We start from the raw sequence: 288,358 nt of genomic DNA, 5'->3' as shown, positions 1-288,358 counted from the left end.
ACTACCCTTTCTATATCACGGTTACCGCTCCCACTGGAAGCTATTCCAGGTATCTACTACCCTTTCTAAATTACTGTTACTGCTCCCACTTGAATGCTATTCCAGGTATCTACTACCCTTTCTATATCACTGTTACTGCTCCCGGTGGAAGGCTATTCCAGGTATCTACTAACCTTTCTATATTACTGTTACTGCTCCAACTGGAAGGCTATTCCAGGTATCTACTACCCTTTCTATATCACTGTTACTGCTCCCACTGGAAGGTTATTCAAGGTATCTACTACCCTTTCTATATCACTGTTACTGCTCCCACTGGAAGGCTATTCCAGGTATCTACTACCCTTTCTATATCACTGTTACTGCTCCCACTGGAAGGCTATTCCAGGTATCTACTACCCTTTCTATATCACTATTACTGCTCCCACTGGAAGGTTATTCCAGGTATCTACTACCCTTTCTATATCACTGTTACTGCTCCCACTGGAAGGCTATTCCAGGTATCTACTACGCTTTCTATATCACTGTTACTGCTCCCACTGGAAGGCTATACCAGGTATCTACTACGCTTTCTATATCACTGTTACAGCTCCCACTGGAAGGTTATTCAAGGTATCTACTACCCTTTCTATATCACTGTTACTGCTCCCACTGGAAGGCTATTCCAGGTATCTACTACCCTTTCTATATCACTGTTACTGCTCCCACTGGAAGGCTATTCCAGGTATCTACTACCCTTTCTATATCACTATTACTGCTCCCACTGGAAGGTTATTCCAGGTATCTACTACCCTTTCTATATCACTGTTACTGCTCCCACTGGAAGGCTATTCCAGGTATCTACTACGCTTTCTATATCACTGTTACTGCTCCCACTAGAAGGCTATACCAGGTATCTACTACGCTTTCTATATCACTGTTACTGCTCCCACTGGAAGGCTATTCCAGGTATCTACTACCCTTTCTATATCACTGTTACTGCTCCCACTGGAAGGCTATTCCAGGTATCTACTACGCTTTCTATATCACTGTTACTGCTCCCACTGGAAGGCAATTCCAGGTATCTACTACCCTTTCTACATTACTGTTACTGCTCCCACTGGAAGGCTATTCCAGGTATCTACTACCCTTTCTATATCACTGTTCCTGCTCCCACTGGAAGGCAATTCCAGGTATCTACTACGCTTTCTATATCACTGTTACTGCTCCCACTGGAAGGCTATTCCAGGTATCTACTACGCTTTCTATATCACTGTTACTGCTTCCACTGGAAGGCTATTCCAGGTATCTACTACCCTTTCTATATCACTGTTACTGCTCCCACTGGAAGGCTATTCCAGGTATCTACTACCCTTTCTACATTACTGTTACTGCTCCCACTGGAAGGCTATTCCAGGTATCTACTACCCTTTCTATATCACTGTTACTGCTCCCACTGGAAGTCTATTCCAGATATCTACTACCCTTTATATATCACTGTTACTGCTCCCACTGGAAGGCTATTCCAAGTATCTACTACCCTTTCTATATCACTGTTACTGCTCCCACTGGAAGGCTATTCCAGGTATCTACTACCCTTTCTATATCACTGTTACCGCTCCCACTGGAAGGCTATTCCAGGTATCTACTACCCTTTCTATATCACTGCTCCCACTGGAAGGCTATTCCAGGTATCTACTACCCTTTCTATATCACTGCTCCCACTGGAAGGCTATTCCAGGTATCTACTACCCTTTATATATCACTGTTACTGCTCCCACTGGAAGGCTATTCCAGGTATCTACTACCCTTTCTATATCGCTGTTAAAGCTCCCACTGGAAGGCTATTCCAGGTATCTACTACCCTTTCTATATCACTGTTACTGCTCCCACTGGTTGGCTATTCCAGGTATCTACTACCCTTTCTATATCACCTTTACTGCTTCCAGTGGAATGCTATTCCAGGTATCTACTACCCTTTCAATATCACTGTTACTGCTCTGACTGGAAGGCTATTGCAGGTCTCTACTACACTTTCTATATCACTGTTACTGCTCCCACTAGAACGCTGTTCCAGGTATCTACTACCCTTTCTATATCACTGCTCCCACTGGAAGGCTATTCCAGGTATCTACTACCCTTTCTATATCACTGTTACTGCTATCACTGGAAGGTATCTACTACGCTTTCAATATCACTGTTACTGCTCCCACTGGAAGGCTATTCCAGGTATCTACTACCCTTTCTATATCACTGTTACTGCTCCCACTGGAAGGCTATTCCAGATATCTACTACCCTTTATATATCACTGTTACTGCTCCCACTGGAAGGCTATTCCAGGTATCTACTACCCTTTCTATATCAATGTTACCGCTCCCACTGGAAGGCTATTCCAGGTATCTACTACCCTTTCTATATCACTGTTACTGCTCCCACTGGAAGGCTATTCCAGGTATCTACTACCCTTTCTATATCACTGCTCCCACTGGAAGGCTATTCCAGGTATCTACTACCCTTTCTATATCACTGTTACTGCTCCCACTGGAAGGCTATTCCAGATATCTACTACCCTTTATATATCACTGTTACTGCTCCCACTGGAAGGCTATTCCAGGTATCTACTACCCTTTCTATATCACTGCTCCCACTGGAAGGCTATTCCAGGTATCTACTACCCTTTCTATATCACTGCTCCCACTGGAAGGCTATTCCAGGTATCTACTACCCTTTCTATATCACTGTTACCGCTCCCACTGGAAGGCTATTCCAGGTATCTACTACCCTTTCTATATCACTGTTACTGCTCCCACTGGAAGGCTATTCCAGGTATCTACTACCCTTTCTATATCACTGTTACTGCTCCCACTGCAATGCTATTCCAGGTATCTACTACCCTTTTTATATCACTGCTCCCACTGGAAGGCTATTCCAGGTTTCTACTACCCTTTCTGCTCCCACTGGGAGGCCATTCCAGGTATCTACTACCCTTTCTATATCACTGTTACTGCTCCCACTGGAAGGCTATTCCAGGTATCTACTACCCTTTCTATATCGCTGTTAAAGCTTCCACTGGAAGGCTATTCCAGGTATCTACTACCCTTTCTATATTACTGTTACTGCTCCCACTGGAAGGTTATTCCAGGTCTCTACTACCCTTTCTATATCACCTTTACTGCTTCCACTGTAATGCTATTCCAGGTATCTACTACCCTTTCAATATCACTGTTACTGCTCCAACTGGAAGGCTATTCCAGGTATCTACTACCCTTTCTATATCACGGTTACCGCTCCCACTGGAAGCTATTCCAGGTATCTACTACCCTTTCTATATCACGGTTACCGCTCCCACTGGAAGCTATTCCAGGTATCTACTACCCTTTCTAAATTACTGTTACTGCTCCCACTGGAATGCTATTCCAGGTATCTACTACGCTTTCTATATCACTGTTACTGCTCCCACTGGAAGGCTATTCCAGGTATCTACTACCCTTTCTATATCACTGTTACTGCTCCCACTGGAAGGCTATTCCAGGTATCTACTACCCTTTCTATATCAATGTTACCGCTCCCACTGGAAGGCTATTCCAGGTATCTACTACCCTTTCTATATCACTGCTCCCACTGGAAGGCTATTCCAGGTATCTACTACCCTTTCTATATCACTGTTACCGCTCCCACTGGAAGGCTATTCCAGGTATCTACTACCCTTTCTATATCAATGTTACCGCTCCCACTGGAAGGCTATTCCAGGTATCTACTACCATTTTTATATCACTGTTACTGCTCCCACTGCAATGCTATTCCAGGTATCTACTACCTTTTTATATCACTGCTCCCACTGGAAGGCTATTCCAGGTTTCTACTACCTTTTCTGCTCCCACTGGGAGGCTATTCCAGGTATCTACTACCCTTTCTATATCACTGTTACTGCTCCCACTGGAAGGCTATTCCAGGTATCTACTACCCTTTCTATATCACTGTTACTGCTCCCACTGGAAGGCTATTCCAGGTATCTACTACCCTTTCTATATCACTGTTACTGCTCCCACTGGAATGCTATTCCAGGTATCTACTACCCTTTCTATATCACTGTTACTGCTCCCACTGGAAGGCTATTCCAGGTATCTACTACCCTTTCTATATCAATGTTACCGCTCCCACTGGAAGGCTATTCCAGGTATCTACTACCCTTTCTATATCACTGTTACTGCTCCCACTGGAAGGCTATTCCAGGTATCTACTACCCTTTCTATATCACTGCTCCCACTGGAAGGCTATTCCAGGTATCTACTACCCTTTCTATATCACTGTTACCGCTCCCCCTGGAAGGCTATTCCAGGTATCTACTACCCTTTCTATATCACTGTTACTGCTCCCACTGGAAGGCTATTCCAGGTATCTACTAGCCTTTCTATATCACTGCTCCCACTGGAAGGCTATTCCAGGTATCTACTACCCTTTCTATATCACTGTTACCGCTCCCACTGGAAGGCTATTCCAGGTATCTACTACCCTTTCTATATCACTGTTACTGCTCCCACTGGAAGGCTATTCCAGGTATCTACTACCCTTTCTATATCACTGTTACTGCTCCCACTGGAAGGCTATTCCAGGTATCTACTACCCTTTCTATATCACTGTTACTGCTCCCACTGGAATGCTATTCCAGGTATCTACTACCCTTTCTATATCACTGTTACTGCTCCCACTGGAAGGCTATTCCAGGTATCTACTACCCTTTCTATATCAATGTTACCGCTCCCACTGGAAGGCTATTCCAGGTATCTACTACCCTTTCTATATCACTGTTACTGCTCCCACTGGAAGGCTATTCCAGGTATCTACTACCCTTTCTATATCACTGCTCCCACTGGAAGGCTATTCCAGGTATCTACTACCCTTTCTATATCACTGTTACCGCTCCCCCTGGAAGGCTATTCCAGGTATCTACTACCCTTTCTATATCACTGTTACTGCTCCCACTGGAAGGCTATTCCAGGTATCTACTAGCCTTTCTATATCACTGCTCCCACTGGAAGGCTATTCCAGGTATCTACTACCCTTTCTATATCACTGTTACCGCTCCCACTGGAAGGCTATTCCAGGTATCTACTACCATTTCTATATCACTGTTACTGCTCCCACTGCAATGCTATTCCAGGTATCTACTACCCTTTTTATATCACTGCTCCCACTGGTTGGCTATTCCAGGTATCTACTACCCTTTCTATATTACTGTTACTGCTCCCACTAGAAGGTTATTCCAGGTCTCTACTACCCTTTCTATATCACCTTTACTGCTTCCACTGGAATGCTATTCCAGGTATCTACTACCCTTTCAATATCACTGTTACTGCTCCCACTGGAAGGCTATTCCAGGTATCTACTACCCTTTCTATATCACTGTTACTGCTCCCACTGGAAGGCTATTCCAGGTATCTACTACCCTTTCTATATCACTGTTACTGCTCCGACTGGAAGGCTACTGCAGGTCTCTACTACACTTTCTATATCACTGTTACCGCTCCCACTGGAAGGCTATTGCAGGTCTCTACTACCCTTTCTATATCACTGTTACTGCTCCCACTGGAAGGCTATTCCAGGTATCTACTACCCTTTCTATATCACTGCTCCCACTGGAAGGCTATTCCAGGTATCTACTACCCTTTCTATATCACTGCTCCCACTGGAAGGCTATTCCAGGTATCTACTACCCTTTCTATATCACTGTTACTGCTATCACTGGAAGGCTATTCCAGGTATCTACTACCCTTTCTATATTACTGTTACAGCTCCCAGTGGAAGGCTATTGCAGGTATCTACTACCCTTTCTATATCACCATTACTGCTCCCACTGGAAGGCTATTCCAGGTATCTACTACCCTTTCTATATCACTGTTACTGCTCCCACTGGAAGGCTATTCCAGGTATCTACTACCCTTTCTGCTCCCACTGGGAGGCTATTCCAGGTATCTACTACCCTTTCTATATCACTGTTACTGCTCCCACTGGAAGGCTATTCCCGCTATCTACTACCCTTTCTATATTTCTGTTACTGCTCCCACTGGAAAGCTATTCCAGGTATCTACTACCCTTTCTATATCACCGTTACTGCTTCCACTGGAAGGCTATTCCAGGTATCTACTACCCTTTGTATATCACTGCTCCCACTGGAAGGCTATTCCAGGTATCTACTGCCCTTTCTATATTACTGTTACTGATCCCACTGGAATGCTATTCCAGGTATCTACTACCCTTTCAATATCACTGTTACTGCTCCCACTGGAAGGCTATTCCAGGTATCTACTACCCTTTCTATATCACTGTTACTGCTCCCACTGGAAGGCTATTCCAGGTATCTACTACCCTTTCTATATCACTGTTACTGCTCCGACTGGAAGGCTATTGCAGGTCTCTACTACACTTTCTATATCACTGTTACCGCTCCCACTGGAAGGCTATTGCAGGTCTCTACTACCCTTTCTATATCACTGTTACTGCTCCCACTAGAACGCTGTTCCAGGTATCTACTACCCTTTCTATATCACTGTTACTGCTCCCACTGGAAGCCTATTACAGGTGTCTACTACCCTTTCTATATCACTGTTACTGCTCCCACTGGAAGGCTATTCCAGGTATCTACTACCCTTTCTATATCACTGCTCCCACTGGAAGGCTATTCCAGGTATCTACTACCCTTTCTATATCACTGTTACTGCTATCACTGGAAGGCTATTCCAGGTATCTACTACCCTTTCTATATTACTGTTACAGCTCCCAGTGGAAGGCTATTGCAGGTATCTACTACCCTTTCTATATCACCATTACTGCTCCCACTGGAAGGCTATTCCAGGTATCTACTACCCTTTCTATATCACTGTTACTGCTCCCACTGGAAGGCTATTCCAGGTATCTACTACCCTTTCTGCTACTACTGGGAGGCTATTCCAGGTATCTACTACCCTTTCTATATCACTGTTACTGCTCCCACTGGAAGGCTATTCCCACTATCTACTACCCTTTCTATATTACTGTTACTGCTCCCACTGGAAAGCTATTCCAGGTATCTACTACCCTTTCTATATCACCGTTACTGCTTCCACTGGAAGGTTATTCCAGGTATCTACTGCCCTTTCTATATTACTGTTACTGATCCCAGTGGAAGGTTATTCCAGGTATCTACTACCCTTTCTATATCACTGTTACTGCTCCCACTGGAAGGCTATTCCAGATATCTACTACTCTTTCTATATCACTGTTACCGCTCCCACTGGAAGGCTATTCCATATATCTACTACCCTTTCTATATCACTGTTACTGCTCCCACTGGAAGGCTATTCCAGGTATCTACTACCCTTTCTATATCACTGTTACCGCTCCCACTGGAAGGCTATTCCATATATCTACTACCCTTTCTGTATCACTGTTACTGCTCACACTGGAAGGCTATTCCAGGTATCTACTACCCTTTCTATATCACTGTTACTGCTCCCACTGGAAGGATATTCCAGGTATCTACTACCATTTCTATATCACTGTTACTGCTCCCACTGCAATGCTATTCCAGGTATCTACTACCCTTTTTATATCACTGCTCCCACTGGATGGCTATTCCAGGTATCTACTACCCTTTCTATATCACTGTTACTGCTCCGACTGGAAGGCTATTGCAGGTCTCTACTACACTTTCTATATCACTGTTACTGCTCCCACTGGAAGGCTATTGCAGGTCTCTACTACCCTTTCTATATCACTGTTACTGCTCCCACTAGAACGCTGTTCCAGGTATCTACTACCCTTTCTATATCACTGTTACTGCTCCCACTGGAAGCCTATTACAGGTGTCTACTACCCTTTCTATATCACTGTTACTGCTCCCACTGGAAGGCTATTCCAGGTATCTACTACCCTTTCTATATCACTGCTCCCACTGGAAGGCTATTCCAGGTATCTACTACCCTTTCTATATCACTGTTACTGCTATCACTGGAAGGCTATTCCAGGTATCTACTACCCTTTCTATATTACTGTTACAGCTCCCAGTGGAAGGCTATTGCAGGTATCTACTACCCTTTCTATATCACCATTACTGCTCCCACTGGAAGGCTATTCCAGGTATCTACTACCCTTTCTATATCACTGTTACTGCTCCCACTGGAAGGCTATTCCAGGTATCTACTACCCTTTCTGCTCCCACTGGGAGGCTATTCCAGGTATCTACTACCCTTTCTATATCACTGTTACTGCTCCCACTGGAAGGCTATTCCCACTATCTACTACCCTTTCTATATTACTGTTACTGCTCCCACTGGAAAGCTATTCCAGGTATCTACTACCCTTTCTATATCACCGTTACTGCTTCCACTGGAAGGCTATTCCAGGTATCTACTACCCTTTGTATATCACTGCTCCCACTGGAAGGCTATTCCAGGTATCTACTGCCCTTTCTATATTACTGTTACTGATCCCAGTGGAAGGTTATTCCAGGTATCTTCTACCCTTTCTATATCACTGTTACTGCTCCCACTGGAAGGCTATTCCAGATATCTACTACGCTTTCTATATCACTGTTACCGCTCCCACTGGAAGGCTATTCCATATATCTACTACCCTTTCTATATCACTGTTACTGCTCCCACTGGAAGGCTATTCCAGGTATCTACTACCCTTTCTACATTACTGTTACTGTTCCCACTGGAAGGCTATTCCAGGTATCTACTACCCTTTCTATATCACTGTTACTGCTCCCACTGGAAGGCTATTCCAGGTATCTACTACGCTTTCTATATCACTGTTACTGCTCCCACTGGAAGGCTATTGCAGGAATCTACTACCCTTTCTATATCACTGTTACTGCTCCCTCTGGAACACTATTACAGGTATCTACTACCCTTTCTATATTACTGTTACTGCTCCCTCTGGAAGGCTATTCCAGGTATCTACTACCCTTTCTACATTACTGTTACTGCTCCCACTGGAAGGCTATTCCAGGTATCTACTACCCTTTCTATATCACCGTTACTGCTTCCACTGGAAGGCTATTCCAGGTATCTACTACCCTTTGTATATCACTGCTCCCACTGGAAGGCTATTCCAGGTATCTACTAACCTTTCTATATGACTGTTACTGCTCCCACTGGTAGGCTATTCCAGGTATCTACTACCCTATCTATATCACTGTTACTGCTCCCACTGGTAGGCTATTACAGGTATCTACTACCCTTTCTATATCACTGTTACTGCTCCCACTGGAAGGCTATTCCAGGAATCTACTACCTTTTCTATATCACTGTTACTGCTCCCACTGGAAGGCTTTTCCATGTATCTGCTACCCTTTCTATATCACCGTTACTGCTCCCACTGGAAGGCTATTCCAGGTATCTACTACCCTTTCTATATCACTGTTACTGCTCCCACTGGAAGGCTATTCCAGGAATCTACTACCCTTTCTATATTACTGTTACTGCTCCCTCTTAAAGGCTATTACAGGTATCTACTACCCTTTCTATATCACTGTTACTGCTCCCTCTGGAAGGCTATTCCAGGAATCTACTACCCTTTCTATATTACTGTTACTGCTCCCTCTGGAAGGCTATTACAGGTATCTACTACCCTTTCTATATTACTGTTACTGCTCCCTCTGGAAGGCTATTCCAGGTATCTACTACCCTTTCTACATTACTGTTACTGCTCCCACTTGAAGGCTATTCCAGGTATCTACTACCCTTTCTATATCACTGTTACTGCTCCCACTGGAAGGCTATTCCAGGTATCTACTACGCTTTCTATATCACTGTTACTGCTCCCACTGGAAGGCTATTGCAGGAATCTACTACCCTTTCTATATCACTGTTACTGCTCCCTCTGGAACACTATTACAGGTATCTACTACCCTTTCTATATTACTGTTACTGCTCCCTCTGGAAGGCTATTCCAGGTATCTACTACCCTTTCTACATTACTGTTACTGCTCCCACTGGAAGGCTATTCCAGGTATCTACTACCCTTTCTATATCACTGTTACTGCTCCCTCTGGAAGGTTATTCCAGGTATCTACTACCCTTTCTATATTACTGTTACTGCTCCCACTGGAAGGCTATTCCAGGTATCTACTACGCTTTCTATATCACTGTTACTGCTCCCACTGGAAGGCTATTCCAGGAATCTACTACCCTTTCTATATCACTGCTCCCACTGGAAGGCTATTTCAGGTAAATACTACCCTTTCTATATCACTGTTACTGCTCCCACTGGAAGGCTATTCCAGGTATCTACTACCCTTTCTATATCACTGCTCCCACTGGAAGGCTATTCCAGGTATCTACTACCCTTTCTATATCACTGTTACTGCTCCCACTGGAAGGCTATTCCAGGTATCTACTACGCTTTCTATATCACTGTTACTGCTCCCACTGGAAGGCTATTCCAGGAAATTACTACCCTTTCTATATCACTGCTCCCACTGGAAGGCTATTTCAGGTAAATACTACCCTTTCTATATCACTGTTACTGCTCCCACTGGAAGGCTATTCCAGGTATCTACTACCCTTTCTATATCACTGCTCCCACTGGAAGGCTATTCCAGGTATCTACTACCCTTTCTATATCACTGTTACTGCTCCCACTGGAAGGCTATTCCAGGTATCTACTACGCTTTCTATATCACTGTTACTGCTCTCACTGGAAGGCTATTCCAGGTATCTACTACTCTTTATATATCACTGTTACTGCTCCCACTGGAAGGCTATTCCAGGTATCTACTACCCTTTCTATATCACTGTTACTGCTTCCACTGGAAGGCTATTCCAGGTATCTACTACCCTTTCTATATCCCAGTTACTGCTCCCACTGGAAGGCTATTTCAGGTAAATACTACCCTTTCTATATCACTGTTACCGCTCCCACTGGAAGGCTATTACAGGTATCTACTACCCTTTCTATATGACTGTTGGCAGTTCCCCAGTAATGTTAATTTTAGGCAATGTAGCTATTTTGAGCATTTCCTGAAAGCCTAGCTAAATAAGTGATTGTTTAGACCGTTCTAAGTGCTAGTAAGTAGCAGCCTGTCAGCGAGGCTGTCTCTGTGCTGACAGTCTGCATGGAGATTGTCTGTGGGAGTTCCAGGGATCTCTCATCGCTCAGCAGATTCCCCTTTTCATGATTTCCGATGGTTTTCCTGTGGCTGTGAGGGAATGCGGGCTGTCAGACTGGGATTTTAACCCCCGGAGTGCACAGTATGAGATAAGAATACAAATCTAACCCGGGTCTCGGTGGGTGGGGGCTTCCGGACACTGTATCTGTTTCCATCGGCACAATCCGGGCAGCATATGATTCATAGGAAAGAGGCAAGAAATCTACGCAGTGCTGACCACTTCTGGAAAGTCATTCATGAAAAACACTTGGATTTGGAGAAATTGGGGGCCGGACAGGCAAGAGGCAGAAGAGATTCAATGCAGATAAATGTAAAGCCATTCATCTTGCAATAAGTAACACACAAGCCACCATTAAATGGGGTTCAGGTAGGGGAAACGTTAAATGAAAAGGACTCGGGATCAATTTTATAACATGACAGGAGGCTCCGTATTTTGAATAACTTTCCTTACTGAACTCCATAGCAGCAAAGAAACATATAAAAAAATGGAGAATCAATCACAAGAGAGGTCAGAGTACAGCGCTCTCTCTCTGTCACCTTTTTATATTTTGTGGATTTGTACGGTTATTGTAGTATTTATTAGCCCTGTTTTGAAAGTCTTCCTTTCGACTTGCACTCCTTCTGGGCTCCCTGCCCTATTGTTCCTTTTCCTAATGAGTTGTCCTTCCCCCTCCCACTGCGGATCCCTCTCCTTGTTCTTGGGGGGCCAGTTATATGACCCTCTTCACCCCGATCTGACCGCGCGACTAACGTCGACGCTAGAATCTTCTCTCTCCAAGAGGCATACCGTGCTGACCCTTACCGCAACTCCCTCAGGGCCTACTACCTCTCCTCCTTTCGCCACGGTCAGCCGCACAAGCCAATCTCATATGGTTTGTGGACCTCTTGCGTTCTACATACGAACACTGTTCGCGTAATTTTGCCTCAGTCAGGCGTACATGCTTTATTTTATTTAATTATTTATTACTGCGCAACGCTTTACAATTAGTGGAGAACGTACAATATATACAGACAAATGCAAGAGGTAGAGAGACCCGTGAGGTAAGCTGCTAACACCCCGTTCGCCAGACGTATTGCCGCTCGGTTTTGGCGGCCATTTTGGGAGTGTGGCTCTCTCGGCCATTTCCGTTCCCCACGAGTCTCACCTCGTATCGCTGCCATGTCGGGACTGCTCTTGTGGAGAGCTCCAGCTGGGTTCCCCATCCCAGGGATGTATATAATAATTTGTTTGTTTCAGATCTTCTGGAATCCCTGGGTCTCGTAATCAATCTGGCCAAATCAGAGCTGATTACGGCACAACAGGTTCAATTTCTGGGGTTTAAAGCAGATTCGACCACCTACACTCTACGCCTTCCACAAGCCAAGGTTGCCACCAGAATAGTAGGACTTATGTCATCTTCAATTCAAGCCATATTTCCAGGTCCCCTTCATTATCGTGGTATGCAACGTCTAAAGGAAATTTTCTACGACGGAATCCTATGTACGATCAGTCCGTTCCAGTCTCAGAGGATGTTCACTTGGAATTACAGTGGTGGATGGACTGCATGCAGGCGTGGAATGGTTGGGCCATTTTCGACAGTTAACTGTATTTTGTCCTGGAATCAGACGCCAGCCTGTGGGGCTGGGGAGCCACTGATGGAGAGACCTCCAGAGGAGGTGTGTGCACAGAACGCGAGCGTTCCCTCCACATCAACTATCTGAAACTGCGGGCAGTGTTTTTCGCCATCCGCAGTCTCACGAAAAAGGGAGGCCCAGCTGCTGCTAGGATGGACTCTACATCAATTGCCTAGGGGGTTTTAGATCCCGGGACCTGACAGAGCTCACGAAAATATTCGACCACTGCCTGTCACGCAACATCACGCTGATGGCGGAAAACCTACCAAGGGAATCCAATCTCATGGCCGATAGGTTCTCGTGATACTGGAGGGGCACCAGCGATTGGAAGTTGGCTCGTCCGGTATTCAATGCCATTCCATCTGGACCTCTTCGCATCTCTTACCAACCGCCGCCTGCTGACCTTCTTCAGCTGGCTACCGGAACCGGAGTGCACGGTGTAACGGACCGTTTTGCATACAAGAGGTTAAAAACCGTTTAGGCGATATTCCCCTTTCCAGATGCACCGACAGCTACTGTAAGCACCAATCGCCCGAACTGCAAACACATAAATTCACCAACTCCCGAACAGGAAACACACGAATACTGGAAACAGCCGAACAGGAAAAGCATACCATCAGCTCACACTCCTGGCAATCAGCATACAATCCAATTCCCCCCCAAGAACGAGACGACACTTCGTTTGAGGGTCAAGCAGAACTGATTTACTGGGGCTAACGGCCCGGCTTTTATGCAGGTCTCCCACCTGGTGGACACTCCCCTAGGGGACCAGATGGAAGACTGGGAAACATATTGGACATTGACCAATCACAGACTTACACATTTCAACAATCCCACAATGCATCACAATCCCTCTGTGGTGGAATCTCGGTAAAAATAAATTTAGTAGGCCGAGATTACCACGTGGCATGTGTACGTGCATATGCTGACGTATCGGTCGGTTGGTTGCACGTGGTAAGATACGATCAGTAGTGTACGGAGCATGTGCGAGAATACAGGATGTAGTATTCCCCTCCTTCATTGTGCTGGACAAGCCATGCGGTCAAGCAGGAAGTTAATTCTTATTTGTTTTGATTGGTTAAGAGAATGTGCGGGTGGAGCTTAATATGGGAGGAGTTTTATGCCTATATAAGGAGCCTGCACTATTGTCCGAGGCTCAGAACCTGTTGTATTTTGGTGACATTAGTCCCTCTGAGTCCCGATCGGTGAACCGAATAAAGAATCTCTTCCTTCCTGAAGAAACCTGTGTCCATCTCTCTGTGCTTAGCTTCCGTCAGTTTCTCCGGTATCATTTGGTGCATTGGCCGGGAAGCTCATCGTTCAACGGTAGCTGAGAAGCAGAGGCGTGAGACGGTCTATCTTTGCCCACGTTCTCTACGGCTGCACCCCTGAACTTCTGCGTGGACCTCCCTTCGTCTCGGCGCCACTGGTTTGTTGTCCAGGAGATCATCTGCCTCTACGTAGTAAGTGCTGGGGTGTCCCCGTCGATGAGTGTGAACTCAGGTTCAGGAACGAGGAGGTAAGACGACCGCTGTTTTAGACGGCGGACCCACTAGGGGTATACCGATTGTGCGGTAGGCCCATAAGGGGTTAATCTGTGTATGGAATCTGCCCCCTCTGTCGGAGGGAAGGAGCGAAGGCGCACCGCTCAATCGAACGCTCTTTAGTAAGACCGTTTGATTTGGTTTGGAGTCAGGCGGGGTTCTGTGTAAATAGCCCTAGCCGGACACCGGTGTCTTGTCTAGACTAGCGTTCTAGGGTGTACAATTTGTTCGCTAGGTTGGAGGGACCGGGAGACTAAGCGGCGTCTGTGTAAATTCGGTCCGCTAGCTCTCAACCTATCTTGGCTAAGTGGGAAGGCGTGTAAATTTGGAACCCACTAGACTATTGATAGAGTAGAAAGACTAAAAGGGTTCTGTTGTAAATTCCGCCCTCTAGTTCGCTATATGTGGTGCTTGGGCAGTGTGGCTAACCAAAACGGATGTAGATAGTTTTAGGTAGTCCATCAAGGTACTGGCCAATAGATTAGTTGGGAATTGTATATGTGATAAAGATTGTTTAGTAACGTGTATATCTTGTTAGATAGCGTGAGCTCTGCCGTCTAGCGAGAGTGTTAATAGTGTGTTGCTGTATTATAGTGCATGGTACCATAACCCTGTATATTTACTGACACTGTATATAAGTACTAATCATTGTCGTCTATTGCATGTCTAACACCATAACCACTAATAATTGTATTGTGACCTTAAATTGTACTTTGACCAATGCTAACTGTACTGTAACTGCTGTTTGTAAAAGACGATGTTACTGGGGTGTGTTATAGACGGGTAATTCATATCTAGAGAATTATAGCGTGGGTGACGGTATAGTTTTGCCAAAGGGCATAATATTGATTACTTAGTGACTGGTGTAACAGCTGTGTGTGTACGGGAATTCCCTGAGTGTTTTTATTGTGTTACTGTGTACGTTTCACTTGGTAACTGTACCACGTGGTGCTGTTGCCGGAAGAAACGGGTGTGACTGTTGAATAGAGCGTGTGTATAGCATTCGTTGTCAACGACGCTCCATTGATAAGTATGGGTGCGTCGGAGTCGACGATTTTGGATCCCTTAGGATGTATGGTAAAGAATTTTAAAAAGGGATTCACAGTATGTGATTTTGGGGTTAAAATGTCTTCTGCCCGTTTGATCACTTTGTGCACTAGGGAATGGCCTACTTTGGTTGTGGCATGGCCGCCACGTGGCAGTTTGGATCCAAATCTGGTACAGCGTGTACATGTGGCTGTATCAGGTAGGCCTGAACTTTACGGACAGTTTCCATACATTGATTGTTGGAGGCAGGCCGTAAACGACTTGCCAAGATGGGTTCGAATATGCCACGAGGAGCAATGTCGCCTCATGGTGGCCAGGACTTGTTTGTCCACTAGGACCACGATTAAGCCCATTTTGGACACGCCCCCTGAGTCCGATATCCCTATGCCGCCCCCTTATTTCCCTATAGAGGAAGGTGATACAAGTACAGGAAGTTCCACACCCCTTCACCCATCTACTTCCTCCTCTAGCTCAGAATCCACCCCACGCCGTAATAAACCTCCCCTTCCGACACCAGCCCCGTTAAGTCCATCTATTCCGATTTGGCGCCATTTCAAGCTTCCGGTCAGGCTTCCTCTAGCCCGGCCCGGAATATTTTATTCACCGGCCTTCCCCATGATGAAGCTTCTCTATCCCCACGTCTTATTACCCCCCGACCGGAACCTCTAACCGACGCCCCTCCACGAAGCCCTATAATAACCCGACAACTGACCGGTACCGAAAAACCCAAACATTACCAGATGCCTCTTCGTTTGAATCCTGGGTCAGCCTATCTTAATGCTTTAGGTCAAATGGTGTATGCTGACCCAGTCTTCGTATATGTCCCTATCACGACTACCGATCTCTTGAATTGGAAGACCCACAATTCCTCATATACTGAAAAGCCACAAGCCATGACCGACCTGTTCACCTCGATAGTCCAGACACATAATCCAACTTGGGCTGATTGCCAGCAATTATTAACGACATTGTTTAATAACGAGGAGAGGACTAGGATAAACCAAGCGGCTATTAAAGCACTGGAGGAAGAAGCCCGTACTTTAAACCAAGCAAATCCAGGAGCATGGGCCGCAACTCATTATCCTAATACCAATCCCGACTGGAATGTTAATGGCGCAGATATGGTTCAACTAAAAGCCTATAGAGACGCTATAATTGCTGTCATGAAAGCCAGAGGGAAGAAAGCCATAAATATGTCGAAGACGGTTGAGGTGATTCAGAAAAGTGATGAAGCGCCTAGTGTCTTTTATGACCGATTATTGGAGGCATACCGCTTTTATACCCCCTTTAATCCGGAAGACACTGATAATTCCCGAATGGTAAACTCTGCCTTTGTCAGCCAAGCCTACGGAGATATTAAGCGCAAGCTACAGAAGTTAGAAGGGTTTGCAGGAATGTCCATCACCCAACTAATGGAGGTAGCAAATAAGGTGTACATGAATAGGGAATCAGAAAGTAAGAAAGAGGAAGAGCGCAAGATGCGTAAAAAGGCGGATATGCTAGCGGTAGCGATCGCAGGCGTAGATAGACGGGGCCCAGATAGAGGCGATAGTAGGTGGAATAGGGAACCCCTGAGTAGGAATCAGTGCGCGTATTGTAGAGAAGAAGGGCATTGGAGAAGCGAGTGTCCAAAAAGAGAGCAATACGAGAGAGACCCACCCAGGGCAGGTTATGGAAACTTTAGAGGCAGAGCGAGAGGTAGAGGAGGTCCCGGAGGGAGTAATAGTAATAACAGAGGAAGTGTAAGAGAAGACAGATACTATCCCGCAGCGCAAAGGTCCCGCGATAGAGAAGGTAGGGACTTTGTAGGATTGGCTGACACGGTCATGGAGGACTATAGATACCGACCGGGCTCCATCCCCCTTGGTCGAGCGGAGCCTATGGTCGATGTATCAATAGGGGGGAAAAGGAGTGCATTCATGATCGACACTGGTGCTGAACATTCAGTGGTGACTAATCTAGTTGCTCCTCCATCTGGAAGAACTATTACCGTAATAGGAGCAACTGGAAGGAGTGCTGCAAAACCGGTTCTTAAAAGTCGACTCTGTACATTGGGAGGCCACGTAGTAAAACATCAATTCCTTTATATGCCTGAATGTCCAGTCCAATTGTTGGGACGTGATTTGCTATCCAAATTACAAGCGCAGATTACGTTCCTACCAGATGGAACAACATCCTTAAAGTTTAATGGACCTTCAGGTATTATGACATTATCCGTACCAAAGGAAGAAGAGTGGCGACTTTATACAGCGCTGACTAGCCAAAACCCTAGGAGTGATGAATCCTTATTCAACATACCAGGAGTTTGGGCAGAGAACAACCCACCAGGACTGGCCCGCAATATTCCACCCATTCGAATCGAACTAAAGCTTGGGGTTTATCCAGTGAGCCTACGGCAATATCACATCCCACAGAAGGCTAAGAAAAATATTCAATCTTATCTGGATAAGTTCATACGGTATGGTATCCTAAAATTCTGTACTTCCCCCTGGAACACCCCATTGCTGCCTGTTCAAAAGCCCGGTACAGATGAGTATCGTCCTGTGCAGGACTTGAGAGCAGTCAATGATGCGGTTGTTAGTATACACCCAGTTGTGCCCAATCCGTATAACCTGCTTGCTTTAATTCCGGGCGGGGCTACCTATTTTACAGTCCTAGACCTCAAAGATGCCTTCTTTTGCCTTCGAATTGCCGCAGAAAGCCAATGTATCTTCGCTTTCCAATGGGAAAACGCTGTAACGGGCTTGAAACGCCAGATGACTTGGACAAGACTGCCCCAAGTGTTTAAAAACTCACCGACCCTATTTGGTTCAGCTCTAAGTCAAGATCTACTGGATTTCAAGTCCATCCCAGGAGAGTGTGTACTATTACAGTATGTAGACGACTTGTTGATAGCAGCAGTTACAAGAGAAATATGTCAGCAAGCAACACACGATCTACTACACATTCTCTGGAAGGCAGGATACAAGGTGTCTAGGAAGAAGGCCCAGTTGTGTCTGCCAACTGTCAAATATCTGGGATTCCATATCTCTGAAGGTCAAAGAATAATGGGGCCAGAGAGAAAAGAAGCTGTGTGCCAAATACCGATACCAAAGAATAGAAGACAAGTGCGAGAATTCTTGGGGGCAGCAGGCTTCTGTAGGATATGGATTCCCAGTTATGCGATATTGGCGAAACCTCTGTATACAGCTATCAAGGGTACAGAACACGACCCCTTCCTATGGACTCAAGAACAGCAAACGGCATTTGAAGATGTGAAGAGGGCTTTGATGAGTGCCCCAGCATTAGGTCTACCTGATCACACACGACCATTCTACCTGTATGTACACGAGCAAAGAAGAATGGCTGTGGGAGTATTGACACAGTACTTGGGATCATGGCAAAGACCTGTTGCCTACATGTCTAAGCAACTGGACGCAGTGGCCAGCGGTCTTCCACCTTGTCTAAGAGCCGTAGCTGCAGCCGCACTGCTGGTAGCTGAAGCCGATAAACTCACTCTTGGTCAAGAACTTTATGTACGAGTTCCACATGCAGTACAGACGTTGTTGGATTACAAAGGCAATCATTGGTTTAGTAACAGCCGTATGACCAAGTATCAAGCAATGTTGTGTGAAAACCCAAGAGTGCATTTAGAGACTGTAAATACCTTGAATCCAGCTACCCTTCTGCTGCAACCTACTGAAAGTCAACATGATTGTTTGGAAGTGATGGATGAAGTATTTTCAAGTAGACCAGATCTTCGTGATTTTCCCATCCAGAACCCCGATGTCCAATATTATACAGACGGCAGTAGTTATGTGAAAGAAGGGATTCGCTATGCAGGATACGCAGTAACAACGATAGACAAGGTGATAGAAGCTCGGCCACTGGCGAAAGGAACATCAGCACAAAAGGCAGAATTGATAGCACTGACACGAGCGTTACAATTGGCTGAAGGTTTAAGAGTGAACATCTACACGGACTCCAAGTATGCGTTTTTAACCACTCATGCCCACGGAGCTTTGTATAAAGAAAGAGGACTATTGAATTCAGAGGGCAAAGAAATCAAGTACGCAGCTGAAATCCTACAACTATTGGAAGCAGTATGGGAACCGAAAGAAGTTGGTATTATACATTGTCGAGCGCATCTGAGAGGAGATGGTGATGTAACCAAAGGAAATCGGATGGCAGACAGTACAGCTAAGCGTGCCGCTGAATCAGGAAGACAGGAATATGTGGAACATATAGCTGCCCTTATACCAACCCCACTGTCTCAATGGACTCCGGTTTATACAGCTCAAGAAGAGGAGTGGTTAAAGACTGAACCTGGAAAGTATTTGGAGAACAAATGGTATCAGTTAGAAGATGGGAGAATAGTTATTCCAGCATCACTAGCGGTAGAAATTGTCCAAAACTATCACAACGGGACACATTCTGGAAGAGATAGTACAGAAGAATCTCTCAGAAAACATTTCTACATACCAAGATTGTCCAACTTAACTCAAGCCATTGTACGAAGATGTGTAACGTGTGCTAAAAATAATGCAAGGCAAGGACCAGTAAAGCCACCAGGAGTCCAGTTTATGGGGGGACTCCCTATGTCCGATCTACAAATTGACTATACAGTAATGCCTAAATCTGGTGGACATCGCTACCTACTAGTAGTTGTGTGCACCTATTCAGGCTGGGTAGAATCATGTCCTACTCGTACAGAAAAAGCAGGAGAAGTTGTGAGATTCCTGCTACGAGAAATAATACCCCGATATGGACTACCCTGCTCTATAGGATCGGACAATGGTCCAGCTTTTGTTCATCAGTGCCTACAACAACTGACTCATATGCTTGGTATAAAGTGGAGACTTCATACGGCATATAGACCTCAGAGTTCTGGTAAAGTAGAGAGAATGAATAGAACTATTAAGAACCAGTTGGCAAAAATGTGTCAGGAAACCCAACTTAAGTGGAACGTCCTTTTGCCTATAGCTCTGTTGCGAATTCGCAGTACACCTACCAGAAGGATGGGTCTCTCTCCTTTTGAGATCATGTATGGGCGTCCACCTCCCGTACTTGGTAACTTAAGGGGGGATTTGAGTCAGTTGGGAGAAGGAATTACCCGGCAGCAGGTTGTAGAGTTGGGTAAGACTATGGAGGAGGTACAGAAATGGGTACAAGATAGATTACCTGTGAATATTTATCCCCCAGTTCATAGTTACCACCCAGGAGACCAAGTGTGGATTAAAGAGTGGAATAATGTACCGTTAGGGCCCAAGTGGAGAGGTCCTTATGTTGTTCTTTTGTCTACCCCTACAGCGATAAAAGTGGCCGAAGTGACTCCGTGGATACATCACTCCAGGGTTAAACCAGCAGCGGTGGATTCTTGGCAAGCTATATCAGATCCAGAGAATCCCTGCAAGATCCGGTTAAAGCGCACGACTCAGTCGGATTGACGAGGAAACTTGTGGATTACAAATTTTATTGTTTCAGAGATTGGTAAGTGAGTGTTGAGACGGCCATAATAAAGCCTGTCCGCTCACCAACGTGAAATTTAAAAGCCAGGAAAGTCTCGAAGGGACCCCTGTGAAGACGAGCAGAACTCCATTCCCTGCAGCCCTTACTCCCTGGAAGCTGAGGTGCCATCGCACGGACGAAGACTGAGGATGCAGCCGACGAAAGATGTATTTGTGATAATGTTTATTTATATGTGTTTTTATATTCAGGAAGGTAGAGGTACCGACACTCCTAGCTGTGAGGTATGCATTAAGACTACAAGAACAGGTAACCATATTTCCCAGACCCTAATTTGGCATTCGCAATATGAGTGTAAAGGTGATGTGTCTAGGTGTAGATACTTAAATGTAGAGTATAGCGTATGCCATTTAGGGATAGAAGAACCTAAGTGCTTCAATCCAGAGTATCAACCCCGTACAATTTGGTTGACTCTCAGGAATGGAGATCCTCAGGGGACCCTAATAAACAAAACAGTGTTAGAAACCGTACATTCTTCGGGTGTTCTGCTATTTGATGCATGCAAAGCAATCTCAAGTGGTAGAAAGCCGTGGAATGTATGTGGGGATCTTAGATGGGAGAGAACGTATGGGTCTAATGATAAATATATATGTCCCAGTAGTAAAAATAAGTATGTGAGTCCTAGATGCCCAAATAGGGATTATAATTTTTGCCTATATTGGTCTTGTGTGGGGTGGGCAACTTGGGGACAGACAGCAGACAAGGACATGATTGTGACTAAGTTGCTTACCAATCCATACTGTAAGTCTATGGAATGTAATCCAGTCCATATTCTTATAAACAATCCTGACCAATTTTTAGATAGATATGGTAATTTATTTGGGTTTCAAATATACGGGACGGGTTTAGACCCTGGGACAGTATTGTTTATAGGGATAGAGACCGATACGGTAACCTCCCAAACTCATCAGGTATTCCATTCGTTTTATGACGAGATGAGTATAGATAATAAGATCCCCCATAACGCTAAAAACCTGTTCATAGATTTAGCTGAAAGTATTGCCGGTAGTCTTAATGTAACCAACTGCTATGTGTGTGGAGGTACTAACATGGGAGACCAATGGCCTTGGGAAGCAAAGGAGGTAATGTCCGGTTCTGAGGCAGTTGAACAATTAATATCCTCACAAGCCGATTATCAGATGAGTGTTAGAGGTAAATCTGAGTGGAGATTAAAGACCTCCATCATAGGTTATGTTTGCATAGCAAGGAAAGGAATGATGTTTAATACTTCTGTAGGAGAGTTAACTTGTCTAGGGCAAAAAGCTTATGATGATGATACAAAGAATACAACTTGGTGGTCGGCTTCAAATGTCTCAGAACCATCTAACCCGTTTGCAAGATATGCCAATTTAAAGGATGTGTGGTTTGACCTATCTGCTACATCGAGTTGGAAAGCCCCAGCAAATTTGTACTGGATCTGTGGTAAGAAGGCCTATTCGGAGTTGCCACAGGACTGGGAAGGGGCATGTGTGTTGGGTATGCTCAAGCCATCCTTCTTCTTGTTACCTATCGAAACAGGTGAGACTTTAGGTGTTAAAGTGTATGATGTGAATCATAGGAAGAAAAGGGGACCCATAGAGATAGGCGCCTGGGAAGATAATGAATGGCCTCCCCAGCGCATTATAGATTATTATGGGCCAGCCACGTGGGCAGAGGATGGTACCTTCGGATATAGAACCCCTATTTATATGCTCAACCGCATTATAAGGTTACAGGCGGTGGTTGAGATAATTACTAATGAGACCTCACAAGCGCTCAATCTTCTAGCGAAGCATAATACCAGGATGAGGACAGCAGTGTACCAAAATAGATTAGCCTTGGATTACCTGTTGGCAGTAGAGGGAGGTGTATGTGGGAAGTTTAACCTGAGCAATTGCTGTCTTCAAATAGATGACGAAGGGCAAGCAATAGCTGAGCTTACTAGCCATATGGTTAAACTAGCACATGTGCCTACTCAGGTATGGTGTAACGGACCGTTTCAGCATAAAAGGGGAAAAATCCGTTTAGGCGATAATCCCCTTTTCCATAGACCAGCAGCTACTGCAAGCACCAAGTTCCCGAACTCCCAAACTGCACAAATTCACCAACTCTCGAACAGCAGACACACTAACCCTGGAAGCAGCCGAACAGGAAAAGCAATATGGACAGCTTACACTCCTGGCAGTCGGCATACAGTCCCCTTCCCCCCCAAGAAAGAGACACACTCCAGCTTCAGGGTTAAACAGCAACAACACTGATTTATTCACACACAGGCTTATATGAGATTCTCCCATGCAAGGGAGGGGTTTACAGTACACCAATCCAGTTTAAGGTACAACCCACACATCTCCTCCCTCCAACATATCTGTTAACACAATTAACAGGGACATAGTTTTACCCAAGTTTTGGATGTACCCTAAATACTTGGGGTACATTCACAAATCCAATATCTCCAGATAGCCCTAGTCTGGAGGAACAACATATGTTAAAATCAGCCCATTCGGATAAACGGTTCGGGAGTTATGGGACTTTAAAGTATTGACCGACCGCATGGGTAAAGTATCCGAAAACAGTTCCATGCATTTTGGCCCTGCGGTCGGTCACAAACAGGTGAATGAAACATACGAATTACTGGTGTTATAGAGACTAAGGGGAGTTCGTATGAATCCCCTAGTTCGTACGTTTCTTTCTACCGAACGGCGGGCCGTTCGGTAGTTTCCCCACGAAATCCTGGAAGTCTGGAGGTCTCAGCGGTGTTTGCCTAGTCGAGTGTCCGATTTCAGTTCCAGACACTCGACGGCAAAACACCGCTGTTCGGTAGTTAAAGATGGCCGCCGCCACGTGTTAGTTTCCTGAATGGCGGCCACCCAGAGGACAAAGAATACATTACACTGATTGCCAATTACCCGTTTGCAACATTGTTGCAAACGGTAATTGGAGGCACACTTAGTCCTGGGTGGTCTGGTTGTTCGGTAGTTTCCTCAATACAAGGAATGGAGTGATTCTACCGAACAATCAGATGAAGGCTGCATATATATATAACCCAGGTTAACTGCATACATAAATACATATACAATATACAGGCAGTACAATAGAATATGCTTCACAGTCTTAAAGGGACAGTAGTCCCAAAATGTCCATCGCTGAACTAAAGGCCCAGTAGCAGCAATATAAATTACTACATGCCCAAATATAGTCTTTAAAGTGCAATATGTCCAGGGGCCATAGTCAGCGGGCAGGAGGCTAGCAACCAGGCTTCTCCAGTTCACAGTGGCGAAGTTGGTTTCGCCACATATGGAAAGGGTATAATCCAAGTAGTTGGTTTGGTAGCTGGTATGAGCAGTTTGGAGGGCTTAAGGCAGTGGTAGGCGGAGTCATACTGATTTTAATGTTGTGTCTGCTCCTGCCATGTCTTATTCCCTTAGTGGTTAGGTCTGTGCAAAGCCTGATAGAAAATATAGCAGAGAGGAAGGCTGCAGCACAGATAATGGCCATATATAAATATAAGGCTCTAGATCAGGGAGAACCAATGCAGGAAGAGGAGTGTTGAGGGATTCACATCATAGGAAAAGTCTGGTCTGGTTCATGGTAACCTGAGGTGTATGCAAACCAAGGTTAAGTGATGCCTCAAGTAATTGTGAAATATCAAGAGGCATCAAAGGGGGGAATGTGGTGGAATCTCGGTAAAAATAAATTTAGTAGGCCGAGATTACCACGTGGCATATGTACATGTGTGCATATGCTGACGTATCGGTCGGTTGGTTGCACGTGGCAAGATACGATCAGTAGTGTACGGAGCATGTGCAATAATACAGGATGTAGTATTCCCGCCTTCTTTATGTTTTCACAGCGTTACAATTGCAAACTACGAAGCCTCTTGTCATGTGATAAAATGATCTGCATCTTCCATTTTACTGTGCCTTCTTAGACAGTCTTTCATGACGTGTTTTGGTTATGTTGGTCATTTCAGTTACCGTGTCACAATATTTTAGATGTTCAATTCCATTTGGCTAAACCTTGTTTTGATCTTTTTCAGCTTAATCTGCTTCAGAATTCCTGCTCTGGACTTCTTCTACCAGGTTGCCTACTTTTCGTTCCCTTTGAATTGTTTGTCGTTTCTCGTTTTTTCTGGTTATGTTGAACTTGAGATGTCGCAAGGTGAAGAGGAAGTAATCCTGTTTCCTGTACCTCTTATTAGCTATGTGTCAGGATCGGGACAGGGATCCAACACGCAGCGTACAAACAGTAGCCAGATACGTATACCGGACCTTAGAATGGCCGGACTAACGTAAGTAGTACTGAGAGAATAGTCAAAGACAAGCCGAGGTCGAGGGTAACAGAAGACAGGAGAGCGAGAGACAAGCCGAATCAAGGATACAGAGGTAAGCAGAGTAGAATAAACAAGCCGGGTCAAAACCAAAGGGGATAAGCAGAATACAAGCACTGAGTGACTAGAACAAGCTAGAACCACGACAGGACAATGAGCTAACGAAAGAAGCTCCGTTAAATACCCTGTTCAGAAAAGTAACCACGCCTCTGGGGCGTCCTGATTGGTCCTGCAGCAATTGACTGACAGGTCGTTCCGGTAGTGTCCTGACGTACTTCCGGACGTGATGCTGTAAAAGGCAGTCACTCCCTCGCGGCCGGCTTTGCATGACCGGATAGACCGCGAGGAAGGGAGCCATCAGACCGTCCGGATGGAGGAACTGCTAAGTCTCTACCTCTTTCGGAGGTAGAGACCACAGGTACCCTGACACTATGTTTGATTGTGATTGGTTCTCAGTTTTTTTCTTTGCTGCTGTGGAGTTCAGTAAAGAAAGTTATGCAAAATACTCATCTCCTGTCATTATTAAAATTAAGATTCTAAGTACACTAACGCTAGCATAATCTTCAATTAGATCACACACTGAGCAACAGTCTGCCATTACACAGCCAGTAAGGGGCTTTCATGTATAAAAAGGGGTTTTCATTCACGCAATCCAAATATTATTTTGCCTTTTTTTTAATCAGTGACGAGAACCCACGGTAAATATGCGGCACCAGTCTTATAGAAGGATATTGCAGAACTATATATAGTGCAGAGGAGAGCTACAAAACTAGTAAGGGGGATGGAAAACGTTCGTTATGAGGAAAGGTTAGAACATTGCCATATTTCCTTTAGAAAAAAGGGGTCTCACAGGAGACATGATTGCACTATACAAATATACACAAGGTCTGTCCAGAAAGTGTCCAGCCCTTGTTAATATAACGAGAACGGTTTGCGCGACATCGATGTAACCTGGCTGCCTTTTAGAGGGGACTGGAATACGCATGTGTGAACAATAACGACTTCACTGTACTAGTTGGTGGGGGCACTAGATGTCGTTGAGGGAGCATGTGTACTGTGGAAATTCCAACAAGGGATATTGCAGAGTGTTTTGAACAGTGGAAGAGACATCGATGTCCCAGGTGCCCACTTTAAAGGAGCTTGAGGTGTCATTGTCCTATGTACAATGTTTCTTGAATCTTAAATGTATGTTAAATGTGTCTATTTTTCCTATTACATGGCTGGACATTTTGCGGACAGACCTTGTATATAGGGTCAGTACCAAATGCTATATACTAACCTGTTCATTAACAGTATTATACACCAGACAAGAGGTCACCCATTGAGACTGGAACACAGCAGACGAAAGGGTACTTTATGGTAACAATGAAGTTGTGGAATTCTCTGCCTGAAGAGGTTGTCTCATCAGATTCTGTTAGATCGTTTTAAATAAGGCATTGGCTGCTTTTTTACGTAACAGAATATTCAAGGATATAATTGATATGTACAATTAGACAATTATGTAACTATGTAACTTAACCAGCCATAACTCTCTGGAAACAATAGTACACCTCTGTCCTACCAAACTAGGTTACTTCTCTGTATCTTGTTTCTCAGGGCAACCTCCAAAAATCAGGACATGGAGAGACATGGAGATGTTATTATATACACAGAGATATTATTACGGGGAGGGGGATATTAAGGAGTTATTATATACACAGAGATATTGTGACGAACCCTACTGCATAGACCTGTATTGCGGGTTCATCTGTTTCCATGGGATTCGTGGATTTCCTGTCCGTACGCTATTGGTTTTTCGTTTCCTAAAGTACCGAGTAAAACTACCGAACATCGGCCACCCAGGAGAGGAGTGTGCGGCTCATTAACACCTTGACCACAAATTAGAACGCTGTGGTTAACCGCAAACACCTCTCCATTCCATTTCATACGGGTGGTCGTCGTTCGTATGCCGACCACGAGGCGGCGGACATTTTGGACACGAGGCGAATCAGCGGTGTTCGGTGCAAAACCCATGGATCTAAAGACGAACTCTTTATCTACCGAACACCGCTGGAGACGGCCGTCCCTCCTTCTATTCCCTTGGAGGCATACGAACCCTGTTCCGTTCGGGGGTTTTCTTCATCCGTATGGACTTACCCAGATAGCCGGCCCATGGAGTCATTCGTACACCGAAAGACTTATGAGAGACTTTGACTCCATGGCGATTGGACTGTGTACTTCGGATCTGAGCGCTATTCGGCAGGAATATGCCCTCAGATTCAGGCTATCTGGGGATACGTTGCACGAACACTATATCTTCGGTACTTCGGATTTTATGTATTTTATTGCATTTTGTGTGTTTGTGTTTAAAATGGCGATGGTTCCTATCCTCGGAGTTAATTAGGTTTCTCCCTAATTATCTCCGGGATAGGAAGAAATGTCTTATGGGTAAAATGGGGAGGGCTTGTGTTATAGCCACTGCGATTGGCTACTGTTTAATATATTTTACAGTCTTCCACCAGGTCCCCTAGGGGAGTGTCTACCTGGTGGAGACCTGCATAAATACTGGGCAGGTAGCCCCCATTAAACACATTCTGCTTGACCTTCAAAACGGAGCTTTGTCTCGTTTGTGGAGGGATTGACTATTGGGACAGCGTTTTCGTTTATTTCTAGCTGTGGAAGGATTTCGGATGGATTGCTGATCGGGAGTTACCGCATTCGTATGCCCCGGTCGGGAGTCTTATGATCGGTTATGCTGGAACTGCATTTCTGGAGAAAGGGGATTATCGGCTAAACGGCGGCTTCACTCTCCAGGCGGCGAGTGTCGTAACAACTGGTGGCAAGCGACGGGATGAATCCCACCGCCCTGAAGGCCAGCTACACACCCCGGATTGGAAATGCAATATGAGGAGTTAAGGCGTGCTACCCTTAAAGACATTTTGGAGCGCAGAGGACGATCAGCGAGCAATCTCAAGAAAAGAGAGATTATTGCTATATTGGTAGAGATGGATACAGCACAGGGAAGGGAGATAGCTAATGTGCCTGGCCTGCTGGATCTAACACCCGAGGAAATAGCGTTTAACCGGGCAGTTCAGATCAGGCTGGCACACTTTGGCCCCAACCCTGCAGCGGATATTGTAGTGCAAGTACAAGCCGCAGTAGCAGCACAACAGGCGCTCCAGAGAAGCGGAGCTGCAGCAGCAGAGGTACCCCATAATAACAATGGGAAGAAAAAGGTACCATTTGCTGCTTTTAAAAACTTTATTGAGACTGAAGGAGAGATAGACGGGTTCCTGGCGGACTTTGAACGACAGTGTGCTTTACACCAGGTACCCGCAGAAGAATGGGTTCCTATCCTCTCTGGGAAATTATCCGGCCGGGCTAGTGAAGCTTTTCGGGCCATCCCAGAGGAGGAACTCACTAGCTACCGGACAGTAAAAGATGCTCTTTTGACCCGGTACGCTGTTACCCCTGAGGCGTACCGGAGGCGATTCCGGGACAATAATAAACAGGCTGGTGATTCCTATGTGGAATGGGCATGCCGGGTACACCGCACGGCAGCCCACTGGATGACAGGATGTCGAGCGGTAACTGGGGAAGAGGTGCTGCAAGTGTTCCTGCTAGAACACTGCTTTGACAAATTACCTGCAGGAGTTCGAGAGTGGGTCAGGGACCGTAAACCCGCTACCTTCCATGAAGCTGCTCGTCTGGCTGACGAATACACTGATGCCCGTAAGCTCGATCAGACAGCAGCCAAGGTCCCTGCCCGAGTGGAATACAAACCGGCAGCACCTCCAACCACCAACCTATATCACCCCCCAGCACAACGTACCCCCGCTATACCGCCAGCAACCAACCATGGGCAGTCAGCCCGATTCAACAAACGGGGTTACTCCAACCAGGTCCAGTGCTTTGGGTGCAAGCAGATGGGACACAAAAAACCAGAATGCCCTTTAAACCACGCCAACCAAGCACCATCCTGGAGAAACCCAGCCGGCGGAGCCCAGCAACCACCTCAGCCTTCTGCTCACTGCCTGGAGCAGGAGGAGTTTTGGGGTTTCCTGCACGAAGCAGACCCAGTTCACGCAGCTCAGCAGGACAACCGCCAACACCACAGACAGACCGTTAAGTTGAACGGGAAAGAGGTCACTGGTCTAAGAGACACCGGGGCTACGATGACCTTGCTCCAAAAGAACCTGGTTTCGGAACACCAACACACCGGGAACACTGTGGCAGTAAGGGTGGCAGGAGGCGCCGTGTTCCGTCTGCCTGTTGCCCGGGTTCATTTGGACTGGGGAGCGGGAGCTGGACATGTGAATGTGGGGGTTATGAAGGACTTGCCTGCCGATGTTTTGCTGGGAAATGATTTGGCCCCTTTGATTTCCGCCTATGCTACTATGGGACCTGGCGAAGCCAACCCAGTGACTACCCGTGCTCAGACCCGTGCTGCTGGAACCGGCCCACCTGCTGCTGAGACCCAGGTAAGGACCGATTCCCCGACTGACACCCCAGGGCCGACGTTAGCTAGTTGGGATTCCCCGGAGGAGTTCGGGAGGGAAACCCAGACAGACCCATCTCTCCAGAGGTATAGAGGCAGAGCAGATACTGGGGAGGAGGGAGCAGAGGGGGAGCGGTATGAGTGGGTGGGGGACAGGTTATATCGGATCCCTAAGCCATCCCAGAAAAGTGTTGCCCCTCCGCCGAATCGACAGCTGGTAGTGCCCGCGAAATACCGGCGAGAGATTCTGCGGATAGGGCATGATGTCCCGCTAGCCGGACATCTAGGGTCCCGCCGCACAGGCCATAGGATTATGCAGAATTTCTTTTGGCCAGGAATTAACCAGGCTGTGCGGATATATTGTAGCACGTGTGACACTTGTCAACGGGTAGGGAAGCGGGGGGACCACCCAAAAGGTAGGCTTATGTCGATGCCTATTATTGGGGAGCCCTTTGCCCGCATAGCCGTTGATATTGTGGGTCCACTGGCCAGGGCTAGTCCATCTGGTAAGAAATACATTCTCACCGTGGTGGACTATGCCACTCGCTATCCAGAGGCAGTGGCGCTGTCTAACATAGAGGCAGAGACAGTTGCTGATGCCCTGGTTAGGATTTTTACCAGGGTCGGGTTCCCTCAAGAGATTCTCTCTGACCAGGGAACCCAATTTACCGCTGTGCTCACCCAGCAGCTGTGGAGGGTATGCGGCATTAAACCGATACTTAGTTCCCCATACCATCCACAGACTAACGGTCTCTGCGAGCGATTTAATGGCACCCTCAAACAGATGCTGAGGACCTTTTCTGACACTTGCCGAGACTGGGAGCGATTCCTGCCTCATCTGTTGTTTGCCTACAGAGAGGTGCCCCAGGAATCTACTGGGTTCTCCCCCTTTGAGCTGCTTTATGGGAGAAGGGTCCGCGGACCTCTAGATCTCATTAGAGGCCACTGGGAGGGGGAGACAGAGCAGGAAGGTACCCCCATAGTACCGTATGTTCTGGAACTTCGGGACCGCATGGAGAAACTGTCTCTGATGGCAAGAGAGAATCTCCGGGTGGCCCAGGGGAGACAGAAGGAATGGTATGATCGGGGTGCCCGACAGCGAGTATTCCAGGTTGGGCAGAAGGTACTAGTGCTCAAACCTGTGAAGGCGAACAAGATGCAGGCATCTTGGCAGGGCCCGTATAAAGTATTAGCCCAGGTGTGCGATACTACGTACCTTATAGCCAGCTGTTCAGATGACAGGATCCAGCGATCCTTTCATGTGAACATGCTAAAGGAATATCAGGAACGACCGGAGGATGTAGCCGCAGTGTGTGCCCCCGCTGCAGACGATACCGAAAGCTTACCCCTACCCGACCTATTAGCCAGAGGTGCCCAGACGGATCTGACTGAGCTCGTACAGCTAGGGGACAGGTTAAGCCCCGCGGAGAAGGAACAGGCGAAACAGCTTCTGTGGGAGAAGCAGGCGACGTTCTCCCAAGAACCCGGCTACACTACCCTAGCTGTACATAAGGTAGAGACCCCTGGACAGAACCCCTTACGACAGCCCCCTTACCGTATCCCTGAAGCAGTCCGAGAAGGAATGCGGAAGGAGATAGAGGAGATGACCCAGCTTGGGGTCATCGAGCACTCCGATAGCCCTTGGGCCTCCCCTGTAGTCCTGGTGCCTAAGAAAGATGGGACCACCCGGTTCTGTGTGGACTACAGGAGGCTCAACGAGCGGACCACCACTGACGCCTACCCGATGCCACGGGTAGACGAGTTATTAGACCGCATTGCCAGGGGACGCTACCTGACCACCATAGACCTGTGTAAGGGCTACTGGCAGATTCCCCTGGCCAAGGACGCCATCCCCAAGTCGGCCTTCGTCACCCCCTTTGGCTTATACCAATTTAAGGTTATGCCATTTGGGATGAAGAACGCCCCAGCTACCTTCCAACGAATGGTGGATAGGCTCCTTGATGGCTTCCAGGACTTTGCTTGTGCATACCTGGATGATATTGCGGTCTACAGTGAGTCCTGGGAGGAACACCTGGTACACGTAGGGGTAGTACTGGATAAAATTCGGGCCGCTGGCCTGACGTTGAAGCCAGAGAAGTGTCATCTAGGTATGGCTGAGGTACAATACTTGGGTCACAGGGTGGGGTGTGGGAGCCAGAGACCAGAGCCGGCCAAGATAGAGGCAGTAGCGAACTGGCCCACACCTATAACCAAGACCCAAGTATTGGCCTTCCTAGGGACTGCAGGGTATTACAGACGCTTTGTCCCCGACTATAGCTCGATAGCTAAACCCCTGACAGACCTGACTAAGAAGAACCTCCCTAAGCAGGTCCTGTGGTCTCCAGCTTGTGAAGCTGCGTTTCAAGCACTTAAGCAGGCCCTCGTGAATGCCCCTGTCCTGGCTGCCCCACTTCCTAACAAACGTTTTCTCGTCCATACAGATGCTTCCATGTATGGACTGGGGGCTGTGCTAAGCCAGGTCGGGGAAGATGGAGGAGAACACCCTGTCGCATACCTCAGTCGAAAGCTGTTACCCCGGGAAGTGAGTTATGCGGCAGTAGAGAAAGAGTGTTTGGCCCTGGTCTGGGCATTGAAGAAATTGAGCCCCTATTTGTATGGACAGGAATTTTCCCTTATCACGGACCACAATCCCCTTGTTTGGCTTAACCGGGTCTCGGGAGACAATGGTAGACTGCTGCGGTGGAGTTTAGCATTACAGCCATATAACTTCACCATCAGCTACCGACCCGGTAAGCAGAATGGGAATGCAGATGGGTTATCCCGGCAAACCGACGTCCTTGCTACTTCCTAGTCCGGTCATCCCCACGTTGACCCGCTAAAGGGCCAAGCCGGGTCTGCCGGAGTGTTCCACAAGGGGGGAGCCGTGTGACGAACCCTACTGCATAGACCTGTATTGCGGGTTCATCTGTTTCCATGGGATTCGTGGATTTCCTGTCCGTACGCTATTGGTTTTTCGTTTCCTAAAGTACCGAGTAAAACTACCGAACATCGGCCACCCAGGAGAGGAGTGTGCGGCTCATTAACACCTTGACCACAAATTAGAACGCTGTGGTTAACCGCAAACACCTCTCCATTCCATTTCATACGGGTGGTCGTCGTTCGTATGCCGACCACGAGGCGGCGGCCATTTTGGACACGAGGCGAATCAGCGGTGTTCGGTGCAAAACCCATGGATCTAAAGACGAACTCTTTATCTACCGAACACCGCTGGAGACGGCCGTCCCTCCTTCTATTCCCTTGGAGGCATACGAACCCTGTTCCGTTCGGGGGTTTTCTTCATCCGTATGGACTTACCCAGATAGCCGGCCCATGGAGTCATTCGTACACCGAAAGACTTATGAGAGACTTTGACTCCATGGCGATTGGACTGTGTACTTCGGATCTGAGCGCTATTCGGCAGGAATATGCCCTCAGATTCAGGCTATCTGGGGATACGTTGCACGAACACTATATCTTCGGTACTTCGGATTTTATGTATTTTATTGCATTTTGTGTGTTTGTGTTTAAAATGGCGATGGTTCCTATCCTCGGAGTTAATTAGGTTTCTCCCTAATTATCTCCGGGATAGGAAGAAATGTCTTATGGGTAAAATGGGGAGGGCTTGTGTTATAGCCACTGCGATTGGCTACTGTTTAATATATTTTACAGTCTTCCACCAGGTCCCCTAGGGGAGTGTCTACCTGGTGGAGACCTGCATAAATACTGGGCAGGTAGCCCCCATTAAACACATTCTGCTTGACCTTCAAAACGGAGCTTTGTCTCGTTTGTGGAGGGATTGACTATTGGGACAGCGTTTTCGTTTATTTCTAGCTGTGGAAGGATTTCGGATGGATTGCTGATCGGGAGTTACCGCATTCGTATGCCCCGGTCGGGAGTCTTATGATCGGTTATGCTGGAACTGCATTTCTGGAGAAAGGGGATTATCGGCTAAACGGCGGCTTCACTCTCCAGGCGGCGAGTGTCGTAACAGATATTATTACAGGGAGGGGTGATATTAAGGAGTTATTATATACACAGATATTATTACAGGGAGGGGGATATTAAGGAGTTATTATATACACGGAGATGTTATTACAGGGAGGGGGATATTAAGGAGTTATTATATACACGGAGATGTTATTACAGGGAGGGGTGATATTAAGGAGTTATTATATACACGGAGATATTATTACAGGGAGGGGGATATTAAGGAGTTATTATATACACAGAGATATTATTACGGGGAGGGGGAAATTAAGGAGTTATTATATACACAGATATTATTACAGGGAGGGGGATATTAAGGAGTTATTATATACACAGAGATATTATTACGGGGAGGGGGATATTAAGGAGTTATTATATACACAGAGATATTATTACAGGGAGGGGTGATATTAAGGAGTTATTATATACACAGAGATATTATTACAGGGAGGGGGATATTAAGGAGTTATTATATACACAGATATTATTACAGGGAGAGGGATATTAAGGAGTTATTATATACACGGAGATGTTATTACAGGGAGGGGGATATTAAGGAGTTATTATATACACAGATATTATTACAGGGAGGGTGATATTAAGGAGTTATTATTTACACAGGTATTACAAGGAGGGGGATATTAAGGAGTTATTATATACACAGAGATATTATTACAGGGAGGGGGATATTAAGGAGTTATTATATACACAGAGATATTATTACAGGGAGGGGTGATATTAAGGAGTTATTATATACACACACACAGAGATATTATTACAGGGAGGGGTGATATTAAGGAGTTATTATATACACAGAGATATTATTACAGGGAGGGGGATATTAAGGAGTTATTATATACACAGATATTATTACAGGGAGGGGGATATTAAGGAGTTATTATATACACAGAGATATTATTACAGGGAGGGGTGATATTAAGGAGTTATTATATACCCACACAGAGATATTATTACAGGGAGGGGGATATTAAGGAGTTATTATACACACAGAGATATCATTACAGGGATGGGGATATTAAGGAGTTATTATATACACAGATGTATTATTACAGGGAGGGGTGATATTAAGGAGTTATTATATACACAGATATTATTACAGGGAGGGGGATATTAAGGAGTTATTATATACACAGATATTATTACAGGGAGGGCGATATTAAGGAGTTATTATATACACAGAGATATTATTACGGGGAGGGGGATATTAAGGAGTTATTATATACACAGAGATATTATTACAGGGAGGGGTGATATTAAGGAGTTATTATATACACAGATATTATTACAGGGAGGGGGATATTAAGGAGTTATTATATACACAGATATATTTTTACGGGGAGGGGGATATTAAGGAGTTATTATATACACAGATATTATTACAGGGAGGGCGATATTAAGGAGTTATTATATACACAGAGATATTATTACAGGGAGGGGGATATTAAGGAGTTATTATATACACAGAGATATTATTACAGGGAGGGGTGATATTAAGGAGTTATTATATACACAGATATTATTACAGGGAGGGGGATATTAAGGAGTTATTATATACACAGATATTATTACGGGGAGGGGGATATTAAGGAGTTATTATATACACAGATATATTTTTACGGGGAGGGGGATATTAAGGAGTTATTATATACACAGATATTATTACAAGGAGGGGGATATTAAGGAGTTATTATATACACAGAGATATTATTACAGGGAGGGGGATATTAAGGAGTTATTATATACACAGATATTATTACAGGGAGGGGGATATTAAGGAGTTATTATATACACAGAGATATTATTACGGGGAGGGGGATATTAAGGAGTTATTATATACACAGAGATATTTGTGACGAACCCATCTGTATAGACTTGTATTGCTGGTTCGTCTGTTTGCCTTGAGTTCGTGGATTTCCTGTCCGTATGCCCTTGTTCGTATATTTTCCTTAGTACCGATTGAAACTACCGAACCAACGGCCACCCAGCAGAGGAGTGTGCGGCTTGTTAACACCTTGACCACAATTAGAACGTTGTGGTTAACCGCAAACACCTCTCCATTCCATTCGTACGGGTGGTCGTCGTTCGTATGCCGAACACGAGGCGGCGGCCATTTTGGACACGAGGCGAATCAGCGGTGTTCGGTGCAAAACCTATGGATCTAAAAACGGACTCTTTATCTACCGAACACCGCTGGAGACGGCCGCCCCCCTTCTATTTTCCTTGAGGCATACGAACACCGGTCAGTTCGGGAGTTTCTCTAATTCGTATGGACTTACCCAGGTAGCCGTCCCATGGAGTCATTCGTATACCGAAGGACTTATGAGAGACTTTGACTCCATGGCGATTGGACTATGTACATCGGACCTGAGCGCTATTCGGTAGGAATATGCCCTCAGATCCAGGCTACCTGGGGATACGTTGCACGAACACTATACAATCGGTATTTCTGATTTTATGTATTTTATTGTAGTTTTCTTATTATGTTTTAAAATGGCGATGGTCTCTATCCTCGGAGATAATTAGGTTTCTCCCTATCTCCGGGATAGAACATAATGACTTATGGGTAAAATGGGAAGGGCTTGTATTGAAGCCACTGCGATTGGCTACTGTATAATATATTTTACAGTCTTCCACAAGGTCCCCTAGGGGAGTGTCTACCTTGTGGAGACCTGCATAAATACCGGGCAGGTAGCCCCCATTAAACACATTCCTGTTTGACCTTCAAGACGGAGCTTTGTCTCGTTTGAGGAGGGATTTACTATTGGGACAGCGTTTTCGTTTATTTCTAGCTGTCGAAGGATTTCGGATGAATTGCTGATTGGGAGTTGCCGTATTCGTATGCTCCGTTCGGGAGTTTTACAATCGGTTGGACTAAAATTGCATTTCTGGAGAAAGGGGATTATCGACTAAACGGCGGCTTCATTCCCCTGGCGGTGAGTGTCTTAACAATTGGTGGCAAGCGACGGGATGAATCCCACCGCCCTGAAGGCCAGCTACACACCCCAGATTGGAAATGCAATATGAGGAATTAAGGCGTGCTACACTTAAAGACATTTTGGAGCGCAGAGGACGATCAGCAAGTAATCTCAAGAAAAGGGAGATTATTTCTATATTGTTGGAGATGGATGCAGCACAGGGAATGGAAAGAGCTAATGTGCCTGGCCTGCTGGATTTAACACCCGAGGAGATATCGTTTAACCGGGCAGTCCAGATAAGGCTGGCACACTTTGGCCCCAACCCTGCAGCGGATATTGTGGTGCAAGTACAAGCCGCAGTGACAGCACAACAGGCGCTCCAGAGGAGAGGAGCTGCAGCAGCAGAGGTACCCCATAATAATAATGGACGGAAAAAGGTACCATTTGCTGCTTTTAGAAATTTTATTGAGACTGAAGGAGAGATAGACGGGTTCCTGGCGGACTTTGAAAGACAGTGTGCTTTACACCAGGTGCCCGCAGAAGAATGGGTTACTATCCTCTCTGGGAAATTATCCGGCCGGGCCAGTGAAGCTTTTCGGGCCATCCCAGAGGAGGAAATCACTAGCTACCGGGCAGTAAAAGATGCCCTTTTGGCCCGATACGCTGTTACCCCTGAGGCGTACCGGAGGCGATTCCGGGACATTAACAAGCAGGCTGGTGATTCCTATGTGGAATGGGCATGCAGGGTACACCGCACGGCAGCCCACTGGATGGCAGGGTGCCAAGCGGTAACTGGGGAAGAGGTGCTGCAAGTATTACTGCTAGAACACTGCTTTGACCGGTTACCTGCAGGAGTTCGAGAGTGGGTCAGGGACCGCAAACCCGCTACCTTGCCTGAAGCTGCTCATCTGGCCGACGAATACACTGATGCACGAAAGCTAGAGCAGACGGCAGCCAAGGTCCCTGCCCGAGTAGAGTACAAACCGGCAGCACCTCCAACCACCAATGTCTATCACCCCCCAGCACAACGTACCCCCACTATGCCGCCAGCGACCAACTATGGGCAGTCAGCCCGATTCAACGCCCGGGATTACTCACAACAGATCCGGTGCTATGGATGCAAGCAACTGGGGCATAAAAGACCAGAGTGCCCATTGAACAATGCCAGCCAAGCACAGTCCTGGAGAAGACCAGCCGGCGGAGCCCAGCAGCCACCTCAGCCTTCCGCTCACTGTCTTGAGCAGGAGGAGTTTTGGGGTATCCTACATGAGCGGACCTAGTACAAGCAGCTCAGCAGGACAATCGCCAACAGCACAGACAGACCATTAAGCTGAATGGTAAAGTGGTCACTGGCCTGAGAGACACCGGAGCTACTATGACCCTGCTCCAAAAGAACCTTGTTTCCGAACACCAACATACTGGAAATACTGTGGCAGTAAGGGTGGCAGGAGGCGCCGTGTTCCGTCTGCCTGTTGCCCGGGTTCATTTGGACTGGGGAGTGGGATCCGGACATGTGAATGTGGGGGTTATGAAGGATTTGCCTGCTGATGTTTTGCTGGGAAATGATTTGGCCCCTTTGGTTTCTGCATATGCTCCCATGGGACCTGCCGAGGCCAACCCAGTGACTACCCGTGCTCAGACCCGTGCTGCTGGAACCAGCCCACCTGCTGCTGAGACCCAGGTAAGTACCGATTCCCCGACTGACACCCCAGGGCAGACTTTAGTTAGCTGGGATTCCCTAGAGGAGTTCGGGAGGGAAACCCAGACAGATCCATCCCTCCAGAGATATAGGGGCAGAGCAGATACTGGAGAGGAAGGAACAGATGGGGAGCGGTATGAGTGGGTGGGGGACAGGTTATACCGGATCCCTAAGCCGTCCCAGAAGAGTGTTGCCCCTCCGCCGAATCGACAGCTGGTAGTGCCCGCAAAATACCGGCAGGAGATTCTGCGGATAGGGCATGATGTTCCGCTAGCCGGACATCTAGGGTCCCGCCGCACAGCTTATAGGATTATGCAGAACTTTTTTTGGCCAGGGTTTAACCAGGCTGTGCGGATATATTGTAGCACGTGTGACACTTGTCAACGGGTAGGTACGCGGGGGGACCACCCAAGAGCTAGGCTTATGTCAATGCCTATTATTGGGGAGCCCTTTGCCCGCATAGCTGTTGATATTGTGGGTCTACTGGCCAGGGCTAGTCCATCCGGTAAGAAATACATTCTCACCGTGGTGGACTATGCCACTCGCTATCCAGAGGCAGTAGCGCTGTCTAACATAGAGGCAGAGACAGTTGCTGATGCCCTGGTTAGGATTTTTACCAGGGTTGGGTTCCCTAAAGAGATCCTCTCTGACCAGGGAACCCAATTTACCGCTGTGCTCACCCAGCAGCTGTGGAGGGTATGCGGCATTAAACCGATACTTAGTTCCCCATACCATCCACAGACTAACGGTCTCTGCGAGCGATTTAATGGCACCCTCAAACAGATGCTGAGGACCTTTTCTGACACTTGCCGAGACTGGGAGCGATTCCTGCCTCATCTGTTGTTTTCCTACAGAGAGGTGCCCCAGGAATCTACTGGGTTCTCCCCATTTGAGTTGCTTTATGGGAGAAGGGTCCGCGGACCCCTAGATCTCATTAGAGGCCACTGGGAGGGGGAGACAGAGCAAGAAGGGACCCCCATAGTACCGTATGTTCTGGAACTCCGGGACCGCATGGAGAAACTGTCTCTAAAGGTAAGAGAGAACATCCAGGTGGCCCAGGGGAGACAGAGAGAATGGTACGATCGGGGTGCCCGGCAGCGAGTCTTCCAGGTTGGGCAGAAGGTGCTAGTGCTCAAACCTGTGAAGGCGAACAAGATGCAGGCATCTTGGCAGGGCCCGTATAAGGTGTTGGCTCAGGTGTGTGATACTACCTACCTTATAGCCAGCTGTTCAGATGACAGGATCCAGCGATCCTTTCATGTGAACATGCTAAAGGAGTATCAGGAACGACCTGAGGATGTAGCTGCAGTATGTGCCCCCGCTGCAGACGATACCGAAAGTTTACCTTTACCCGACTTGTTAGCCAGAGATTCCCAGACTGACATGACTAGCCTCGTACAGCTAGGGGACAGGTTAAGCCCAACAGAGAAGGGACAGGCAAGACAGCTTCTGTGGGAGAAGCAGGCGACATTCTCCCAAGAGCCCGGCTACACTACCCTAGCTGTACATAAGGTAGAGACTCCTGGACAGAACCCCCTGCGACAGCCCCCTTACCGTATCCCTGAAGCAGTCCGAGAAGGAATGCGGAAGGAGATACAGGAGATGACCCAGCTTGGGGTCATCGAGCACTCCGATAGCCCTTGGGCCTCCCCTGTAGTCTTGGTGCCTAAGAAGGATGGGACCACCCGGTTCTGTGTGGACTACAGGAGGCTCAACGAGCGGCCCACCACTGACGCCTACCCGATGCCCCGGGTAGACGAATTATTAGATCGCATTGCCAGGGGACGCTATCTGACCACCATAGACCTGTGTAAGGGCTACTGGCAGATCCCCCTGGCCAAGGACGCTATCCCAAAGTCGGCCTTCGTCACCCCATTTGGCTTATACCAATTTAAGGTCATGCCATTTGGGATGAAGAATGCCCCAGCTACCTTCCAACATATGGTAGACAGGCTCCTTGATGGATTCCAATAATTTGCTTCTGCATACCTGGATGATATTGCGATCTACAGTGGGTCCTGGGAGGAACACCTGGTGCATGTAGGGGTAGTACTGGACAAAATTCGGGCCGCCGGCCTGACATTGAAGCCAGAGAAGTGTCATCTAGGCATGGCTGAAGTGCAATACCTGGGTCACAGAGTGGGGTGTGGGAGCCAGAGACCAGAGCCAGCTAAGATAGAGGCAGTAGCGAACTGGCCCACACCTATCACTAAGACCCAAGTATTAGCCTTCCTAGGGACAGCAGGGTACTACAGACGCTTTGTCCCCGACTACAGCTCTATCGCTAAGCCCCTGACCGACCTGACTAAGAAAAACCTCCCTAAGCAGGTCCTGTGGTCTCCAGCCTGTGAAGCTGCGTTTCAAGCACTTAAGCAGGCTCTAGTGAATGCCCCTGTCCTGGCTGCCCCAGTTCCTAACAAAAGGGCTGTGCTGAGCCAGGTCGGGGAAGATGGGGGAGAGCACCCTGTCGCATACCTCAGTAGAAAGCTGTTACCCCGAGAAGTGAGTTATGCGGCAGTGGAGAAAGAATGCTTAGCCCTGGTCTGGGCATTGAAAAAGTTAAGCCCTTATTTGTATGGACAGGAATTTTCCCTTGTGACGGACCACAATCCCCTTGTCTGGCTTAACCGAGTCTCAGGAGACAATGGTAGACTGCTGCGGTGGAGTTTAGCCTTGCAACCGTATAACTTCACCATCAGCTACCGACCCGGTAAGCAGAATGGGAATGTAGATGGGTTGTCGCGACAAACCGACGTTCTTGCTACCTCCTAGTCCGGTCATCCCCAAGTTGACCCGTTAAAGGGCCAAGCCGGGTCTGCCGGGGTGTCCCACAAGGGGGGAGCCGTGTGACGAACCCATCTGTATAGACTTGTATTGCTGGTTCGTCTGTTTGCCTTGAGTTCGTGGATTTCCTGTCCGTATGCCCTTGTTCGTATGTTTTCCTTAGTACCGATTGAAACTACCGAACCAACGGCCACCCAGGAGAGGAGTGTGCGGCTTGTTAACACCTTGACCACAATTAGAACGTTGTGGTTAACCGCAAACACCTCTCCATTCCATTCGTACGGGTGGTCGTCGTTCGTATGCCGAACACGAGGCGGCGGCCATTTTGGACACGAGGCGAATCAGCGGTGTTCGGTGCAAAACCTATGGATCTAAAAACGGACTCTTTATCTACCGAACACCGCTGGAGACAGCCGACCCCCTTCTATTTTCCTTGAGGCATACGAACACCAGTCAGTTCGGGAGTTTCTCTAATTCGTATGGACTTACCCAGGTAGCCGTCCCATGGAGTCATTCGTATACCGAAGGACTTATGAGAGACTTTGACTCCATGGCGATTGGACTATGTACATCGGACCTGAGCGCTATTCGGTAGGAATATGCCCTCAGATCCAGGCTATCTGGGGATACGTTGCACGAACACTATACAATCGGTATTTCTGATTTTATGTATTTTATTGTAGTTTTCTTATTATGTTTTAAAATGGCGATGGTCTCTATCCTCGGAGATAATTAGGTTTCTCCCTAATTATCTCCGGGATAGAACATAATGACTTATGGGTAAAATGGGAAGGGCTTGTATTGAAGCCACTGCGATTGGCTACTGTATAATATATTTTACAGTCTTCCACAAGGTCCCCTAGGGGAGTGTCTACCTTGTGGAGACCTGCATAAATACCGGGCAGGTAGCCCCCATTAAACACATTCCTGTTTGACCTTCAAGACAGAGCTTTGTCTCGTTTGTGGAGGGATTTACTAGTGGGACAGCGTTTTCGTTTATTTCTAGTTGTCGAAGGATTTCGGATGAATTGCTGATCGGGAGTTGCCGTATTCGTATGCTCCGTTCGGGAGTTTTACAATCGGTTGGACTAAAATTGCATTTCTGGAGAAAGGGGATTATCGACTAAACGGCGGCTTCATTCCCCTGGCGGTGAGTGTCTTAACAATATTGTTACAGGGAGGGGTGATATTAAGGAGTTATTATATACACAGAGATATTATTACGGGGAGGGGGAAATTAAGGAGTTATTATATACACAGAGAAATTATTACAGGGAGGGGTGATATTAAGGAGTTATTATATATACAGAGATATTATTACAAGGAGGGGTGATATTAAGGAGTTATTATACACACAGAGATATTATTACAGGGAGGGGGATATTAAGGAGTTATTATACACACAGAGATATTATTACAGGGAGGGGGATATTAAGGAGTTATATACACAGAGATATTATTACAGGGAGGGGGATATTAAGGAGTTATTATACACAGAGATGTTATTACAGGGAGGGGGATATTAAGGAGTTATTATATACACAGAGATATTATTAAAGGAGGGGGATATTAAGGAGTTATTATATACACAGAGATATTATTACAGGGAGGGGTGATATTAAGGAGTTATTATATACACAGATATTATTACAGGGAGGGGGATATTAAGGAGTTATTATATACACAGAGATATTATTACAGGGATGGGGATATTAAGGAGTTATTATATACACAGAGATATTATTACGGGGAGGGGGATATTAAGGAGTTATAAACACAGAGATATTATTAGAGGGAGGGGTGATATTAAGGAGTTATTATATACACAGAGATATTATTACAGGGAGGGGTGATATTAAGGAGTTATTATACACACAGAGATATTATTACAGGGAGGGGTGATATTAAGGAGTTATTATACACACAGAGATATTATTACAGGGAGGGGGATATTAAGGAGTTATTATATACACAGATATTATTACAGGGAGGGGATATTAAGGAGTTATTATATACACAGAGATATTATTACAGGGAGGGGGATATTAAGGAGTTATTATACACACAGAGATATTATTACAGGGAGGGGGATATTAAGGAGTTATTATATACACAGAGATATTATTACAGGGAGGGGGATATTAAGGAGTTATTATACACAGAGATGTTATTACAGGGAGGGGGATATTAAGGAGTTATCATATACACAGAGATATTATTACAGGGAGGGGGATATTAAGGAGTTATTATATACACAGATATTATTACAGGGAGGGGGATATTAAGGAGTTATTATATACACAGAGATATTATAACAGGGATGGGGATATTAAGGAGTTATTATATACACAGAAATATTATTACAGGGAGGGGTGATATTAAGGAGTTATTATATACACAGATATTATTACAGGGAGGGGGATATTAAGGAGTTATTATATACACAGATATTATTACAGGGAGGGGGATATTAAGGAGTTATTATATACACAGAGATATTATTACAGGGAGGGGTGATATTAAGGAGTTATTATATACACAGATATTATTACAGGGAGGGGGATATTAAGGAGTTATTATATACACAGATATATTATTACGGGGTGGGGATATTAAGGAGTTATTATATACACAGATATTATTACAGGGAGGGGGATATTAAGGAGTTATTATATACACAGATATTATTACAGGGAGGGGGATATTAAGGAGTTATTATATACACAGATATATTATTACGGGGTGGGGATATTAAGGAGTTATTATATACACAGATATATTTTTACGGGGAGGGGGATATTAAGGAGTTATTATATACACAGATATTATTACAGGGAGGGGGATATTAAGGAGTTATTATATACACAGAGATATTATTACAGGGAGGGGGATATTAAGGAGTTATTATATACACAGAGATATTATTACAGGGAGGGTTGATATTAAGGAGTTATTATATACACAGATATTATTACAGGGAGGGGGATATTAAGGAGTTATTATATACACAGATATTATTACAGGGAGGGGGATATTAAGGAGTTATTATATACACAGAGATATTATTACAGGGAGGGGTTATATTAAGGAGTTATTATATACACAGAGATATTATTACAGGGAGGGGTGATATTAAGGAGTTATTATATACACAGATATTATTACAGGGAGGGGGATATTAAGGAGTTATTATATACACAGATATTATTACAGGGAGAGGGATATTAAGGAGTTATTATATACACAGATATATTATTACGGGGTGGGGGATATTAAGGAGTTATTATATACACAGAGATATTGTTACAGGGAGGGGTGATATTAAGGAGTTATTATATACACAGATATATTATTACAGGGAGGGGGATATTAAGGAGTTATTATATACACAGAGATATTATTACAGGGAGGGGGGTATTAAGGATTTATTATATACACAGATATTATTACAGGGAGGGGGGTATTAAGGAGTTATCATATACACAGAGATATTATTACAGGGAGGGGGATATTAAGGAGTTATTATATACACAGATATTATTACAGGGAGGGGGATATTAAGGAGTTATTATATACACAGAGATATTATAACAGGGATGGGGATATTAAGGAGTTATTATATACACAGAAATATTATTACAGGGAGGGGTGATATTAAGGAGTTATTATATACACAGATATTATTACAGGGAGGGGGATATTAAGGAGTTATTATATACACAGATATTATTACAGGGAGGGGGATATTAAGGAGTTATTATATACACAGAGATATTATTACAGGGAGGGGTGATATTAAGGAGTTATTATATACACAGATATTATTACAGGGAGGGGGATATTAAGGAGTTATTATATACACAGATATTATTACAGGGAGGGGGATATTAAGGAGTTATTATATACACAGAGATATTATTACAGGGAGGGGTTATATTAAGGAGTTATTATATACACAGAGATATTATTACAGGGAGGGGTGATATTAAGGAGTTATTATATACACAGATATTATTACAGGGAGGGGGATATTAAGGAGTTATTATATACACAGATATTATTACAGGGAGAGGGATATTAAGGAGTTATTATATACACAGATATATTATTACGGGGTGGGGGATATTAAGGAGTTATTATATACACAGAGATATTGTTACAGGGAGGGGTGATATTAAGGAGTTATTATATACACAGATATATTATTACAGGGAGGGGGATATTAAGGAGTTATTATATACACAGAGATATTATTACAGGGAGGGGGGTATTAAGGATTTATTATATACACAGATATTATTACAGGGAGGGGGGTATTAAGGAGTTATCATATACACAGAGATATTATTACAGGGAGGGGGATATTAAGGAGTTATTATATACACAGATATTATTACAGGGAGGGGGATATTAAGGAGTTATTATATACACAGAGATATTATAACAGGGATGGGGATATTAAGGAGTTATTATATACACAGAAATATTATTACAGGGAGGGGTGATATTAAGGAGTTATTATATACACAGATATTATTACAGGGAGGGGGATATTAAGGAGTTATTATATACACAGATATTATTACAGGGAGGGGGATATTAAGGAGTTATTATATACACAGAGATATTATTACAGGGAGGGGTGATATTAAGGAGTTATTATATACACAGATATTATTACAGGGAGGGGGATATTAAGGAGTTATTATATACACAGATATATTATTACGGGGTGGGGATATTAAGGAGATATTATATACACAGATATTATTACAGGGAGGGGGATATTAAGGAGTTATTATATACACAGATATTATTACAGGGAGGGGGATATTAAGGAGTTATTATATACACAGATATATTATTACGGGGTGGGGATATTAAGGAGTTATTATATACACAGATATATTTTTACGGGGAGGGGGATATTAAGGAGTTATTATATACACAGATATTATTACAGGGAGGGGGATATTAAGGAGTTATTATATACACAGAGATATTATTACAGGGAGGGGGATATTAAGGAGTTATTATATACACAGAGATATTATTACAGGGAGGGGTGATATTAAGGAGTTATTATATACACAGATATTATTACAGGGAGGGGGATATTAAGGAGTTATTATATACACAGATATTATTACAGGGAGGGGGATATTAAGGAGTTATTATATACACAGAGATATTATTACAGGGAGGGGTTATATTAAGGAGTTATTATATACACAGAGATATTATTACAGGGAGGGGTGATATTAAGGAGTTATTATATACACAGATATTATTACAGGGAGGGGGATATTAAGGAGTTATTATATACACAGATATTATTACAGGGAGAGGGATATTAAGGAGTTATTATATACACAGATATATTATTACGGGGTGGGGGATATTAAGGAGTTATTATATACACAGAGATATTGTTACAGGGAGGGGTGATATTAAGGAGTTATTATATACACAGATATATTATTACAGGGAGGGGGATATTAAGGAGTTATTATATACACAGAGATATTATTACAGGGAGGGGGGTATTAAGGATTTATTATATACACAGATATTATTACAGGGAGGGGGGTATTAAGGAGTTATTATATACACAGAGATATTGTTACAGGGAGGGGTGATATTAAGGAGTTATTATATACACAGATATATTATTACAGGGAGGGGTGATAGTAAGGAGTTATTATATACACAGAGATATTATTACCTGGAGGGGGATATTAAGGAGTTATTATATACACAGAGATATTATTACGGGGAGGGGGATATTAAGCAGTTATTATATACACAGAGATATTATTACAGGGATGGGGATATTAAGGAGTTATTATATACACAGAGATATTATTACAGGGAGGGGGATATTAAGGAGTTATTAGATACACAGAGATATTATTACAAGGAGGGGGGATATTAAGGAGTTATTATATACACAGATATTATTACAGGGAGGGGGATATTAATGAGTTATTATATACACAGAGATATTATTACAGGGAGGGGGATATTAAGGAGTTATTATATACACAGAGATATTATTACGGGGAGGGGGAAATTAAGGAGTTATTATATACACAGAGATATTATTACGGGGAGGAGGATATTAAGGAGTTATATACACAGAGACATTATTACAGGGAGGGGTGATATTAAGGAGTTATTATATACACAGAGATATTATTACAGGGAGGGGTGATATTAAGGAGTTATTATACACACAGAGATATTATTACAGGGAGGGGGATATTAAGGAGTTATTATATACACAGAGATATTATCACAGGGAGGGGGATATTAAGGAGTTATTATATACACAGATATTATTACAGGGACAGGGATATCAAGGAGTTATTATATACACAGATATTATTACAGGGAGGGAGATATTAAGGAGTTATTATATACACAGATATTATTACAGGGAGGGGGATATTATGGAGTTATTTTTTGCCAGGAAGGGGGGATATTAAATAAACAGGTATTTTTACATTTAGAAGGAGATAATAAATGCTGAGTAAATAATTATAGCAATGTCTTTGTTCAGGCTTGGTGGGTGATTTAGCTAACAGGAAATAAAGATCTAAATTTCACGCCTTGTTGGATTTTTTTGTGTGGGGGTTTATTGTGATAATCTTAGCGCTATGTATAATAAGCTGCTGACGCGCAGGGTGTGCCCTTAGAGAAAAACCGTGCTGCGTTCCGTATTGTTTTTTATCTCAGAGCAATATGTCATTAGAGATTACACGTTGGCCTCCATTTCCTGCACATCCTTCTAACTCAGATCAGGGTTTTTCTATTACGCACACACACGGCTGGCTATGAAAGTGAGAAGTGCTGGTAATGTAAAATGTATCATCTTGGGCAGACAGATCCAAAGTGAAAACAAAGAAGAAATGGCAAAATCTTTCACTTTAGCTATTTTGTTTACAACGACACCACAAAATCCACAGAGACACCATGGGAAGGTCCACAGAGACACCAATGGGAAGGTCCACAGAGACACCAATGGGAAGGTCCACAGAGACACAGCGTAAAGGTCCACAAAGACACCACGGGGAGTTCCACAGAGACACCATGGGAAGGTCCACAGAGACACCGTGGGAAGGTCCACAGAGACACCATGGGAAGGTCCACAGAGACACAGCGGAAAGGTCCACAAAGACACCACGGGGAGTTCCACAGAGACACCATGGGAAGGTCCACAGAGACACAGCGGAAAGGTCCACAAAGACACCACGGGGAGTTCCACAGAGACACCATGGGAAGGTCCACAAAGACACCATGGGATGGTCCACAGAGACACCGTGGGAAGGTCCACAGAGACACCACGGGAAGGTCAACAGAGACACCGTGGGAAGGTCCACAGAGACACCGTGGAAAGATCCACAGACACACAGTGGAAAGGTCCACAAAGACACCATGGGAAGTTCCACAGAGACATCATGGGAAGGTCAACAGAGACACCGTGGGAAGGTCCACAGAGACACCATGGGAAGGTCAACAGAGACACTGTGGAAAGATCCACAGAGACACCGTGGGAAGAGATCCACAGAGACACCACGGGAAGTTCCACAGAGACACTATTGGAAGGTCAACAGAGACACAGCGGAAAGGTCCACAGAGACACCACTGGAAGTTCCACAGAGACACCGTGGGAAGATCCACAGAGACACCACAGGAAGTTCCACAGAAACACTGTGGGAAGATCCACAGAGACACCACGGGAAATTCCACAGGGATATCCCGGGAAGTTGCACAGGGACACCGTGGAAAGATCCACAGAGACACCATGGAAATGAGCACAGAGACACCACAAGAAGATCCACAGAGACACCACGGAAAGGTTCACAGAGACACCACGGGAAGATCCACAGAGACACTGTGGGAAGAGCCACAGAAACACCACGGAAAGGTCCACAGAATCACCTTTCTAGCCCGAAGTAAGGGGCGGGCCCCTAAACAGTTGTTTTAGAAATATAGGGTCAGGAATGCACATTTGTATTCCTGACATAATGCCCCTTTAAGCTTCCCCTGCGTGTTTTCTGCCCCGCTGACTACGTCAGGGGTCTGTCCACACTGGCATGTCCCCTACACCAGGGTACCAAGTGTCAGCAACCAGCAAGGTCTCCACTATATGGACCACTATAGGCACTATAACTATTTCATCTCATTGGTCTGGGTGCAGTGTCCCTGTCCCCATCGGCCCTTCAATGTAAAACATGTTTTAGAGAAACTGCAATGTTTATATTGCAGGGTTAAGACTGCCTCTATGGACTGTCTCACAGACATCGATTCGAAGTACTTCCTGTTGTTTCAGGGAGTTTGATTCAGTGAAAGGACGACGACGGACATCCTCACTCTGTGCATGAGGACATCCAGTGTCTTCCAATGCCCCTTAGTCAGTGTTTTCCTATGGGGAAGGCCTTATGCCAACGTGGAGCTTGCCACCCATGCAAATTAGCTCCCACTTGGCGCTGTCAGCACAGGAGGAGTCCTACCCAGTGACGAGGGACCTCGCTGCTGGAATCAGGTACGTGTTTAAAGGGTTTTTAACCCTTTGTGGCTGGGGAATCTTTGTATTCCTGACACTAAAGTGTTCCTTTAAGAGCAAACCAGCTGAAATGAAACATAGAAGACCTGATGAATGTTACCAGTTCTCTTATTTTGGCCTTAAATTTTAACTGAACTTTAAATTCCAGACAATTCTCAGATTAGTTTAATGCCCAGATAAGAGTGTCCGGGCGCAGAGAGCCACCGAGCGACCTGAATCTCGTTCCATTTCTTCGTTTTGGTCTGCTATAACATTTGAATATCCGGCATGTTGATTAAATCCTGCTGTCTTTATCCATATGCCGTTTGTTATCACGTCCATAAATCGATGTAATAAGAGAAATTAAAACGATTTCCATGATTTACTCCCGCTGAGAGATCGTATACAGAATGATAGCATTTACACAGAACTCTGTATCACGTGGCGTTACCGCGGAATTTCGACTTTCCAAAGACATTTCCCACATCTTGTTCACCTGCTTTTATCACGTGAATTTTATTAACGCCAGGAAGGAGTTAATAACGAATTTAATATAAATGATTGAAAACAGAAAAAGAAAAGAGTGGGTCTCCAAGGAGCTGCGCCAGTGCAACACTGAGGTCTATCGGGGAGCTCAAGAAAAACCACGTGAGCCCCTCGAGGACTCAGCACACAGTCACGTATCAAGGTGGGGAGACCTGTATTCCCACGGCAAGTCTGGAGAGAAGTGACACTGTCAGAACACTGACACTACGGAATCTGTTGGCGCTATATAAATGGCAATAATAATAATAACACCGGGTTTGTAAAGCTGTGCGTCTTTCAAGTCACGTCCGATCAATTGAATTTGTCACAGGCAGACTTCAATCAAAGTATCGACACATCTCAAATGTGATCGGGAGAAATCATTTCAAATGTCCTAGCGAAGGCAAGTCTCATGTCAACGTGAGATTTCAGGCTTTTCTTTTTAATAAATTTACAACATTTAAAAAAAAAAATCTGTTTTTTGCTTTGACGTGACGGGGTATAGAGTGCAGACGGATAGTGAAAAAATAAATAAAGTAAACAATTATAGCATAAGGCTGCAGCATTAACATGTGGGGGTCTGAATACTTTCTGAATGCAGGGTGTGTATATATATACCGGTATTTATGCTGAGTTGTTGGAATCTCTGTCTATTGTTTTTTATACCCGGCACTCCTGAACACTGGACACACCTTGCTGGTGATATCACTAGGATAGATTGGTTAGAGCCAGTGATCCGGAACGCTGAATATATAACTGATACCAAACGGGGCCCCCAGCTCAGGTGATGGAGGGGTATGTGATCCCACTTAAAGGTTCCACCACGGCAGTCACTTTGTTTTCCTGCACAGGTGGTCACAATGTCTAAGGCATGGAAACTATTTTATTACAAAAAAAACAAAAAACATTGGATCCATCAATTGAAACCTTTGTCACTGTAGACAGATGGCAGGAACACACCAGTAATTAATATGATTATAATACACAGTCCGCAATTCGGGAACGGTCTATCTGGGGCTTTATAGACACAAAAACTGAGATTCAAATCAGCTGATTATTCTGTCTTTAGCTACACACCTGAACCATTCTCACAATTATATTATTTTCCCAACTTCCACCTTACTGTCCCAGCTCTCCTCCCCGCTCCCACCTTACTGTCCCAGCTCTCCTCCCAGCTCCCACCTTACTGTCCCAGCTCTCCTCCCCACTCCCACCTTACTGTCCCAGCTCTCCTCCCCGCTCCCACCTTACTGTCCCAGCTCTCCTCCCAGCTCCCACCTTACTGTCCCAGCTCTCCTCCCCGCTCCCACCTTACTGTCCCAGCTCTCCTCCCAGCTCTCACCTTACTCTCCCAGCTCTCCTCCCCGCTCCCACCTTACTGTCCCAGCTCCCACCTTACTGTCCCAGCTCTCCTCCCAGCTCCCACCTTACTGTCCCAGCTCTCCTCCCCGCTCCCGCCTTACTGTCCCAGCTCTCCTCCCCGCTCCCACCTTACTGTCCCAGCCCTCCTCCCTGCTCCCACCTTACTCTCCCAGCTCTCCTCCCCGCTCCCACCTTACTGTCCCAGCTCCCACCTTACTGTCCCAGCTCTCCTTCAGCTCCCACCTTACTGTCCCAGCTCTCCTCCCCGCTCCCGCCTTACTGTCCCAGCTCTCCTCCCCGCTCCCACCTTACTGTACCAGCTCTCCTCCCCGCTCCCACCTTACTGTCCCAGCTCTCCTCCCCGCTCCCACCTTACTGTCCCAGCCCTCCTCCCCGCTCCCACCTTACTGTCCCAGCTCTCCTCCCCGCTCCCACCTTACTGTCCCAGCTCTCCTCCCCGCTCCCACCTTACTGTCCCAGCTCCCACCTTACTGTCCCAGCTCTCCTCCCAGCTCCCACCTTACTGTCCCAGCTCTCCTCCCCGCTCCCGCCTTACTGTCCCAGCTCTCCTCCCCGCTCCCACCTTACTGTACCAGCTCTCCTCCCCGCTCCCACCTTACTGTCCCAGCTCTCCTCCCCGCTCCCACCTTACTGTCCCAGCCCTCCTCCCCGCTCCCACCTTACTGTCCCAGCTCTCCTCCCCGCTCCCACCTTACTGTCCCAGCTCTCCTCCCCGCTCTCACCTTACTGACCCAGCTCTCCTCCCCGCTCCCGCCTTACTGTCTCAGCTCTCCTCCCAGCTCCCACCTTACTGTCCCAGCTCTCCTCCCCGCTCCCACCTTACTGTCCCAGCTCTCCTCCCCGCTCCCACCTTACTGTCCCAGCTCTCCTCCCAGCTCCCACCTTACTGTCCCAGCTCTCCTCCCCGCTCCCGCCTTACTGTCCCAGCTCTCCTCCCTGCTCCCACCTTACTGTCCCAGCTCTCCTCCCCGCTCCCACCTTACTGTCCCAGCTCTCCTCCCCGCTCCCAACTTACTGTCCCAGCTCTCCTCCCTGCTCCCACCTTACTGTCCCAGCTCTCCTCCCTGCTCCCACCTTACCGTCCCAGCTCTCCTCCCCGCTCCCGCCTTACTGTCCCAGCTCTCCTCCCCGCTCCCGCCTTACTGTCCCAGCTCTCCTCCCTGCCCCCACCTTACTGTCCCAGCTCTCCTCCCCGCTCCCGCCTTACTGTCCCAGCTCTCCTCCCCGCTCCCGCATTACTGTCCCAGCTCTCCTCCCAGCTCCCACCTTACTGTCCCAGCTCTCCTCCCCGCTCCCACCTTACTGTCCCAGCTCTCCTCCCCGCTCCCACCTTACTGTCCCAGCTCTCCTCCCCGCTCCCACCTTACTGTCCCAGCTCTCCTCCCCGCTCCCACCTTACTGTCCCAGCTCTTCTCCCAGCTCCCACCTTACTGTCCCAGCTCTCCTCCCTGCTCCCACCTTTCTGTCCCAGCTCTCCTCCCCGCTCCCACCTTACTGTCCCAGCTCTCCTCCCTGCTCCCACCTTACTGTCCCAGCTCTCCTCCCCGCTCCCACCTTACCGTCCCAGCTCTCCTCCCCGCTCCCATCTTACCGTCCCAGCTCTCCTCCCTGCTCCCACCTTACTGTCCCAGCTGTCCTCCCCGCTCCCACCTTACTGTCCCAGCTCTCCTCCCTGCTCCCACCTTACTGTCCCAGCTCTCCTCCCCGCTCCCGCCTTACTGTCCCAGCTCTCCTCCCCGCTCCCACCTTACCGTCCCAGCTCTCCTCCCCGCTCCCATCTTACCGTCCCAGCTCTCCTCCCTGCTCCCACCTTACTGTCCCAGCTGTCCTCCCCGCTCCCACCTTACTGTCCCAGCTCTCCTCCCTGCTCCCACCTTACTGTCCCAGCTCTCCTCCCCGCTCCCGCCTTACTGTCCCAGCTCTCCTCCCCGCTCCCACCTTACCGTCCCAGCTCTCCTCCCCGCTCCCATCTTACCGTCCCAGCTCTCCTCCCTGCTCCCACCTTACTGTCCCAGCTGTCCTCCCCGCTCCCACCTTACTGTCCCAGCTCTCCTCCCAGCTCCCGCCTTACTGTCCCAGCTCTCCTCCCTGCTCCCACCTTACTGTCCCAGCTCTCCTCCCCGCTCCCACCTTACTGTCCCAGCTCTCCTCCCCACTCCCACCTTACTGTCCCAGCTCTCCTCCCAGCTCCCACCTTACTGTCCCAGCTCTCCTCCCAGCTCCCACCTTACTGTCTCAGCTCTCCTCCCTGCTCCCACCTTACTGTCCCAGCTCTCCTCCCCACTCCCACCTTACTGTCCCAGCTCTCCTCCCTGCTCCCACCTTACTGTCCCAGCTCTCCTCCCCACTCCCACCTTACTGTCCCAGCTCTCCTCCCAGCTCCCGCCTTACTGTACCAGCTCTCCTCCCCGCTCCCACCTTACTGTCCCAGCTCTCCTCCCCGCTCCCACCTTACTGTCCCAGCTCTCCTCCCTGCTCCCACCTTTCTGTCTCAGCTCTCCTCCCCGCTCCCACCTTACTGTCCCAGCTCTCCTCCCCGCTCCCACCTTACTGTCCCAGCTCTCCTCCCCGCTCCCACCTTACTATCCCAGCTCTCCTCCCCGCTCCCACCTTACCGTCCCAGCTCTCCTCCCCGCTCCCACCTTACTGTCCCAGCTCTCCTCCCCACTCCCACCTTACTGTCCCAGCTCTCCTCCCTGCTCCCACCTTACTGTCCCAGCTCTCCTCCCCGCTCCCACCTTACTGTCCCAGCTCTCCTCCCTGCTCCCACCTTACTGTCCCAGCTCTCCTCCCTGCTCCCACCTTACTGTCCCAGCTCTCCTCCCCGCTCCCACCTTACTGTCCCAGCTCTCCTCCCTGCTCCCACCTTACTGTCCCAGCTCTCCTCCCCGCTCCCGCCTTACTGTCCCAGCTCTCCTCCCAGCTCCCACCTTACTGTCCCAGCTCTCCTCCCAGCTCCCGCCTTACTGTCCCAGCTCTCCTCCCTGCTCCCACCTTACTGTCCCAGCTCTCCTCCCCGCTCCCACATTACTGTCCCAGCTCTCCTCCCCGCTCCCACCTTACTGTCCCAGCTCTCCTCCCAGCTCCCACCTTACTGTCCCAGCTCTCCTCCCCGCTCCCACCTTACTGTCCCAGCTCTCCTCCCCACTCCCACCTTACTGTCCCAGCTCTCCTCCCAGCTCCCACCTTACTGTCCCAGCTCTCCTCCCAGCTCCCACCTTACTGTCTCAGCTCTCCTCCCTGCTCCCACCTTACTGTCCCAGCTCTCCTCCCCACTCCCACCTTACTGTCCCAGCTCTCCTCCCTGCTCCCACCTTACTGTCCCAGCTCTCCTCCCCGCTCCCGCCTTACTGTCCCAGCTCTCCTCCCCGCTCCCACCTTACTGTCCCAGCTCTCCTCCCCACTCCCACCTTACTGTCCCAGCTCTCCTCCCCGCTCCCGCCTTACTGTCCCAGCTCTCCTCCCCGCTCCCACCTTACTGTCCCAGCTCTCCTCCCCGCTCCCACCTTAGTGTCCTAGCTTTCTTCTCCAGCTATGCTCGCTGCTCCTGCCTTCAGTCCCAGCTATGCTTCCTGTGCCTCCTTAATCTTCCAGCTCTCCTCCCTGCTCCGGTCTTGCTCTTCCGCCTGGACAAGTTTCATATATATATATTAATTTGTGACGGACCCTCCGTCAATCGATGCTCCTAGTGCTTACCAAAGACCATCAGCACCGCACCAGACACCATAAGCACTGCAGACCCCATGAACCACCGCAGCTTGATTAGGGTCTCGACATCTCCTACACACCCTGGACCTACGACAAGGCCCCAGGCTCCAGTGGGTGAACCTCTGTTCCTTCAGAGATCGAAGCAGGAACAGAGCCAGTGATTAGCATCCAGGGGAGTATACAGAGTATAGCAATCCCCAGTGTGGTTATAGCAGTTCCCTACAACATGAGACGAGGCTGCGAGTTGAGGGTAAGAAGCTTGAGTTTTTAGACAGTTTTTCAGGCCAGAGGTACACCCCTTGGACCTGATGGAAAACAGGGACACAAGGAGCATAAACCAATGGGAACAAACACTCCCACATCCAGTCAGCAATCCCTCCCCTCTGCCTGTGATATAATTAAGGTGGATAATGAACTAACTCAATTATCCACAGGCAGAAAGTACCCATGAGCTCTCCTCCCCGCTCCCACCTTACTGTCCCAGCTCTCCTCCCTGCTCCCACCTTACTGTCCCAGCTCTCCTCCCTGCTCCCACCTTACTGTCCCAGCTCTCCTCCCCGCTCCCACCTTACTGTCCCAGCTCTCCTCCCTGCTCCCACCTTACTGTCCCAGCTCTCCTCCCCGCTCCCGCCTTACTGTCCCAGCACTCCTCCCAGCTCCCACCTTACTGTCCCAGCTCTCCTCCCAGCTCCCGCCTTACTGTCCCAGCTCTCCTCCCTGCTCCCACCTTACTGTCCCAGCTCTCCTCCCCGCTCCCACATTACTGTCCCAGCTCTCCTCCCCGCTCCCACCTTACTGTCCCAGCTCTCCTCCCAGCTCCCACCTTACTGTCTCAGCTCTCCTCCCCGCTCCCACCTTACTGTCCCAGCTCTCCTCCCCACTCCCACCTTACTGTCCCAGCTCTCCTCCCAGCTCCCACCTTACTGTCCCAGCTCTCCTCCCAGCTCCCACCTTACTGTCTCAGCTCTCCTCCCTGCTCCCACCTTACTGTCCCAGCTCTCCTCCCCACTCCCACCTTACTGTCCCAGCTCTCCTCCCTGCTCCCACCTTACTGTCCCAGCTCTCCTCCCCGCTCCCGCCTTACTGTCCCAGCTCTCCTCCCCGCTCCCACCTTACTGTCCCAGCTCTCCTCCCCACTCCCACCTTACTGTCCCAGCTCTCCTCCCCGCTCCCGCCTTACTGTCCCAGCTCTCCTCCCCGCTCCCACCTTACTGTCCCAGCTCTCCTCCCCGCTCCCACCTTACTGTCCCAGCTCTCCTCCCCACTCCCACCTTACTGTCCCAGCTCTCCTCCCTGCTCCCACCTTACTGTCCCAGCTCTCCTCCCCGCTCCCGCCTTACTGTCCCAGCTCTCCTCCCCGCTCCCACCTTACTGTCCCAGCTCTCCTCCCCGCTCCCGCCTTACTGTCCCAGCTCTCCTCCCCGCTCCCACCTTACTGTCCCAGCTCTCATCCCTGCTCCCACCTTAGTGTCCTAGCTTTCTTCTCCAGCTATGCTCGCTGCTCCTGCCTTCTGTCCCAGCTATGCTTCCTGTGCCTCCTTAATCTTCCAGCTCTCCTCCCTGCTCCGGTCTTGCTCTCCCGCCTGGACAAGTTTCATATATATATATTAATTTGTGACGGACCCTCCGTCAATCGATGCTCCTAGTGCTTACCAAAGACCATCAGCACCGCACCAGACACCATAAGCACTGCAGACCCCATGAACCACCGCAGCTTGATTAGGGTCTCGACACCTCCTACACACCCTGGACCTACGACCAGGCTCCAGTGGGTGAACCTCTGTTCCTTCAGAGATCGAAGCAGGAACAGAGCCAGTGATTAGCATCCAGGGGAGTATACAGAGTATAGCAATCCCCAGTGTGGTTATAGCAGTTCCCTACAACATGAGACGAGGCTGCGAGTTGAGGGTAAGAAGCTTGAGTTTTTAGACAGTTTTTCAGGCCAGAGGTACACCCCTTGGACCTGATGGAAAACAGGGACACAAGGAGCATAAACCAATGGGAACAAACACTCCCACATCCAGTCAGCAATCCCTCCCCTCTGCCTGTGATATAATTAAGGTGGATAATGAACTAACTCAATTATCCACAGGCAGAAAGTACCCATGTTTACCCAAAGTGCAGAAACACCCCAAAACTCCAACATATCCCCATAAATCATACATCCCTGGATAGCCCTAGGTGAACAACATATCCAAAAATCAACCAGATCAGAGCAGGGGTTCCAAAGTTCCATGGAAGTCTCTTTTGACCGACCGCACGCATGATTTCATGCTCAAAACAGTTCCAGAGAATGTGGCTGTGCGGCCGGTCTATTTCCAATGACTAAGTTCACTTCGAATGCACGAACGGGGACAAAGTCAATGTTGAAGCGTTGAAGGGGCATTGTGCCAAGTCCCAATAGGCACATATAGTACATTTTAAAGGCAATAGATCCCAGGGGTCATAGACAAAAGGTAAAAGGCTAGCAAGTAGTCCTCTCCAAAACCCAGTGGCGAAGTGGATTTTGTCACATATATAATTTCCGTTGAAGGGCTGTTTCTTGTGACCCTTCTTACTATCCATATATAGTTTTATTCTAATGATTGTATGCTTGCAGGCCAAGTTCATTCAATGTATCAGTGTGTCTGTCACCATATGTATTATATACCATCACTATATCCACTACAGAGGGATTTCTTTAGTCTGTGTAAATAAACAATAATAGCAGGTTTTACCATGACAGAAATCGAAGCAACTACCCCAACATGGCATTCACTGCATCAGCATTCCTTCAATACTAAGGTTGGCAAAAAATATTGTAATGTTATTTATACTGTACGTGAAGAATTGGTCACAAATTGAAGATCGGGTCGCTAATTGAAGAATTGGGTCATTAATCAAAGAATTGTCGCTAACTGAAGAATTGGTCTCTAATAGAAGAATTGGTTGTTAATTTAAGAATTTCCCGCTAATTGTCATAGATTAGGTCGCTAATTGAAAAGTTGGGCCTCTAATTGAAGAATTGGTCGCTAATTGAAGAGTTGGGTCGCTAATTGAAGAGTTGGGCCTCTAATTGAAGTTTGGGTCGCTAATTGAAGTTTGGGTCGCTAATTGAAGAATTGGTCGCTAATTGAAGAGTTGGGTCGCTAATTGAAGAGTTGGGCCTCTAATTGAAGTTTTGGTCGCTAATTGAAGTTTGGGTCGCTAATTGAAGAATTGGTCGTTAATTGAAGAGTTGGGTCGCTAATTGAAGAGTTGGTCGCAAATTGAAGTTTGGGTCGCTAATTGAGGATTGGGTCGCTAACTGAAGAATTGGGTCGCCAATTGAAGAATTGGTCGCTAATTGAAGAATTGGTCTCTAATAGAAGAATTGGTTGTTAATTTAAGAATTGCTAGCTAATTGTCATAGATTAGGTCGCTAATTGAAAAGTTGGGCCTCTAATTGAAGAATTGGTCGCTAATTGAAGAGTTGGGCCTCTAATTGAAGTTTGGGTCGCTAATTGAAGTTTGGGTTGCTAATTGAAGAATTGGTCGCTAATTGAAGAGTTGGGTCGCTAATTGAAGAGTTGGGCCTCTAATTGAAGTGTGGGTCGCTAATTGAAGTTTGGGTCGCTAATTGAGGATTGGGTCGCTAATTGAAGAGTTGGGTCGCTAATTGAAGAGTTGGGTCGCTAATTGAAGAGTTGGTCGCAAATTGAAGATTGAGTCGCTAATTGAAGATTGAGTCGGCAATTGAAGAATTGGTTGCAAAAAGAAAATTGGGTCCCAGAAGCTTAGTAGTTAGAAAAAAAAAATAGGTTACAGAGTACAGGTTTCAGGCATTTTGAAATAATGGCAATAATAAAGTGTATTTAGTTAAGTAATTTTCAGTAAACTATGTATTGCAACACCTTTAAGGTGCATGTTCTGTCCCTTTTACATGACATTGTGCGGTTTGGAAGCCAGTCAAATGTGCAATAAGTGATTACGACAGGTGCCATTGCAGGGTACCCAAACCTCCGTTTACACTCAGGATATGCGTAAAACGTTGTACCAACAGGCTCAGTTCCTGCTGCGAGGTGGGGAATGGGGGTCGACTTGGCAGGACCAGCACAGAGTGGGGACTCCAGGTCAGGAACACAGGCTCTCTAATTTGGGAAGGGCTCCTCCTTAGTATTGTTATATGGGGGAAGAGGAAAAGGCAGTTCCTGTCTTACACTTACACTGCAAGGGTGACAGTCCTGCTAAGTGCCGAGCGAGAGAGACACAATGGGTACCTCTACTAGCCGCTTCAAAGAGCTGCAAGCCCCTTTCTCATTAAACTTCTGCCGCAAGGAGGGGAGTCTGTCTGAGGAGGAGGTAACACTGACTGAGAAGGCGAGTACCAGGTAAGGCGATAGAGTTAAACCACTTATTATTTACCTTCCATGGTCCTTCATGTCTTATCATACAATATAGTGGGAGATTATCAGCACCTTGTAACTCATTAATTGCCAGACAGTGAGCTATAAATTGCTGAGCAGTGAAGCGGTGCAAGGTGTGTCAAGGTAAATCCAAGCCAGGCAAACAGTTTAAAGAGCTCTGATATAGCAGCTCCTAGGTGAGACTTATCAACATTTCTAAATATGTGCTTTACAAGCAATCCACTTGGGATGAAGCTAAGTAACCCGTAACTCGGAAAGCAACGTGGATTGGATTGGTAAACGCTTCCATAAACATCAGGAGCGCATAAAGGTGTCCCTGCCGCACTCTGGCACCTTGAAACACATGCACAGCATGCAGTAAGTGGAACTACGCAGTAATACAGAAATACCATGTTTTACTGCCAAACGTGGAGTCCGGGAGAAGCAGCAGAATTGAGGGGTACCCCAATTCTGTCCCAAGTGGACCTTGCAAAGCCTGCCGGGTGCCTTAGGGATAGACTGGGAAGCTCGAGCTCGGTTCGTGGGATCCCATGTTACACGGGCGGTATTCATTATGCCATTATCACAATATCTGGATAGCGCTGGGGAGTGATGGGAGTTGCTATGTTGCCGGTACAAGCCATTATGGATTGCATATTTTCTTGGCTGATGGTGCTGGATGTTGCAGTCAGTAGGATGTGCTTTGTGTGAGTTGCAACGTAGTCTGCACATATGGAAATGGTATAAACACATATTCAATACTGCAAAGGAAAAATATAAACATGAGAATGTGTCTGTGGGAAAGCTGCCGGATCCACTGACCTTCCACGAAAACATACACCGCTTCCTGCTGTTAGCTAATGTCCCCCTGCAGTATGGAGCAATTATATGCTGTAGTGGGAAATCAGTTCGGTGATGAATAACTACGTTCAGCATATGAATGCCACATACCGCAGGGAAGCAGTTTTCATAGATTACCCCTCAGTAACATACCTGCTGCCCCCAGTGATTTCCAAGCTCTCTGTGCTATCCTTGCCCACATCCACACAGTCACCTTCATGCTGTCATCCTCTCATGGAGTGCGTACGCCCAGGGGTGCTCTGGAGGGTAGTTATACTTACCTGAAGCTTCCTCTGCAGGTGCCGCCATCTTCTTTTGGCTACATTTAAATCTTAATAATGAGCATCTTAGAAAGATTCTATCTTTGCGAATTTTGTAAGGTGACAGAATTGCTTAGATAAATGAATTTCCCACCAGATGTAAACCCGTCAAGCACCTCCAGCCCGGCCCCTGAATGCAGAATTCAAACAATTCCAAACATTGGAGGAAACTGAAAAAATAATGGTAACATTAAGACTAAAATAGCTGAGCTGGACAATGTATCTACCTCTGGAATTGCTGGATACGGCTGAATTCTATCAAAGCACTGTTTAGCAGATAAACCTCGTAGAACTACCCGAACACTAAACAGTCTATTCACCATAGTCTGAATTTTATCAAATTAAAATAACAAAATACCGGCTAAATTAGCTCTCCTTGAAAACTGTAAAATCATTAGAGAAATCACTGAAATTAGAAAGTCACCAATAACACATTGCTCCGCTATCAGGGGCTGGAGCTATCGCAATCTTTCCCAAAATATAACGCTTTGGAATGTAGTGTGAACTTTGCCAGATTGAAACATTCTACAAATCACAGATTATTGAATAGCCCTCTCATTTATCATCACTGGATTCTGCTAGCACCATAACCACGCCAGCTTTTGTATACAGATAGATTGTAAGCTCCTTCTGTATGTCAATTACTTCATGTCAGATATCCCCACGGGTACAGTGAGAACGGGAATAATCCCACGGGTACAGTGAGAACGGGAATAATCCCACGGGTAGAGTGAGAGAGGGAATAATCCCACGGGTACAGTGAGAGAGGGAATAATCTCACGGGTACAGTGAGAGAGGGAATAATCTCACGGGTACAGTGAGAGAGGGAATAATCTCACGGGTACAGTGAGAGAGGGAATAATCCCACGGGTACAGTGAGAGAGGGAATAATCTCACGGGTACAGTGAGAGAAGGAATAATCCCACGGGTACAGTGAGAGAGGGAATAATCTCACGGGTACAGTGAGAGAGGGAATAATCCCACGGGTACAGTGAGAGAGGGAATAATCTCACGGGTACAGTGAGAGAGGGAATAATCCCACGGGTACAGTGAAAGAGGGAATAATCCCACGGGTACAGTGAGATAGGGAATAATCCCACGGGTACAGTGAGAGAGGGAATAATCCCACGGGTACAGTGAGAGAGGGAATAATCCCACGGGTACAGTGAGAGAGGGAATAATCCCACGGTTACAGTGAGAGAGGGAATAAACCCACGGGTACAGTGAGAGAGGGAATAATCTCACGGGTACAGTGAGAGAGGGAATAATCTCACGGGTACAGTGAGAGAGGGAATAATCCGACGGGTACAGTGAAAGAGGGAATAATCCCACGGGTACAGTGAGAGAGGGAATAATCCCACGGGTACAGTGAGAGAGAATAATCCCAGGGGTACAGTGAGAGAGGGAATAATCCCACGGGTACAGTGAGAACGGGAATAATCCCACGGGTACAGTGAGAGAGGGAATAATCCCATGGGTACAGTGAGAGAGGGAATAATCCCACGGGTACAGTGAGAGAGGGAATAATCCCACGGTTACAGTGAGAGAGGGAATAAACCCACGGGTACAGTGAGAGAGGGAATAATCTCACGGGTACAGTGAGAGAGGGAATAATCTCACGGGTACAGTGAGAGAGGGAATAATCCGACGGGTACAGTGAAAGAGGGAATAATCCCACGGGTACAGTGAGAGAGGGAATAATCCCACGGGTACAGTGAGAGAGAATAATCCCAGGGGTACAGTGAGAGAGGGAATAATCCCACGGGTACAGTGAGAACGGGAATAATCCCACGGGTACAGTGAGAGAGGGAATAATCCCATGGGTACAGTGAGAGAGGGAATAATCCAACGGGTACAGTGAGAGAGAGAATAATCCCACGGGTACAGTGAGAGAGAATAATCCCACGGGTACTGTGAGAGAAAGAATAATCCCACGGGTACAGTGAGAGAGAATAATCCCACGGGTACTGTGAGAGAAAGAATAATCCCACGGGTACAGTGAGAGAAAGAATAATCCCACGGGTACAGTGAGAGAGGGAATAATCCCACGGGTACAGTGAGAACGGGAATAATCCCACGGGTACAGTGAGAGAGGGAATAATCTCACGGGTACAGTGAGAACGGGAATAATCCCACGGGTACAGTGAGAGAGGGAATAATCCCACGGGTACAGTGAGAGAGGGAATAATCCCACGGGTACAGTGAGAGAGGGAATAATCCCACGGGTACAGTGAGAGAGAGAATAATCCCACGGGTACTGTGAGAGAAAGAATAATCCCACGGGTACAGTGAGAGAGGGAATAATCCCACGGATACTGTGAGAGAGATAATAATCCCACGGGTACAGTGAGAGAGGGAATAATCCCACGGGTACAGTGAGAGAGAGAATAATCCCACGGGTACAGTGAGAGAGGGAATAATCCCACGGGTACAGTGAGAGAGGGAATAATCCCACGGGTACAGTGAGAGAGAGAATAATCCCACGGGTACAGTGAAAGAGGGTAATAATCTTATGGGTACAGTGAGAGAGGGAATAATCCCACGGGTACAGTGAGAGAGGGAATAATCCCACGGGTACAGTGAGAGAGAGAATAATCCCACAGGTACAGTGAGAGAGGGAATAATCTCACGGGTACAGTGAGAGAGGGAATAATCCGACGGGTACAGTGAAAGAGGGAATAATCCCACGGGTACAGTGAGAGAGGGAATAATCCCACGGGTACAGTGAGAGAAAATAATCCCAGGGGTACAGTGAGAGAGGGAATAATCCCACGGGTACAGTGAGAACGGGAATAATCCCACGGGTACAGTGAGAGAGGGAATAATCCCATGGGTACAGTGAGAGAGGGAATAATCCCACGGGTACAGTGAGAGAGAGAATAATCCCACGGGTATAGTGAGAGAGAGAATAATCCCACGGGTACAGTGAGAGAGAATAATCCCACGGGTACTGTGAGAGAAAGAATAATCCCACGGGTACAGTGAGAGAAAGAATAATCCCACGGGTACAGTGAGAGAAAGAATAATCCCACGGGTATAGTGAGAGAGGGAATAATCCCACGGGTACAGTGAGAACGGGAATAATCCCACGGGTACAGTGAGAGAGGGAATAATCCCACGGTTACAGTGAGAGAGGGAATAAACCCACGGGTACAGTAAGAGAGGGAATAATCTCACGGGTACAGTGAGAGAGGGAATAATCTCACGGGTACAGTGAGAGAGGGAATAATCCCATGGTTACAGTGAGAGAGGGAATAAACCCACGGGTACAGTAAGAGAGGGAATAATCTCACGGGTACAGTGAGAGAGGGAATAATCTCACGGGTACAGTGAGAGAGGGAATAATCCGACGGGTACAGTGAAAGAGGGAATAATCCCACGGGTACAGTGAGAGAGGGAATAATCCCACGAGTACAGTGAAAGAGAATAATCCCAGGGGTACAGTGAGAGAGGGAATAATCCCACGGGTACAGTGAGAACGGGAATAATCCCACGGGTACAGTGAGAGAGGGAATAATCCCATGGGTACAGTGAGAGAGGGAATAATCCCACGGGTACAGTGAGAGAGCGAATAATCCCACGGGTACAGTGAGAACGGGAATAATCCCATGGGTACAGTGAGAACGGGAATAATCCCACGGGTACAGTGAGAGAGGGAATAATCTCACGGGTACAGTGAGAACGGGAATAATCCCACGGGTACAGTGAGAGAGGGAATAATCTCACGGGTACAGTGAGAGAGGGAATAATCCCACGGGTACAGTGAGAGAGGGAATAATCCCACGGGTACAGTGAGAGAGAGAATAATCCCACGGGTACTGTGAGAGAAAGAATAATCCCACGGGTACAGTGAGAGAGGGAATAATCCCACGGGTACAGTGAGAGAGAGAATAATCCCACGGGTACAGTGAGAGAGGGAATAATCCCACGGGTACAGTGAGAGAGAGAATAATCCCACGGGTACAGTGAAAGAGGGTAATAATCTTATGGGTACAGTGAGAGAGGGAATAATCCCACGGGTACAGTGAGAGAGGGAATAATCCCACGGGTACAGTGAGAGAGAGAATAATCCCACGGGTACAGTGAGAGAGGGAATAATCCCATGGGTACAGTGAGAGAGGGAATAATCCCACAGGTACAGTGAGAGAGAGAATAATCCCACAGGTACTGTGAGAGAAAGAATAATCCCACGGGTACAGTGAGAGAGGGAATAATCCCACGGGTACTGTGTGAGAGAGAATAATCCCACGGGTACAGTGAGAGAGGGAATAATCCCACGGGTACAGTGAGAGAGAATAATCCCAGGGGTACTGTGAGAGGATAATCCCAGGGGTACAGTGAGAGAGGGAATAATCCCACGGGTACAGTGAGAGAGGGAATAATCCCACGGGTACAGTGAGAGAGAGAATAATCCCACGGGTACAGTGAAAGAGGGTAATAATCTTATGGGTACAGTGAGAGAGGGAATAATCCCACGGGTACAGTGAGAGAGGGAATAATCCCACGGGTACAGTGAGAGAGAGAATAATCCCACAGGTACAGTGAGAGAGGGAATAATCCCACGGGTACAGTGAGAGAGGGAATAATCCCACGGGTACAGTGAGAGAGAGAATAATCCCACGGGTACTGTGAGAGAAAGAATAATCCCACGGGTACAGTGAGAGAGGGAATAATCCCACGGGTACTGTGAGAGAGAGAATAATCCCACGGGTACAGTGAGAGAGGGAATAATCCCACGGGTACAGTGAGAGAGAATAATCCATGGGGTACTGTGAGAGAATAATCCCACGGGTACAGTGAGAGAGGGAATAATCCCACGGGTACAGTGAGAGAGGGAATAATCCCACGGGTACAGTGAGAGAGAGAATAATCCCACGGGTACAGTGAAAGAGAATAATCTTATGGGTACAGTGAGAGAGGGAATAATCCCACGGGTACAGTGAGAGAGGGAATAATCCCACGGGTACAGTGAGAGAGAATAATCCCATGGGTACTGTGAGAGAATAATCCCACGGGTACAGTGAGAGAGGGAATAATCCCACGGGTACAGTGAGAGAGGGAATAATCCCACGGGTACAGTGAGAGAGAGAATAATCCCACGGGTACAGTGAAAGAGGGTAATAATCTTATGGGTACAGTGAGAGAGGGAATAATCCCACGGGTACAGTGAGAGAGGGAATAATCCCACGGGTACAGTGAGAGAGAGCATAATCCCACGGGTACAGTGAGAGAGGGAATAATCCCACGGGTACAGTGAGAGAGGGTAATAATCTTATGGGTACAGTGAGAGAGGGAATAATCCCACGGGTACAGTGAGAGAGGGAATAATCCCACGGGTACAGTGAGAGAGAGAATAATCCCACGGGTACAGTGAGAGAGGGAATAATCCCATGGGTACAGTGAGAGAGGGAATAATCCCACGGGTACAGTGAGAGAGGGAATAATCCCACGGGTACAGTGAGAGGTAGAATAATCCCACGGGTACTGTGAGAGAAAGAATAATCCCACGGGTACAGTGAGAGAGGGAATAATCCCACGGGTACAGTGAGAGAGGGAATAATCCCACGGGTACAGTGAGAGAGAGAATAATCCCACGGGTACAGTGAGAGAGGGAATAATCCCACGGGTACAGTGAGAGAGGGAATAATCCCACGGGTACAGTGAGAGAGGGAATAATCCCACGGGTACAGTGAGAGAGGGAATAATCACACGGGTACTGTGAGTGAGTATTTATCCCACTAGTACAATGAGAGAGGGATAAAGTTGTGGGGAATAGTTATTGGCTGTTGATGAGGTTAGGGGGATACAAGTTGGGGTGGGGGGACATGGGCTCTTGTTGGGGAAACTCAGTGACACTGATTCTGGTGACGAGGAAATATTGGAGGCAATGGATTGGGAAACATAGGCTGGCAATACAGGCTGTGAGGAATAGTAGCTGGGAAGGAATGGGGGTTGAAATAGGCTGGCAATGGGAGATACAGATAAGTAAAGGGGGATACAGGTTGGGAGGGGATGGATGAGGGGGAAACAGGATAAGCAGATACAGGATGATGGAGATATAGGATGAGGGGATATGGGATGAGGGAGATATGGGATGAGGGAGATAGAGGGTGAGGGAAATATAGCACCAGGAGATATAGGATGAGGGAGATATAGGATGAGGGAGATATAGGGTGAGGGAGATATAGGATGAGGAGATATAGGATGAGGGAGATATAGGGTGAGGGAGATATAGGATGAGGAGATATAGGATGAGGGAGATATAGGGTGAGGGAGATATAGGATGAGGAGATATAGGATGAGGGAGATATAGGGTGAGGGAGATATAGGGTGAGGGTATATTGGATGAGAAGATATAGAATGAGAAGATATAGAATGAGAAGATATAGGGTGAGGGAGATATAGGGTTAGGGAGATATAGGGTGAGGGAGATATAGGATGAGGAGATATAGGATGAGGGAGATATAGGATGAGGGAGATATAGGGTGAGGGAAATATAGCACCAGGAGATATAGGATGAGGGAGATATAGGATGAGGGAGATATAGGGTGAGGGAGATATAGGATGAGGAGATATAGGATGAGGGAGATATAGGGTGAGGGAGATATATGATGAGGAGATATAGGATGAGGGAGATATAGGGTGAGGGAGATATAGGGTGAGGGTATATTGGATGAGAAGATATAGAATGAGAAGATATAGAATGAGAAGATATAGGGTGAGGGAGATATAGGGTTAGGGAGATATAGGGTGAGGGAGATATAGGATGAGGAGATATAGGATGAGGGAGATATAGGATGAGGGAGATATAGGGTGAGGGGATATGGGATGAGAAGATATAGGATGAGAAGATATAGGGTAAGGGAATTATAGGGTAAGGGAGATATAGGATGAGGGAGATATAGGGTGAGGGGATATGGGATGAGAAGATATAGGATGAGAAGATATAGGGTAAGGGAGATATAGGGTAAGGGAGATATAGGATGAGGGAGATATAGGGTGAGGAAGATATAGGATGAGGGAGATATAGGGTGAGGGAGATATAGGGTGAGGGGATATGGGATGAGAAGATATAGGATGAGAAGATATAGGGTGAGGGAGATATAGGGTGAGGGGATAGAGGATGCGGGGATAGAGGATGAGGGAGATATAGGGTGAGGAGATATAGGATGAGAAGATATAGAATGAGGGAGATAGAGGATATGGAGATAGAGAATGAGGGGATATAGGATGAGGGAGATATAGGATGAGAAGATATAGGATGAGGGAGATATAGGATGAGAAGTAGTGATGTCCCGAACTGTTCGCTGTCGAATAGTTCCCGGCGAACATCTGTCAGGATCGGGACAGGGATCCAACACGCAGAGTACAAACAGTAGCCAGATACGTATACCGGACCTTAGAATGGCCGGACTAACGTAAGTAGTACAGTATAGAATGGTCAAAGACAAGCCAAGGTCGAGGGTAACAGAAGACAGGTAAGCGAGAGACAAGCCGAATCAAGGGTAACAGAGATAAGCAGAGTAAGGTAAACAAGCCGGGTCAAAACCAAAAGGGATAATAGAATACACAAGCACTGAGTGACTAGAACAAGCTAGAACCACGACAGGGCAATGAGCTAATGAAAGAAGCTCTGTTAAATACCCTGTTCAGAGCAGTAACCACGCCTCCAAGGCGTCCTGATTGGTCCTGCAGCCATTGACTGACAGGTTGTTCCGGGGGAGTGTCCTGATGACTACTTCCTGCCTAGATGCTGTAAAAGGCAGTCACTCCCTCGCGGCCGGCCTAGCATGACCGGATAGACCGCGGGGAAGGGAGCCATCAGACCGTCTGGATGAAGGAACAGCTAAGTCTCTACCTCTTTCGGAGGTAGAGACCACAGGTACCCTGACAGTACCCCCCCTCTCAGATACGCCCACCGGGCGGAATGAACCGGGACGAGATGGGAAGCGAGAGTGATACGCCCTGCGGAGACGGGGAGCATGAACATCCTCCTGAGGTACCCAACTCCTCTCCTCAGGACCATATCCCTTCCAATCAACCAGATATTGTACTCTCCCCCGGGAGATTCGAGAATCAATAATAGAGTTAACCTCATACTCCTCCTGACCCTCCACCTGAACGGGGCGAGGAGGGGCTATTGTGGAGGAAAATTTGTTACATATGAGTGGTTTCAGCAATGAAACGTGAAACGAGTTCGGGATGCGTAAGGTATTAGGAAGAGCTAAACGATACGCAACTGGATTGATACGGGTCAGCACCCTGTAGGGTCCAATATAACGAGGAGCGAACTTCATGGAGGGCACTTTTAAACGGATGTTCCTCGTGCTCAGCCATACCCTATCACCTGGAACAAAGACCGGAGCCGCCCTTCTACGTTTATCAGCGTGTTTCTTGACCAACATAGAGTTGTGCACAAGGATTTGTCGAGTTTGATCCCACAACTTCCTCAAATTGGCAACATGAACATCAACCGACGGCACCCCCTGGGAAGGGGAATCCGAAGGAAGAATAGACGGATGAAAACCATAATTCATGAAGAAGGGACTTGAATGAGTAGAATCGCAAACGAGATTGTTGTGTGCAAACTCCGCCCAAGGAATCAAACCGACCCAATCATCCTGGTGTTCAGAAACAAAGCATCGTAAATATTGTTCGATTTTCTGGTTGGTACGTTCAGCAGCTCCGTTAGACTGAGGATGATAGGCAGAAGAAAAGTTTAATTTAATACCAAGTTGAGAGCAGAAGGACCTCCAAAAGCGGGAAACAAATTGGGAGCCTCTGTCCGATACAATTTGAGAGGGTATCCCATGTAGGCGAAAAATCTCTTTAGCGAATATCTCTGCCAATTCGGGAGAAGACGGGAGTTTAGGCAGGGGAATGAAATGTGCCATCTTAGTAAACCTGTCAACCACGGTGAGGATAACAGTCTGTCTTTTAGAGATAGGTAGATCGACAATAAAGTCCATGGCCAAACAGGACCATGGTTTTTCTGGAACCTCCAAGGGGTGCAGGAATCCACATGGAAGCGTATGGGGTTGTTTGGTTTTAGTACAAACTTCACATGCAGCGATGAACTCCTCAATATCCCTCCGTAAAGCAGGCCACCAGAAGTCCTTAGAGATCAACGCGTAAGTTTTGCGAATACCAGGATGTCCCGCCATCTTGCTATTATGTAAACACTGTAAAAGTTCCAGTTGAAGGGCAGGAGGAACGAAATGACGGCCCGCAGGAGTCTGTTTAGGTGCTAGATGTTGCAACTTAATGATCTCGGCCAGTAATGGAGAATGAATCCTGAGATTCGTATTAGCAATGATATTGCATTTCGGAACTATAGAAGAAAGAACTGGTTCAGGTACAGTAGAAGGTTCATATTGGCGAGATAATGCATCGGCTTTAGAGTTTTTAGAACCAGGTCTGTAAGTCAGTACATAATTGAAGTGAGTCAGGAATAAGGACCAACGAGCTTGTCTAGAGGATAAGCGCTTAGCCTCCCCAATATAGGACAAGTTTTTGTGGTCCGTCAAAATCGTAATAGGGTGTAGGGTCCCCTCCAACAAATGTCTCCACTCCTTTAAGGCTTTAATGACTGCTAACAGTTCCCTTTCCCCGATGTCATATCTGCTCTCAGGCCCAGAACATTTCTTAGAGAAAAAACCACAAGGGTGTAACGGTTTATCCACCCCTAACCTTTGAGACAGAACAGCCCCAACTGCTGTCTCAGAGGCATCGACCTCGAGCAAGAAAGGCAGAGTCGTATCAGGATGGACTAGAATGGGAGCCGAGGCAAAAAGTTCCTTGAGAGTCTTGAAAGCACCAAGAGCTTCCTTAGACCAGAACTTAGTATCAGCCCCTTGTTTGGTCATATTGGTAATAGGCGCAATGATAGAGGAGTATCCTTTAATGAAGCGCCTATAGTAGTTGGAAAAACCAATAAACCTTTGGATAGCCTTGAGTCCTTTGGGCAAGGGCCAGTCTAAAATAGATTGGAGTTTTACAGGATCCATTTTAAAACCCTCCCCAGAAATCACGTATCCAAGAAAGTCTACCTGAGACTGATCAAAACTGCACTTTTCCAATTTGCAATATAGACCATGTTGCAGCAGCTTGTGTAATACCTTTCTGACCTGTCTATGGTGAGTCTCAATCTCCTTAGAGTGTATTAGTATGTCGTCCAGGTAAACAATAACACAATCATGCTGAAACTCCCTAAGTACCTCATTAATCAAATCTTGAAATACTGCAGGAGCATTGCATAGTCCAAATGGCATAACAGTGTATTCGTAATGGCCATACCGGGTATTGAATGCCGTCATCCACTCGTGACCTTGCTGGATTCTCACCAAATTATAAGCCCCTCTGAGATCTAACTTGGTGAAGATTTTGGAGCCCTTAAGACGATCAAATAACTCGGTAATCAGTGGGATAGGATAGGCATTTCTGACAGTTATTTTATTCAAGCCTCGGTAATCGATACAAGGTCTCAGCGTGCCATCCTTCTTCTTAATGAAAAAGAACCCAGCCCCGGCCGGAGAAGAAGACCTCCTGATGAATCCCTTTTCTAAATTCTCCCGAATATACTCCTCTAGAACCGAGTTTTCCTGAACAGACAAAGGATATACATGGCCCCTCGGAGGCATAGTGCCGGGTAGCAGCTTAATCTTACAGTCAAATGACCTGTGTGGAGGCAAAGAATCGGCATTCTTCTTGTCAAACACTGCCCTTAAGTCTAGGTAAAGGTCTGGTATTTGTCTTTCTGTGGACTGAGTAGGATTCTCCGGTATGTTAATATTAGCTAATGGAGAAACCTTGCACAAACACCGATCCTGGCAGCCCTGGCCCCACGAGAGTATCTCTCCTAACTCCCAATCGATAATAGGGTTATGTTTTTTCAACCATGGGTACCCCAGAACTATGGGAACGGAAGGAGACGAAATGAGCAGCAGAGATAAATTCTCCACGTGTAGGATACCAACATTTAAATCAATGGGTACGGTCTCACGAAAGATAACAGGGTCTAGTAGTGGTCTACCATCTATGGCCTCAACGGCCAAAGGTGTCTCCCTTAGCTGGGATGGAAAATTGTTCTTACTAGCAAAGGCTTGGTCGATAAAATTCTCAGCAGCACCGGAATCTATCAATGCCATAGCCCTTACTACTTCCTTCCCCCAAGTTAAGGAAACTGGTAGCAGAAGCCTGTGATCCTTATAATTAGGAGTAGAGGACAAAATAGAAACACCCAAGGCCTGTCCTCTAGAGGGACTTAGGTGCGAGCGTTTCCCGGGCGGTTAGAACAGTTCGAGAGTAAATGACCCTTGGCTCCACAATACATACACAAACCCTCTCTTCTCCTGTGCTGTCTTTCCTCCTCAGAGAGGCGGGTATACCCTATCTGCATAGGTTCAGTAAGCAAAGATATCGTGGAGTCAGGACTTGGAAAAGCAGGAGCTAACCTACAAGAAGGTCTCTGGTTCCTCTCTCGAGTGTTCTGTCTCTCTCTTAGACGTTCATCTATACGAGAGATGAACGAAATTAAATCCTCTAAATTCTCAGGGAGTTCTCTGGTAGCAACCTCATCAAGGATTACATCAGATAGGCCATTCAAAAATACATCCATATACGCCTGCTCATTCCACTTGATTTCTGCTGCCAGAGACCTGAACTCTAGTGCATAATCCACCAGTGTTCGGTTCTCCTGTCTCAGGCGCAACAGTAATCTGGCTGCATTAACCTTTCTACCTGGAGGGTCAAATGTTCTTCTAAAAGCAGCTACAAATGCGTTATAGTTATAAACTAATGGGTTATCGTTCTCCCATAGTGGGTTGGCCCATCTCAGAGCTTTCTCAATGAGTAGGGTGATAATAAATCCTACTTTTGCCCTATCTGTAGGATAAGAGCGAGGTTGCAATTCAAAGTGGATACTAATTTGGTTTAAAAAACCACGACACTTCTCAGGAGCCCCACCATAGCGTACTGGGGGGGTAATGCGAGAAGAAGCACCCACTGTGGTTACCTCTAGACCTGAACAGACAGGAGAAACAGGGGTATTACGTATCTCCTCTGGTGGGTTATTGGCACAAGCTAATAGAGCCTGTAGCGCAAGCGCCATCTGATCCATTCTGTGATCCATGGCTTCAAACCTAGGATCAGGAGCAGCCAGCTGACTGTTTGTACTTGCAGGATCCATTGGCCCTGTCGTAATGTCAGGATCGGGACAGGGATCCAACACGCAGAGTACAAACAGTAGCCAGATACGTATACCGGACCTTAGAATGGCCGGACTAACGTAAGTAGTACAGTATAGAATGGTCAAAGACAAGCCAAGGTCGAGGGTAACAGAAGACAGGTAAGCGAGAGACAAGCCGAATCAAGGGTAACAGAGATAAGCAGAGTAAGGTAAACAAGCCGGGTCAAAACCAAAAGGGATAATAGAATACACAAGCACTGAGTGACTAGAACAAGCTAGAACCACGACAGGGCAATGAGCTAATGAAAGAAGCTCTGTTAAATACCCTGTTCAGAGCAGTAACCACGCCTCCAAGGCGTCCTGATTGGTCCTGCAGCCATTGACTGACAGGTTGTTCCGGGGGAGTGTCCTGATGACTACTTCCTGCCTAGATGCTGTAAAAGGCAGTCACTCCCTCGCGGCCGGCCTAGCATGACCGGATAGACCGCGGGGAAGGGAGCCATCAGACCGTCTGGATGAAGGAACAGCTAAGTCTCTACCTCTTTCGGAGGTAGAGACCACAGGTACCCTGACAACATCGCTTGTTCGCGTTCGCCACAGAGGGCGAACACATGCGCTGTTCGGTCCGCCCCCTATTCGTCATCATTGAGTAAACTTTGACCCTGCCTGTACCTCACAGTCAGCAGACACATTCCAGCCAATCAGCAGCAGACCCTCCCTTCCAGACCCTCCCACCTCCTGGACAGCATCCATTTTAGATTAATTCTGAAGCTGCATTCTTAGATAGAGGAGGGAAAGTGTAGCTGCTGCTCATTTGATATGGAAATTGATAGCTAGGCTAGGGTATTCAGTGTCCACTACAGTCCTGAAGGACTCATCTGATCTCTGCTGTAAGGACAGCACCCCAAAAAGCCCTTTTAAGGGCTAGAACATCAGTCTGCTTTTTTTTTTTTTTCTTTTTTTGTGTAATGTAATTGCAGTTGCCTGCCTGCCAGCTTCTGTGTCAGGCTCACAGTGGATACTGTGCCCACTTGCCCAGTGCCACCACTCATATCTGGTGTCACAATAGCTTAAGCTTGACATTTAAAAACAATTTTTTTTCACTGTAATAGATTGAATAGCAGTTAGTTGTCTGCCAGCTTCTGTGTCAGGCTCACAGTTGATACTGTGCCCACTTGCCCAGTGCCACCACTCATATTTGGTGTCACAATAGCTTAAGCTTGACATTTAAAAATAAATTATTGTTTTCACTGTAATAGATTGAATAGCAGTTAGTTGTCTGCCAGCTTCTGTGTCAGGCTCACAGTGGATACTGTGCCCACTTGCCCAGTGCCACCACTCATATCTGGTGTCACAATAGCTTAAGCTTGCATTTAAAAACAATTTTTTCTTTCACTGTAATAGATTGAATAGCAGTTAGCTGTCTGCAAGCGTCTGGGTGTCAGGCCTTCAGCGTGTACTTTGCAAACCTCTGCAAGTGCACTTTGCCACTCATATCTGGTGTGACTATAGCGTGCCTTTAAAAAGAAAATAAGTTTTTCACTGTAAGCTAATAGCAGTCAGTGTCCTTCAAGCTGGTGTGTCAGGCCTTCAGCGTGTACTCTGCCAACCTCTGCCAGTCCACTTTGCCACTCATATCTGGTGTGACAATAGCGTGCCTTTAAAAAGAAAAAAAGTTTTTCACTGTAAGCTAAGAGCAGTCAGTGTCCTTCAAGCGAGTGTCAGGCCTTTAGCGTGTACTCTGCCAACCTCTGCCAGTCCACTTTGCCACTCATATCTGGTGTGACAATAGTGTGCCTTTAAAAAGAAAAAAAGTTTTTCACTGTAAGCTAATAGCAGTCAGTGTCCTTCAAGCGAGTGTCAGGCCTTCAGCATGTACTCTGCCAACCTCTGCCAGTCCACTTTGCCACTCATATCTGGTGTGACAATAGCGTGCCTTTAAAAAGAAAAAAAGTTTTTCACTGTAAGCTAATAGCAGTCAGTGTCCTTCAAGCTGGTGTGTCAGGCCTTCAGCGTGTACTCTGCCAACCTCTGCCAGTCCACTTTGCCACTCATATCTGGTGTGACAATAGCGTGCTTTTAATAAGAAAAAAGTTTTACCACTGTAATAGATTGAATAGCAGTTAGTTGTCTGCCAGCTTCTGTGTCAGGCTCACAGTGGATACTGTGCCCACTTGCCCAGTGCCACCACTCATATCTGGTGTCACAATAGCTTAAGCTTGACATTTAAAAACAAAAATTTTGTTTTCACTGTAATAGATTGAATAGCAGTTAGTTGTCTGCCAGCTTCTGTGTCAGGCTCACAGTGAATACTGTGCCCACTTGCCCAGTGCCACCACTCATATCTGGTGTCACAATAGCTTAAGCTTGCATTTAAAAACAATTTTTTTTCCCGCTGTAATAGATTGAATAGCAGTTAGTTGTCTGCAATCGTCTGGGTGTCAGGCCTTCAGCGTGTACTCTGCCAACCTCTGACAGTGCACTTTGCCACTCATATCTGGTGTGACAATAGTGTGCCTTTAAAAAGAAAAAAAGTTTTTCACTGTAAGCTAATAGCAGTCAGTGTCCTTCAAGCGAGTGTCAGGCCTTCAGCGTGTACTCTGCCAACCTCTGCCAGTCCACTTTGCCACTCATATCTGGTCTGACAATAGCGTGCCTTTTAAATGAAAAAAAGTTTTTCACTGTAAGCTAATAGCAGTCAGTGTCCTTCAAGCGAGTGTCAGACCTTCAGCATGTACTCTGCCAACCTCTGCCAGTCCACTTTGCCACTCATATCAGGTGTGACAATAGCGTGCTTTTCTATGAAAAAAAGTTTGTCCACTGTAATAGATTGAATAGCAGTTAGTTGTCTGCCAGCTTCTGTGTCAGGCTCACAGTGGATACTGTGCCCAATTGCCCAGTGCCACCACTCATATCTGGTGTCACAATAGCTTAAGCTTGACATTTAAAAATAAAAAAAATGTTTTCACTGTAATAGATTGAATAGCAGTTAGTTGTCTGCAAGCATCTGGGTGTCAGGCCTTCAGCGTGTACTCTGCCAACCTCTGCAAGTGTACTTTGCCACTCATATCTGGTGTGACTATAGCGTGCCTTTAAAAAGAAAAAAAGTTTGTCACTGTAAGCTAATAGCAGTCAGTGTCCTTCAAGCTGGTGTGTCAGGCCTTCAGCGTGTACTCTGCCAACCTCTGCCAGTCCACTTTGCCACCCATATCTGGTGTCACAATAGCGTGCATTTAAAAACAAAAAACTTTTTTCACTGTTATAGATTGAATAGCAGTTAGTTGTTGTGGCAAACCTAGCCACTTCTGAACTATATTCATTGCAGGTTGTCCGTAGGCTGAATGTATAACGTGTCCCGTTGACTGTATGTGTATTGTACTGTGACCGTTCGCATGCTGGCAGCCGTATGCCGCCAGCATACAAAGCATTCGTACGACGAAACACGGCTATCCTGGCCATTCGCCGTACGAATGTGGACTCCCCAGGTAGACCACACATTCACAGGTCGTGTGGCACCAATTAACCGATTGCAACATTGTTGCAATCGGTAATTAAGGGCTCTCCTAGGTGGCCGTCGATCCACTACCGACCATGCGGCGGTCGGCCATCTTGGATCCTTTGTCTCTGCAGCGGTGTTCGGTCGTCGAGAGCCTGGAACTGAAAACGGCTACTCAGTGATCCGAACACCGCTGGACTTCCAGCGCGTTCGGGAGTACCGCGTTCGGTACATTATGTGTCCCGTACTTATTCGGTACTTTTAAACTCACCTTGATGTTTAAATGTATTATGTGCGGCGTTCGGTCAATTCAGCTGGGATCGGAGCGGTATTCTCACAAAGTGTGCGCCCCGACCCCAGCTATCTACCGAACGTTCGGTTATTCTAAAGTACCGAATATTACGGGAATTATGTATTTTAATGTCAATTGTCGGTTTTGCTGCACGAGGGGATAATCCACTTAATCGTCCATTTTAGTGGGAGTATCCTTCTCGTGCAGCGATGCCTGTTGGGAAAGTCACAATGCATGTTGGGAGAAATCCCCTGGAATATCTGTATGGAAACCCCTTGCATGGGGAACTGCATAAATACGCTGCTTGTGAATAAACCGAGTTAGTTGACTCCCAAACTGTGTTTCGTCCGGTTATTGGGAGGATTGGGGATATTGCCTTGCTTTCTACTCGGACTGTGGATTTCCTGAAGATACCAACGGATATCGTGGACTAATATACTGCATTCCGTTACAATTGGTGGCAAGCGACGGGATCCGAACCTTACAGCCGAAAAGCAGCGTTCGTGTAAACTGGAACTACCGAACAAGGAAAGCAAGGGCAATTCGTATGGAGATTGATTATACCATACTGAAACGACAGACTTTAAAAGAACTATTGGAAGCCAGGGGTAAGATAGCCAGCAACAAATCTAAGGCTGTGCTGATCGCAGAACTGATGGAGGGAGACCAAGCCCGCAGCGCTACACCCCCACCAGCCATGGAAGAGACCCCATTCCAAAAAGAGCTACGGACCAGGTTGGCGTTCCTACCACAACCACTACCGCTGGAAATAATGACCGTGATGATATCGGATGTACAGGATTATCTGATGGCAACCAGCACACCAGCAACACCGCCTAGGGCAGAGTCTGTTACTGCCTCCACCTACGGACAGGTAAAGCCCAAAGTCCCACATCACGCATTTAAAGCGTTTTGTGAAGAAAAGGACGAAATCGATGGGTATTTGCAGGACTTTGAGCGGCTGTGCGATTTGCACGATTTGGAACCCGCCACCTGGGTGCCGCTGCTGGCAGGCAAATTATCGGGTAGGGCAGCTGAAGCCTACCGTGCTGTACCCCGAGAGGACAGCAAAGATTACCCTAAGGTAAAGAGGGCGATCTTAGAGAGGTATGCTATTACCCCAGAGGCGTACCGGCGGAAATTCCGGGGCTTGCGCAAGCCTGAGAAAGATTCACATGCAGAATGGGCACACAAGCTGGACCAAGCCTCACTAGGCTGGATACAGGCCAGCAACGCTACAAACATGGAGGAGTTGAGGCAGTTAATGCTGCTGGAACAGTTTTTTAATGGTTTGTCCCCGGAAGCACAAGAATGGGTGAGGGACCGTAAACCACTCACCCTACCCGAAGCCGCTAAATTGGCGGATCAGCATTTTGATGCCAGGAGGCATCACGGTGCCCAAAATAAGACTCTCCCTCGGATTACAGGGACACCCAATAATTTTACCCCTACCAGCCCCACCGTACCCCTGCACCGGCCAGCACTGAATACTCCACCACCCCCCTCCCGATACAACGGCCGGGCTAACATTCAGTGTCACACCTGCAAACAGTGGGGGCACATTTCTCGAGAGTGCACCCAAAACAGGAGCCGGCAAGCTTGGAATCAAGTGCGACAAAATTTGGCACCCAGGGCTGCTGCGCACCATTACCAGGTAGCCCCCGCCACCCAAGAATTGCTGAGTGCTCAAATTGAGGAGCCTCTAGGGGTGCTGCATGAGGTAATGTCGGTCCGGGCCACCGACAACCGACAACATCACCGTCAGCTAGTAACCCTGGAGGGGAAGGAGGTACAAGGGCTCCGGGATTCAGGAGCCACTCTAACTTTGGTTGCACCACATTTGGTACCAGGCGCAACCCACACTGGCGGCTCAGTGGCAGTACGGGTGGCAGGGGGAGCAGTATACCGGCTACCCACTGCCAAGGTTCATTTGGATTGGGGTGTGGGAGAGGGAACTGTGGAAGTGGGGCTGATGCAGAATTTACCTGCAGATGTTGTGCTGGGGAATGACTTGGGCCAAATGACTTCCGCTTTTATCCCCCAGGCTCCGTACCAGGAGGCACACCCCGTAACCACCCGACAACAGGCTCGCACCACGGCTACACCGATACACTCTGAGGCTCAGGTAAGAGACCCTGTTCCCCAACTGACCCCCATGTCCTGGGATACCCCGACGACTTTTGCGACCGAAGTCCAGACCGATCCCACCCTCCAAGTATATAGGGACCGGGCACAAACAGACCAAGCAGGGCTAGAGGGGGAGCGGTTCATCTGGGAGAAAGAGTTGCTATACCGTGTCACGGCAAAAGATGTGGGGGGGTCTGTCACCTTAACTAATAAACAGCTAGTGGTACCCCAGAAATATAGACAGGAGCTGCTGAGAATTGCGCATGACATTCCCTTGTCAGGACACCTAGGGATGACCCGTACCCGATACCGTTTGACCCATGCCTTCTTCTGGCCCGGGATCTCTCAGGATGTGCGCCAGTATTGCACCTCCTGCGACGTCTGCCAGCGTGTAGGTAAACGAGGGGATCGCCACAAGGCCAGGCTATGTCCCCTACCCATCATTGCAGAACCCTTCAGCCGAGTAGCGGTGGATATCGTAGGGCCCTTGCCAAAACCCAGTCCCTCTGGCAAAAGATATATCCTAACTATAGTGGACTACGCCACCAGGTACCCCGAAGCGGTAGCTCTCTCTAATATCCACGCTGAGACCGTAGCGGAAGCCTTAATGAAGGTATTTTCCCGAGTAGGGTTTCCCCAAGAGATCATCTCAGACCGAGGTACCCAATTTACGGCCGAAGTTACCCAACATCTGTGGAAGGTGTGTGGCATTAAGCCAATAGTTAATTCCGCCTACCACCCCCAGTCCAATGGGCTATGTGAGCGGTTCAACGGGACGCTGAAGCAGATGCTTCGGACGTTCGGGGAGACCCACAAAGACTGGGAGAGGTTTCTGCCTCACTTACTCTTTGCTTATAGAGAGGTTCCCCAGGAGTCAACAGGATTCTCCCCGTTTGAGCTACTATTTGGGAGGAGGGTGCGGGGACCCTTGAATTTGATTAGGGAACACTGGGAGGGGGAGAGTCCCACTAACGAAACCCCTATCATATCATACGTCCTGGAGTTCAGGGACCGTCTGGAGGCGCTAACTCAGGCTGTACACACCAACCTCCAGGCGGCCCAGCAACGCCAGCGACGCTGGTACGATAGAGGAGCCAGGGACCGCAGCTTTCAGGTGGGACAGAAGGTCTTGATCTTAAAGCCCGTCCGCACCGATAAGCTGCAGGCCATCTGGCAAGGCCCATACCAGGTAGTGGAGCAGCGATGCGACACTACCTATGTGATCGGCCCCTGCTCAGGGGTAGGGAAGAGACGCATGCTCCACGTGAACATGCTCAAACCCTACCATGAGAGGATCGAGGATGTGACGGCAATCTGTGCCTCCTCCTTAGAGGATCAGGAGAACCTACCCTTACCTGACCTACTAGAACCCGAGGAACAGATAGAGCCTTCCCGGGGAGTCCAGCTGGGGGAGCGGCTAAGCCCCCAAGAGCGTGCCCAGGTACAGGCGCTGATTGTAGCCAAAGGGACTACCTTCTCCAATTTACCTGGGTACACCCCGTTAGCCACCCACCGAGTAGAGACCCCGGGACAGCTACCTATGCGCCAGGCTCCATATAGGGTTCCGGAATCAGTCCGTACCCATATGAAAGCCGAACTAGACGAAATGCTGCAGCTAGGGGTTATCGAACCCTCCGATAGCCCCTGGGCATCGCCGGTAGTCCTGGTACCTAAAAAGGATGGCACCACCCGATTCTGTGTCGACTACCGGAGGCTAAATGACAAAACGGTGTCTGATGCCTACCCGATGCCCCGGATAGACGAGCTGTTAGATAAGATGGCACGGGGCCAGTACCTCACTACCATTGATTTGTGTAAGGGGTACTGGCAGATTCCTCTAGCCGATGACGCCATCCCCAAGTCGGCGTTTGTCACCCCGTTTGGCCTGTACCAATTCAAGGTCATGCCTTTCGGGATGAAAAACGCTCCGGCTACCTTTCAGCGGATGGTAGATCGGCTACTGGACGGTTTTCAGGAGTATGCCTGTGCCTATCTAGATGACATAGCCATCTTTAGCCAGACCTGGGAAGACCACCTACACCACATCGGGGCGATCCTAGATCGCATTGGGGAGGCTGGGTTAACCCTAAAACCTAGCAAGTGCCACATAGGTATGGCCGAGGTACAGTATCTGGGCCACCGTGTAGGATGTGGGCAGCAGAGGCCTGAGCCAGCCAAGATTGAGGCCGTAGCAAAGTGGCCTACCCCCAGGACTAAGACCCAGGTGCTGGCGTTCTTAGGGACGGCAGGCTATTACAGGAAGTTTGTCCCCGACTATAGCACCCTGGCCAAACCCCTAACGGACCTGACCAAAAAGAACCTTCCCCGACTGGTTGTCTGGGCCCCAGAGTGTGAGCAGGCATTCCAACAACTCAAGACTGCTCTCACTAATGCTCCTGTGTTAACTGCTCCTGATCCAACTAAAAGATTTCTTGTTCACACAGACGCTTCCATGTTTGGATTGGGGGCAGTACTGAGCCAAGTGGGAGCCGATGGCGGAGAACACCCCGTAGCCTATCTAAGCCGCAAGCTACTACCCCGGGAAGTGAGCTACGCCGCCATCGAGAAAGAATGCCTGGCCGTGGTGTGGGCCCTTAAAAAGTTGCAGCCATATCTGTACGGACAACCTTTTTCCTTACTCACAGATCACAACCCGTTAGTGTGGCTAAACCGTGTGTCTGGAGACAATGCCAGGCTGCTGCGCTGGAGCTTGGCGCTGCAGCCCTTTGACTTTACTATCCATTACCGGCCAGGAAAACAAAACGGTAACGCTGACGGGTTATCCAGACAGACTGAACTCGAGAAGTGATCTGTGAGTACTCTCCCGGACATCCCCAAGCCGATCCGTTGGGATCAGACTGTGTATGCCGGCTTGGTTCTGGGGGAGCATTGTGGCAAACCTAGCCACTTCTGAACTATATTCATTGCAGGTTGTCCGTAGGCTGAATGTATAACGTGTCCCGTTGACTGTATGTGTATTGTACTGTGACCGTTCGCATGCTGGCAGCCGTATGCCGCCAGCATACAAAGCATTCGTACGACGAAACACGGCTATCCTGGCCATTCGCCGTACGAATGTGGACTCCCCAGGTAGACCACACATTCACAGGTCATGTGGCACCAATTAACCGATTGCAACATTGTTGCAATCGGTAATTAAGGGCTCTCCTAGGTGGCCGTCGATCCACTACCGACCATGCGGCGGTCGGCCATCTTGGATCCTTTGTCTCTGCAGCGGTGTTCGGTCGTCGAGAGCCTGGAACTGAAAACGGCTACTCAGTGATCCGAACACCGCTGGACTTCCAGAGCGTTCGGGAGTACCGCGTTCGGTACATTATGTGTCCCGTACTTATTCGGTACTTTTAAACTCACCTTGATGTTTAAATGTATTATGTGCGGCGTTCGGTCAATTCAGCTGGGATCGGAGCGGTATTCTCACAAAGTGTGCGCCCCGACCCCAGCTATCTACCGAACGTTCGGTTATTCTAAAGTACCGAATATTACGGGAATTATGTATTTTAATGTCAATTGTCGGTTTTGCTGCACGAGGGGATAATCCACTTAATCGTCCATTTTAGTGGGAGTATCCTTCTCGTGCAGCGATGCCTGTTGGGAAAGTCGCAATGCATGTTGGGAGAAATCCCCTGGAATATCTGTATGGAAACCCCTTGCATGGGGAACTGCATAAATACGCTGCTTGTGAATAAACCGAGTTAGTTGACTCCCAAACTGTGTTTCGTCCGGTTATTGGGAGGATTGGGGATATTGCCTTGCTTTCTACTCGGACTGTGGATTTCCTGAAGATACCAACGGATATCGTGGACTAATATACTGCATTCCGTTACAGTTGTCTTCAAGCGGGTGTCAGGCCTTCAGCGTGTACTCTGCCAACCTCTGCCAGTCCACTTTGCCACTCATATCTGGTCTGACAATAGCGTGCCTTTTAAATGAAAAAAAGTTTTTCACTGTAAGCTAATAGCAGTCAGTGTCCTTCAAGCGAGTGTCAGACCTTCAGCGTGTACTCTGCCAACCTCTGCCAGTCCACTTTGCCACTCATATCAGGTGTGACAATAGCGTGCTTTTCTATGAAAAAAAGTTTTTCCACTGTAATAGATTGAATAGCAGTTAGTTGTCTGCCAGCTTCTGTGTCAGGCTCACAGTGGATACTGTGCCCACTTGCCCAGTGCCACCACTCATATCTGGTGTCACAATAGCGTAAGCTTGACATTTAAAAAGAAAAAAAAATGTTTTCACTGTAATAGATTGAATAGCAGTTAGTTGTCTGCAAGCATCTGGGTGTCAGGCCTTCAGCGTGTACTCTGCCAACCTCTGCAAGTGTACTTTGCCACTCATATCTGGTGTGACTATAGCGTTGTCAGGATCGGGACAGGGATCCAACACGCAAAGTACAAACAGGACAGGGTACGTATACCGGACCTTAGAATGGCCGGACTAACGTACGGAGAGTAAAGAGAATGGTCAGAAACAAGCCGAGGTCGAGGGAACGAGAGGACAGGTGAGCGAGGAACAAGCCGGGTCAAGGATACCAGAGGGAAACAGAGTAAGTCAAACTAGCCGGGTCGGAACCAAAGGAATAACTGAAATCGCCAGAGCACTGTGTGACTAGACAGGCTAGAACCACGACAGGGCAATGAGTGAATGGGAGAAACAGGTTTAAATACCCTGGTTACAGTGAGTATACCCGCCTCCGACGAGTCCTGAGTGGCTTCCAGTCACTTGAGTGACAGATCGGTCCGGACTGACGTCATGACGTCGGGCAGCGTGCGTGACGTCATAAAATGAGACGGATCCCTCGCGGCCGGCGTGAGAGTGTCTAGGAGAGCCGCGAGGGATCGAGGAAGCCGACCTGCTGGAGGAGTAAACTACTAAGTCTCTACCTCTTTCGGAGGTAGAGGCTTCAGGTACCCTGACAGTACCCCCCCTCTCTGATACGCCCACCGGGCGGAAGGAACCGGAACGAGACGGAAAGCGTGAGTGAAACGCCCTGCGAAGGCGAGGAGCATGAACATCCTCTTGTGGTACCCAACTTCTCTCCTCAGGACCATATCCCTTCCAGTCGACCAAATATTGTACTCTCCCCCGAGAGATACGAGAATCAATGATGGAGTTAACCTCATACTCCTCCTGACCCTCCACCTGAACAGAGCGAGGAGGGGCGATCGTGGAGGAGAATCTGTTACAAACTAGGGGTTTCAACAATGAAACGTGAAAGGAGTTAGGGATGCGTAAGGCAGCTGGGAGAGCTAGACGATACGCCACTGGGTTAATTCGAGTCAAGATCCTGTAAGGGCCAATATATCGAGGAGCGAATTTCAGGGAAGGAACTTTAAGCCGAATATTCCTAGTGCTTAACCATACTCTATCCCCTGGAACGAAAATCGGAGCCGCCCTTCTACATTTATCGGCGTGTTTCTTAACCAGCATAGAATTGTGTAGAAGAATTTGTCGAGTCTGATCCCACAACTTCCTCAAATTGGCAACATGTACATCAACCGACGGTACACCTTGGGAAGGAGAAACCGAGGGAAGAATAGATGGATGAAAGCCATAGTTCATGAAGAAGGGGCTTGAATGAGTAGAGTCACAAACGAGATTGTTGTGCGCAAACTCCGCCCAAGGAATCAAACCGACCCAATCGTCCTGGTGTTCGGAAACAAAACAACGTAGATATTGCTCAATCTTTTGGTTAGTACGTTCAGCAGCTCCGTTAGACTGGGGATGATAGGCAGAAGAGAAATTTAATTTAATACCTAGTTGAGAACAAAAGGATCTCCAAAAACGGGAAACAAATTGGGACCCTCTGTCAGATACGATTTGGGAAGGTATCCCATGTAAGCGAAAAATCTCCCTCGCGAATATCTCTGCCAACTCTTGGGAGGATGGAAGTTTAGGCAAGGGAATGAAGTGGGCCATCTTGGTGAATCTGTCAACCACGGTGAGGATAACAGTCTGTTTTTTAGAGATAGGTAGATCGACAATAAAGTCCATGGCCAAACAAGACCATGGTTTCTCTGGTACCTCTAAGGGATGCAGGAATCCACTTGGGAGCGTATGAGGTTGTTTGGTCTTAGTACACACTTCACACGCAGCGATGAAATCTTTAGTATCTTTACGTAAAGCAGGCCACCAGAAGTCTTTAGAAATCAAAGCATACGTCTTGCGGATACCAGGATGTCCCGCCATCTTGCTGTTATGGAAACATTGCAACAGCTCCAGTTGAAGAGTAGGAGGAACGAAATGTCGACCCTCAGGAGTCTGTTTAGGTGCTAGATGTTGCAGCTTAATGATCTCGGCCAGTAACGGGGAATGAATCCTGAGATTCGTATTAGCAACAATCTTGCATTTAGGAACTATAGAAGAAAGAATCGGTTCAGATACAGTGAAAGGTTCATATTGTCGAGACAAAGCATCGGCCTTAGAGTTCTTAGAGCCAGGTCTGTAAGTAAGTACATAATTGAAATGAGTCAGGAATAAGGACCAATGAGCTTGCCTAGAGGACAAACGCTTAGCCTCCCCAATATAGGACAAGTTCTTGTGGTCCGTCAAAATAGTAACTGGATGTAAGGTGCCCTCCAATAGATGTCTCCACTCTTTCAAGGCTTTAATGACTGCTAACAATTCCCTGTCTCCGATGTCATACCTGCTCTCAGGCCCAGAAAGTTTCTTGGAAAAAAAACCACAAGGATGTAACGGTTTATCCACCCCCAACCTTTGTGAGAGAACGGCACCTACTCCTGTCTCAGAGGCATCGACCTCAAGTAGGAACGGCAAGGATGTATCAGGATGGACTAATATTGGAGCAGAAGCAAAAAGTTCTTTGAGATTTTTGAAAGCAACGAGAGCTTCAGTAGACCAAGTCTTAGTATCAGCCCCTTGTTTGGTCATATTGGTAATAGGTGCAATAATAGAAGAGTAACCCTTAATGAAGCGCCTATAATAATTTGAGAACCCAATAAACCTCTGGATAGCCTTGAGTCCCTTAGGCAATGGCCAATCTAGAATAGACTGGAGTTTGTCAGGATCCATCTTAAAGCCTTCCCCAGAAATCACGTATCCAAGAAAATCTATCTGGGTCTGGTCAAAGCTGCATTTCTCCAATTTGCAGTATAAGCCGTGTTGTAGAAGTTTGTGTAATACCTTTCTGACTTGTCTATGGTGGGTCTCAATCTCTCTAGAGTGTATGAGAATGTCATCCAGGTATACAATAACACAATCCTGTTGAAATTCCCTAAGAACTTCGTTAATTAGATCCTGGAATACTGCCGGTGCGTTACAAAGGCCAAAAGGCATGACCGTGTACTCATAATGCCCGTAGCGGGTATTAAACGCCATCTTCCACTCGTGACCTTGTTGAATTCTCACCAAGTTATATGCCCCTCTGAGGTCCAACTTGGTGAAAATCTTAGAACCTTTTAGCCGATCAAAGAGCTCGGTAATCAAGGGGATCGGATAGGCATTCCTAATGGTTATTTTATTCAAACCTCGGTAATCAATACATGGTCTGAGTGAGCCATCCTTCTGAATCCCTTGTCTAAATTCTCCTGAATATATTCCTCTAAAACAGAATTCTCTTTAATGGATAGAGGATATACATTACCCCTGGGGGGCATGGTGCCGGGCAAAAGATTAATTTTACAATCAAAGGTCCTGTGTGGGGGTAGTGTATCAGCGTTCTTCTTATCGAACACTGCTTTCAAGTCTATGTACAGAGGAGGTATCTGTCTCCCTGTAGACTGGGTAGAACTATCTGGTGTGTTAATCATAGCCAATGGAGACACCCTGCGTAAACACCTCTCCTGACAACCCTGGCCCCATGAGATTATCTCCCCTAATTCCCAATCGATAATAGGGTTATGTCTCTTTAACCATGGGTAGCCCAGGACTATGGGAACAGAAGGAGATGAAATGAGCATAAGTGATAAGTTCTCCTCGTGTAAGATACCAATAGTTAAGTTAATGGGTATAGTCTCACGAGAGATAACAGGCTCAAGTAAAGGTCTACCATCTATGGCCTCAACGGCCAAGGGTGTATCCCTTAACTGGGATGGGATAGTGTGTTTAGTAGCAAAGACTTGGTCGATAAAATTCTCAGCAGCTCCGGAATCTATCAAGGCCATGGTCTTTAGCATTCCCTTCTCCCACGTTAAAGAAATTGGTAGCAGAAGCCTGTGATCTTTATAATTATGCGTAGAGGACAAAATAGAAACACCCAAGGCCTGTCCTCTAGAGAAACTTAGGTGCGGGCGTTTCCCGAGCGAGTAGGACAATTCAGACGCAAATGACCTCTGGCTCCACAATACATACATAAACCCTCCCTTCTCCTGTACTGCCTCTCCTCTTCAGAGAGGCGAGTATTGCCTATCTGCATAGGTTCAGGATACAGTGAGGTATTGGAATCAGGACTTTGAAATGTAGGGGCTAATTTAAAGGCAGGTCTGAAGTTCCTCTCTCTAGTATTCTGTCTCTCTCTTAAACGCTCATCAATACGAGAAATGAACGAAATTAAGTCCTCTAAATTCTCAGGAAGCTCCCTAGTAGCAACCTCATCAAGGATAATATCTGATAGCCCGTTCAAAAATACATCTATATAAGCCTGCTCATTCCACTTGACTTCTGCCGCCAGAGACCTGAACTCTAGTGCATAATCCACAAGTGTTCGGTTCTCCTGTCTCAGGCGCAACAGTAATCTGGCTGCATTAACCTTCCTACCAGGAGGGTCAAAAGTTCTTTTAAATGCAGCTACAAAGGCATTATAATTATATACCAATGGGTTATCATTCTCCCATAGTGGGTTGGCCCATCTCAGAGCTTTCTCAATGAGTAGGGTGATAATAAATCCAACTTTCGCCCTATCTGTGGGATAGGAGTGAGGTTGTAGTTCGAAGTGGATACTAATCTGGTTCAAAAAACCACGACACTTCTCCGGTGAACCACCATAACGTACAGGTGGGGTAATACGGGAAGAGGCACCTACAGTGGCTACCTCTAGACCAGAACTTACAGGAGAGATGGAAGTAGTACGGATCTCCTCAGGTGGGTTATTGGCACGAGATAATAGCGCCTGTAGTGCTAGTGCCATCTGGTCCATTCTGTGTTCCATGGCGTCAAACCTGGAATCAGAGGGACCAACCTGACTGTTTGTACCTGCAGGATCCATTGGCCCTGTCGTAATGTCAGGATCGGGACAGGGATCCAACACGCAAAGTACAAACAGGACAGGGTACGTATACCGGACCTTAGAATGACCGGACTAACGTACGGAGAGTAAAGAGAATGGTCAGAAACAAGCCGAGGTCGAGGGAACGAGAGGACAGGTGAGCGAGGAACAAGCCGGGTCAAGGATACCAGAGGGAAACAGAGTAAGTCAAACTAGCCGGGTCGAACCAAAGGAATAACTGAAATCGCCAGAGCACTGTGTGACTAGACAGGCTAGAACCACGACAGGGCAATGAGTGAATGGGAGAAACAGGTTTAAATACCCTGGTTACAGTGAGTATACCCGCCTCCGACGAGTCCTGAGTGGCTTCCAGTCACTTGAGTGACAGATCGGTCCGGACTGACGTCATGACGTCGGGCAGCGTGCGTGACGTCATAAAATGAGACGGATCCCTCGCGGCCGGCGTGAGAGTGTCTAGGAGAGCCGCGAGGGATGGAGGAAGCCGACCTGCTGGAGGAGTAAACTACTAAGTCTCTACCTCTTTCGGAGGTAGAGGCTTCAGGTACCCTGACAAGCGTGCCTTTAAAAAGAAAAAAAGTTTTTCACTGTAAGCTAATAGCAGTCAGTGTCCTTCAAGCTGGTGTGTCAGGCCTTCAGCGTGTACTCTGCCAACCTCTGCCAGTCCACTTTGCCACCCATATCTGGTGTCACAATAGCGTGCATTTAAAAACAAAAAACTTTTTTCACTGTTATAGATTGAATAGCAGTTAGTTGTCTTCAAGCGGGTGTCAGGCCTTCAGCGTGTACTCTGCCAACCTCTGCAAGTGCACTTTGCCACTCATATCTGGTGTGACTATAGCGTGCCTTTAAAAAGAAAAAAGTTTTTCACTGTAAGCTAATAGCAGTCAGTGTCCTTCAAGCTGGTGTGTCAGCCCTTCAGCGTGTACTCTGCCAACCTCTGCCAGTCCACTTTGCCACTCATATCAGGTGTGACAATAGCGTGCCTTTAAAAAGAAAAAAAAATTTCACTCTAAGCTAATAGCAGTCAGTGTCCTTCAAGCTGGTGTGTCAGGCCTTCAGCGTGTACTCTGCCAACCTCTGCCAGTCCACTTTGCCACTCATATCAGGTGTGACAATAGCGTGCCTTTGAAAAGAAAAAAGTTTTTCACTGTAAGCTAATAGCAGTCAGTGTCCTTAAAGCGGGTGTCAGACCTTCAGCGTGTACTCTGCCAACCTCTGCCAGTCCACTTTGCCACTCATATCTGGTATCACAATAGCGTGCATTTAAAAACAAAAAACTTTTTTCACTGTTATAGATTGAATAGCAGTTACTTGTCTTCAAACGAGTGTGTCAGGCCAACAGCGTGTACTCTGCCAACCTCTGCCAGTGCACATTGCCACTCATATCTGGTGTCACAATAGCGTGCATTTAAAAACAAAAACACTTTTTTCACTGTAAGTTAATAGCAGTCAGTGTCCTTAAAGCGGATGTCAGACCTTCAGCGTGTACTCTGCCAACCTCTGCCAGTCCACTTTGCCACTCATATCTGGTATCACAATAGCGTGCATTTAAAAACAAAAAACGTTTTTCACTGTTATAGATTGAATAGCAGTTACTTGTCTTCAAGCGGGTGTGTCAGGCCAACAGCGTGTACTCTGCCAACCTCTGCCAGTGCACATTGCCACTCATATCTGGTGTCACAATAGCGTGCTTTTAAAAAACAAAAACTTTTTTCACTGTTATAGATTGAATAGCAGTTACTTGTCCTTAAAGCGGGTGTCAGACCTTCAGCGTGTACTCTGCCAACCTCTGCCAGTCCACATTGCCACTCATATCTGGTGTCACAATAGCGTGCATTTAAAAACAAAAAACTTTTTTTACTGTTATAGATTGAATAGCAGTTACTTGTCTTCAAGCGGATGTGTCAGGCCAACAGCGTGTACTCTGCCAACCTCTGCCAATGCGCATTGCCACTCATATCTGGTGTCACAATAGCGTGCATTTAAAAACAAAAAAACTTTTTTCACTGTAAGCTAATAGCGGTCAGTGTCCTTAAAGCGGGTGTCAGACCTTCAGCGTGTACTCTGCCAACCTCTGCCAGTCCACTTTGCCACTCATATCTGGTGTCACAATAGCGTGCATTTAAAAACAAAAAACTTTTTTCACTGTTATAGATTGAATAGCAGTTAGTTGTCTTCAAGCGGGTGTGTCAGGCCTGCAGCGTGTACTCTGACAACCTCTGCCACTGCACAGTGCCACTCATATCTGGTCTCACAGTAGTTTGCATGCATAGTACCACTAATCCAAAAAAAATGACAGGCAGAGGCAGGCCACCCCGCAGGGGCCATCGTGGTCGTGGTGCTGTGATTCCCTTTGGCCCTAGAATAATGCCCAGTTTTCAGAGGCCACGTACCCTGAACGTGAAAAGTTCTGAGGACATAGTTGACTGGCTAACACAGGACACCCAATCTTCTACAGCTTACCTTTGATAGCTTAGCTGGTAGAGCGGAGGACTGTAGTTGGTATACGGTAGCAATCCTTAGGTCGCTGGTTCAATTCCGGCTCGAAGGACATGTGCTTTTTTTTATTACTGTAGGTGAAAGTTTAGGATCCAGTGATCATCAGTCAGTGTGGTTTAATATAAGAACAGTGACTGAGTCACACCACACAAAAACAAAAGTTTTAGACTTTAGACAAAGAGACTTTTCTAAAATTAGAATATGTGTAAAGGAGTCATTATCAGACTGGAGCAACTTAAATGGAGTCCAAAAGAAATGGGATTATTTAAAAGTTGCACTACTGAAGGCAACAGAAAATTGCATTAGGCTTGTCAGTAAAAGCAAAAAATTCAAGAAATCACTGTAGTACTCCGCAGATGTGGCCAAAATAGTAAAAAACAAAAAGTTAGCATTTAGTAATTATAAAAAAAAACAGAGTGAGGAAGACAAAATGACCTATAAGATTAGGCAGAAAGAGGCTAAGCAAGTTATAAGAGCTTCCAAATCACACACAGAAGAGAAAATAGCACAGTCAGTAAAAAACTTTTTTTTAGATACATAAATGAGAAAAGAAAAGTAAAACAAGGATTAGTTAGATTAAAAACAAAAGAAGGAAGGTATGTAGATGAGGATTATGATAGAAACATTTAAATACATAAAGGGAATCAACACAGTAAAGGAGGAGACTATATTTAAAAGAAGAAAAACTACCACAACAAGAGGACATAGTCTAAAATTAGAGGGACAAAGGTTTAAAAATAATATCAGGAAGTATTACTTTACTTGCAGAAGGTCTTGATGGTAAGGTATGTCTTTTTGCGGATGATACTAAGATATGTAACAGGGTTGATGTTCCAGGAGGGATAAGCCAAATGGCTAACGATTTAGGTAAACTAGAAAAATGGTCAGAGTTGTGGCAACTGACATTTAATGTGGATAAGTGCAAGATAATTCATCTTGGACGTAAAAACCCAAGGGCAGAGTACAGAATATTTGATAGAGTCCTAACCTCAACATCTGAGGAAAGGGATTTAGGGGTGATTATTTCTGATGACTTAAAGGTAGGCAGACAATGTAATAGCACAACACAAAAATTGCACAACCTAAAAATACAAAGGGAGACCGATAGGGTAGAAGAAAAAATAAAAACACATAAAAATTGAAGCTAAAATGCACTCACAAACATAGGCATAAAAAGGCAGAGTATAGTCAATCCTCTTCAAGCGTTTTTCTCTCTTCTTATTGCAGAGATAGATGCTTAAAATAAAGCACAAAAATAAAACATAGTGTATAACTGTATAATATGAATAAGTAGCTTTATTGGATACACTTACGAAAAAAGCGCTGGATAGAAGCGCGAAAAAAGAATTAAGTCAGATGGACGAGATGTCTTTCAGGTGGATCGTTTTTAATGTTGCTCTTATGATTGGCTGTATGTTTTTTTCAGGCAGGGTATTTATAGTGTATTTGTGTGTATTATGTCTGTATTGTTGCCACAAGCCCCTGATGAAGTCCCTGTGACGAAACGCGTAGGGTGGCAAGCTTTATTCTTATATTTAAATTTTTACTGTGGATCTCTTCATCCTATCTGTCTCCATATCCTGATTTTGACGATTATATTCATTTATGGTGGGAAGACATTGATTTGATTTTGAAGAGCCTTTTACTTCTGTTATCCTGTAAGTGTATCCAATAAAGCTACTTATTCATATTATACAGTTATACACTATGTTTTATTTTTGTGCTTTATTTTAAGCATCTATCTCTGCAATAAGAAGAGAGAAAAACACTTGAAGAGGATTGACTATACTCTGCCTTTTTATGCCTATGTTTGTGAGTGCATTTTAGCTTCAATTTTTATGTGTTTTTATTTTTTCTTCTACACTATCAGTCTCCCTTTGTATTTTTAGGTTTTGCAATTTTTGTGTTGTGTACTTATTATATTGAAGACATTGAGGAGTCTTCGCACTTCCTAAATTTGGGTATTTTTATATATTTTTATATATTTTTCCCCACTTTGATAGTCACCAGGGTTTTTCTTCTGTTTTTTGCTTTTTTGCAAATCACCAGTTTTTTTAGACAATGTAATAGAGCAGCAGGAAATGCTAGCAGAATGCTTGGTTGTATAGGGAGAGGTATTAGCAGTAGAAAGAGGGAAGTGCTCATGCCATTGTACAGAACACTGGTGAGACCTCACTTGGAGTACTGTACGCAGTACTGGAGACCATATCTTCAGAAGGATATTGATACCTTAGAGAGAGTTCAAAGAAGGGCTACTAAACTGGTTCATGGATTGCAGGATAAAACTTACCAGGAAAGGTTAAAGGATCTTAACATGTATAGCTTGGAGGAAAGACGAGACAGGGGGGATATGATAGAAACATTTAAATACATAAAGGGAATCAACACAGTAAAGGAGAACATGGGCGTAGGAACCCCCAAAAATCTGGGGGGATAGCATTTTTTACCCGCTGGGTATATTCTTATTCCTGTAAACTAGGAGTTGTTTATCCCATTGTACAGCGCTACGGAATTTGCAGTCGCTATATAAATGATTAAATAATAACATTAAAGGGTCACTACAAGGAAGGGGTTTTACTTACCCGTATACAGCGCCGGGATCCTCCTGATTAGAACCACCCCTACCCTTCCCATGAATATTAGAACCACCCATACCCCTTCCATGCACAAAAGAACCCCACCTACCCCTTCCACGCATTTGAACCCCCTACCCCTTCCATGCATATTAGTACCCCCCTAACCACTTCCATGCATATTAGTACCCCCTAACCCCTTCCATGCATATTATAACCCACCCTACCTCTTCCATTCATATTAGTACTCCCCTAACCCCTTCCAATAATTTTTCTACCTCCCCCCTCCTCCCATCCATATTAGTAGCCCCCCTAAACCCTTCCAATTATTTTTCTACCTACCCCTCTCCCCCTATCCATATTAGTAGCCCCCCTAAACCCTTCCAATTATTTTTCTACCTACCCCTCTCCCCCTATCCATATTAGTAGCCCCCCTAAACCCTTCCAATTATTTTTATGCCATGTTAACTAACGCCAGTGCTGGAGTGCCGCCGTGTTTACATTAAAAGGTCTGCAGGGACAGGCTATAGACACCAGAACCACTACATTAAGCTGCAGTGGTTCTGGGGACTATAGTGTCCCTTTAATGTGAGGTAAATTAGAGATTAGTGCCACGAATAATATACTAGATTGCCTACTTACAACCAGATGAGGATGATGATGGGCTTCAGCTGCCGTCTGGCTCCACTGGTCTGGTGTAGAACAGGCTCTCTGGAGGCGGTTTGTAACTGTGGTCACAAAAATCAATGTTCTGGGAGAACGGGAAGCAGCTCCATTTTCTGGGGGCCCTTTACACAGCTCAAGGTCTGGGTCCCAGGGTCCACCTTCACGTTCCACCAATGAGTTTGTTCACAGGGGGTGGAGTGTGTAGGGGATGTCCTGATATATGTGTAAGGGCTGCAAGGTGTGATTCTGTGTATGTACGGGATGCAGTGTGTGCGTCTGTAAGGGGTGCATTGAGTGTGTGTACGGGGTGCATTGAGTGTGTGTAAGGAATGCATTGTGTGTTTCTGTGTGTGTAAGGATTGCATGATTGTGTGTGTGTGTGATGGATGTCAATCTCTCTCCCTCGTCACTCTTTCTCCCCCTCTCTCCCTCCGTCCCCCCCTTGTCACTCTCTTTCTCCCCCTCTCTCCCTCCGTCCCCCCCTTGTCACTCACTTTCTCCCCCCCTCCCTGTTCCCCCCCCCTTCCTCCCTGCCCCCCCTCCCTGTTTCTATCTCCCTCCCCTCCCTGTTTCTTTCTCCCCCCTCCCTCCCCTCCCTGTTTCTTTCTCCCCCCCTCCCTCCCTGTTTCTTTCTCCCCCCCCCCTGTTTCTTTCTCCCCCCCTCTCTCCCTGTTTCTTTATCCCCCCTCCCTCCCTGTTTCTTTATTCCCCTCCCTCCCTGTTTCTTTATCCCCCCCCTCCTTGTTTCTTTCTTCCCCCCTCCCCTACCTGTGTTGTAGCGTGGCCGAGCTGTGTACTGTCCGCGGGTACAGGGAGCTTTTGTTTCCTGTATCCGGCGGACTAACAGGAAGTGCACACTCAGTGTTCACTTCCTGTTAGTCCGGCCGGGTACAGGAGACAGATTCTCCCTGTACCGGCGGACTATACAGGGCTCGGCCACGCTACATTGAGGGAGTGACAGGAGGGAGCGCTGAGCGCTTCCCTCCTGTCAGCCCCTCTCCTCTGGCTGCGCCCGGGCGGTGCGCCCTCATGGACGCACCAGCCCGGGCAGAGCTGCAGCCGTCTGAGGCTCTCTGCAGAGCGCTCGGGCGGCTGCAGCAAAAGGGGGGCCGGCGGAGCTGGGGGGGATTTCCCCATTACCTGTCCCCCCGCATGATTTGCTGGGGGGGATGCGTCCCCCCCATCCCCCCCGGTTCCTACGCCCATGAAGGAGAAGACTATATTTAAAAGAAGAAAAACTACCACAACAAGAGGACATAGTCTTAAATTAGAGGGACAAAGGTTTAAAAATAATATCAGGAAGTATTACTTTACTGAGAGGGTAGTGGATGCATGGAATAGCCTTCCAGCTGAAGTGGTAGAGGTTAACACAGTAAAGGAGTTTAAGCATGCGTGGGATAGGCATAAGGCTATCCTAACTATAAGATAAGGCCAGGGACTAATGGAAGTATTTAGAAAACTGGGCAGACTAGATGAACCCAATGGTTCTTATCTGCCGTCACATTCTATGTTTCTATGTTTCCGCTCGGAACCTTGACGCACCATCCTCCTCCAGCTTAGCTTCGGGCACCTCTCAAGATACCACTCACCCGCCTGCCGCCACCATCAACACTAGCACCACAGTCGCTCTACTTGGTATGTCAGAGGAGTTATTCACACATCCGTTTGAAGAAATGAGTGATGCGCAACCATTATTGCCAGAGGATGTAGATAACAGGGATATGTCTCAGTCAGGCAGCATTACACACATGGACGTACGGTGTGATGATGATGATGTTGTACCCGCTGCTGCTTCCTTTGCTGAGTTGTCAGATACAAGTGAAGCGGTTGATGATGACAATGCGTCCATGGATGTCACGTGGGTGCCCGCTAGAAGAGAAGAAGAACGTTCAGATGGGGAGACAGAGAGGAGGAGGAGGAGATGAGTTGGAAGCAGGGGGAGGTCATCGCAAGGAGCTAGTGGCACAGTCAGACAGCATGCATCGGCACCCGGGGTCAGCTCGACAGCACGCCAATCAATGCATGCTGTGTCCACCACCAGAATGCCGTCATTGCAGAGCTCAGCAGTGTGGCATTTTTTGTGTGTGTCTGCCTCTGACAACAGCGATGCCATTTGCAACCTGTGCCAAAAGAAACTGAGTCGTGGGAAGTCCAACACCCACCTAGGTACAACTGCTTTGCGTAGGCACATGATAGCACATCACAAACGCCTATGGGATCAACACATGAGTACAAGCAGCACACAAACTCAAAGCCGCCATCCTCCTCCTGGTCCAGCATCTTCAGCCACGTCAACCACTGCTGTCCTCCTTGCCCCCTCTCAACCATCCGCCACTCCGTCTCTCGCCTTGAGCAGTTCCCGCTCATCTGCCCACAGTCAGGTGTCTGTCAAGGACATGTTTGAGCGTAAGAAGCCAATGTCAGAAAGTCACCCCCTTGCCCAGCGTCTGACAGCTGGCTTGTCCGAACTATTAGCCCGCCAGCTTTTACCATACAAGCTGGTGGAGTCTGAGGCGTTCAAAAAATTTGTAGCTATTGGGACACCGCAGTGGAAGGTACCCGGACGAAATTTCTTTTCACAAAAGGCAATCCCCAACCTGTACTCGATTGTGCAAAAGGAAGTAATGGCATGTCTGGCACACAGTGTTGCGGCAAGGGTCCATCTGACCACTGATACCTGGTCTGTAAAGCATGGTCAGGGCAGGTATATCACCTACACTGCGCATTGGGTAAACCTGCTGACGGCTGCCAAGCATGGAATGCGTGGCTCTGCAGAGGAGTTGGTGACACCGCCACGACTTGCAGGCAGGCCTGCTGCCACCTCCTCTACTCCTCCTACTCCATCCTCTTCCATAACCTCCTCGGCTGAGTCCTCTTCTGCTGCTGCGTCTTGCTCCACATCAACGGCACCCCCCCAGCTCCCAGGTACTATTCCACATCCCGGATACGGCAGTGTCACGCCGTCTTGGGTTTGTCTTGCTTGAAAGCAGAGAGTCACAGTGAAAAAGCACTCCTTTCCGCCCTGAACGCACAGGTGGAAAAGTGGCTGACTTCGCAGCAACTGGATATCGGCAAAGGGGTTTGTGACAACGGAACAAATTTGTTGGCGGCATTGAAGTTGGGCAAGTTGACACATGTGCCGTGCATGGCACTTGTGTGTAATCTGATCGTACAACGCTTTGTGCATAAGTACCCAGGCTTACAGGACGTCCTGAAGCAGGCCAGGAAGGTGTGTGGCCATTTCAGGCGTTCCTTCACGGCCATGACGCACTTTTCCGATATCCAGCGGCGAAACAACATGCCAGTGAGGCGCTTGATTTGCGACAGCCCGACACGTTGGAATTCAACACTCCTAATGTTTGACCGCCTGCTCCAACAAGAAAAAGCCGTTAATGAATATTTGTATGACCGGGGTGCTAGGACAGCCTCTGCGGAGCTGGGAATTTTTTTGCCACGTTACTGGACGCTCATGCGCAATGCCTGTAGGCTCATGCGTCCTTTTGAGGAGGTGACAAACCTAGTCAGTCGCACCGAAGGCACCATCAGCGACATCATACCATTTGTTTTCTTCCTGGAGCGTGCCCTGCGAAGAGTGCTGGATCAGGCCGTAGATGAGTGTGAAGAGGAAGATGTAACGAGAATATACCTAAACACGCAGGATTCAGCTAAACAGAAGACAACACAGAGGGAAGATACGTCTACCGGACCATAGAGTGGACGGACTCGACGTATATAGGAGAAGTAAAGAGTCAGGAACGATCCGAGGTCAAGGGCACAAAGAGACAGAGTAAACTAGGACTAGCCGGGGTCTGGTACACAGTAAACAGCAAGCCGGCAAACAGAACAGATAAGGATAAAGAGATAACGTAGTCAGAAAACAAAGCCAAGGTCAAGTACGAAGGAACACAACTGAATACAACAAGCACTAAAGGGAACTGAAACAGAAACCACGATAGGGCAAGGAACCAAGGGAAAAAGGTGAGTATAAATAACTAAACATCTATTTTGATTGGTCCCTGTCATCTCCACGCCCCCAAAAGGTAAGTGTATGGGGAGTGTGGCATGACAGGGACCAATGGGAGGCCTTTTCCAATTTAGGTTCCACTGTCCCTTTAAGAGCGCGCCCGAGACCCGAGGCGCGCTCTTAGAGTCAGGCGGGACAAGTGACCGCTTCTCGCGGTCACTGCCCGCCTTCCTGTTCCTGCCTTCGGATGAGTCGCGCGCGGGTCTAGGGCGCGCTCTTAAAGGGACAGGCTCGAACAGAGGACCCCGGCCGGCCCCTGGAAAGGGTAAGTACCGCTACAGAAGAGTTGTGGTCACCATCACCACCAGAAACAGCCTTATCAGCATCGCTTGCTGGACCTGCGGCAACGCTGGAAGAGGATTGTGAGGAAGAGGAGTCAGAGGAGGAATGTGGCTTTGAGGAGGAGGAGGAAGACCAACCACAACAGGCATCCCAGGGTGCTCGTCGTCACCTATCTGGTATCCGTGGTGTTGTACGTGGCTGGGGGGAAGAACATACCTTCAGAGAGATCACTGAGGATGAGGAACAGGACATGAGTAGCTCGGCATCCAACCTTGTGCAAATAGGGTCTTTCATGCTGTCGTGCCTGTTGAGGGACCCTCATATAAAAAGGCTGAAGGAGAACGACCTGTACTGGGTGTCCACGCTACTAGACCCCCGGTATAAGCAGAAAGTGCCTGAAATGTTACCGAATTACGGCAAGTCGGAAAGGATGCAGCAGTTCCAAAATCAATTAAAAAGTATGCTTTACACAGCGTATAAGGGTGATGTCACAGCACAATGGGAATCTAACAGGGGAAGAGGTGAAAGTAGTCCTCCTCCTCCCACGACCACGCCGGCAAGGACAGGACGCTTTACAGATGTGTTGTTGATGGAGGACATGCGGAGCTTTTTAATTCCTACGCATCGCCACAGCCCTTCGGGGTCCACCCTCAGAGAACAACTCGACCGACAGGTAGCAGACTACCTCGCCTTAACTGCAGATATCGACACTCTGAGGAGCGATGAACACCTTGACTACTGGGTGTGCAGGCTTGACCTGTGGCCTGAGCTATCCCAATTTGCGATAGAACTTCTGGCCTGCCCCGCTTCAAGCGTCCTGTCAGAAAGGACCTTCAGGGCAGCAGGAGGTATTGTCACTGAGAAGAGAAGTTGCCTAGGTCAAAAAAGTCTAGATTACCTCACCTTTATTAAGATGAATGAGGGATGGATCCCGAAGGGACTGACAGTGGGCGATACATTTGACTAAAAAAGGCCTGATGAGGGGGGCTACTTAACACACATCAGATTGCACGCGCAGTGCCCCAAATTTGAAGTAGGAGGACTGACCAAGCATCTTTTATCATCTCCTGCTTCCTGAAATCGATGCCTTATATACACGTCCCCTGATAGGGGACGTAACAGGGATTAAACTGATAGGAATAGTACTACTTAACACACCACTCCTATCTGGTGGCACATTAGATTGCACGCGCAGTGCCCCAAATTTGAAGTAGGAGGACCGACCAAGCATCTTTTTCCATCTCCCGCTTCCTAAAATCGATGCCTTATATACACATCCCCTGATAGGGGACGTAACAGGGATTAAACTGATAGGAATAGTACTACTTAACACACCACTTCTATCTGGTGGCACATTAGATTGCACGCGCAGTGCCCCAAATTTGAAGTAGGAGGACCGACCAAGCATCTTTTTCCATCTCCCGCTTCCTGGGTGGAGGAAGAGAGACCTTCAATGACATCAGTGAGGACAAGGAACGGGACATGGCTAGCTTGGTATCCAACCTTGTGCAAATGGGGAGTTTGCGGTTGTGCAAATGGACTGTTTGCGGTTGTTTCCGGTGCGTTAAACGGGGAGTTTGGTCTGTCACTGTGAAGCGGGCGTAACCCTTACACTACCTGATCGATACAACATCATACCTGATGTTTTAAAGCACGTTATTCCAAACAATTTTGGAATGTTTAGTGATTTATGCCCTTTATGGATTAAAACCAGACTCTGCATCAACTATGTAATTTTCCATGGGAGTTTTGCCATGGATCCCCCTCTGGCATGCCACAGTCCAGGTGTTAGTCCCCTTGAAACAACTTTTCCATCACTATTGTGGCCAGAAAGAGTCCCTGTGGGTTTTAAAATTCGCCTGCCCATTGAAGTCTATGGCGGTTCGTCCGGTTCGCCCGCTCGCGAACATTTGCGGAAGTTCGCCGTTCGCGAACCAAAAATTTTATGTTTGCGACATCACTAATGAGAAGATATAGGATGAGGGAGATAGAGGATATGGAGATAGAGAATGAGGGGATATAGGATGAGGGGATATAGGATGAGGGGATATAGAATGAGAAGATATAGGATGAGGGAGATAGAGGATGTTACGGGAGCTTTACAGACTGTTACGGAATTACCCCTGTTTGTTTCACCGTATACCCTGTTTAGATATTTAGACTCTGTAAACCCATTCCACGAACCGTCAGGACTATGCATTCGTACATGTGAACGAACGACCACCCGGCTCTTGGCGTGTGCCACCACTTAACCTTTGTTACCCCTGAAATAATCGAAAGACCGACCACCCTACGAGTGGAGTGTGCCTCTAATTGACCACCGGAAATCTGCGGTAAACCGCAGCCTCATTGCCTGTCACAGGGCGGCCTCGTTCGTGTGACAATTCACCGAACTGGAACTCACGAAAGACTCCCGAACAAGGACCACCTGCATCCTGGCGTGTGGCCCCAATTAGAACGTTGGGTCTGCAGTTAACTGCAAGTTAAGTAACCCCCTTCATGGCGATCCCCGTTCGGCTCACGGAGGGCTGAGGCAACCATCCTCTGAGCGGGGTTTGCGCAACTGCTCAGCCGCTACTCGCTCCATGGGTTTTAGGTCCAGGTTTCGCTCTCTATCTGCCTACCTGAAAACATGGCCGCCATCTCGTGTTCGGGACAAAAGGCACGAACGGACCTTGTAATGAAGAAACTGGCTATATCGTTCGTGAGATGTGAGCGCTATTCGCCTATCTGTTGCGCTCAGATCTGGGCTACCTAACGACTGTGTGGCTATTAAAATATTAAAGTTATATATTGTTATACTGTTTTACATGTTAAAATAAAACGTGGGATTTGGGGCGCTTGGAGATAATTAAATTGTCATAACCGTTGGATTCATTATCTCCAAGCCAGTAACAATTTCAAATGATACATTCTAATGCCATTGGTCAACAGTTTGTATTGTCCCTGTATCCCATCAGGTCCAGAGGGGGCTGTCCCTGGACCTGGGGTCTTGCATAAATTGCCATGCATGTGTGCCATTAAACTCCGTTCGTTTTGACCCTCAAATCGCAGCTTCGACTTGTTTTGTGGGGAAAAGTGTATCATAGCTGTACCATAGCTAGTGGGATTGCTTTATAATCACAGGATTCCCGTGGTATGCTGATCGGAACGGCTCTTCTCTCTCTCCACACTTGGGAACCAGGACATACAAGCGGTCCAGCCTTCAGCTAGCTTGGAGGTAACCGTAACAGACGATGAGGAGATATAGGATGTGGAGATAAAGTATGAGGGGATAGAGGATGAGGAGATATAGGATGAGGGAGATATAGGATGAGGGGATATAAGATGAGGGATATAGAGGATGAGGAGATATAGGATGAGGGAGATATAGGATGAGGAGATATAGGGTGAGGGAGATATGGGATGAGGAGATATAGGGTGAGGGGATATAAGATGAAGGATATGGAGGGTGAGGAGATATAGGACGAGGGAGACATATAGAAAACCCTACAGTCAGAGATAGGAAGAAACACCTATCAAAGGTGTAAGTCAGAGAGGGTTATAGAGATATATTGGGTTTAACCCTTAGATACATAAATAGAAAAATGATGAGACTGATATCCCCCTACACGGGAAATTGAAATCAGGCTCAAGAGAGATACCTCAAAATTAGTATCAATATAAGGTAAAAACTACTTTATAGGAACAAAAAGACAATCAAACAATTGTTTAAAACTACCATGAGGGCATACTACATTTGTAACTTGTGGAGTTCATTAGATATACCAAGTAGCAAGAGCTAGGAGTCACTCCATCATTTTTTCCTGCACATCACACCTTTTCACCTGTTTATGTGTAGTTTATGTCTTTTTGTTCCAATAAAGTTGTTTTTACCTTATATTGATACTAATTTTGAGGTATCTCTCATGAGCCTGATTTCCATTTCCCTTGTAGGGGGGATATCAGTCTCATCATTTTTCTAGGATGAGGGAGATATAGGATGAACGGATATAGAGGGTGAGGAGATATAGGATGAGGAGATATAGGGTGAGGGAGATATGGGATGAGGAGATATAGGATGAGGGAGATATAGGGTGAGGGAGATATGGGATGAGGGAGATATAGGATGAGGGAGATATAGGATGAGGGGATATAGGATGAGGGAGATATAGGATGAGGGAGGTATGGGATGAGGGGATATAGGATGAGGGGATATAGGATGAGGGAGGTATGGGATGTGGGGATATAGGATGAGGAGATATAGGATGAGGAGATATAGGGTGAGGGAGATATGGGATGAGGAGATCTAGGATGAGGGAGATATAGGATGAGGGAGATATAGGATGAGGGGACATAGGATGAGGGGACATAGGATGAAGGAGATATAGGAAGAGGGAGATATACGATGAGGGGATATGGGATGAGGGAGATATGATATGCTGGAAATGTAAGTTTTATGTGAATGTGATGCATACTTTTAAAGTTATGAATAATGTGGAAAAACTGTATTTCTCTGCCTGTGATAATTACATTACCCATTGTGTAAGGTAATTGTATCACAGGCAGAGGGGAGGATTTTGGGTGGGAGTGTCTGAGTGTATTGTATGTGTTTATTGGTTGTTTTACAAAACCCTGTGGGTGGTACTAATGTGTATATAAGAACAATAAACCCACAGCTCTGGCTGTTCCTGCTTGACCCTCAAAGCGGAGCCTTGTCTCGTTCTTGGGGGATTTATTGTATGCTGTTCCAGTTTGACTGCTAGGAGTGTAAACCTATTCATATGGTTTTTCCTATTCGGCTGTTTACAGCATTCATATGTTTGAGAGAATTCACATGCTTCTCCGGTTCGGTGTATTGGTGTCTACAGTAGCTGTGCCTGTGTCTCTGGAAGGGAAGATCTACTAAACGGCTTTTAGCCCCCTTTTATGCCTAGGGGGGCGTTACAATAGGATGAGGGGGATATAGGGTGAGTAGATATGGATGAGGGAAATATGGGATGAGGGAGATATGGGATGAGGAAGATATGGGATGAGGAAGATATGGGATGAGGGGATATAAGATGAGGAGATATAGGATGAGGAAGATATGGGATGAGGGGACATAGAATGAGGGAGATATAGGATGAGGGAATATAAGATGAGGGAATATAAAATGAGGGGATATAGGATGAGGGAGATATAGGATGAGGGAGATATAGGATGAGGGGATATAGGATGAGGGGACATAGGATGAGGGAGATATAGGATGAGGGAGATATAGGATGAGGGAGATATAGGATGAGGGGATATAGGATGAGGAAGATATAGGATGAGGAGATATAGGATAAGGGGATATAGGATGAGGGGATATAGGATGAGGAAGATATGGGATGAGGGAGATATGGGATGAGGGGACATAGAATGAGGAAGATATGGGATGAGGGCGATATAGGATGAGGGGAAATAGGATGAGGAGATATAGGATGAGTGAGATATGGGATGAGGGAGATATAGGGTGAGGAGATATAGAATGAGGGGGATATAGGGTGAGGGGGCTATAGGGTAAGGGGGATATAGGATGAGGGAGATATAGGGTAAGGGGGATATAGGATGAGGGAGATATAGGATAAGGGTGATATAGGATCTTAAGATATAGAATAAGGGATATATAGGATGAGGAGATATAGAATGAGGGGGAAATAGGATGTGACAAACTACCTTAAAACCCTGTTATTCTTTTAAGCCCAAGTTACACGTTCCCTTTATTCGGTAGTAGTATCTACCGAATGTAAACCACCCCCTGGCGCATTATGTACAAAGTAACCATAAAGTTAAGTGCTCTCTCCGGGCAGCCGCAGTTCGTATAACCAAAAGACACATGCTCTGGAAAACGGTGGCAATCTTGTCTCGCGAAAGCAGGCAGCAGTACTTGGTTTGGATAGGTGCACAATTCCTGCAAACCCGGGCAGAGTTCATACAGCTGCCCTTTCAAGTTCCCGACCACTTAGACGAACAACATTCGGGAAATATGATCTACCAACTGGGGGGAGCATTCACTCCATAAAAGGCAGGGGTAGTGTTCGTCGGTGTGTTCGCACAGGAACCCCCGAAAGTCGACCGGCCATCCTGCCTAATCCTCTGGAACTGTCGGTTAAAACTTTACTCGAATGGCAATTTTGTCCTACCGAACCGATCTGAGTGCTTTTTGGATATGTTGGGCGCTCAGAGCTTTTAAGGGATATGGTTTTCTGTGGGGTTCTTGTATTTTTGTGTATGTTTGGGGTATTTTAAAATATGTGTATAAGTTTCTGTATTTGAAAGATAATTGAGTTATCCTAATTTGAGCTTAATTATCTCTCAAACACAAAGGGTGTTAGGAAGAAACCCCTGTATTCTTGACGTTTAGACGCCAGTTACTAGGGAGGAGGTGGGCTATTTACTTGAGTTCTACTATTCGTGATCCAGCTGAGGAAAATCCCGGTCAGGACTAGGGCTATGCTTCACAGATAGCACCGATGTATAACTCAGCAATGTATTCTGTAATGCAGCTCATCGTAATTATAACACAGATAGCGCCAACGTATTCCGTAACACAGCTCATCGTAATTATAACACAGATAGCGCCAACGTATTCCGTAACACAGCTCATCGTTATTATAACACAGATAGCGCCAACGTATTCCATAACGCAGCTCATCGTTATTATAACACAGATTGCGCCAACATATTCCATAACGCAGCTCATCATTAATATAACACAGATTGCGCCAACATATTCCAAAACGCAGCTCATTGTTATTACAATACAGAGAGTCTGGTCATTGTTAAAGAAAGCATGGCCGGTGTTACATAGAGCCTGGCCAGTGTTACGGAGAGCCTGGCCGGTGTTACGGAGAGCCTGGCCGGTGTTACGGAGAGCCTGGCCGGTGTTACAGAGAGCCTGGCCGGTGTTACAGAGAGCCTGGCCGGTGTTACAGAGAGTCTGCCAATGTTACAGACAGCCTGGCCGGTGTTACAGAGAGCCTGGCCGGTGTTACGGAGAGTCTGGCCGGTGTTACGGAGAGCCTGGCCCGTGTTACGGAGAGCCTGGCCCGTGTTACGGAGAGCCTGGCCCGTGTTACGGAGAGCCTGGCCCGTGTTACGGAGAGCCTGGCCGGTGTTACAGAGAGCCTGGCCGGTGTTACAGAGAGCCTGGCCGGTGTTACAGAGAGCCTGGCCGGTGTTACAGACAGCCTGGCCGGTGTTACAGAGAGCCTGGCCGGTGTTACAGACAGCCTGTCCGGTGTTACAGACAGCCTGGCCGGTGTTACAGAGAGTCTGGCCGGTGTTACAGAGAGTCTGCCAATGTTACAGACAGCCTGGCCGGTGTTACATAGAGCCTGGCCGGTGTTACAGAGAGCCTGGCCGGTGTTACAGACAGCCTGGCCGGTGTTACAGAGAGTCTGCCAATGTTACAGAGAGCCTGGCCGGTGTTACAGAGAGCCTGGCCGGTGTTACAGAGAGCCTGGCCGGTGTTACGGAGAGCCTGGCCGGTGTTACGGAGAGCCTGGCCGGTGTTACGGAGAGTCTGGCCGGTGTTACGGAGAGACTGGCCGGTGTTACGGAGAGCCTGGCCGGTGTTACGGAGAGCCTGGCCCGTGTTACGGAGAGCCTGGCCCGTGTTACGGAGAGCCTGGCCGGTGTTACGGAGAGCCTGGCCGGTGTTACGGAGAGTCTGGCCGGTGTTACGGAGAGCCTGGCCGGTGTTACGGAGAGCCTGGCCTGTGTTACGGAGAGCCTGGCCCGTGTTACGGAGAGCCTGGCCGGTGTTACGGAGAGCCTGGCCGGTGTTACGGAGAGCCTGGCCTGTGTTACGGAGAGCCTGGCCTGTGTTACGGAGAGCCTGGCCTGTGTTACGGAGAGCCTGGGCGGTGTTACGGAGATCCTGGCCCGTGTTACGGAGATCCTGGCCCGTGTTACGGAGAGCCTGGCCGGTGTTACGGAGAGCCTGGCCGGTGTTACGGAGAGCCTGGCCCGTGTTACGGAGAGCCTGGCCCGTGTTACGGAGAGCCTGGCCCGTGTTACGGAGAGCCTGGCCTGTGTTACGGAGAGCCTGGCCTGTGTTATGGAGAGCCTGGCCGGTGTTACGGAGATCCTGGCCCGTGTTACGGAGATCCTGGCCGGTGTTACGGAGAGCCTGGCCAGTATTACAGAGATTCTGGCTGTGAAGGATATAATGGTGGATGTTCGTGTTGTTCACTTGGTTTAGGATTAATGAGACGCGTGATCAGACTGCACTCGATATAGACCAGGGCACGTCCGGCCTGGGATCAGGTTCCTTACTTAACATAGAAAAGGTCAGGACTGAGGGGTGAGACAGACTGATTCACATCACAGAGACAGACTGATTCACATCACAGAGACAGACTGATTCACATCACAGAGACAGACTGATTCACATCACAGAGACAGACTGATTCACATCACAGAGACAGACTGATTCACATCACAGAGAGACAGACTGATTCACATCACAGATACAGACTGATTCACATCACAGAGAGACAGACTGATTCACATCACAGAGACAGACTGATTCACATCACAGAGACAGACTGATTCACATCACAGAGACAGACTGATTCACATCACAGAGAGACAGACTGATTCACACCACAGAGACAGACTGATTCACATCACAGAGAGACAGACTGATTCACATCACAGAGAGACGGACTAATTCGCAGCAGAGAGACAGACTGATTCACATCACAGATACAGACTGATTCACATCACAGAGACAGACTGATTCACATCACAGAGACAGACTGATTCACATCACAGAGACAGACTGATTCACATCACAGAGAGACAGACTGATTCACATCACAGAGACAGACTGATTTACATCACAGAGACAGACTGATTCACATCACAGAGAGACAGACTAATTCACATCACAGAGACAGACTGATTTACATCACAGAGACAGACTGATTCACATCACAGAGAGACAGACTGATTCACATCACAGAGACAGACTAATTCACATCACAGAGAGACAGGCTGATTCACATCACAGAGACAGACTGATTCACATCACAGAGACAGACTGATTCACATCATAGAGAGACAGACTGATTCACATCACAGAGACAGACTGATTCACATGACAGAGAGACAGACTGATTCACATGACAGAGAGACAGACTGATTCACATCACAGAGACAGACTGATTCACATCACAGAGAGACAGACTGATTCACATCACAGAGAGACAGACTGATTCACATCATAGAGACAGACTGATTCACATCATAGAGAGACAGACTGATTCACATCACAGAGACAGACTGATTCACATCACAGAGACAGACTGATTCACATCACAGAGACAGACTGATTCACATCACAGAGAGACAGACTGATTCACATCACAGAGAGACAGACTGATTCACATCATAGAGACAGACTGATTCACATCATAGAGAGACAGACTGATTCACATCACAGAGACAGACTGATTCACATCACAGAGAGACAGACTGATTCACATCACAGAGACAGACTGATTCACATCACAGAGACAGACTGATTCACATCACAGAGACAGACTGATTCACATCACAGAGACAGACTGATTCACATCATAGAGAGACAGACTGATTCACATCACAGAGACAGACTGATTCACATCACAGAGAGACAGACTGATTCACATCACAGAGACAGACTGATTCACATCACAGAGAGACAGACTGATTCACACCACAGAGACAGACTGATTCACAACATAGAGACAGACTGATTCACATCACAGAGAGACAGACTGATTCACATCACAGAGAGACGGACTAATTCGCAGCAGAGAGACAGACTGATTCACATCACAGATACAGACTGATTCACATCACAGAGAGACAGGCTGATTCACACCACAAAGACAGACTGATTCACATCACAGAGACAGACTTATTCACATCACAGAGACAGACTGATTCACATCACAGAGAGACAGACTGATTCACATCACAGAGAGACAGACTGATTCACATCACAGAGAGACAGACTAATTCGCAGCAGAGAGACAGACTGATTCACATCACAGAGACAGACTGATTCACATCACAGAGAGACAGACTAATTCACATCACAGAGACAGACTGATTCACATCACAGAGAGACAGACTGATTCACATCACAGAGAGACAGACTAATTCGCAGCAGAGAGACAGACTGATTCACATCACAGAGAGACAGACTAATTCGCAGCAGAGAGACAGACTGATTCACATCACAGAGACAGACTGATTCACATCACAGAGAGACAGACTAATTCACATCACAGAGACAGACTGATTCACATCACAGAGAGACAGACTGATTCACATCACAGAGAGACAGACTAATTCGCAGCAGAGAGACAGACTGATTCACATCACAGAGACAGACTGATTCACATCACAGAGAGACAGACTGATTCACACCACAGAGACAGACTGATTCACATCACAGAGACAGACTAATTCACATCACAGAGACAGACTGATTCACAACATAGAGACAGACTGATTCACAACAGGGAGACAGACTGATTCACATCACAGAGAGACAGACTGATTCACAACAGGGAGACAGACCTAGACAGGACAGACAGATGATTGATTCGGAGGGATGTTTACACTAATCAGGCAGATCAAGAGGGACAGACCGACATAGGATATACACACTATAGTGAAGTGAGCATTTAGTGACAGTGGGTACTCGGTAATACTGAGTAGCTGTAGGGGGATCAGTGGCAGTCAGTCATAGTGGGCAGGTAGTAGAAGGGAGCTACGGAATCTGTTGTCACTATATAAATCGCAATAATAATAATAATAAGGGAGTGTTAGCAAGTAGACAGGGGCAGTGAGTAGTGAGTAGTGAGTGGTAGTGGATAATCCATGACAGCGAGTAGTTATTAGTAAGTGGTAGTGGATAATCAGTCGGAAGTGAGTAGTTAGTAGTGAGTGGTAGTGGATAATCCGTGGCAGTGAGTAGTTAGTAGGCAGTGGTAGTGGATAATCCGTGGCAGTGAGTAGTTAGTAGTAAGTGGTAGTGGATAATCCGTGGCAGTGAGTAGTTAGTAGTGAGTGGTAGTGGATAATCCGTGGCAGTGAGTAGTTAGTAGTGAGTGGTAGTGGATAATCCGTGGCAGTGAGTAGTTAGTAGTGAGTGGTAGTGGATAATCCGTGGCAGTGAGTAGTTAGTAGTGAGTGGTAGTGGATAATCCGTGGCAGTGAGTAGTTAGTAGTAAGTGTTAGTGGATAATCCGTGGCAGTGAGTAGTTAGTAGTAAGTGGTAGTGGATAATCCGTGGCAGTGAGTAGTTAGTAGTAAGTGGTAGTGGATAATCCATGGCAGTGAGTAGTTAGTAGTGAGTGGTAGTGGGCAGTCTGTGAGAGTGCGATGGATTTAGATAGCTGAGTGACTCTGCTTTTTTTGTGGCCAGTGAAGGCAATTGATGTAGCTGGGGTCTCTGTGTCTGATAACAGGTGACTCTGGGGTGTCGTGATACGGCTCGTGGCCCATTTGAGATGTACCAGGCAACAGGAAAAAGGTACTGTGATCAGTGACATTAGAAAAATAGAGTACAATAAACCTGTGTGCTATATGTCGCTTAGGGATCAGGGGTCTGTGATTTATGTATCTTAGTGGTTGGTCCCTCGCAGTGTGTGTCTGGGTCCCTCGCTGTGTGTGTCTGGGTCCCTCGCTGTGTGTGTCTGGGTCCCTCGCTGTGTGTGTCTGGGTCCCTCGCTGTGTGTGTCTGGGTCCCTCGCTGTGTGTGTCTGGGTCCCTCGCTGTGTGTGTCTGGGTCCCTCGCAGTGTGTGTCTGGGTCCCTCGCAGTGTGTGTCTGGGTCCTTCGCTGTGTGTGTCTGGGTCCCTCGCAGTGTGTGTCTGGGTCCTTCGCTGTGTGTGTCTGGATCCCTCGCAGTGTGTGTCTGGGTCCCTCGCAGTGTGTGTCTGGATCCCTCGCAGTGTGTGTCTGGGTCCCTTGCTGTGTGTGTCTGGGTCCCTCGTTGTGTGTCCATGTGTCTCTTGCAGTGTGTCTCTCGCAGTGTGTCTCTCGCAGTGTGTCTCTGGGTCCCTCGCAGTGTGTATCTGGAGCCCTCGCAGTGTGTGTCTGGATCCCTCGCAGTGTGTGTCTGGATATCTCGCAGCGTGTATCTGGGTCCCTCGCAGTGTGTGTCTGCATCCCTCGCAGTGTGTCTCTGGATCCCTCGCATTGTGTCTCTGGATCCCTCGCAGTGTGTGTCTGGATCCCTCGCAATGTATGTCTGGGTCCCTTGATGTGTGTTTCTGGGTCCCTCGTTGTGTGTCCATGTGTCTCTCGCAGTGTGTCTCATGCAGCGTGTCTCTGGGTCCCTTGCTGTGTGTGTCTGGGTCCCTCACAGTGTGTGTCTGGATCCCTCGCAGTGTGTATCTGGGTCCCTCGCAATGTGTCTGGATCCCTCGCAGTGTGTGTCTGGATCCCTCGCAGCATGTATCTGGGTCCCTCGCAGTGTGTGTCTGCATCCCTCGCAGTGTGTCTCTGGATCCCTCGCAGTGTGTGTCTGGGTCCCTCGCAGTGTGTCTCTGGTTCCCTCGCAGTGTGTGTCTGGATCCCTCGCAGTGTGTGTCTGGGTCCCTTGCTGTGTGTGTCTGGGTCCCTCGTTGTGTGTGTCCATGTGTCTCTCGCAGTGTGTCTCTCGCAGTGTGTCTCTGGGTCCCTCACAGTGTGTCTCTGGGTCCCTCACAGTGTGTCTCTGGGTCCCTCACAGTGTGTGTCTGGATCCCTTGCAGTGTGTGTCTGGATCCCTTGCAGTGTGTGTCTGGATCCCTCGCAGTGTGTGTCTGGATCCCTCGCTGTGTGTCTCTGGGTCCCTCGCAGTGTGTGTCTGGATCCCTCGCTGTGTGTCTCTGGGTCCCTCACTGTGTGTCTCTGGGTCCCTCACAGTGTGTCTCTGGGTCCATCACAGTGTGTCTCTGGGTCCGTCACAGTGTGTCTCTGGGTCCGTCACAGTGTGTCTCTGGGTCCATCACAGTGTGTGTCTGCATCCCTCGCAGTGTGTGTCTGGGTCCCTCGCTGTGTGTCTCTGGGTCCCTCGCAGTGAGTCTCTGGGTCCCTTACAGTGTGTCTCTGGGCCCCTCGCTGTGTGTCTGGATCCCTCACAGTGTGTCTCTGGGTCCCTCGCTGTGTGTGTCTGTATCCCTCGCAGTGTGTGTCTGGGTCCCTCGCTGTGTGTGTCTGGATCCCTCGCAGTGTGTGTCTGGGTCCCTCGCAGTGTGTGTCTGGGTCCCTCGCTGTGTGTGTCTGGGTCCCTCGCTGTGTCTCTCGCAGTGTGTCTCTCGTAGTGTGTCTCTGGGTCCCTCGCAATGTGTGTGTCTGTATCCCTCGCAGTGTGTGTCTGGGTCCCTCGCTGTGTGTGTCTGGATCCCTCACAGTGTGTCTCTGGGTCCCTCGCTGTGTGTGTCTGTATCCCTCGCAGTGTGTGTCTGGGTCCCTCGCTGTGTGTGTCTGGATCCCTCGCAGTGTGTGTCTGGGTCCCTCGCAGTGTGTGTCTGGGTCCCTCGCTGTGTGTGTCTGGGTCCCTCGCTGTGTGTCCATGTGTCTCTCGCAGTGTGTCTCTCGTAGTGTGTCTCTGGGTCCCTCGCAATGTGTGTCTCTGGGTCCCTCGCAATGTGTGTCTAGGTCCCTCGCAGTGTGTGTCTGGGTCCTTCGCAGTGTGTGTCTGGGTCCCTCGCTGTGTGTGTCTGGGTCCCTCGCTGTGTGTGTCTGGGTCCCTCGCTGTGTGTCTGGATCCCTTGCTGTGTGTGTCTGGATAACTCGCTGTGTGTGTATGGATCCCTCACTGTGTGTCTCTAGGTCCCTCGCAGTGTGTCTCTCGTAGTGTGTCTCTGGGTCCCTTGCAGTGTGTGTGTGGGTCCCTCGCTGTGTGTGTCTGGGTCCCACGCTGTGTGTTTCTGCATCCCTCACAGCATGTGTCTGGGTCCCTCGCAGTGTGTGTCTAGGTCCCTCGCAGTGTGTTTCTGCATCCCTCACAGTGTCTATCAGGATCTCTCAAGGTGTATGTCTGGGTCCCTCTCAGTGTGTGTCTAGGTCCCTCTCCGTGCATGTCGGGGTTCCTCGCAGTGTGTTTCAGTGTCTCTCACATTGTGTGCCTGGGTCCCTCGCTGTGTGCCTGGGTCCCTCGCTGTGTGTCTCGGTCTCTCACAGTGTGCTGGGGTCCCTCGCAGTGTGTGTCTGGATCCCTCCCAGCATGTGTCTGGGTCCCTCGCAGTGTGTGTCTGGGTCTCTCACAGTGTGTGTCTCGGTCCTTTGCCAGAGCGCAGAGTCCACATAAATGTAGTTCCTTGTGGACCAACAAAGAAATCATTCTGTCATGGAAAACAATCTTAACAGGTATATTTGACTGGAAGGAATGCACACATTATATCTGGACATTAACGAGCTCCATGAGGGGGGTCATCACCATATACAAATCATTTGGGAAACATGGTGGATACTTAACCTACCCAATCAACGAGCCAATGAACAAGCCAATTAATGAGCAAATCAACGAGCCAATCGCGCCAATCAATGAGCCAATCAACGAGCCAATTCATGAGCCAATCAATGAGCAAATCAATGAGCCAATTAATTAACTAATCAATTAACTAATCAATGAGCCAATCAAAGAGCAAATCAATGAACCAATCAGTGAGCCAATCAATGAAGCAATCAATGAACAATCCATAAACCAATCAATTAACCAATGAACCTATAAACAAGCCAATCAATGAAAGAATCAATGAACCAATCAAGGAACCAATCAGTGAACCAATCAATAAACCAATCAGTGAGCCAATCAATGAACCAGTCAGCCAATCAATAAACCAATCAGTGAGCCATTTAATAAACCAATCAGTGAGCCAATCAATGAACCAGTCAGCCAATCAATAAACCAATCAGTGAGCGAATCAATGAACCAAACAAGGAACCAATAAATGAATCAAACAATGAGCTGATCAATGAGCCAGTGAGCCAATCAGTGAGCCAATCAATGAACAATCCATAAACCAATTATCCAATCATATAACCAATCAATGAGCCAATCAGTGAGCCAATCAATGAACAATCCATAAACCAATTATCCAATCATACAGCTAATCAATGAGCCAATCAACAAGCTATTTCAGAGGATTAACTGCAGTATATATTCTACATTTCATACACTGCCCAACAGCACAAACAGACTGCGTGTCTGTGAGAGATGGTGAATTTGGCAACCATCGCAGATTGTGTACAGATTGGAGCTGGTCTGTTTATGGAGGACAGACTCACTGAAAGTGAAATGTATTATTGGCCTTTCTAAAGCACCAACATGTTCCACTGCGCGGCACAGCGATCCCGTTCTGTTATATAGCTGTGAGTAATTGATAAATGTAAGGAAACCAAGTTTAGACAAACCGCGTTCGGTAGTTTCCTCCCGAAAGGTCAGAGTCTAAGGTAGTGCGAGCTTGCTGTGATAGTTACAGGAACCGAAATCCATACGGAATAAAACAGCTGCATAAGATAATTCCCTTGTTACAGCATACGAATTCCAAATAACAGTCAGAGTCCAGGTTCAGGATACAAGTAGAACTAACGTTTATTCACACACATGGCTTTTTATGCAGGTCCCCATGCAAGGGGACATCCCACAGGGAGGAGTAACATTTATCCAATCCCGAACAGTAAAAATATAAAACACACCCAATACAAACAGGCAGTTCCCTCCCCTAGTCCTGGAGATAATCAGGTCTGATATAGTAACAACCTAATTATCTCCAGGCTGAAAATTCACTATTTTCCCCAATTTCTGGAACACCCCTTTATACCTGGGGTATCCCCACAAATGCTATATCCCCTGATAGCCCCGATCCGGGTGACCAACATATCCAAATTTCACCCGGATCGGTTCAGGGGTTCGCAAAAAGTATGGAAGTCCTTTGTGACCGGTCCACTGGGGACGGACTGCCCAAAATAGTTCCAGAGGTTCGTGTGGTTTTGCCGGTCACTTCAGAAAAAGGGAAGAAATGCATAAAAGTACCGAATGAATTCCCCTGGCTCCTAGCAGCGATTGTTCCCCTCATTCGTGTGCGTATTTGTACCGATTAGCGCTCTCCTAGCTAATCGGTATCACTAGTTCCAGCGTTCGCATGATGGGGACCGGTGATTGGGAAGCCGAGTGTCCGATTTTAGTTCCAGACACTCGACGACCAAGTCCCGCTGCCTTTGTTTGGCGAAAACAAGATGGCCGCGGTTTTCTCTGCCACGTGGCGTTCGACAGTACGAACGCTGACCGCACACATAGAGGGTGAAAGTGATGCCGGCTTTGAAGTTAAGTGAGCCAGGGGTGGTCTCTGTTCGGCAGTCCCATCTGCCGAATGAAAAGTACACAAAAAGGCAAGAACTATGCAACAAAATATCTAATAATATAGTCATTTCTTCACAATAAACTAATGGGGTGAAGCGGCCAAACTCGGCTAAACTGTATCTATGGCTCGTGTCACTGGTTTTAAAAAAACAATATTGTGGTGAAAGTAACCTCGTCACTGGGTTTTGGTGAGGCCTGCTTGCCAGCCTCTTGCCCTGTGACTATATCCCCTGGGGTATATTGCCTTTTAAAAACACTATTTGTGCATATTGGGACTTAGCACAATGCCCCTTTCAAACATGTGGCGGCAGCCATCTTAAATTGGCCAGCAGTGTTTTGTCGTAGAGTGTATGGAACTGTTTTGGGCATGGGACCATGTGCCCGGTGGGGCAAAAATAAGACTTACAGGAAATTCCTGAACCCCTGAACCGATTTGGGTGATTTTTGGATATGTTGTTCACCCAGATCGGGGCTATCAGGGGATGTGACTGTTTGTGGGGATATGTTGTGTTTTGTGGTACTTTTTGGGGTTTGTAAAAATGAGTGTTTTTTCTGCTTAGAGTTAATTGAGTTAGCCCATTGTGTTTGGTAATTGTGTCACAGGCAGAGGGGAGGGTTTGTGTACACTCTAAGGGAGTGTCTAACTGTACAATACTGTTTTGATTGGATGTTGTAACTTTGTGTCCTGTGCTCCACAAGGTTCACCTGGGTGGTAACCTTGTGGGGAAAACTATATAAAAGACAATAAACCCTCAGATCTGCTGAGTTCCTGTTTTACCCTCAACATAGAGCCTTGTCTCATGTGTGGGGGAAAAGGCTGCATTTACACTGGGGAATCCCCTGCTAAACTCCCCTGGGCTATAATCACTAAGCTCTTTTGAGAGCTTGTTCCTGCTACTGTCTTTTGGAGGAGAGGTTCACCCACTGGAACCTGGAGCCTTGTTATAGGTCCAGGGTGGGTGGAGGACGGCGAGACCCCAACCAAGCTGCAACGCTGGACGTGGTGCAGTGCTGATGGTCCTTGGTAAGCATCGATTGACGGAGGGTCCGTCACAAATATTTATTATATTTACATTTTAGAAATGGGGACAGTTCCTGTAAACTGACAGCAGCCCTTCCTAATCATACTAACGGAGAGAAAAAAAAGATATATAACGAGAATGTTAAACGTCCTGACTCTTTTTATTGTTGCATTCAAATACCAGGCCTCCAGCTCTTGGCAAACTACAGCTCCCATAATCCTTTGCCAGCTCAGAACACAGCAAGTGGCCGAGTTATCCATTATTAAATATTGTAATGGGATTCAGTGTTTATACGAAGTGACGATCTATGTGCTTATCTCGCCGGTGTGATATGTACTAAGGGTACTTCAGACCAATTTACCACAGCTACTCTTTGAAAGCTCCTTTGTGGAGCTCCGTTACAGTCTATGTGTATTATTAACATTCCCTGCTTAGTACGGGTACGTTTCTATCCGATGAAATCACAGGAAATTACAATTCTTATTACGTAACCAGGAAATCCAATCAAAATGTGCTTTCTACCCATGGAGGGGGCAGAACAGTTGCTAAATGTAAGGTAGAATAGCCCAGTGGGTAAGTGTGTGTTTTGATTAATACGTTTATTTTCAGTGAGAATTCTCAGTAACAGATTCATTGTATCTCTCCTCCCAGCTCTACCAATGGAGGCCACGTCCAGACCCAGAAGTGTATCCGTGTCAAGAATTGGGAGAACTGCACCCTCTCGTACGACACGCTCAATGTGCAGGCTGAGCAGGTACCCGGCGCCGGGGGAACGCTATATTACTGCAGCATGACTCCTCTGCTGGGGGACATTTCTGATGTGTTGCGGTCAGAACAGCGAGTTTAGATACCGAGAAACTGCTTTATTACAGCGCAAATCAAGCCAAAGCGGTTTAAAATGGATGTGTCAGGCTTGGGGTAGCTGCAGTCTCCCTTCATGGGTTTTGATCGCCAAAGTTTCCTGGGTCCAAGAAGGTCAGGGGGCACCACAGCGATAGCAGTAAGGGAAACCCGCAGGAGATAGCATTATGTATCCTACGCTGGAATGAGAACCAGGGACATGATGACGCATTGCTCCTTTCAATGCACTGCCAACATACCATTATTGTCATAATGTCGTCCATGTCAGTCCATGACACGTTATGGCACCTCAATAGCACAGGGGACTCGCTGGCACCATAAAGGGACACTGATTTATAATGTTGTAATAGAACGCAATCTTCCTGCACCTAACATGTCTGTATATTGTGAGAATATTGTGATAATATTGTGAGAATGTGAGAATATTGTGAGAATGTGTGAATATTGTGAGAATGTGAGAATATTGTGAGAATGTGAGAATATTGTGAGATTGTGATAATATTGTGAGAATGTGATAATATTGTGAGAATGTCGGAATATTGTGAGAATATTGTGAGAATGTGGGAATATTGTGAGAATATTGTGACAGTGTGAGAATATTGTGAGAATGTGAGATTGTGATAATATTGTGAATATTTATAGAATGTCTAAATATTGTGAGAATGTGAGAATGTCGGAATATTGTGAGATTGTGATAATATTGGTGAGATTGTGAGAATATTGTGAAATTGTGAGCATATTGTGAGATTGTGATAATATTGTGAATATTTATAGAATGTCTGAATATTGTGAGAATGTGAGAATATTGTGAGAATGTGAGAATATTGTGAGATTGTGAGAATATTGTGAGATTGTCTGAATATTGTGAGAATGTGTGAATATTATGAGAATATTGTGAGAATGTGAGAATGTGTGAATATTGTGAGAATATACTAATATTGTGTGAATATTGTGACATTGTGAGAATATTGTGAGAATATATGAATATTGTGAAAATATTGTGAGAATGTGAGATTGTGATAATATTGTGCATATTTATTGAATGTCTGAATATTGTGAGAATGTGTGAATATTGTGAGATTGTGATAATATTGTGATAATATTTATAGAATGTGTGAAAATTGTGAGAATGTGTGAATATTGTGAGAATGTCGGAATATTGTGAGATTGTGATAATATTGTGATAATATTTATAGAATGTGTGAATATTGTGAGAATGTGTGAATATTGTGAGAATGTCTGAATATTGTGAGAATGTGAGAATGTGTGAATATTGTGACATTGTGAGACTGTTGTGAGAATATATGAATATTGTGAGAATGTGAGATTGTGATCATATTGTGAATATTTATAGAATGTCTGAATATTGTGAGAATGTGTGAATATTGTGAGAATATTGTGAGAATGTGATAATATTGTGATAATATTTATAGAATGTCTGAATATTGTGAGAATGTCTGAATATTGTGAGAATATACTAATATTGTGTGAATATTGTGACACTGTGAGAATATTGTGAGAATATATGAGTATTGTGAGAATATTGTGAGAATGTGTGAATATTGTGTGAATATTGTGAGAATATCCGAATATTGTGTGAATATTGTGACATTGTGAGAATATTGTGAGAATGAAAATATTGTGAGAATGTGTAAATATTGTAACATTGTGAGAATATTGTAACATTGTGAGAATATTGTGACGTGAGAATATTGTGAGAATATTGTGAGAATGTGAGATTGTGAGAATATACTAATATTGTGTGAATATTGTGAGAATATTGTGAGATTGTGTGAATATTTATAGAATGTGTGAATATTGTGAATATTGTGAGAATGTGTGAATGTGTCTCAGGTCTCTGGTCTCTGTCGATCGAGTGTGATAACTCTATGAATTGCTCTCTTTTCCTTCCAGGATGTGGCGTGTACTAAGGCCCGGTGTCTGGGGTCTGTGATGTTTCCAACGCAGATGACATGTCCTCTCCCACAGGGTCCAAAGTCTGAGGAGGATCTTGTGCCCAAAGCCAAGGACTTTATCAATCAGTATTTCAGTTCCATCAAAAGGTGTGTATATTAGGGGTTCGCCTCTTCACAGTGGGCGACATATAAAACGTCTTGTGCTGAGTTTTATTGTGTTTTGTCGTGACGGGTTTCCCATTTCTGCCATAATATTCCTTACTGCGCCTCTTGTGCTATTTCATTATGTGTTTGGAGTCACAGATTTGGTTCTTACAATGTATTAATAAAAGATAATGTGTAACTGCGTAATATGAATTATTTGTCACGTGAGTGTGACCAATGGTAAAATCATCACAATCCGAGAGAGAATACAAAGTGTCGGACAGGCGGGCTACATTTTTTATAGAAAAGGTAGGAAAAAAGCAGCAATGCATTATGGGCGCACTAACCGTTTATACACAAGAAAATGGAGCAAAATCACAAAATTGCTGCAAATGTGAAAAAAAATGTAAAACAGGAAGCTTTTCATACACAGCCCCCAATGTTAAAGGATTCTCATTCCAGGTCCCAATCTAAGGCTCACCTAGAGCGCCTCAAAGAGGTGGAACAAGACATCGCATCCAGTGGGACCTACCAGCTGAAGGAGACTGAGCTGGTCTTTGGAGCCAAGCAAGCCTGGCGGAACGCTGTGCGCTGTGTGGGCAGAATTCAGTGGTCAAAGTTACAGGTACAGCCAGATGGGTCAACTGTGTGTGCACTAAGTGTGTAACAGTCAGTGTGTAACAGTCAGTGCAGTCAGTGTGTAACAGTCAGTGTGTAACAGTCAGTGTGTAACAGTCAGTGTGTACCAGTCAGTGTGTAACAGTCAGTGTGTAACAGTCAGTGTGTACCAGTCAGTGTGTACCAGTCAGTGTGTAACAGTCAGTGTGTAACAGTCAGTGTGTAACAGTCAGTGTGTAACAGTCAGTGCAGTCAGTGTGTAACAGTCAGTGTGTAACAGTCAGTGCAGTCAGTGTGTAACAGTCAGTGTGTAACAGTCAGTGTGTAACAGTCAGTGTGTAACAGTCAGTGTGTAACAGTCAGTGTGTAACAGTGTGTACCAGTCAGTGCAGTCAGTGTGTAACAGTCAGTGTGTAACAGTCAGTGTGTAACAGTCAGTGCAGTCAGTGTGTAACAGTCAGTGTGTAACAGTCAGTGTGTAACAGTCAGTGTGTAACAGTGTGTACCAGCCAGTGCAGTCAGTGTGTAACAGTCAGTGCAGTCAGTGTGTACCAGTCAGTGTGTAACAGTCAGTGCAGTCAGTGTGTAACAGTCAGTGCAGTCAGTGTGTAACAGTGAGTGCAGTCAGTGTGTAACAGTCAGTGCAGTCAGTGTGTAACAGTCAGTGCAGTCAGTGTGTAACAGTCAGTGTGTAACAGTCAGTGTGTAACAGCCAATGCAATCAGTGTGTAACAGTCAGTGTGTAACAGTCAGTGTGTAACAGCCAGTGCAGTCAGTGTGTAACAGTCAGTGTGTACCAGTCAGTGCAGTCAGTGTGTAACAGTCAGTGTGTAACAGTCAGTGCAGTCAGTGTGTAACAGTGAGTGCAGTCAGTGTGTAACAGTCAGTGCAGTCAGTGTGTAACAGTCAGTGTGTAACAGTCAGTGTGTAACAGCCAGTGCAGTCAGTGTGTAACAGTCAGTGTGTAACAGCCAGTGCAGTCAGTGTGTAACAGTCAGTGTGTAACAGTGTGTACCAGCCAGTGCAGTCAGTGTGTAACAGTCAGTGCAGTCAGTGTGTACCAGTCAGTGTGTAACAGTCAGTGCAGTCAGTGTGTAACAGTCAGTGCAGTCAGTGTGTAACAGTGAGTGCAGTCAGTGTGTAACAGTCAGTGCAGTCAGTGTGTAACAGTCAGTGTGTAACAGTCAGTGTGTAACAGCCAATGCAATCAGTGTGTAACAGTCAGTGTGTAACAGTCAGTGTGTAACAGCCAGTGCAGTCAGTGTGTAACAGTCAGTGTGTACCAGTCAGTGCAGTCAGTGTGTAACAGTCAGTGTGTAACAGTCAGTGTGTAACAGTCAGTGTGTACCAGTCAGTGTGTAACAGTCAGTGCAGTCAGTGTGTAACAGTGAGTGCAGTCAGTGTGTAACAGTCAGTGCAGTCAGTGTGTAACAGTCAGTGTGTAACAGTCAGTGTGTAACAGCCAGTGCAGTCAGTGTGTAACAGTCAGTGTGTAACAGCCAGTGCAGTCAGTGTGTAACAGTCAGTGTGTACCAGTCAGTGTGTAACAGTCAGTGCAGTCAGTGTGTAACAGTCAGTGTGTAACAGTCAGTGCAGTCAGTGTGTAACAGTCAGTGCAGTCAGTGTGTAACAGTCAGTGTGTAACAGTCAGTGTGTAACAGTCAGTGTGTAACAGTCAATGCAATCAGTGTGTAACAGTCAGTGTGTAACAGTCAGTGTGTAACAGCCAGTGCAGTCAGTGTGTAACAGTCAGTGTGTAACAGTCAGTGCAGTCAGTGTGTAACAGTCAGTGTGTAACAGTCAGTGTGTAACAGTCAATGCAATCAGTGTGTAACAGTCAGTGTGTAACAGTCAGTGTGTAACAGCCAGTGCAGTCAGTGTGTAACAGTCAGTGTGTAACAGTCAGTGCAGTCAGTGTGTAACAGTCAGTGCAGTCAGTGTGTAACAGTCAGTGTGTAACAGTCAGTGTGTAACAGTCAGTGCAGTCAGCGTGTAACAGTCAGTGTGTAACAGTCAGTGCAGTCAGTGTGTAACAGTCAGTGTGTAACAGTCAGTGTGTAACAGTCAGTGCAGTCAGTGTGTAACAGTCAGTGTGTAACAGCCAGTGCAGTCAGTGTGTAACAGTCAGTGCAGTCAGTGTGTAACAGTCAGTGTGTAACAGTCAGTGCAGTCAGTGTGTAACAGTCAGTGTGTAACAGTCAGTGCAGTCAGTGTGTAACAGTCAGTGTGTAACAGCCAGTGCAGTCAGTGTGTAACAGTCAGTGTGTAACAGCCAGTGCAGTCAGTGTGTAACAGTCAGTGCAGTCAGTGTGTAACAGTCAGTGCAGTCAGTGTGTAACAGTCAGTGTGTAACAGTGTGTAACAGTCAGTGTGTAACAGTCAGTGTGTAACAGTGAGTGCAGTCAGTGTGTAACAGTCAGTGTGTAACAGTCAGTGTGTAACAGTGTGTAACAGTCAGTGTGTAACAGTGAGTGCAGTGTGTAACAGTGAGTGCAGTGTGTAACAGTGAGTGCAGTCAGTGTGTAACAGTCAGTGTGTAACAGTCAGTGTGTAACAGTGTGTAACAGTCAGTGCAGTCAGTGTGTAACAGTCAGTGTGTAACAGTCAGTGTGTAACAGTCAGTGTGTAACAGTCAGTGTGTAACAGTGTGTAACAGTGTGTAACAGTCAGTGTGTAACAGTCAGTGTGTAACAGCCAGTGCAGTCAGTGTGTAACAGTCAGTGTGTAACAGTCAGTGCAGTCAGTGTGTAACAGTCAGTGTGTAACAGTGTGTAACAGTCAGTGCAGTCAGTGTGTAACAGTCAGTGTGTAACAGTGTGTAACAGTCAGTGTGTAACAGTGTGTAACAGTCAGTGTGTAACAGTCAGTGTGTGTAACGGATCGCCTGGCACCCCGACTTGGTACCTCCGTTAATGGATGCTCCTAGCGCTTCCTGAGGACTCCAAGCACTCTGGCAGACACCACAATCACGAACCGATTCAGCATATGAATCTTCTCAAGCATATGAATGCTGTAGACTGTTGAATAGGAACCATACGAATAGGCTTACACTCCTAGCAGTCAACTGGAACAGCATGCAATCAATCCTTCCCCCAATAATGAGACGACACTTCACTTTGAGGGTAAAACAGGAACTCTGGACTGGCACATCCAGCCTGGCTTTTATTACAAGAGTACACATACAGGCCACACCCTGGGGGAGGCATAAAATAACCAATGACATAGATGTTACCTCCCACATATCCCCTCCCCTTAGTGTGACACATAATCCCATTATTCATACAGTTTAAAATATACTTTTTACACAATATTTATAACTTCAAAACCATACATCACATTCACACAAAATTACATATCCACAATCAATCCATTCAGGGGAACAACATATTAAAAATGGCATGGATCAGACCAGGGGTTCAAAAGTTAGTAAAGTATCTTTTAAAACCCCTAGCTTTCCAGCTCAGATGGGTTTTTACAGAGCCTTCTCTGTGCTGGAGAAGTAATTCAATTATCTCCAGCACAGAGACAGACTCCATTGAGCACATGGGAGCACAAAGACAGTAAAACACTTTAAAATACATCAATTCACCTTTTACACATAACACGCAGACATTTCACCTATCCCCAGATAGCTGGGATCTGCGCGCACAAAACTACCGAATAGCGCGCAGATCCTACTCACACAGTTCACTCGCCACGGAGCCGAAGTCTTTAACTACACGAATGGGCTCCATGGCATAACTATCTGGGTTAACACATTCACATAAGGTCTGGTCCATAGTCCAGAGGCAAGAGGCGGGCAAGCAGCCCCCTCCAAGGACACGTGGCGAGGTCGGTTTCGCCACAGTGTGTAACAGTCAGTGTGTAACAGTCAGTGCAGTCAGTGTGTAACAGTCAGTGTGTAACAGTCAGTGTGTATCAGTGAGTGCAGTGTGTAACAGTCAGCGTGTAACAGTCAGTGCAGTGAGTGTGTTATAGTGAGTGCAGTCAGTGTGTAACAGTGTGTAACAGTCAGTGCAGTCAGTGTGTAACAGTGTGTAACAGTCAGTGCAGTCAGTGTGTAACAGTGTGTAACAGTCAGTGCAGTGTGTAACAGTGTGTAATAGTGAGTGCAGTAAGTTTGTAACAGTGTGTAACAGTGAGTGCAGTGAGTGTGTAACAGTGTGTAATAGTGAGTGCAGTAAGTGTGTAACTGTGTGTAATAGTGAGTGCAGTGAGTGTGTAACAGTCAGTGCAGTGAGTGTGTAACAGTCAGTGCAGTCAGTGTGTAACAGTGTGTAACAGTCAGTGCAGTGTGTAACAGTGTGTAATAGTGAGTGCAGTAAGTGTGTAACAGTGTGTAATAGTGAGTGCAGGGTGTAACAGTCAGTGCAGTGTGTAACACTGTGTAATAGTGAGTGCAGTGAGTGTGTAACAGTCAGTGCAGTCAGTGTGTAATAGTGAGTGCAGTCAGTGTGTTATAGTGAGTGCAGTCAGTGTGTAATAGTGAGTGCAGTGAGTGTGTAACAGTGTGTAATAGTGAGTGCAGTCAGTGTGTAACAGTCAGTGCAGTCAGTGTGTAACAGTCAGTGCAGTGTGTAACAGTGTGTAATAGTGAGTGCAGTAAGTGTGTAACAGTTTGTAATAGTGAGTGCAGTCCGTGTGTAACAGTTAGTGAAGTCAGTGTGTAACAGTCAGTGTGTAACAGTCAGTGCAGTCAGTGTGTAACAGTGTGTAACAGTCAGTGCAGTGTGTAACAGTGTGTAATAGTGAGTGCAGTAAGTGTGTACCAGTACCATAGTCCAGAGGTAAGAGGCGGGCAAGCAGCCCCCTCCAAGGACACGTGGCGAGGTCGGTTTTGCCACATTGTGTAACAGTCAGTGTGTAACAGTCAGTGCAGTCAGTGTGTAACAGTCAGTGTGTAACAATGAGTGTGTATCAGTCAGTGTGTAACAGTCAGTGCAGTCAGTGTGTAACAGTCAGTGCAGTCAGTGTGTAATAGTGAGTGCAGTGAGTGTGTTATAGTGAGTGCAGTGAGTGTGTAATAGTGAGTGCAGTCAGTGTGTAACAGTGTGTAATAGTGAGTGCAGTAAGTTTGTAACAGTGTGTAACAGTGAGTGCAGTGAGCGTGTAACAGTCAGTGAAGTCAGTGTGTAACAGTCAGTGCAGTGTGTAACAGTGTGTAATAGTGAGTGCAGTAAGTGTGTAACAGTGTGTAATAGTGAGTGCAGTGAGTGTGTAACAGTCAGTGCAGTGAGTGTGTAATAGTGAGTGCAGTCAGTGTGTAACAGTGTGTAATAGTGAGTGCAGTCAGTGTGGAACAGTCAGTGCAGTCAGTGTGTAACAGTGTGTAACAGTCAGTGCAGTCAGTGTGTAACAGTGTGTAACAGTCAGTGCAGTGTGTAACAGTGTGTAATAGTGAGTGCAGTAAGTGTGTAACAGTGTGTAATAGTGAGTGCAGTGAGTGTGTAACAGTGAGTGCAGTGTGTAACAGTCAGTGCAGTCAGTGTGTAATAGTGAGTGCAGTCAGTGTGTTATAGTGAGTGCAGTGAGTGTGTAATAGTGAGTGCAGTCAGTGTGTAACAGTGTGTAATAGTGAGTGCAGTGAGTGTGTAACAGTGAGTGCAGTAACAGTCAGTGCAGTCAGTGTGTAACAGTGAGTGCAGTAACAGTCAGTGCAGTCAGTGTGTAACAGTGTGTAACAGTCAGTGCAGTGTGTAACAGTGTGTAATAGTGAGTGCAGTAAGTGTGTAACAGTGTGTAATAGTGAGTGCAGGGTGTAACAGTCAGTGTGTAACAGTCAGTGCAGTGTTTAACAGTGTGTAATAGTGAGTGCAGTAAGTGTGTAACAGTCAGTGAAGTCAGTGTGTAACAGTGTGTAACAGTCAGTGCAGTCCGTGTGTAACAGTCAGTGCAGTCAGTGTGTAACAGTGTGTAACAGTCAGTGCAGTGTGTAACAGTACCATAGTCCAGAGGCAAGAGGCGGGCAAGCAGCCCCCTCCAAGGACACGTGGCGAGGTCGGTTTCGCCACAGTGTGTAACAGTCAGTGTGTAACAGTCAGTGCAGTCCGTGTGTAACGGTGTGTAACAGTCAGTGCAGTGTGTAACAGTGTGTAATAGTGAGTGCAGTAAGTGTGTACCAGTGTGTAATAGTGAGTGCAGTGAGTGTGTAACAGTCAGTGCAGTTAGTGTGTAAAGGTCAGTGCAGTCAGCGTGTAACAGTCAGTGCAGTGTGTAACAGTCAGTGCAGTCAGTGTGTAACAGTCAGTGCAGTGTGTAATAGTGAGTGCAGTGAGTGTGTAATAGTGAGTGCAGTGAGTGTGTAATAGTGAGTGCAGTCAGTGTGTCACAGTGTGTAATAGTGAGTGCAGTGAGTGTGTAACAGTGAGTGCAGTAACAGTCAGTGCAGTCAGTGTGTAACAGTGAGTGCAGTAACAGTCAGTGCAGTCAGTGTGTAACAGTGTGTAACAGTCAGTGCAGTGTGTAACAGTGTGTAATAGTGAGTGCAGTAAGTGTGTAACAGTGTGTAATAGTGAGTGCAGGGTGTAACAGTCAGTGTGTAACAGTCAGTGCAGTGTTTAACAGTGTGTAATAGTGAGTGCAGTAAGTGTGTAACAGTCAGTGAAGTCAGTGTGTAACAGTGTGTAACAGTCAGTGCAGTCCGTGTGTAACAGTCAGTGCAGTCAGTGTGTAACAGTGTGTAACAGTCAGTGCAGTGTGTAACAGTACCATAGTCCAGAGGCAAGAGGCGGGCAAGCAGCCCCCTCCAAGGACACGTGGCGAGGTCGGTTTCGCCACAGTGTGTAACAGTCAGTGTGTAACAGTCAGTGCAGTCCGTGTGTAACGGTGTGTAACAGTCAGTGCAGTGTGTAACAGTGTGTAATAGTGAGTGCAGTAAGTGTGTACCAGTGTGTAATAGTGAGTGCAGTGAGTGTGTAACAGTCAGTGCAGTTAGTGTGTAAAGGTCAGTGCAGTCAGCGTGTAACAGTCAGTGCAGTGTGTAACAGTCAGTGCAGTCAGTGTGTAACAGTCAGTGCAGTGTGTAATAGTGAGTGCAGTGAGTGTGTAATAGTGAGTGCAGTGAGTGTGTAATAGTGAGTGCAGTCAGTGTGTCACAGTGTGTAATAGTGAGTGCAGTGAGTGTGTAACAGTCAGTGCGTAACAGTCAGTGCAGTGTGTAACAGTGTGCAATAGTGAGTGCAGTAAGTTTGTAACAGTGTGTAATAGTGAGTGCAGTGAGTGTGTAACAGTCAGTGCAGTGAGTGTGTAACAGTCAGTGCAGTCAGTGTGTAACAGTCAGTGCAGTCGTTGTCTAACAGTGTGTAACAGTCAGTGCAGTGTGTAACAGTGTGTAACAGTCAGTGCAGTAAGTGTGTAACAGTCAGTGCAGTGAGTGTGTAACAGTCAGTGCAGTCAGTGTGTAACAGTCAGTGCAGTATGTAACAGTGTGTAATAGTGAGTGCAGTAAGTGTGTAACAGTGTGTAATAGTGAGTGTAACAGTGTGTAATAGTGAGTGCAGTGAGTGTGTAACAGTGTGTAATAGTGAGTGCAGTAAGTGTGTAACAGTGATTGCAGTAAGTGTGTAACAGTGAGTGCAGTGAGTGTGAAATAGTGAGTGCAGTCAGTGTGTAACAGTGATTGCAGCGAGTGTAAATAGTGAGTGCAGTGAGTGTGTAATAGTGAGTGCAGTGTGTGTGAAATAGTGACTGCAGTCAGTGTGAAATAGTGAGTGCAGTGAGTGTGTAATAGTGATTGCAGTGAGTGTGAAATAGTGAGTGCAGTGAGTGTGTAATAGTGATTGCAGTAGGTGTGTAATAGTGAGTGCAGTAAATGTGTAGTAGTGTAAAATAGTGAGTGCAGTAAATGTGTAATAGTGAGTGCAGTAAATGTGTAATAGTGAGTGCAGTGAGTGTGTAACAGTGAGTGCAGTAAGTGTGTAATAGTAAGTGCAGTAGATGTGTAATAATGAGTGCAGAAAGTGTGTATTAGTGTGTAATAGTGAGTACAGTATTAGTGAGTGAAGTGAGTGAAGTAAATGTGTATTAGTGTTTGCACTGTTTGGTATAGTGTGTAATAGTAAGTGCAGTGAGTGTGTATTAGTGTTTGCACTGTTTGGTATAGTGTGTAATAGTAAGTGCAGAAAGTATGTAACAGTTGTAGCGGACCCTGGGTAACCCGGCTGGTTACCTCCGTTATTAATAATTGACCAGACCCATTTCCCCCCCAGTAACTGGACGACACACAGTTCCACAGGTACAACTTTATTGGCCAAACTCTGCTATATACTCTCCCCATGCAAGGGGTGGAAAGCACACAATGACAATATCCCCTCCCAGGGTCCTCCCAGAGGTCGTATATCAGAACCGGAACCCCAGTTGCTTTGTCCCTTGTTCCCGCCACTCAGTGTCCCCTCCCAGGGCCCTCCCTCTTCACAGTCCCAGTTCCCGCCACCCAAATACAGTGGGGTCTTCTACTCAAGATTCTCTGTACCTAGGTGTCCCAGCCTCCTGGGCACACAGGCACAGAAAGCCTGCCAAACCGCCATTGTCCCCACAGAGTGTCCCCACAACCTCAGGGGCCCCCAGAACGGTAACTGGCATGAACAGCCTCCGTTCGCGAGGTCCCTGGGTGAAACCAAGCAAGGGAAGTGTCTCCTTTCGGACACGAATGCTCCCCCTGGCCGTCGCTCGTCAATACGAACGGCGGCCACCCAGGGAAGCACTCATTAATTACTTCCCTTGCAGTTACACTTATGTTGCAAGTTGCCAACGATCTAATTGATTGGTGTGAACATTCTAAGGGGCACTGGGAAGGTCCTCGTTCGGTAGCCGAACAACGTGGGAAGCAATCCACTAATGCTCCCCCTGGATGGCGTTCATCTAACGAACAGGCCGCCACCCGCCGGGGCTTCCCTTGCTGTTTGTGGATTTTACACCTTGTTAGCAAAACACACAAGTAATCACAATTACATGGGGAACATAGGCAAATGCACTACCACACTTCACGGTTTAGCAGTGATCCGACTACAATAGTGAGTACAGTAAATGTGAGCAGTAAGTGTGTATTAGTGTGCGCAGTAAATGTGTAATTGTGTGTACAGTCAGTGTGTAATATAGTAGTGTGTGCAGTATGTGTAATAGTGTGTGCAGTGTGTAATACAGTGGTGTGTGCAATAAGTGTGTAATACAGTAGTGTGTGCAGTATGTGTAATAGTGTGTGCAAGTCGTATATACTAATTATTTACCAAGTGTCCCGTTGTTGACCTGACGATGGTCTGTGCCCTCGGCAGGTGTTCGATGCGCGAGAATGTAGTACAAGTCAGGAGATGTTCACCTACATCTGTAACCACATCAAATACGCCACCAACAAGGGCAACATCCGGTAAGGAGGAGAGCAATGACGGAAAACTGGTTCTAGAACATAAAACATTCACATTATTGTCTGGACAAAAACATTATATTTTTTGCATTTTTTTTCACTAACAAATCCCACAGGTTATTCAGTAAAACCCCAATTCCCCTGTATTGATTATTAAATGATTCTGGGTCCATCCTGACTGCAAACCCGGACATTGTTCAATTGATCAATATCTCGATATTGCAAAGCAGTGTCTGAATGTCCAGGAATGTCACTGTCAGGGTGCCACCAATGCTGAAATCTAGGTTTCCCCCCACCCCCATGCCAGGCCCCATCCTATCGCTAATAGGATGAGACGTAACTTCCCAGTCACTAACTCATTTTACAGAAGAAATGGATCAGCACTTATATATCAATAGGGGATCCATCTCACCCTTTGAACAAAAAACAGAAATGTACAAAGATAAATAGGGCCTGCGCCACAGGGAGTAATGGAATATTGTCAATGACAGAATGTCCAGAGGTATAAAAGAAAACCTTTAGGTTCACACCAGATGGTGTCTTTATGGTATATGGAATCGAAAATCTTACAAATCCCTCCAGTAGATAAAAAGTTAGACGGAAGTCCTTTATGACCGACCGCAAGCACATTTTTCTGCCCAAAACCGTTCCATCGATTTTTTTTGCTGTGCAGTCAGTCTATTTCAGGCAGAAAAAAACGGGGCCGTTCGTGCATTTAGCTTAGTATAGCAGTGAGTTCAAACTGCCGAACGGGACTTAGTCTCTGCGGCTTCAAACTCAGTGGAGGAGAAGGTAAGGGTCAGCGGTGTTCGTTGAAATGTGTAGCCGATTTCAGTTCCATGGATTTGGCTACACATACCGCTGACCTCGTTAGAATGAACAAAGATGGCCGCCACCATGTGTTGGTTTGCACAAACTGCGGCCACCCAGCGGCCGGCAATTTACGTACAGCAGGCTCCCAGCCTGGGAGGTAAATTGCCTGCACACTTCCACTCCTGGGTGGTCTGCCTGTGTGGTACTTGGTTCAGTAAGCCCCATTTACTGAACCAAGTGGAAAATAGCAATGAACAAAGGATTTTAACCAAGTCTGGGGACACAGGCTTAAAGGGGCAGTGTCCCAAACAAGTCTGGGGACACCATCTTAAAGGGGCATTGTCCCAATTTTCCCTATGCCCCACAAATGTGCTTAACCCCTTAAGGACACATGACGTGTGTGACACGTCATGATTCCCTTTTATTCCAGAAGTTTGGTCCTTAAGGGGTTAAAGGGCCAGCACCAGTCCCATAAAAGTCCATAAGCCCCAATATGCTCACAGACTGTTCTTAAAGGGCCATACACACCAGGGCCATAGTCATGAGGAAGGAGGCTGGCAAATAGGCTCCTCCATAGTCCAGGGAAGCAGGGCAATTTGTCACTTAAAGAAACAGTTACAAAAGGCATTTTGTAACAGTATCCTTAATCAGTCTCAATTCGGTCATATGAAACGGAGAGAAGAAGAGAGAAAGGACCTAATAGTGCAATATATATCGTATAAAGTGGTTATGGTGGAATAATAATAATTCACTCCCATTTGGCAGAGCTATAGCCAGCTCTAACGTCTAGCGCTTGTAGTGGTACAATCCCCACTTCGGGATATATTGTAGGTATCCTCAGTCTATGGGTTAGCTGAAGCTCAAACGACAACAAAAGTAGGGGGGCAACAATAGTGCTTTCAATACGATAAAAACCAAGTGTAAAAAGATATATAAAATATACTCACTTAGAGCAGGCTGACTGCTCTGGGGTATCGGCTCTGGTGGTATGATCCCCACCTCGGATTTCTTTAGAGTGGTGGTTAAAAAGCCAGGTAACAAAAATTATTTAAAAAAATAAAAAACTAATCTAGGTATATTTGTCCAAAAGAATTCCTATATTTAAATACAAAATAAAACATCCAATAACGCGTTTCGCCGTTGTGACTTTTTCAAATGGGATAAAAAAAAAAAGCTGGTTTTACTCTCACTCCCCTTAACTGCTGGGCAGTGAATCGATAAAATGGGGGACCTGAGAAAAGCTATTTCAATACCCCCATTGTAAATTATTAATCCCACTGGTTTGATGAGAACTGACCCGATACGTTTATTGTTAGATGCCAGATTAATTAACTCTTACACTGTCTCCTTACAGTCTGCAGGAGTGAGTTTATTTAGTAAATCTGCCCAAAGTTTACTCATCCCGTGCTATTTTAACGGCTTCTGGTTGGAAATTTAGATTTTGATCAATATGAAAATCCTTTATTTAAAATAGGATTCACGTGTGTGAATTACTGCTCTGAAAGCAGACACTAGGTGGTTCCATGTTACGTTTGCTCATTGGATCTAAATTTCATCTGGGTTTGCATTTAGTAAATGTGAGAATTGATCATTGGGTTGGAATTTTGTCGCTTGGTGGAGATTTTGTCAAAATTTCCCCATAGTACAGAGAAATGGATGAGCGAGTGAATACAGAGGACGTCCCCTACCCATACGTTTATATACGATATATTTTCGTTAAAGCGTTTGAAGTGGTTTTGGTTTATTGCACACAGTATATCAGGCGTATAACACTGATCAGATAAACCCATTATTTTACTATAAAGTACTTAAAGGGACACTTTAGTCACCAGAACACCTACAGCTTATTGAATTTGTTCTGGTGAGTAGAATCATTCCCTTCAGGCTTTTTGCTGTAAACACTGTCTTTTCAGAGACAATGCAGTGTTTACATTACAGCCTAGTGATAACTTCACTGGCCACTCCTCAGATGGCTGTTAGAGATCCTTCCTGGGTCATGGCTGCCTAAAATGCATCCAAAAATTCAGTGTCTCCTCCCTCTGCATGCAGACACTGAACTTTCCTCATAGAGATTCATTGATTCAATGTATCTCTATGAGGAGATGCTGATTGGCCAGGGCTGTGTTTGAATCATGCTGGCTCTGCCCCTGATCTGCCTCTGTGTCAGTCTCAGCCAATCCTATGGAGAAGCACTGTGATTGGATCAGGTTACCACTTCTGATGATGTCAGTGGGCAGTGGGCAGGTCTAAAGGAAATGGAGCCAGAGCTAGCAGCTCCAAGCTTGAATAAAAGTAAGATTTTGGAGGTTATGGAGACATGAGGGGCCCAGGGGGGCTAGATGGTGGTTTTAACCCTATAGGGTCAGGAATACATGTTTGTTTTCCTGACCCTATAGTGATCCTTTAATGGACAACTATCCTCACATTTTCACTCCTAATTTTTCGACGTTAATTACATTCACTAAACTTAATATTTCTTGGCTTATCATGGCAGCATCACTTATGGGTAGTGTAACGGACCGTTTCAGCAGACAAGGGGTTAAAATCCGTTTAGGCGATAATCCCCTTTTCACAGACAGGCACAGCTACTGTAAAATCACCAAAACTCACGAATTGAATACAAGTGAATGCACCAAACTCCCGAACTGCATACAAGGGAATAAGGTAGCACTCCAAACTCCCGAACTGGAACCTCACGAATAGCTGCTAGCAGACGAACAGGAAAAGCTCCCAAGCGGCTTACACTCCTGGCAATCAGTCTCTATCAGCATACAGTGAATCCCCCCAAGGACTGTAACAACGGACAGATAAGTACCAATTACAGACATACAGCAGTAAAACATCCCCACAATGCATCCTGGGTTCCTCCCCTCTGCCCTGGAGAAATAATTCAATTATCTCCCAGGACAAAGGAAAGGTGGGGACACAAAGACAGACTATCACTTTAAAATACATAAAGACACATTTTATACATTAAACACAGACATGTAACATATCCCCAGATAGCTCAGGTCTGAGTGCACATTATTAGGTGAATGGCACTCAGACCACACAAATACAGTTTAATTGCCATGGAGCCAGAGTCTTTAATTACACGAATATGCTCCATGGCATGGCTATCTGGGTTAAAACATTCCTCCAACACAAAATACCGAATTTACATGCATTCACCAAATCCATACGAATTACAACCAGGGGCTGGAGGTTCAGCGGTGCCTGCACGTAAAAGTGTCCGATTTTGGTGCATGAAAGCCGGGCAGAAAAGCGCTGGCTGCCCGGAGAGCTCCAGAACACCGCCACCTAGCGGCCGCTAAGTGTAACCGCGGCCACCCAATAACAGTCAATTAAGCTGCGGTTAACCGCAGCTTCAGGGAGGTAAATTGGCAGCACACTCCAGCTCCTGGGTGGCCAATTAACGGCGCCGGCCGGCTCCCCACGGCTCTGGGGAGGTTGCAAACAGGCTGTTTGTTCGGTAGATGGAATCTACCGAACGGCTGTGCAGAAAGGGAGAAATAAATCCTTCTGCACAGCAAAATTAACCCTTTAGCTGCCGGTCCATAATCCAAAGGCAGCAGGCGGGCAACCAGGCTCCTCCAATGCAATGTCACAGAACATTAATTAATTAGATTAATTCGACTGACAGGTATAAAGAGTCCCTCCTCCCCTTACACCACAGTCTGTTTTCCTGTCCTTAGCTGGTTCTACAGGACTTAAAATAATTTCTTTTTGCCCATCTTCCTGCGTTTGTCGTGGGTTCTTTCCAAATGAAGTTCAGCCTTTCTTCATTTGATGAACCCAGTAAACAGCCTGCACGAGCAGGACTAACTGAGTCAGGTTTAGTGTAAGTACTGATCTGCTACGTGGGATATGTATAGTGTTCTGAGGGAGACACATCTGCAAAGTAAATCGTGGGGTTGGACCTCCTTAAATATTCCCCTTGTGCATTACCCCTATAAATTGGGGCCAAAAAGCCCCTTTATAAGGCAGCTCTGTGTTGTCATCCCCCGAGAGGGGGTTGGTTTAGAACGCTGGGGTCTTTTGTTCTTTTCAGGCACAGGTTCCTCATTTCTAGTGCTGGAACAGGCGGAAGTGACGTTTGCTGCTACTCCCGCGTGAACGGAAATTGCACGGGGGGGTCGCACGGGTATGAAGTGAATGGCTTGGAATACATGGCGTCCGTTCCAGTGGTCGGTGCATGTGCAGCACCGGCTTTTCCCCGACTCTTTTTAAATTTAGCGTGGACTGGGGTTCGCTGTCTGCCTGCTAGAGCATCTGATGGTGTCCTCGTTTCCTTGCCTGAAGGTATGCTTTTATCATTCTTACAGTTTTTTCTTTGCCTTTCAGTTTTTTCCTATGCATTCGATAGATTATGGTTTTTGGTCTTTTACATACTCTATTGATATTACATAATAGTATGGATTTTCCCTCTGCCTCTGCAAGATCCCTCTCTAGAAAACATAGGTGAGCCAATTACTCTCTTATTGTGGGTGTTAAAACGAGTGCCAGAATAAGCCTGTAATATATGTTCATATATGGCTTTTATTTCAGCCCCAGCAAAACATTGGATTCCTCTCCAATAAAGCAAGGGATAAAACCAACAGATGCGTGAATTGTTTGTCTTCTGCACCTCAGGGGAAGAAGTTTTGCAGAGAGTGCTTATTGGAAATAGATGAAATAGATGCTTCTAATAGAAATTCCCAACAGCACAACCTTAAACTCTGGATTTCCCAAGCTATCACTGAGGGCTTTAAGTCTACCACGGATAAAAGTGGTCCAAATAAAAGACGCAGAACAGAACCTCAGTCTTCATGGTCTGAAGAAGACCCTGATATGTCTCAAATGATTGTGAGGAGGAAGTTGACTATACCTTTGAGTCTCTTAACTCTAAGTCTATTGATAGACTGATTACCCTTATCAGAGACACTCTTAGCTTCATGGAAGAGAAGTCAGAGTTGAGAGAGGTTCTTTGAGGATCTGAATCCAAATAGACCAACATTTCCGGTGCATTCTTCTATGAAGGACACGATTCTTCAAGAATGAAACAAACCTGAAAGGAAACCCACCTTAAAAAATAAGGTTTCAAGGATTTCTCCTTACTGTTATGCTACAATTAGATGAGATGTGGAACACAACTGCAGAGTTTATGTTTTCCTAATATTTAGCCAGGTGATACATAAAACCAAAGTCCTTTCTGGTATCACAATACTGTAGCTTTAATGATTGATAGTGAAGTTGTAATCGTAAGTAAATAATAATTGAAGGAGTGCAAGTGAAAAGTTGAATTTGAATTGTTTAGTTAACAGATGAGACTTCCTTAAGAAAGCAACTCTGAGAATTATGTATATAAGGAATACTTGAGGTTTGATGAGAGTAGTTGTCTTCAGGCTGTTTGCTTGTAGCCAGATGAGAATAAACCTTTAACAGTCCGGGTCTTGAGGGTTGAAGAGAATAGGAGAAACCAGTAACAGTCCGATGATCAGAGGATTGGAGAAGGCAGGGAATCCGTTTTACAGTCCAGGAGTCCGGTACAGTAGTCAGAAGTTAAGAAGCTTTAGCCGGCGATATGAATGCGGAATACATTCACCAAGCGATTTGAAACTGGCGCGGTTTCTCTATAAGGGCTTGAGAGAGCCGCGTCAGAGAAGGGGGCGAAGACTTGTTCCGCATACCGGACGTGTCAGAACGGAGCCGGAGAGAATTCTAATCGTAAGTCCTGACACTTACTCAGCCATATGATTCATATGGCTAAGAAAACTATGCTCCCCATTGACTCCGTGGCTTATCTTAGAGAATCAATGGAAAAGCGTATGGATGGGGATCTCATACAATCCTATTTAGCCCTGGGCTCCGCCCTCCATCCTGCAGTGGCCTTACCACTCTCTCAAGGGCCTTGAGATGTGTGGCTTGCTCATCTGGTGGAGGATATTGACAGAGGAGTCCGCAGAGAATATCTTCTGGAATCTCTCCAAGACTTCAGTCTGGCTACAATGTTCTGCTTGGAAGCCTCTTCAGACATCACTCGTCTGATTGTAAAAGGTATGGCCTTATCTGTGGCCTCTAGAAGGTCCTTGTGGCTTCATTCGTGGGGAGCCGACTATGCCTCCAAGGCATCGTTGTACGGCCTTCCGTTTCTGGGGGATTTATTGTTTGGTACAACCCTGGATGAAGCCATACAAAAGGCTGCAGATGGCAAAAAAGCCTTTTTGACCCAAGAAAGAAAGAAGCCTTTTTCCTGTTCTTGGAAGAACAAACGTTTCAAGGATCCGATCTTTTCAGGATAGCAGAAGCTATAAACCAGGAACGGAATTATAAAGAAGCTTCTCCCAGTCTTTGGCGAATAAAGCCTCCAAAGGGAGAGGTTCTAGTACACCTGGGAAGAACTTCTGAAGGTCTTCAGGCCCTTTCAGGGATTGTGGGGGGAAGACCAAGGTTTGGGCCGCAAATATTACAAACGTCTGGGTCAGTTCTATCTTAAAAGAAGGTTACAGGATAGAGTTCTCCTCTTACCCAAGATCCACTCTCTTCAGAAAGTCAAGGGTATTGTCAGGCACCAAACAAAGAGCTATGAGGAAATGCATTTCTACTCTTCAGTAACAGGGGGTAATAGAATAAGTTCCAAATACAGAAAGGCTCAAAGGCATTTACTCCACAGTGTGTTTGGCTCCAAAACCACAAGGAAAGTGGTGTCTGATTCTCAACTTAAAAGGAGTAAATTCCATGCTCGATGTGAGAACATTCAAAATGGAATCCTTACAGACCATTATGAAAAACATCAAAAATGGGTCTTGGATGACTTCGATAGACCTGAAGGACGCCTACTACCAAATCCCTATAAATTGCGATCATATGAAATTTCTCAGATTCTGGGCTCTAGGAAAACACTTCCAATTCAAGGGCTTTCCGTTTGGTCTCAGCTTGGCACCAAGAATGTTCTTGAAGGTTCTTGTCACTTTAATAGTGTGAAGAAAAAGGGACTTTATCCGACCTTTTCTTCTATTTTTTTGTATTTTGTTTTATTTTTCCTGCCTACAATGGATTATTAGTTCGGCAGTTTGCAACTACCGAACCCCGACCTCCCTCCTGGCTTGTTATGATCAAAAGCACCGTCAATCCAGTGTACCCTGGGTGGCCGCTGTTCATATAGCCGAACGCCACGTGGAAAAGAAAACGGCGGCCATCTTGTTCGCACGAGGCGAGTCAGCAGGACTTGGTCGTCGAGTGTCTGGTACTAAAATCGGACACTCGACCGCACGAAGTACCGCTGAGAACTACCGAACCCCCGCTTCTCCTACTTACCGAACAGCCAGAAGCGCGGCATTCGGTAGTTATGTTCGTACAGACCAGGGGAACAATCGCTACTATGAGCCAGGAGGGTATATTCGGTATTTTGAACGCTTTTTGTCTTTTTCCCAATTGACCGACCACACACGCTGAATTCGTGGAACTGTTTTGGGCAGGAGCCTCGTGTGTGGTCGGTAAAACAGGACTTCCACACTTTTTAAGAACCCCTGAACCGATCTGGGTGAAATTTGAATATGTTTACCTCCCAGATCGGGGCTATCAGGGGATATGTATTTTGTGGGGATACCTTGTGGGGAAAGGGGTGTTCCAACTTTTGGGGAAAATGTGTGCCCTTTGCCTGGAGATAATTGATTTACTCCTTAACTTATCTTAATATCTCCCAGGCAGAGGGAGGGCATGTATTAAGAAAATACTGTACTGTGATTGGTAAATGTATTTGTTTGTTTTGGGAGGTCCTCTTGCATGAGGATCCCCCATAAAAGCCAGCCTGTTTCAATAAAGCTTGAGTTCTGTTACACCCTTCATGAAGTCTTGGCTCATGTTTGGGGAAGGAATATTCTATCTACTGGGAAGGATTGTCTGGGAAGCTGTATTCATCTCTATCCCCTGCTGGAGCTATAATCACTTATACTCAGCAGGTGGGAAAGGAACAGGAGACCGCAGCACCATCACCACTGCAGGTCTTAACAAATAGCCTTCATAAGAGAAAAAGAAATAAAAATTTTCCATTACTTGGACGATATCCTCATCATAGGTCCATCTCACCAGATAGTGGCTCATCATACTCTTGTAACGAACATTCTTTGAGATCATGGCTGGCTTCTAAACATTCTAAACATAGAGAAATGCTCCCTGATTTCTTCTCAAAAGATTGTCTTCCTGGGAGCAGTGATAGATATGAGCCCATGTTTCTGTCTTCGGACAGGGCCCTAAAAATTCAAGACAAAATTGGAAAAATACAAAGTCTCAAAAAGGCCTCAGTGAGACAAGTCATGAGCCTCTTAAGTTCTCTGACATCAGCAATCGGGCTGGTAAAATGGGCCCAATGGAAGTTTCATCCTATTCAGCATTGCTTCCTTCTTCAATTCAACAGAATAGAAACATATTGGGATCAGAAGATAACTCTGCCTTTCCCGGTAAGAAAAGGGTTAAACTGGTGGAAGGGCAATAATTTGTCGGAAGGTTTCCCGTTGGAGGAATCTTCTTGGAACATATGCCTCATATGTGAAAAACCAGGGAGGCACAAAGAACAAATTGCTCTTGAAGGAACTGACTCCCTTGATGGAAGTGGCTATGAACGTGCTTCGAGGTCTACAGGCCATCTATCTTCTAGGTTCGGAGAACGTTACTGCGGACTTCCTCAGCAGAGCAAAAATTATTCCAGGAGTATGGAGGCTTAACCCGGCGGTTTTCTCATGGATTGCCCATCGGTGGGACATACCCCAGATTGACCTGATGGCGACTTCCTGGAACAGTCTGTTACGACACTCACCGCCAGGGGGACGAAGCCGCCGTTTAGTAAATAATCCCCTTTCTCCAGAAATGCAGTTTTAGTCCAGCCGATCGTCAAACTCCCGAACGGAGTATACGAATACGGCAACTCCCGATCAGCAATCCATCCGAAATCCTTTCACAGAAAATAAACGAAAAACGTTGTCCCAATAGTAAATCCCTCCACAAACGAGACAAAGCTCCATCTTGAAGGTCAAACAGGAATGAGTTTAATGGGGGCTACCTGCCCGGTATTTATGCGGGTCTCCACAAGGTGGACACTCCCCTAGGGGACCTTGTGGAAGACTGTAAAACATATTGGACAGTAGTGGCTTCAATATAAGCCCTTCCCATTTTACCCATAAATCCTTCTTCTCTATCCCGGAGATAATTAGGAAGAAACCTAATTATCTCCACGGATAGAGACCATCGCCATTTTAAAACATAATACGAAAAATACAATAAAATACATAGTCAGAAATACCGATTGCATATGGTTCGTGTAACGTATCCCCAGATAGCCTGGATCTGAGTGCATATTCCTACCGAATAGCGCTCAGATCTGATGTACATAGTTCGATCGCCATGGAGTCAAAGTCTCTCACAAGTCCTTCGGTATACGAATGACTCCATAGGACGGCTATCTGAGTAAAGTCCATACGAAAGATAGAAACTCCTGAACTAGCCGGTGTTCGTACGCCTCAACGAAATAGAAGGCGGGTGGCAGCCTCCAGCGGTGTTCGGCAGATAAAGTATCCGTTTTTAGTTCCATAGGTTTTGCACCGAACACCGCTGATTCTCCTCGTGTCCCAAAATGGACGCCGCCTCGTGGTCGGCATACGAACGACGACCACCCGTACGAATGGAATGGAGAGGTGTCTGCGGTTAACCGCAACGTTCTAATTGTGGTCAAGGTGTTAACAAGCAGCACACTCCTCTCCTGGGTGGCCGTTTGTTCGGTAGTTTCAATCGGTATTAGAGAAAACATACGAACAAGGGTATACGGACAGGAAATCCATTAAATCAAGGCAAACAGACGAACCAGCAATATAAGTCTATACAGATGGGTTCGTCACACAGTCCGGTAGAGAAATTCTACTCTCTCTGTCCAGACAATCGAGTGATGGGCCAGGATCCTCTTTCTCTTCCTTGGTCATTCGATCTGGGGTATGCGTTCCCTCCCCTACCCATGATACCCAGATTTATGCGAAAGATTGGAAAAAAGTTATTGCTATTATCCCGGTCTGGCCAAGAGGCCATGGTTTCCTCTCTTAATCAAGTTGAGTCAGGAACGACCTCTGCTTCTCCCAATAATGAAGGATCTGCTGAGTCAAGGTCCAATCTCCCACCCTCATCCAGAACACCTCAAGCTGGGGGTATGGGTCATAAAAAGGAAAGACTACGTCACTTAGGCCTCTCTGAAGCAGTGGCATACCCTTTTGCAGAGCGTTCTACTTCCTTGTGCTACCATAGCATCTGGGATATATTCAGAGAATGGGCATTGACCAGGAGCATTGACTTCTTGCAACCTCGTAATACTCAGATCCTGGATTTCCTTCAGGAAGGTCTGGAAAAAGGCCTTAGCCACAGCACTCTTCGAGTTCAGTCCTTGGCTCTTTCAGCATTATGCAATATCTCATGGGCTTTAGATCCTTTGGTCTTAAGATTCTTCAAGCTAGCCTTTAGGTTGAGATCTCCTCTCAGATCCGGTACCCCTACTTGGCACCTTCCTCTTGTTCTCAACTACCTGACTGATGATCTGTTTATTCCCCTTGAAAATTTGGATACTACCCTTCCGACTTACAAGACTTTGTTTTTGGTGGCTATTATAGCATTTTTTATCATGATTTCCTGCCAATAGATCTATCAGGATTGGGTTGTGTCTGAGTTTCTTCCTAAGGGGGTATCTCAGTTTCAGCTCTCTCAAGAAGTGGTCCTTCCATCATTCTATCCTAATCAAACTTCTAGTGAAGAAGTTAGGTGGCAATGTTTGGATGTCAAGAACTGTCTGTCTCAATACCTTCTTTGTTCTAAGTCATACCAAAAGACTGACCAACTCTTCGTTCTACCTTCAGGAACTAGGAGAGGTGAGGCAGCTTTTTTATCTACGTTGAAATGTTGGATTTCGCTAATAATCAGGAAAGCGTATGCCTTTTAAAGGTCAGTCTCCTCCAATAAAGATAAGAACACATTCTACCAGAGCATTGTCGACTTCATGGGCTAATTGGGCAGAGGTTCCATACAATGATATTTGCAGGGCAGCCACCTGGTCTTCCCCGATGACGTTCATAAAACACTACAAACTGGACATAGCCTCTCCTTCCACCTCCTTTGGAAACGGTGTTCTGTCTACTGTTGTTTCTTTATCCCAGTGATATAAAATTTCTTTGCAGCATGAGAATCTGTTTGTGTCTTTTTCTTGGTTTCTGTATTCCCACCATATATTTTTGTGAGCTTGGGTATTACCCATAAGTGATGCTACCATGATTAGCCAGGAATAGAGAAAATGTATGACAAACGTACCGTTATTTTCTTTTCCTGGCTATTTCTCATGGCAGCATCAGGGTTCCCACCCATTCTTTTATTTTTTCAGCTTTATAATTGGACTGAGGTGTACCTATCAGTCTAATTAATTAATCTAATTAATTCCTGTCCTGTGACTGCTAAGGGAGGAGCTACCCATAAGTGATGCTGCCATGAGAAATAGCCATGAAAAATAATTACGGTATGTTTGTCATAAATTTTATAAGGAAGTATATTGTTTTTTAGGAAAATTCCCTTTTTGTCTGGTTGAGCTGCTATGTTGAAGGACCCCAGAATTTCGTGTCTGCCAGTTATATAACAGTTGCTTCAGGATGGAGAACGTAATTCTACAATATTTGGTTCACCTCCTGCCACATTGTCCAAGGCCCCTACTTTCATTGCGTGCAGCGCATGTATACCTGCGAGATAGCTTGATGCATCACTTTAATGTGGATGGTTAGAACACGGATATCGTCATGGAGAATGGCCAAATCCGCCTCTTAATATTGTGTCTTGTGGCAGGTGCAGTGAGGTCGCATGGGGACATATAGACCCTGTGACTAGGTTGCTGTTATAAGGTGGAATGGTTGTGTAATATCTGTATTTCACTTATTTAATGATGTCATCTGGAAAGCTGAATGTGGAGTGGGTCCTCCCTGATATTTTCTCCTCAGAGATTTTGTTGTATTTATTTCCTGTTCCTGTCAGATCTGCCATCACAATATTCCCTCAGCGGAAAGACGGAGCGTCTGATTTCCGGATCTGGAACAGTCAGTTAATTCGTTATGCAGGGTACAGACAAGCGGACAACAGTGTGGTGGGGGATCCCGTAAATGTGGAGTTAACAGAGGTCAGACAATGATTTCTTATATTACATGTTCACCCTGTTTGATCATTGCCCCGCCGTGCTCATTGGTCAGACCCACTTCACTGATCTGGTGGGACTGTGGCTCCAATGAGTGGTCATTCTCTGTTACATTCTCTCTCTTATACATTATATAGGAGTCCACCTGGAAGTGACCAATTGCCTTCACTCTAATAATTTCCTTCTGTCATGTCAATTCGATAATGTAACAAACAAACAAACAAACAAAATGTACCTCTACTTGGAGGTAGTGCGTGTTACAGTACAATGCCTATACAATGAGCCGCTCAACACGTAAAGTGGAATACCCCTATCTCCACATCAATTTTACACAAAAACACAATATATGGTATAAAACTATATACCAATTAGTGGAGCGCTAATAAATAAATAGCGTATGAAAATAAAATTAAAATTTATTGATAACAAATAAAAACATGTAGTATACAGTGGTGTATTTTGGAATTGTGCTGCCCTAGGCACAACTAAATTCTGGCACACCCCTAATCTAAATTTGCCGCACCAATTTATGTCAGGAACATTTTTTTTGACTGACAGACACACGCCCTCATTGATTCATGCACTAACATACACTCACTGACAGATACACATTGTTTATACATACATTGTTTAACCAACACACACTTTCACTGGGACACACACACACCCACTCACTGACTGACACACACTCACAGACACACACATCATCACTGATTTGACACACTCCGACATACACACACACATTCACTCACTCACAGTCACACACTGACAGCTACATGCACTCACTCGAAGAAATACATACACACACACACACACACACACACACTCACTGACAGACACTCACAATGACACTCACACTCACAATGACTGACAGACACACAGACTCACAATGACAGACACACACTCACTGATAGACACACGCTCACTGATACACACACACACACACACACACACACACACACTGGCAGACACACACACACACACACATTGACAGACACAAACACACTCACTGACAGACACAAACACACTCACTGACAGGCACACACATACACACACACACACACATTTTCTCATACACTCATTACACTCACAAATTATTAATACTTAAAAAAAAAAAAAATTAAATCCACCCAGCCTCCCTACCTTTGGGGGAGCTGGAGTGGATGCTGTCCCTGACAGCTGCTGGGCTGGCTCGGCAGGCTCCTTGTTGGCTCCTGCTTACTAGGCAGGCTTTCCGGGTTCTGCTGGCTGGGCTGGCTCTGCTGGGGTTGCTGACTCTTCTGGGGCTAGTGGTGCTCTAGGGAGGCGGTTAGAGAACTGAGCTCTTATTGCTCTGCTCCCTCTGCACCGCTTAGTGAGGCCAGGGCAGAGTGATGTCATATTCTGGCTCCCGGCATCGCAGAAGGGAGTGCAAGGGAGAAAAAAGAGCAGAGGACAGCGCTCCCTCACCACCCAGTTAGTAGTTTAACACCCTGGGGGGGCCTTAGGTAGCCAGCCAGCTCTCAGGTCAACCAGGACACAAAGCAAACAAGGCATTTGCCTGGGTGCTTAGGGTGGCATTTGTTGCCGCCCCTTCCCCCCCACCCCCCTGAAAGTCCCGCCCTAGGGAAATGCCTTGTTTGCCTTGTGGTAAATACAGTCCTGGAAGTATATATTGTAAAAATTGAATTAAAGTCCAATATAAAGTCCAAATTGCAAAAATGCATTTCACTCATCCATGAGCTTCCTCAGTCAGCTGTAGTGTAGCCTCAAGAATCCTCCATCTTTTAAATGTCATGTGGGTCCTTTGTATCCTCCCCTTTGGGGACACATGTTATTATGTTGGCCAATCCCAAGTCTGAATTGTGTATAGTCACTTTAGGCAATTTTGTGAATTTGCCGCATTTGTTTTTGTTTTTTCATTGGTGGTTAAGTGCTGTCCGCCTGGACGCGTCACTTCCGATCCGTGTTTGGCTGAAGTGACGTTGCGGACTATGCCACTTCCACCCTCCACCTGGCGGAAGGTATGCAATCCCCGGACCCAACTTATTCATCCCTTATTTCATTGGTTGTCAGGGGTTTCTGTTGCGGGTGCGCCACTTCCTGTGTATGGCCGGCGGAGGTGAAGTCGCGGACTGAGCTGCTCGTCACATTCGACCCAACCGCCATGGAAGCTGCGCCTCCCCGTGTTCGTACAACCTCTAACTGACCAGGAAAATGTGTCTGGCAGAGCTGGGGTGGAGGGTGTGGTGGCTGTGATGTCATCACAATTAATTGTGCGTCAGGCCAAACCCCCCTAGCTCCAGTCTTCTTGAATTCCACCATATTGGATGTGGGCAGGAAGTGGGAAAAAACGATAACTGGGAATTCAGATAATATCGCTGATAGGAGCAGATTACTCCATTTAGGGATTGAGTAAAAACAAGTTACATGTGAAGAGAAAGAGGAGAAAAAGAAACAAAAACATGGAAAACAAGTTATATATACTGCATGCAAAGTGCAAATCTCCCAGTATATACTATGATAAAGTCTAATGGAGTCCAATACATATTTAAAACTATCAGTAGAAGTTAAAAAGGCTAAAAAAATGATAGAATAGGTATAAAAAATAGAGCAATCAAAATTGTGATATATATATATATATATAAAATATATAATTTTATGGATTATATAATTCAAAATATCTATACCTGTGGGGCTATCGGGAATGGTCATATTCGGGGTATATCTATCCGATTGTTCATAAAAGGAGAAAAATATAAACATAAAGAAGACCTAAAATTAAAACTGAGAGAGAAATTAGAGGAAATTATATCAAGCCTCGGGGCTGTAAGGTCCCAAGGTGGAATATCCATCTCATTTCATTCTGCCCTAAAACGTTATTGAGGGGGGCGGGGCCTGACCACCATGCACACAAATCGCATGGAAGAACAGCTCCCAGCATTTTCAAGCCTTTTGGCCCACAAAAGCAGTCTGATCCTATACCAGGCACCAAGAAGCTACCACCACATGCACTAAGCGGTACTGGTCCTGAAGATCGTCTCAAAACCCAAGTCTTGGCCCCCTGAGGGGAGAAATGTAATCTTGGTGCCTAAGGCCTAAACCAGCAGTGAGTGAGGTGGACGGCCGCCACCTTGCTATCCTGCATACCGGAAACAAGCTGGACCCTTGACACCACTAGGCGATGGCCCTGCTTCCCCCCCCTTTGGATCGGTGGGGGTCATCCCGGTCCACCCTGAAGCCCTACTTCCAGCTTACTAGCAATACCAGCTACTTGCATTGGAGGACCCGCTTACCGAACAAGATGGCGGCGGAGTCTATTCCTACCTCCACAGAGATGGTGGTCTCTCTCTGGGCTCTTGGCACCCCATGCGTGCAGGGCAGGGCAACACTGTGTCACAAATGGCTCATGGGTGCTAACAATTGACACCGAGGCAGACTGCCGGAAGCACCGACCTCTACCTCTCCACACGCCACCTCCTGGCTTTGCAGCATCAGCTCCCGCAACATGGAGAAATTTCAAGTCACTCCACAACCTCAAGTGACACACCGCACCTGGCTCTGAGGAGTGACTGGGTTAACAAGGCTGACTGATGGCTGTCCGATGTCTGAAAATGGGGACTCTTACCGACCGGCGGTGGGAGATGGGGATCTCTACCTGGGGACTGGGGTGACTCTCCATGCAGCAAGTACAGTGGACACCCACGCTTGTTTAGCTGGCTGTATGATGCCAAGGGCTCAGGGACCTTAATCCGATATGGCATACATAATTGCATATCAGCTTCTCTCCTATTGATTTAATTCTAATGCCATACTGTTTAACTTGTTATGTTTGATCTACCTTTAAAAAAAACAAAAAAGTGCAGCATCTATGACATGTGAGACCAACTTTTCTTGTTACACGTGCTTACGCTAAGGTGTCTTAACAATCCTGTATTTTATTCATGCACTACAAAAATTAAGAATTAAAAACAAAAAACAAAAAAAAAGTTATTGAAATCTCCGCCTCTCCAGTTTCCTAAAACTTTATGAATGCATAAATACTGAAGTCCACTGGGGTTACTATTATGTTTAATTTTAAAATGATGTGACACGCTATGACCTTTATATCCTTTTTTAGTATTTAGCTAACTGAGGAAGCTAATGGATGAGTGAAACGCATTTCAGCAATTTGGACTTTGATTCCATTTTTACAATATATACTACATGGTTTTATTTGTTATCAATACATTTTTATTTTATTTTTATACGCTATTCTAATCGAGTCATTGAAACCTCAAAGAATCTTCACTGGGGAAGTGCCATCCCCAGAAAAGTGGCACTCTGCTAAATACCCCCCTCCGAGCCAGGCATTGAAGGATCTAAAAAAGGTGAGCGTAATACTTACCAACAGGACATTTATCTGAATTTGTACAATATCACACATTGGTCGCTTCTCTCTTTTTTTTATATTTTTCTGGAGGAAACGTCATAGAGTGAGTGGTTTCTTGCTGCCCTAAAAGCAAAGAGGTTCATTTTACGGAGCCGATATTATATAGGCTCCATACCATGTGAGTGGTTCTAGTTATTTATCTATTAATGATTGCTATTCTCAAGACCATCTACACTATATATTTTTTTCTGTGTTCTTTTTCTTTTCATATGTACCTTCAAGTTTGTTATTACACAATATGTATGGTGTAAGTCAACCCCTGCACAAGTTGTGTTTTATTCACTTATTTATTTATTAGCGCTCCACTAATTGGTTTATAGTTTTATACCATATATTGTGTTTTCAATTCGGTAGTCCGTTTCACTATCCATTTCCTGGTCCTTTTTTATGGTCCATTTCACTATCCATTTCCTTGTCCTTTCATAGTCCGTTTCACTGTCCATTTCCTGGTCCTTTCATAGTCTGCTTCACTATCCATTTCCTGGTCCCTTTTAAACTCTGTTTCACTGTCCCTTTCATAGTCCGTTTCACTGTCCATTTCCTGGTTTATTTCATAGCCCATTTCACTTTCCATTTCCGGGTCCCTTTCATAGTCCGTTTCACTGTCCATTTCCTGGTCCCTTTCATAGTCTGTTTCACTATCCATTTCCTGGGCCCTTTCATAGTCCAATTCACTGACCATTTCCTAGTCCCTTTCATAGTCCGTTTCACTGTCCATTTCCTGGTCCCTTTCATAGTCCGTTTCACTGTCCATTTCCTGGTCCCTTTCATAGTCCGTTTCACTTTCCATTTCCGGGTCCCTTTCATAGTCCGTTTCACTGTCCATTTCCTGGTCCCTTTCATAGTCTGTTTCACTATCCATTTCCTGGGCCCTTTCATAGTCCAATTCACTGACCATTTCCTAGTCCCTTTCATAGTCCGTTTCACTGTCCATTTCCTGGTCCCTTTCATAGTCCGTTTCACTTTCCATTTCCTGGTCCCTTTCATAGTCCGTTTCACTGTCCATTTCCTGGTCCCTTTCATAGTCCGTTTCACTGTCCATTTCCTGGTCCCTTTCATAGTCCGTTTCACTGTCCATTTCCTGGTTTATTTCATAGCCCGTTTCACTTTCCATTTCCGGGTCCCTTTCATAGTCCGTTTCACTGTCCATTTCCTGGTCCCTTTCATAGTCTGTTTCACTGTCCATTTCCTGGGCCCTTTCATAGTCCAATTCACTGACCATTTCCTAGTCCCTTTCATAGTCCGTTTCACTGTCCATTTCCTGGTCCCTTTCATAGTCCGTTTCACTGTCCATTTCCTGGTCCCTTTCATAGTCCGTTTCACTGTCCATTTCCTGGTCCCTTTCATAGTCCGTTTTACTTTCCATTTCCTAGTCCCTTTCATAGTCCATTTCTTTGTCCATTTCCTGGTCCCTTTCATAGTCCGTTTCACTGTCCATTTCCTGGTCCCTTTCATAGTCCGTTTCACTGTCCATTTCCTGGTCCCTTTCTTAGTCCGTTTCACTGTCCATTTCCTGGTTTATTTCACTCTCCATTTCCTGGTCCCTTTCATAGTCTGTTTCACTGTCCATTTCCTCGTCTATATTATAGTCAATTTCCAGGTCCAATTCATAATCCATTTCCTGGTTTATTTCATAGTCCATTTCCTGGTTTATTTCACTCTCCATTTCCTGGTCCCTTTCATAGTCCGTTTCACTGTCCATTTCCTCGTCTATATTATAGTCAATTTCCAGGTCCAATTCATAATCCATTTCCTGGTTTATTTCATAGTCCATTTCCTGGTTTATTTCATAGTCCATTTCCTGGTTTATTTCATAGTCCGTTTCCTCATCCATTTCATAGTCCATTTTCTGGTCCTTTTCTTCTAGTCACATAGAGCTTCCACCGGTTGCATAATCTATTATTTTCATTATTTTGGTTTTGTTTTCCAGCTTTCTGTACAATTAGGTTGGAAACCAAAGGGTGGTAGATTTGATGTATTACCTCTCTTACTTCAAGCCAATGGAGATGATCCAAAGCTGTATGATATTCCTCCAGAACTTATCCTGGAAGTTCCACTACGACACCCAACGTAAGCAATCTGGCCAGGCTGAACAGAGCTTGACGTTACCCACCTTCAGGGTTTGATTAGTTCTTATAAATAGTAAAATAGATCCATACAGAAAAAACATCTTACTGTAACCTCTAATGTCATTTTACCCCACTCCCTCAATGTAAGTTGGTCTGAGCCGGGCCCTTCGCATCTTCTATTTCTGTACGAACAACGTGTCTTCTTACAACTAATTGTTTGGTTATCCACCTAATGTTGGTGCTTCATAAATAATAAGAAGAATAAAAGTAATTGTTTTAAACCCCACACACAGCTCTCACACACTCTTACACAACACACTCACTCACTACACACTCTCATGCAAAACACTCACTCACTACACACTCTCACACAAAACACTCACTAAACACTCTCACACAAAACACTCAGCCAGTACACACTCACTCACTACACACTCACACAAAACACTCACTACACACTCTCACACAAAACACTCACTACACACTCTCACACAAAACACTCAGCCAGTACACACTCTCACACAAACTCACACAAAACACTCAATCACTACACACTCTCACACAAAACACTCACTACACACTCTCACACAACACACTCAGCTAATACACACTCTCACACAACACACTCAGCTAATACACACACTCACTCACTACACACTCTCACACAACACACTCTGCAAGTTCACACTCACGCAAAAGACTCTACATACTCTCTCACACACACACACACACACACAACACTGTGTCACCCACAAACACAACAGTAAACTATCCCAATTCACAAACCAGAGGCAAAGGAGTGAGGAGGGGCCCCAAACTAACAGTCAGCTTTGGACCCTGGCCAATCTTTTATCAACTGTGTAGGTAAGCGAAGTCATTGATTAAACCTATACACAATGTATAGGAAGAATCACTGATTACATCTCTACTCAATGTATAGGTACAGTCACTAATTAAATCTATACACAATGTATAGGTACAATCACTGATTAAATCTATACATGATGTATAGGTATAGTCACTGATTAAATCTATACACAATGTATAGGAAGAATCACTGATTCCATCTATAGACGATGTATAGGTACAGTCACTAATTAAATCTATACACAATGTATAGGTACAGTTATTGATTAAATCTATACACAATGTATAGGTACAGTCACTAATTACATCTAAACACAATGTATAGGTACAATCACTGATTAAATCTATACACGATGTATAGGTACAATCACTGATTAAATCTATAGACGATGTATAGGTATAGTCACTGATTAAATCTATACATGATGTATAGGTACAGTCACTGATTAAATCTATACATGATGTATAGGTACAGTCACTGATTAAATCTATACACAATGTATAGGTACAATCACTGATTAAATCTATACACGATGTATAGGTACAGTCACTGATTAAATCTATACACGATGTATAGGTACAGTCACTAATTAAATCTATACACAATGTATAGGTACAATCACTGATTAAATCTATAGACTATGTATAGGTATAGTCACTGATTAAATCTATACATGATCTATAGGTACAGTCACTAATTAAATCTATACACAATGTATAGGTACAGTCACTGATTAAATCTATACACGATGTATAAGTACAATCACTGATTAAATCTATAGACTATGTATAGGTATAGTCACTGATTAAATCTATACATGATGTATAGGTACAATCACTGATTAAATCTATACATGATGTATAGGTACAATCACTGATTAAATCTATAGACGATGTATAGGTACAATCACTGATTAAATCTATAGACGATGTATAGGTACAATCACTGATTAAATCTATAGACGATGTATAGGTACAGTTACTGATTAAATCTATAGACGATGTATAGGTACAGTCACTGATTAAATCTATACACGATGTATAGGTACAGTCACTAATTAAATCTATACACAATGTATAGGTACAGTCACTTATTAAATCTATACACAATGTTTAGTTACAGTCACTGATTTAATCTATAGACGATGTATAGGTACAGTCACTGATTAAATCTATACACGATGTATAGGTACAGTCACTGATTACATCTATACACGATGTATAGGTACAGTCACTGATTAAATCTATAGATGATGTATAGGTACAGTTACGGATTAAATCTATAGACGATGTATAGGTACAGTTACTGATTAAATCTATACACAGTGTATAGGTACAATCACTGATTAAATCTATAGACGATGTGTAGGTACAATCACTAATTAAATCTATAGACGATGTATAGGTACAGTTACTGATTAAATCTATACACGATGTATAGGTACAATCACTGGTTAAATCTATACACGATGTATAGGTACAATCACTGATTAAATCTATACACAATGTATAGGTACAATCACTGATTGAATCTATAGACGATGTATAGGTACAATCACTGATTAAATCTATACACGATGTATAGGTACAATCACTGATTAAATCTATACACGATGTATAGGTACAGTTACTGATTAAATCTATACACAGTGTATAGGTACAATCACTGATTAAATCTATAGACGATGTATAGGTACAGTTACGGATTAAATCTATAGACGATGTATAGGTACAATCACTGGTTAAATCTATAGACGATGTATAGGTACAATCACTGATTAAATCTATAGACGATGTATAGGTACAGTTACTAATTAAATCTATACACAATGTATAGGTACAGTTATTGATTAAATCTATACACAATGTATAGGTACAGTCACTAATTAAATCTAAACACAATGTATAGGTACAATCACTGATTAAATCTATACACGATGTATAGGTACAATCACTGATTAAATCTATAGACTATGTATAGGTATAGTCACTGATTAAATCTATACATGATGTATAGGTACAGTCACTGATTAAATCTATACACGATGTATAGGTACAGTCACTGATTAAATCTATACACGATGTATAGGTACAGTTACTGATTAAATCTATACACAATGTATAGGTACAATCACTGATTAAATCTATACACGATGTATAGGTACAGTTACTGATTAAATCTATACACGATGTATAGGTACAGTTACTGATTAAATCTATACACGATGTATAGGTACAGTCACTGATTAAATCTATAGACGATGTATAGGTACAATCACTGATTAAATCTATAGACGATGTATAGGTACAGTTACGGATTAAATCTATAGACGATGTATAGGTACAGTTACTGATTAAATCTATACACAGTGTATAGGTACAATCACTGATTAAATCTATAGACGATGTATAGGTACAGTCACTAATTAAATCTATAGACGATGTATAGGTACAGTTACTGATTAAATCTATACACGATGTATAGGTACAATCACTGATTAAATCTATACATGATGTATAGGTACAATCACTGATTAAATCTATACACAATGTATAGGTACAATCACTGATTAAATCTATACACGATGTATAGGTACAGTTACTGATTAAATCTATACACAGTGTGTAGCGGAGAGCCGATCTTGCACAGCTATTCTCCACTAGAGATCCCAGTGAGGCTCAGGAACAAGGTGATGTTAAGTCCACAGGCAAGGTTTCCAGCAGGTAGAGTAATACAGCAATATCCCCATCGCAATCCCAATAACTGGACGACACACAGTTTCAGGAGTAGAACTAACTAGCTTTATTTCACAGTTCCTTATAAAGCCCTCTCCCATGCAAGGGAGGAGGTTCTATCACTTAAGACATTATCCAATCTACAAGTAGTAACCTCCCACAGATCTCCTCCCCTCCTCTAGCATCATAATCCCCTTATCGTGTACACAGTTTTCCCCGAGTTTTGGATGTACCCTAAATACTTGGGGTACATCCACAAATCCAACATCCCCAGATAGCTCTATTCTGGGGGACCAACATACTTTAAAATTAGCCCATTCGGATAAAGCGTTCGGGAGTTATGGGACTTTGAAGTTTGGACCGACCGCAGAGGTAAAGTATCCGAAAACAGTTCCATGTATTCTGGCCCTGCGGTCGGTCACAAACAGGCGAATGCAAAGTGGTGAAATATTACTGTTAAGTGGCCTGACGGGGATTCGGATGAATCCCCTAGTTTGTGGGGTTCCTTCTACCGAACGGCGGGCCGTTCGGTAGTTTCCCCACGAAGTATTAGGAGTCTGGAGGTCTCAGCGGTGTTTGCCTAGTCAAGTGTCCGATTTTGGTTCCAGACACTCGACGGCAAAACACCGCTGTTCGGCAGTCCAAGATGGCCGCCGCCACGTGTTCGCATCCCGAATGGCGGCCACCCAGAGAACAAAGACCACACTGCATGAATAGGTAATTACCCGTTTGCAACATTGTTGCAAACGGTAATTGAAGGCACACTTTACACAGGGTGGTCTGGTTGTTCGGTAGTTTCATTCCCTTGTTTTATTTGAATGATTCTACCGAACAACTAGAGGAATACAGTTCTTTATATTCATTTAACTGTCAATATAACCGGATACCATGATTCCTATACATGTTCACACACATTAAACCAGCAATATGACTAAATACACTTTTTCTCATACATGTTGTGGGACAGCCCGGTACCAATCCGCTACACAGTGTATAGGTACAATCACTGATTAAATCTATAGACGATGTATAGGTACAGTTACGGATTAAATCTATAGACGATGTATAGGTACAATCACTGATTAAATCTATAGACGATGTATGGGTACAGTTACTGATTAAATCTATACACAATGTATAGGTACAGTTACTGGTTAAATCCATAGACGATGTATAGGTACAATCACTGATTAAATCTATAGACGATGTATAGGTACAGTTACTGATTAAATCTATACACAATGTAAAGGTACAGTTAATGGTTAAATCTATAGACTATGTACTGATAAAGTTGCTTCAGATTAAACAGAGACACAATATCATAATTTACAGATTATTGATTTTTTTTTTATAATCAAATAATGGAAGTGCTTTCACCTGATCCAGTTTGGATATTTATTTACTATTTTTGATCTTTTTATCTACTCCATACCTTGGCATTCACTATGGTGGGTGTTTTCAGTTAACACAATCTATTCCACTTTCTCCTTTAGATACGAGTGGTTTGCTGAGCTGGGCTTGAAGTGGTATGCGTTACCTGCCGTTAGTAGCTCACTGCTGGAAATTGGGGGCTTGGAGTTCCCAGCTGTGCCCTTCAATGGCTGGTATATGGGGACAGAAATTGGAATGCGGAACCTGTGTGATCCTTACAGATACAATATATCAGAGGTAAATATATAATAAACCATACAGATACAATGTATTGGGTAAGAGCTGCCATTAATGTCCCGTACAGATACAATGTATTGGGTAAAAGCTGCCATTAATGTCCCATACAGATACAATGTATTGGGTAAGAGCTGCCATTAATGTCCCATACAGATACAATGTATTGGGTAAGAGCTGCCATTAATGTCCCGTACAGATACAATGTATTGGGTAAGAGCTGCCATTAATGTCCCATACAGATACAATGTATTGGGTAAGAGCTGCCATTAATGTCCCATACAGATACAATGTATTGGGTAACAGCTGACATTAATGTCCCGTACAATTACAATGTATTGGGTAAGAGCTGCCATTAATGTCCCGTACAGATACAATGTATTGCGTAACAGCTGACATTAATGTCCTGTACAGATACAATGTATTGGGTAAGCGCTGCCATTAATGTTCCGTACAGATACAATGTATTGGGTAAGAGCTGCCATTAATGTCCCATACAGATATAATGTATTGGGTAAGAGCTGCCATTAATGTCCCATACAGATACAATGTATTGGGTAAGAGCTGCCATTAATGTCCCGTACAGATACAATGTATTGGGTAAGAGCTGCCATTAATGTCCCATATAGATACAATGTATTGGGTAAGAGCTGCCATTAATGTCCCGTACAGATACAATGTATTGGGTAAGAGCTGCCATTAATGTCCCGTACAGATACAATGTATTGGGTAAGAGCGGCCATTAATGTCCCATACAGATACAATGTATTGGGTAACAGCTGCCATTAATGTCCCATACAGATACAATGTATTGGGTAAGAGCTGCCATTAATGTCCCGTACAGATACAATGTATTGGGTAAGAGCTGCCATTAATGTCCCGTACAGATACAATGTATTGGGTAAGAGCTGCCATTAATGTCCCATATAGATACAATGTATTGGGTAAGAGCTGCCATTAATGTCCCGTACAGATACAATGTATTGGGTAAGAGCTGCCATTAATGTCCCGTACAGATACAATGTATTGGGTAAGAGCGGCCATTAATGTCCCATACAGATACAATGTATTGGGTAACAGCTGCCATTAATGTCCCATACAGATACAATGTATTGGGTAAGAGCTGCCATTAATGTCCCGTACAGATACAATGTATTGGGTAAGAGCTGCCATTAATGTCCCATACAGATACAATGTATTGGGTAACAGCTGCCATTAATGTCCCATACAGATACAATGTATTGGGTAAGAGCTGCCATTAATGTCCCGTACAGATACAATGTGTTGGGTAAGAGCTGCCATTAATGTCTCATACAGATACAATGTATTGGGTAAGAGCTGCCATTAATGTCCCATACAGATACAATGTATTGGGTAAGAGCTGCCATTAATGTCCCATACAGATACAATGTATTGGGTAAGAGCTGCCATTAATGTCCCATACAGATACAATGTATTGGGTAACAGCTGACATTAATGTCCCATACAGATACAATGTATTGGGTAAGAGCTGCCATTAATGTCCCATACAGATACAATGTAAGAGCTGCCATTAATGTCCCGTACAGATACAATGTATTGGGTAAGAGCTGCCATTAATGTCCCATACAGATACAATGTATTGGGTAAGAGCTGCCATTAATGTCCCGTACAGATACAATGTATTGGGTAAGAGCTGCCATTAATGTCCCATACAGATACAATATATTGGGTAAGAGCTGCCATTAATGTCCCATACAGATACAATGGATACTTATATCCCTTGATAGCCTAGATCTGAGCACCCAACGTGTCAAAATAGTGCTTAGATCCCACAAATACAGCCAAATCGTCACCAGAGTAAAGTTTTGACCGACCGCACATGTGGGGTCTGCCCAAAATAGTTCCAGAAGAAAAGAGGTAGCGGTCGGTCACTTTCGGGAGTCCCAAAACTAATAAAATACTGAACAGTTTCCCTGGCTCATAGGTAGCGAATGTTCTTTCAGTTTGTGCGTACTTTTCCACTGAACACCGTTCTCCTAGCTTGTCGTGAAATGAAGCAGGCGCTCGTACCAAATTACCAGTGTTCGCAGGACTGTGTGTCTGGCTTGCAGTTTCAGACACTCGACGACCAAGTATCGCAGCCTGCGTTTGTGCGACAAGATGGACGCCGTTTTCCAGCGCCTGTGTCTTTCGGTTATACAACCGCCCAGAGAGAGCACTTAACTTTATGGTTCCTGTAACGGAGCTCCAGTACTCCGACCGAGTACCTCCGCCAAGTCTGCTTCCTTGTAGCTATCAGGGACCCTGAAACACTTCAGACGACACAGGATGAAGGTTAAACAGCAACTCCTTTATCAATCAGCACACATGCAGCCAAACAACTCCTCCCCAGAGGAAAACAAAACGACAGATAAAGACAGACAGTGTTTGAAAATATGACCGTTATTAAGGGTTTTAAACTGGTGTTCTAGGAGGGAGGGGAATAAAACAGTCAAACTAAGTCCATAAAACAGGGTTTTCTCTTCACACTCTGCATCCGAAGTGCATAGCAAAACTGCAGATCCTTTGTCAGAGCATTTAAAGGGCCAGAACCAGTCTAATAAAATCCACTATGCTCAAATAACAAACAGTTCAAATACAGGCAATAATCAATGCAAAAGTCTCTTGTGGCTGCTTCTGCCACAATGCTCCCCCAGAACCAAGCCGGCATACACAGTCTGATCCCAACGGATCTGCTTGGGGATGTCCGGAGGAGTGCTCACAAAAAGCTGTTTCTATGCTTTTTCTGCATCAGAAGTGATTCTCCTGCAAGGGCCCTACAATCCCAAACATGAAAAATCTGGAGTTAGATAGCAACCATGCTAACTCTGTTTAAAGACAATCTCTAATACTTTCCATAAATACATTTTATACACTTACACAGGAAGAATATTACATTCTAATATTCAAAAAGGCATATTATTTTATACGCAAGTCAACATGTTTCTTTTTATGTCTCTTTTGCACCTGTTAGATTGCTGGTGATGCTTGGCTGGTTTACTGGACGCGACGGCAGTAGTATCCCAAGACCTTACACTTCTCACAAAGATGCTGTGGATGCTCTTTACTCTGATCAGACACATCAAGGCCATCTGGTTTTTCTAAAGGTCTCTGTTTGTGAGGGTATACGTTGATGTGACACTTTATGCATTCTTGACCCATATTAGCCCAAGAATTTCCACTCATCCATTTTCTTTTGCACGTTGGGCACTTGTATTCCCCGAAGCATCGCTTCTTTCCTTGGTATGGGGTTAGTCCTTCACCTTTTGGATGAGCCTGAGCCTCAGAGTCGGTGGGTGGTGCCGTGGTGCGAGCCTGTTGACGGGTGACGACTGGGTAAGCCTCCTGTGGGGTTGGTCGTGTAACAAAAGCGGAGGTTAGCTCCCCCAAGTCATTCCCCAGAATAACATCCGCAGGCAAGTACTGCATCATCCCCACTTCCACTTGCCCCGACCCCGCTCCCCAATCCAAATGTACTTTAGCAGTGGGAATTTTGTAAATCGCTCCCCCTGCCACCCGGACTGCCACATATTCTCCAGTGAGCTGGTGCTTGGGGACTAGGTGATTGCGAACCAGGGTTATGGTGGCCCCAGAATCGCGCAGACCCTGAAGGCGTTTTCCCTCTACGTGTACCCCTTGGCGGTGTCCCTGTCGGTTGTCAGTAGCATGGATGAACATTACATCGTGCAAAACGCCCAGGGGTTCATCAGCCGACTCAAGCGGCACTCCTGGCAAAGTTGGCTCTGTATGATAATAATGGGCAGCTGCCCGCGGGGCCATATTCTGCCGGAGCTGATTCCAGCTCTGGCGGCTCCGGTTTTGGGTGCACTCCCGGGCCATGTGCCCCCATTGCTTACAGGCATGGCACTGGATGTTGGCCCTGCCATTATAACGGGAGTGGGGAGGTTGTCCCACAAGTGCTGGTCTGGATGGTGCTGTCGCTGGGGCAGGAGCAATAACTGGAAACGGCTGCGGGTTGGGTTTTGCATACCCTCGGTTATTATTTTTATGATGCCTCCTAGCATCATAATGTTGGTCGGCCAATCGTGCCGCTTCGGTTAGGGTGTGAGGATTTCGGTCATTCACCCATTCTTGAGCCTCTGGTGCCAGGCCATTACAAAACTGCTCCAGTAGCAACATCTGGCGTAACTCCTCCATGGTGGTAGCTCTGCTGGCTTGTATCCAGCCTTGTGAGGCTTGGTCAAGCTTGTGTGCCCACTCTGCATGTGAGTCTTTGTCCCCTTTTTTCAATTCTCGGAACTTGCGCCGGTATGCCTCTGGGGTAATGGCATACCTTTCTAATAGCGCCTGCTTTACCTTGTCATAATTCTTGCTGTCCTCTCTGGGTACAGCCCGGTAGGCGTCTGCTGCACGCCCAGACAGTTTGCCTGCCAACAAGGGTACCCACATAGCTTGCTCTACATCATGCAAGTCACACAATCTTTCAAAATCTTGCAAGAATCCATCTATTTCGTCTTTATCCTCGCAAAAAGTTTTAAATGCATGATGTGGTATTTTTGGCCTTCCCTGGCCCACAGTTGAAACAGCAGCGGTTTCTGCTTGAGGTGAGAAGGCTTGATTCCTTTGCGCCATCACGTACTCCTGTGCATCCGCCGAAATTATGGTCATAATTTCTGGAGATACTGGAGCGGGCCAAAATGCCAATCTTGTCCTCATTTCTCGTTCAAATGGGGTCTCCTCCAAGTTTGCTGGGGGTGTAGCACTACGAGCTCGGTCTCCTTCCATTAGCTCGGCAATAAGTCTTGCTTTAGGCTTATTGCTGGCTATCTTACCCCTGGCTTCCAACAGCTCCTTTAACGTTTGCCGTTTCAATATGGTGTAGTCCGTCCCCATTCACTTCTGCATCTGTATCAATTGCCTTCTGCTTTCCAGTATGTCAATTCCAATTGTATAAACAGCGTTTTTCCTGCTGTACGGTTGGATCCCGCCGCTTGCCACCAATTGTAACGGAGCTCCAGTACTCCGACCGAGTACCTCCGCCAAGTCTGCTTCCTTGTAGCTATCAGGGACCCTAAAACACTTCAGACGACACAGGATGAAGGTTAAACAGCAACTCCTTTATCAATCAGCACACATGCAGCAAAAACAACTCCTCCCCAGAGGAAAACAAAACGACAGATAAAGACAGACAGTGTTTGAAAATATGACAGTTATTAAGGGTTTTAAACTGGTGTTCTAGGAGGGAGGGGAATAAAACAGTCAAACTAAGTCCATAAAACAGGGTTTTTCTTCACACTCTGCATCCGAAGTGCATAGCAAAACTGCAGATCCTTTGTCAGAGCATTTAAAGGGCCAGAACCAGTCTAATAAAATCCACTATGCTCAAATAACAAACAGTTCAAATACAGGCAATAATCAATGCAAAAGTCTCTTGCGGCTGCTTCTGCCACAGTTCCTTTGAAGATAATGAGCCTGGGGTTGGTCTGCATTTGGTAGATAGAATCACTGAATAAAGGGAAAATAACTTGGGCTAGGGGAATCACAGGATTTTCAGGGTAGTTTGTCACAGTAAGAGCTGCCATTAGTGTTTTGTACAGATACGATGTATTGGATAAGAGCATGTATTGTGCACCCCTTCTCTCTTCACAGGAGGTAGCTAATCATCTAGGTCTGGACACAAAGAAGACCTCCTCTCTGTGGAAGGATAAAGCAGCCTTGGAGATCAATATTGCTGTTTTATACAGCTACCAGGTAAACACATAGTGGTTCATTACCTTCCAGCACAGTTAGTCAGTAACATGACAACCGTCCTTTTTCTTACTCCACTGTTACCTGCTAACCTGAGTACTGATTTCTCCTTCCTGCACAATTAGTGAGTAACATGAGTACCGTCCTCTGTATTACTCCACTGTTACCTGCTAACCCGAGTATTTGCTAAATATTATTGAGAATTAAAAGATATATTTGGATCTTCACATGGTTCTGTCTCTGACAGTGTGAAAAGGTGACCATCGTGGACCACCATGCAGCCACAGAATCATTTATGAAACACATGGAACATGAGAACCGACTGCGTGGTGGGTGTCCAGCGGATTGGGTTTGGATTGTCCCACCAATGTCTGGTAGCCTTACCCCAGTGTTCCACCAAGAGATGGTCAATTACCACCTATCTCCTTCCTTCCTGTACCAGGTAAACGTTCTCAGCTCTGCTACACATCACAGAATGGCCACCAGGTTAGGCTGAGGTCCATAAAGTCCACCATTCATACTCCCCTGTTACTGCTGTTGATCTAAATTAGGTAAAGTGATTTCCTCTTGTGCATAAAGAATAAAGGAACATTTCCTGTTGGTTAAAAAATGTCAAACTGGTTATCTGTTGGATCAACTAAGTTTTTAATGCATATTATTTACGCTACATATAGGGCTAAATATCCCTCTGAAACCTTTCTAAGCCCTTCATTATCCAAACGAGTATAGATGTTTTTGTTTTTTTAATGTAATTTGCAGAATGAAATGAATGTTAAAGACGTACTCAGCCTGTACGATGATGACTGTATTTAGGGCATAATACTCAATGCAGACATTCCTTTTACATTCTGTTGCCATTTTCAGTAAGCCGTGCGGCTAGTAATGCCTTCAGGGTCCATCCTAATACCCGGAAGGCATTAGACGGATTTACTTACTGTATGGGAGACAGATGGCAACATGAAGGACACTATACTATAAATAGGAAAAATACAATTGGTCTCAATTTACATCATTTACATTTTTTAAAATAAAAAGATTGCAAAGCAAATCTATAGACAAACTGCTGTGCTATAATAGGACTATATGGCAGATGTCCATCTCTTGCTTCAAATAAATGTTCAATCAGAAAGTGTTCAGTAGCGAAGGGCGTAAACTAGAAAGCAGAACCTCTCTAGGCAATGTGTTGTTCATACTGTAAAATACATGTTTTCAGTGGCCTGTGTTTTTTCATATTATCATTCAGTGGCCTGTGGCTTGTGTATTATCATTCCGTGGCCTGTGTGTGGTGGGAACGCTGCCTAACTGTGAAATGTCCTTTTTCTATGTGGCCTCCTGAAATATGTGTTCCCCTTGGTAATTTTTCCTTAAATCCTGCAAAATACCTTTTAACCTCAAGGGAGCGCTCCAGCGCACGGAGCACGGTGCGCCAGACCACCCCAATACCCCATTTAGAATGGTTAGTTAGAATGTTCACACCTCGCTAACGAGGTGTAAAAACTGCAGACCGCAAGGGAACAGGCGGCGTGTGATTCCCCTGGGTCGCCACCGGTTCGTATCACCGAACGCCCACCAGGGGGAAGCATTTGTCTCCCAAACCGGCCTGCACGCACTGCGTCGGACTAAACCAAGCAACACCATTGAACTAATTTTGGGGATATACAGAGCCTCGAGCCCCAGACTTAGAATGCTAATATCTCGGGCTCTGTACACCCGATCGCCCTGCTTTTTGCAGGGATCACAGATGGGACCTGGAGCTATTTATCAATATAACGTTTTAACCCTGTAATCCCTTCCTGTCCTGGGGCGCTGAGCCCCAAAGTCCCCCCCCATATGTATTGTGTATTCATGTGTGTCCCTGTGTCCTGTTAGTATCTCACAGAGCGGGAAATGGTTATCTGTAACCCAGCCCCCTCCTGCCTGGGATTGTGTTGTGTTGGATAGAGACCCTCTGCGGGGGTCTGTGCATAAAAAGCTGTGTGCCCAAATAAAGATTGTCAAAGGTTGTACCCTGGAACTGTTTCCCGTCCAGTTACTGGGGGAAATGGGTCTGACCAATTATTAATAACGGGAATAACCAGCCGGATTACCCTGCTACACTGTGTATTATCATTTAGTGGCCTGTGTATTTTCATTCAGTGGCTTGTGTATTATCATTCGGTGGCCTGTGTATTATCATTCAGTGGCCTGTGTATTATCATTCAGTGGCCTGTGTATTATCATTCGGTGGCCTGTGTATTATCATTCAGTGGCCTGTGTATTATCATTCAGTGGCCTGTGTATTATCATATTATCATTCAGTGGCTTGTGTATTATCATTCAGTGGCCTGTGTATTATCATATTATCATTCAGTGGCCTGTGTATTATCATTCAGTGGCCTGTGTATTATGATATTATCATTCAGTGGCCTGTGTATTATCATTCAGTGGCCTGTGTATTATGATATTATCATTCAGTGGCTTGTGTATTATCATTCAGTGGCCTGTGTATTATCATTCAGTGGCCTGTGTATTATCATTCAGTGGCCTGTGTATTATCATTCAGTGGCCTGTGTATTATGATATTATCATTCAGTGGCCTGTGTATTATCATTCAGTGGCCTGTGTATTATGATATTATCATTCAGTGGCTTGTGTATTATCATTCAGTGCACTGTGTATTATCATTCAGTGCACTGTGTATTATCATTCAGTGCACTGTATATTATCATATTATCATTCAGTGGCTTGTGTATTATCATTCAGTGGCCTGTGTATTATCATATTATCATTCAGTGGCTTGTGTATTATCATTCGGTGGCCTGTGTATTATCATTCAGTGGCCTGTGTATTATCATTCAGTGGCCTGTGTATTATCATTCAGTGGCCTGTGTATTATCATATTATCATTCAGTGGCCTGTGTATTATCATATTATCATTCAGTGGCCTGTGTATTATCATTCAGTGGCCTGTGTATTATCATATTATCATTCAGTGGCTTGTGTATTATCATTCAGTGGCCTGTGTATTATCATATTATCATTCAGTGGCCTGTGTATTATCATATTATCATTCAGTGGCCTGTGTATTTTCACATTATTATACAAAGAGCAAAAACTTGGGTGCAAGAGAATACTGAGAACAGACAGCAGCTGAAATAGTCTGCCCTTCAGTGGGCCCCAGCTCAGATCTTGAGCTGGTTTTAGCTCATCTTGTGCCATTACTAAAAGAACCAGGCCATTTGCATATCAGACTGATCCCACCAAAAATGGCAGAACAGGTCCAAAATACAAAATTTACTAAAGTGAGTTTCAAATTTAAGGCTAGGGTAGCTGAAATAAAAGCAGAAACAACTCAGATAATTTTTCCAGTTTGGCTATTTTTACCTTAAATGATACCTGTCATGACAAATACAATTTATTCTTAAATTATAGAGAATCAGATTTCCTCTATAAATTGTGCTAACAGAATTGCTAAAAAAAAATGCAGAGATTTCTCTAAAATCAAAAGATTAAAAAACAGCCGTTCGCTGGTCGTCTCAGTAAGTCCAGTCTGTGCACAGAGATAAAAAGGCTGCACTCTGGGTGTCTCTCCTGTTTGGAAAGCAATGCTTGCAAGGGGAAGGAGGGAGAATGGAAAGGCTTTGTGTGAGAGCAGCATCAGAACGGAGACAAAGAGCCAGAATGATTACAGAAACTTTGGTCAGGCAATCTGAGAATGTGGAGAGAGTCAGAACAGATACATTTTATTTACACATCATAAATCTGTTGGCTACTTAAAGTGTTGGCTACTTTTAACTTGTTATGCAAAGCCAATCTGTGGTAGAGGTGTTTCTTACAGCAAGCATAACACCCACTAAATCGTGTTTAATGGTGTAACGGACCGTTTTGCACACAAGAGGTTAAAAACCGCTTAGGCGATATTCCCCTTTCAGATGCACAGACAGCTACTGCAATCACCAATCAGTAAGTCCAGTCTGTGCACAGAGATAAAAAGGCTGCACTCTGGGTGTCTCTCCTGTTTGGAAAGCAATGCTTGCAAGGGGAAGGAGGGAGAATGGGAAGGCTTTGTGTGAGAGCAGCATCAGAACGGAGACAAAGAGCCAGAATGATTACAGAAACTTTGGTCAGGCAATCTGAGAATGTGGAGAGAGTCAGAACAGATACATTTTATTTACACATCATAAATCTGTTGGCTACTTAAAGTGTTGGCTACTTTTAACTTGTTATACAAAGCCAATCTGTGGTAGAGGTGTTTCTTACAGCAAGCATAACACCCACTAAATCGTGTTTAATGGTGTAACGGACCGTTTTGCACACAAGAGGTTAAAAACCGCTTAGGCGATATTCCCCTTTCAGATGCACAGACAGCTACTGCAATCACCAATCTCCCGAATTGCAAACACATGAATACTCAAACTCCTGAACTGCAAACACATGAATTCACCAATCTCCCGAACTGGAACCAGGGGAATGCTCCAAACTCCTGAACAGGAAACACACGAACGCTGTAAACAGCCGAACAGGAAAAAACATACGAATAGTTTACACTCCTGGCAGTCGCACTGTAACAGCATACAATCCAATTCCCCCCAAGAACGAGACGACACTTCGTTTGAGGGTCAAGCAGAACGGATTTACTGGGGCTACCTGCCCGGCTTTTATGCAGGTCTCCCACCTGGTGGACACTCCCCTAGGGGACCAGATGGGAAACTGGGAAACATATTGGACATTGACCAATCACAAGCTTACAATCCCACAATGCATCACAATCCCTCCTCTCTGTCCTGCAGATAATTGGGAAGTAATCCAATTATCTCCAAGGACAGAGGCAAAACTCCATTAACCGGGGGGCGGGGCCGGACCGCCGAGATGGCCGGTCGCAAGCAGAAGGAGCTCCTGCTGCTTCAAATCCAAATACGCCGGAAAAATCAAATTTTGCCCAAGGAACGACCGACCACTAGACTGCCCAAAGCTGAGGGCCTGCTGGAGCCAGGGAGAGGCTGGCTTGTTAAGCTACAGTCCCCTGGAGGAGAGGACTGCGATACCCCGGCCTTCTTCGGCGGTGAGTGGAGCGGGCGGCCGACGCTCCGCTATCCTGCCTCACAGCGCCCAGCCTGGGGCTCGAATTAGAGCGGATCCGGCCCTGGTCCCCCCCCCTATGGACCGGGGGGGTGATCCCGGTCCCCACCTGGAGGCATGGCAGCCGGAACACACAGGCGCCATAGACACGCTTAAGGGCCCGACCGCACCGCACAAGATGGCGACTGCCACGTGCACCGAGGGCAACGAACAAGCACGGGCTCAGGAAGCCTGAACAGACGGCGGCTTCACCCTCCATCAGCTCGCCAAGTGACAGCTCACCCGTCAGAGCCACAATCCATTGGTAGACAGGCAGCAGCAGAGGCTTACCGGTAACGGAGAGACGGAGTCACCAACCTGCAGAGACTCAACTCCATACCCATGATTCTGCCGTCAACCGCTGGGAGCCACACGCCAGAAAAACAACCCCCAATGCCGACCTGGGAGACCGCTCCTCTCAACTCCTAACAGCAGCAAGCCCGGGCGACGCATCTGGAGAGGAACCTCAGCCTACAAGGAGACTAACACCGGGTCGCGCTGACGGGCCGAAACCAACACTGGCGGATTATATACACACTGCCACCCATGAAGCATCGGACACGCCATGTCAGTGACGCGTGTGCCGCTACACGAACTCTAGAACGGACTGGGTGATATAATTCTATAATTAGTATGATAGCTGCCTGGCTTTAACACATGTAACATGTACATGCTGCACCTCTGACCACAGCATACTGCTTACACCTCACACATTGCAACACATACCATGCCAACACACATTACCATTGCAGTAACCACTATTCAGTCTGCACTCACACATCGCTTACAACAGCTATGTTTCAGGCCATTTTGTCTACCATGTGCCCCCACGCGCTGCCTGTAATTAAATCATGCACCCTGCCTCCCCGGGTGAGTAACCTAGGAGCAATCTTGGACAAACATCAGCACGCAAAACACAGGGCCTACGCATGTGTAACGCAACTACCTGTTTAAGTAACCGTATATGACTTGTATAGCATACCTGCATAACTTACACCTCTATGTAATTAATCGACTAAATAATGCTGTAATATCCTTTTGTCAGAACGAGACCATCACAAAAAAAAAAAATGTGCACATACAAACGTATACCCCATTGTACCTATTGTCTGACCAACACGAGGATTGCCTTTGGGGTACCCCGTGTAAAGCTGTAACACCTTATGCACTGCAAAAAAAAAAAACTCCATTAACCACATGGCAGACAAAGGACAATAAAATACATAAAAATACATACTTTTACATTTATCACATAGAACGTGGTACATTCTACATATCCCCAGATAGCTTAGATCTGAGCGCACATTATTACCGGATGGCGCTCAGATCACATACATACAATTCAATCGCCATGGAGCCAAAGTCTTTCATACAGTCTTTCAGTATACGGCTGGGCTCCATGGCATAGCATGGCTTTAACAGTCCACAGAAAGGCACTGTAGGGGATTGTATTAAGCCTGTCCTGTAATATTCATATAAGACTGCATTCGTTTTATTGTATCTGTGTGTATATGCAAACGAATGAAACTACCGAACCATCAGACCACCCCAGTGAGAAGTGTGCGCCTCGTTAAGCGTTCACACTTCTCACAAACCACAGCTTAATTGGTAACTGTTAAGTGCCTGGGTGGCCGCCGTTCGGTATACGAACCACGCGCGGCGGCCATCTTACGCATAAAAATCTCAGCGGTGTTTGGTCGTCGAGTGTCTGGAACTCAAATCGGACACTCAAACAACCGAACACCGCTGAGACCTCCAGAGTGCCATAACTCCCAAACGGAGGGACCAGGCAGCCCCCCGTTCGGTAGAAACAATGTACTGAATAAGGGAATACAGAGGAAGGTAACATTAGCTGTGGATGGCAAGAATTACCGTATGTTTTAACTGCCGAACGGAGACCGACCGCAGGGCCAAAACACATGGAACCTTTCCCGGATACCACCTCGTGTGCGGTCGGTCAAACTTCACCCTCCACCTAACTCCCGAACCCCTGGTCCGATCTTCACCCAGATCAGTGCTACCTGGCGGTACCCTGAGTATTAAGCTATCGGCTTGTTTTAGGGTACATCCAGGTTTTGGGGAAAAGTGCAGTACAACTAATGGGATTATGAGTCACACTGAGGGGAGGAGAGGTGTGGGAGTTAATTGTCACTGTATTGGATGTCCTAATGTTTGCAAATCCCTCCTTTGCATGGGAGAATCTCTTAAAAGGAGGCTGTGGGAACAAACTTCAGTTCTGCTCCTGATGCTGTGTGTCGTCCAGTCATTGGGATTGATGTTGGGATATTGTTGGATTATTTTGCCTCCTGGAATTACTACTTTATGGATTTATAATACTTGTTCCTGAGCCTCACTGGGATCTTAAGTGGAATACCTGTGGAATATCAGCTCTCCGCTACAGGCACGAACCAGCCTTTCTGCAGGGAAAAAGAACAGTGTTAAACATGGGGCCATAGTCCAGTGGCAGGAGGCGGGTGACCAGGCTCCTCCAGTGTTCAGTGACGAGGTTGTTTCCCACACAAATGGTCTCAGCAAAAGGAAGGGGTAATGGAAATAAAAGAAAACATGAACGTTTAATAGTATTAATGTAAGAAACATTTAATTGTAAAACAAGAGTTGTGAAGAAATCCCTCTTTGTGTTCGGTATTTCTCCACTTTTTCATTCGGAGATGTAACTACCAAACAGAGACCACCCCTCTGGCTCGTTAACTTCAAAGCATGTCTCAATTGAACCCTCTACCTGTGCGGCTGAGAAAACGGCGGCCATCTTTTTCTGTGCGAACAAAGGCAGCGGGACTTGGTCATCGAGTGTCTGGAACTAAAATTGGACACTCAACTTCCCAAACACCGGTCCCAACATACGAACGCTGGATCTTTATTTCCCGAACAGCTAGAGGAGCGCTGTTCGGTACTTTTGTTCATTCGTATGAGGGGAACAATTGCTGCTAACAGCCGGGGGAACCGTATTGTGGAATTATTTGTTTTTTGCAACTTTACTAACTAGACTGGCAAAACCACCCAAACTCCTGGAACTGTTTTGGGCAGCAACCTCGCGCATAGCCGGTCACGAAAGACTTCATACTTTTTGAGAACCCCTGAACCGATCTGGGTGAAATTTGGATATGTTAGTCACCCAGATCGGGACTATCAGGGGACATATTATTTGGGGGGATACCATATGCATAAAGGGGTGTTCTAAATATTGGGTAAAACTGTATTTTTTTCTGCCTGGAGATAATTCAGTTATTACTATATCAGACTTGATTATCTTCAGGACTAGGGGAGGGAATTGTATGTTTGTGCTGGGAGTGTTTTATGTTTTCCCTGTTAACGATTGGATGTACCATGTCCCTCCCTGTGGGATGTCCCCTTGCACGGGGACTTGCATAAAAGCCAGTGTGGCATAATTAAAAGCCAGTTCTGTTGCACCCTTCTTCTAGACTCCGGCTGATGTTTGGGTATTCGTATGCTTTACTAAGGGAATCGTCTGGTAAAGCTATTGCATTCGTATGGGAATCGTTTATTTTATATACCGAATGGAGAGTTATAGTCACTGATGCTCTGGCCGTTCGGAAGGAAACTACCGAATGAGTATAGGATATCCTAGGTTTCCTTACAAGAGTTAAAACAGATTGATAGAAAACTGCAAAATGTCAGGTTCACTTTAAATTCTCACTTTAATAAATAATTCTGTATATCAGGCATGCACAACCTGCAGCCTCCCAGATGTTTTGAATTACAACTCCCATAACTCCCTGGCTGTTTCATTCAAAAAAACATGGGTGTTGTAGTTATTATTTTATTTTTTATATAGCGCCAGCAAAGTTCCGTAGCGCTGTGCAATGGTTCAAACACAGCTGGGGGGCGGCAGGTTGTGCAGGCCTTCTGTATATCATTTATTTACATTATAAATCCTGTACATGGTTCTTTTCTGTTATCTCCTTTTATAAAAAAGATAACATTGCATTTCTAGGTTCACAAATGTTAAAAAGGAATTAAAAATGATCTTACCTCTCTGGTCCTCCTGTAAATATACTGCTACAAATTGTGGCCACAATATTATTAAAGTGGAGATAATCATGTCCTTCAATTACCGGTTTGTTACCATATTTTATCCATTCTTGCCCAGGATAAACCCAGAATCGTTCCCCATACCATCCATTCCCTCTTAGTTTACTAGGTTCTATTTCTCGTGTTTTGGCAGCCGGACCCATGGAAGCATCACATCTGGAAAGGTTCGCAAAGCACCATCACCAGGAAGAGAACTTTCAAAGAGGTGGCCAAGTAAGAGGAGCCATGGCGGCCATTTACCCAACACAACCTAGTATAACAGACACTCCTAATTTACAGTTAATGGATCCCACACCCAAAATGTATCAACTCTTCCCCTAACAAACATGTCTAATACCTGCCCATCCCTCACCCCGTCTGTATATAGGGATACCTCCCATCCCCCACCCCGTCTGTATATAGGGATTATACCTCCCATCCCTCACCCCGTCTGTATATAGGGATTATACCTCACATCCCCCACCCCATCTGTATATAGGGATTATACCTCCCATCCCCCACCTCGTCTGTATATAGGGATTATACCGCCCACCCCCCACCCTGTCTGTATATAGGGATTATGCCGCCCATCCCCCACCCTGTCTGTATATAGGGATTATACCGCCCATCCCCCACCTCGTCTGTATATAGGGATTATACCGCCCATCCCCCACCCCATCTGTATATAGGGATTATACCTCCCATCCCCCACCTCGTCTGTATATAGGGATTATACCGCCCATCCCCCACCCCGTCTGTATATAGGGATTATACCGCCCATCCCCCACCCTGTCTGTATATAGGGATTATGCCGCCCATCCCCCACCCTGTCTGTATATAGGGATTATACCGCCCATCCCCCAATAGCCTCTCTATATAACAGACTTTCAAATCTGATTATTTTTTTTTCCAGTGCAGTGAAATTTTCAGCTAAACTGATGGGTAAAGCCATGGCAAGAAGAGTAAAGGCTACTATTCTCTATGCCACCGAGACTGGACGATCGGAGACCTATGCTCAGAATCTCTGTACGATTTTCAGATACGCCTTTGATCCAAGAGTAAGAAGACACCGCAACTCGGGGGGATTACATAGAAACTGAGCGAGATACGATATAGATAATCTAAGGGGGATTACATAGAAACTGAGCGAGATACGATATAGATAATCTCAGAGGGATTACATAGAAACTGAGCGAGATACAATATAGATAATCTCAGAGGGATTACATAGAAACTGAGCGAGGTACGATATAGATAATCTCAGGGGGATTACAGAGAAACTGAGCGAGATACGGTATAGAAAATCTCAGGGGGATTACAGAGAAACTGAGCAAGATACGATATAGATAATCTCAGGAGGATTACATAGAAACTGAGCAAGATACGATATAGATAATCTCAGGGGGATTACAGAGAAACTGAATGAGATACGGTATAGATAATCTCAGGGGGATTACAGAGAAACTGAGCGAGATACGGTATAGATAATCTCAGGGGGATTACAGAGAAACTGAGCAAGATACGATATAGATAATCTCAGGAGGATTACATAGAAACTGAGCAAGATACGATATAGATAATCTCAGGGGGATTACAGAGAAACTGAGCGAGATACGGTATAGATAATCTCAGGGGGATTACAGAGAAACTGAGCGAGATACGGTATAGATAATCTCAGGGGGATTACAGAGAAACTGAGCAAGATACGGTATAGATCAACTCAGGGGATTACATAGAAACTGAGCAAGATACGGTATAGATCAACTCAGGGGGATTATATAGAAACTGAGCAAGATACGGTATAGATCAACTCAGGGGGGATTATATAGAAACTGAGCGAGATACGGTATAGATCAACTCAGGGGGATTACATAGAAACTGAGCGAGATACGGTATAGATCAACTCAGGGGGATTACATAGAAACTGAGCGAGATACGGTATAGATCAACTCAGGGGGATTACATAGAAACTGAACAAGATACGGTATAGATCCACTCAGGGGGATTACATAGAAACTGAGCAAGATATGGTATAGATCAACTCAGGGGGATTATATAGAAACTGAGCAAGATACGGTATAGATCAACTCAGGGGGGATTATATAGAAACTGAGCGAGATACGGTATAGATCAACTCAGGGGGATTATATAGAAACTGAGCGAGATACGGTATAGATCAACTCAGGGGGATTACATAGAAACTGAACAAGATATGGTATAGATCAACTCAGGGGGATTACATAGAAACTGAGCGAGATACGGTATAGATCAACTCAGGGGGATTACATAGAAACTGAGCGAGATACGGTATAGATCAACTCAGGGGGATTACATAGAAACTGAGCGAGATACGGTATAGATCAACTCAGGGGGATTACAGAGAAACTGAGCGAGATACGGTATAGATAATCTCAGGGGGATTACAGAGAAACTGAGCGAGATACGGTATAGATAATCTCAGGGGGATTACAGAGAAACTGAGGAAGATACGATATAGATAATCTCAGTGGGATTACAGAGAAACTGAGAGAGATACGGTATAGATAATCTCAGGGGGATTACAGAGAAACTGAGCGAGATACGGTATAGATAATCTCAGGGGGATTACAGAGAAACTGAGCGAGATACGGTATAGATAATCTCAGGGGGATTACAGAGAAACTGAGGGAGATACGGTATAGATAATCTCAGGGGGATTACAGAGAAACTGAGCAAGATACGATATAGATAATCTCAGGGGGATTACATAGAAACTAAGCGAGATACAATATAGATAATCTCAGTGGGATTACAGAGAAACTGAGCGAGATACGGTATAGATAATCTCAGGGGGATTACATAGAAACTGAGCAAGATACGGTATAGATCAACTCAGGGGATTACATAGAAACTGAGCAAGATACGGTATAGATCAACTCAGGGGGATTATATAGAAACTGAGCGAGATACGGTATAGATAATCTCAGGGGGATTACAGAGAAACTGAGCGAGATACGGTATAGATCAACTCAGGGGGATTATATAGAAACTGAGCGAGATACGGTATAGATAATCTCAGGGGGATTACAGAGAAACTGAGCGAGATACGGTATAGATCAACTCAGGGGGATTACATAGAAACTGAGCGAGATACGGTATAGATCAACTCAGGGGGATTACATAGAAACTGAGCGAGATACGGTATGATCAACTCAGGGGGATTACATAGAAACTGAACAAGATACTGTATAGATCAACTCAGGGGGATTACATTCAATTCAGGCCTTTTGTAGTAAACACTGTCTTTTCAGAGAAAATAACTCCACTGGCCGCTCCTTAGATGGCTGCTAGAGGTGCTTCCTGGGGCAGTACTGCCTAGTGTGCAGCACTGCCATTCAGTGTCTCCACCCTCTGCTTGCAGACACTGACCTTTCCTCATAGAGATTCCTTGATTCAATGTATCTTTATGAGGAGATGCTGATTGGCCAGGGCTATGTTGGACTTGTGCTGGCTCTGCCCCTGATCTGCCTAGTTGACAGTCTCAGCCAATCCTATGGGGAAGTATTGTAATTTGCTCAGACCACCACTTCTGATTATGTCAGCAGACAGTCGGTTCAGAGGCAGAGCCAGCAGCTGCAGACTTGAATACAAGTAAGATTGTACTATATTTAGGGAGGCAAGAGGGTTAGGGGGGCTAGAAGGTGTTTTTTACATAATAGGGTCAGAAATACATGATTGTTTTCCTGACCCTGTAGTGCTCCTTTAAGCAAGAGTATGTGAAGAGTAGTTAGGGTTGCCAACTTTCTTGGAAAAAAATACTAGCCTATGTATAATTAATTAGTTATGAGTAAAAACACATGATGTAAATTACAAGGAGTGACATAAGAGAAATTTCTGTGAAATCACCAACAAACTACTCAGTTTGATTCTGCTGTATGGATGAAGTGTCTCCCTGTCTCCAAGTGTCTGTCTTGCAAGTCTCCCCATTCTCCCAGTGTCCCCATGTCTCAGTGTCAGTGTCCCAATATCGCCTAGTCCCCTAGTCTCCCAGTGTCCCCATGTCTCAGTGTGTCCCCATGTCTCAGTGTCAGTGTAACGGATCGCCTGGCACCCCGACTTGGTACCTCCGTTAATGGATGCTCCTAGTGCTTCCTGAGGGCTCCAAGCACTCTGGCAGACACCATAATCACCGAATCCAATAAAACCTTTAAATTCTCCCAAGCGTATGAATGCTGTAGACCATTGAATAGGAACCATACGAATAGGCTTGTACCCCTAGCAGTCAACTGGAACAGCATACAATAAATCCTTCCCCCAATAATGAGACGACACATCACTTTGAGGTTAAAACAGGAACTCTGGACTGGGACATCCAGCCTGGCTTTTATTCACAATCCACAAAACATAGTGCTGCTCAGAGGGTTTTGCAGAACAACCAATAAACACATTACAACACATACAATGCAAGTACAGCAGCCAATCAGACACAATGGGACAATAGAAACACACCCAGCATATTCCTCCCCTCTGCTTAGGAGATAATTGAGTCAATTACTGTATCTACTCAATTATCTCCAAGCTGAAAAGTTACACTTTTTATACATTTTTATAACTTGGTGAGTTAACATCGTACATACATAAAACTTATATTATTTTAACCAGTATAACTTGGGGACAAACATATCCAAAATTCACTTGAATAGGTTCAGGGGTTTAACGGTTAGGTCGAAGTCCTTTGTTTTCACTTGCAAGCATGGCTTTTCCTTGTCCCTGGGACAACACCCTCCTGGAGAACAATGGATCCGGGGGAGGGGAAGAGGAAGTGTCCAAAAAGTTTCAGTATGTCCATACACTGTTTTTAAAAGGCCAGCACAGTACAATAAAAGTCCATTCACTGTGCTTAAAGGGCCAGTAGCCGCACAATAAAATACAATATGCCCAAATATTGCATTCAAAAGTACAACTTTACCAGGGGCCATAGTCAGCAGGTAGGAGGCGGGCAGCCAGGCCTCTCCAATGCCCAGTGGCGAGGTTGGTTTCGCCACATTTCTCCCCTTTTCCAAACATACTAACAGGGTACCTGACCTCTTGCCGGTCAGTGCCCTTGTTAGTCCAGCAGCCCACCCACAAAACAGAAACAGCAGTACAGTCCACCCACAATGAATGGTTACTACACCTGAGTAATGGAAAAACTTGTCCAGGTCCAGGTGCCTCACCCCGGCTGTGTGGGGGACTGGTAGGCTGTTTTGGTGGGTTGCTGAGTGGGCAGAGACCAGCGGTACTCTGCCCTGGTGCCAGCACTACTACAGGAGTAGTCTGGTTGGAGCCTGGTTGCTGGAGACCGACTGTCTCCCCTTTAGCTGCGCAGCTCTGCTGCTGGAGACCGACTGTCTCCCCTTGAGTTACACAACTCTGCTGCTGGAGACCGACTGTCTCCCCTTTAGTTACACAGCTCTGCTGCTGGAGACAGACTGTCTCCCCTTTGGCTAAACAGCCCTGTTGTGGGGGGGCAGGACCGACTGTCCCTACCCCCTGTGCTGGAAGTGCAGAGACCACGGTCCCATCTGCACAGGTGTGGGGCTTACAGTCTCCCCCTGGTACATTAAGCTGCCGCTGGGGAGAGGTGGTAACCAGCTCCTCTCCCATTAGAACACTCTGCCCATTGATGATCCGCCGCTGGGGAGAGGTGGTAACAATCTCCTCTCCCATTAGAACACTCTGCCGCTGGGGAATGGAGACTGGGCTCTCTATTCCCTGTACATTAATGATCCGCCGCTGGGGAGAGGTGGTAACAATCTCCTCTCCCATGCATACTTCCCGTCTCTGCGGAGGGAGACCGACTGTCTCTCCTCCCAGCACAGAGTCCTGCTGTGGGGAAAAGGGGGCTGAGCTCTCCATTCCCTGCTGGATACTCTGCCGCTGGGGAATGGAGACTGGGCTCCCAATCCCCAACAAATCACACTGCCGCTGGGGAGGGAGGACGGCCCCTTCAGCTCCCTGTAACTTGGGCGCAGAGACCACGGTCCCATCTGCGCTGGTGTGGGGCTTACTGTCTCCCCTTGGTGTGCTAAGCTGCCGCTGGGGAGAGGGGGTAACAAACTCCTCTCCCTTACACACTTTCAGCCGCTGGGGAGCAGGGCTGACCCTCTGTACTCCCTGTAGGCAGGGCGCAGAGACCACGGTCCCATCTGCGCTGGTGAGGGGTTTACTGTCTCCCCTTGGTGAGCTGCGCTGCCGCTGGGGAGAGGGAATAACAAACTCCTCTCCCTTACACACCTTCAGCCGCTGGGGAGAGGGGATAACAGGCTCCTCTCCCTGCACCGTAGAATGCCGCTGGGGAGCAAGAACGGCACCTTCAGCTCCCTGTAACGCACACTGCCGCTGGGGATCGGGCCGACTGCCAAGCATCCCTGTAGGGCCGGTAGAGAGACCGCAGTCCCATCTCCACCTGCCATATGTGGGTCTTCCCAGGACCAATCCGTGAGGCCCCGCAACATTTGTGAGTAAGGGCCCGGTGGAGAGACCTTGGTCCCATCTCTACCTGCCTGTTGTGGTTCCTCACAGGACCAGTCTATGAGGACCCCCACTTCGGGTTCCTCCCGCCGCCTCAGGGAAAGACGGCTAACCTCCTCGGATGCAGCCTCTACTCGGCTGCTGTACCGCTCCTGCTGCTGAGCATACTTCCTCTCTTTTGCCAACCGGAATTCTCGGTCCAGCCTTGTGTTTCGCTCAGCCATGACCTGGTTCCAGATCACCCGGCGTGTCTCCATGGGTATATCATCCCCATACTCGGCCACTCGCTGCCTCACCTCGGCCAGCCAATCATCTCCAGAGCCAGAACCTTCCATACTTGTCTGCTCCCAGGGGCGCTGCACGACTGCTAGCGTTGCCCTCAATTTGTAAATCCAAACAGTGTCTCTGAGCTGCTTTACCTCACACTAGGACGCCATCCCACCGCTGCCACCAATGTAACGGATCGCCTGGCACCCCGACTTGGTACCTCCGTTAATGGATGCTCCTAGTGCTTCCTGAGGGCTCCAAGCACTCTGGCAGACACCATAATCACCGAATCCAAGAAAACCTTTAAATTCTCCCAAGCGTATGAATGCTGTAGACCATTGAATAGGAACCATACGAATAGGCTTGTACCCCTAGCAGTCAACTGGAACAGCATACAATAAATCCTTCCCCCAATAATGAGACGACACATCACTTTGAGGTTAAAACAGGAACTCTGGACTGGGACATCCAGCCTGGCTTTTATTCACAATCCACAAAACATAGTGCTGCTCAGAGGGTTTTGCAGAACAACCAATAAACACATTACAACACATACAATGCAAGTACAGCAGCCAATCAGACACAATGGGACAATAGAAACACACCCAGCATATTCCTCCCCTCTGCTTAGGAGATAATTGAGTCAATTACTGTATCTACTCAATTATCTCCAAGCTGAAAAGTTACACTTTTTATACATTTTTATAACTTCGTGAGTTAACATCGTACATACATAAAACTTATATTATTTTAACCAGTATAACTTGGGGACAAACATATCCAAAATTCACTTGGATAGGTTCAGGGGTTTAACGGTTAGGTCGAAGTCCTTTGTTTTCACTTGCAAGCATGGCTTTTCCTTGTCCCTGGGACAACACCCTCCTGGAGAACAATGGATCCGGGGGAGGGGAAGAGGAAGTGTCCAAAAAGTTTCAGTATGTCCATACACTGTTTTTAAAAGGCCAGCACAGTACAATAAAAGTCCATTCACTGTGCTTAAAGGGCCAGTAGCCGCACAATAAAATACAATATGCCCAAATATTGCATTCAAAAGTACAACTTTACCAGGGGCCATAGTCAGCAGGTAGGAGGCGGGCAGCCAGGCCTCTCCAATGCCCAGTGGCGAGGTTGGTTTCGCCACAGTCAGTGTCCCCATAATGCCCACTCCCCATGTCTCAGTGTGTCCCTATGTCTCAGTGTGTCCCCATGTCACTAGGATACTAGGGGACACAGTGAGACATGGGAACACAGAGACCCGGGAACACTGGGAGACATGGGGGAACTGAGACACTTGGGGACACATGGGGCACTTGTGAATACAGACATGGGGACACTAGGAAACATGGGGACACTGGGAGACCTGGAGTCACTGAGACATTTGGGGACACTGGGAGATATGGGGACACTAAGACACTAGGGACACTAAGAGACATGGGAACACAGACACTGGGAGACTAGGGACACTGGGAGACTAGGGACACTGGCTGGAAGACAGACACTTGGGGACACTGGTAGACATGGGGACACTTGTGGACATAGACATGGGGACACAGAGGGACACAGACATTGGGACACTGAGAGACATGGGGACACAGAGACACGGGCACACTGAGAAACATGGGAGACTAGGGGAAACTGGGAGCCATGTGGGCACTGAGCCACTAGGGATACTGCCTAGGGGACATGGGGACACTGGGAGACATAGGACAGTGTCTCCGTGCCCCAATGTTTCAGTGTCTCCCAATGTCCCTGTGTCTCACAGCGTCCCCATGTGTCTCAGCATCGCCACTAGTGTCTCAGTGTCCCTATGTTTTCCATTGTCCCCAAGTATAACAGTGTCCCCTAGTGTGTGTCCCCATATGTCCCCTAGTATCTCAGTGTCCCTATATTTCCCTTAGTGTCTCAGTGTCCCCATGTCTCCCTGCAGCCTTTCCCCCCCCCATCCCTCACTTACCTGAGCTGTAGAGCTGCTGTCTGGACTCTCTGTGCTCTGTAGCTGCTCCCCCATGGATCAGTGAGTAGAGAGAGGCAGGTAGATGCTGTAACTTCCTATCCCTACCTCTCTCCACACACAGTGACCCCTACTGGCCGGTGCTGGTATTGCAGAGTAATCTCTTTTATGCTGAGAAAAATATCTGCATTTGTATTGCCGGTATTACTTTTTACATTTGTAAATACTGGCACGGCCAGGCAGCCTCAAATACAGGCTGTGCCAGTAAAATACCAGCCAAGTGGCAAACTTAAGAGTAGTGTGTTTTTTTTTTTTTAAATGGGCCTATTCCATGGGCCTGCAGCTCCATCAGCCCCTATGTTAATCCGGCCCCAGCCTTAACAGATTTAATAACAGACATTAACAGATTTAATAACAGACATTATCGATAACTAAAACAATTTAATAAACTCATGATAACATTGTTCAACAAATGAATGGTTATCCCAAGATGTGAATGGCTGCTTTCCATGATACGTCTGTTCTGATTAGATTATTTTGGATTGTTAATGTTTTTTAAAACTCATAATACCATTTAAAGAACCCATTATCAAAGAAAACGAGCGAGATTGTGACCCAGGATGTTTTCATTTCATTCAGATAGTCAATTCATAACAAAAGGCCGTTGTGCGGATACTCTCATGGTAATGGATTTAACTGATTGTTTGATACAGGTGATTTGTATGGACCAGTATGACACCGTCAACTTGGAGCACGAGACCCTAGTGTTGGTGGTGACCAGTACGTTTGGTAACGGGGATCCTCCAGAAAATGGCGAGGTAATTATTTCCCCTATTAATTCTTGTCCATATCAGAAGTACCTTAATTGCCCCTCCTTCAGACGCTGGCCGTTAAGATCACCAGTCGTTACCCTTTCCCAGAGCATTCTATTTCTTTGTAGACCCTGGCGTAGAGACAGTCATCAATTATCCTTTTAATCACTGGGGGAGATTTATCAAAGTGTCATCGACACTTTTAAGTCTAATTCTTGCCATTTTGTTTGAGCAATTTAATAGATCTGTTTTCATTTGTTTTTTTTTGTACCCCAATAGTTTTTAAATAGTTGCCATTTTGTTCACCAATGCAAAGTATTGCAGAAAAGTGGGTGAATTTTACTACCGCCATCAATTTGAAAGTCTTCTGAAATGTTAATGGTGGAATTTATCATGGCGAAAAACTTAACTTTTTAGATCACTTTAAGATGTCAAGATGTAATGCCTTGTGAAGTCACAGTGTGTCACCTTCAATGTATAATGACCGTGCATTGTGTTAGTACATCTAATAATGACCGTGTGTTGTGTTAGTACATCCAATAATGACCGTGTGTTGTGTTAGTACATCTAATAATGACCGTGTGTTGTGTTAGTACATCTAATAATGACCGTGTGTTGTGTTAGTACATCCAATAATGACCGTGCATTGTGTTAGTACATCCAATAATGACCATGCGTTGTGTTAGTACATCCAATAATGACCGTGTGTTGTGTTAGTACATCCAATAAGGACCATGCATTGTGTTAGTACATCCAATAATGACCGTGTGTTGTGTTAGTACATCCAATAAGGACCGTGTGTTGTGTTAGTACATCCAATAATGACCGTGAATTGTGTTAGTACATCCAATAATGACCGTGCATTGTGTTAGTACATCCAATAATGATGTGCATTGTGTTAATACATCTAATAATGACCGTGTGTTGTGTTAGTACATCCAATAATGACCGTGCATCGTGTTAGTACATCTAATAATGACCGTGCATTGTGTTAGTACATCCAATAATGACCGTGCATTGTGTTAATACATCCAATAATGACCGTGCATTGTGTTAGTACATCCAATAATGACCGTGTGTTGTGTTAGTACATCTAATAATGACCGTGTGTTGTGTTCGTACATCCAATAATGACCGTGTGTTGTGTTCGTACATCCAATAATGACCGTGCATCGTGTTAGTACATCCAATAATGACCGTGTGTTGTGTTAGTACATCCAATAATGACCATGCATTGTGTTAGTACATCCAATAATGACCGTGTGTTGTGTTAGTACATCCAATAATGACCGTGCATTGTGTTAGTACATCCAATAATGACCATGCATTGTGTTAGTACATCCAATAATGACCGTGTGTTGTGTTAGTACATCCAATAATGACCGTGCATTGTGTTAGTACATCTAATACTGACCGTGCATTGTGTTAGTACATCCAATAATGACCGTGCATTGTGTTAATACATCTAATAATGACCGTGTGTTGTGTTAGTACATCCAATAATGACCGTGTGTTGTGTTAGTACATCCAATAATGACCGTGAATTGTGTTAGTACATCCAATAATGACCGTGCATTGTGTTAGTACATCCAATAATGACCGTGCATTGTGTTAATACATCTAATAATGACCGTGTGTTGTGTTAGTACATCCAATAATGACCGTGCATCGTGTTAGTACATCTAATAATGACCGTGCATTGTGTTAGTACATCCAATAATGACCGTGTGTTGTGTTACTACATCCAATAATGACCGTGTGTTGTGTTGGTACATCCAATAATGACCGTGTGTTGTGTTAGTACATCCAATAATGACCGTGTGTTGTGTTAGTACATCTAATAATGACCGTGCATTGTGTTAGTACATCTAATAATGACCATGCGTTGTGTTAGTACATCCAATAATGACTGTGTGTTGTGTTAGTACATCCAATAATGACCGTGCATCGTGTTAGTACATCTAATAATGACCGTGCATTGTGTTAGTACATCCAATAATGACCGTGTGTTGTGTTACTACATCCAATAATGACCGTGTGTTGTGTTGGTACATCCAATAATGACCGTGTGTTGTGTTAGTACATCCAATAATGACCGTGTGTTGTGTTAGTACATCTAATAATGACCGTGCATTGTGTTAGTACATCTAATAATGACCATGCGTTGTGTTAGTACATCCAATAATGACTGTGTGTTGTGTTAGTTCATCCAATAATGACCGTGTGTTGTGTTAGTACATCCAATAATGACCGTGAATTGTGTTAGTACATCCAATAATGACCGTGCATTGTGTTAGTACATCCAATAATGACCCTGCATTGTGTTAGTACATCCAATAATGACCATGCACTATGTTAACAGACCAACTATATGGGTATTGATCTAACCTGTTAATCTCTACAGACCTTTGCTCGGGAATTGATGGAGATGACATCCCCGAATGTGGCTGCCCTTCAGCCAGAGCAGCAGAAGTAAGTTCAGCGCCTGGATGTGGGATAGGCTGGAATTGGGTTACAGTCACAGTCAGGGTTATTATAATGTAGTGACAACTTACTCCATGTGCCTTTTTTCTTATCCTACGATGTAACAAACGAATGAAACGAAAACAGATGAAACAGAAAGCAATGAGCAAACAATGACAGCAGTAAGAGACGCGGCCACGGCTGCCGTCTGTCAAATCGTCTGGCTGAAACAGACAGTCTGTGACTATAGCCGAGTTCAGTTATTCTTACACAGATTTCGCAGTATAATTTTATTCCACTCCTTAGCGATTGTGTGAGACAAACAGACTCTCTGAGGGCCTCACATTAACCTGTACTAACTGTTTATTTTAACCAGTGGCGTCTCTAGGATTCATTTTTAGGGGGGGCACATGGTGGGCCAGGGACAAAAGTAGGGGGGCACATTTAACCCCGCCCTCGCCGCAGTTTGACCCCGCCCCTGCCGCATGTTAAGCCCCGCCCCCGACACAATGTGTTTGTTTTTTTTGTTTTTGTTTTTTATAATCCCTGGTGGAGGATTCATTATTTTCCACCAGGGATTATTAAAAAAAACAAAAACATTTCCCTTGATATAGTGCCATAGTTGCCAACATTTGAGAAATTGGGACATTCAGTGCTCCCTGTACAGTGCTGCTCTCTGTATAATACATGGCTGTGTGTATAATATCCTGGGACAGTCAGTGCTCCCTGTACAGTGCTGCTCTCTGTATAATACATGGCTGTGTGTATAATATCCTGGGACAGTCAGTGCTCCCTGTATAGTGCTGCTCTCTGTATAATACATGGCTGTGTGTATAATATCCTGGGACAGTCAGTGCTCCCTGTATAGTGCTGCTCTCTGTATAATACAGGGTTGTGTGTATAATATCCTGGGACAGTCAGTGCTCCCTGTATAGTGCTGCTCTCTGTATAATACATGGCTGTGTGTATAATATCCTTGGACAGTCAGTGCTCCCTGTATAGTGTTGCTCTCTGTATAATACATGGCTGTGTGTATAATATCCTGGGACAGTCAGTGCTCCCTGTACAGTGCTGCTCTCTGTATAATACATGGCTGTGTGTATAATATCCTGGGACAGTCAGTGCTCCCTGTATAGTGCTGCTCTCTGTATAATACATGGCTGTGTGTATAATATACTGGGACATTCAGCGCTCCCTGTATAGTGCTGCTCTCTGTATAATACATGGCTGTGTGTATAATATCCTGGGACAGTCAGTGCTCCCTGTATAGTGTTGCTCTCTGTATAATACATGGCTGTGTGTATAATATCCTGGGACAGTCAGTGCTCCCTGTATAGTGTTGCTCTCTGTATAATACATGGCTGTGTGTATAATATCCTGGGACAGTCAGTGCTCCCTGTATAGTGTTGCTCTCTGTATAATACATGGCTGTGTGTATAATATCCTGGGACAGTCAGTGCTCCCTGTATAGTGCTGCTCTCTGTATAATACATGGCTGTGTGTATAATATCCTGGGACAGTCAGTGCTCCCTGTATAGTGTTGCTCTCTGTATAATACATGGCTGTGTGTATAATATCCTGGGACAGTCGGTGCTCCCTGTATAGTGATGCTCTCTGTATAATACATGGCTGTGTGTATAATATCCTGGGACAGTCAGTGCTCCCTGTATAGTGCTGCTCTCTGTATAATACATGGCTGTGTGTATAATATCCTGGGACAGTCAGTGTTCCCTGTATAGTGTTGCTCTCTGTATAATACATGGCTGTGTGTATAATATCCTGGGACAGTCAGTGCTCCCTGTATAGTGTTGCTCTCTGTATAATACATGGCTGTGTGTATAATATCCTGGGACAGTCAGTGCTCCCTGTATAGTGCTGCTCTCTGTATAATACATGGCTGTGTGTATAATATCCTGGGACAGTCAGTGCTCCCTGTATAGTGCTGCTCTCTGTATAATACATGGCTGTGTGTATAATATCCTGGGACAGCCAGTGCTCCCCGTATAGTGTTGCTCTCTGTATAATACATGGCTGTGTGTATAATATCCTGGGACAGTCAGTGCTCCCTGTATAGTGCTGCTCTCTGTATAATACATGGCTGTGTGTATAATATCCTGGGACAGTCAGTGCTCCATGTATAGTGTTGCTCTCTGTATAATACATGGCTGTGTGTATAATATCCTGGGACAGTCAGTGCTCCCTGTATAGTGTTGCTCTCTGTATAATACATGGCTGTGTGTATAATATCCTGGGACAGTCAGTGCTCCCTGTATAGTGCTGCTCTCTGTATAATACATGGCTGTGTGTATAATATCCCAGGACAGTCAGTGCTCCCTGTATAGTGCTGCTCTCTGTATAATACAGGGTTGTGTGTATAATATCCTGGGACAGTCAGTGCTCCCTGTATAGTGCTGCTCTCTGTATAATACATGGCTGTGTGTATAATATCCTGGGACAGTCAGTGCTCCCTGTATAGTGTTGCTCTCTGTATAATACATGGCTGTGTGTATAATATCCTGGGACAGTCAGTGCTCCCTGTATAGTGCTGCTCTCTGTATAATACATGGCTGTGTGTATAATATCCTGGGACAGTCAGTGCTCCCTGTATAGTGTTGCTCTCTGTATAATACATGGCTGTGTGTATAATATCCTGGGACAGTCAGTGCTCCCTGTACAGTGCTGCTCTCTGTATAATACATGGCTGTGTGTATAATATCCTGGGACAGTCAGTGCTCCCCGTATAGTGCTGCTCTCTGTATAATACATGGCTGTGTGTATAATATCCTGGGACAGTCAGTGCTCCCTGTATAGTGCTGCTCTCTGTATAATACATGGCTGTGTGTAGAATATCCTGGGACAGTCAGTGCTCCCTGTATAGTGCTGCTCTCTGTATAATACAGGGTTGTGTGTATAATATCCTGGGACAGTCAGTGCTCCCTGTATAGTGCTGCTCTCTGTATAATACATGGCTGTGTGTATAATATCCTGGGACAGTCAGTGCTCCCTGTATAGTGTTGCTCTCTGTATAATACATGGCTGTGTGTATAATATCCTGGGACAGTCAGTGCTCCCTGTATAGTGCTGCTCTCTGTATAATACATGGCTGTGTGTATAATATCCTGGGACAGTCAGTGCTCCCTGTATAGTGTTGCTCTCTGTATAATACATGGCTGTGTGTATAATATCCTGGGACAGTCAGTGCTCCCTGTATAGTGCTGCTCTCTGTATAATACATGGCTGTGTGTATAATATCCTGGGACAGTCAGTGCTCCCCGTATAGTGCTGCTCTCTGTATAATACATGGCTGTGTGTATAATATCCTGGGACAGTCAGTGCTCCCTGTATAGTGCTGCTCTCTGTATAATACATGGCTGTGTGTAGAATATCCTGGGACAGTCAGTGCTCCCTGTATAGTGCTGCTCTCTGTATAATACATGGCTGTGTGTAGAATATCCTGGGACAGTCAGTGCTCCCTGTATAGTGCTGCTCTCTGTATAATACATGGCTGTGTGTATAATATCCTGGGACAGTCAGCGCTCCCTGTAGAGTGCTGCTCTCTGTAGAATACATGGCTGTGTGTATAATATCCTGGGACAGTCAGTGCTCCCTGTATAGTGTTGCTCTCTGTATAATACATGGCTGTGTGTATAATATCCTGGGACAGTCAGCGCTCCCTGTACAGTGCTGCTCTCTGTATAATACATGGCTGTGTGTATAATATCCTGGGACAGTCAGTGCTCCCTGTATAGTGTTGCTCTCTGTATAATACATGGCTGTGTGTATAATATCCTGGGACAGTCAGTGCTCCCTGTACAGTGCTGCTCTCTGTATAATACATGGCTGTGTGTATAATATCCTGGGACAGTCAGTGCTCCCTGTATAGTGTTGCTCTCTGTATAATACATGGCTGTGTGTATAATATCCTGGGACAGTCAGTGCTCCCTGTATAGTGCTGCTCTCTGTATAATACATGGCTGTGTGTATAATATCCTGGGACAGTCAGTGCTCCCTGTATAGTGTTGCTCTCTGTATAATACATGGCTGTGTGTATAATATCCTGGGACAGTCAGTGCTCCCTGTATAGTGCTGCTCTCTGTATAATACATGGCTGTGTGTATAATATCCTGGGACAGTCAGTGCTCCCTGTATAGTGCTGCTCTCTGTATAATACATGGCTGTGTGTATAATATCCTGGGACAGTCAGTGCTCCCTGTATAGTGCTGCTCTCTGTATAATACATGGCTGTGTGTATAATATCCTGGGACAGTCAGTGCTCCCTGTATAGTGCTGCTCTCTGTAAATACAGGTCTGTTTGTGTATAATATCCCAAGACAGAGAGCAGCACTATACAGGGAACACTGATTGTCCCAGGACATTATACAGACACAGACCTGTATTATACAGAGAACAGCACTATAGTATTATACAGATAGCTGAGCATATACCCCATGTCCCAATCTCTAGACTACAAGTACCTGTCAACAGCAGCTCCCAGATGTGTGTAACAGGGCTAAAGTGTGCGGCAGCTCACACAGATGATTCAGCGGTAAGCGCACTCGCTGGCAGAGCCAAACTGGAAAGCAGCCCTGGAAAAACATGTATGCCATTCCTACAGGTCAATATATATATATATATATTACAGTGAGCACACAAGCTCACTGACATGCGCAAATAGGCTCACTGACAGACAAAAAAACTCTCTGACTCGCACGCAGGCTTACTACAGACAAACTCACTTGTATAAACACAAGGCTCACTACAAAGAAGTTCAGGGACACACACATGCTCAATAAATAGAAGCTCACTGACACACACAAGCAGTACCATCTTAACAGTGTTAAGGGCCCCCGGGCAAAGCAGTGCACTGGGGCCCTTCCTACACAACAACTCACAGGAATAAAAATTTTAATTATTGATAGACTGCTGAGTACATACACACAGTACACAAAACGAACACTGAGAAACACTGAATACACACACACAGACGTTGCTGAATGCACACAGACGTTGCTGAATGCACACAGGCTGATTTTTACACTTACACACAGACTGCTGAATCACACACACACACAGCTGAGTCCATACACACACACACACACAGACATACAGACATACAGACTGCTGAGTCCATACACACACACAGACTGCTGAGTCCATACACACACAGACAGACACACAGACTGCCGAGTCCATACACACAGAGTGCTGAGTCCTAGATACAGACACACACAGACTGCTGAGTCCATACAGACACACAGATTGCTGAGTCCATACACACATACAGACTGCTGAGTCCATACACACACAGACTGATGAGTCCATACACACACACACACTGCTGAGTCCATACACACACACACAGATACATACATCCATACACACACACATACACAGCCTCCTGAGTCCATACACACACAGACTGCTGAGTCCATACACACACACACAGACTGCTGAGTCCATACACACACACAGACTGCTGAGTCCATACACACACACACACACACACAGACTGCTGAGTCCATATATACACACACAAACACACAGACTGCTGAGTCCATACACACACACAGACTGCTGAGTCCATACACACACATTTACTGCTGAGTCCACACACACACACACACACAGACTGCTGAGCCCATACACACACACACACACAGACTGCTGAGGTCATACACACACATAGACTGCTGAGTCCACACACACACACACACAGACACAGACTGCTGAGTCCATATATACACACACACACACACAGACTGCTGAGTCCATACACACACATATACACACAGACTGCCGAGTCCAAACACACACAAACACACAGACTGCTGAGTCCATACACACACACAGTGGGCTGAGTCCATACACACACAGACTGCTGAGTCCACACACAGAGAGTGCTGAGTCCATACACACACACACACAAACACAGACTGCTGAATCCATACACACACAGACTGCTGAATCCATACACACACACACACAGACTGCTGAGCCCATACACACACACACACACATACAGACTGCTGAGGTCATACACACACATATACTGCTGAGTCCACACACACACACACACACACAGACTACTGAGTCCATATATACACACACACACACAAACACACAGACTGCTGAGTCCATACACACACACACACACACAGACAGACTGCTGAGTCCATACACACACATATACACACAGACTGCCGAGTCCATACACACACAAACACACAGACTGCTGAGTCCATACACACACACAGTGGGCTGAGTCCATACACACACAGACTGCTGAGTCCACACACACACAGACTGCTGAGTCCACACACACACAGACTGCTGAGTCCATACACACACAGACACACAGACTGCTGAGTCCATACACACACAGACTGCTGAGTCCATACACACCCAGACTGCTGAGTCCATACACACACAGACTGCTGAGTCCATACACACACAGACTGCTGAGTCCATACACACACAGACTGCTGAGTCCATACACACACAGACTGCTGAGTCCATACACACACACAGACACAGAAACAGACTGCTGAGTCCATACACACACAGACTGCTGAGCAGAGGCGGCTCTAGACTTTATGAGGCCTTAGGAGTAACTCAAACATGAGGCCCCACTAACAAGTTTACCTGTGTATGTGTCTGACAGAGAGTATCCTTGTGTGTGAGAATGTATGTCTCTGTGAGCATGTTTGCGTTTTTGTCTGAGACTGAAGTGTGTTGTGTGTACGGCGGGGGATGGTGTGAGGGGGTGATGGTGAGAGGGAAAGGGGGGTGATGGTGAGAGGGAGAGCGGGGTGATGGTGAGAGTGAGCGGGGGTGATGTGAGAAGGAAGGGGGGTGATGTGAGAAGGAAGGGGGGTGATGTGAGAAGGAGGGGGTGATGTGAGAAGGAGGGGGGGTGATGTGAGAAGGACGGGGGATGATGTGAAATGGAGGGGTGTGATGTGAGAGTGGAGGGGGTGTGATGTGAGAGTGGAGGGGGGTGATGTGAGAGTGGAGGGGGGGTGATGTGAGAGTGGAGGGGGGGTGATGTGAGAGTGGAGGGGGGGTGATGTGAGAGTGGAGGGGGGGTGATGTGAGAGTGGAGGGGGGGTGATGTGAGAGTGAGCGAGGGTTGATGTGAGAGTGAGCGGGGGTTGATGTAAGAGTGAGGGGGGGTTGATGTGAGAGTGAGGGGGGGTTGATGTGAGAGTGAGGGGGGGTTGATGTGAGAGTGAGGGGGGGTTGATGTGAGAGTGAGGGGGGTTGATGTGAGAGTGAGGGGCGGTTGATGTGAGAGTGAGGGGGGGTTGATGTGAGAGTGGGGGGGGTTGATGTGAGAGTGAGCGGGGGTTGATGTGAGAGTGAGTGGGGGTTGATGTGAGAGTGAGGGGGGGTTGATGTGAGAGTGAGGGGAGGTTGATGTGAGAGTGAGGGAGGTTGATGTGAGAGTGAGGGGGGTTGATGTGAGAGTGAGGGGGGGTTGATGTGAGAGTGAGGGGGGGTTGATGTGAGAGTGAGGGGGGTTGATGTGAGAGTGAGGGGGGTTGATGTGAGAGTGAGGGGGGTTGATGTGAGAGTGAGGGGGGTGATGTGAGAGTGAGGGGGGGTTCATGTGAGAGTGAGTTCATGTGAGAGTGAGGGGGGTGATGTGATGTGAGAAGGAGGGGGGTGATGTGAGAAGGAGGGGGGGTGATGTGAGAAGGAGGGGGGGTGATGTGAGAAGGAGGGGGGTGATGTGAGAAGGAGGGGGGTGATGTGAGAAGGAGGGGGGTGATGTGAGAAGGAGGGGGGTGATGTGAGAAGGAAGGGGTGATGTGAGAAGGAGGGGGTGATGTGAGAAGGAGGGGGTGATGTGAGAAGGAGGGGGTGATGTGAGAAGGAGGGGGTGATGTGAGAAGGAGGGGGTGATGTGAGAAGGAGGGGGGTGATGTGAGAAGGAGGGGGGTGATGTGAGAAGGAGGGGGTGATGTGAGAAGGAGGGGGTGATGTGAGAAGGAGGGGGTGATGTGATGTGAGAAGGAGGGGGGTTGATGGTGAGGGTGGTGAGGGGGGGTGAGGCTGAGGAGGGTGAGGGGTGAGGCTGAGGGGGGTGAGGGGTGAGGCTGAGGGGGGTGGGGGTGAGGCTGAGAGGGGTGGGGGTGAGGCTGAGGGGGGTGAGGGGTGAGGCTGAGGGGGGTGGGGGGTGAGGCTGAGGGTGGTGAGGAGTGAGACTGAGGGGGGTGGGGGTGATGCTGAGGATGGTGAGGGGGGTTATGCTGAGGATGGTGAGGTGGTGATGCTGAGGGTGATGGGGTGGTGAGGCTGAGGGTAGTGGGGGGTGCTGAGGCTGAGGGTGGTGGGGAGGGTGGTGAGGCTGAGGGTGGTGGGGGGTGCTGAGGCTGAGGGTGGTGGGGGGTGCTGAGGCTGAGGGTGGTGAGGGGGTGCTGAGGCTGAGGGTGGTGGGGAGGGTGGTGAGGCTGAGGGTGGTGGGGAGGGTGGTGAGGCTGAGGGTGGTGAGGGGGTGCTGAGGCTGAGGGTGGTGGGGAGGGTTGTGAGGCTGAGGGTATTGGGGAGGGTGGGGAGGCTGAGGGTATTGGGGAGGGTGGGGAGGCTGAGGGTGGTGTAGGGTGCTGAGGCTGAGGGTGGTGGGGAGGGTTGTGAGGCTGAGGGTATTGGGGAGGGTGGGGAGGCTGAGGGTATTGGGGAGGGTGGGGAGGCTGAGGGTGGTGTAGGGTGCTGAGGCTGAGGGTGGTGGGGAGGGTGGTGAGGCTGAAGTTGGTAGGGAGGCTGAGGGTGGTGAGGCTGAGAGTGGTGGGGCTGAGGGTGGTGGGGAGGGTGAGGAGGCTGGCTGAGGGTGGTGGGGAGGGTGGTAGGGAGGCTGAGTCCGTCCATACAGACACACACACACACACACTAAGCCTACCTGTCACTGTTGCTGGGGGTCAGGCAGCCATCTTCCATGCTTTGCAGCAGCAGCATGGGCTGCTGCTTAACGGCGGGGGCGGGGCTTGTGTGCGGGAGGCGGGGCTTCTTTTGGGGGCGGGGCCTGTGCCGGGGAGCCTGTCAGTGCTCCCTCCAGCCCCAGACAGCCCCCTGCATGTTCCAGCTCCTCTCTCCTGCATTGGCTGTAACAGGCTATTACAGCCCGAGGGAATATAATTTAAACCCATGGCCCGCAGGTTGCTGGCATTTGGGGGGGCACAGCATGATGTAGGGGGGGCCATGGCCCCCTCTGGCCCCCCCCTAGCGACGCCACTGATTTTAACACATTAAGTGCCCCGGCACTGACACAGTTAAACAGTAAGGAGATCGCGCCTCTTGCAATCCACATAGATTATGGCCTGTTCAAAATGGCCGTCTGTCGTCATGTAAATGGGTGAGGGTTTGTACCATGTTTGACCCCCTATTAATATTTATAAAGCTCTGACATATCATCTTGTCGCTGTATAAAGCTGCTGTGGCTCAGAGGTAGGAAGCAGGACCAGGACTGAGAAGTTCCCTGGTTCAAGTCCGCTGTTGAGAACTCCAGGAGCGACCATGTCTGTCCATCTGTCTGCCATGGTGAGAACTGTGACAGTACCCCCCCCCTTCAAAAACGCCCTCTGGGCTTAAATAGGTTCTCCATCATAATAGTACACCTCTCCAGGGTCACTATCTGAATCCAATGAGTCCCCATAGTCAAAATCCTTAGTGTGGAATTCCTTAACAGCTTGGGATTCCCTAGTACCAGCTTCTGGTACGGCTGAAGAACTGTCCAGGTATTTTAGGATCTGGGTACAGGTGGTAAGCACTTCCATAACTTCGGCAGGAGCAGTGTTCGTAGCTAACAATGCTTTTTCGAACATTTCAAGGTCTTCTGTACGGCCTGTAGTGCCATTAGAAGCAATGGCACAATCCACAGGTAAATCCTTTTCGGGCGTGCAGGAAGTAGTGATGGTATCACAGGAAGTAATTTCGGGAGTAGATGCAGGCGGCTCTGGAGCAGGGGATGGAGGTTTTCTCGTGGAAGCCAAGCATGGGCAAGAATAACGGCTTCTATGTAGCTTTTTAGGCTGGTATGCAGTGTACACAGGGCGAAGGAAATTAGTACCCAGTCGGAGAGCTGGAGGTCTAGGAGGACGAATAGGACAAAGCGTGATGAAATGCCCTTTTTCTCCACAGTAGTAACATAGGCCATAGCTTCTCCTTCGGTCTCTTTCCTCAGGTGTCACTTTGCAGTGGACAACTCCTAATTGCATAGGTTCCTCAGGGTCAAGTGGAACATAGGATACCTCTGGAGTTTTCCTGGGAACTGGATCATAAGGGGGCATCACTGGGGTGTAGTGGTGGTACTCGGTTCCTTGGTTACAAAGAATCTGTGATTTTTTAGTACGTGGAGCTGGCTTGGGCATAGTGGTATTGCATTGTGAGTCCATAGCAGTACAAAAGGATTCCCAACTGACAAGGACAGGACTCTTCGTCTGCAACATTTGGTGAGCCCAAACTTTGATGTGTCCAGACAAAAGGTTTATAGCTTCTGTATTGTATTTAATTCCTCACCCGCTGCATGTTGGGTGGGGGGAATGGGCGGCTAGATACAGCTTCTGTATTGTGAACAGGAAAAAAAAGGTGAAAGCGCACAAACAGTGGAATATTTTACCTTTAAAATCTTGTATAGGTCCTATTTTCTGTACTGCACTTGAAAAAGACCCTGGAGGGTCGAAACGCGTTGTGCTAGCTGCTGTGTCAGCAATTTCTGCTTTTATTATTTTATACCAAATAAATGTTTATTTTAACACTTCACCTTACCTGGATCCTGAGTTCCTGCTAAGAAAATCTTATTGCAAACATCTAAGAGGAGGATCAGATCCAGTGTATCCCTTGGTGGATTGTAGCGGCACGCCGGTGTAGTAGGGGTTTACGCCGCTGAGAAGGTGTCCTTTCCCCCAGGATGAAGTCAGTTATAACAAAACACGTTCCGAGAGAAGATGAATCAGCATTATAAATATCCCCTCCAAGCACGAGACGAGACTCTGTGTTGAGGGTCAAAAGTAGGAATAAACTTTATTCTGCAACTCGGGCTTTTATGCCGTACAACAACTCCTCCCCATATCCGGAGGAGATAATACATTTACAGTGGGAATCCCTCCCACTGTACCGGGCAGAATATTTAACAGTTATTTATAAGTTTAATAACACACACAAAATGCAATGGAAATACAATGTACTACGTGTATCAGAGAACGGAGCTCTAGGGAAACAATATATGTGAAAATCCCCTAAATCGGTTGGGCCGTTCACTAGATACACGTTTGCACCATTTACTCTGGAACCACATAACATAACCGAAAACTCTCTCGTGGATATAGTGTCTCTAGTTCGGTACTCTGGATCTGTCGAACAGCATGAGCGTAAGTTACCGGTAAGGTGGAGATTCATCGTGTGGAAAGTTCGTGAGGGTTCGGTCATTAGTTCGTGCGGTCAAAATGGCCGCGACCCATTGTTCTCCCCACGTGGCTGCGTATACCGAACAGATCCAGAGCAGTCCACGATAATCCAGGTAAAAACAGGCAATTCTCCGAGAGGTATCTGTTACTCCCAAAAGGGGTCTGTCACACGGCTCCCTCCTAGTGGTACACTCCGGCAGACGTGGCTTGATCCTTTCGGACTAACCTAGGGATGACCGGACTTCACTTGTCCGGAGAATTGTCAAGCTGCCGAGACAGCCCATCGGCGTTGCCATTTAGTTTACTGGGTCGGTAGCTGATGGTAAAATTGTACGTTTGCAGGGCTAAGCTCCATCTTAGCAACCGGCCATTGTCTCCTGCGACCCGGTTAAGCCATACCAATGGATTGTGATCGGTCACCAGAGAGAATTCTTGTCCATAGAGGTAAGGGGTTAGCTTTTTCAATGCCCATACCAGGGCCAGGCACTCCTTCTCTACGGCCGCATAACTCTCTTCCCGTGGTAACAACTTTCTGCTGAGGTATGCGACCGGATGCTCTCTTCCATCTTCCCCGACTTGGCTCAGCACAGCCCCCAGTCCATACATGGAAGCGTCTGTATGGACAAGGAAACGTTTGTTAGGTACTGGGGCAGTCAAGACAGGGGCATTAACAAGTGCATGTTTGAGGGATTGGAATGCGGCTTCGCAAGCGGGAGACCACAGGACCTGCCTAGGTAAATTCTTCTTGGTCCGGTCAGTCAGGGGCTTGGCTATCGTACTATAATCAGGGACAAAACGCCTATAATACCCCGCCGTCCCTAGGAAGGCCAATACCTGGGTCTTAGTATTGGGTGTGGGCCAGTTGGCCACTGCTTCAACCTTGGCAGGCTCCGGCCTCTGGTTCCCACACCCTACCTGGTGACCCAAGTATTGTACCTCGGCCATTCCTAAATGGCACTTCTCTGGATTTAGTGTCAGGCCCGCGGCCCGAATCTTATCTAGGACTTGTCAGGGTACCTGAGGTCTCTACCTTTGAGAAGGGTAGAGACTTAGTTGTTTATCCGTCTAGACACGCCATATCTCCCGTTCCTCGCGGTCCATCCAGTCTTTCTAACGCTGGCCGCAAGGGATCCGCTTCCTTTTCTAACATGACGCTCGATACGTGACGTCTTGACGCTATCCCGAGCGACCTGCCACTCTATTGGCTTTATCCTATCAGCACTCAGCTGAGGCGTGTCTACTCTCCGGACTCAGGGTATTTAAGCTTGCTTCACTCGTCAGCTCATTGCCCTGTCGTGGTTCTAGCTTGTCTAGTCACTCAGTGCTCTGGTATTCTAGTTTTCTCTGTTATCCCTCTGACCCGGCTTGTCTCTCGCTTACCTGTCTTCTCGTTCCCTCGACCTCGGCTTGTCTCTGACTATTCTCTGTACGTTAGTCCGGCCATTCTAAGGCCCGGTATACGTACCTTTCTACTGTTAGTACTCTGCGTGTTGGATCCCTGTCCCGATCCTGACATTACGACAGGGCCAATGGATCCTGCAGGTACTAACAGTCAGCTTGGTTCTTCCGACCCCAGGTTTGACGCCATGGAACACAGGATGGATCAGATGGCTCTAGCACTACAGGCGCTTTTGTCTCGTGCTAGTAACCCACCAGAGGAGATACGTACTCCTTCGATCTCTCCTGTAAGTTCAGGTCTAGAAGTGGCTACTGTAGGTGCTTCTTCTCGTATTACTCCACCAGTACGTTATGGCGGTTCTCCTGAGAAGTGTCGTGGTTTTTTGAACCAGATCAGCATCCATTTCGAATTACAACCCCGCTCCTATCCTACAGATAGAGCGAAGATTGGATTCATTGTTACGTTACTCATTGAGAAGGCTCTGAGATGGGCTAATCCTTTATGGGAGAATGATAACCCGTTAGTCTATAACTATAATGCCTTTGTAGCTGCTTTTAAAAGAACTTTTGACCCCCCTGGTAGGAAGGTCAATGCAGCTAGATTACTGTTGCGCCTTAGACAGGAAAATCGAACACTTGTGGATTATGCACTAGAGTTCAGATCCTTGGCGGCAGAAGTTAAATGGAACGAACAGGCTTATATAGATGTATTTTTAAATGGGCTATCAGATGTAATCCTTGACGAGGTCGCTACTAGAGAGCTCCCTGAGACTTTGGAGGATTTAATTTCTTTTATCTCTCGCATTGATGAACGCTTAAGAGAGAGACAGAACACTCGAGATAGGACTCGTAGACCCTCCTTTAAACTAGCTCCTGCATTTCGAAATTCTGAGATCGAAACCTCACGTTTCCCTGAGCCTATGCAGATAGGTAATACTCACCTCACAGAGGAGGAGAGACAGTACAGGAGAAGGGAGGGTTTATGTATGTACTGTGGATTCAGAGGTCATTTACGCCTAAATTGTCCCAATCGTTCGGGAAACGCTCGCACCTAAGTTTCTCTAGAGGACAGGCCTTGGGTGTATCTATTTTGTCCTCTGTTCACAATTATAAAGATCACAGGCTTCTGTTACCCGTTTCTTTGACTTGGGAGAAGGGAGTAGTAAAAACCATGGCTTTGATCGATTCTGGAGCCGCTGAGAGCTTTATCGATCAAGTTTTTGTTAACAAGCATACTATCCCATCCCAGTTAAGGGAGACACCCCTGGCCGTTGAGGCCATAGATGGTAGACCGTTACTTGAGCCTGTTATTTTCCGTGAGACCATACCTGTGAATTTAACTGTTGGCATTTTGCATGAGGAAGATCTATCCCTGTTGATCATTTCCTCTCCTTCTATTCCCATAGTCCTGGGGTACTCTTGGTTAAAGAGACATAACCCTATCATTAATTGGGAATTAGGGGAGATAGTTTCATGGGGTCAGAATTGCCAAGAGAGGTGTTTGCGGAGGGTCTCGCCTCTTTGCCTGGCAAACACGTCGGCTAGCTCCTCTAATCCTACAGAGATACAAATACCGCCTCAGTACCTGGATTTAAAGGCAGTATTTGATAAAAAGAGAGCCGATACCTTACCTCCACACAGATCCTTTGATTGCAAGATTAACCTACTCCCTGGCACCATGCCTCCCAGGGGTCATGTATACCCGTTATCTACTAAGGAGAATTCAGTTCTAGAGGAGTATATTCACGAGAATTTAGACAAGGGATTCATTAGGAGATCCTCCTCCCCTGCCGGGGCTGGATTTTTTTTTGTTAAAAAGAAGGATGGTTCTCTTAGGCCTTGTATTGATTATCGAGGTTTGAACAAGATAACCATTAGGAATGCTTATCCCATTCCTTTGATTACTGAACTCTTTGATCGTTTAAAGGGTTCTAACATTTTCACTAAGTTAGACCTCAGAGGGGCGTACAACTTGGTGAGAGTCCAGCAGGGACACGAGTGGATGACGGCGTTCAATACTCGTTACGGTCATTATGAATATACTGTAATGCCTTTTGGGTTATGTAATGCACCGGCTGTATTCCAGGATCTGATAAATGAGGTTCTTAGGGAATTTCAGCAGTTATTGTATACCTGTTATTGTATACCTGGACGATATACTCATACATTCTAGAGAGATTGAGACTCACCACGATCAGGTCAGAAGGGTTTTGCACAAACTTCTTCAACATGGGCTGTACTGCAAATTGGAGAAATGTAGTTTCGATCAATCCCAAGTAAATTTCCTCGGTTATGTGATCTCTGGGGAGGGATTTAAGATGGACCCGGATAAGCTCCAGTCCATTCTGGATTGGCCTCTACCCAAGGGTCTCAAGGCCGTTCAGAGATTTATTGGGTTCTCCAATTACTATAGGCGCTTTATTAAGGGTTATTCTTCTATTATTGCGCCCATCACCAATATGACCAAACAGGGGGTTGATACTAAGAATTGGTCTACGGAAGCTCTCCTTGCTTTTAAAACTCTCAAGGAGCGTTTTGCTTCCGCCCCAATTTTGGTTCACCCTAATACCACTCTTCCTTTCCTACTTGAGGTAGACGCCTCAGAGACTGGCGTAGGTGCTATCCTATCCCAAAGGCTAGGTGTGGATAAACCATTACATCCATGTGGATTTTTTTCTAAAAAATTGTCTGGTGCAGAGAGCAGATATGACATTGGGGACAGAGAACTACTAGCTGTTATCAAAGCTTTAAAGGAATGGATACATTTATTGGAAGGGACATTACATCCTGTTACTATTTTAACGGATCACAAGAACTTGTCCTATATTGGAGAGGCCAAGCGATTGTCTTCCAGGCAAGCTCGTTGGTCGTTATTCCTCACCCATTTCAACTACGTTCTTACTTATAGGCCTGGTTCAATGAATTCTAAAGCCGATGCTCTATCTCGCCAATATGAACCATTGGCTTCTTCTGAACCGGTTCTGTCCTCTATTGTACCCCAATGCAACATTATTGCTAACACAAGTCTCAAAATCCATTCCCCGTTGCTTGCCCAGATCTTGAACTTACAGCATCTAGCACCTGGACAGACTCCTGAGGGAAGAAAATTTGTTCCTCCTGAACTCCAACTGGAGCTCTTACAGTGTTTCCACGAAAGCAAGGTGGCTGGTCATCCTGGCATTCGCAAGACTTATTCCCTGATCTCCAAGGATTTCTGGTGGCCTTCCTTACGAAAGGATATTAAGGAGTTCGTCGGGGCTTGCGAGACTTGTACCAGGACTAAACAGCCTCACGCATCTCCCTGTGGTTTGTTGCTCCCCTTGGACATTCCTGAGAAACCATGGTCCTGTTTGGCCATGGACTTTATTGTGGATTTACCTGCCTCCAAGAGACAGACTGTTATTCTCACGGTGGTGGATAGATTCACTAAGATGGCTCATTTTGTACCGTTGCCTAAACTCCCCTCATCTCCTGAATTGGCGGAGATTTTTGCGAGAGAAGTTTTTCGCTTACATGGGATACCTTCTGAAATCGTTTCTGATAGAGGCTCTCAATTTGTCTCACGATTCTGGAGATCCTTTTGTTCTCAATTAGGCATCAAATTGAACTTTTCCTCTGCATATCACCCTCAGTCTAACGGAGCCGCTGAGCGTACTAATCAAAAGATTGAACAATATCTGCGCTGCTTTGTTTCCGAACACCAGGATGATTGGGTCGGTTTGATTCCTTGGGCAGAGTTCGCACACAATAATCTCGTTTGTGATTCTACTCGTTCCAGCCCCTTCTTCATGAATTATGGCTTTCATCCCTCCATTTTTCCTTCGGTCTCTTCTTCCCAAGGAGTACCGTCGGTTGATGATCATGTCGCCAATCTGAAGAAGTTGTGGGATCAGACTCGTCAGATTCTCCTGCATAATTCTATGTTGTTCAAAAAACACGCTGATAAACACAGAAGGGCGGCTCCAGTTTTTGTCCCTGGGGATAGAGTATGGCTGAGTACTAAGAACATTCGTTTAAAAGTTCCCTCTATGAAATTTGCGCCTCGGTACATAGGTCCTTACAGGGTTTTGTCTCGTATCAACCCGGTTGCGTATCGCCTAGCTCTGCCGTCGGCCTTACGCATTCCCAACTCCTTTCATGTGTCGTTGCTGAAACCACTGATTTGCAACAGATTCTCCTCTGCGGTTTCCTCACCTCGTTCTGTTCAGGTGGACGGTCAGGAGGAGTACGAGGTCAACTCCATTATCAATTCCCGATTGTCCCGGGGAAAATTACAGTATCTGGTCAACTGGAAGGGTTATGGCCCTGAGGAGAGGAGTTGGGTACCTCAGGAGGACGTCCATGCTCCTCGCCTCCGCAGGGCGTTTCACTCCCGCTTCCCATCTCGTCCCGGTTCCTTCCGCCCGGTGGGCGTATCTGAGAGGGGGGGTACTGTCAGGGTACCTGAGGTCTCTACCTTTGAGAAGGGTAGAGACTTAGTTGTTTATCCGTCTAGACACGCCATATCTCCCGTTCCTCGCGGTCCATCCAGTCTTTCTAACGCTGGCCGCAAGGGATCCGCTTCCTTTTCTAACATGACGCTCGATACGTGACGTCTTGACGCTATCCCGAGCGACCTGCCACTCTATTGGCTTTATCCTATCAGCACTCAGCTGAGGCGTGTCTACTCTCCGGACTCAGGGTATTTAAGCTTGCTTCACTCGTCAGCTCATTGCCCTGTCGTGGTTCTAGCTTGTCTAGTCACTCAGTGCTCTGGTATTCTAGTTTTCTCTTTGGTTCTGACCCGGCTTGTTGTACTATTCTGCTTATCTCTGTTATCCCTCTGACCCGGCTTGTCTCTCGCTTACCTGTCTTCTCGTTCCCTCGACCTCGGCTTGTCTCTGACTATTCTCTGTACGTTAGTCCGGCCATTCTAAGGCCCGGTATACGTACCTTTCTACTGTTAGTACTCTGCGTGTTGGATCCCTGTCCCGATCCTGACAGGACTACCCCTACGTGCACTAGATGTTCTTCCCAAGACTCACTGTAGATCGCAATGTCATCCAGGTATGCACACGCAAATTCCTGGAATCCATCGAGGAGCCTATCCACCATACGTTGGAACGTAGCCGGGGCATTTTTCATCCCGATAATCAGTCCACGATAATCCAGGTAAAAACAGGCAATTCTCCGAGAGGTATCTGTTACTCCCAAAGGGGGTCTGTCACATGGATGAAATACCTTTACAGTCTTATGTGGCTCTGGAAAGTGTGAGTGAACCTTTTTTATTCTCCACATATTGTAAATAGGTTTCAACAGTATACGCTATGTTGTTTTCTTGTATATATTATATATAGGGTCCACAGTTACTGTGTGTTGCTGAAAATAGGACCTATACAAGATTTCAAAGGTAAAATATTCCATTGTTTGTGCGCTTTCACCTTTTTTCTGTTCACTATATCTCTCATTTGGTGTAATAAGTGACTGTACAACGAGGTGTTTTTAAGCTGAACCAGTTGTAGTATTTTGTGTATAGCGCCCTTTTCCCTTCTATTGTGCATTTCTTGCACTTCTTCTGTATTGTATTTAACCCCTCACCCGCTGCATGTTGGGTGGGGGGAATGGGTTGGGTAGGCACAGCTTCTGTATTGTATTTAACCCCTCACCCGCTGCATGTTGGGTGGGGGGAATGGGTCGGGTAGGCACAGCTTCTGTATTGTATTTAATCCCTCACCCGCTGCATGTTGGGTAGGGGGAATGGGTTGGGTAGGCACAGCTTCTGTATTGTATTTAACCCCTCACCCGCTGCATGTTGGGTGGGGGGAATGGGTTGGGTAGACACAGCTTCTGTATTGTATTTAACCCCTCACCCGCTGCATGTTGGGTGGGGGGAATGGGTTGGGTAGACACAGCTTCTGTATTGTATTTAACCCCTCACCCGCTGCATGTTGGGTGGGGGGAATGGGTCGGGTAGGCACAGCTTCTGTATTGTATTTAACCCCTCACCCGCTGCATGTTGGGTGGGGGGAATGGGTCGGGTAGGCACAGCTTCTGTATTGTATTTAACCCCTCACCCGCTGCATGTTGGGTGGGGGGAATGGGTTGGGTAGGCACAGCTTCTGTATTGTATTTAACCCCTCACCCGCTGCATGTTGGGTGGGGGGAATGGGTTGGGTAGGCACAGCTTCTGTATTGTATTTTTTTTTTAATTCTTTATTTTTGTATCACACTGCATATTTAACACAAGTAGAGTGCAATCATTTGTTATGAAAACATCAGCTTCTCATACGCTTCAAAACATTAATTGGTAAAGATTATGCAGCATGAATTTTTTGTATATTTGAAAAGTAAGATACACATATGAATAATAACACAAGTAGTCTCAGGGGCATTACAGTGGTCGGCTGTCTAGCTGCGGTTTGCGTGTTGCCCACTGAGAGAGGGTCATCCCTGTTACTGCTGTCGCCTAGTGGTGTGTTTCTCGGGTCGGTAGTGGGGATGGAGGGGGGGGGTTACAAGGGTAGTCTTGTAGCTCCTTTGGGATCGTGGTCTCACAGGTTGGACTTTATGTGTACCGTCCGTGTGTAGTGTGTGGTGAGGTTGGGTGTCTGACTGGTCTCAGCTTGGGAGCTATGTGCTTTTGGTATGTGCTAGGGTGTAGGTCGGGTACGTGTGTGATGTGTCTAAGTGCCATAAACGTCAAAAGAACATAATACCAATAAAGTATAAAGTATAATATAAAGGTGGAAAGTCATTCCCCAGGTGGGGGTGGATGGTGTATCACCCTCTGGATATGTCCCTCAAGGTGGTGCGGCGGGGCCCTGCCCTCTCCGTGCTTGTCTGGGAGCGAACTCTGGAATTTCTGCTGGATTCAGTTGCGACAGGTTCAGACTGCTCCGCTGAGGTGGTGTCAGGATGCCCAGTGTGGTAAGCAGTGATGCGATCTCCTGGGCGCTGTGTACTTTGTGTGTGGTCCCACCGTGTGAGAAGATAACCGCTCTTGGGGTTCCCCACTTGTAGGGGATATCTTTATTTCGTAGGTGTTGCAGGCTCGGTTGCATCCCCTTTCTCCATGTCAGGGTGTTCCTGGTTAAGTCCGAGAAGACAGACAGTGTTGATCCTTCAAAGGATAGAGGAGTTTTTCCCCGGAGCGCCATTAGGGTCAGTGCCTTGTGTTGGAGCGATTGGAATCGCACTATAAGATCCATGGGTGCAGTCGTAGGAGCTCTGGGCGATTTTGGCAGCCGGAACATACCATCTAGCTGCACTGCCTTCGCCTGTTTGGGCGGCAGTATGGTGGTAAGAAGGCGTCTAATAAAATGTGGCACCTCTGTGGTCCCCACTGAGTCAGGTATTCCCCTGATCTTTAAATTATATCTCCTGCGTTGGTCCTCTAAAGCATCCAGTCTGTCTGTGGAGGCCTTGTGGCTGCGCTGGAGGTCAGCCACTTGTTTTTCGACTGCTGTCAGCCGCATATCCTGGGCGCAGGAGAGTTCTTCCAGCCTGGAGGCCTTAGTGGCTACCGCGTCTATGGCCGTTTTGTACTGGGCCATGTCGGCTGCGATATTCTTTCTAAGCTCGCTCAGCATGAGTTGGAGCTGGTCCGCTGTAACCGGTTCTCCCGGCTTTGATGCGGCCTTTGCGGGGTCCGGTGCTTTGTTAGCTGTGGCTCCTATATCCAGGTCGGCAGTAAAGTCATCCGAGGAGTAGGAGTATTGGTCGTCCGCCGACGCCATTTTGTTCCATGCGGCCTTGTTCGTGCCGCGCAGCAATTCTGCGATATCACGGGTCGTTGGGGCATTGTCAGCCCTCGTTTTCTTATTTTTTTTGCCCATGGCTTCTCAGTGTGCCTTTGGCAAGAGGGTCGCCGGAGTTTGGGGTTCTTTTCCACCTTTTTGAGGTCAGTTTCTCTGGTCGAGACACGGAGCTCAGGATTGTGCGTCCGACCAGTTCCCTAGCTGGCTCCGCCCCTCTTCTGTATTGTATTTAACCCCTCACCCGCTGCATGTTGGGTGGGGGGAATGGGTTGGGTAGGCACTTCTTCTGTATTGTATTTAATCCCTCACCCGCTGCATGTTGGGTGGGGGGAATGGGTCGGGTAGGCACAGCTTCTGTATTGTATTTAACCCCTCACCCGCTGCATGTTGGGTGGGGGGAATGGGTTGGGTAGACACAGCTTCTGTATTGTATTTAACCCCTCACCCGCTGCATGTTGGGTGGGGGGAATGGGTTGGGTAGGCACAGCTTCTGTATTGTATTTAACCCCTCACCCGCTGCATGTTGGGTGGGGGGAATGGGTTGGGTAGGCACAGCTTCTGTATTGTATTTAACCCCTCACCCGCTGCATGTTGGGTGGGGGGAATGGGTCGGGTAGGCACAGCTTCTGTATTGTATTTAACCCCTCACCCGCTGCATGTTGGGTGGGGGGAATGGGTCGGGTAGGCACAGCTTCTGTATTGTATTTAATCCCTCACCCGCTGCATGTTGGGTGGGGGGAATGGGTTGGGTAGACACAGCTTCTGTATTGTATTTAACCCCTCACCCGCTGCATGTTGGGTGGGGGGAATGGGTTGGGTAGGCACAGCTTCTGTATTGTATTTAACCCCTCACCCGCTGCATGTTGGGTGGGGGGAATGGGTTGGGTAGGCACAGCTTCTGTATTGTATTTAATCCCTCACCCGCTGCATGTTGGGTGGGGGGAATGGGTCGGGTAGGCACAGCTTCTGTATTGTATTTAACCCCTCACCCGCTGCATGTTGGGTGGGGGGAATGGGTCGGGTAGGCACAGCTTCTGTATTGTATTTAACCCCTCACCCGCTGCATGTTGGGTGGGGGGAATGGGTTGGGTAGGCACTTCTTCTGTATTGTATTTAATCCCTCACCCGCTGCATGTTGGGTGGGGGGAATGGGTTGGGTAGGCACAGCTTCTGTATTGTATTTAATCCCTCACCCGCTGCATGTTGGGTGGGGGGAATGGGTTGGGTAGGCACAGCTTCTGTATTGTATTTAATCCCTCACCCGCTGCATGTTGGGTGGGGGGAATGGGTTGGGTAGGCACAGCTTCTGTATTGTATTTAACCCCTCACCCGCTGCATGTTGGGTGGGGGGAATGGGTTGGGTAGGCACAGCTTCTGTATTGTATTTAACCCCTCACCCGCTGCATGTTGGGTGGGGGGAATGGGTTGGGTAGACACAGCTTCTGTATTGTATTTAATCCCTCACCCGCTGCATGTTGGGTGGGGGGAATGGGTCGGGTAGGCACAGCTTCTGTATTGTATTTAATCCCTCACCCGCTGCATGTTGGGTGGGGGGAATGGGTTGGGTAGGCACAGCTTCTGTATTGTATTTAATCCCTCACCCGCTGCATGTTGGGTGGGGGGAATGGGTTGGGTAGGCACAGCTTCTGTATTGTATTTAATCCCTCACCCGCTGCATGTTGGGTGGGGGGAATGGGTTGGGTAGGCACAGCTTCTGTATTGTATTTAACCCCTCACCCGCTGCATGTTGGGTGGGGGGAATGGGTTGGGTAGGCACAGCTTCTGTATTGTATTTAACCCCTCACCCGCTGCATGTTGGGTGGGGGGAATGGGTTGGGTAGACACAGCTTCTGTATTGTATTTAATCCCTCACCCGCTGCATGTTGGGTGGGGGGAATGGGTCGGGTAGGCACAGCTTCTGTATTGTATTTAACCCCTCACCCGCTGCATGTTGGGTGGGGGGAATGGGTCGGGTAGGCACAGCTTCTGTATTGTATTTAACCCCTCACCCGCTGCATGTTGGGTGGGGGGAATGGGTCGGGTAGGCACAGCTTCTGTATTGTATTTAACCCCTCACCCGCTGCATGTTGGGTGGGGGGAATGGGTTGGGTAGGCACAGCTTCTGTATTGTATTTAATCCCTCACCCGCTGCATGTTGCGTGGGGGGAATGGGTCGGGTAGGCACAGCTTCTGTATTGTATTTAACCCCTCACCCGCTGCATGTTGGGTGGGGGGAATGGGTCGGGTAGGCACAGCTTCTGTATTGTATTTAACCCCTCACCCGCTGCATGTTGGGTGGGGGGAATGGGTTGGGTAGACACAGCTTCTGTATTGTATTTAACCCCTCACCCGCTGCATGTTGGGTGGGGGGAATGGGTCGGGTAGGCACAGCTTCTGTATTGTATTTAATCCCTCACCCGCTGCATGTTGGGTGGGGGGAATGGGTTGGGTAGGCACAGCTTCTGTATTGTATTTAACCCCTCACCCGCTGCATGTTGGGTGGGGGGAATGGGTTGGGTAGGCACAGCTTCTGTATTGTATTTAACCCCTCACCCGCTGCATGTTGGGTGGGGGGAATGGGTTGGGTAGGCACAGCTTCTGTATTGTATTTAACCCCTCACCCGCTGCATGTTGGGTGGGGGGAATGGGTCGGGTAGGCACAGCTTCTGTATTGTATTTAACCCCTCACCCGCTGCATGTTGGGTGGGGGGAATGGGTCGGGTAGGCACAGCTTCTGTATTGTATTTAATCCCTCACCCGCTGCATGTTGGGTGGGGGGAATGGGTCGGGTAGGCACAGCTTCTGTATTGTATTTAACCCCTCACCCGCTGCATGTTGGGTGGGGGGAATGGGTTGGGTAGGCACAGCTTCTGTATTGTATTTAATCCCTCACGCGCTGCATGTTGGGTGGGGGGAATGGGTTGGGTAGGCACAGCTTCTGTATTGTATTTAACCCCTCACCCGCTGCATGTTGGGTGGGGGGAATGGGTCGGGTAGGCACAGCTTCTGTATTGTATTTAACCCCTCACCCGCTGCATGTTGGGTGGGGGGAATGGGTTGGGTAGACACAGCTTCTGTATTGTATTTAACCCCTCACCCGCTGCATGTTGGGTGGGGGGAATGGGTTGGGTAGGCACAGCTTCTGTATTGTATTTAACCCCTCACCCGCTGCATGTTGGGTGGGGGGAATGGGTTGGGTAGGCACAGCTTCTGTATTGTATTTAACCCCTCACCCGCTGCATGTTGGGTGTGGGGAATGGGTTGGGTAGACACAGCTTCTGTATTGTATTTAACCCCTCACCCGCTGCATGTTGGGTGGGGGGAATGGGTTGGGTAGGCACAGCTTCTGTATTGTATTTAACCCCTCACCCGCTGCATGTTGGGTGGGGGGAATGGGTTGGGTAGGCACAGCTTCTGTATTGTATTTAACCCCTCACCCGCTGCATGTTGGGTGGGGGGAATGGGTTGGGTAGGCACAGCTTCTGTATTGTATTTAACCCCTCACCCGCTGCATGTTGGGTGGGGGGAATGGGTTGGGTAGACACAGCTTCTGTATTGTATTTAACCCCTCACCCGCTGCATGTTGGGTGGGGGGAATGGGTTGGGTAGGCACAGCTTCTGTATTGTATTTAACCCCTCACCCGCTGCATGTTGGGTGGGGGGAATGGGTCGGGTAGGCACAGCTTCTGTATTGTATTTAACCCCTCACCCGCTGCATGTTGGGTGGGGGGAATGGGTTGGGTAGGCACAGCTTCTGTATTGTATTTAATCCCTCACCCGCTGCATGTTGGGTGGGGGGAATGGGTCGGGTAGGCACAGCTTCTGTATTGTATTTAACCCCTCACCCGCTGCATGTTGGGTGGGGGGAATGGGTTGGGTAGGCACTTCTTCTGTATTGTATTTAATCCCTCACCCGCTGCATGTTGGGTGGGGGGAATGGGTTGGGTAGGCACAGCTTCTGTATTGTATTTAACCCCTCACCCGCTGCATGTTGGGTGGGGGGAATGGGTTGGGTAGACACAGCTTCTGTATTGAATTTAACCCCTCACCCGCTGCATGTTGGGTGGGGGGAATGGGTTGGGTAGGCACAGCTTCTGTATTGTATTTAACCCCTCACCCGCTGCATGTTGGGTGGGGGGAATGGGTTGGGTAGGCACAGCTTCTGTATTGTATTTAACCCCTCACCCGCTGCATGTTGGGTGGGGGGAATGGGTTGGGTAGGCACAGCTTCTGTATTGTATTTAATCCCTCACCCGCTGCATGTTGGGTGGGGGGAATGGGTTGGGTAGGCACAGCTTCTGTATTGCATTTAATCCCTCACCCGCTGCATGTTGGGTGGGGGGAATGGGTTGGGTAGACACAGCTTCTGTATTGTATTTAATCCCTCACCCGCTGCATGTTGGGTGGGGGGAATGGGTCGGGTAGGCACAGCTTCTGTATTGTATTTAACCCCTCACCCGCTGCATGTTGGGTAGGGGGAATGGGTTGGGTAGACACAGCTTCTGTATTGTATTTAATCCCTCACCCGCTGCATGTTGGGTGGGGGGAATGGGTCGGGTAGGCACAGCTTCTGTATTGTATTTAACCCCTCACCCGCTGCATGTTGGGTGGGGGGAATTGGTTGGGTAGACACAGCTTCTGTATTGTATTTAATCCCTCACCCGCTGCATGTTGGGTGGGGGGAATGGGTTGGGTAGACACAGCTTCTGTATTGTATTTAATCCCTCACCCGCTGCATGTTGGGTGGGGGGAATGGGTCGGGTAGGCACAGCTTCTGTATTGTATTTAACCCCTCACCCGCTGCATGTTGGGTGGGGGGAATGGGTTGGGTAGGCACAGCTTCTGTATTGTATTTAACCCCTCACCCGCTGCATGTTGGGTGGGGGGAATGGGTCGGGTAGGCACAGCTTCTGTATTGTATTTACCCCCTCACCCGCTGCATGTTGGGTGGGGGGAATGGGTTGGGTAGACACAGCTTCTGTATTGTATTTAACCCCTCACCCGCTGCATGTTGGGTGGGGGGAATGGGTTGGGTAGGCACAGCTTCTGTATTGTATTTAATCCCTCACCCGCTGCATGTTGGGTGGGGGGAATGGGTCGGGTAGGCACAGCTTCTGTATTGTATTTAACCCCTCACCCGCTGCATGTTGGGTGGGGGGAATGGGTTGGGTAGACACAGCTTCTGTATTGTATTTAATCCCTCACCCGCTGCATGTTGGGTGGGGGGAATGGGTTGGGTAGGCACAGCTTCTGTATTGTATTTAATCCCTCACCCGCTGCATGTTGGGTGGGGGGAATGGGTTGGGTAGGCACTTCTTCTGTATTGTATTTAACCCCTCACCCGCTGCATGTTGGGTGGGGGGAATGGGTTGGGTAGGCACAGCTTCTGTATTGTATTTAACCCCTCACCCGCTGCATGTTGGGTGGGGGGAATGGGTTGGGTAGACACAGCTTCTGTATTGTATTTAACCCCTCACCCGCTGCATGTTGGGTGGGGGGAATGGGTTGGGTAGGCACAGCTTCTGTATTGTATTTAACCCCTCACCCGCTGCATGTTGGGTGGGGGGAATGGGTTGGGTAGGCACAGCTTCTGTATTGTATTTAACCCCTCACCCGCTGCATGTTGGGTGGGGGGAATGGGTTGGGTAGACACAGCTTCTGTATTGTATTTAACCCCTCACCCGCTGCATGTTGGGTGGGGGGAATGGGTCGGGTAGGCACAGCTTCTGTATTGTATTTAATCCCTCACCCGCTGCATGTTGGGTGGGGGGAATGGGTTGGGTAGACACAGCTTCTGTATTGTATTTAACCCCTCACCCGCTGCATGTTGGGTGGGGGGAATGGGTTGGGTAGGCACTTCTTCTGTATTGTATTTAACCCCTCACCCGCTGCATGTTGGGTGGGGGGAATGGGTTGGGTAGACACAGCTTCTGTATTGTATTTAATCCCTCACCCGCTGCATGTTGGGTGGGGGGAATGGGTCGGGTAGGCACAGCTTCTGTATTGTATTTAACCCCTCACCCGCTGCATGTTGGGTGGGGGGAATGGGTTGGGTAGACACAGCTTCTGTATTGTATTTAACCCCTCACCCGCTGCATGTTGGCGTGGGGGGAATGGGTCGGGTAGGCACAGCTTCTGTATTGTATTTAATCCCTCACCCGCTGCATGTTGGGTGGGGGGAATGGGTTGGGTAGACACAGCTTCTGTATTGTATTTAACCCCTCACCCGCTGCATGTTGGGTGGGGGGAATGGGTTGGGTAGGCACAGCTTCTGTATTGTATTTAACCCCTCACCCGCTGCATGTTGGGTGGGGGGAATGGGTTGGGTAGACACAGCTTCTGTATTGTATTTAATCCCTCACCCGCTGCATGTTGGGTGGGGGGAATGGGTCGGGTAGGCACAGCTTCTGTATTGTATTTAACCCCTCACCCGCTGCATGTTGGGTGGGGGGAATGGGTTGGGTAGGCACAGCTTCTGTATTGTATTTAACCCCTCACCCGCTGCATGTTGGGTGGGGGGAATGGGTTGGGTAGGCACAGCTTCTGTATTGTATTTAACCCCTCACCCGCTGCATGTTGGGTGGGGGGAATGGGTTGGGTAGGCACAGCTTCTGTATTGTATTTAATCCCTCACGCGCTGCATGTTGGGTGGGGGGAATGGGTTGGGTAGGCACAGCTTCTGTATTGTATTTAACCCCTCACCCGCTGCATGTTGGGTGGGGGGAATGGGTCGGGTAGGCACAGCTTCTGTATTGTATTTAACCCCTCACCCGCTGCATGTTGGGTGGGGGGAATGGGTTGGGTAGACACAGCTTCTGTATTGTATTTAACCCCTCACCCGCTGCATGTTGGGTGGGGGGAATGGGTTGGGTAGGCACAGCTTCTGTATTGTATTTAATCCCTCACCCGCTGCATGTTGGGTGGGGGGAATGGGTCGGGTAGGCACAGCTTCTGTATTGTATTTAATCCCTCACCCGCTGCATGTTGGGTGGGGGGAATGGGTTGGGTAGGCACAGCTTCTGTATTGTATTTAATCCCTCACCCGCTGCATGTTGGGTGGGGGGAATGGGTTGGGTAGGCACAGCTTCTGTATTGTATTTAATCCCTCACCCGCTGCATGTTGGGTGGGGGGAATGGGTTGGGTAGGCACAGCTTCTGTATTGTATTTAACCCCTCACCCGCTGCATGTTGGGTGGGGGGAATGGGTTGGGTAGGCACAGCTTCTGTATTGTATTTAATCCCTCACCCGCTGCATGTTGGGTGGGGGGAATGGGTTGGGTAGGCACAGCTTCTGTATTGTATTTAATCCCTCACCTGCTGCATGTTGGGTGGGGGGAATGGGTTGGGTAGGCACAGCTTCTGTATTGTATTTAACCCCTCACCCGCTGCATGTTGGGTGGGGGGAATGGGTCGGGTAGGCACAGCTTCTGTATTGTATTTAACCCCTCACCCGCTGCATGTTGGGTGGGGGGAATGGGTTGGGTAGGCACAGCTTCTGTATTGTATTTAACCCCTCACCCGCTGCATGTTGGATGGGGGGAATGGGTTGGGTAGACACAGCTTCTGTATTGTATTTAACCCCTCACCCGCTGCATGTTGGGTGGGGGGAATGGGTTGGGTAGGCACAGCTTCTGTATTGTATTTAACCCCTCACCCGCTGCATGTTGGGTGGGGGGAATGGGTTGGGTAGGCACAGCTTCTGTATTGTATTTAACCCCTCACCCGCTGCATGTAGACTTCATGAAGGGGTAAGATGATCTCTTTAATGCAGGCTCAATGGCCTGCTTTTATACATTTCAGAGTCACAGCAAACACCCCCAGGACACTCCCACATAACACAGGGTAATCCCTCCCCTGTGCCTGGGAGATAATGGAGTCAGGAACTGTACAAACTCTATTATCTCCAGGCAAAAAAAAAACATGCAATTTACAAACACCCCAAAAGTACCTTCAAAACACATGAAAACCCCACAAAAATGACATGCCATGATAGCCCGATCTGGGTGACTAACATATCCAAAGATCAACCAGATTGGTTCAGGGGTTCGCGCTATCCATGGAAGTCAATTATTTGACCGACCGCACACATGGTCCTATGTCCAAAAGAGTTCCAGGGAATCAGAGCAAGCAGTCGGTCAACTTTGGTTACATAAAAATGAATAAAACACAGAACGTAGTCTCTATGTGAACCATGGAGCTTGCTCCCCTCATTCGGACACAGAACAGTGTTCTTCTAGGATCTATAGAACCGAACGCAGGCGATGCTGTGTGGTGTTCCGGAGTTTCAGTGTCCGATTATCATTCCACTTGTACTTGACAACCAAACACCGCTGCCTGTGTTCATGCGAACAAGATGGCCGCCACCTTTTGGTCGTTCATACGAATTGCGTCCACCCAGACGAACAATTGGAACACTGAGGTGAGAACTGTTCCAAGGTGTTAATAGGGTTAACAAGCTCCCGGGTGGTCCTTGGTTCATGTGGTTGTTCGGTTCCCGAACAATATAGGGAAATTACTTGAACCAAGCCATGTAAACTTTTTTTTACATGTTTTTCTGCAGGGATCATAGTCTGTGGGCAGGAGGCTGGCAAGCAGCTGGTGGCAAACTCACGTGGGAAGGGGAGTTTGTCACAGCTTGACACGTATTTATCCGCACATAAAAATGTGGTTAATGGCATTTACCGTTGTAACGGCACCCCTAGGCATAAAAGGGTTAAACCGCCATTTAGTAGATCAGACACAGGCACAGCTACTGTAGACACCAATCCACCGAACCGAAGAAGCATACGAATGCTCTCAAACATATGAATGCTGTAAACAGCCAAATAGGAAAAACCATATGAATAGGTTTACACTCCTAGCAGTCGAACTGGAACAGCATACAGTAAATCCCCCCAAGAACGAGACAAGGCTCCGTGTTGAGGGTCAAGCAGTGAACAGACAGAGCTGTGGGTTTATTGTTCTTATATCCACATTAGTACCACCCACAGGGTTTTGGAAAACAACCAATAAACACGTACAATACACTCAGACACTCACACACAAAATCCTCCCCTCTGCCTGTGATACAATTACCTTACACAATGGGTAATGTAATTATCACAGGCAGAGAAATACAGTTTTTCCACATTATTCATAACTTTCAAAGTATGCATCACATTCACATAAAACTTACATTTTCAGAATCATCATACTCCAAATACAAACATACGTCAAAATCATATTGGTCCAGTGGTTCAAAAGATAGATCGAAGTCCTTTGTGACCAAATGAAGCATGGCTTTTCTGCCCAAAACCAGTTCCACAGAGTCTTCTATCCTGGAGATAATTGGGAAGTAATCCAATTATCTCCAAGGACAGAGGCAAAACTCCATTGAACACATGGCAGCAAAAGACAAAAAAATACATAAAAACAGCCATTGCATAAAACAGGTACATTCAACATATCCCCAGATAGCTCAGATCTGAGCGCACTTTATTACTGAATGGCGCACAGATCACACACATACAGTTCAATTGCCATGGAGCCAAAGTCTTTCCCATAGTCTTTCATTATACGAATGGGCTCCATGGCATAGCTATCTGGGGTATCACTGCTCAAACAGGGCAAGCACCGAATGACCAGGCTTTTGTGCCTTTGGGGCCATAGTCTAAAGGCAGCAGGCGGGCAACCAGGCTCCTCCAATGCACAGTGGCGAGATTGGTCTCGTCACAACCGTCATGACAGGAAAAGTTGTGCCGAGCAGCAATCATGCACATGGAAACCTTGTAATTGCTTTTGGAGTCAAGGGCCAGTTATGGCCAATCGGATCCATGGGGGGGTATTTAAACTCAATTCTCCTTTTGCTCATTGCCCTGTCGTTGTTTCATCCTGATGGTAATCCGAGAGTGCGTTCCTGATCTTGATTTTCTGGTATTTGACTTTGACTTCGTTTTGACTTCCCTGAATTCTGGTATTCTTGATTTTTGCTTTCCCTCATCGTTGTGTTATATCACCGGTATCTGATTCATGTATTATATCACCGGTATCTGATATGTGTATTAAATCACCAGTATCTGATATTTGTATTATATCACCGGTATCTGATATGTGTATGAAATCACCAGTATCTGATATGTATATTTAATCACCGGTATCTGATACGTGTATTATATCACCAGTATATGATTTGTGTATTATATTTCCGGTATCTGATTAGTGCATTATATAGCCAGTATCTGATACGTGTATTATATCACCGGTATCTGATATGTGTATTATATATCCGGTATCTGATATGTGTATTATATCACCAGTAAATGATTTGTGTATTATCTATCCGGTATCTGATTAGTGTATTATATAACCGGTATCTGATACGTGTATTATATCGCCAGCATATGATTCATGTATTATATAGCCGGTATCTGATATGTGTATTATATCAATGGTATCTGATACTTGTATTATATAGCCAGTGTCTGATACGTGTATTATATCGCCAGCATCTGATTCATGTATTATATAGCCAGTATCTTACATAGTTACATAGTTACATAGCTGAAAAGAAACTTGCGTCCATCAAGTTTAGCCTTCCTCAGATTTGTTTTTCGCTGTTGATCCAAAAGAAGGCAAAAAAAAAAACAGTTTGAAGCGCTTCCAATTTTGCAACAAGCTAGGAAAAAAATTCCTTCTTGACCCCAGAATGGCAGTCAGATTTATTCTTGGTTATTACCCTACATTGAAAAATTATATCCTTGAATATTCTGTTTTTGCAAGTATGCATCTATTAGCTGTTTGAACATCTGTATGGACTCTGATAAAACCACTTCTTCAGGCAGAGAATTCCACATCCTGATTGTTCTTACAGTAAAAAAAACCTTTCCTTTGCCTTAGACAAAATCTTCTTTCTTCCAGTCTAAACGCATGACATCGTGTCCCATGTAAAGATTTCCACACAATGGTTTGTATTGGCCCCGAATATATTTGTATAATGTTATCATATCCCCTCTCAGGCGACGTTTTTCTAAACTAAATAGGTTTAAATTTGTTAACCTTTCTTCATAGCTGATATGTTCCATTCCTTTTATTAATTTTGTAGTTCGCCTCTGCACTTTTTCTAGTGCCATAATATCCTTCTTTAGAACAGGTGCCCAAAATTGCACAGCATATTCAATGTGTGGTCTTACCAGTGATTTATAAAGAGGCAAAATGATATTCTCGTCCCGAGAATGAATGCCCTTTTTCATGCATGACAATACCCTACTGGCCTTGGCCACTGCTGATTGACATTGCACATTGTTGCATAGTTTGTTGTCTATAACAATTCCCAAGTCCTTTTCATGTGTTGTTATCCCTAATTCGCTTCCATTAAGGGTATACGTTGCTTGTGTATTCTTTACGCCGAAGTGCATAACTTTGCATTTTTCAACATTAAATTTCATCTGCTATTTGAGTGCCCAGTCCTCCAGTCTATCTAAATCCCTCTGCAGCAAAGTAATATCTTGCTCACATTGTATTATTTTACAGAGTTTTGTGTCATCTGCAAACACTGAAACATGACTTTCAATGCTGTCTTCAAGATCATTTATAAACATGTTAAATAGAAGGGGTCCCAGAACAGACCCCTGAGGGACACCACTTGCCACCTCTGTCCAGCTTAAAAATTTACCATTAACAACAACTCTTTGTACTCTGTTTTTAAGCCAATGTTCTACCCAAGAACAAGCATTTTCATCGAGACCGATTTCCTTGAGTTTGAACACTACTCTTCTGTGTGGAACTGTATCAAATGCCTTGGCAAAATCCAAATAGATCACATCCACTGCAACACCCTGATCTATACTTCTACTTACTTCTTCGTAGAACGCAATCAAGTTAGTTTGACATGACCTGTGCTTCATAAAACCGTTCTGATTTTTGCTGATAACCATGTTCTTCTCAAGGAATTCTTGAATATAATCCCTTAATAACCTTTCAAATATTTTACCAGCCACAGAAGTTAAGCTCACAGGTCTATACTTTCCAGGCAAGGATTTTGAACCCTTTTTGAATATAGGAACCACATCTGCCTTCCTCCAATCCTCCGGTACACTTCCTGAAAGAAAAGAATCTTGAAAGATTAAAAACAGAGGTTCACTTATTTCTACACTTAGTTCCTTAAGTACACGTGGATGGATTCCGTCAGGCCCTGGAGCTTTGTTTATATTAACTTTCTTTAGTTGCTGCAGCACATTGTCTTGAGTTAACCAATTACAATTATTCTGCAAGTTTTTAGTAGCAATCATTTGCACATCTATTGCCATCGGTTCTTCCTTAATATATACGGAGGAGAAATAGTTATTTAAAATTCCTGCCTTTTCTTGGTCTTCATTAACTAACACCCCCGTTTCAGTTTTTAGTGTACCTACACTTTCATTTTTGTTTTTTTTAGAATTTATGTACTTAAAGGACCACTCTAGGCACCCAGACCACTTCAGCTTAATGAAGTGGTCTGGGTGCCAGGTCCTTCTAGGGTTAACCCATTTTTTCATAAACATAGCAGTTTCAGAGAAACTGCTATGTTTGTGAATGGGTTAAGCCTTCCCCTATTTCCTCTAGTGGCTGTCTCATTGACAGCCGCTAGAGGCGCTTGCGTGATTCTCACTGTGAAAATCACAGTGAGAGCACGCAAGCGTCCATAGGAAAGCATTATGAATGCTTTCCTATGTGACCGGCTGAATGCGCGCGCAGCTCTTGCCGCGCGTGCGCATTCAGCCGACGGGGAGGAGAAGAGGAGGATCGGAGGAGGAGAGCTCTCCGCCCACCGCTGGAAAAAGGTAAGTTTTTACCCCTTTCTTCTTTCCAGAGCCGGGCGGGAGGGGGTCCCTGAGGGTATGTTTTCCTGGCACTAGAGTGGTCCTTTACAAAATGCTTTGGGGTTGGTTTTGCTCTCTTTAGCTATCATTTTTTTCATTTTGAAGTTTAGCAAGTCTAATTGCCTTTTTGCACGCATTATTTGCTTCCTTATATTTTTTATAAGATGCATCTGATTTGTCCGATTTAAATGCTTTAAATGCCCTTTTCTTATTTTTAATCTCTTGTTTTACTTCTCTACTAAGCCACATTGGTTTTAATTTGTTTATTTTATATTTATTTCCCAATGGTACATACTGAGAAATGTACCTTTCTAATATTTGTTGGAAGATGATCCATTTATCCTCAGTGTTCTTTTCACTAAAGAGTTTATGCCAGTCAATATATTGTAAAGCTTCCCTTATCTTATTGAAATTGGCCTTTTTAAAATTATATGTTTTAGTATACCCCATGTGCTTTTGTTTTTTTGAGTTTATTTCAAAGGACACCATATTGTGATCACTATTTCCCAAGTTCTCACCTACTTGAATGTTGGTCAAAAGATCGACGTTGTTTGTTAAAACCAGGTCCAGACAAGCGTCCATTCTAGTTGGTGCTTGTACAAGTTGTGACATGAAGTTGTCATTTAACAAGTTTAAAAACCTAATTCCCTTTGCTGGGCTACTAGTCCCTATGTCCCAATTTATGTCTGGGTAATTAAAATCTCCAATAATTAAAGTGTTACCAAGATTTGCAGCTTTCTCAATTTGCTCAAACAGCTGTTGTTCCTCGTCAATATTAACATTAGGTGGTTTATAACATATCCCAACCAATAGTTGGTTTCCCTTCTTTTCCCCCAAGCAGATATTTACCCATAAAGCTTCCATATTTTCCTCATCGCATTCCACTTGCTTAAGATTTGGCTTTAAATCATGGTTGACATACAAACATACCCCACCACCCTTCTTGTTTTTCCTATCCTTCCTAAATAATGTGTACCCATTTAAGTTAACTGCCCAGTCATGTGTCTCATCCCACCATGTTTCTGTTATGCCTATTATGTCATATTGTTTAGTGTATGCTATTGCCTCTAGTTCCCCCATTTTGTTATTTAGGCTCCTTGCATTAGTAAGCATACATTTAATATCATGAGTCACTTGTACTTTTTATTAAATTATCAACATTACATAGCTTCTCTGTTCTGAGATTGCCCCTCCCCCAGTCTCCACCTCCCTTATACTGTGCTAAAGCCCATCTCCTTTCTGTCCTATCTCCTTTTTGTAAATTGCTATGAACCTCCCCCCCCTACTACTAGTTTAAAATCTCCTCCAACCTTCTAGCCATCCTATCCCCCAGCACTGCAGACCCCCTTCCGTTTAGGTGCAATCCATCACTACTATAAAGGTTGTACCCAATCGCAAAGTCGGCCCAGTGCTCTAAAAACCCAAAACCCTCCTTCCTGCACCAAGACTTCAGTCACGCATTAACCTCTCTAATCTCCCGCTGCCTTTCCACTGTAGCGCGTGGCACAGGTAATATCTCAGAGAATACCACCTTGGAGGTCCTTTTCTTAAGTTTGCTACCTAATTCCCTGAAATCATTCTTTAGGACCTTCCATCTTCCTCTTACTTTGTCATTGGTACCAACATGGACCATGACCGCTGGGTCATCCCCAGCCCCTCCCAATAATCCATCCACTCTGTCAGCAACATGCCGGACCCGAGCACCCGGAAGACAGCAAACTGTCCGGTTGAGCCGATCAGAGCTGCAGATTGCCCTATCTGCTCTCCTAATGATAGAGTCCCCTACCACCACAACCTGTCTTGCCTTCCTTACATTTTGATCCCCACCCGTACTAGGGGGGCTGTTAGCTCGGCTGTTAGAAGTAACAGCTTCCTCTAATACAGCTACTCCTGAGCTGATGCTCCCAACATCTTCCCTCAAACGCGCAAATCTGCCAGGTTGCACCAAATCAGGACTAGCTAGCCCTTTCCTCTTCCCTCCCCCCCTGCTTCCTCGCCCCACTGTCACCCAGCTACATGCCTGTTCCCCATCTGTCTTATCTCCTCCCTCTCCACTACCTGTCCCCACTAAACTCTGCTCAGTCAGCAGCAGACTCCTCTCAAGATTGTCGATCTCCCTCAAAGTTGCGATTTGCTCCTCGAGATCTCCAATCTGAGCTTCCAGAGAAGCCACTCGCACACAACCATCACAGAGGTATGGACCCTGGACGGGTACATCCAGGCATCCATACATGCAACAAGACGTGCATTGAGTCAAACCAGCAATCTTGCTAACACTCATTTCCCCAGATACAGAACAATAAAAATAAAATAAAAATATATAAATAAATAAAAAAAATTAAAATTACCTTGATAGTTCAAACCCCTAGTTAGTTTTAACTCCTGGTTTTCTAACTCCTACTTGAAAGAGTCTACTTAATAGAGTCTGCTTCCAAGTAATGTGAGCAAGCTCAGTGAGTTAGGGGTGTGCCTTTATGGGGATACAAATACACATATCTGATACTTGTATTATATTGCCGGTAACTGATTCGTGTATTAAATCGCCGGTATCTGATATGTGTATTATATTGCTGGTTTATGATACTTGTATTGTATTATTTGTGTCTGATATGTGTATTTATTGCTGTGTCTGATACGTGTATTGTGTTGCTGGTGTCTGACGCGTGTATTATATTGTCTGTGTCTGATACGTGTATTATATTGCCCGTGTCTGACACGTGTATTATATCGCCGGTATCTGATACGTGTATTATATAGCTAGTGTCTGATACGTGTATTATATTGCCGGCATCTGATTCATGTATTATATAGCCAGTATCTGATATGTGTATTATATCACTGGTATCTGGTATGTGTATTATATCGCCGGTATCTGATATGTGTATTATATCACCGGTATATGATTTGTGTATTATATCGCCGGTATCTGATATGTGTATTATACAGCCGGTATATGATACGTTTATTATATTGCTGGTATCTGATTCGTGTATTAAATCGCCAGTATCTGATACATGTATTTTATAGCCAGTGTCTGATTCGTGTATTATATTGCTGTGTCTGATACGTGTATTGTGTTGCTGGTGTCTGACACCTGTATTATATCGCCGGTGTCTGATACGTGTATTATATCGCCGGTGTCTGATACGTGTATTATGTCGCTGGTGTCTGATATGTGTATTATATTGCCGGTGTCTGATACGTATATTGCATTGTCTGTGTCTGATACGTGTATTGTGTTGCTGGTGTCTGACACGTGTATTATATCGCTGTTTCCTGATACGTGTATTATATCGCCGGTGTCTGATATGTGTATTATAATGCCGGTGTCTGATACGTGTATTATGTTGCTGGTGTCTTCTACGTGTATTGTATTGCTGTGTCTGATACGTGTATTGTGTTGCTGGTGTCTGACGCGTGTATTATATCGCCGTTTCCTGATACGTGTATTATATCGCCGGTGTCTGATACCTGTATTATGTTGCTGCTGTCTGATATGTGTATTATATTGCCGGTGTCTGATACGTGTATTATGTTGCTGGTGTCTTATACGTGTATTGTGTTGCTGGTGTCTGACACGTTTATTATATCGCCGTTTCCTGATACGTGTATTATATCGCCGGTGTCTGATACGTGTATTATGTTGCTGGTGTCTGATATGTGTATTATATTGCCGGTGTCTGATACGTGTATTATGTTTCTGGTGTCTTATACGTGTATTGTATTGCTGTGTCTGATACGTGTATTATGTTGCTGGTGTCTTATACGTGTATTGTATTGCTGTGTCTGACACGTGTATTATATCGCCGTTTCCTGATACGTGTATTATATCGCCGGTGTCTGATACGTGTATTATATCGCCGGTGTCTGACACGTGTATTATGTTGCTGGTGTCTGACACGTGTATTGTGTTGCTGGTGTCTTATATGTGTATTATATCGCCGTTGCCTGATACGTGTATTATATCGCCGGTGTCTGATACGTGTATTATATCGCCGTTGCCTGATACGTGTATTATATCGCCGGTGTCTGACACGTGTATTATATTGTCTGTGTCTGATATGTTTATTATATCGCTGGTATATCCCTGCAGGAGCTACAAGACTCGATTTAACAGTGTGTCGCAGACAGATCTACTTGTCACGTCATGGAAAAAGAAACGGAAAGAATCAAGTAATACTGACAGTGCAGGCCCATTGGGGACACTCAGGTACAACACGCTATGTTTGTCCATACCAGTGATATTAACCGTGTGGCCATGTTATCAAGCCAAGACCAGTCCCCATCAGAATACACACAGTCAGTAGAAACACTGACCTCGGTGCACACGACCCTGTCTCCACCTGTTTGTGTTTCTTCAGGTTCTCTGTGTTTGGCTTGGGTTCTCGGGCCTATCCTCACTTCTGCGCCTTTGGGCATGCAGTCGATACAAGGCTGGAGGAGCTCGGTGGGGAACGTATTCTGGAGATGGGGGAAGGTGATGAATTGTGTGGACAGGAGGACTCATTCCGAATTTGGGCCAAAGCCGTGTTTAAGGTGAGTACTCTTCTTAAAACGTACTATTTCCAATATTTATTTCAGATTCTTTAACATCAGCCTTTTCCCATTCTCACATTAACGTTACAGTAGAATTTCTCCTGACAGAATTAATGGTCACTGTAGTGGAAGATGGTCAGTGTAGTAGATTAGATGGACAGGATCTGGTGGTCAGTGTAGTGAATTAGATGGACAGCTTCTGGTGATCAGTGTAGTGAATTAGATGGACAGTGTCTGGTGGTCAGAGTAGTGAATTATATGGACAGTGTCTGGTGGTCACTTTAGGGGATTAGATGGTCTGTGTAAGGAATTAGATGGCCGGTCTCTAGTGGTCACTTTAGTGGATTAGAAGGTCCTTGTAGTGAATTAGATGGACAGTGTCTGGTGGTCACTTTAGTGGATTAGATGGTCCATTTAGTGAATTAGATGGCTGGTGTCTGGTGGTCACTTTAGTGGATTAGATGGTCCTTGTAGTGAATTAGATGGACAGTGTCTGGTGGTCACTTTAGTGGATTAGATGGTCCGTGTAGTGAATTAGATGGCCAGTGTCTGTTGGTCAGTGAAGTGGATTAGATGGTCAGTGTTGTGGATTAGACAGACAGGGTCTGGTGGTCAGTGTAGTGAATTAGATGGACAGTGTCTGGTGGTCACTTTAGTGGATTAGATGGTCCGTTTAGTGAATTAGATGGCCGGTGTCTGGTGGTCACTTTAGAGGATTAGATGGTCATTGTAGTGAATTAGATGGACAGTGTCTGGTGGTCACTTTAGTGGATAAAATGGTCCGTGTAGTGAAATAGATGGCCAGTGTATGTTGGTCAGTGAAGTGGATTAGATGGTGTAGTGGATTAGATGGACAGGGTCTGGTGGTCAGTGTAGTGAATTAGATGGACAGGGTCTGGTGGTCAGTGCAGTAAATTAGATGGACATTGTCTGGTGGTCAGTGTAGTGAATTAGATGGACAGTGTCTGGTGGTCACTTTAGTGGATTAGATGGTTCGTGTAGTGAATCAGATGGCTGGTGTCTGGTGGTCAGTGAAGTGGATTAGCTGGACAGTGTAGAGGATTAGATGGACAGGGTCTGGTGGTCATAATAGTGGCTAGATGGTCAGTATGGTGGATTAGATGGTCAGTGTGGTGGATTAGATGGACAGTGTAGTGGATTAGATGGCCGGCTTGGTGGATTAGATGGACATTGTCTGGTGGTCAGTGTAGTGGCTTAGATGGACAGTGTGGTGGATTAGATGGACAGGGTCTGGTGGTCAGTGTGGTGGATTAGATGGACAGTGTAGTTGATTAGATGGCCGGCTTGGTGGATTAGATGGACAGTGTCTGTTGGTCAGTGTAGTGGATTAAATGGACAGTGTAGAGGATTAGATGGACAGGGTCTGGTGGCCATAATAGTGGCTATATGGTCAGTATGGTGGATTAGATGGTCAGTGTGGTGGATTAGATGGACAGTTTAGTGGATTAGATGGCCGGCTTGGTGGATTAGATGGACAGTGTCTGTTGGTCAGTGTAGTGGATTAGATGGTCAGTGTGGTGGCCTTGCCTGTCAGTAATTTAGTTGCTGTGAGCACTATACCATCCCATTTCAGTCAGTATGAAGCTTACTTTTATTTCCTTCTGGGCCCCTCTACGTGTGTCCTGGGTAAACACTATAAAGGTCAAACCCGCCAGCTTCCCACCCAGCCACTACAATCACTTTCCTTCCCAACGGCTGGAAGGGAAATGGAGAAAGATAAGGAGTGAAGGAAACACAATTATCTCCTTGAGCTATCTGTGATTACTGTTTAGCTGGGTCTAGGGGGTTTCATTCACCTCTGGGACAGAGTTATTTCCACCTCAGTATTAAAACTGTCTAATATCTGCTATGCAATCTTTCATCAAGATGTTAACATGTCTGCTGATAAATATATGAAAGATGCCTTGGAATATAAACCTAATTTCATATTTTTGTATAAAGTTTTAAAATGATCTCATTGTTTGAAAAATACTTTAATATTTTTTTAACATATTTTTTATATATGATGTACTTTTGATGTGTTTAACATTTGAAAAAAGAATTAGAAAAATGTATCCATCAATGTTAAAGAGAGGCCAAAGCCATCTTATAGCTTGTGATACCGTCTCCTCCGTGTCATGTCAGGCCGCCTGTGACACCTTTTGCGTTGGAGATGACACAGATATGAATATTATTGACTTCTTCAAGGCCAAGAGCAGCTGGCAGAGGTCCATGCACCGGCTGTCTATCCAAGCTTCCTCTCCAGACCTTATTACAGGTACCTGTACAGGTTGTAGCTTGTTTGTCCACCCAGGCCCTGTCCATAAACCGTATATCTTGTATCTTACAGGTTGTAGCTTGTTTGTAAACCCAGGCTGTATCCATATTCCATATACCTTGTAAAACGTTGCCCAATAAGGAGAACCTGCCATAGCTCGGTAAAGTGATCTTTATATAACAATATGGAGAACCCATCATAGTTTGGTAAAGTGACCTTTATTTAACAGTGAGGAGAACCCGCTATAGCTCGGTAAAGTGATTTTTATTTTGCAGTAAGGAGAACCCGCCATAGCTTGGTAAAGTGACCTTTATTTAACAGTGAGGAGAACCCGTTATAGCACGGTAAAGTGACCTTTATTTAACAGTAAGGAGAACCCGCCATAGCTCGGTAAAGTGACCTTTATTTAGCAGTAAGGAGAACCCGCCATAGCTCGGTAAAGTGATCTTTATTTAGCAGTAAGGAGAACCCGCCATAGTTTGGTAAAGTGATCTTTATATAACAGTAAGGAGGACCCGCCATAGCTTGATCTTTATTTCCTCTTCAGGCCTGTCTCAGGTTCACAGACGAAAAGTTTATGAAGCAAAATTAATTTCCAAGGACAACCTGCAGAATGAGAAGTCCAGGTAAGATGGTCCTATAACTCAACAAACTCTTAATCCCTAGATGTCTCTCACACTGATGTTTCTCTTATCATTTTGTCTCTCTCATTACTCTCTGTTCATCTGATGTCTCTAATGTGTATCTAATTACTCTCGGTATGATGTCTGTCTTTCTATATCTGATGTTTCTCTCATTACTTTCTCTCTATCTGATGTCTCTCTCTGTGATGTCTCTCCCTATCATTTTTATAATATGTCTTTCTGTCCTTCCCTCCTTCCCTAATTCCTGTTTCAGGAACTAACCATCACTTGATCCCCACATCATAATCCCATCTAATCTTGTCTTGTCCCCACCAGTCGTTCCACCATCTTGGTCCAGTTCAGCACTGAGGGTCAGAAGGAGTTGAGGTACTCACCTGGAGACCACTTAGGGGTTTTCCCCTGTAATCGAGAGGAGCTGGTTATGACTCTTCTGGAAAGGGTGGAGGATCCCCCACCGGCCAATGACACTGTGCTCGTGGAGACTCTTGATAATGACTCAAACAGTGAGTGTGACTTCCCCTGAGTTTTCTGTATAGTGAATGTAATATTCCCATGAATGTCCGGTATAGTGAGTGTCATCTCCCCTGAGTACTGTGTATAGTGAGTGTCATCTCCCTTCAATTATCTGTATAGTGAGTGTGACCTCAATGGCTGTACTCTGTATAGTGAGTCTGAACTCCCCGGAATACGCTGTATAGTGAGTGCAACTTCCCCTGACCATCTGTACTCTGTATAATGACTGTTACCTCGTGCACCCCATTGTACACACAGGGTACATCACTGGAAATAAGATGAGCTGGGTCTGTGATACCCGGATACCTCCCTGCACCCTACGACAAGCACTGACCAATTATCTGGACATCACCACCCCCCCTACACCCCAACTCCTGCAACTCCTGAGTATTCTCTGCGAAGAGCCAGACGAGCGGAAAAGATTGGAGACCCTCAGCCAGGTAGAAAGGGGGCTGCAAGCATAGTGTCTATTTCTCTCGGGTGAGGGAGGCATAAAGTGACTGGTTCCATAGGGTAAGGGACTGATTATCCAGGGTGATGGAGGGCGTAACTGCAGTGACTGATTATCCAGGGTGATGGAGGGCGTAACTGGTTTTCTGGGGTGATGGAGCGCATACAGTGACTGGTTCTCTGGGGTGATGGAAGGCATACAGTGACTGACTATCCGGGGTGAGGGAGGCATACAGTGACTGGTTCCCTGGGGTGAGGGTGGCCACACAGTGACTGGTTCTCCGAGGTGAGGGGGGCATACAGTGACTGATTATCCGGGGTGAGGGAGGCATACAGTGACTGATTATCCAGGGTGAGGGAGGCATACAGTGACTGGTTCCCTGGTGTGAGGGAGGCCATACAGTGACTGGTTCCCTGGTGTGAGGGAGGCCATACAGTGACTGGTTCTCTGAGGTGAGGGGGGCATACAGTGACTGATTATCCGGGGTGAGGGAGGCATACAGTGACTGATTATCCGGGGTGAGGGAGGCATACAGTGACTGATTATCCGGGGTGAGGGAGGCATACAGTGACTGATTATCCAGGGTGAGGAAAGGCATACAGTGACTGGTTCTCTGAGGTGAGGGGGGCATAGAGTGACTGGTTCTCCGAGATGAGGGTGGCATAGAGTGACTGGTTCTCTGAGGTGAGGGGGGCATACAATGACTGGTTCTCAGAGGTAATGGCAGCAAACAGTGACTGGTTTTCCAGGGTGAGGGAGGAATACAGTGACTGATTATCCAGGGTGAGGGAGGGCATACATTGACTGGTTCTCTGGGGTGAGGGGGGCGTAGAGGGACTTGTTCTCAGAGGTAATGGCAGCATACAGTGACTAGTTCTCCAATGTGAGGGGGGCATACAGTAACTTGTTCTCTGGGGTGAGGGGGCATACAGTGACTGGTTCTCGTGGGTGAGGGGGGCATACAGTGACTGGTTCTCTTGGGTGAGGGGGGCATACAGTGACTGGTTCTCAGAGGAAATGGCAGCATACAGTGACTGGTTCTCCAGAGTGAGTGACTGGTTTTCTGGAGTGAGGGGGCATAGAGTGACTGGTTCTCCAGGGTGATGGGGCATACAGTGACTGGTTTTCTTGGGTGAGCTCAGCACACAGTGACTGTTTCTTCTGGGTGAGGGAGGTTCTCAAGGGGGGTGGCATATAGTGACTGGTTCTCCAAGGGCAGAGGGCATACAGTGACTGGTTCTCTGGGGTGAGGGGGGCATACAGTGACTGGTTCTTCAGGGTGAGGGGGGTATACAGTGAATAGTTCTCAAGGGTTGGGGGCATACAGTGACTGGTTCTCAGGGGTAGGGGTGTGACAGATTCCCCTATCCATGGATTATTATACTGTTAATTTCTGCTTATTTGTTACACTGGGTAGTTCGGTATATGGGATTCACCAAACATCTGAGATCCATGTGAATGGTATTCCGAACAAACTACTGAACAGCCAGACCACCCAGGGGGGGCGTGTGCTGCTCATTGACCCTTTTCACTCTTGTTTGCACCTCAGTAACCACAATTACCTCAACATTCTGAGCAGTCGGCTGGGTGTCCTTTGTTCTTATAGACGAACACGTGGCGGCGGTCATCTGTAGCGGCGAACGCATACAGCGGTGTTTGGTCGTCGAGTGCATGGAACTCAAATCTGACACTCGACGGCACGAACACAGCTAGAATTTCAACTTCCATCAAATTTTGGTAAACAGGTGAGAATTGAATGGCATTTGGTGGGAGCAAGCTCCCGAACAGGGAAAATATACTGAACCTACCCACGAACCATTACGTTCAGTACTTTTGTACTCCCGAAAGAGGGATGTGACTTTTGTTGGGTTTCCATGTGTTTCAGGGGTACTTTCAATATATTGTAAAATGTAAGTTTTCTGTGCCTGGAGTTAATGGAGTTTAGTACAGTGCCTGACTCAATTATCTCTCAGGCACAGAGGAGGGATTACCCTGTTTTGTGTAGGAGTGTCCTGGACCTGAGAGCCAATGTAAGTACTGTGTGTATTTTGTCACAGTCCCCTCTCAGGTCCAGTGGGGAATGTCTCTGAAATATGTAAACAGAAACCCCTTGCATGTGGACTTGAATATAAGGGCAGTTGTGGCTACCAATAAATCAGTTCCTGCTTACCCTCAACATAGAGTCTCATCTCTTGTTTGTAGGGAACAGCTATACCAGCTATACTGTGATTTGGATTATAGTGCTTGGGATTATTGTAGCATCACTCTGAATAGGGGGAAAGAACATCTCTGGCAGCAAAACCCCTCTTACTCTCGGGGTGGCCGCCACAGGGGGCATTCAGTGACTGGTTCTCCGAGGTGAGGGCGGCAAACAGTTACTGGTTCTCAGGGATGAGGGGGGCATATAGTGGATGCTTCGCCAAGGGAAGGGAGCATGCAGTTACTGGATCTCTGGGGTGAGGGGGACATACAGTGACTGGTTCTCTGGGGTCAGGGGGGCATATAATGACTGGTTCTCTAGTGTGAGGGAGGCATACAGTGGTTCTCCAGGGTCAGGGTGGCATACAGTGACTGGTTCTCCAGGGTGAGGGGGGCATGCAATGATTGGTTTCCAAGGTGAGGGGGCATACAGTGTAGCGGAGCTCCAATACCCCGACTGGGTATCTCCGCTGATTCCTCCTCAAAGCTATAAGAAGCACTGCTCAGTAATCATAACTCTTTCCCCCAGTAACTAGACAACACATAGTTCTGGGAGTCAACTATGGTTTAATATGCCACACTCTGCTTTTTTTGCACAGACCCCCAGCCTGGGTTCTCTGTAGAGAATAGTACAAACCCCTCCCAGGCATCTCTGTTTCTGGGAGGTAATTGAGTCAAAAGAAGGATAACTCCATTATCTCTCAGTGACAGGAAACGATACAAAAATATACAAATAACCCCAAAATGCATTCAAACTGTACAGGTACCCCACAAGTCTTATATCCCCGAATAGCTCGTATCTGAAAGCCCAAGTTATCCATATAGCGCTCAGATCCGTTTGGTGGAACAGAATTGCCATTCGGGTAAAGTTCTGGCTGGCCGACCACAAGGTGTTAGCCCAAAACAGTTCCTGGGAAAAATAGGCTCTTACCGGTCAACTTTCGAGGGTTCCTGTGCCGGCTCCCCTTGACTCGAGGGTTCCTACGCCGGCTCCCCTTGACTCTCAGGTAGCAAATGCTCCCCCTGGTCAGTAGTACATTTCTTCGAACAGCACTCTCCTAACTCATCTGTGAGCGGAACAGGCAGTGGTACCGTTTTCCAGGGAGTTCGTGTTATTGCATATCCGAAAGGAGCTCGAGACGCTCGACGACTATGTACCACTACCTGCGTTCTGGAGACAAAATGGCCACCATTCCCTAGAGCACGTGCGTTCGGTCATACGAATGGTGGCCACCCAGGGAAAGTACTTGATATGCGTTCCTTTGAAGTAAATGAGCCAGAGGGTGGTCGAAGTTCAGTGGATATAAAAGGGGGAATGAGTCTTGGTTTGGGAAAAAATGAGGGGTACGGCAAACGAATGGACAGTAGACCCAGTTTGCAACATATAGTGACTGGTTCTCAGTGGGAGGGGCATACAGTGACTGGTTCTCAGTAGGAGGGGCATACAGTGACTGATTCTCAGGGGTATGGGGGCATACAGTGTCTTGTTCTCCAGAGTCAGCGGGGCATGCAGTGACTGGTTCTCCAGAGTAGGGGGGCAAACAGTGACTAGCAGAGGGTGAAAGGACTTTTTTTCTCTTGACTTATGTGTTTAAACTATTCTTCTATCACCTGTACCGTGTGTTACTGTATGTGGAGCGGCCAGCTGCTATCACCTGTACCTGTACTGTGTGTTACTGTATGTGGAGTGGTCGGCTGCTTTTACCTGTACCTGTACCGTGTGTTACTGTATGTGGAGTGGTCGGCTGCTTTTACCTGTACCTGTACCGTGTGTTACTGTATGTGGAGTGGTCGGCTGCTTTTACCTGTACCTGTACCATGTGTTACTGTATGTGAAGTAACCTATACCTGTACTGTGTGTTACTGCATGTGGAGTGGGCGGCTGCTTTCACCTATACCTGTACCGTGTGTTAATGTATGTGAAGTGGGCGGCTGCTCTTGCCTGTACCGTGTGTTACTGTATGTGAAGTGGGCGGCTGCTTTTACTTGTACCGTGTGTTACTGTATGTGGAGTGTGCGGCTGCTTTTACCTATACCTGTACTGTGTGTTACTGTATGTGGAGTGGGCGGCTGCTATCACCTGTACCGTGTGTTACTGTATGTGGAGTGGGAGGCTGCTTTTACCTGTACCTGTACTGTGTGTTACTGTATGTGGAGTGGGCGGCTGCTATCACCTGTACCTGTACCGTGTGTTACTGTATGTGGAGTGTGCAGCTGCTATCACCTGTACCTGTACCGTGTGTTACTGTATGTGGAGTGGGCGGCTGCTTTTACCTGTACCTGTACCGTGTGTTACTGTATGTGGAGTGGGCGGCTGCTTTTACCTGTACCTGTACCGTGTGTTACTGTATGTGGAGTGGGCGGCTGCTATCACCTGTACCTGTACTGTGTGTTACTGTATGTGGAGTGGGCGGCTGCTTTTACCTGTACCTGTACCGTGTGTTACTGTATGTGGAGTGGGCGGCTGCTATTACCTGTACCTATACCATGCCTCTTACCAGTCCCCAATGTTTCTCCCACCAGGACTCCCGCCTGTACGAAGAGTGGAAATGGTACAAATGTCCAACACTGGTTGAGGTTTTGGAAGAATTTCCCTCGATTTGTGTCCCAAGCTCACTGCTGCTCACACAGCTCCCTCTGCTCCAGCCTCGCTACTATTCTATCAGCTCGTCATCCGATGCCTTCCCTGAGCAGATCCACCTCACCGTGGCCGTGGTATCGTACAACACGCAGGGTACGTAGACCTGCTACTTGTGGCTTGTTTATAATCCATACATGGAGATAGTTCACCATGATAATAGTTTGTGATTACTTTTTGCAACAGGCTTTATTAAACAATAGGGAGAGATGGTTAAAAATATTTCACATTTTTCAGACAGTTTGATAGGACAGAAAATAAATCCAGTACACAGCGCATTAAGGACTTGATTCAAAGTTGTTTGTTTCAGTATTAGCAATGATTCCAATCCCAAACTTTTAAAATAATTGATCTACAGAAGTTCCCTTTAATGTTTATGGATTTGTTTTGTTGTTAATTAATTTGAAAGCTTTTTTCTATCAAATTGTGAATATTTAAAAAGCAGACCCAAAAATACTAAACCAAGGTGTAAGGAGAGACGTGTAGCGTGTCGCTGGAAGAACAGTAAGCAATTCTGGAGTAAAGCGTTAAAAATTGAGAAATCAGCAAGAATATTCCACTGGTTTCCATGGCGACTCTGAAAATGTTAACGTGTGAAATCACAGCTTAGTGAGGATGTGAGCTCTGTATCGCCAAATGGCATTAAAGAATAATTATGAACTCGTTTTATGTGAGAGATGTGGACAATGACAGGCGACCTAACATACCTGTAACGGCACTCCCAGGCATAAAGGGGTTAAACCGCCATTTAGTAGATCTTCCCCTTCCAGAGACACAGGCACAACTACTGCAGAACCCCAAACTCCCGAACTGGATACAAAATAGCACTCCAAACTCCCGAACTGGAAACTCACGGCTTACACTCCTGGCAATCAGTCTCTAACAGAAGAACGAGACAAAGTTCCGTGTTGAGGGTCAAGCAGTGAACAGACAGAGCTGTGGGTTTATTGTTCTTATATACACATTAGTACCACCCACAGGGTTTTGGAAAACAACCAAAAACACGTACAATACACTCAGACACTACCACACAAAATCCCCCCCTCTGCCTGTGATACAATTACCTTACACAATGGGTAATGTAATTATCACAGAGAGAGAAATACAGTTTTTCCACATTATTCATAACTTTAAAAGTATGCATCACATTCACATAAACATTTTCAGCATCAGCATACTCCAAATACAAACATACGTCAAAATCATATAAATTGGTCCAGTGGTTCAAAAGATAGATTGTAGTCCTTTGTGACCAAATGAAGCATGGATTTTCTGCCCAAAACCAGTTCCACAGAGTCTTCTATCCTGGAGATAATTGGGAAGTAATCCAATTATCTCCAAGGACAGAGGCAAAACTCCATTGAACACATGGCAGCAAAAGACAATAAAATACATAAAATACATAAAAACAGCCATTGCATAAAACAGGTACATTCAACATATCCCCAGATAGCTCAGATCTGAGCGCACTTTATTACTGAATGGCGCACAGATCACACACATACAGTTCAATTGCCATGGAGCCAAAGTCTTTCACATAGTCTTTCATTATACGAATGGGATCCATGGCATAGCTATCTCAGGTATCACTATTCAAATAGGGCAAGTACCGAAGGACCCGGCTTTCATGTCTTTGCAGGGGAAAACCAAGCTTTTTAACATTGGGCCATAGTCCAGAGGCAACAGGCGGGCAACCAGGCTTCTCCAATGCAATGTGGCGAGATTGATCTCGTCACAATACCTTTACCTCAATTCCAAAAAAAGAACCACACTTCGTAATCAGTAAACTCCAATCATCTGCACAACGTGGATCCCTAAAAGTACTCCGTTTATTGAATAATATGCAACATGGTTCAAAAAATACACACAGACCGCATAACTGGCAATCTAGATAATTCCTAGATAAATTCAGTGTAACGGATCGCCTGGCACCCCGACTGGGTACCTCCGTTAAAGGATGCTCCTAGCGTTTCCTGAGGACTCCAAGCACTCTGGCAGACACCACAATCACCAAATCTGAGAAGCATATAAATCCTCTCAAGCCTCTGAATGCTGTAGACAGTTGAATAGGAACCATACGAATAGGTTTGCACTCCTAGCAGTCAAACTGAAACAGCATGCAATAAATCCTCCCCCAAGAATGAGACGACACTTCACTTTGAGGGTTAAAACAGGAACTACAGATTTATTCACACACTGTCTTATAAAGGATTCTCCCATGCGAGGGAGGGATTTACAATACACCAATCACACAATGGTTACATCCCACAGATTCCCTCCCCTTAGCCTGAGAGGTAATCCAATTATGCATACAGTTTAAAACATACTTTTTAACCAACATTCATAACTCTAAAACCATACATCCAATTCACATAAAATTACATATTCACAATCAATCCATTCAGGGGAACAACATATCAAAAATACATATGGCATGAATCAGACCAGGGGTTCAAAAGTTAGTAAAATATATTTTAGGCCCTGGCTGGCACATGGCTATCTGGCCCAGACCGGTTTCAGAGTCTTCTATCCTGGAGATAATTGAGAAGTAATTCAATTATCTCCCAGGACAGAGACAAGACTCCATAATGCACATGGTGAGCACAAAGCATTAAAATACTATAAAATACACAAAGTCACATTTTATACATAAAACACAGACATGTCACATGTCCCCAGATAGCTGGGATCTGAGCGCACAAAACTACCGAATAGCGCTCAGATCCTATTCACACAGTTCAATTGCTATGGAGCCGAAGTTTTTAACTACACGAATAGGCTACATGGTATAGCTATCTGGGTTAACACATTCACATAAAGTCAGGTCCATAGTCCAAAGGCAAGAGGCGGGCAAGCAGCCCCCTCCAAGGACACGTGGCGAGGTCGGTTTCGCCACATTCAGAATAACAAAAAATGAATGGCCGCGCTGATTCTCCATATTTTATTCTATTTACCCGAATGGCGGTGCTGATTCTCCATATTTATTCCATTTATCTAGAAGGCAGTGGTGTTCTCCACTTACTTCTCACTGACCCACAAGATGCATTTATTCCCCAAGCAGCATGTTGAAACCTAAATGTTATATATTGTCTTTTCTGTATTAATTGTGGATAATATTCTGCTCATTAAAGATCCAGATAATGGTGTAATTAGCTATTGAACTAACATTCTTATGTCTCCTGAAGATAACAAGGGACCCTTGCATTTTGGTGTGTGTTCTACATGGCTGGACCAGTTGCCCCCCGACAGCCCCATCCCATGCTTTGTCCGTGGGTGAGTAATGTATTAATATGTCCTGAGTGATGATTGCTGTGATTGTCAGAATAATGAGTGACAGCTAAATAGGGCCCACTGACATATGCAGTGATTTTCCTCTGTAGTGCTCCGACCTTCCACTTGCCGGATGACATTATGGCTCCGTGTATTCTGGTGGGTCCTGGAACCGGTATCGCACCTTTTCGTGGCTTCTGGCAACAGAGACTCTACGATATTGAAAAAAAAGGTGATAATAAAGTTATATAATAAATTCATATGCCAAGTCAGGCATTACGTCAGGAAGGGCAGCAATGAAATACTAAGCTCTTTGTACTTTCTATGCTGGGAGTTCAGGAATGCGTGGGTGACTTGGAATGAGTTGTAGCCTGTGTCTTGGCTGCGGGTGGAACAGTCAAGTTACATTCCACAACCAGTCAAAAAAAGATAGTGAAGGCATTGGGAAGATATCTTTCTACATTGGGCAATAAAGATCCCAAGTAACTCTTATCAGAGGATGTAGGATATAGGATAAAGTGGAGTGGGAGGATGGCTTAGTGGACTGTGAGGATGTAGGATACAGAGAGGGCTTTGTGGACAGTGAGGACATAGGATAAAGGGAGGGCTTAGTGGAGTGTGTGGACGTAGGATAAAGAGAGGGCTTAGTGGACAGTGAGGACGTAGGATAAAGAGAGGGCTTAATAGAGTGTGAGGATGTAGGATACAGAGAAGGCTTAGTGGACTGTGAGGACATAGGATACAGAGAGGGCTTAGTGGACAGTGAGGACATTGGATAAAGGGAAGGATTAGTGGAGTGTGAGGATGTAGGATAAAGAGAGGGCTTAGTGGACTAGGAGGATGTAGGATAAAGAGAGGGCTTAGTGGACTAGGAGGATGTAGGATAAATAGAGGTCTTAGTGGACTGTGAAGATGTAGGTTAAGGAGAGGGCTTAGTGGACAGTGAGGACGTTGGATAAAGGGAAGGATTAGTGGAGTGTGAGGATGTAGGATAAAGAGAAGGCTTAGTGGACAGTGAGGACGTTGGATAAATGGAAGGATTAGTGGAGTGTGAGGATGTAGGATAAAGAGAGGGCTTAGTGGACTGTGAAGATGTCGGTTAAGGAGAAGGCTTAGTGGACAGTGAGGACGTTGGATAAAGGGAAGGATTAGTGGAGTGTGAGGATGTAGGATAAAGAGAAGGCTTAGTGGACAGTGCGGACGTTGGATAAAGGGAAGGATTAGTGGAGTGTGAGGATGTAGGATAAAGAGAGGGCTTAGTGGACTGTGAAGATGTAGGTTAAGGAGAGGGCTTAGTGGACAGTGAGGACGTAGGATAAAGACAGGGCTTAGTGGACAGTAAGGACATAGGATAACTAGAGGGCTTAGTGGACTGTGAGGCTGTAGGATAAAACGAGGGTTCAGTGGACTGTGAGGACGTAGGAGGGTTCAGAGGACTATGAGGTGGGACAGAGAAACATCTACTGGCATTTGAGAATTCAGCAGGCATTTTGTAATGTCTCTCAATACTTTTCAGGTCAAGTTCCTGGAGAAATGACATTGGTCTTTGGCTCTCGGTGTGCTGAACTTGACCATATTTACAAAGAGGAAACACTTGAAGCCCAGCAAAGAGGAGCCCTGAGCAAAATCTACACAGCTTTCTCCAGACAGCCCAACACACCAAAGGTATGGCCTTAATGTGAGGGTGATCTATTCAATAGGAATAATGGAACGTGGGTTGCTGGGATAATGGATTGTGAGCAGAGATAATGGAGCGTGTGCGGGGTTAATGGAGTGTGGACTGTGAGTGACCGGGGATAATGGAGTGTGAGCATAGACAATGAAGTGTGAGCAGGGATAAGGGAGTATCGGTTGTGAGATCATTGGCAGCGTCTGCTGAACTAATCGGGGGAAAACAGAAATTTTTACTTACCGTAAATTCTTTTTTTCTTAATATGGTGGCAGTAACTTATGGGTTTTGCTCCTCCCTGTGGACAAGACATCTTAACAAGCATTTTTGATTAAAAAGGACCCTCCCCCTTTCCCTATAAGAAGCAGAACCGCAAAACCTACCCCATTACGTGACAAGAAAAGAAACACAGACAAAAAATATATACTGCAAAAAAATTCTTTAATAAAGAGGGAGGGAAGCAGTACTTCCACCATATTAAAAAAAAATCATTTTTTTCTGTCATATGGTGGCAGTAACTTATGGGATATAGCAAGATACCCATCTGGGCGGGACTTACGCCACCGCAGCTTATAACACCTTTCGCCCAAAAGCAGCTTCAGAGGCAGAGAATATGTCTAGCCGAAAGTGCTTTATAAAGGTGTTAAAAGATGACCAGCACGCTGCCTTGCAGATGACCTCTGGAGATGCAAGTGCTTTTTCCGCCCATGAGGTAGCCATTGCTCGGGTAGAATGGGCCTTGACTGTAGCTGGAGACTGAAGACCTGAATACGCCAATTCGATAGCTTGAATGAGCCAACGGGATAAGGTTCCGCGGGAAGCTACCTTACCCTTGAGGTGCCCCTGAAAATTAACAAATAGATGATCTGAATTTCTGAATTCTTTTGTTCTGGCTAATTCTACAAATAACGCTCTTCTGACGTCCAATTTTTGCCATCTGAGCTCTTGAGCAAATGAAGCATCGCTAAAAAACGAAGGTAATATCATTAGCTGATTAATATTCTTTGAAGACAATACTTTAGGTAGAAAAGCCTTGTCTTCGTGAAATATGGTGAATTCATCCGAGGAGGATAGAGCGTGAAGTTCTCCCACTCTTTTGGCCGACGTGATGGCTACCAGAAACAAAACTTTAAGAGACAAAATCTTTAATGGAACTTCCTCCAAAGGTTCAAAAGGATGAACACTAAGAGCTTGTAGGACCAGGGCTAAGTCCCAAGTTGGAAACACCGATCGCTTAGGCGTTCTTTTGAGGCTGATGGACCTGAAAAATCTTCTGATGAAGACATTGGATGCCAAATCCTTAATTAGAAAACATTTAAGGCTGATATTTGAAATTTGAGAGTTGAGACTCCCAGACCAGCTTCAAAACCGTCTTGTAAAAAATGGAGAATGTTATCTATGGATGGATGTAAAACCGGGCACTGGTGATCCTTACACCAGTGAAGAAACTTTGACCAAATCCTAAAGTATATCTTAGACGTCGATTTTCTAGTAGCGTGGAGTAAGACCGCTATTCTGTCTTCTTGCAAACCTTTGTTATGAAGGATCAGCCTTGCAGTTGCCAAGCCGTCAACCTGAATATTTCTAGAACTTTCAAGGGCAGGTCCCTGTTCACGATGAGAAAGTTTGATCTGGGAAGTTCCCAATAATTGATGGTCATCTTCTTTAGAGCCGAAAACCAGACTTTGTTTGGCCAATATGGGATTATTGCCAATACTCTCGCTCTGTCTGTTCGTATCTTGAGAAGGACTTTTGGGATTAATGGTAGAGGTGGAAAGACGTAAGCAAGGCGAAAGTCCCACTTTATTGATAAAGCGTCTATCCAATTGGGTTGATCTGTTCTGAATAGGGAGGCAAAATTGTAAACCTTCTTGTTTGAAGCTCTTGCCATCAAGTCTACATCCAGCACTCCGAATCTTTCTGTCAGGATTCTGAAAATTTCTGGGTTCAACGACCATTCTTTTTGGTCCCACTTCCCCTGCTTATATCGTCGGCTATTATATTGTCGCTGCCTCTTATGTGAACTTCCGAGATGTCTTCCAGATTTCTTTGTGCCCATTCCGTAATTTCTGCACAAAGACTGTAAAGTTTCCCTACTTTGGTTCCTCCTTGGCGATTGATATAAGAGACTACTGTACGATTGTCTGATTGGATCTTCACCGCTCTTTGAAGTAACCAAGGCCTGAGGTGATGTAGAGCGTAAAGAACTGCTAATAATTCTCTGAAATTTGCAGATTCCTTTGCCTCCCTAGACCACCATTTCCTTGGAACATGGTGCAGCCTACGTGCGTTCCCCAACCTGTCCTTGAAGCGTCTGTAGTGACTATTAGCCAGTCTTTTGGACGAAAAGATAATCCTCCTGAAAGGCACTCTGAGGTTTTCCACCAAGCAAGCTGAGTTTTAACTTGAGGGGATAACAATATTTTTTTGTCTAGAACTTCCTCCTTTTTTGACCAGGTAGTCAGGATGTTCCATTGTCAGGGTCTGACCTCTGACCTTGCCCATTTGACTGCTGGAAAGGTGGCAATTAGAAGTCCCAAAACGCCCATGGCCTGTCTGAAGGAACAACTTCCCATCCTTTGGAGATTGGAAATAGTTTTTTGGATTTTCCTCCTTTTTCGTTTGGGAAGAAAAATTGACATGGAGACTGAATTGATCTTGAATCCGAGAAACTCTATTTCTCTTGTTGGAACGTAAACTGACTTCTTTAGGTTTAAGACCCAGCCATGGTTTTGAAGAACTCTTATAGTGATCTGCAGGTCCTTGCGCAGCTGTTCTTCTGTATGTGCCATTAGAAGCCAGTCGTCCAAATAAGGGATAATCGATATTCTCAATTCCCTCAAATGAGCTGTTAGAGGCGTTAGGATCTTTGTAAATATCCTTGGGGCGGATGACAGACCAAACGGAAGAGCCCTGAACTGGAAATTAATGGTGGATCTTCCTTTTTTTATCGCAAATCTTAGAAATTTTCTTGAAGCGGTAGCAATCGGAACATGTAGATACGCATCCTTTAAGTATATTTTTACAATAAAGTCGCCTCTTTGTAAGAGAGGAAAAATAGAAGCGATTGACTCCATGCGAAATCAGTGATAGGGGATAAACCGGTTTATATTCTTTAAATCCAAAATGGGACGAAAAAAGAGGTCTGGTTTTGGAATCAGAAATAATTTTGAATAGACTCCCCGAAACGTTTGCTTTACTGGTACTCTTTCTATCACTCTTTTGTGTAACAGAAGCATGGTCTGACAATATAGGGCCTGAGTTCTCTTTGAAGACTGGTATGTTGATACCAGAAACTTTGCTCTTGGTTTCTCCGTAAATATAATCTTGTGTCCCCGTTGGATAAGCCTTAGAACCCACAGATTTCTTGTGGTCTGTTCCCATACTGGAAAAAAATGTTGGAGCCTTCCTCCAACACTTCTGGCGTCAGAAACGTCTCTCTTTGTCTCTGAAGGTTCTTTTAACCTCACTTCTTTGTTCAAATCTCCGATTTGTATCCCTTCTTTGAAAGAAATGTGGTCTCTCTTGATAAGATCTCCTATTTTTATACTGGTAATTTCTGTAACCTGATCTCCAGGCGAACTTCTTATCCGGAGGAAGCGCTTTTTTGGTTTCTGACATTTGCCTAATGATTTCCTCTAAGGGAGCGCCAAATAATTTAGATTTTTCCAGTGGGAGTTCACAAAGGACCGATTTGGAAGCGGAATCCGCCGTCTAAGACCTTAACCTTAAGGCTCGTCTTGTTATAGAAGACAATCCCATAATTCTGGACGCCAATTTAAGAACTTCTACCGACATATCCAAAAGGTATTCGTTTGCCAAGTGCATGTTCTGAAACATGTGGCTAAGATCATTAACCTGGTCAGAAGATAAAATCTCTTGTAACGTATTTAGCCAAATGCCATTTGATCTGGCAAATGCTGCTCCTGCCAGTAAAGCCCAGCATTGAAACCCGGCCATCTGGTAAGCTCGCCTACAAGAGGTTTCGGCTCTTTTATCCATAGGATTCTTTAAAGCTGAAGTCTCCCCTATAGGGATGGTGTTTTTTTTTTTTAGCAATCTGCGCCACCTGAACATCTACTTTTGGGAGATCTTCCCAGATAACTTTGCCAGACAGTTTGAAGATATCCTTGAAGTGTCTGGAAATGAAGGCACATTTTTCAGGGTTTTTCCATTCCCTGAATATTAGATCAACCAGGCTTTGTTGAACAAAAAAACCTCTTTTAGGATTCTCAGATCCCTGGGGTAGGATTGTTAGGTTAACTTCCTTAATACATTTTCGGATTTCATCCGAAGGAAACCCCTCCAGTTCACTTGATGAGGATCCGGATTCATCTGAATCTATAGAGGAAATATATTCTCCGGATGACGATTCAGATGTAGATGATCTTCTTTTTTTGATCCTTTGTTGTATAGAGGATTCCACCTTTTTAGACTCTTTAATAGTCTCCAAGGTTTGGGCCAGATTCTCTTGGAACCAGGGTAGGAAAGATTGCATATCTTTTTGCTTATCTCTTTCCAAAGAGTTTGCAGTACATTGACTGCACATTTTCTTCCTTGATCTGTCTGGAAGAGGAGTTGCACATTCATTGCAAACTAGATGTTTGGATTTTACCGTAGCCTTTCTAGGCATGGAGGCAGTCAGTTTTTCCTTGTCCATCTCAGGATTAGCTGGGCTAGACATATCTGTGGAGAAATATATAAACAGAGGCTTAGAATGATTGAAAGTTCCCATAGATTCTCCAGAGAATATTTTAAAGTAAAGATTTATTTTAATCTTACCTCAAAATACCTCTGAGCCGTGTGGGGGGGCAGGTGACACGGCGTACCTCTTCTGACCTGCATAGCTCTTTTATGCGCCAGAATTCAAATTTTCACGTTTTTTTTTTGTGTATGTGTCTTTAAGCTTCTGGATTGCGCATGCGTTTTTGCGCACCCGGAAGCTTAGGTGAAATGCATCACCACCCGGGAGTGCGTTCCAACGCTGTGCGCTTGCTCAGCAACGAGCTCCGCCTCCCGGAAGCCTTTTGCCAGAACCATTCTCGGCATAAGAAGACAAACCTCTACTTGCTCCGTAACGAATAGGAGCATAGGTCTCTCAGCGTACCGCCCGGGCAGCTCTCGGACCGGGTCCCCCAGACAGACAACCCGTGTGTCTCACCCTGTGGATGTCCTGTCCTTCCCTATCGGGACAAGAAAGAAGACTGGGGTAGGTTTTGCGGTTCTGCTTCTTATAGGGAAAGGGTCCTTTTTAATCAAAAATGCTTATTAAGATGTCTTGTCCACAGGGAGGAGCAAAACCCATAAGTTACTGCCACCATATGACAGAAAAAGAATGATACTATCACTATCACTATCAGACTTGTGTATGGTCTGAGATGGGGCAGATTGGTGGCCACTCTTGTTGATGATGGATGAATGCCACCTCTACATTCTCTGCATCAAATGCCAACATTCAGTATTTAGTTGAAATATACAGCCTTGAGTTTTATTCAGTTCACAATACCCCAGCAATTTTAGATTTTTGGATTTTTTTTGTAAAGGGACTTTATCCAATATATTAAAATATATCAAAACATTACAAAATAAGATGTTCTTCAAAATATTAAATCATTTGAAAACCAAATTCAAAAATATTAGATCGAGGCCTATTTTCTTCATTGTTATGTTACTTTGTAACTATATCACTATGTTGTATACGACCGTTACTGTGCTTGGCGGAGTGCTGTTCTGGTTTTCCATTCTATGACTCTCTATCATTTTGTTAGACCTATGTGCAGGACATTCTACGCACACAACTCGCCTGTGAAGTTTATGATGTACTATGTAAGGACCAAGGACACATGTATATTTGTGGTGATGTGACAATGGCCACAGACGTCCTGCAGACAGTACAGCTCATTCTGGTTTCTCAGGGTGATATGAGCATTGTTGAGGCTGGAGACTTCATTGGCCAGCTACGGGTATGTATTGAGATCCTTTGGGTTCTGTGTGTCACATGGCAGAGATATCTTAAGCCCCCAACAAACAATCTTCAAACCATCACACTCATTCCATGTCTAGTTCTCATTTTTTTTGCACATTTAGCCCCATTTTTAGTTTTATGCCCCATTGTTAGTTTTTTATGTTTATTAAGACTCAGAAATAGGGAATCATCATTATTTTGTCCAAAAATGCAATTTTCCCAATGAAAACATTTTAGAAAGTTCTAACTGTGACAACAATACTCTATGTTTGGTGCTGAACCTGCATGGTAAAATATGGTCTTATTGATGGGTTATGGTTTAATCTTCTGTGTACACAATGGGAACTAATTTGCACTACCTGAAATATTGGTTGAATCTGGATTATTATTCAAATTTAATATTATTACCATTTAACAAATATACCAAGCATTGGGGACTAGGCTGGAGGTTTGAAGATAAAGATATAGAAACATAGAATGTGACGGCAGATAAGAACCATTCGGCCCATCTAGTCTGCCCAGTTTTCTAAATACTTTCATTAGTCCCTGGCATTATCTTATAGTTAGGATAGCCTTATGCCTATCCCACGCATGCTTAAACTCCTTTACTGTGTTAACCTCTACCACTTCAGCTGGAAGGCTATTCCATGCATCCACTACCCTCTCAGTAAAGTAATACTTCCTGATATTATTTTTAAACCTTTGTCCCTCTAATTTTAGACTATGTCCTCTTGTTGTGGTAGTTTTTCTTCTTTTAAATATAGTCTCCTCCTTTACTGTGTTGACTCCCTTTATGTATTTAAATGTTTCTATCATATCCCCTCTATATCCATATCCTGGGGACTAGTGATATCATAGGGGCTAGACTGAAGGCTGGAGATGATGAGATCTTGTGGAATGGCCTGGAGATAATGACATCCTGGGGGCTAGACTGGAGGTTTGGGGATAATGATATACTGGGGGCTAGACGGGCGGTTTAGGGATAATGATATCCTGGGGGCTAGACTGGAGGTTTGAGGATAATGATATCCTTGGGGCTAGACTGGAGGTTTGGGGATAATGATATCCTGGGGGCTAGACTGGAGGTTTGATGATATGATATCCTGGGGGCTAGACTGGAGGTTTGAGGATAATGATATCCTGGGGGCTAGACTGGAGGTTTGGGGATAATGATATCCTGGGGTCTAGACTGGAGGTTTGGGGATAATGATATCCTGGGGGCTAGACTGGAGGTTTGGGGATAAGGATATCCTGGGGGCTAGACTGGAGGTTTGGGGATAAGGATATCCTGGGGGCTAGACTGGAGGTTTGGGGATAAGGATATCCTGGGGGCTAGACTGGAGGTTTGGGGATAATGATATCCTGGGGCCTAGACTGGAGGTTTGGGGATAATGATATCATGGGGGCTAGATGGGTGGCTTGGACATGATATCCTATGGACTAGACTAGGGGTCTGAAGATAATGACATCCTGGGGGCTAGACGGGAGTTCTGGAAGAAACACTCACTGGAGTTTGCTTGAAAGTAGTCTCTTTTAAGTAGGAGTTTGTAGTGGACTGGGTCCTATAACAGAGTACGCTCCAGTTTCCTGGAGGGGGCTGATGGCTCACCTCCTGCCCAGTGATTATGGTCCCAGAAAGATGAGACCCTTTAAGTACAATGGCTGGGATTCATGGGATTTTGAATGGCACTACTGGCCCTTTAAGACCCAGCCAAGGACATAGTATGCTATTACAGAGACTTCGGACCATATACCTTATGCAGCAAAGGACATTAAGCTATGTACCAAAATGTGTGTCTTTTAATATATTTTCATGTATTGTGTATTCACCTTGTATGCAGCATTCGCCTGATTGTTTCTGTAGAATCACTCCAGTTATTATGAGAGTGAAACTGCCGAACAGTCAGACCACCCCAGTAGTAAGTGTGCCTCCAATTACCGTTTGCAACAATGTTGCGAACAGGTAATTGGCCTTTCGTGTAGTGTGTTCTTTGTCCTCTGGGTGGCCGCCATTTGTGAGACGAACACGTGGCGGTGGCCATCTTAAACCTCCGAACAGCGGTGTTTTGCAGTCGAGTGTCTGGAACTAAAATCTGACACTCGACGAGGCAAACACCGCTGAGACCTCCATACTTCCATGGATTCGTGCCGAAACTACCAAACGGGCCGCCGTTCGGTAGAAAAATTCATACGAACAAGGGGATTCAAATGAAGGCAAGCAACAGCTATTTTGTTCAGTATTTTCATCCGGTTATAGGCATGAACTGAGACTGACCGCAGGGCCACATCTCATGGAACTGTTTTCGGCTACCTTACCCATGTGGTCGGTCAAAACTTTACCTTCCCATAACTCCCGAACCCCTGGTCTGATCTGGGTGATTTTTGGATAAGTTCCTCACCCAGATCAGGGCTACCAGGGGGTACCATATTTAAAGGTGTACCTACCACATTTGGGGTACATCCAAGAAGTGGGGAAAAGTAGGTACATTATAATTATGTTAGCTGTTAAGCTGAGGGGAGGAGATGTGTGGGAGGTAACGTCTCTATGATTGGTGTACTGTATAATTAATGTGAATCCCTCCCTTGCATTTGAGAATGCTTTAAAAGAAGGTGGTTAGGAATTAAACTTCAGTTCTACTCCTGATACTGTGTGTCGTCCAGTGATTGGGAAAGGTGATGGGATACTATGGGACTTTATTGCTGACTGTGCTGGATATTCTCTGGGATTTATTACTTGTTCCTGCATCCTCTGGATATATTGGTGGAGTTAAGCTGGGAGAAATCAGCTCTCCGCTACAGAGTTAAAACAACAGGAGTTTCTTGGAGAACAGGCGAACTGTGGTTGGTATTAGTTAATACCAAGTGACTCTGCTAGTGAAGTGAAAAAGCAGGTTTTATTATTTTAATTTTTTTAATTAAAACTTTTTTATTTTATTTTTCTCCTTGCTGTTTTGGTTTTTTAACTGTTTTCCCTTTTTTCCCCCCCTCTCTTGCTGTTTATATTCCCCTCCTTGTGGCCGCTGCTGCGCTAATTAGGGGGACCTTCTCCTTAATTTCCACCTGTGTGGGATTTGTATTGCCAATATAAACCCACTACTGACTCACAGAGCTTGCTCACTGGAGTCTGCTTGAAAGTAGGCTATTTAGAGTAGGAGTTAAAACAACAGAGCAGGAGATATGAAGTTGTAACTTGAACAGAATGTAAAATAAAGGAAGTTTAAACCAAGAGGGTAAATATTGTTTAGCTCTAGTGATGTCCCGAACGGTTCGCTGGCGAATAGTTCCTGGCGAACATAGCTTGTTCGCCACGGATGGCGAACATATGCAATGTTCGGTCCGCCCCCTATTCGTCATCATTGAGTAAACTTTGACGCTGTACCTCACAGTCAGCAGACACATTCCAGCCAATCAGCAGCAGACCCTCCCTCCCAGACCCTCCCACCTCCTAGACAGCATACAATTTAGATTAATTCTGAAGCCCATTTGCCCAGTGCCACCACTCATATCTGGTGTCACAATAGCTTAAGCTTCACATTGAAAAATAATTTTTTTTTTCACTGTAATAGATTGAATAGCAGTTAGTTGCCTGCCAGCTTCTGTGTCAGGCTCACAGTGGATACTGTGCCCATTTGCCCAGTCAGTGCCACCACTCATATCTGGTGTCTCTATAGCGTGCTTTTACAAAGAAAAACGTTTTACAGTGTAAGCTAATAGCAGTCAGTGTCCTTAAAGCGGGTGTGTCAGGCCTTCCTTCAGCGTGTGCCCTTCAGAACCCTGCCAGTGTACTTTGACAGTTGCCACTCATATCTGGTGTCTCTGTACTTTCAGAGTTGCCACTCATATCTGGTGTCTCTTTACAAAGAAAAAAAAGTTTTCCAGTGTAAGCTAATAGCAGTGGGTGTCCTTAAAGCGGGTGTGTCAGGTCTTCCTTCAGCGTGTGCCCTGCAGACCCCTGCCAGTGTACTTTGACAGTTGCCACTCATATCTGGTGTCTCTGTAGCGTGCTTTTACAAAGAAAAAAAGTTTTCCAGTGTAAGCAAATAGCAGTCAGTGTCCTTAAAGCGGGTGTGTCAGGCCTTCCTTCAGCGTGTGCCCTGCAGAACCCTGCCAGTGTACTTTGACAGTTGCCACTCATATCTGGTGTCTCTATAGCGTGCTTTTACAAAGAAAAAAAGATTTCCAGTGTAAGCTAATAGCAGTCAGTGTCCTTAAAGCGGGTGTGTCAGGCCTTCCTTCAGCGTGTGCCTTGCAGACCCCTGCCAGTGTACTTTGACAGTTGCCACTCATATCTGGTGTCTCTATAGCGTGCCTTTACAAAGAAAACTTTTTTCACTGTTATAGATTGAATAGCAGTTAGTTGTCTTCAAGCGGGTGTGTCAGGCCTACAGCGTGTACTCTGCAGATCTCTGCCACTGCACAGTGCCACTCATATCTGGTCTATGTCTCAGGCAGGCAGCATTACACACATGGACGTACGGTGTGATGATGATGATGTTGTACCCGCTGCTGCTTCCTTTGCTGAGTTGTCAGATACAAGTGAAGCGGTTGATGATGACAATGCGTCCATGGATGTCACGTGGGTGCCCGCTAGAAGAGAAGAAGAACAGGGGGAAAGTTCAGGTGGGGAGACAGAGAGGAGGAGGAGACAAGTTGGAAGCAGGGGGAGGTCGTCGCAAGGAGCTAGTGGCACAGTCAGACAGCATGCATCGGCACCCGGGGTCAGCCCGACAACACGCCAATCAACGCATGCTGTGTCCACCACCAGAATGACGTCATTGCAGAGCTCAGCAGTGTGGCATTTTTTTGGTGTGTCTGCCTGTGACAACAGCGATGCCATTTGCAACCTGTGCCAAAAGAGTCGTGGGAAGTCCAACACCCACTTAGGTACAACTGCTTTGCGTAGGCACATGATCGCACATCACAAACGCCTATGGGATCAACACATGAGTACAAGCGGCACACAAACTCAAAGCCGCCATCCTCCTCCTGGTCCAGCATCTTCAGCCACGTCAACCACTGCTGTCCTCCTTGCCCCCTCTCAACCATCCGCCACTCCGTCTCTCGCCTTGAGCAGTTCCCGCTCATCTGCCCACAGTCAGGTGTCTGTCAAGGACATGTTTGAGCGTAAGAAGCCAATGTCACAAAGTCACCCCCTTGCCCAGCGTCTGACAGTTGGCTTGTCCGAGATGACATTGGCAGGGCTATTCACTTGTGTGATCTGTCATGAATTGTCATTTGAATGTTAATTTGAACTGTGGGGCACAAGAACTTGAATCGAAAACATCTTTAAGCCAACTATGTTTTCACTAAGCTTAATGAATAACTAACATTAACGAGTCGGATTAAACGCACTCTGCACTCGAGGTATGATCTGTTTAAATGACCCCACTCGGGCCCTAAATGGTAAAACGTTTCACATGGGCATACGAAAGGTACACATGGCAATTAAAATCAGAAAATATGTAAAACATTTTTAGATATACTGGAAATTAGTGCACCAATACAATTAAGCACTGTACTTTCTGTACTTTCAGGATTCATGTTTGCACGTTTTTTTGAAAATTTGACAGGAATCTATTTTTGAAGTTGTTCCCCTCCTCTTGACACGATCAATGACCTGAGAGTCTCCGTAAGCAGGGTTGACCTGTTAGACCCGTTTTCCATTCAAGTTGTGCATGATGTCCCGGCTAGGTCTCCAGGGACAAATGTTGGAGCCTCGGCATTGCCCCATTATGGAGGGAGCGTGGAGTTTGTTGGAGGCTTCGATGTGAGTAGCGAGTCTGGGGGGAGACCCAGTTGCCCCAGGATTCCCTCTGCCTCCTGCATGTTGCGTACGGTATGCCTGGCGTACGCATGGCGACTTCTCGCTTCAGTAGTTAGGACACGCCCCCCTAGCCCGCCAGCTTTTACCATACAAGCTGGTGGAGTCTGAGGCGTTCAAAAAATTTGTAGCTATTGGGACACCGCAGTGGAAGGTACCCGGCCGAAATTTCTTTTAAAAAAAGGCAATCCCCAACCTGTACTCGATTGTGCAAAAGGAAGTAATGGCATGTCTGGCACACAGTGTTGGGGCAAGGGTCCATCTGACCACTGATGCCTGGTCTGCAGGGCAGGTATATCACCTACACTGCGCACTGGGTAAACCTGCTGACGGCTGCCAAGCATGGAATGTGTGGCTCTGCAGAGGAGTTGGTGACACCGCCACGACTTGCAGGCAGGCCTGCTGCCATCTCCTCTACTACTCCTACTCCATCCTCTTCCATAACCTCCTCGGCTGAGTCCTCTTCTACTGCTGCGGCACCCCCCCAGCTCCCCAGGTGCTATTCCACATCCCTATTCTGCTGTGTGTCAGTGTGTATCTGTCAGGGTACCTGTTGTCTCTACCTCAGAGGAGGTGAGATACTGAGAATTCCGTCCTCTCAGAAGAACTGACTCTCTCGTTCCTCGCGGTCATTTCGGACGTTTACACGCCGGACGCCTCTGATCCGCCTCCTTTTATGACGCGGCTCTAGTAGCCGACGTCATGACGATTAGCCGTTCCGACCTGTCAATCAGTCCTTAGCTCGAATCAGGACTCGTCGGGGGCGTGATCATCTATCTGGAACCAGGGTATATAATGAGGGTTTTGTGTATTGGTTCATTGCCCTGTCGTGGTTCTAGCTAGTCTAGTCACTCAGCGCTCTTACCTCTATTTTACTCTTTGGTTCTGACCCGGCTTGTTTATTCTACTCTGCTTACCTCTGTTACCCTTTTGACCCGGCTTGTCTCTCGTTTACCTGCTCTCTCGTTCCCTCGACCTCGGCTTGTCTCTAGACCATTCTTTGCTTACTCCTTACGTTAGTCCGGCCATTCTAAGGTCCGGTATACGTACCTACTACCTATTTGTACTCTGCGTGTTGGATCCCTGTCCCGATCCTGACATTTCGACAGGGCCATGGATCCTGCAGGTACAAACACTCAGGTCGGTTCTCCTGACTCTAGATTTGAGGCTATGGATCATAGAATGGACCAGATGGCTCTAGCATTGCAAGCCTTACTATCTCGTTCTAGTAACCAATCAGAAGAGATGCGTACTGCTTCCGTCTCTCCTGTAAGTTCAGGCCTAGAGGTAGCCACAGTAGGTGCTTCATCTCGTATAACTCCTCCTGTACGTTATGGTGGCTCTCCGGATACGTGTCGAGGTTTTTTAAACCAGATAGGTATTAATTTCGAATTACAACCCCGCTCCTACCCTACAGATAGGGCGAAAGTTGGATTTATAATCACACTACTCATTGATAAAGCTTTGAGATGGGCTAACCCTTTGTGGGAGAATGATAATCCGTTAGTCTATAATTATAATGCCTTTGTTACTGCTTTTAGAAGGACTTTTGATCCTCCAGGTAGAAAGGTTAATGCTGCTAGACTACTGTTACGTCTTAGACAACATAACCAAACCCTTGTTGATTATGCCTTAGAGTTCAGATCCCTGGCAGCAGAAGTCAGATGGAATGAACAGGCTTACATGGACGTATTTCTAAACGGACTATCAGACCAAATTCTAGATGAGGTTGCCACAAGAGAGCTTCCTGAAAATTTGGAAGATTGAATTTCTTTTATTTCACGAATTGATGAACGGTTAAGACAGAGACAGAACACTCGAGATAGAACCCGTAGACCTTCCTTTAGACTAGCTCCCACATTTCAAAGTCCTGAATCTACAACTTTAGCGCTTCCAGAACCTATGCAGATAGGCAATACTCGTCTCTCAGAGGAGGAGAGACAGTACAGGAGAAGGGAAGGGTTGTGCATGTATTGTGGAGCAAGAGGTCACCTACGCCTAAATTGTCCTAACCGCCCGGGAAACGCTCGCACCTAAGTTCCTCCAGAGGACAGGCCTTGGGTGTTTCTATCTTGTCCTCTATACATGACTATAAAGATCATAGGCTTCTACTACCTGTTTCTTTAGTTTGGGAGAAGGGAGTACTTAATACCATGGCGTTGATAGACTCCGGAGCTGCTGAAAGCTTCATTGACCGAACCTTCGTCACTAAACACTCTATCCCTTCCCAGCTAAGGGATACACCCTTGGCCGTTGAGGCCATAGATGGTAGACCATTATCTGAACCTGTTATTTCTCATGAGACCTTACCTGTTAACTTAACTGTTGGTATTCTACACGAGGAGGGTATATCTCTTATGCTCATTTCATCCCCTTCTGTTCCTATAGTCTTAGGGTATCCTTGGCTTAAGAAACATAACCCCATTATCGATTGGGAATTGGGTGAAATAATCTCTTGGGGCCAGGGTTGCCGAGACAGGTGCTTACAGAAGGTCTCACCGGTTTGCGTAGCTGACACACTGGTTAATTCTACCCAGTCTTCTGACTTACAAATACCACCCCTATACCTGGATTTAAGGGCAGTCTTTGACAAGAAGAATGCTGACACTCTACCTTCACACAGGTCCTTTGACTGCAAGATCAGACTCTTGCCCGGTACCATGCCTCCGAGGGGCACGGTATATCCTTTATCTACTAAGGAGAACCTAGTCTTAGAGGAGTATATTCGTGAGAACCTGGACAAGGGATTCATTAGGAGATCCTCCTCCCCTGCCGGGGCCGGGTTCTTTTTTGTGAATAAGAAAGATGGTACATTAAGGCCTTGTATTGATTATCGGGGATTGAATAAAATAACTATTAGAAATGCCTATCCGATTCCTTTGATTACTGAGCTCTTTGATCGTTTAAAGGGCTCCAAAATTTTCACCAAGTTAGATCTCAGAGGGGCGTATAACTTGGTGAGAATCCAACAGGGAGACGAGTGGAAAACAGCTTTCAATACCCGTTACGGGCACTATGAGTACACAGTAATGCCTTTTGGTCTCTGTAATGCACCAGCAGTATTTCAGGATCTGATTAATGAGGTTCTTAGGGAGTTTCAACATGATTGCGTTATCGTATACCTAGATGATATACTTATACATTCTAGTGAGATTGAGACTCATCACAGACAAGTCAGAAGGGTATTGCGCAAACTTCTACAACATGGATTATACTGCAAATTGGAGAAGTGTAGTTTTGACCAGTCTCAGATAAACTTCCTTGGGTACGTTATTTCTGGGGACGGGTTTAAGATGGATCCGGTTAAACTCCAGTCTATTTTAGATTGGCCTTTGCCCAGGGGACTCAAGGCCATTCAGAGGTTTATTGGATTCTCTAATTATTATAGGCGCTTCATTAAAGGTTACTCGTCTATTATTGCGCCTATTACTAATATGACTAGACAAGGGGCTGACACTAAGACTTGGTCTACTGAAGCTCTCGTTGCCTTCAAAACACTCAAGGATCGTTTCTCTTCAGCACCGATTTTGGTTCACCCTGACACGTCTTTGCCTTTTCTACTCGAGGTAGACGCCTCGGAGACGGGTATAGGTGCTATCTTGTCTCAAAGATTAGGTGTGGATAAACCATTACATCCATGTGGGTTTTTTTCCAAAAAATTGTCTGGGCCTGAAAGCAGATATGACATTGGTGACAGGGAACTATTAGCGGTTATTATGGCCTTAAAGGAGTGGAGACATTTATTGGAAGGGACCTTGCACCCTGTTACTATTCTAACGGATCACAAAAACTTGTCTTATATTGGGGAAGCCAAGCGCTTATCCGCCAGGCAAGCTCCTTATTTCTCACTCATTTCAATTATGTGCTCACCTATAGACCTGGTTCTAAGAACTCTAAGGCCGATGCTTTGTCTCGCCAACATGAACCTTCTACTGTATCTGAGGCGGTTTTGTCATCCCAAGTTCCCAAGTGCAATATTATCGCCAACACGAATCTCAGGATACACTCTCCGTTGCTTGTCGAGATCATGAAAGTGCAGCATCTGGCCCCCAGACAGGTTCCCGGGGCAAGGCACTTCGTTCCTCCTGAACTTCAACCGGAACTGTTGCAATGCTTTCACAACAGCAAAGTGGCTGGGCATCCTGGCATACGTAAGACGTGTTCCTTGATTTCTAAAGATTTCTGGTGGCCTTCGTTACGTAAGGATATTAAGGATTTCGTCGGGGCATGTGAGGTCTGTATGAAGACTAAACAACCTCATACGCTTCCTTGTGGGCTCTTGCACCCCTTGGAGATCCCCGAGAGACCATGGTCTTGTCTGGCTATGGATTTCATTGTCGATTTACCTATTTCTAAAAAACAGACTGTTATTCTCACGGTGGTTGACAGGTTTACTAAGATGGCTCATTTCGTACCATTACCTAAACTTCCGTCTTCTCCCGAATTGGCTGAGATATTCGCAAGAGAGATTTTTCGTTTACATGGTATACCCTCCGAAATTGTCTCTGATAGAGGTTCCCAATTTGTTTCCCTTTTGTTCTCAATTGGGTATCAAACTGAATTTCTCTACGGCATATCATCCCCAGTCTAACGGAGCTGCTGAACGCACCAACCAAAAGATAGAGCAATATTTGCGTTGTTTTGTTTCCGAACACCAGGATGATTGGGTCGGTCTGATTCCTTGGGCGGAGTTTGCACACAACAATCTCGTTTGTGACTCTACTCGTTCTAGCCCCTTCTTCATGAACTATGGCTTTCATCCTCCTATTCTTCCCTCGGTTTCCCCTTCCCAAGGGGTACCGTCGGTTGATGTCCATGTTGCCAATTTGAAGAAGTTGTGGGATCAGACTCGACAAATTCTCCTTCATAATTCCACGTTGTTCAAACGACACGCAGACAAGCGTAGAAGGGCGGCTCCGGTTTTTATTCCAGGGGATAGGGTGTGGCTGAGTACCAGAAATATTCGCTTGAAGGTTCCCTCTATGAAATTTGCGCCTCGTTTCATTGGTCCTTACAAGGTTCTGACTCAAATTAATCCCGTTGCGTATCGCCTTGCTCTTCCACCTGGCTTGCGCATCCCCAACTCCTTTCATGTTTCCTTGTTGAAGCCTCTAGTTTGTAACAGGTTTTCCTCCGCTGTACCCTCCTGTAACGGAGCTCCGTGTACCCCGACCGAGTACCCTCCGTTGATGGATGCTCCTAGCGCTCTCAGAGGACTCCAAGCACTGCAGACGACACCACAACCACCGCAGGCTCCACAACCGCCGTAGCTTAACTGGAGCCGCGCCGTCTTCCTTCCACCCTGGATCGGCTTCTGTCCTCCAGGACCGTGTGGGGAAGACCTCTCCTCCAGGAGAGCGTATCCGGAACAAGCTCTTACAAGAGCTAAGTGATTAAGAGCTCAGGGAATATGCAGCGCATAGCAATCCCCAGTGTGATATAGCAGTTCCCTCCAATAACGAGACAAGGCTACGTATTGAGGGTCAGAAGAGGTCTGAGGACTGGAACACCCAGCCTGCTTTTTATTAGAAATAGATACACACAGAACACTCCCAGGGGGAGGATGAAAACAACCAATAATACAGATGGTAACACCCCCACGTCTCCTCCCCTCAGATAACTACATAACCCAATTAAAATGTCCACATTTTTCCACCAGTTCTGGATGTACCCCAAAAACAGGGGGTACAGCTTTAAATCCGGTAGCGCTGGATAGCTCTCCTTCAGGGGGGCAATATATCCAAAAATCACCCCATTCGGATGTACAGTTCGGGAGATACAACGTTCCAAAGTTTTGACCGACCGCACAGACCAACTAGCCGAAATTAGTTCCATGAGTTTTGGCCTTGCGGTCGGTCTCCGTTCGCACGGTAAAAAGGTATGATACTCTGGCCATCCATGCGAATCGCGGGGTTCGCTGGAATCCCCATAGATGATTGCATATAACTACCGAACGAGGGGACGTTCGGTAGTTTCCGTACGAACTTATGGAGGTCTGGAGGATTCAGCGGTGTTCGCCTGTTTGCGTATCCGTTTTCAGTTCCATGCGGTTACAGGCAAACACCGCTGTTCGCACACAAGATGGCCGCGAACACGTGGAAAGTCCCGAAATGGCGGCCACCTATTCAGAGCACAAAGAATTCGCATGAAATCATGCGAACGGCTGTATTCTCCAGTAATGGCATTCTCATGCACTATATTCGCCTAAATCCCCTGGCTGTTAGGTTATATTAGCAGTCCAAACCTACAGCATAGATAAAGGGAAAAAGACAGTCTAATACAAGTCCATATGCCGGAATACAGGGTTTGCAGTGCAATATAGTCCAGGACCATAGTCGCAGGGGAGGAGGCGGGCAAGCAGGCCTCTCCAGGACAAAGTGGCGAAGGGCACCTCGTCACACATCTCCCCTTTGGGGGGAAGACTAACCAGGCACCTGACCTTCTGTCGGTCAGTGCCTCCGTTAGTCGATCCACCAACCCACAATAAACAGATGTCCGAGTGGCCCCCCCACAACATCAAAGTACAGGAACAGCCTACCCACAACACACAGTTACTGCACCTGGGTATTTGGCTGTGGTAATGAGGCCACATGCCGAGGGTACTTGAAGGGCAGAGGCCAACTGCACTCTGCCCAGATGCCAGCTCTTCTGCTGGGGTAGCCTGCAGGACATCAGGCTCTGGACCAGGGACAAAGGTAGGGCAGAGGCCGACTGCGCTCTGTCCAGCTGCCAGCTCTTCCGCTGGGGTAGCCTGCAGGACATCAGGCTCTGGACCAGGGACAAGGGTAGGGCAGAGGCCGACTGCGCTCTGTCCAGCTGCCAGCTCTTCCGCTGGGGTACTGAGACCATAGTCCGGCTCAGTAGTCAAGGGAACATGGACGTCAGGAGGGGTTAGCATCGCCTCCGTTAACCCTGGTGCCACGCTAGGGGTTAGCTGGGGAGGGGAATTTGTACTTACCCCCTCCTCTGGGTGTCCTGGTGAGGGTAGTTGGGGATCTGGAAGGGCTGTCCAGCATCCCTGTAGGTCAGGCACAGAGACCACGGTCCCATCTGCGCCGTCTGGAGGATTGGTGTCTCCCCTTGTTGGGGGAAGCTGCCGCTGGGGCGAGGGGGTGCTGTGCTCCTCTCCTGGAAACACAGGCTGCCGCTGGAGAGGGAGACCGCCTGTCTCCACTCCTTTACCATGGTCCTGTTGCTGTAGAGAGGGACCAACTGTCTCTGCTCTCTGTAGGACACACTGCTGCTGGGGGGGAAGAACGGCACCTTCGGCCCCCTGGGGTACACACTGCCGCTGGAGAGGGAGACCGCCTGTCTCCGCTCCCTTACCATGGTCCTGTTGCTGTAGAGAGGGACCAACTGTCTCTGCTCTCTGTAGGACATACTGCTGCTGGGGGGGAAGGACGGCACCTTCGGCCCCCTGGGGTACACACTGCCGCTGGAGAGGGAGACCGCCTGTCTCCACTCCCTTACCATGGTCCTGTTGCTGTAGAGAGGGACCAACTGTCTCTGCTCTCCGTAGGACACACGGCTGCTGGGGGGGAAGGACGGCCCCTTCGGCCCCCTGTAACTCACGCTGTTGTTGGGGCGCAGGGACGGAATACTTTGCCCTCAATGCCCGATATTCTGCTTCCATCTGCAGATACTCCGCCAGTTCTCTCCTTATTCTTGGTACCATTTCCTCGGTTAGAAGGGACCCGTAGAGATCCAACCGCCGCTTCAGCATAGCGTCAAACTGTACGTGACTATACCAATAGTCCAGTTTTGCTGGGTGTTCCCAGGATGCTGTTCCTCGCCCTAGGGAAGCCATCCTGTTGTAGCCAGGGGCGCTGCCCAATGGCTAGCGTTGCCCTCAATTGTAACTCCAAACGTTACCAGTGTCTCTGAGCTGCTTCTCCTCGCACTAGGACGCCATCCCACCGCTGCCACCAATGTAACGGAGCTCCGTGTACTCCGACCGAGTACCCTCCGTTGATGGATGCTCCTAGCGCTCTCAGAGGACTCCAAGCACTGCAGACGACACCACAACCACCGCAGGCTCCACAACCGCCGTAGCTTAACTGGAGCCGCGCCGTCTTCCTCCCACCCTGGATCGGCTTCTGTCCTCCAGGACCGTGTGGGGAAGACCTCTCCTCCAGGAGAGCGTATCCGGAACAAGCTCTTACAAGAGCTAAGTGATTAAGAGCTCAGGGAATATGCAGCGCATAGCAATCCCCAGTGTGATATAGCAGTTCCCTCCAATAACGAGACAAGGCTACGTATTGAGGGTCAGAAGAGGTCTGAGGACTGGAACACCCAGCCTGCTTTTTATTAGAAATAGATACACACAGAACACTCCCAGGGGGAGGATGAAAACAACCAATAATACAGATGGTAACACCCCCACGTCTCCTCCCCTCAGATAACTACATAACCCAATTAAAATGTCCACATTTTTCCACCAGTTCTGGATGTACCCCAAAAACAGGGGGTACAGCTTTAAATCCGGTAGCGCTGGATAGCTCTCCTTCAGGGGGGCAATATATCCAAAAATCACCCCATTCGGATGTACAGTTCGGGAGATACAACGTTCCAAAGTTTTGACCGACCGCACAGACCAACTAGCCGAAATTAGTTCCATGAGTTTTGGCCTTGCGGTCGGTCTCCGTTCGCACGGTAAAAAGGTATGATACTCTGGCCATCCATGCGAATCGCGGGGTTCGCTGGAATCCCCATAGATGATTGCATATAACTACCGAACGAGGGGACGTTCGGTAGTTTCCGTACGAACTTATGGAGGTCTGGAGGATTCAGCGGTGTTCGCCTGTTTGCGTATCCGTTTTCAGTTCCATGCGGTTACAGGCAAACACCGCTGTTCGCACACAAGATGGCCGCGAACACGTGGAAAGTCCCGAAATGGCGGCCACCTATTCAGAGCACAAAGAATTCGCATGAAATCATGCGAACGGCTGTATTCTCCAGTAATGGCATTCTCATGCACTATATTCGCCTAAATCCCCTGGCTGTTAGGTTATATTAGCAGTCCAAACCTACAGCATAGATAAAGGGAAAAAGACAGTCTAATACAAGTCCATATGCCGGAATACAGGGTTTGCAGTGCAATATAGTCCAGGACCATAGTCGCAGGGGAGGAGGCGGGCAAGCAGGCCTCTCCAGGACAAAGTGGCGAAGGGCACCTCGTCACACCTCCCCTCGCTCTGTTCAGGTTGAGGACCAGGAGGAGTATGAAATCAACTCCATCCTCAATTCTCGAATTTCTGGGGGAGGTTACAATATCTTGTGGACTGGAAAGGATATGGTCCGGAAGAGAGGTCCTGGGTGGCCCAGGAGGAGGTGCATGCTCCTCGCCTCCGCAGGGTTTTTCATTCCCGGTTTCCGTCTCGTCCCGGTTCCTTCCGCCCGGTGGGCGTTTCTGAGAGGGGGGGTACTGTCAGGGTACCTGTTGTCTCTACCTCAGAGGAGGTGAGATACTGAGAATTCCGTCCTCTCAGAAGAACTGACTCACTCGTTCCTCGCGGTCATTTCGGACGTTTACACGCCGGACGCCTCTGATCCGCCTCCTTTTATGACGCGGCTCTAGTAGCCGACGTCATGATGATTAGCCGTTCCGACCTGTCAATCAGTCCTGAGCTCGAATCAGGACTCGTCGGGGGCGTGATCATCTATCTGGAACCAGGGTATATAATGAGGTTTTGTGTATTGGTTCATTGCCCTGTCGTGGTTCTAGCTAGTCTAGTCACTCAGCGCTCTTACCTCTATTTTACTCTTTGGTTCTGACCCGGCTTGTTTATTCTACTCTGCTTACCTCTGTTACCCTTTTGACCCGGCTTGTCTCTCGTTTACCTGCTCTCTCGTTCCCTCGACCTCGGCTTGTCTCTAGACCATTCTTTGCTTACTCCTTACGTTAGTCCGGCCATTCTAAGGTCCGGTAAACGTACCTACTACCTATTTGTACTCTGCGTGTTGGATCCCTGTCCCGATCCTGACAGTATCATGGTCTTTGAGGACAGGTGTGAATCCATATCTGCCAAGTGACCCTATGTAGGGGGAACAGTCTCTATTCTACTCTGTGTCAGTGTGTATCATGGGCTCTAAGGACGGGGAACAGTCTCTATTCTGCTCTGTGTCAGGGGCTTTGAGGACGGGGAACAGTCTCTATTCTGCTCTGTGTCAGTGTGTATCAGGGGCTTTGAGGACAGGTGTCAATACATACCTGCCAAGTGACCCTATGTAGGGGGAACAGTCTCTATTCTGCTCTGTGTCAGTGTGTATCAGGGGCTTTGAGGACAGGTGTCAATCCATACCTGCCAAGTGACCCTATGTAGGGGGAACAGTCTCTATTCTGCTCTTTGTCAGTGTGTATCAGGGGCTTTGAGGACGGGGAACAGTCTCTATTCTGCTCTGTGTCAGTGTGTATCATGGTCTCTGAGGACGGGGAACAGTCTCTATTCTACTCTGTGTGAGGAGGAGGAACAGGAAATGAGTAGCTCGGCATCCAACCTTGTGCAAATGTGGTCTTTCATGCTCTCGTGCCTGTTGAGGGACCCTCGTATAAAAAGGCTGAAGGAGAACGACCTGTGCTGGGTGTCCACGCTACTAGACCCCCGGTCTCTATTCTGCTCTGTGTCAGTGGTCTCTGAGGACGGGGAACAGTCTCTATTCTGCTCTGTGTCAGTGTGTATCAGGGGCTTTGAGGACGGGGAACAGTCTCTATTCTGCTCTGTGTCAGTGTGTATCATGGTCTCTGAGGATGGGGAACAGTCTCTATTCTGCTCTGTGTCAGTGTGTATCGGGGCTTTGAGGACAGGTGTCAATCCATACCTGCCAAGTGACCCTATGTAGGGGGAACAGTCTCTATTCTGCTCTTTGTCAGTGTGTATCAGGGGCTTTGAGGACAGGTGTCAATACATACCTGCCAAGTGACCCTATGTAGGGGGAACAGTCTCTATTCTGCTCTGTGTCAGTGTGTATCAGGGGCTTTGAGGACAGGTGTCAATCCATACCTGCCAAGTGACCCTATGTAGGGGGAACAGTCTCTATTCTGCTCTTTGTCATTGTGTATCTGGGGCTTTGAGGACGGGGAACAGTCTCTATTGTGCTCTGTGTCAGTGTGTATCATGGTCTCTGAGGACGGGGAACAGTCTCTATTCTACTCTGTGTGAAGAAGAGGAACAGGAAATGAGTAGCTCGGCATCCAACCTTGTGCAAATGTGGTCTTTCATGCTGTCGTGCCTGTTGAGGGACCCTCGTATAAAAAGGCTGAAGGAGAACGACCTGTGCTGGGTGTCCACGCTACTAGACCCCCGGTCTCTATTCTGCTCTGTGTCAGTGTGTATCAGTGACTTTGAGGACGGGGAACAGTCTCTATTCTGCTCTGTGTCAGTGTGTATCATGGTCTCTGAGGACGGGGAACAGTCTCTATTCTGTGAGGAGGAGGAACAGGAAATGAGTAGCTCGGCATCCAACCTTGTGCAAATGTAGTCATTCATGCTGTCGTGCCTGTTGAGGGACCCTCGTATAAAAAGGCTGAAGGAGAACGACCTGTGCTGGGTGTCCACGCTACTAGACCCCCGGTCTCTATTCTGCTCTGTGTCAGTGTGTATCATGGTCTCTGAGGACGGGGAACAGTCTCTATTCTGCTCTGTGTCAGTGTGTATCAGGGGCTTTGAGGACAGGTGTCAATACATACCTGCCAAGTGACCCTATGTAGGGGGAACAGTCTCTATTCTGCTCTGTGTCAGTGTGTATCAGGGGCTTTGAGGACAGGTGTCAATCCATACCTGCCAAGTGACCCTATGTAGGGGGAACAGTCTCTATTCTGCTCTTTGTCAGTGTGTATCAGGGGCTTTGAGGACGGGGAACAGTCTCTATTCTGCTCTGTGTCAGTGTGTTTCATGGTCTCTGAGGACGGGGAACAGTCTCTATTCTACTCTGTGTGAGGAGGAGGAACAGGAAATGAGTAGCTCGGCATCCAACCTTGTGCAAATGTGGTCTTTCATGCTCTCGTGCCTGTTGAGGGACCCTCGTATAAAAAGGCTGAAGGAGAACGACCTGTGCTGGGTGTCCACGCTACTAGACCCCCGGTCTCTATTCTGCTCTGTGTCAGTGGTCTCTGAGGACGGGGAACAGTCTCTATTCTGCTCTGTGTCAGTGTGTATCAGGGGCTTTGAGGACGGGGAACAGTCTCTATTCTGCTCTGTGTCAGTGTGTATCATGGTCTCTGAGGATGGGGAACAGTCTCTATTCTGCTCTGTGTCAGTGTGTATCGGGGCTTTGAGGACAGGTGTCAATCCATACCTGCCAAGTGACCCTATGTAGGGGGAACAGTCTCTATTCTGCTCTTTGTCAGTGTGTATCAGGGGCTTTGAGGACAGGTGTCAATACATACCTGCCAAGTGACCCTATGTAGGGGGAACAGTCTCTATTCTGCTCTGTGTCAGTGTGTATCAGGGGCTTTGAGGACAGGTGTCAATCCATACCTGCCAAGTGACCCTATGTAGGGGGAACAGTCTCTATTCTGCTCTTTGTCATTGTGTATCAGGGGCTTTGAGGACGGGGAACAGTCTCTATTGTGCTCTGTGTCAGTGTGTATCATGGTCTCTGAGGACGGGGAACAGTCTCTATTCTACTCTGTGTGAAGAAGAGGAACAGGAAATGAGTAGCTCGGCATCCATCCTTGTGCAAATGTGGTCTTTCATGCTGTCGTGCCTGTTGAGGGACCCTCGTATAAAAAGGCTGAAGGAGAACGACCTGTGCTGGGTGTCCACGCTACTAGACCCCCGGTCTCTATTCTGCTCTGTGTCAGTGTGTATCAGGGACTTTGAGGACGGGGAACAGTCTCTATTCTGCTCTGTGTCAGTGTGTATCATGGTCTCTGAGGACGGGGAACAGTCTCTATTCTGTGAGGAGGAGGAACAGGAAATGAGTAGCTCGGCATCCAACCTTGTGCAAATGTAGTCTTTCATGCTGTCGTGCCTGTTGAGGGACCCTCGTATAAAAAGGCTGAAGGAGAACGACCTGTGCTGGGTGTCCACGCTACTAGACCCCCGGTCTCTATTCTGCTCTGTGTCAGTGTGTATCAGGGGCTTTGAGGACGGGGAACAGTCTCTATTCTGCTCTGTGTCAGTGTGTATCAGGGGCTTTGAGGACAGGTGTCAATCCATACCTGCCAAGTGACCCTATGTAGGGGGAACAGTCTCTATTCTGCTCTTTGTCAGTGTGTATCAGGGGCTTTGAGGACAGGTGTCAATACATACCTGCCAAGTGACCCTATGTAGGGGGAACAGTCTCTATTCTGCTCTGTGTCAGTGTGTATCAGGGGCTTTGAGGACAGGTGTCAATCCATACCTGCCAAGTGACCCTATGTAGGGGGAACAGTCTCTATTCTGCTCTTTGTCAGTGTGTATCAGGGGCTTTGAGGACGGGGAACAGTCTCTATTCTGCTCTGTGTCAGTGTGTATCATGGTCTCTGAGGACGGGGAACAGTCTCTATTCTACTCTGTGTGAGGAGGAGGAACAGGAAATGAGTAGCTCGGCATCCAACCTTGTGCAAATGTGGTCTTTCATGCTGTCGTGCCTGTTGAGGGACCCTCATATAAAAAGGCTGAAGGAGAACGACCTGTGCTGGGTGTCCACGCTACTCGACCCCCGGTCTCTATTCTGCTCTGTGTCAGTGTGTATCAGGGGCTTTGAGGACGGGGAACAGTCTCTATTCTGCTCTGTGTCAGTGTGTATCAGGGGCTTTGAGGACAGGTGTCAATACATACCTGCCAAGTGACCCTATGTAGGGGGAACAGTCTCTATTCTACTCTGTGTCAGTGTGTATCAGGGGCTTTGAGGACAGGTGTCAATCCATACCTGCCAAGTGACCCTATGTAGGGGGAACAGTCTCTATTCTGCTCTTTGTCAGTGTGTATCAGGGGCTTTGAGGACGGGGAACAGTCTCTATTCTGCTCTGTGTCAGTGTGTTTCATGGTCTCTGAGGACGGGGAGCAGTCTCTATTCTACTCTGTGTGAGGAGGAGGAACAGGAAATGAGTAGCTCGGCATCCAACCTTGTGCAAATGTGGTCTTTCATGCTCTCGTGCCTGTTGAGGGACCCTCGTATAAAAAGGCTGAAGGAGAACGACCTGTGCTGGGTGTCCACGCTACTAGACCCCCGGTCTCTATTCTGCTCTGTGTCAGTGTGTATCAGGGGCTTTGAGGACGGGGAACAGTCTCTATTCTGCTCTGTGTCAGTGTGTATCATGGTCTCTGAGGATGGGGAACAGTCTCTATTCTGCTCTGTGTCAGTGTGTATCGGGGCTTTGAGGACAGGTGTCAATCCATACCTGCCAAGTGACCCTATGTAGGGGGAACAGTCTCTATTCTGCTCTTTGTCAGTGTGTATCAGGGGCTTTGAGGACAGGTGTCAATACATACCTGCCAAGTGACCCTATGTAGGGGGAACAGTCTCTATTCTGCTCTGTGTCAGTGTGTATCAGGGGCTTTGAGGACAGGTGTCAATCCATACCTGCCAAGTGACCCTATGTAGGGGGAACAGTCTCTATTCTGCTCTTTGTCATTGTGTATCAGGGGCTTTGAGGACGGGGAACAGTCTCTATTGTGCTCTGTGTCAGTGTGTATCATGGTCTCTGAGGACGGGGAACAGTCTCTATTCTACTCTGTGTGAAGAAGAGGAACAGGAAATGAGTAGCTCGGCATCCAACCTTGTGCAAATGTGGTCTTTCATGCTGTCGTGCCTGTTGAGGGACCCTCGTATAAAAAGGCTGAAGGAGAACGACCTGTGCTGGGTGTCCACGCTACTAGACCCCCGGTCTCTATTCTGCTCTGTGTCAGTGTGTATCAGGGACTTTGAGGACGGGGAACAGTCTCTATTCTGCTCTGTGTCAGTGTGTATCATGGTCTCTGAGGACGGGGAACAGTCTCTATTCTGTGAGGAGGAGGAACAGGAAATGAGTAGCTCGGCATCCAACCTTGTGCAAATGTAGTCTTTCATGCTGTCGTGCCTGTTGAGGGACCCTCGTATAAAAAGGCTGAAGGAGAACGACCTGTGCTGGGTGTCCACGCTACTAGACCCCCGGTCTCTATTCTGCTCTGTGTCAGTGTGTATCATGGTCTCTGAGGACGGGGAACAGTCTCTATTCTGCTCTGTGTCAGTGTGTATCAGGGGCTTTGAGGACGGGGAACAGTCTCTATTCTGCTCTGTTCTGCTCTGTGCTGGGCTTTGAGGACAGGTGTCAATCCATACCTGCCAAGTGACCCTATGTAGGGGGAACAGTCTCTATTCTGCTCTTTGTCAGTGTGTATCAGGGGCTTTGAGGACAGGTGTCAATACATACCTGCCAAGTGACCCTATGTAGGGGGAACAGTCTCTATTCTGCTCTGTGTCAGTGTGTATCAGGGGCTTTGAGGACAGGTGTCAATCCATACCTGCCAAGTGACCCTATGTAGGGGGAACAGTCTCTATTCTGCTCTTTGTCAGTGTGTATCAGGGGCTTTGAGGACGGGGAACAGTCTCTATTCTGCTCTGTGTCAGTGTGTATCATGGTCTCTGAGGACGGGGAACAGTCTCTATTCTACTCTGTGTGAGGAGGAGGAACAGGAAATGAGTAGCTCGGCATCCAACCTTGTGCAAATGTGGTCTTTCATGCTGTCGTGCCTGTTGAGGGACCCTCATATAAAAAGGCTGAAGGAGAACGACCTGTGCTGGGTGTCCACGCTACTCGACCCCCGGTCTCTATTCTGCTCTGTGTCAGTGTGTATCAGGGGCTTAGAGGACGGGGAACAGTCTCTATTCTGCTCTGTGTCAGTGTGTATCATGGTCTCTGAGGACGGGGAACAGTCTCTATTCTGCTCTGTGTCAGTGTGTATCAGGGGCTTTGAGGTCAGGTGCCAATCCATACCTGCCAAGTGACCCTATGTAGGGGGAACAGTCTCTATTCTGCTCTGTGTCAGTGTGTATCAGGGGCTTTGAGGACAGGTGTCAATACATACCTGCCAAGTGACCCTATGTAGGGGGATCAGTCTCTATTCTGCTCTGTGTCAGTGTGTATCAGGGACTTTGAGGACAGGTGTCAATCCATATGTAACGGACCGTTTCACTTACAAGAGGATAAAACCCAGTTTATGCGATATCCCCCTTTTCCATAGACCAGCAGCTACAGCAATCACCAATCTCCCGAACTGCAAACTGTATGAATTCTGGAAACTCCCGAACTGGAAACACACGAACCCTGGAATCAGCCGAACAGGAAAAGCATACAATCCGCTTACACTCCTGGCAGTCAGCATACAATCCAATTCCCCCCAAAACGAGACGACACATCGGTTTGAGGGTCAAGCAGAATCTGAGGTCTGGAACACCCAGCCTGCTTTTTATTACAGTTGTGCACATACAGGACACACCCAGGGGGAGGCATAAAACAACCAATCAAGTAACAGTACAACCCACACATCCCCTCCCCTCAGATAAGCAATTAACATAATTATTACATACAGTAAAAATACAGTTTCCACACATACTCTGTAACATACTCTGTAACATAAAAATGCATATCCATAATCAATCCATTCAGGGGAACAACATATTAAAAAATGGCATGAATCAGACCAGGGGTTCAAAAGTTAGTAAAAGTATCTTTTGTTCCCCCTGGCTGGCAGTATTTTAATCTGGCTCAAACAGTAAAAGTAAAACATCCCCACAATGCATCCTGGCTTCCTCCCTTCTGCCCTGGAGATAATTGGAGAAGTAATCCAATTATCTCCTAGGTCAAAGACAAAACTCCATTACACATGTGGGGACCTAAATACAGGATTATGTTTTAAAATATATAAAGTTACTTTTTATACATTAAACACAGACATGTAACATATCCCCAGATAGCTCAGGTCTGCGTGCACATTATTAGGTGAATGGCACGCAGACCACACAAATACAGTTTAATTGCCATGGAGCCAAAGTCTTTCCCATAGTCTTTCATTATATGAATAGGCTCCATGGCATAGCTATCTGGGGGTATCACTGCTCACACAGGGCAAGTACCGAATGGCCCCACTGTGTTTAAAGGGCCAGAATGAGTGACATGCACTCTGTTAGGGCCGAATACGTTTTGTAAAAGGGCCCAATCTCCCAGGGCCATAGTCCAAAGGCAAGAGGCGGGCAAGCAGCCCCCTCCAAGGACACGTGGCGAGGTCGGTTTCGCCACACCATACCTGCCAAGTGACCCTATGTAGGGGGAACAGTCTCTATTCTGCTCTGTGTCAGTGTGTATCAGGGGCTTTGATGACAGGTGTCAATACATACCTGCCAAGTGACCCTATGTAGGGGGAACAGTCTCTATTCTGCTCTGTGTCAGTGTGTATCAGGGGCTTTGAGGACAGGTGTCAATCCATACCTGCCAAGTGACCCTATGTAGGGGGAACAGTCTCTATTCTGCTCTTTATCAGTGTGTATCAGGGGCTTTGAGGACGGGGAACAATCTCTATTCTGCTCTGTGTCAGTGTGTATCATGGTCTCTGAGGACGGGGAACAGTCTCTATTCTACTCTGTGTGAGGAGGAGGAACAGGAAATGAGTAGCTCGGCATCCAACCTTGTGCAAATGTGGTCTTTCATGCTGTCGTGCCTGTGGCGAAACCAACCTCGCCACTGGGCCCTGGAGAAGCCTGTTTGCTAGCCTCCTACCTACTGACTATGGCCCCTGGGTTATTTGGGGCATATTGTACTGTATATTGCTGCTACTGGCCCTTTTAACAGCATCTATGGACATATTGGGACTTTTGGGACTACTGTCCCTTTAAGACTGTGCTACATATTCTAGTGTACTGCCTGTAATATTATATGTGTATTTGTGTGTTAAGTTTAACCTGGGATATGTATGCAGCATTCAGCTGATTGTTCGGTAGAATCACTCCATTCATTATATTGAGTGAAATTACCGAACAACCAGACCACCCAGGAATAAGTGTGCCTCCAATTACAGTTTGCAACAATGTTGCAAACGGGTAATTGGCAATCAGTGTAATGTATTCTTTGTCCTCTGGGTGGCCGCCATTCGGGAAACAAACACGTGGCGGCGGCCATCTTAAACTACCGAACAGCGGTGTTTTGCCGTCGAGTGTCTGGAACTAAAATCGGACACTTGACTAGGCAAACACCGCTGAGACCTCCATACTTCCAGAAATTCGTATGGAAACTACCGAATGACCCGCCGTTCGGTAGAAAGAACCCCATAAACAAGGGAATTCATTCAAACCCTCTCCAGGCTCTATAACACAGGCAATTCGCCTGTTTTCATTCCCTTGTTTGTGACCGACCGCAGGGCCAAAATGCATGGAACTGTTTTCGGATACTTTACCCATGCGGTCGGTCAAATCTTTGGAACCCCATATCTCACGAACCATTCATCCGAATTACTTGAATTTTGGATATGTTGTCCCCCTGAATAAGGGCGATGCTGGATTTAAAGGTGTACCCCCTGTTTTTGGGGTACATCCAGGAATTGGGGAAAAGTGTGTACTGTATAATTGGGTTAAGTGGTAATCTAAGGGGAGGAAATGTGTGGGAGGTACATCCATGTGCCTCCATGTGTCGTCTCATTATTGGGGGAAGGATTTATTGTATGCTGTTCCAGTTGACTGCTAGGAGTACAAGCCTATTCGTATGGTTCCTATTCAATGGTCTACAGCATTCATATGCTTGGGAGAATTTAAAGGTTTCTCGGATTCGGTGATTGTGGTGTCTGCCAGAGTGCTTGGAGTCCTCAGGAAGCACTAGGAGCATCCATTAATGGAGGTACCCAGTCAGGGTGCCAGGTGATCCGTTACATTGGTGGCAAGCGGTGGGATGGCGTCCTAGTGTGAGGTAAAGCAGCTCAGAGACACTGTTTGGATTTACAAATTGAGGGCAACGCTAGCAGTCGTGCAGCGCCCCTGGGAGCAGACAAGTATGGAAGGTTCTGGCTCCGGAGATGATTGGCTGGCCGAGGTGAGGCAGCGAGTGGCCGAGTATGGGGATGATATACCCATGGAGACACGCCGGGTGATCTGGAACCAGGTCATGGCTGAGCGAAACACAAGGCTGGACCGAGAATTCCGGTTGGCAAAAGAGAGGAAGTATGCTCAGCAGCAGGAGCGTTACAGCAGCCGAGTAGAGGCTGCATCCGAGGAGGTTAGCCGTCTTTCCCTGAGGCGGCGGGAGGAACCCGAAGTGGGGGTCCTCATAGACTGGTCCTGTGAGGAACCACAACAGGCAGGTAGAGATGGGACCAAGGTCTCTCCACCGGGATGCTGGGCAGCCGGCCCAGATCCCCAGCAGCAGCCAGAGTTGCCAGGTGGGGAAGCAGGTGGCCCTTACTCACAAATGTTGAGGGGCCTCACGGATTGGTCCTGGGAAGACCCACAGATGGCAGGTGGAGATGGGACTGCGGTCTCTCTACCGGCCCTACAGGGATGCTGGGCAGTCAGCCCAGATCCCCAGCGGCAGTGTGCGTTACAGGGAGCTGAAAGTGCCGTTCTTGCTCCCCAGAGGCAGTCTACGGTGCAGGGAGAGGAGCCTGTTATCCCCTCTCCCCAGCGGTTGAAGGTGTGTAAGGGAGAGGAGTTTGTTACCCCCTCTCCCCACCGACAACCTAACCCACCAAGGGGAGACAGTAAACCCCTCACCAGCGCAGATGGGACCGTGGTCTCTGCGCCCAAGTTACAGGGAGCTGAAGGGGCCGTCCTCCCTCCCCAGCGGCAGTGTGATTTGTTGGGAATTGGGAGCCCAGTCTCCATTCCCCAGCGGCAGTGTGAACTGCAGGGAATTGGGAGCCCAGTCTCCATTCCCCAGCGGCAGGCTGAGTTACAGGGGACAGAGGTAGTTGGTCCTACCCCCCAGCAGCAGAGTGATATGCCGGGAAGGCAGTGTGAAGTGCAGGGAGAGGAGAGCAGCGTCCTCCCTCCCCAGCGGCAGGCTGAGTTACAGGGGGCAGAGGTAGTTGGTCCTACCCCCCAGCAGCAGAGTGATATGCCGGGAAGGCAGTGTGAAGTGCAGGGAGAGGAGAGCAGCGTCCTCCCTCCCCAGCGGAAGGCTGAGTTACAGGGGGCAGAGGTAGTTGGTCCTACCCCCCAGCAGCAGTGTGATTTTTTGGGAATTTTTTGGGTACATCCATGTGATTGGTCAATATCATCCTCCCCCTGGGAGTGTCCTGTATGTACCTGTTTGTGAATAAAAGCCAGGCTGGATGAGCCAGTCCAGAGTTCCTGTTTTACCCTCAAAGTGATGTGTCGTCTCATTATTGGGGGAAGGATTTATTGTATGCTGTTCCAGTTGACTGCTAGGAGTACAAGCCTATTCGTATGGTTCCTATTCAATGGTCTACAGCATTCATATGCTTGGGAGAATTTAAAGGTTTCTCGGATTCGGTGATTGTGGTGTCTGCCAGAGTGCTTGGAGTCCTCAGGAAGCACTAGGAGCATCCATTAATGGAGGTACCCAGTCAGGGTGCCAGGTGATCCGTTACATTGGTGGCAAGCGGTGGGATGGCGTCCTAGTGTGAGGTAAAGCAGCTCAGAGACACTGTTTGGATTTACAAATTGAGGGCAACGCTAGCAGTCGTGCAGCGCCCCTGGGAGCAGACAAGTATGGAAGGTTCTGGCTCCGGAGATGATTGGCTGGCCGAGGTGAGGCAGCGAGTGGCCGAGTATGGGGATGATATACCCATGGAGACACGCCGGGTGATCTGGAACCAGGTCATGGCTGAGCGAAACACAAGGCTGGACCGAGAATTCCGGTTGGCAAAAGAGAGGAAGTATGCTCAGCAGCAGGAGCGTTACAGCAGCCGAGTAGAGGCTGCATCCGAGGAGGTTAGCCGTCTTTCCCTGAGGCGGCGGGAGGAACCCGAAGTGGGGGTCCTCATAGACTGGTCCTGTGAGGAACCACAACAGGCAGGTAGAGATGGGACCAAGGTCTCTCCACCGGGATGCTGGGCAGCCGGCCCAGATCCCCAGCAGCAGCCAGAGTTGCCAGGTGGGGAAGCAGGTGGCCCTTACTCACAAATGTTGAGGGGCCTCACGGATTGGTCCTGGGAAGACCCACAGATGGCAGGTGGAGATGGGACTGCGGTCTCTCTACCGGCCCTACAGGGATGCTGGGCAGTCAGCCCAGATCCCCAGCGGCAGTGTGCGTTACAGGGAGCTGAAAGTGCCGTTCTTGCTCCCCAGAGGCAGTCTACGGTGCAGGGAGAGGAGCCTGTTATCCCCTCTCCCCAGCGGTTGAAGGTGTGTAAGGGAGAGGAGTTTGTTACCCCCTCTCCCCACCGACAACCTAACCCACCAAGGGGAGACAGTAAACCCCTCACCAGCGCAGATGGGACCGTGGTCTCTGCGCCCAAGTTACAGGGAGCTGAAGGGGCCGTCCTCCCTCCCCAGCGGCAGTGTGATTTGTTGGGAATTGGGAGCCCAGTCTCCATTCCCCAGCGGCAGTGTGAACTGCAGGGAATTGGGAGCCCAGTCTCCATTCCCCAGCGGCAGGCTGAGTTACAGGGGACAGAGGTAGTTGGTCCTACCCCCCAGCAGCAGAGTGATATGCCGGGAAGGCAGTGTGAAGTGCAGGGAGAGGAGAGCAGCGTCCTCCCTCCCCAGCGGCAGGCTGAGTTACAGGGGGCAGAGGTAGTTGGTCCTACCCCCCAGCAGCAGAGTGATATGCCGGGAAGGCAGTGTGAAGTGCAGGGAGAGGAGAGCAGCGTCCTCCCTCCCCAGCGGAAGGCTGAGTTACAGGGGGCAGAGGTAGTTGGTCCTACCCCCCAGCAGCAGTGTGATTTTTTGGGAATAGAGAGCCCAGTCTCCGTTCCCCAGCAGCAGGACACTGAATTGGGAGGAGAGACAGTCGGTCTCCCTCCACAAAGACGGAAAGTAGGCATGGGAGAGGAGATTGTTACCTCCTCTCCCCAGCGGCAGATCATCAATGGGCATAGTGTTCTAATGGGAGAGGAGATTGTTACCACCTCTCCCCAGCGGCGGATCATCAATGGGCAGAGTGTTCTAATGGGAGAGGAGCTGGTTACCACCTCTCCCCAGCGGCAGCTTAATGTACCAGGGGGAGACTGTAAGCCCCACACCTGTGCAGATGGGACCGTGGTCTCTGCACTTCCAGCACAGGGGGTAGGGACGGTCGGTCCTGCCCCCCCACAACAGGGCTGTTTAGCCAAAGGGGAGACAGTCTGTCTCCAGCAGCAGAGCTGTGTAACTCAAGGGGAGACAGTCGGTCTCCAGCAGCAGAGCTGTGTAACTCAAGGGGAGACAGTCGGTCTCCAGCAGCAGAGCGGTGTAACTCAAGGGGAGACAGTCGGTCTCCAGCAGCAGAGCTGCGCAGCTAAAGGGGAGACAGTCGGTCTCCAGCAACCAGGCTCCAACCAGACTACTCCTGTAGTAGTGCTGGCACCAGGGCAGAGTACCGCTGGTCTCTGCCCACTCAGCAACCCACCAAAACAGCCTACCAGTCCCCCACACAGCCGGGGTGAGGCACCTGGACAAGTTATTCCATTACTCAGGTGTAGTAACCATTCATTGTGGGTGGACTGTACTGCTGTTTCTGTTTTGTGGGTGGGCTGCTGGACTAACAAGGGCACTGACCGGCAAGAGGTCAGGTACCCTGTTAGTATGTTTGGAAAAGGGGAGAAATGTGGCGAAACCAACCTCGCCACTGGGCCCTGGAGAAGCCTGTTTGCTAGCCTCCTACCTACTGACTATGGCCCCTGGGTTATTTGGGGCATATTGTACTGTATATTGCTGCTACTGGCCCTTTTAACAGCATCTATGGACATATTGGGACTTTTGGGACTACTGTCCCTTTAAGACTGTGCTACATATTCTAGTGTACTGCCTGTAATATTATATGTGTATTTGTGTGTTAAGTTTAACCTGGGATATGTATGCAGCATTCAGCTGATTGTTCGGTAGAATCACTCCATTCATTATATTGAGTGAAACTACCGAACAACCAGACCACCCAGGAATAAGTGTGCCTCCAATTACAGTTTGCAACAATGTTGCAAACGGGTAATTGGCAATCATGTAATGTATTCTGTGTCCTCTGGGTGGCCGCCATTCGGGAAACAAACACGTGGCGGCGGCCATCTTAAACTACCGAACAGCGGTGTTTTGCCGTCGAGTGTCTGGAACTAAAATCGGACACTTGACTAGGCAAACACCGCTGAGACCTCCATACTTCCAGAAATTCGTATGGAAACTACCGAATGACCCGCCGTTCGGTAGAAAGAACCCCATAAACAAGGGAATTCATTCAAACCCTCTCCAGGATCTATAACACAGGCAATTCGCCTGTTTTCATTCCCTTGTTTGTGACCGACCGCAGGGCCAAAATGCATGGAACTGTTTTCGGATACTTTACCCATGCGGTCGGTCAAATCTTTGGAACCCCATATCTCACGAACCATTCATCCGAATTACTTGAATTTTGGATATGTTGTCCCCCTGAATAAGGGCTATCCAGCGATGCTGGATTTAAAGGTGTACCCCCTGTTTTTGGGGTACATCCAGGAATTGGGGAAAGTGTGTACTGTATAATTGGGTTAAGTGGTAATCTAAGGGGAGGAAATGTGTGGGAGGTACATCCATGTGATTGGTCAATATCATCCTCCCCCTGGGAGTGTCCTGTATGTACCTGTTTGTGAATAAAAGCCAGGCTGGATGAGCCAGTCCAGAGTTCCTGTTTTACCCTCAAAGTGATGTGTCGTCTCATTATTGGGGGAAGGATTTATTGTATGCTGTTCCAGTTGACTGCTAGGAGTACAAGCCTATTCGTATGGTTCCTATTCAATGGTCTACAGCATTCATATGCTTGGGAGAATTTAAAGGTTTCTCGGATTCGGTGATTGTGGTGTCTGCCAGAGTGCTTGGAGTCCTCAGGAAGCACTAGGAGCATCCATTAACGGAGGTACCCAGTCGGGGTGCCAGGTGATCCGTTACAGTGCCTGTTGAGGGACCCTTGTAAAAAAAGGCTGAAGGAGAACGACCTGTGCTGGGTGTCCACGCTACTAGACCCCCGGTCTCTATTCTGCTCTGTGTCAGTGTGTATCAGGAGCTTTGAGGACGGGGAACAGTCTCTATTCTGCTCTGTGTCAGTGTGTATCGTGGTCTCTGAGGACGGGGAACAGTCTCTATTCTACTCTGTGTGAGGAGGAGGAACAGGAAATGAGTAGCTCGGCATCCAACCTTGTGCAAATGTGGTCTTTCATGCTGTCGTGCCTGTTAAGGGACCCTCGTAGAAAAAGGCTGAAGGAGAACGACCTGTGCTGGGTGTCCACGCTACTAGACCCCTGGTCTCTATTCTGCTCTGTGTCAGTGTGTATCAGGGGCTTTGAGGACGGGGAACAGTCTCTATTCTGCTCTGTGTCAGTGTGTATCATGGTCTCTGAGGACGGGGAACAGTCTCTATTCTACTCTGTGTGAGGAGGAGGAACAGGAAATGAGTAGCTCGGCATCCAACCTTGTGCAAATGTGGTCTTTCATGCTGTCGTGCCTGTTGAGGGACCCTCGTATAAAAAGGCTGAAGGAGAACGACCTGTGCTGGGTGTCCACGCTACTAGACCCCCGATCTCTATTCTGCTCTGTGTCAGTGTGTATCAGGGGCTTTGAGGACGGGGAACAGTCTCTAATCTGCTCTGTGTCAGTGTGTATCATGGTCTCTGAGGACGGGGAACAGTCTCTATTCTACTCTGTGTGAGGAGGAGGAACAGGAAATGAGTAGCTCGGCATCCAACCTTGTGAAAATGTGGTCTTTCATGCTGTCGTGCCTGTTGAGGGACCCTTGTATAAAAAGGCTGAAGGAGAACGACCTGTGCTGGGTGTCCACGCTACTAGACCCCCGGTCTCTATTCTGCTCTGTGTCAGTGTGCATCAGGGGCTTTGAGAACGGGGAACAGTCTCTATTCTGCTTTATGTCAGTGTGTATCATGGTCTCTGAGGACGGGGAACAGTCTCTATTCTGCTCTGTGTCAGTGTGTATCAAGGGCTTTGAGGACAGGTGTCAATCCATGTAACGGTATGCGGTATACCCGTCCACGACATCCGTTGGTATCTTCAGGAAATCCACAGTCAGAGTAGAAAGCAAGGCAATATTCCCAATCCTCCCAATAACCGGACGAAACACAGTTTGGGAGTCAACTAACTCGGTTTATTCACAAGCAGCGTATTTATACAGTTCCCCATGCAAGGGGTTTCCACACAGATCATCCAGGGGATTTCTCCCAACATGCATTGTGACTTTCCCAACAGGCATTGCGACACGAGAGGGATACTCCCACTAAAATGGACGATTAAGTGGATTATCCCCTCGTGTAGCAAAACCGACAATTGACTCTAAAATCCATAATTCACATAATATTCGGTACTTTGGAATAATCGAACGTTCGGTAGATAGCTGGGGTCGGAGCGCACACTTTGTGAGAATACCGCTCTGATCCCAGCTGAATTGACCGAACGCCGCACATAATACATTTAAACATGAAAGTTGGTTTAAAAGTACCGAATAAATACGGGACATATAATGTACCGAACGCGGAACTCCCGAACGCTCTGGAAACCCAGCGGGGCTCGGATCATCGAGTAGCCGTTTTCAAGTCCAGGCTCTCGACGACCGAACACCGCTGCAGAGACAAAGGATCCAAGATGGCCGACCGCCGCATGGTCGGTAGTGGATCGACGGCCACCTAGGAGAGCCCTTAATTACCGATTGCAACAATGTTGCAATCGGTTACTTGGTACCACACGACTTGGGAGTGTGTGGTCGACCTGGGGAGCCCGTATTCGTACGGCGAATGGCCAGGATAGCCGTGTTTTCGTCGTATGAATGCTGGTACGCTGGCAGCGTACGGCTGCCAGCGTGCGAACGGCCATAGCACAATACATACACATTTAACGGAACACATCATACAGTCAGCCTACGGACAACCTATACTGCATATAGTCCAGAAGTGGCTAGATTTGCCACAATGCTCCCCCAGAACCAAGCCGGCATACACAGTCTGATCCCAACGGATCGGCTTGGGGATGTCCGGGAGAGTACTCACAGATCACTTTTCGAGTTCAGTCTGTCTGGATAACCCGTCAGCGTTACCGTTTTGTTTTCCGGGCCGATAGTGAATGGTAAAGTCAAAGGGCTGCAGCGCCAAACTCCAGCGCAGCAGCCGGGCATTGTCCCCAGATACACGGTTCAGCCACACCAACGGGTTGTGATCTGTGAGTAAGGAAAAAGGTTGTCCGTACAAATATGGCTGTAACTTTTTGAGGGCCCACACCACGGCCAGGCATTCTTTCTCGATGGCAGCGTAGCTCACTTCACGTGGTAGTAACTTGCGGCTTAGGTAAGCTACGGGGTGTTCTCCGCCATCGGCTCCCACTTGGCTCAGTACTGCTCCCAATCCAAACATTGAAGCGTCTGTGTGAACAAGAAATCTTTTAGTTGGATCAGGAGCAGTCAACACAGGAGCATTAGTTAGAGCCGTTTTGAGTTGCTGGAATGCCTGCTCACACTCTGGGGCCCAGACAACCTGTCGGGGAAGGTTCTTTTTAGTCAAGTCCGTCAGGGGTTTGGCCAGGGTGCTATAGTCTGGAACAAACTTCCGGTAGTAGCCGGCCGTCCCTAAAAACGCCAGCACCTGAGTCTTAGTCCTGGGGGTAGGCCACTTTGCTACGGCCTCAATCTTGGCTGGCTCGGGTCTCTGCTGCCCACACCCTACTCGGTGTCCCAGATACTGCACCTCAGCCATACCTATGTGGCACTTGCTAGGCTTTAACGTTAACCCAGCCTCCCCAATACGATCTAGGATCGCCCCTATGTGGTGTAGGTGATCCTCCCAGGTCTGGCTAAAGATGGCTATGTCATCTAGATAGGCACAGGCATACTCTTGGAACCCGTCCAGTAGCCGATCTACCATCCGCTGAAAGGTAGCCGGAGCGTTTTTCATTCCGAAGGGCATGACCTTGAAATGGTACAGGCCAAACGGAGTGACAAACGCCGACTTGGGGACGGCGTCATCGGCTAGTGGAATTTGCCAGTATCCCTTACACAAATCAATGGTAGTGAGATACTGGCCCCGTGCCATCTTATCTAACAGCTCGTCTATCCGGGGCATCGGGTAGGCATCAGACACCGTTTTGTCATTTAGCCTCCGGTAGTCGACACAGAACCGAGTGGTGCCATCCTTTTTCGGTACTAGGACTACCGGCGATGCCCAGGGGCTATCGGAGGGTTCGATAACCCCTAGCTGTAACATCTCATCTAGCTCGGCTTTCATATGGGTACGGACGGATTCCGGAACCCTATATGGAGCCTGTCTCATAGGTAGCTGTCCCAGGGTGTCTACTCGGTGAGTGGCTAGCGGAGTGTAACCAGGTAAATTGGAGAAGGTAGCCCCTTTGGCTTCGATCAGCGCTTGTACCTGGGCACGCTCATGGGCGCTTAGCCGCTCCCCCAGCTGAACTCCCTGGGAGGGCTCTATCGGTGCCTCGGGTTCTAGTAGGTCAGGTAAGGGTAGGTTCTCCTGATCCTCTAAGGAGGAGGCGCAGATGGCCGTCACATCCTCGATCCTCTCATGATAGGGTTTGAGCAGGTTCACGTGGAGCATGCGTCTCTTCCCTACCCCTGAGCAGGGGCCGATCACATAGGTAGTGTCGCATCGCTGCTCCACTACCTGGTATGGGCCTTGCCAGATGGCCTGCAGCTTGTCTGTGCGGACAGGTTTTAAAATTAAAACCTTCTGTCCCACCTGAAAGCTGCGGTCTCGGGCTCCTCTATCGTACCAGCGTCGCTGTCGTTGCTGGGCCGCCTGGAGGTTGGTGTGTACAGCCTGAGTGAGCGCCTCCAGACGGTCCCTGAATTCCAGGACGTATGATATGATAGGGGTCTCGTTGGTAGTACTCTCTCCCTCCCAATGTTCCCTAATTAAGTTCAAGGGTCCCCGCACCCTCCTCCCAAATAGTAATTCAAACGGGGAGAATCCGGTCGACTCCTGGGGAACCTCTCTATAAGCAAAGAGTAGGTGTAACGGATCACCTGGCACCCCGACTGGGTACCTCCGTTAATGGATGCTCCTAGTGCTACCTGAGGACTCCAAGCACTCTGGCAGACACCATAATCACCGAATCCGAGAAACCTTTAAATTCTCCCAAGCGTATGAATGCTGTAGACCATTGAATAGGAACCATACGAATAGGCCTGTACTCCTAGCAGTCAACTGGAACAGCATACAATCAATCCTTCCCCCAATAATGAGACGACACATCACTTTGAGGTTAAAACAGGAACTCTGGACTGGCTCATCCAGCCTGGCTTTTATTTCCAACTCACACATACAGGCCACACCCAGGGGGAGGCATAAAAGAACCAATGACATAGATGTTACCTCCCACACATCCCCTCCCCTTAGTGTGACACATAATCCCATATTAAACATATTAAAAAATGGCATGAATCCGACCAGGGGTTCAAAAGTTACTAAAAGTATCTTTTGTTCCTTTCTGGCTGGCAGAAAAACATCCCCACAATGCACCCTGGTTTCCTCCCTTCTGCCCTGGAGTTAATTGGAGAAGTAATCCAATTACCCAGGACTAAAGGCAGACTCCATTAACCACATGGTTGCAAAACAACATAAAACACTTTAAAATACATAAAGTCACATTTACACATAACACACAGACATTTCACCTATCCCCAGATAGCTGGGATCTGCACGCACAAAACTACCGAATAGCGCGCAGATCCTACTCACACAGTACAATTGCCATGGAGCTAAAGTCTTTCCCATAGTCTTTCATTATATGAATAGGCTCCATGGTATGGCTATCTGGGGTATCACATTCCCATAAAGTCTGGTCCATAGTCCAAAGGCAAGAGGCGGGCAATCAGCCCCCTCCAAGGACACGTGGCGAGGTCGGTTTCGCCACACTTCTCCCCTTTACCCCCCAGACTAACAGGGTACTTGACCTCCTGCCGGTCAGTGCCCTTGTTGGTCCAGCAGCCCACCCACAAGAAAGAAACAGCAGAGCAGCCCACCCACAATAAACAGTTACTACACCTGGGTGAGGGAGAATCTTGTCCAGGTTCAGGTGCCTCACCACGGCTGTGTGGGGGACTGGTAGGCTGCCTTGGTAGGTTGCTGAGGGGGCAGAGACCAGCGGTACTCTGTCCTGTTGCCAGCACTACCACGGGAGTAGTCTGGTTGGAGCCTGGCTGCTGGAGACCGACTGTCTCCCCTTTAAATACACCGCTCTGCTGCTGGAGACCGACTGTCTCCCCTTGAGTTACACCGCTCTGCTGCTGGAGACCGACTGTCTCCCCTTGAGTTACACAGCTCTGCTGCTGGAGACCGACTGTCTCCCCTTTAGTTACACAGCTCTGCTGCTGGAGACAGACTGTCTCCCCTTTAAATACACCGCTCTGCTGCTGGAGACCGACTGTCTCCCCTTGAGTTACACCGCTCTGCTGCTGGAGACCGACTGTCTCCCCTTGAGTTACACAACTCTGCTGCTGGAGACCGACTGTCTCCCCTTTAGTTCCACAGCTCTGCTGCTGGAGACAGACTGTCTCCCCTTTGGCTAAACAGCCCTGTTGTGGGGGGGCAGGACCGACCGTCCCTACCCCCTGTGCTGGAAGTGCAGAGACCACGGTCCCATCTGCACAGGTGTGGGGCTTACAGTCTCCCCCTGGTACATTAAGCTGCCGCTGGGGAGAGGTGGTAACCAGCTCCTCTCCCATTAGAACACTCTGCCGCTGGGGAATGGAGACTGGGCTCTCTATTCCCTGTACATTAATGATCCGCCGCTGGGGAGAGGTGGTAACAATCTCCTCTCCCATGCATACTTCCCGTCTCTGCGGAGGGAGACCGACTGTCTCTCCTCCCAGCACAGAGTCCTGCTGTGGGGGAAAGGGGGCTGGGCTCTCTATTCCCTGCTGGATACTCTGCCGCTGGGGAATGGAGACCGGGCTCCCAATTCCCAACAAATCACACTGCCGCTGGGGAGGGAGGACGGCTCCTTTAGCTCCCTGTAACTTGGGCGCAGAGACCACGGTCCCATCTGCGCTGGTGTGGGGCTTACGGTCTCCCCTTGGTGGGTTAGGCTGCCGCTGGAGAGAGGGTGTAACAAGCTCCTCTCTCTGAACTGTAACCTGCCGCTGGGGATCTGGGCCGACTGCCCAGCATCCCTGTAGGGCCGGTAGAGAGACCTCGATCCCATCTCCACCTGCCATCTGTGGGTCTCTCCAGGACCAGTCTATGAGGTCCCCTACTTCTGCAACTGGTAGTGAAGCAGGGGGTACCTCTGCCGCGTTTTCCCAGCTATAGGCTAGCAGGTCTGGGTCTGCCACCCAGTTTTCCCGGTCTGCGTCCCTGCTCTGCGGCTGGCAGGAATTTAATAGTTCTACATAGTCCATCTCCAGCTCTCGTTCCATGGCAGCGAAACGGCGGAGGTCTTCTCCCAGTCCAATAGATCTCGGGCCCTGTATCATCTCACCTCGGTAATGAAAGATAGCCCAGTACCGTGACTCTGCTGGACTGCCGAAGTCGACGCCTTCCGCTAAGGCTTTCCACAACAGGCCAGGGCTAGTGTAGTTCTCCCCTTCCGGCTGGATGCCCTCTGCCCTCCACGTCTCTGGCTGGATGGTGCACCACCACAGTGCCCGGTATGAGGCGTCCAGGCTCAGTTCCCTTTCCACCAGGTACTCAAGTTGTCTTACCCGCTGCCCTCCGGGTTGGTCTCCCAGAAGCGGCATCCGCCAGGCCATTTGTTCCTCCAACTGGTATGCGACACCAGGAAGGCGCTGCTGCCGTTGATACTGGACTTCCTCCAGGGCATCGTACCATAATTCTTTCCGGGCATTATCTCTCCATTCTAATTCACTCTCTTCCTCAGGTGTGTGTGTTGCCCAGGGGTCTACGAACCCCATTTTCCCAAATCTTTATGTAAACAGGGACGCTGTATGAACACTAGCGTCGCCCTTACTTTGTAAATCCCAACGACTGTGTCTCCGAGCTGCTTTACCTCGCACTAGGACGCCATCCCACCGCTTGCCACCAATGTAACGGATCACCTGGCACCCCGACTGGGTACCTCCGTTAATGGATGCTCCTAGTGCTACCTGAGGACTCCAAGCACTCTGGCAGACACCATAATCACCGAATCCGAGAAACCTTTAAATTCTCCCAAGCGTATGAATGCTGTAGACCATTGAATAGGAACCATACGAATAGGCCTGTACTCCTAGCAGTCAACTGGAACAGCATACAATCAATCCTTCCCCCAATAATGAGACGACACATCACTTTGAGGTTAAAACAGGAACTCTGGACTGGCTCATCCAGCCTGGCTTTTATTTCCAACTCACACATACAGGCCACACCCAGGGGGAGGCATAAAAGAACCAATGACATAGATGTTACCTCCCACACATCCCCTCCCCTTAGTGTGACACATAATCCCATATTAAACATATTAAAAAATGGCATGAATCCGACCAGGGGTTCAAAAGTTACTAAAAGTATCTTTTGTTCCTTTCTGGCTGGCAGAAAAACATCCCCACAATGCACCCTGGTTTCCTCCCTTCTGCCCTGGAGTTAATTGGAGAAGTAATCCAATTACCCAGGACTAAAGGCAGACTCCATTAACCACATGGTTGCAAAACAACATAAAACACTTTAAAATACATAAAGTCACATTTACACATAACACACAGACATTTCACCTATCCCCAGATAGCTGGGATCTGCACGCACAAAACTACCGAATAGCGCGCAGATCCTACTCACACAGTACAATTGCCATGGAGCTAAAGTCTTTCCCATAGTCTTTCATTATATGAATAGGCTCCATGGTATGGCTATCTGGGGTATCACATTCCCATAAAGTCTGGTCCATAGTCCAAAGGCAAGAGGCGGGCAATCAGCCCCCTCCAAGGACACGTGGCGAGGTCGGTTTCGCCACAGTAGGTGAGGTAGAAACCTCTCCCAGTCTTTGTGGGTCTCCCCGAACGTCCGAAGCATCTGCTTCAGTGTCCCGTTGAACCTCTCACATAACCCATTGGACTGGGGGTGGTAGGCGGAATTAACTATTGGCTTAATGCCACATACCTTCCACATATGTTGAGTAACTTCGGCCGTAAACTGGGTACCTCGGTCCGAGATTATCTCTTGGGGGAACCCTACCCGGGAAAACACTTTCATTAATGCCTCCGCTACGGTCTCGGCATGTATATTAGTGAGGGCCACAGCTTCGGGGTACCTGGTGGCGTAATCCACTACAGTCAGAATGTACCTTTTGCCAGAGGGACTGGGTTTTGGCAGGGGCCCTACGATATCTACCGCTACGCGGCTGAAGGGCTCTGCGATAATGGGTAGGGGACATAGCTTGGCCTTGTGGCGATCCCCTCGTTTACCTACTCTCTGACATACGTCGCAAGAGGTGCAATACTGGCGCACATCCTGCGAGATGCCGGGCCAGAAGAAGGCATGCGTTAAGCGGTACCGGGTACGGGTCATCCCTAGGTGTCCTGACAAGGGAATGTCATGAGCAATTCTAAGCAGCTCCTGTCTATACTTTTGCGGTACCACTAGCTGCTTGTTAGTCAGGGTGACAGACCCCCCCACATCTTTAGTCGTGACACGGTATAACAACTCCTTCTCCCAGATGTACCGCTCCCCCTCTAGCCCGGTTTGGTCTGTTTGTGCCCGGTCCCTATATACTTGGAGGGTGGGATCGGTCTGGACTTCGGTCGCAAAGGTAGTCGGGGTATCCCAGGACATGGGGGTCGGTTGGGGAGCATGGTCTCTTACCTGAGCCTCAGAGTGCATCGGTGTAGCCGTGGTGCGAGCCTGTTGCCGGGTGGTTACGGGGTGTGCCTCCTGATAGGGAGTCTGGGGAATAAAAGCGGAAGTCATTTGGCCTAAGTCATTCCCCAGCACAACATCTGCAGGTAAATTTTGCATAAGCCCTACTTCCACAGTCCCCTCTCCCACACCCCAATCCAAGTGTACTTTGGCAGTCGGTAGCCGGTATACTGCTCCCCCGGCCACCCGTACTGCCACTGACCCGCCAGTGTGGGTTGCGCCCGGGACCAAATGTGGTGCAACCAAAGTCAAAGTGGCTCCCGAATCCCTGAGCCCTTGTACCTCCTTGCCCTCTAGGGTTACTAGCTGCCGATGATGTTGTCGGTTGTCGGTGGCTCGGACCGACATTACTTCGTGGAGCACCCCTAGCGGCTCCTCAACTTGAGCGCTCAGCAATTCTTGGGTGACGGGGGCTACCTGGTAATGGTGTGCAGCAGCCCTTGGTGCCAAATTTTGTCGCACCTGATTCCAAGCCTGCCGGCTCCGGTTTTGGGTGCACTCCCGAGAAATGTGTCCCCACTGCTTGCAGGTGTGACACTGAATGTTAGCCCGGCCGTTGTATCGGGAGGGGGGTGGTGGAGTATTCAGTGCTGGCCTGTGCAGGGGTACGGTGGGGCCGGTAGGAGTAAAATTATGGGGTGGCCCGGTAATCCGAGGGAGGGCCTTATTCTGTGATCCGTGATGCCTCCGGGCATCAAAATGCTGATCCGCCAATCTAGCGGCTTCGGGTAGGGTGAGGGGTTTACGGTCTCTCACCCATTCTTGTGCGTCTGGGGACAAGCCATTAAAAAACTGCTCCAGTAGCATAAGCTGTCGTAACTCCTCCATATTAGTGGCGTTGCTGGCCTGTATCCATCCTTGCGATGCTTGATCCAGCTTGTGTGCCCACTCTGCGTGAGAATCTTTCTCCGGTTTGCGCAAGCCCCTGAACTTGCGCCGGTATGCTTCTGGGGTAATAGCATACCTCTCCAAGATCGCCCTCTTTACTTTAGGGTAATCTTTGCTGTCCTCTCGAGGTACAGCACGGTAGGCTTCAGCTGCCCTACCCGATAATTTACCGGCCAGCAGCGGTACCCATACTGCGGGTTCCAGATCGTGCAAATCGCACAGCCGCTCAAAATCCTGTAAGTACCCATCGATTTCGTCCTTTTCTTCACAAAACGCTTTAAAGGCGTGATGTGGGACTTTGGGCTTTATTTGTCCATAGGTGGAGGCAGTAACAGACTCTGCCCTAGGTGGGGTTGCTGGTGGGTTGGTTGCCAGCAGATAGTCCTGTACATCCGATATCATCACGGTCAACATTTCCAACGATACTGGTTGCGGCAGAAACTCCAACCTGGTTCGTAGCTCTTTTTGGAATGGGGTCTCTTCCTTGGCTGGTGGAGGTGTAGTGCTGCGGGCTCTGTCTCCCTCCATTAGTTCAGCGATCAGCACAGCCTTAGATTTGTTGCTGGCTATCTTGCCCCTGGCTTCCAGTAGCTCTTTTAAAGTCTGTCGTTTCAGTATGGTGTAGTCAATCTCCATACGAATTGCCCTTGCTTTCCTTGTTCGGTAGTTCCAGTTTACACGAACGCTGCTTTTTCGGCTGTAAGGTTCGGATCCCGTCGCTTGCCACCAATTGTAACGGTATGCGGTATACCCGTCCACGACATCCGTTGGTATCTTCAGGAAATCCACAGTCAGAGTAGAAAGCAAGGCAATATTCCCAATCCTCCCAATAACCGGACGAAACACAGTTTGGGAGTCAACTAACTCGGTTTATTCACAAGCAGCGTATTTATACAGTTCCCCATGCAAGGGGTTTCCACACAGATCATCCAGGGGATTTCTCCCAACATGCATTGTGACTTTCCCAACAGGCATTGCGACACGAGAGGGATACTCCCACTAAAATGGACGATTAAGTGGATTATCCCCTCGTGTAGCAAAACCGACAATTGACTCTAAAATCCATAATTCACATAATATTCGGTACTTTGGAATAATCGAACGTTCGGTAGATAGCTGGGGTCGGAGCGCACACTTTGTGAGAATACCGCTCTGATCCCAGCTGAATTGACCGAACGCCGCACATAATACATTTAAACATGAAAGTTGGTTTAAAAGTACCGAATAAATACGGGACATATAATGTACCGAACGCGGAACTCCCGAACGCTCTGGAAACCCAGCGGGGCTCGGATCATCGAGTAGCCGTTTTCAAGTCCAGGCTCTCGACGACCGAACACCGCTGCAGAGACAAAGGATCCAAGATGGCCGACCGCCGCATGGTCGGTAGTGGATCGACGGCCACCTAGGAGAGCCCTTAATTACCGATTGCAACAATGTTGCAATCGGTTACTTGGTACCACACGACTTGGGAGTGTGTGGTCGACCTGGGGAGCCCGTATTCGTACGGCGAATGGCCAGGATAGCCGTGTTTTCGTCGTATGAATGCTGGTACGCTGGCAGCGTACGGCTGCCAGCGTGCGAACGGCCATAGCACAATACATACACATTTAACGGAACACATCATACAGTCAGCCTACGGACAACCTATACTGCATATAGTCCAGAAGTGGCTAGATTTGCCACAATCCATACCTGCCAAGTGACCCTATGTAAGGGGAACAGTCCCTATTCTGCTCTGTGTCAGTGTGTATCAGGGTCTCTGAGGACGAGTGTCAATCCTTATGTCAAGGTGTCAATCCATATGTCAAGGTGTCAATATGTCATATGTCAGGTGTCAATCCATATCCATTGTGATTTATGAATGTTAGGTGATTTCTGCCCTTTATGGATTAAAACCAGACTCTGCATCAACTGTGTAATTTTCCATGGGAGTTTTGCCATGGATCCCCCTCCGGCATGCCACAGTCAAGGTGTTAGTCCCCTTCAAACAACTTTTCCATCAGTTTTGTGGCCAGAAACAGTCCCTGTGGGTTTTAAAATTCGCCTGCCCATTGAAGTCAATGGCGGTTCGCCCGGTTCACCGGTTCGCGAACGTTTGCGGAAGTTCCCGTTCGCCGTTTGCGAACCGAAAAATTTTGTGTTCGCGACATCACTAGTTCAGAAACATATTAGTAATATATGTAAATCGGGTTCATGCAAAGAGGGTGAAAAGGTATTAAAGAAAAACACACTTATTGCATCAAATTTACAAAGCCAAACTTTTAAAAGCGTTCCTCATTTCTTTCTCGGGATGAGGAATATATCGGTTGTAGACTGAGCAATAATATGCACTGGAGTGTCAGTGTTGAAGGAGACCGAAGCTGCCCCTATTCTAAATGAAAGACCCGAGACATGGATACAACCCAATCTTAGGAGTAGTGTCCTGATGTAGAAGATGAATTTAGCCGTAGTCAGAGGGATTCAGTGAGAGTAGTGGTGAAATGTGTGTGGCATGACTGAGTGTGGGTAAGTAAGAGTCAAGTATTTTAACTGGGCACTAGTTCTAGGTGGCATAAAGTGGCATACCGGATGGATGAGTAGTTTGGTTCGTTTTAAAGGTTTGTAGAGAAAGTATATAGTGATCATGATTTTTAGCGATATCCAATATTTTTAAGGTGGTCTCAAACAAACATAAAATGCTATATAAAATGTGTGGGAATATCGAATAGTCGTGTACAGTAAATCAGAGAGGGCTCAGAATATCGAACCTGGATGAAGTAGGGGGTCTATCTGTTTTATTAAATACGCGGTAATATGCTTTTAATGGGATAGGACATTAGGAAAGGTGTGTGATTGGGATAAGTGGTTGTGGCTGTATTTACCTTATCCTGGGACCGACCTGGCTCCTAAGCTTGAGCCGCTCATGGCTGGATCACTCCTGCCTCCACACGAGCCGCATTTGGCTTGATCTCCTCTTCTGACTTAGCCGCGTGCACTGACCGCAGTGATCGGTCACGTGGCCCGCCTGGCAGTAGGAGCACGGCTCGAGTCACGAGCTCGCTCTTAAAGGGGCAGTGGGAGCCAAAAGTTGATTCAGGCTCCCATTGGCCCACGTCATTCCAGCACGAACGTTTTGGGGGCGTAGGCATGACGTGGGCCAATCAAATGTTAAAGGATATTTAAACTTCCCTAGCCCTATCCACTTTGTCCTATCGTGGTTTCTGTGTCAGTACCCTTTAGTGCGTTCCATGATCTATTTTGTTTATTTTGGTATTGACCATGGCTTTGTTCTTGACTCTGAATTTATCTTTAACCCTTTCCTGTCTTGTTTGCCCGTGTGACTGATTACCATCTACCTGACCGCTATTAAGCATGTCGGGTCGGTCAGGTAGGAGCAACATTGCTGGGTCATCCCCTTCTGGGATGAAATTCGCTTGTTGATAGCTGCTTAAAGTGAGATATTGAGGGAGCTCACATGAAGTGCGTCTTTCCTCCATGACAGCTAGGCCCCGCCCCCGGAAGCTGCATTCTTAGTGAGAGGAGGGACAGTGTAGCTGCTGCAGATTTGATAGGGAAATTGATAGCTAGGCTAGGGTATTCAGTGTCCACTACAGTCCTGAAGGACTCATATGATCTCTGCTGTAAGGACAGCACCCCAAAAAGCCCTTTTTAGGGCTAGAACATCAGCCTTTTTTTTTTTTTTTTTTCCTGTGTAATCTAATTGCAGTTGCCTGCCTGCCAGCTTGTGTGTCAGGCTCACAACGTATACTGTGCCCCCTTGCCCAGTGCCACCACTCATATCTGGTGAACAATAGCTTGCATTTAAAAAAAAAAAAAAACTTTTTTGACTGTGAAATAATAGCAGTCAGTTTCCTTCACACGTGTGCGTTTCAAGGCCTGCCAGGGCACAGTGTCACACCAGTGCAACTCATATCTGGTGTAACAGTAGTGTACATTTAAAAAAAAAAATACAGGGGGCTTGTTGTCACCTTTTGGGGACCATTGGTGTTGTACGTGGCTGGGTGGAGGAAGAGACCTTCAATGACATCAGTGAGGACAAGGAACGGGACATGGCTAGCTTGGTATCCAACCTTGTGCAAATGGGGAGTTTGCGGTTGTGCAAATGGACTGTTTGCGGTTGTTTGCGGTGCGTTAAACAGGGAGTTTGGTCTGTCACTGTGAAGCGGGCGTAACCCTTACACTACCTGATCGATACAACATCATACCTGATGTTTTAAAGCACGTTATTCCAAACAATTTAGGAATGTTAGGTGATTTATGCCCTTTATGGATTAAAACCAGACTCTGCATCAACTATGTAATTTTCAATTTCGCCTGCCTATTGAAGTCTATTAAAATTCGCCTGCCTATTGAAGTCTATGGCGGTTCGCACGTTCGCGAACATTTGCGGACGATCGCGTTCGCGAATGGAAAATTTTATGTTCGCGACATCACTATTTAGCTCACTTGTGTTTTTGGTAACTGGGGATGAGTGCTAGCAAGATTGCGAGTTTAACTCAGTGTACATCCTGCTGCTTGTATGCATGCCTGGATAAATCTGTCCAGGGTCCATTCCTCTGTGGTGGGTGTGAGCGAGTGGCTTTTCCTGAAGCTCGGATTGGAGATCTGGAGAGGCAAATTGCAACACTGAGGGAGATTGACAATCTTGAGAGGAGTCTGCAGCTCACTGAGCAGAGTTTAGTGGGTGCAGGTAGTGGAGTGGGAGGAGATGAGACAGTTGGAGAACAGGCACATAGCTGGGTAACAGTGGGGCGAGGAAGCAGGGGGGAGGAAAGGTTTAGCTAGTCCTGATTTAGTGCAACCTAACAGATTTGCCCATTTGAGTGAAGATGTTGGGAGCATCAGCTCAGGAGTAGCTGTACTGCAGGAAGCTGTTCCTGCTAACAGCCGTGGGAACAGCCCCTCTGTTGTATGTCAACCATGAGTTAAAGTCAAATCTTAGGCATGTGGAGTGTGACGAGGAAAATGTGGAAGCTTTATGGGTAGATATCTGCTTGGGGCAAACAAAGAGAAATCAATTATTGGCTGGTATATGTTATAAACCACCAAATGAAAATATTAATGAGGAAGAACTGCTGTTAGAGCAAATTGGGAAAGCTGCAAATCGGGGTAACACGTTAATTATTGGAGATTTGAATTACCCGGACATAAATTGGGACAGAGGGAATTAGGTTTTTAAACTTGTTAAATGACACCTTCATGTCACAACTAGTACAAGCACCAACTAGAATGGACGCTTGTCTGGACCTGGTTTTAACAAACAACGTTGATCTTTTAACCAACATTCAGGTAGGGGAGCATTTGGGAAATAGTGATCACAATATGGTAATTTTTTAAATAAAATCAAAAAAACAAAAGCACATGGGGTATACTAAAACGTATAATTTTAAAAAAGCCAATTTCAATAAGATTAGGGCAGCTCTACAACATATCGACTGGCATAAACTCCTTAGAGATAAAAACACTGAGGAAAAATGGAAACTACTCAAACAATTATTAGAAAGGTACATTTCTCAGTATGTACCATTGGGTAATAAATATAAAAGAAACAAATTGAAACCAGTGTGGCTTAGTAGAGAAGTAAAACAAGAGATTTAAAAAAAAAAAGGAAAAGGGCATTTAAATCGGACAAATCAGAGGCATCCTATTTACGATATAAGGAATCCAATAATACTTGCAAAAAGGCAATTAAAGTGGCTAAACTAGAAAATGAGAAATTGATAGCTAAAGGATGCAAAACCAACCCCAAATTTGTTTTCAAGTACATTTCAATTCTAAAAAAACAAAAGATGAAAGTGTAGGGACACTGGAAACAGAGTTGGGTTTATTAGCGAATGAAGACCAGGAAAAAGCAGAAATTTTAAATAACTATTTTTCTTCAGTATATATTAATGAGGATCCTATGGCAAGATATATGCAAATGATTGCTGCAAAAAAAAAAACATGTGAACTTAACTTCTGTGGCTGAGAAATTATTTGAACGGCTATTAAGGGATAATATTCAGGAATTCATTGGAAAGAACTTTGTTATTAGCAATAATCAGCATGGTTTTATGAAACATAGGTCATGTCAAACTAACCTAATTGCATTCTACGAAGAAGTAAGTAGAAGTATAGATCAGGGTGTTGCAGTGGATGTGATCTACTTGGATTTTGCCAAGGCATTTGATACAGTTCCTCACAATAGGTTAGTCTTCAAACTAAAAGAATATTTGATTCTTGGGTAGAACATTGGCTTAAGGATAGAGTACAACGAGTTGTCATAAATGGTACATTTTCAGGCTGGACAAAAGTGATAAGTGGTGTCCCTCAGGGTTCTGTTTTGGGACCGCTTCTATTTAACATATTTATAAATGATCTTGAAATGGGCATTGAAAGCCATGTATCAGTGTTTGCAGATGACACAAAACTTTGTAAAGTAATAAAATGTGAGCAGGATATTGCTTTGCTGCCGAGAGATTTGGATAGATTGGGGGAGTGGGCACTAAAATGGCAGATTAAATTTAACGTAGAGAAATGCAAAGTTATGCACTTCGAGGTCAAGCATGCACAAGCAACTTACACACTAAATGGTAGTGAATTAGGGATAACCACACACGAGAAGGATTTGGGAATTGTTATAGACAACAAATTAGACAGCAATATGTAATGTCAATCTGCCGTTGCTAAGGCAAAGAAGGTTTTGTCATGTATAAATAGGAGTGTAAATTCATGGGATGAAAATATAATTTTGCCTCTTTATAAATTGCTGGTAAGACCACACCTTGAATATGCTGTGCAATTTTGGGCACCTGTTCTAAAGAAAGATATCATGGTACTAGAAAAATGCAGAGACGAGCTACAAAATTGATAAAAGGAATGGAACATTTTAGTTACAAAGAAAGGTTAAAAAAAATAGATCTGTTTAGTTTGGAAAAACTACGCCTCAGAGGGGATATGATAACATTATACAAATATATTTGGTGCCAGTACAAACCATTATCTGGAAATCTATTCATAAACAGGGCAATACATGGGACACGAGGTCACACATTTAGGCTTGAAGAAAGGAGATTTCATCTAAGGCAAAGAAAAGTTTTTTTTACAGTAAGAGCAATAAGGATATGGAATTCTTTGCCTGAAGATGTGGTTTTGTCAGAGTCCATACAGATGTTTAAACTGCAACTGGATAAATACTTCTAAAAACACAACCAACAGGCATATCATTTCTAATTAGTGGGGTAATAGCTGCTGGATCCAAGGAGACATCTGACTGCTATATTGGGGTCAAGAAGGAATTGTTTCCTAGTTTGTGGCAAAATTGGAAGCGCTTCAGACTGTTTTTTTGCCTTCTTTTGGATTAACAGCAAAAACATATGTGAGGAAGGCTGAACTTGATGGACGCAAGTCTCTTTTCAGCTATGTATGTAACTATGTAACTATGTAACTATGTAATACTAGAGGCTAAAATTAAGGTCTGGAAATAATGACATTCTGGGGGCTAGACTGGAGGTTTGGCAATGATGATATCCCAGGACTAGGCTGGTGATTTGAAAATTATATTCTGAGGGTTAGACTGGAGAAAATGATATCCTGGAGACTAGACAGGAAGCTTGAAGATAATGACAACATGGGGATTAAGATGGAGGCTTGGATATAATGATATCCTATAGAGGACTGGAGGGTGGGAGATAGTGATATCTTGGGGACTGGGCTGTAGGTTTGGAGATAATACTACTGGATGATAGTGCTTACTAGCAGGGGTGCCCAAAAGGAAGATCCCCAGATGTTTTAAAACTACAGCTTCCATGATGCTTTGCTATTCTAAAGGCATACAAAGGTTTTCAAAGCATCATGGGAGTTGTAGTTCTACAACATCTGGGGATCTTCCTCTTGGGCACCCCTGGTTGAGAGAGTGGAACATAGGAGTACAGAATCCTTCAGATTTAGCTTTGTGGTCCATGTTCTGTCTGCATATAATACCCTACTTATCATGCTCTTTGCCAAGTCTTATTCTGGCTCTCCTTGTGTATATGTGTCATTTCACTGTTTTGTTTATTTCGCTGTGCAGGACCAGAACAGATATCATGAGGACATCTTTGGCATCACATTAAGGACCCAGGAAGTAACGACTCGTGTTCGCTGCCAGTCCATGTCACTCCAGGAGAAGAGAGAAACGTGACGATGAGAACCACGCTACATCATATGCATTCATGGACACTACAGAGTAGACATGTAGGGACAACATACCATTCCCCACGAGATTACTTATATATAGTTACATAGCTGAAAAGAGACTTGCGTCCATCAAGTTCAGTCTTCCTCACATGTTTTTGCTGTTGATCCAAAAGAAGGCAAAAATATGACGCCAATATAGTTTGTAGCGATTTACAGTGGGATCAAATGCAAACTTATTAACCCTTTACAATGGACATTGAATCATAAAGGGCTGCCATATTGCCAAACCCGTACCACAAACACCAACCTCGTGCCATGATCGAAAACCTCATACCACTATCATTGACCCTGTTTCACAACGCCAACCTCATACCATTATCAACCCCGTACCACAACACCAACCTCATACCATTATCAGCCCCGTACCACAACACCAACCTCATACCATTATCAGCCCCGTACCACAACGCCAGCCTCGTGCCATGATCGCCAACATCATACCATGATTGCTAGTGATCTGGAAGTGAGCATGATCTGGAAGTGAGCAGCGTCATTAATGGATTCCAGTCATTTTAGTTGAATAACCTAGGCATTTCTCGTTTCAGTATTTTCCATGTACACCCTCGTAGCATAACACACTCCCCTAGTGAAACAGTCCGTGTCCACAAACTGTATTGTGCATTAGATGTGTGTGTCCATTCAAACACGATTCACTGTGTATACACCCTCCATTGGCTCCGCCTCCTGCTCTGTCTGGTTTCCGTATGTACAGGGTGAGAACCAAACAACAGAATTACAACAGCAAAAATTACTAAATTGAAAATGAAATTGTAAAATGTAGGGAAAAATGAAATTATTTGAATAAATTCAACAACTTGCTGGTGTAACAGTTAAAGTTTTAGCCTATATTTTGCCCTTTGGTTCGCAGTTTCACAATATGATGTTTAGTAAATAATACATGCCTCTCAAACGTCTCATCCTCTGATCCATTACACATACACACTCTGCATAGGATGCGTGTAAATGGCATACAGATAAACACTGACACACATGTGCCATGCATTTGATTTCTTCTATAACATTGCATTTTTTCCCAATAAATGAAGTTCAATAAATGAGTCCCTTCTCCAGCCTAATTACTGCTCCTGGAATGATACAACCTGCAATGAGGGAAGGCTGCATTCGGCGCTGTGGGTGGGTAGAGGATATCAGTTTGCGCTGAACGCTGGTGTGACGAAGTGCCCTTTGCCACTTGGTCCTGGACAGGCCTGCTTGCCAGCCTCTTCCCCTGTGATTATGGCCCTGGGGTGTATGGCCCTTTAATAACAGTATATGGGCATATGAAGACTTTTTGTGACAATGTCCCTTTAAAACAGTGTCCCCAGACTGTAAAACTACTTTGTGCATGTCATTTTCCTATTTGGTTCAGTAAATGGGGCTTTTACCGACCAGGCGGACCACACAGAAGTGGACGTGTGCCTCTAATTTACCAACCAGGCTGGCGGTTAACCACAGGTTAATTAACGACCGCTGGGTGGCCTCCATTCGTGCAGTCGAACACGTGGCGGTGGCCATCTTTATTTAGTCGAACGCGGTCAGCGGTGTGTGCCGTCAGATTCATGGAACTAAAATCGTCTACAAAACGGCACGAACACCGCTGAAGTTTTACCTTCCCTGCAACTAATGTATTCGACAATTTAAACGCCGTTCAACAGTTCATTCGACAATTCGAATGGTTGTCGTTCGTCCGTTTGAACTGACTTTAACATGGGAAACTGACCGGCTGCACAGCCTGATTCTCTGGAATTGTTTTGGGCAGGAAACTTTTTAACCACTGGAGGGAGTTGTCTGATTTTTGAGTATGTTTGCATTTGAAGTATGCTGATTAATAATATGTAACTTTATGGCGATTGGATGTATATTTTGTGAGTTATGAATATTGTATAAAATTTTGCTAGAATGAATGGGAGTGTTTTACTGTATTGTACGTGTTTTATTGGCTGTGCCACAAAACCATGTGGGTGGTAACATTGAGTAAAAAGTTGCAAATAAGTGCCAATAAACCCTCAGACTAGTGATGTCCCGAATGGTCCGCTGGCGAATAGTTCCTGGCGAACATAGCATGTTCGCGTTCGCCACGGATGGCGAACATATGCGATGTTCGGTCCGCCCCCTATTCGTCAGCATTGAGTAAACTTTGACCCTGTACCTCACAGTCAGCAGACACATTCCAGCCAATCAGCAGCAGACCCTCCCTCCCAGACCCTCCCACCTCCTAGACAGCATACAATTTAGATTAATTCTGAAGCTGCATTCTTTTTTTTTGTGTATGTTTGTTTATTATACATTATCCTCCATAGCCAGTAACCTGCGTTTATTATACATTATCCTCCCATAGCCAGTAACCTGTGTTTATTATACATTATCCCCCCATAGCCAGTAACCTGTGTTTATTATACATTATCCTCCCATAGCCAGTAACCTGTGTTTATTATACATTATCCCCCCATAGCCAGTAACCTGTATTTATTATACATTATCCTCCCATAGCCAGTAACCTGTGTTTATTATACATTATCCCCCATAGCCAGTAACCTGTGTTTATTATACATTATCCTCCCATAGCCAGTAACCTGTGTTTATTATACATTATCCCCCATAGTCATTTATCGTTGGACCTAGGCAGCATGACGTCTTAGGCCGGCCCAGAGAGTGAGTGAGTGAGTGAATAATATAATATATATGTTCAGAAACATATTAGTAATATATGTAAATCGGGTTCATGCAAAGAGGGTGAAAAGGTATTAAAGAAAAACACACTTATTGCATCAAATTTACAAAGCCAAACTTTTAAAAGCTTTCCTCATTTCTTTCTCGGGATGAGGAATATATCGGTTGTAGACTGAGGATTTCCATCTGCCCAATCTTTTAATAATATGCACTGGAGTGTCAGTGTTGAAGGAGACCGAAGCTGCCCCTATTCTAAATGAAAGACCCGAGACATGGATACAATCTTAGGAGTAGTGTTCTGATGTAGAAGATGAATTTAGCCGTAGTCAGAGGGATTCAGTGAGAGTAGTGGTGAAATGTGTGTGGCATGACTGAGTGTGGGTAAGTAAGAGTCAAGTATTTTAA

The 288,358-nt window shown here is 46.5% G+C and overlaps 1 protein-coding gene across 4 annotated transcripts; it reads left to right on the top strand.

Annotated features, from left to right (window-relative positions):
• The first annotated feature begins 59,296 nt into the window (after positions 1-59,296).
• On the top strand, positions 59,297-285,730 carry NOS3 (nitric oxide synthase 3). Of its 4 annotated transcripts, XM_063452914.1 has the most exons (27): positions 108,589-108,741; positions 109,536-109,600; positions 116,094-116,196; positions 118,218-118,366; positions 118,826-118,988; positions 128,251-128,342; positions 141,177-141,318; positions 147,675-147,814; positions 152,910-153,084; positions 158,713-158,814; positions 159,059-159,253; positions 168,113-168,192; positions 168,872-169,016; positions 177,382-177,486; positions 179,885-179,952; positions 217,409-217,525; positions 217,677-217,851; positions 219,997-220,129; positions 220,677-220,755; positions 221,089-221,276; positions 221,545-221,726; positions 226,460-226,670; positions 229,760-229,847; positions 229,955-230,076; positions 231,361-231,509; positions 237,282-237,476; positions 285,117-285,730. In XM_063452914.1, exons 2-27 carry the CDS (start codon positions 109,578-109,580, stop codon positions 285,225-285,227), a joined length of 3,432 nt encoding a protein of 1,143 aa, XP_063308984.1. In that variant the 5' UTR covers positions 108,589-108,741; positions 109,536-109,577; the 3' UTR covers positions 285,228-285,730. The 4 variants fall into 4 exon arrangements, with proteins under 4 accessions (XP_063308986.1, XP_063308983.1, XP_063308984.1 ...); XM_063452913.1 differs by lacking the exons at positions 108,589-108,741; positions 109,536-109,600 and adding an exon at positions 59,304-59,541; XM_063452915.1 differs by lacking the exon at positions 108,589-108,741 and having other exon boundaries at positions 109,511-109,600.
• The last annotated feature ends 2,628 nt before the right edge of the window (positions 285,731-288,358 follow it).

Source organism: Pelobates fuscus, chromosome 4 (genome assembly GCF_036172605.1).
Source record: "Pelobates fuscus isolate aPelFus1 chromosome 4, aPelFus1.pri, whole genome shotgun sequence".
In the NCBI taxonomy this organism is placed as follows: Eukaryota; Metazoa; Chordata; class Amphibia; order Anura; family Pelobatidae; genus Pelobates; species Pelobates fuscus.
The sequence above is the reverse complement of the archived record's forward strand: the minus strand, read 5'-3'. Positions and strand labels throughout refer to the sequence as shown.

What these genes read in the sequence shown, in the direction of transcription:
- NOS3 (XM_063452913.1), top strand. Translation starts at nt 59,423, where the DNA reads ATGGGTACCTCTACTAGCCGCTTCAAAGAGCTGCAAGCCCCTTTCTCA. An exon ending in ACTTTCAAAGAGGTGGCCAA is followed by an intron (nt 168,193 to 168,871) that starts GTAAGAGGAGCC and finishes TTTTTTTTCCAG; the next exon opens with TGCAGTGAAATTTTCAGCTA. An exon ending in TCTTGATAATGACTCAAACA is followed by an intron (nt 221,277 to 221,544) that starts GTGAGTGTGACT and finishes TTGTACACACAG; the next exon opens with GGTACATCACTGGAAATAAG.